We start from the raw sequence: 288,358 nt of genomic DNA, 5'->3' as shown, positions 1-288,358 counted from the left end.
GGGCTAGAAGGGGTTCAGAGATTCAAAAGGCAACACCCTCAAATACAGATTACTGTGGCGAAAAGTAGCAGATCTGAAAGAAACGCTAAACAGTGGCCATGTAGTTCATACATTGGGACATCAACATGTTAGAATACACGTTACGGCAATACCTTAGCTGATGAGGCGGCCAAGTCAGCAGTAGCTACGGCTTCTGTTGCTGCAATAACTCGTTCACGGATGAGGTTGGATGATGAAACACTGGCTGCTGTGAAAGCTTCGGATGAAAGCAAGCCATGCCAAAGGCATATCCTGCCAAATAGTCCTACCGCATACCTAGCCTAAATAGTGCCCTAGCAACAACAACAGAGGTGGGTGGTACCCAACCAAGACCAAAAGCCTGAATTGATTAAAGCAGGCTATGGGAGAGTTGCTTCTGCACATCCTGGAGTGGAGGTTACTATTTCTCTACTACAAACATGGTACTGGTGGCCATGTCTATACAAACAGACCAAATAGTATGTCCTTTGCTGTGACATCTGTCAGCAAATAAAAGGGTCTACCGTCACCCCACATTGCAGACACCCCTCCTAATTTCCAACAAACCACTACAATGTGTGTACCTGGACCACTGTGGTCCCTTGACACCTGATGGTGCATACAAATACATTTTAGTCGCTGTCGACTCATGCTACAGATTTCTATGTGTATGGCCACAATGCTCAGCTGATGCTCAAACTGTTATTAAAGATTTGCAACTCTTTAGCAGCACATATGCAGTTGCGGCTTTCCACTCAGACTAGGGCCCTGCTTTCACCTCAAGGGTATTCAGGGACCATGGCTTCATTAGGGTTCTAACTGTACTGTTCTTCTATGTATCATTCTGAGGGCAATAGTATTGTGAAGAAACCAAGACTTAAAGCAATCTTTAACAGCAAGCGTATTAGGCACAGGTCGTAGCTGGCTTAATCACCTGAATGGAGTCCAGAGAACACTTAATAATCTGCCCAGAAGGTCCCTGGGAAGGCAATCCCCATGTGAAGTCCTGTTTGGAGCACAAATGTATGTTCCAGATCTTAATGGTCCTGGGGCAGAGGCAGCAGATGCACCTTTTGACATAGGTGAACATGTCACTGTCTTGCAGGACTTACAACAGTTCCGTGATGACAATACATCTGCCAGTGCCACCTCCTTGGGTGTAAGGGATGCACCAATAACACCTACCGGATGAATTCCAAAAGTTGGGGATCTAGTGTGTGAAAAGATTGCTGTGAAAAAAGAGTTTGGTCCTTCTTTTCTTGCACTGGTTCCAGTACTGGGAATACAGGGTACCACAACTGTTATTCTACCACCCATGCCTGGTACTAAAGAAAACCACTTTGTCTCCATTGATAATGTCAAGCTACACCATATGGCCGACCCCACACAGCAGACCTAGAGGACTCCTGAGTATTTCCTGACTCCCTCTTACTGCAGACCAGGATGTTCCTCTACTGGTTTTAAGCAGCAACACTGACACTTCCCTGAGTTTGGGGAGGGTGGAAAATGAACTTTCATTAGTACCACTATCTTCTTCTGCAACAAGAAACATCCACAACAATGAGCAATTGTTCTCCAATTCAATTCAAACTGATGGGATTATTTACTATGAACGACCAAGGGAGACTTCTGCTAGCTCTCCTCTTCCAAACATGGCTCCAGTTTTTGCATGAACTGCTTCTGGATATGTTGCCGATTTCAACGACTCTTTCAGAGATTTAGCTGCCTCTTCTGCAACAACACTGTTAAGAGCATGTAAGCAGATAAATTGGCTCAAAATTAACTATTTAATTTGTCCATGGAACTACCTGTGACTCTTACTAACTGTACATGCCTTCCTTCTCTGAATTGGGTTGTCATTGTCTTTTACTTATTAATACATGGTTATTACCTTCTTGAATGCTCTGCAGTTGAACTGGTGGATGATGTCTTAATACCACATTTTTCCTCCCTTAAGGTCCATAGTGATCTGCCCATAGTGAACATTTCAGTCATACCAATTCCTGATGGCATTGTTTGGGATAACGTTTCTTTCAATATATGTGGCCCAATGGAGGTTATTCAAATTCCATATGTATTTAAACTTTCAATGAATGATGTAATAACACCTGGAGTTGTTTCTGATGATGGGAGTGTAAAAACTGTTGATTCTAAGATCTCTGGGCTTCAATAATTTACTGTTTTTGAAACTGAAGTTTATCGACCTAAAGAAAATTATGGAGATATGTTCTGTTACAATTACCATGGATATCATTTTATTCCTAGAGCAATATGAATATTGATTGAAGTCAATTGACTTAAAGAGTATGTTGGGAACTAGAAATTGGCAAATAAGGGGAAAGTAGGCGTTATTTAGAGCATGCCTGATACCTGTACAAATTATATTCTTAAATGAAACTGTACAACAGACAAGTTGTTTAGGCTTGGCAAAAATTAAGGAATTGAATGTGCCCAGTATCTCTGTTCCTGCTAAATGTTACAAATGGCAAAAATACCTTAATGCAATAGAAGATCAGCTCGATAGCGGGTCTAGAATGGATCATTTAACAAATCGCTTTCATGTCCAGTAGGGTGGTTATTGTGGCCAGTGGACACAAATGGTTGTCATGCACGTTTTGTAAACTCCTCTGGGGGTTCTAGAACTAGTAGACCAGCTCCTCGCTATGTGTCATCAGAATACTCGGGTATAGTAACAATATACTGTGTAGGAAAATTATGCCAGCAATGGTGAAATAGTTCCTCACTAGATGCTTTTAAAGAACACCTCAGTCTCCTGTCAAACAACACAGACCTGCAGGATTTCCTGTTAGGCCCCAGTGCTTCCTATATGCAATTTACAATGAAATTTGGAAACTTTCTCAGCAAGAAGCCGCTGCCCGGTTAAGGCAAAGAGATCAGGAGAATTTACATAAAGCATTAGCTATTGTAGATAATGGAATAACACCTTGTCTGACCACATATGTACTATAAATAACATTGTTTCATTTGCAATAGACATATTACAAAGCAACGTCATTTATACAACATGGACAGAGCCAGCTTAGGTCCATTATGCAGTTAGGTTGGACACTGCAAACATTGAAGTCTGGTCACATTCCCTGGCAATAGGTCAGCGCAAGGGACATTTTTTCAGCATTTAATCTGACGCGGCAGTAACAAATAATGGCTGAGAAGGAAGTGACATGTGATGCTAAATATGGAAAAGATAGAGAAGTTGTCTTTTACTGTGGCTGATATACCATCTGCTGAATGGTTAATACATGGAGTTATCAATCTGCCTATTTCAACACTGCAATTCACATCTTGCTTGAAACCCATTCCAGTGGGCAGATGTGAAAGGCTAGCAGATAGTTAAATTAATGCGGTGTGGGAGCTACCCTTTTCACACAAATGTCTCAATGGCATAAAAGAAGTCTTTCTTAGCCGCAGCAAATGTGAGACTTGTGGGAGCCATTCAATGGCTTGTGAGCAGCTGCCCTTCCACTGGGCATGCAATGCTTCTGCAGCAAATTTAGTTTGCTGTATGAAGGGAGTTCCGGTCCCCTTGATTAGATCAGCTTTCCAGGTGCTCTCTAAAGGAAGTTATGTGCTTCCTAACAGTCAGAACGGAATTGCTTTAGTAGTTTCAGTCTCCCAAATTGTCACCTGTTGCGGTAACAAACTTTCCCCCACCCAAGCATCAGACAAAAGTAGCAAATACTTGGCCTCACATTGCTACTTCAAATGTGAATTTTGACAGTTCATCAGACTAAAAGTTCTATCGTTCCAAAAACAGGTGGCACTGACATCTGCACATGAGACCTGTGCGCTCCAAGTAGTGAGGTCATCTGCGGAGACACAGTCCCTTTGAAGTACATGTTTTCTGAGACACTTTGGTGAACTCGTGGGATGGATTTTTAACACATCCAGTACTACAGGGATTGTACATTTCTTTAAGGCTGTTGTTTCTGGTTTCAAGAGCACCGTCTTCTCTATATTTGGCACAATACCTTCTGCCATATACTCGATATTCTTGAGTATTTTGGGGGGATTTCCAATTACTTCGGCTTTAATTGGTGGCATCTTGCTGTTGCTGTTTTTTATTCGCAAGGTCTGTCTCGTGAAGGCATGATGCAGTATTTTGGAGCACCACTCCTGGAAGAATTGGAGTGTAACTGGTCTCTGTCATTTAGACCGGTTTTGGATTCTGTGCAGCCCATGTTTCCGTGCCTCTGGTGCCCTTTCGAATGTGCACTGGAAGTTTGTCTTTCTATGTGGTGCTTACTTTTATTGGACGCTGATCTATTTATGTTCTCGCTGTGTGCTCATTACCAGGCATGCGCATTGAGGGTTCGTTTGGTACGGGTAGCCGCTTATGAGCTGACCTTCTTGGATCATGTGGCTCATGCCTTAACATCTGGCACAACACAAAATGCTGCTGCCTATGCTGGAGCTCATGCTTTGGAACAGGAGTGCTCTTTGTTTTTTCTTGGCACTGACCTGATCACATTAACAGCTGCCAAAGGGGAATATTTATTTGATTCAATTCTCCTAGCTGTAATTGGAGATTTTCAAAATTACTTTTAAAATTCAAACTTATAGACACCCTTGCTAAATTTGACATTTTAAATTGTCTTCTTAATTTGCCTGCTTTGTATGTTTTGAGTTTTCACAATTGACATTTATGAATATATATTTTAGGTAATGTATTTTTGTAATGTAATGTAATGCTGCTTTTAACTTAGGGACTAGGCTGCTTCACCTACTTTGAACTGACAAGGGGAAGGTGTAGTGGAGCCATTTTTGTGATGTTTTTGGGCATGTTTTTTTTGGTAAATAGGCCTGCTACTTGTGCCCTTTAGCCTAGTCACATTTCATTTTATTCTTTTTAGAAATTACCACATTTTTGGTGATGTTTTATTTTCCTCTATCTTTCTGTCCTTTCACCAAGGAATGCATTTACATTTATTAGCACAACATTCTTTCAGTCTGTGCTTTATTCAAAGCTGCAACAAGATAGGGTTGCCGGCACATCTCGCATAGTGACAGTATGGTGGGAATTTTCTTGTGTTTCACTTTTCTTGCACCATTCTGTTTTTAGTATGTTTTATCATCCTAATTATTGGAGTCCGTGTCCTTTTATCTAGAACACAGCTGATTCAATAAAACGTATTGAGCCATTTTCTGCTTTTGTTTGTCTTTGCATGTGTGAGACGAAGGTAACTGAGGGAAAATGACAAGATCTGATCCACCACGATTTCCCTGAGTAGTCACAATGTCATGTGCCCAGCTGCCACAAATCACCCCAGCACTTGGGCATAGGTTAGGCAATGCTAGCTGGCTGGAAACGGATTAGGCCGAAGGTTGTCACATGGTATGGGATCAAACTCAGTTCCCCACAATTCAGGTGATGCTGCCCCCCAAATCCAGCAACCTCATTGGTACAATGAGAGCCAATTTGACACTAGAAGAACAGTATCTGATATGTATGCTGAAACCAATGATGGTGGGTAGACCTCAGTACATAACTGTTAAACTTTTCATCCTTGACGTGGTCTCCCTTAACTTTTTTTGCCTCTGTTCCCCAGGTTGTTGATGTGTGCTGGACTCTGATTTTGCTGTTTTTGTTACTCTGGGCACTTTACCACTGCTAACCAGTGCTAAAGTGCAAGTGCTCCTTTACAAAATGTGTGTGTCATTAGCTAATCCATGATTGGCATATTTGGTTTACTAGTAAGTCCCTAGTAAAGTGCACTAGAGGTGCCAGGGCCTGTAAATCAAATGCTACTAGTGTGGCCTGCAGCACTGGTTGTGCCACCCACACAAGTAGCTCTGTAATCATGTCTCAGACCTGCCATTGCAGTGTCTGTGTGTGCAGTTTTAACTGTAAATTCGACTTGGCAAGTATACCCACTTGCCAGGCCTAAACCTTCCCTTTTCTTACATGTAAGGCACCCTTAAGGTAGGCCCTAGGTAGCCCCATGGTCAGGGTGCAGTGTATGGTTAAGGTAGGACATATAGTAATGTGTTTTATATGTCCTGACAGTGAAATATTGCTAAATTCGTTTTTCACTGTTGAAAGGCCCGCCCATCTCATAGGTTAACATGAGGGCTACCTTTAAATCCGATTAAAGTGTAGATTCCCTTTGGGAGTGGATGGACATGTGGAGTTTGGGGTCTCTGAGCTCACAATTTAAAAATACATATTTTAATAAAGTTGATTTTAAGATTGTGTGTTTGAAAATGCCACTTTTAGAAAGTGAGCATTTTCTTGCTTATACCATTTCGGTGACTCTGCCTGTTTGTGGATTCCCTGTCTGGGTCAGGTTGACAGTTGGGCTGGTTGCATCTCACACTAGACAGTGACACAAAAGGAGCTGGGGTGTAGTCTGCATTTCCTGATGAGCCATATGTGCTAGGAGGGAGGGGAGGAGTGGTCACTTACACCTGAAAGGGCTGTGCCTGTCCTCACACAATTCAGTCTACAACCCCCTGGTGAGCGTCTGGGGCCTGGCCTGGGCAAGGCAGGATTTCACATTCAGAAGAGACTTTACTTTGAAGTAGGCCTACTTCAAAGGAGAAATTGGGTATAAGAAGGGTGACCCATAACCACAAACTTTAGATCACTTCTGGACATCAAGAGGAACCTCTGCCTGGAGAAGAGCTGAAGAGCTGAGGAGAAGTGCTGCCCTGCCTGTGACTGTGCTTTGTGGAGCTATCCTGCAGTTGCTGCTTCTGCCAGAGTAAGAGGGGAAAGACTGGACTTTGTGTGCCTTCCATCTTGTGAGGAAATCTCCAAGGGCTTGATTTAGAGCTTGCCTCCTGTTGTTTGAAGTCTCCGGGACAGCAAAGACTTCTCTCTGCCAGCACTTGGAGTCTCTGGAGAGACTCCTGCTCTGACAAGTGGTGCCCTATCCAGTCCCTGGGCCCTTGAAAGGAAAGCTGGTGGAAATCCAAGGAATTCGACTTCGGACCAACGCCGCTGCTGAATCCGGTGACGCTGCCTGCACCTGACGCCGTGACCTTTGCTGGAACGCGACGATCTTCGCAGGCCTGACGCCACTGCAGCCCCGCTGAAGTTTGCGACTCCGTGTAAGTCGCCGCACCACGTCGTGACCGATGCTGCTCGAAGTGCGTAGATTCAACGTTTCGCACAGACGCCGCGATCCTCGACTTCGCGCATCGACTTGTTTTCACTATTCACCACAGGTACTGTACTTGGGGGCCTTCGCGACTACGTGTCCGGCACCCCTGGTGTCGGCTTGTTGGGAACGACTCCGTCACAACACCTCATCGAAGCATTTTGTGTTTCTAAGCGCTACTTTTGAGTTTAGTCTTTAAAGATTCATAACTTGACTTGTGTATGTCCGATGTTTGTCGTTTTGGTCTTGTTTTGTTGAGATAAATATTTCCTATTTTTCTAAACTGGTGTGGTGTCATTTTGTAGTGTTTTCATTAAGTTACTGTGTGTGTTGGTACACATACTTTACACCTAGCTCTCTGAAGTTAAGCCTACTGCTCTGCCAAGCTACCAAGCGGGTAAGCAGGGGTTAGCTGAGGGTGATTCTCTTTTACCCTGACTAGAGTGAGGGCCCTTGCTTGAACAGGGGGTAACCTGACTGTCAACCTAAGACCCCATTTCTAACAATAACTAACTGATGAGTGCTGGGAGTATCGCTATGCATAGGTGAGGAGAACTCTATGAAACTATTTTGAGAAAATGGGTTGTTGGTGGGGGGGGTGAAACCTAAGCAAGCAACACCAACAAACCTTGTTAGGGTGAATCACAAAATGTCACTAAATTAGCCTGTGGTTAAACCCTCTGGTAGCTTGCACAAAAGCAGTCAGGCTTAACTTGGAGGCAATGTGTAAAAAGTTTACGCAGCACTTAGCAGCAATAAACGGAAAACACAACACAAGAAAAATCCTACACCCATTTAGAAAAACAGAGTCAAATTAATAAATTATTTGACACCAAAAAGACAAAAATCCAATCAGTAGAAATGGAGTTATGAATATGTATAGTTTTAAGTGAAAAATGGCACCTAAAAGATCAGAGTGCCAACCGCAGAAATCTAGTCACTTGAAACCTGGGCAAAATTGAAAGTTATGGCTGAACACAAAGGAGTGTGGGTTGGGTACACAAAGTGGATTGGTCCCGGTCTCCACCTACCTTTAGAATTTTGAAGAAAAATGCCTGAGAGGGTAAAGTTCAGCAGGGCAAGGCAGCTGGCGGTGTCAAAGAAGTCTTCATCGTCGCCATGGAGCCACTGGACAAGGTTGTGGGGAAGATTTTTTTCAATCAGACTGCCTCTTAATTGGAAGTCGATGATCTCCAGCTGGATGAAGCTGCAGGCTGTAGCTGGCGAGGGCTCCACAAGGATAGATATCCCTTCTGCAGGATTTGCTGCTGTGGAGAAGAATATAGTGAAAGCTACCGTGAAGTCAGGCCAACTAGTGATGCACCTTGGGTGGACCGGCAAGCTGGTAGGTCCCGGCCTCTTCTCAGTTCTCAGAGCACTTTTTGGCAGAAAATGTTATAATCCCTACATTTTGGATTTGGGCTACCTAGGTACCTTTAGCAGCACGCCCAAGGGTCCAGGGTTGAAGGGGCACCACTTGGAGGGTCAGGACTCACTTAGGCTGAGCCCAGGTGCGGGTTCAAGATGGTTGGAACCTTTTCTGTCCCTTGAGCTCTGATCAGGAGGCCAGCCAACTAGCGCTTGCAGTCACTCTGAAAGTCCTAGGTTCAAGCAGAAAAGCAGGTCCCAAGCAGCAGAACAGTCCTCTGAAGTACACAACAGCCCACAGAAAGCTGGGCATTCCTCTGAGTACTTCGACTGATCCAGAAGTGAACTCAATAGTGAGAGTGAGGCTGAAACATCTGGATTTTCTGCCACAGAAAGTGTCTGGAATTTCCTGCCTCCTTGCCCTGATCCTGGCATGTCTGCAGGCATAGTGGCTAGTGTGAATTTCTATGTATAAGACCTGAGGCATTGTTTCTGAGGCCCAGATTTATACTTTTTTACACAAAACTGCATTAGCGCAGTTTTGTGTGAAAAGTATAGCGCCGGCTAGTGCCATTCCAAGATGCCTGCCGGGAGCCATATTTATGGAATGGCGCTAGCCGGCGCTAATGTCCTGTTAGCATCCTTGTAAAGGACGCTAACAGGGTGGGGGAGGCGTAGGGGAAACCGGAGCTTGTGTGCCGAATTATGGTGCTACACTGTTTAGAGGCAAAAAAATGCCTCTAAGCAATGTCCCCTGGGCATGGCCACTGGGACCAGCGCCATGCAGGGGGCCCGAAGCCAGGGTCCCCGAGGGTGGGAAAAAAAAAATATACTTACTGGGACTTTTGTGGGTGGGGGTGTCCCTCGGGCCAGGGAAGGACACCTGTGGGCTCTTTCCATGTTCTCTGACCATGGAAATATGGCTACAGGTCCCGTAACGCCTTCCCATACCTAGGCGCTATATAATGGCGCTAAGCAAGCTTAGCACCATTTTTTTAGGCCCCCATCCCTCCATACTGGATTTTAGCACAGGGGATAAATATAGCACTAAGGCCATATCATCCTTTTCTGGACGGGAACGCCTACCTTGCATTTCATTGACGTAAGGTAGGTTTTTATGTCCAGAAAACGACGTTAACTCCTTAACTTTGGCGCTAGACGTGTCTAGTGCCAAAGTATAAATATGAAATTAGGTTTGCGCTGAATTAGCATTAAAAAAATTATGCTAATTCAGCGCAAACCGAGTATAAATATGGGCCTGAAATGCAAGTAGGGCTGTGCTCAGCACCACCCATACCATCCTGCCAACACCCACTCCCTTGTTACCGTGTTCAGAGAGGACACCAGCATTTTCAGAGAGGATGGTATTTTTTTTTTGTAATTTGCACCTTCCAAACAATGATAAGGACCAACAAAACGTATATAATAATAACTCTTCTTCCAGTCGGATAGGTTTCTCAGTTTCTCGACTGCAGTTCTTCCCCTTTCTAACTCTAGACAGGCCCTTGCCAAGTTTTGCAGGCGTCCCTCAGGGAAAAGGGAAAAACAAAATGGGTTTAGACTCATTGTGCTAGGAGCATTTTCTTCCTGTCACCCGTGATTAAACAGAGTGAAAGTAGCCTGCGGTCGTCTACACACACCATGCGTCAGTGCTCTTCCCGTGTCTTCAGGACCTAGGGTTCTTAGGTTGGCCACATGTGGGGAAACCCTTTCCACCCCACAAATTCTTTAACCCTTAGTACCCTGTTCACTTGCTTTTGGCCACAGTCCTTTCCAGGAACTGCAGCGTTAGGACCAGTGTGCATCTCTCCGGCTGGCCCGCCTGTGCTTCTGTGACTTTGCGGATAACATCCTTCTCACCGGGTCTCCTACTGCTGCTTCCTAGAGTCAGCCTCCATGGCTCGCTGGGTCCTAAGCCCATACCCGCTCCTTTTTCCGGTTGCATTTCTCCACTGGCGTTCTCCACCTTTTTGCTCCTCCCCTCATTTCTCCTGATGCTGCCCTCTTCTTCCTCCTTGTCTGTTCCTGACTGGTCCTGTACAGGGTGACATGGGTTTTCAGCTACAACGCTAACCTTTGCTACTTTACAACTTTGCTAATTTGTCGGCCCTTTCGTGCCCCTCACAATTGCCTGCAGCATAGATGTTACATCCCTCTATTGTGTGGTTGTCTCAGAGGAATACACAAAGCCAACTACACCTAATGGTTTGACCCAAGAAACAGATTGCAGGCACCAAATGGTTAGGACAAGAAAATGCCAGGTTTCTAAAAGTGGCATTTTTAGAATTCTGACTTAAAATCTGACTTTGTCATTTAAAATCCTTTTTAGTGGTAATCCCCTAGGCTCCAAACATGACATTTCTACCTGCTCCCAAACAAACTTTATCACTCACTAACTGTAATAAGGTAACTCAATGTTATCCTATGGGAGAGGCAGGTCTCACAGTAGTTAATAACTATTTTAGACGTTCTTCACAACCAGGACATGTAAACCTTAACAGTACATATCCAACTTTTTCAATCAAATGTACCTTGTGCTATAGGCTGTATAGGGCCTACCTTAGGGGTGACACATATGAAATAAAAAATGAGTCTTAGGCCTGGCAAGTGGTTAAATTGGCGGTTTAAACTCAGACAGGCTGCAATGGAAGGCCTGGGACATGTGGAAGGGGCTACGTAAGTGGGTGGCACTATAAGTGCTACAGGCTCACTGCCCACTGGTAGAATTTATTTTATCAGCCCAGGGTGTATGATACACCACTTTACTAGGGGCTTATAAGTAAATAAAATATGTGAATCAGGTGTAAGACAATTTACTATGTTTTATTGAGTGGGGACAATCATTTTAGCACTGGCTAGCAGTGGTAAAGTGCACAGAGCCCTAAGGCCCACAAAAATGAATTCAGAAAAATAGGAGGGGAGTAGGAAAATGTTTGGGGGAAGACCACCCCAAGGTTGACAGGTCCAACAATTATATCCATAAACTAATAATTCTTAAGTTCCTATACTGCCTCTACTATGCTCCTAAGTATATGACCAGAGGACTGGAGGGTGTCAACTTCAAAAGATATATGGTAGAAGGAACAGACAACATATGCTTTGCATGGCAGTGTCCACAATTGCCATCATAATGAGACCAGATCTTTTTATCACTTCAGAATAGGATTAATAGCCCTAGATCCTGTACTCCACACGCAGTGTTACATAGGATATATGGCAGAAATGACAGTGGCATATAGGAAATATCCAACAATGGCATCAGTGCTGGTGGAATGAATTGTAGAAATGCAATGGATGATCAGTGTGACCCCTTTATATACAGACTGAATGACAAATTTGGTTTACTGAAATGAAATGGTAGAAAACAACACTACAAAGACACACCCCACTGTATGACCTGTCACTTCTAGGACCCGCCACTTCTAGGACCCGCTCAACACTACCAAGTGGAGAAAGAACCATCTACACACTCATGAGTTTAGAGGAGGCATTTCTCTTTTGTGTTGCCATGCTGGTCGGCACTTGAAACTCTCAGATCCGGTATGGGAACAGATGATCTTCAAGACTTCCTACGTTTTATGCAGGTATATTTCTCTGGAAAGTCCTTTCAAATAGAGACGATCATGTGATACAGGCATGCTGTGCCCAGGAAATGTAATTTGTTTTTCCACTATGCTTTGTGGAGCAGTGAGGAAAACAAATGCTTTATTGCAAATGTATTCTTTAATTGAACCTGAAGTAAGACATGCACTGTTTACAGTCTGTATTTGAAATTTATCTGAAGTGTCTAAAAACGTATAGGCAGTCCTTAGGTTGGAACAATGTTTTTCTGTCTTTGTTATACAAATCTCCAAAACATGAATCACAGCTCTATATAAAACGGAGCTATGGGGAGGGTTTTCTCAATTATAGAGCATTTTTCCCACTTGAGAGTAGGTTCAGAAAATCTTAATCAAATTACCTTGGTCCATCAATAAGTGCCTTACTGTTTCTGCCGGAAAAACATGGAAGAAAATTAGTTTGCACCTGGCTGTGTCTATCTGGGGTAACATCAGGGCCCAGATTTACCCTTCCTGCACAAACAAAGCCTGTCTTTAACACAGACATCCTCGCACCTTGGCGCAAGAGTGCTTGCATTTGTGCTTGGCACCCACAAGTGCAAGAGGGCAGAGAGAGAGCTGGAATACACCTTATGTTAGTAAATATGGCATATTCCCGCTCTCTAAATTTGACGCAGCGCAGCAAGTTGTCTTGCTGCATTGTGTTGCACGAAATGTTGATAAATTAGGCCCACATTTCTACAAGGATACACTACGCAACCTGCTTAATATAGGTGTTTAGACTTGGATGTCCAGGTTCACAAGTTATGTCTTGTGGTGGGCTGCAACTTCCTACATTTGATCACTATAGGTGCAACAAAAATACACTGGAGGAACTAGACCTATCAAAAATAAGTTGTGACACGGTTCAATGCTACAAACATATGGCAGTGACAAAGCAACCCTGTGATGTGAGTTGATTATGTAATGGGATGACATCAGGTTCCAGGTCATGCAGGATGTAGATTCAGGGGTGGGATGTTGTGAGAGAGAAACGGTCAGCGGGTGGAAGCGGACGCACCATGTAAATGGCGTAACGTCCTTCAGGCAAGTTATCAGAATGAACTTACCTTCAGCAAAGTCTAACGCGTAACGCTTTTGTGACAAGCTTTGCCTGAAGAAGAGGACCCACTGTAGGAAAGTACTCTCTTTATTCATGTGGTTACCCCCCTTTTCTGCCTGTTGTCTGTTTGTTTGACTGTGTCTACTGGGTTCCTGCTAACCAGGACCCCAGTAGTTTTGCTCTCTCGTCTAAATTGTACCTTTTCTTCCCTCAATTGGCATACTGGTCCCCCCATGTAAGCCCCTAGTATATGGTACCTAGGTACCCAGGGCATTGGGGCTCCAGGGGATACCGATAGGGAGCCCATGCAAAGGGTTCTGCAGGCCTGCCATTAAAGCCTGCCTGAAACGGGTGCCTGCACCCGTTTTCACTACGGGTCACTACACCAGGTCAATATAAGTCACCCATATTGTAGGCCCTCTCAGCCCAGAGGGCTGGGTGCAGGTACCTGTGTGTGAGTGTGCCCCTGCACTAGCAGAAGTGACTCCACAAACTCCAGATCTATTTTCCTAGACTTTTTGAGTGCAGGGATGACATTCTACGCATGTACTGGACATAGGCCAGTACCTATGTCCAGCTACACAATGGTGACTCCGAACCTGGGCATGTTTGGTATCAAACAAGTCTGAATCATACCCCAATACTTTTGCAAGTATTGGAAGCATGATTCCATGCACTCTGGGGCTCCTTAGAGGACCCCCAGCATTGCTATCACCAGCCTTACAGGGTTTTCTGCTGCCACCCCCAAGATAGGTTTCTGCCCTCCTGCTGCTTGATCAGATTAAGCCCAGGAAGGCAGAAAAAAGTATTTCCTTTGGCAGAGGGAAGTAACACCTCCTCCATTTGGAAATAGATGTGTCTGGCTTGGGAGGGGTAGCCTCCCTAAGCCACTGGTTTTGCTTTGAAGGGCACATTTGGTGCCCTCCATGCATGAACCAGTCTACACCGATTCAAGGACCCCCAGTCCATGCTCGGGTGTGAAACTGGACAATGGAAAGGGGAGTGACCACTCCCCTGTCCATCAGCACCCCAGGGGTGGTGCCCAGAGATCCTACAGAGGGTTCCAGGGTTCTGCCATATTGTTTCTAAGGTTGGCAGGGAACTTTGGGAGCATATGAGTGGCCCAGCTGGGCAAGTGACGTCAGATTCCCCTCCTGATAGGTGCTTACCTGGTTAGGTGACTAATCCCCCTTTCAGGGCTATTTAGGGTCTCTCTTTTGGGTGGATCCTCAGATTCGGCTTGCAAGATTCCAGCAGGACTCCTCTGCAACCTCTGGCCACTGGAACCACGACTAGACCCTCCAGGAACCGACAAACGCTGCTACAATGAAGAGGACACTTCTGCAACTTTGTTTCCATGTCTCCTGTCAGCTTTGCATCATTTCCCCAGCCATGCATCCTCAGAAGACTGCAACTCCTCAGCCTGCCCAAGAAGAAGAAGGAATCTCTCTTGGAGTGAAGGAGTCAATCCCCTGCAACTGCAGGCACCTACAACAATCGATGACCGGCTGCGTGGATCACCTCTCCTACTGAGCTGTGTGGATCCTGCATCACAGGTGGTGGTCCAAAGTAGTCCTCTTGCTCCTCTCTGCCAGCTGTCCAACTTAGCTCCAGCGCCCCAGCATTCCATCCTGCAGTGCACAGCCTCCTGCGTGGTTCTCCTGCAGCGTAGGATCCTCGTTTGGTGTGCTGTGTGGGCTTCTTCTGCAACTCCTGTGTCCCCATCCTGTGGGACTCCTGTGGGTGCTGCCTCTGCTCCTGTGAACTCTCTACGATTCTGATGGTCGCCTGTGACTCCCCCCTCCTGGGTTGAGTCCTCCTGGGCCTTGCTGGTCCCTGGCAGAACCTCTTTTCCACTAACCCCAAGTTTGCCTTTACCAAGGCTTGTTGGTAGAATTCCTGCACCAACACTCATCTGCAGTCTTCCTTCTGGCGTGGGGCTTCATCTGCATGATCAGGAACTCTTCTCCAGCTACAGGGCTGAAGTGCTGACCTGTTCTTCATCACCGTTGACCAACTCCTGCATCCACAGCTGGGTGGGTAGTAGCTCCTTCTCCTCCTGGACTCCACTGTGACTCTTAGACTTGGTCCCCTCTCTCCACAGGTCTTCTTTCTTCAGGAATCCACAGCTGTGTTTTTTTGCAGTCTTGTCTAGGTGTCTTCTTTTCTTCTTTTTCCTCCTTTTGGGTGGTTTGGGGGAAATTCCAGTGTTTTACTCCTGCATTCCTGGTCACTGGGGGGGTAATGTATTACTTACTTCTGTGGTTTTCTAGTACTCCCTGCTCCCCTCTACACTTTTTGCTTGCCTAGGTGGGTTACCTTATTCGCATTCCATTCATTTAGTATATGGTTTGTGCTTCCCCAGGTCACTGTTGGTTATTGATATTTGCACTGTTTTCTAACCTTTTCTATGCCTGTTTCTGGTTACTAGTGTATATATTTGTTGTATTACCTCCTAAGGATAGGTTACCTTTCTAGTATTTTGTGGTGATTTGTTTAAAAAAATAAAGTACCTTTATTTTTGTACAACTGAGTGTTTTCTTTCATGTGTGTAAGTGCTGTGTGACTATACTGGTATTGCATGAGCTTTGCATGTCTCTTAGATAAGCCTTGGCTGCTCATCCATAGCTACCACTAGAGAGCCTGGCTTTTAGACACTGTCTACACTTCACTAAGAGGAGATTCCTGAACCTGGTATAAGGTGTAAGTACCTTGGGTACCCACCACACACCAGGCCAGCCTCCTACATTGGTGGTGCAGTGGTGGGATAAGCACTTGCAATTGCCTTACCACTCTGTCACTTGGTACGTTCCACAGGAAAGACCACTTATTAGCTAGGGATATACACATACACTTAGTGTCAGGACATAGGCCTTCATTATGACCCTGGCGGTGAGTGATAAAGTGCCAGTAATACCGCCAACAGGCTGGCGGTAATTACCGGCAAATTATGACCATGGCGGTGATAACTCCCATAGACAGCCAATGTACCACACCAACCACCAGGGCGGAAACAACACTCACCATGGTGGTAGCTGTCAACAGCCATGCGAAAGACAAAGTACCACCAACCATATTTTGATCCTTCAATCTGCCACGTTTTCTGGGGCGGTACCAACGCTATCAAAAGCCTGCCGGAAACGCATCACAGAAGAGCAAAGACTCACCATCGGAGACACAGGGAAGAACAGTGCCGCCATGGAACCGGAACTGCAAGAACCTGATGGTCATCTACGGCATGCTCCACCTGGAACACCTACGCCGACAAAGACGACGACAGTGAGTACAGCCACCTAGCACACAAGGGAGGGAGGGAGGGAGGAAAATGAGAATGACACACACATGCACAACACACACCAGACACACACACACACCAGACACACAACCAGCTGCACATGAAAAACAATGGCACATGATACACAGCACAATAATGCAAGGACAACAAGAATGCAGTAATCAGAATATATTGATATAAACAGCTACTAAATAAACCAATTGTACGAGAAACAGATATGTGCAAATGTACACAAAGGGCCAATGCCCAGTCCAATGTACCAACGGCCCACATGGCCATAGGGCACAGTCCAAGGCCCAACTTGAATCCTGACTTCATCCGGATAGAACTCTGCAGGGGCATCAGTTTGTAAGTGGGCAGGCACCTCAGGGGGATAGGGGATAGGGGCCACCTCACCCGAATACGGGAACAAGCCCACTGGTTCTGGAGGGGGGCTCCGTGCCCATTACTCTGTGTTGGGGAGTGCAAGGCCACAGCCTCTGGAGTGGATGACTTTCCCACTGGTTCTGGAGAGGGCTCCATGCCCATTACTCTGTGCTGGGGAGTGCAAGGTCACAGCCTCTCAGGTGGGGAACATGCCCACTGCTTCTGGAGGGGGCTCCTTGTCCATCAGTCTCTAGAAGGTGGTCTACATGTCTTCCGCTGGTGGTGAGGGCTGCACTGTGTCTTCTGGAGGTGAGGGCTGCACAGTGTGAGCAGTTGGAGGTGCCTCCTGGGCAGCCTCTGCTGGTGGTGAGGGCTGAACTCTGGTGGCAGGTGGAGGTGGCTCCTGGGCAGCCTCTGCTGGTGGTGAGGGCTGAACTGTGGTGGCAGGAGGAGGTGGCTCCTGGGCAGCCTCTGCTGGCGGTGAGGGATGCACTTCCTCAGCTGGCGGTGGGGCCCTGTGACCACTGGTGGTGGTGGAGGTGTCACCCTGACAGCCTCCTTCCCCTTCATGGCAGGAGGCGTGGGATCGTAAGCCTTCATGGCAGGAGGTGTGGGATCCTTAACCTTCCTGGCTGGTGGAGTGGGATCCTTCACTGACTTGCCACCACGACTAGGTGGTGCCACCACTGTACGCGTGGACTGTTTGGGTGAGGTGCTGGGCTGGGTCACTGGGACCCTGCTCTTACGGGCAGGACAGGGGGGAGGGAAGAGGTCAAGTTGGGCAAGGAAAAGCTTCTTAGGGATGGTGGGGTGGGAGGAGGAAGGAGGGATGGGAGTGGAGGTTGAGGGTGTGGTGGTAGGAGGTGTATGTCTGCTGGGTTTGGGTGCAGGTGCATGGGCATTGTGCTGATGTGAGGTGGATGACTGTTGGGTGTGTGAGTGCTTGCGTTTGTGTCCTTTAGGAGGGGGACAGACATGGTGGGAGAGGACACAGGTGGCGCGGGCATTGCTATTGTGGGGGTGTCTGCTAGTGAGATGTGTGTGCTGCTTGGTGTGGTGATGCTGGTGGTGGATGTTGATGCAGTGCATGCAGGTGTGAGTGTGGACGTGACTGTGATGGAGGTGGAGGTTGAGGAGGGGGAGACAGTGGAGGCAGTGGATTTGAATGTGTCTGCAACTGTCTGGTGTTTACGTGAGTGCTTGTGGAATGAAGTGTGGTGCCTGTGTTTGACTGTGCCACTCTTGGGTATTGTCTTGTGTGCATGTTTGTCTGCTGGTGGTGAGGGATACACTTCCTCAGCTGGTGGTGGGGGCCTGTGATGGGTTAGGGTTGAGAAGACTGGGACTGGGAAGTGGTAGTTGGAGGGGAGACAGTAGGAACAGGGACAATGGCTGCAATCAGAGAGGAGGTCAGAGCCTGAATCGATCTCTGTTGGGCCACCAATCCACCGTGGATGCCCTCCAGGAATGCATTGCATTGCTGCATCTGGGTTGCCAGCCCCTGGATGGCACTCACAATGGTTGACTGCCCTACAGAGATGGATCTCAGGAGGTCAATAACCTCCTCACTCAGGGCAGCGGGGCTCACTGGGGCGAGCGGGCATGGACAACTCAATAAGGGGCTTCTTGGAGGGCGGTGCTGGTACAGAGGTGGCGGCTGTACCTGCAGCTGCGGTGGTCACAGAGGTGTCTGCCACCACCAGGGAGCTTCCATCGGAGGAGGAATCTGAGTCAGTGTTGTCACCTCTTGTCTCTGTCGTGGTCCTTCCCTCGCCCTCCGTCCCACTGGTTCCCTGGCATTGGTAGACTCTGTCTCCTGGGTCCTGTGGGATGCACCTCCCTCTGTCACCGGTGCCCCTGCTCCTCCACCAGATTATGCTAATGCACACATGACAGACGAAAAAAGGGGGGAGAGAGAAAAAGGAAACACTGGGTCAATTACTGCACCAACCCCACAGTTGGCCAATAGCACCGTCACACACAGGGATCAGGCTTGAGCACTATGCATTGCACTGCCAGTGATTTGGCTAGATGCTACGGCAAGATGAAGGCCACACACCGCCAACTGCACCTCTCCTGGGACCCACAAGACCCTGGCTGACATGGAATGCTATCAAGCTAGGTTACCTGCATTTGCCATACACACATTACCCTAGAGTTGAATTATGCTCCAATGTCTGGCCTGGCCTTAGGGGCACCCACTAACTCACATCCACCACCCAGATCCCATGCCACCTGCCAATTATTTAATAATGCCCACTGTACTCACCCTCTTGTGGCTTCTGTGATTCCCTCAAGTGCCCATCCAGCTCTGGGTATGCCACTGCCAGTATGCGGGCCATCAGGGGGGGTCAGGTTCTGACGCGCACCCCTTCCTCATTGGGAGGCCATCCCCAGCTGGGCCTCCACGGTATTTTATGCCCAGTGTCTCAGGTCCTCCCACCGTTTCTGACAGTGGATGCTCCACTTGCCATAGACCCCCACGGTCCGCACGTCCTTGGCGACGGCACGCCATAATCCCTTCTTTTGATGGGTGCTGACCTGCAGAGCTAATACAGACAGGAGAATACAATTAACCATACAATCCAGCCTGTCACACATATGGCCCACCAATCTTGTTTCCGTCAACATTGGAACACACATTGGCCGGAGCACACCATGTACACCACGACAAAACATTCTCCCCCCAATGACACGATGCTTGCACACACATCTCTATGCATCCTTCCCACATGCATTGTGCCTAAGGTGTACTCACCTGTTGGTCTGGAGGCCCATACAGCAGTCCGTACTGTGGTAGGAGTCCATCCACCAAACGCTCCATCTCCTCCGAAGTGAAGGCAGGGGCCCTTTACCCGGTCACACCGGCCAAGGTAAGTTCCAGACACAGGTCACAGCAGCACATGCAGTGTAGGTGTTCTCCTGTTGAAGGTCAAGAAACAAGTGCGGAATGGCGGTCACGTCCGCGGCGGTGTACACCGTCACCGCCGATCCCTATTGGCCACTGTACTCCATAGAGCCCTGTATTATCCAATGAGGAATTGCACAGCAGTGCAAGATCGCCTTCCCCCACGATGCCCAACGTCGGAGGAGTTACCTCACTTCCACCTGTCCCTACATACAGGACAGGTGGTCGCCATTTCATGGTGGCAGACAATGGTCATATCAACCTTAACTGCGTCACAGCCTAGATTAGCACATACCTCGCCATTCCCACTGTCCCATCACATAAATGCACTATATACACTGAAGTTGTGTTCCCATTGTTCAAATTGTAAAAGCCTACTCACTCTTATGTCCCTTGGATACCTACCGCTGAGGAGGAGACATTTCCCCGTGTACAGACCCCTTGTGGACTTGGCTACACTGGAGGACAGGCACATTATACTCACCTATAGACTGGACAGGGCCACAATCACTGAGCTGTGCGCCCAATTGGAGGCCGACCTGATATCTGCTATCCGTCATCCCACTGGAATCCCCCCTCGTGTGCAAGTGCTATCAGTGCTCAATTTCCTGGCAACTGGTTCTTTCCAAGTGACAGTGGGCTTGGAAGAAGGAATGTCACAGCCAATGTTCTCAATTGTGCTGGCAAGAGTTTTGTTTGCCCTGGTGAAACACATGTGCAGCTACATAGCTTTCCCCCAGGTGGAAGATTTGGCCACAGTGAAGGCCGGATTCTATGCAATGGGACATATACCCAATATTATTGGGGCGATTGACGGAACACATATTGCGTTAGTCCCTCCCGCCACAATGCACAGGTGTTCAGGAATCGGAAGAGTTTTCCACTTACTGAATGTGCAAATGGTGTGCCTGGCGGAACAGTACATCTCCCACGTCAATGCTAAGTATCCTGGGTTGGTGCATGACGCCTTTGTTCTGAGGAATAGCAGCATCCCAAATGTGATGACCCAACTACAGAGGCACAGGGTCCTTGTACAGGAGGGCACACTGCTGATTGACGTGTCTTGGGGACAGAGGTGTGGGTACGCTTGGTGGGTGCTGTGGTGTTTGAAACTGATGGGGATGGCTCTGTGGTTGACTGGGAGTGGGCTTGGGTGACCAACTGTCCAGTGGTCCCTGATGGGCCAGGTTGTTGGTGTTCCAGATCCAGAAGTCCAGAGTTACTGTCATCACTGGGGGCATCTTCTGTTGGGGGACTGATGTCATGGCACCTCCTCTCTGCTGACATTGGCTGGGGATGTAAGTGATGTATTATGCTTCATGTCTGACATACTGTACATCCCTGGCTATCCCTCTATCGTTGGTGTTGACCTGCCACCTTTTGCTTGAGTATGGTGATGTATTGTGTGATTATTAGTTCCCCTATGCTGCGCATGCTTTGGTGATAAGTGTCAATGCAGGACTGGGAGGGGTGTCCATGTATTGGTATGGCATGCAGGATTTGGCATTGGGGTTAGTCTTCTGCGTTGGTGCAGTGTGTGGGATAGAGTGGAGTGATGGGAGTGAGAGTGAGGGTGTGTGATGGCATGTAGGTATGGGGGGATACGTAGTAAATATTGACTTAACAGTGTCCAGTCCCCCAGCTACTCCAGCGAGTCCCTCAGGATGCAGTAATGCCAAGACTTGCTCCTCCCATGCTGTGAGCTGTGGGGGAGGAGTTGGGGGTCCATCGCCAGTCCCCTGAATGGCAAGCTGGTGCCTTGTTGCCAAAGACCATACCTTCCCCCATAGGTCGTTCCACCTTTTCCTGATGTCGTCCCTTGTTCTTGGGTGCTGTCCCACGGCGTTCACCCTGTCCACGATTCTCCGTCATAGCTCCATCTTCCTTGCAATGGATATCTGCTGTACCTGTGCTCCAAACAGCTGTGGCTCTACCCTGACCACTTCCTCCACCATGACCCTTAACTCCTCATCAGTGAAACGGGGGTGCCTTTGTGGGGACATGGGTGTTGTGTGTTGGTGAGAGTGTGTTGAGTAATGTCATTCGGTGTGTGATGTGGGGTGCGTGAGGGATGTATGGGTGTATGTGGTGTGTGTCTCTAGTTGCCTCTGTGCTGTTCGTGTCAATCTCCTGGCAGTAACTGTTGTTCGTAAAGGGTTGTGGGTAATGTGGGTGTGTGTTTTATATTGCTATGGGTGGATTGTTGTGGTGTGTGTAGGAATGTCAGGTGTATACTTTTAGTATTGGCCAATGTAGTGTTGTTTTGTATGTGGGTGTCCATTCTGAGTGGGGAGGTATGTACCGCCAATGGTTTACCACCATTGAATGTCTGCTGTGGTGATTTGTTGGTCATAATGTGGTGGGCGTTGTTTTGTTGGTGTAACGGTATGGGGTTTGGGACCGCCACTTTAGCACTGACCTTTGGGCTGGCGGATTTGTGTATGTGGAAGTATTCTGTGGGATTGGTGTGTGTGTGTCATAGTATGGCGAACGGATATTCGACACCGCGGCAGTATGTTGGCGGCCGTCACCACGGCGGTAAGTGGGATTTACCGCCATAGTCATAATGAGGGCCACAGTCTCTAGGGTTTGGGTAAGAGAGGGGTCTAGGTGTAGCCCTTCTCTGTAAGAGAGACTAGAAGTTAGGGAGGTTAGGCACACCCTATACCACTCTAACAAGTCTTCAGTATCTAGCACATCTCAGAACATGGGACCTCACCTTTCAGGAACTGAGGGAAGTGTGTAAGAGTAGGAAACTGAAGACAGGAAGGAAACCTAATAAGAGTCTGCTCTTAGGAAGTCTCCTCCAGGATGACCAGGATCAAGCTGGTAGCCAGGAGGAGGTAGACTCTAACCCCCCAGTGTTAGAAAGAGAGGATCTGAACACCGAGGGAACTTCCTAGCCCTCCTCAGAGGATCACAGGGTCCCTAGTAAACTCCCTAGTGTAGCTGGGAGCACTCCAGGTAGTGTCAAAGGTGGACATGTTAGTAGACCCCCATTTGTTCCCCGAGGACTAGTTGAGAGTCTTAGTAAGCCTAGGGACAGATCCCCATCCTGTCACTCTCATGTCACCTGTGTCTAAGGGGACAAAGTGCTCCGCTCCAGAGGATGACTCCTTAGATAGGGAGCTTAGGAAACTGAGGCTGGAGGAGGCCAAGCTGAGGCTGCAGCACCAACAGCTAGCCCTAGACAGGGAGGCCTTGGCAGTAGATAGAGAGAGACAGGGTTTGGGGTTAGCACCCCATGGTGGCAGCAGATTTGGTTTCAAGGAACCTAGGGTCAAGGAGGATGCTTTTGATTCTAGAAACTTAGCAAGGTTGCTCCCCCCCATACAAGGTGGGGGATGACATCCAAAAGTGGTTTGCTGCTCTGGAGAGGGCCTGTAAAGTTCAGAAGGTACCCCAGAGACAGTGGGCTGCTATTCTTTGTCTCTCCTTCTCTGACAAGGGGAGAGATAGACTCCTTGCTGTCAGAGAGGAGGATGCTGATAACCACACAGCTTTGAAATCTGCTCTGTAAGAAGGATTTGGTCTCACTACTGAACAGTATAGGATCAAGATCAGGGAGACCAAGAAAGAGTCCTCCCAAGATTGGATCGATTTTGTGGACTGCTCTGTTAAAGCTTTGGAGGGGTGGCTACATGGTAGCAAAGTCAGTGATTTTGAGGGCTTGTATAATCTAATTCTGAGAGAGCATATTCTCAATAATTTGTTACACCAGTACTTGGTAGACTCAGATCTGACCTCTCCCCAAGAATTAGTAAAGAAGGTAGGCAAATGAGACAGAACACATGTGAGCTCAAAAGCTCATACAGGGGTGACAAAGATAAGAAAAAGGAAACAGGAAAGTGTTAGGACAAGGGTGGGGACAAAGATAAAAGTACAAACTCCTCATCAGGCACACAAAACTCCTCTGGGGGTGGGACTAAAACCTCTTCCTCCTCTGCACACAGTAAAAAGCCTTGGTGCTATGTGTGCAGAATTAAAGGCCATAGGCCAGGGTAGAGCGCCTGTCCTGGTAAAGGCCCTGAGTCTTCCACCACTACTACCGCCAATTCCACTCCTAGTGCCTCTAGTAGTAGTAGTAATAGTGGTGGGACTTCTGGCAGTAGTCAGCCCAAAGGTGTAGTTGGGTTCACATTTGAATCCATAATAGAAACTGGGGTAGGTGTAGAACCCCCCCAAAACAGTTTCTGTCTCATAGGGTGGCACTGGCCTTGCCACCCTAGCTGCCTGTCCCCTTAATATGGATAAGTACAAGCAGCACATCTAGGTAAATGGTGTTGAGGCCGAAGCCTATAGGGACACAGGTGCCAGTATCACCATAGTCACTGAAAAGATAGTGTCACCTGCACAACACCTACTTGGTCCCCAATACCAAGTCACTGATATGAATAACTCCACTCAGTCCCTCCCCTTAGCTGTAGTACACTTTAGCTGGGGTGAGGTTACTGGCCCTTAACAGGTGGTAGTCTACCTAACCTACCTGTTGAGTGTTTCTTAGGGAATGACCTGGAGACCTCAGATTGTGCTGAGGTAGAGTTTCTTGCCCATGCAGTCATGCTGAGCATCCCCAAGCATTTGCTCCCCTTACTCTCTGAGCAGACTAAAGAGCAAAGTACCGAAGGAGCCCTGGCGCCTGGAATAATGGCCCAGGATACTCCTAAAAATACAGGCATGCAGGATACCAAATTATCCCCGGCCCACCCTCCCATTAAGAAACCCACTTCTCAAAGGGAGGATACCACCTCCAGGGTGGAGCCTGTACCACAGGCGCCAAAAGCTAACACGGCTGAGCTCCCAGGGGTAAAAGTAACCCTCTGGAAGGAACCTAAGACAGAAAAGCAAACCTGGCCTGTCTTAGAAAACTTAAAGCAGCCTTCCTGCCCTCCCAGGGAAACTTTGGTGCAGCAAACCTGCACCACCCCTAACACCCTAGGACAGCAAACCTGTCCTCATGTAGAGCCCTTGGGACAGCAATCCTGTCTTGCTTTAACCCACGTAGGACAGCAACCCTGTCCTCCTTTAGAAACTTTGGGACAACCTTTTTGTCCTGCTGTAGCTCTGCTCAGGCAACACCCCTGTCTAGCATTACAACCCTTAGGACAGCAACCCTGTCCTAAATAGGGACCCAGGGACAGTCATGCTGCTCCACTCTAAAACTTTTACCACACCTTAAAAATAGGGAATCACAGGGTCCACAGTTTAAATGTACTTCAGGTAGAAGTAACCAAACAGGGTGGTTCACCTCATAGTGGATAGTGGATAATAATTGGAGTAACCACTCTACTGCAGAGCTACTCTCTACTTATCGCCACTTAGATAATAGAGTCTTAACTGGGAAAGGTTAGCCTTCTTGGCCTTCGTTTGGGGGGGTGGTGTAGGAAAGTACCCTCTTTCTTGGCATGGTTACCCCCATTTTCTGCGTATTGTCAGTTTATTTGACTGTGTCTACTGGGTTCCTGCTAACCAGGACCCCAGTAGTTTTGCTCTCTCCTCTAAATTGTACCTTTCTCTTCCCACAATTGGCATACTGGTTCCCCCAGGTAAGTCCCTTGTATGTGGTACTTAGGTACCCAGGGCATTGGGGTTCCAGGAGATCCCTATGGGCTGCAGCAGTTATTCTGCCACCCATAGGGAGCCCATGCAAAGAGTTGTGCAGGCCTGCCATTGCAGCCTGCATGAAACGGGTGCATGCACCCGTATTCACTACAGGTCACTATAAGTCAACCATATGGTAGGCCCTCTCAGACGAGAGGGCAGGGTGCAGGTACCTGTGTGTGAGGGCACCCCGGCACTAGTAGAGGTACCCCCACAAACTCCAGATCCATTTTCCTGGACTTTGTGACTGCGGGCTGCCATTTGTACTGGACAAAGGTCACTACCTATGTCCAGCTACATAATGGTAACTCCGAATCTGGGCATGTTTGGTATCAAACATGTTGGAATCATACCCCAATACTGTTGCAAGTATAGGAAGTATGATTCCATGCACTCTGGGGGCTCCTTAGAGGACCCCCAGCATTGCTACCACCAGTCTTACATGGTTTTCTGGGCAGCCCAGCTGCTGCCACCCCTCGGACAGGTTTCTGCTATCCTGCTGCTTGATCTGATCAAGGCCAGGAAGGCAGAACAAAGGATTTCCTTTGGTAGAGGGAGGTAACACCCTCTCCCTTTGGAAATAGGTGTGTCTGGCTTGGGAGAGGTAGCCTTCCCAAGCCACTGGTTTTGCTTTAAAGGGCACTTTTGGTGCCCTCCGTGCATAAACCAGTCCACACAGGTTCAGGGATCCCCAGTCCCTGCTCTGGTGCGAAACTGGACAATGGAAAGGGGAGTGATCACTCCCCTGTCCATCACCACCCCAGGGGTGGTGACCAGAGCTCTCCCAGAGTGCCCCTGGGTTCTGCCATCTTATTTCCAAGGTTGGGCTATTTAGGGTCTCTCTCTTGGGTGGGTCCTCAGATTTGGCTTGCAAGATTCCAGCAGGACTCCTCTGCAACCCCTGCTTTGACTTCTGGCCACTGGAACCGCAACTGGGCCATCCAGGAACCGACAAACGCTGCTACAACAAAGAGTACAATTAAGTAAATTTGTTTCCACATCTCCTGCCAGCTTTGCAATATTTCTCCTGCTGTGCATCTACAGAAGACTGCAACTCTTCAGCCTGCACAAGAACAAGAAGGAATCTCACTTGGAGTGAAGGAGTCACTCCCCTGCAAACGCAGGCACCTACAACAAGCGACAACAGCTGCATGGATCCCCTCTCTTGCTGAGCTGCGTGGATCCTGCATCACAGGAGATGGACTGCAGTAGTCCTCTTGGTCCTCCCTGCCAGCTGTGCAACTTTGGTGGAGGTAAGCCTTTGCCTTCCCACATGTCAGTACCCCTGTGCACAGCGTCTCTTGCAGCTGCCAGGGCTTGTTTGCATCTCCTCCAAGGATTCTTTAGGCGATGTGCAGCTCCAACCCCCAGCACTCCACAAAGCACAGCCTCCTGCGTGGTTCTTCTATGGCGTGGGATCCTCTTTTGTAGTGCTGCATAGGCTTCTTCTGCGACTCCTGTGTCCTAGTCCTGTGGGTGCTGCCTCTGCTCCTGTGGGCTTACTGTGATGCTGAGGCTCCCCTGTGACTGCCCCTCCTGGGTTGAGTCCTATTGGGCCTTGCTGGTCCCTGGCAGCACCTCTTTTCCACTAACTGCGAGTTTGCCTTTGCCAAGGCTTGTTTGTGGAATTCCTGCACCGCCACCCATCTGCAATCTTCCTTCCAGCATGGGGCTTCATCTGCATCCATCAGGAACTCTTCTCCGGCTCCAGGGCTGCAGTGCTGACCTGTTCTCACAGTTGGCTAACTCCTGCATCCACAGCAGGTTGGGTAGTAGCTCCTACTCCCGCTGGACTCCACTGTGACTCTTGGACTTGGTCCCCTCTCTCTCTACAGGTCTTCTTTCTTCAGGAATACACCACTGGTTTTCTTGCAGTCTTGTCTGGGTGTCTTCTTTTCTTATTTTTCCTCCTTTTGGGTGGTTTGGGGAAAATCAAGTGTTTTACTCCTGCATTCCTGGTCGCTGGGGGGTACTGTTTTACTTCTGTGGTTTTCTAGTAGTCCCAGCTCCTCTCTACACATTTTGCTTACCTAGGTGGGATACCTTATTCACATTCCATTTTTTTAGTATATGGTTTGTGCTCCCCCTAGGGTCACTCTTGGTTATTGCTATTTGCACTGTTTTCTAACCTTTTCTATGCCTGTTTCTGATTACTAGTGTATATATTTATTGTATTATCTCCTAAGGATATGTTACTTTTCTAGTATTTTGTATTGATTTGTTCCAAAAATAAAGTACCTTTATTTTTGTACAACTGAGTGTTTTCTTTCATGTGTGTAAGTGCTGTGTGACTACAGTGGTATCGCATGAGCTTTGCCTGTCTCCTAGATAAGCTTTGGCTGCTAATCCACAGCTACCTCCAGGGAGCCTGGCTTCTAGATGCTGCCCTCACTTCACTAAGAGGGGATACTTGGACCTGGTGTGTACCTTGGGTACCCACCACACACCAGGCCAGCCTCCTACACCCACATAGTGCAGTCTGCTGCATTGTAGTCAGGTATGGGCCAATGTGTGATACAGGAGTCGGCGTTGAGTGCGGCACCACACTGAAGCTGCTGTTTTCGGTTTAGAAGGTCAACAGTGAGTGTTCCGAGTATATTTTGAGGAATTAATGTAACCATTTATATCATTGCCGTTGATTCTCGTTTACTGCCATATACATTGTGTAGGGAAGTGCCCTTGTTGCCATGGTTACCCCCCCAGTAGACAAAAGAAGAACCCCTAGGGGCAACCCATTATAAATTGGTTAACACTCAAAACACACACCCATTCAATAATACACTTGTCTTTGATAGAGGAAATTCAAAAAGAGGAAGTTTAATGAAAAAATCCCATAAAATACATTTCTATAATAATTACATATCACAATAAAAATCTCTTTAGAAATATCTAGTTAGACACAATAAAAATATATACACAATAAAAATACACGACATGGGAGACAAAACACAGACAATCCCCTCGTCTATTGTTATTTGCTGTCCACAAAGTGATTTTATCCTGTCCTACAGATATAATATTGCCAATCTTAATGGGATAGTTTCACAAGAGGGTCCAGCAGTGGAACAAGCGTTGACGCGTTTCGGTGGTTTACTTATGTATATCAGACCACCTTCATCAGAACAATGTGATACTCTCCCCTTCAAGTTTATGGGCCAGATGTATCATCACGGCCCTTTGCAAGTCGGAAATAACGATTTTTAAGAAATCGTTATTTATGACTCGCAAAGTGCCATGTATCACATTTGCGATTCGGTAATAGCGATTTCTTAAAAATCGCAAATGCTATTACCGAATCGCAAATTGCGATACCGGCCTCATTCGAAGCTATGGGCCTGTTGGCCCATATCTGCGAATTTTTTGCATTTCCAAAATTGCGATTTCTGAACCAGAAATCGCAATTTTGGAAATGCAAAAGCCCAGGGTGCTGGGGGCATAGGGCCCCTCTGCTACGCCCCAAAAATGTTTTGGGGGACATGTAAGGTGCACACATGCCAAAAGGGCATGTGTGCTTTACATGTTAGGTTTAAAAATGCTTTTTAAATGCATTTTTAAATTTTGCACCAGGTTACCACCTGGTTTCTTTTCATGGTATTTTGCATGTGCATTCGGGGATAATTACCTCTAACTCCGTATGTCTAAATTTCAGACCGGAGTCGGAAAATAAACCGATGAACATCCGATTTGGGGAATAACGGATGTTGAACAAACCCCAGACGGATAAGGGTAAGCGGGGATCTAAAACATGGGGATTATAAATGCACTTTATAAACCTTTTTATACAAAATACTTGGGGTTAAGTAAATAGAAAAGATTCAGAAATAACAGCACCACCAGTAATGGCACCCTGAAATGTGTCCACTAAGGGTTGTCTTTTCATTGCACGTATAAATGAAGTCATCTAAGGCAACATATTAGATTTATATATGAATAGCTGCATGGACCATTCTTAATGAGAGATAACAACTGATTGGACTGATACGGGTGTTTTTCCTAAGGCATAGCTGAATGACAGCTGAAAAGACTGTGAAAAGGAAACCTCCTTGGAGTAGAAATAATTGATAAACTGGACCAGGAGAGAAATGCTTTTTATGTGTAATCTGGGATATAAGAGCTTTACACTATGTGCTACGAGTGGAATTTACTCTTGAGTTTGATAAAGGAAATATGAGATCACTTAGGTGATGTTTTAAACAATTGGACAAGATGGGAGGAATATAGGGGTATGATATATCTTAATGTAAGATGTTATTTGTATTTGTCTGAATATATGTTTTTAGTTGGAATAATCACATAAACTTGAAGGGGAAAGTATCACATTGTCCTGATGAAAGCGGTCTGATATACATGAGTAAACCACCAAAACGCGTCGACGCTTGTTACACTGCTGGACCCTCTTGCTGAAACTATCCCATTAAGATTGGCAATATTATATCTATGGGACAGGATAAAATCACTTTGTGGACAGCTAATAACAATAGACGAGAGTATTGTCTGTGTTTTGTCTCCCACGTCGTGTATTTTTATTGTGTATATATTTTTATTGTGTCTAACTAAATATTTCTAAAGAGATTTTTATTGTGATATGTAATTATTATAGAAATGTATTTTATGGGATTTTTTCATTAAACTTCCTCTATCAAAGACAAGTGTATTATTGAAGGGTGCCATCCCCACAAACCACTGCCTGTGGCATAGGTAAGTCACCCTTTTAGCAGGCCTTACAGCCCTAAGGCATGGTGCACTATACCACAGGTGAAGGCATAGCTGCATGAGAAATATGCCCCTCCAGTGTCTAAGTCCATTCTTAGACATTGTATATTCAGTGTAGCCATATTGAGTACATGGTCTGGGAGTTTGTCATTTACGAACTCCACAGCTCCATAATGGCTTCATTGAATACTGGGAAGTTTGGTATCAAACTTCTCAGCACAATAAACCCACACTGCTGTCAGTGTGGGATTTATTGAAAAATGCACCCAGAGGGCATCTTAGAGATGACCCTGTAAGTTAGCCAAGCTGCTAGTGCAGGATTGACCAGTCTGAGCCAGCCTGCCACTTTCAGACAAGTTTATGACCACACGGGATGAGAGGCTTTGTGCTCCGTGTAGCCAAAACAAAGCCTGTCCTGGGTGGAGGTGCTTCACTCCTCCTGCTGCAGGAACTGTAACACCTTGCGGTGAGCCTCAAAGGCTCAAGTCTCTTGTTACAATGCCCCAGGTCACTCCAGCTAGTAGAGTTGCCCGCCCCTGGACAAGGCCCCACTTCAGATGGCAAGTTCAGTGGGTAAATTAGGGAAAGCAGGGAGCAGTGACCACCCCTAAGATATCCAGAGCTGCAGAATCCTCTATCTTAGTTTGGAGGACAGGGACCAATAGGGTTAGGTTTGTGTCTCCCTCCCCAAAGGGAGTGGATACAAGAAGGGTGTAGCCACCGTCAGGGACATTAGCCATTGCCTACTGCCCTCGGACGCCTGTAACGGCCCTAAATGCAGGATTTAAGGGCTCCCCTGAACCCGCTTTGTCAGATTACTGGTGACCTCACAAGAAGAGAGAAGAAGGACTTCTAAGGTGAAACACAAGGAGAGAAGGAAGATGAAAACTGACTTGGCCCCAGCCCTACCGGACTGTTTCCTGCTTCAAAGAAAGAAATGCGATGCATCCTGCGGGTTCAGAGACCTCTGCCAAGCCTCCACAGGACTGCCTTCATCACAGAGGACCAATAACTCCCATGGACAGCAGCCCTGTCCAAGAAAGAACTACATCTAAGGACTCCAGAGCCTCCCCGGATCCGCGAGTCCTGACCACTCTGCACCCGACCCAACGTCCTGTGTTCAGGTGGCCCAACTCACTAGAGAGTTCAGAGAAAGTGCCCACCCTGGGTTGACCTCTCCTGTCCCCCATGACAACACCTGCAGTGTGAATCCAGAGGACCCCCTGACCGCAAAAGCTCTGGGCAAAGATTTCAGACGCCAAAAGGTACACTGCACCCGCAGTCCCCAGGCCTTGGAGAACCCGATCTCCAGTGCTGCAACGTTCAGCAGGTGGCCCTTCTAATTGTCCAGCCTGTGGTTTTCCGAACTGACCCCATGGACCCAGCCTGCAGCATCCAAGTGAACCCCGGGGGTCCCCCTCATAGGAAAGCATTGGGAGCCTGACGCTCTGTTGCACCCTGCGCCCACCCGCCCGCTCCTGCGCCGCTGAGGGTGTGAGTTTGGTGCCTACTTGTGGCCATCCTCTAAACACCTGAGGTCTGCCCTCCAAAGACGCGGGTACACCTGCAAGCAGATCTGAAACAGAGTGCCCCCAGTCTCCATGTTAAATTTGCCTCAACTGTGACTTCTGCACCCGGCCGACCTGTGTTGCTGGTGATGGGTGTTTGAGGTTAACTTGAACCCCAACCTGTGTGCTTCCTATATCCTGGAGACTGGAGCTGTAAGTCGTGTACTTACCTGTAAAACGTACTAACTTTCCTTCCCCCAGGGACTGTTTCTAAAAATTGCACTTACGACAGATTATTGCCATTTACTCAAAAAGTTTTACAACTTATAAATTCAAATGAAAGTTGTATTAGTACACATGTGACATACCTATTAAATTATGTACTTACCTGCAACTTGAATCTTGTGGTTCTAAAAATAAATTAAGAAAATATATTTTTGCTACATAAAAACCATTGGTCTGGAGTGAAGTCATTGAGTGTGTGCTTCTTCTATTGTCTCTGTGTGTGCAACAAATGCTTTGCACTACCCTCTGATAAGCCTAACTGCTCGACCACACTACAACAAAAAAGAGCATTAGTATTATCTACTTTAGTCTCTGGTAAGCCTGTGGGGAACCCCTAGACTCTGTGCACACTATGGCCCTAATTCTAACCTTGGCGGACGGCAGAGGCCGTCCGCCAAGGTACCGCCGTCAGAACACCGCACCGCGGTCGAAAGACCGCTGCGGTGATTCTGACATTTGCCCTGGGCTGGCGGGCGGCCGCCAAAAGGCCGCCCGCCAGCCCAGGGCAAATCAACCTTCCCACTAGGATGCCGGCTCAGAATTGAGCCGGCGGAGTGGGAAGGTGCGACGGGTGCAGTTGCACCCGTCGCGTATTTCAGTGTCTGCTAGGCAGACACTGAAATACTTTGTGGGGCCCTCTTACGGGGGCCCCGCGGCACCCCCTACCGCCATCCTGTTCCTGGCAGGTGATCCGCCAGGAACAGGATGGCGGTAGGGGGTGTCAGAATCCCCCATGGCGGCGCAGCAAGCTGCGCCGCCATGGGGGATTCTAAGGGCAGCGGTAAACCGGCGGGAGACCGCCGGTTTACCCTTTCTGGCCGCGGCTGAACCGCCGCGGTCAGAATGCCCTGCGGGGCACCGCCGGCCTGTCGGCGGTGCTCCCGCCGACCCTGGCCCCGGCGGTCTTAGACCGCCGGGGTCAGAATGACCCCCTATATCTCATTTTGACACAGTATATACAGAGCCAGATTCCTACACATTGTTGCTATTGGTACTCATGCGCAGCCTTGGTGTCCCCGAGCCTGCAGTGTGTGGACCTACAAGCTGCCAGCATTGTCTCTACAATTGGTAATCTCTAATATACGCACAAGTTTTGGGAACTAAATCCTTTAAAAACAAACACAATGCGCGCAACATCAGGCGGCCTGTTTGACGTGTTGGGAAACACTTTATTCACAATGAGGCAGCTCACATTGTTGCTTAGACGTGACAGAGGCTGTTGGCATTTGTGGAAATCCTCTGTGATAGGTATACCCCCAGTGCCTAATCTGAGTGCCTTTTTGAAATTCTTCGGTTATTGGCACACCCCAGTGCCAACTCTGAGTGCCTAATAAATAATTATTTTGGTGACAGGCACATCCTTTGTTGAATTTAAACTGGATTTTAATTTTGTACACCACTGTATTAAATTGCATAGGTGAAATTGATGAGAAGAACAAGAAGTAATCTGAGCAGAAGAAAAGGATTTTATTACATTCTTTGGGCCCCTTGGGACTTAAAGTATATTCTCAAATTACCAGAAGGGCGGTCACCGGGATGTAAATGTTTTTGATGCAAACATTGTAGACTTGGATAATATTACACACTGAAAGTTTGTATAGCTACAACCAGGTAAAGGTTTTTCCAGAGGAAACAGGAGAAGAATGAAAATGTGGATGAATATGTGGCCAACCTCAAGAAACTAGCATAAGGCTGCAAAGTTGGTATTTTGCATGATGACCTCATAGGTGTTCAAGTGGTTATGCATGCAAATAATCCAGCAATTTGGGAACGCCTAAGTGATGCCTTTGCAATTGTCCCCAAAGCGGCACTGTGATATAGGTGTGCCTGGGCATTAAAACCAGAATCAAAAGAAAATTAAATAGTAAGCAAGATACAGAATAAGAGTAAACCAATCAAAAATGTAGTGAAAGACGCAAAAAACAGAGAGCAACCAAGGTGTTACAGGTGTCACAGCAAGGAGCATCTGGTGTTTAGCAAATATTGTTCTGCTGTTAAACAGAGGTGAAGAAGTTGCAGAACCTTTGGCCATTTTGCTAAAGTATATAAAAGGGAAAAAAATCAGTAAAGTGTGTGATTGAATCAGCAGGTAGAGATGATGATGGACCTTTTGATGAAGATAATGGAGGTTGTGCCAAAGTAGCCAGTCTGAGTGACAGTTTTGTGTTGAATGTCAAAGACAAAACCCTTAAAACAAAACCTGAGTGTTAGATGACGATTGGGGGTACCTTTAAGAATGTATGCAGATTGTGGATCCCCATATACGATCATCAATGAGGAACTTTGGAGAAACAAATTTGTGGTGAATGTAGGTGAAAGACTTCTGAAATCAGATATCAACCGCAAGGTTCTAGTGGAGAGCATACTGACATGCTTGCATTTAAATGGTTCACTTTTAAATTTAAGAACAGGCAAACTAGAGGATAGTTATATGTGGCTAAAAATGGACCTCCAGTACTGGGTTGGTGCGACCAAGGCAATTTACACATAGTGCTTGATTCCAATAGCAGAAAACAAGTTTTAGAGGCTGAAGAAGGAACAAACATGGGGAATGGGTTGTTAAAAAAGTTAATAAATGGGCAGAAGTCCAAACAGGTCTTCTAATATGGCAGTCAGCAGACCGCCAGCACTGGTGGTCTGTTGACTGCAGCAGCTTTGGCGGTCTGCTTAAAAGACAGCTGAAGCTGTAATGAGGCCCTATATCTAGCTGCAGATTCCTTACCTTTGAATTCTCCCCAGGCAACAGACTGGATCCAGAAGATTTTTTGTGAACAGTACTCCTGCGTGCCAATAGGTGGCTTCAATCAGCAATGCATCCGCACTAGAAATTATGTCACGGTTTCTATATAGGTGCCACCAAGTGCACCATCAGTTTCTTTACACGACTTCCTACGCCAGAAGTGCAGAGCCATGAAGAACACTGACCACTGGTGTGTCAAAACTAGGGCCCTGAAAGTGAAGTCTCTGTTCCTAGAAATGTAGTCGCAGAGCGGGAAGGATGGGTGGGCTGACAAAGAATCGGCAGCTAGATATAGTCTCTATCACATAAGGCGTTACCGAAGGTAAGTAACTTATTTATCTGATAGCGACTTCTGGCTGCAGATTCCTTGCTTTTGAATAGACACCCAAGAGGTGGGTCTGTGAACCAATTTCAAATGATGAAGTCCTGCAGGACCGAACGGGCAAAGTGCCCATTCCTATGGAACTGACTGTCCGTGCAGTAATGGTTGGTAAACGTGTGCAGAGATGCCCATGTTGCTGCCTGGCAGATATCCATGACCTGATCTCAGCGTGCTAAAGCAGTGATTGCAGACTTTAGCTCTGGTGAAATTAGTCTGCAAGCCTTCAGGAGGTTGCTTTTAGCTAGTGTATAGCAGATCAGATGCAGAGCAAGACCCAATGAGAGAGTTCGTTTGTGCACCAACCTTTCTTAACACCCACTTACCCCACAAAGAGTTTGTAATCCACTTGGAACTCTTTAGTTTGATCAAGGTAGAACTCCAACACTGGATCCAGGCAGTGGAGTCTCTCCTCTTCCTTACAATGTGGGGGTGCGTAAAAAGTAGGCAAGGTGATTGATTGAGAAAAGGTGTGACAACTTTTAGGAGAAAAGAGGCCCTAGTGAGAAGCAAGACTTTTTCAGGATAGACAGAGAGGTAGGGCAGTGCCAAAGCCCAGCTCACCTGAGTCCTTGTTCAGTTCTGATGGAGGTTGAAGACAATCCGACCCCACCCTGAAACTGCTTGTTCCAGCACACTAGTTTTTAAAACAGTGCACTAAGAACAGAAGCTCAAGGGAAGGGGGGAAGTGGATAAAATAAAATAAAGAGACAACACCGTTCTTGCGTTTCCACTGTTGAAGTGCTGCACAAATCTGCGGCCCTCTCTGACTTCTGTAGAAACTGGTGCCTAATGAAACATAAACAAAGAACAGATAAGTACAACCTATTCCTAACTGGGTTCCTGACTATCCCTTTATTGATTAGAAATTTTCTTCTAAAAGTACCTCTTGGATCCTGGTCTCTAGTTTCCAGGTTTGGAATGTGTTACTGCTCTGGGATGTGCTTTCTATTACTCTAAAGCTTCTAAAACATTAAACAAATACCGTTATCAGAATTACCAATATCAAACATTCATCTTAATATAACTAAAGCCTAAATTGCCAATAGCAGACTCACTTTTCCCATATTTCCAGAATCTTTTATAAAACAAATACTGTACTTTTACGTCAAAATACAGCATGTAATTTGTGCAAGTCCTTGATTTACTGTTTGCCTTGCTGTTAATGGTTTCCACGGTTCGATTCTTAAAAGTTCCATAAAAAAAATGTTTGCTTCACAAAGTTCCGCAAAGTATTCTTGTAACAAAGAGTTTGAATCACAATGTTCGTGGAAGGTATCTTGTTTCAAATTGTCTATACACGAATCCAGAAATTGTTGTCAAAGTTCTTTCAGGTAATAAAAGTTTTGCACTTACTTGTTGCTGGCAAGAGATACTGATCAGTCTAACCTTGTCTTCTTTCTCTTTTGCAGGTTGCTTGTAGGAGAGAGGCTGAGGCAAGGAGGAACCGGAAACCGGAAGAAGGAAGAGCCAGCAGCTGCGCCCATTGAAGCCAATGAAAGTCTGTAGAGAGCAGGAGTGCCAGCGCCGAGGGATCTGTCCTCAGGTAAGCGGGAGGTAGACGAGCACAAGCACTGGGTGAGGCTCGGGGGCTGCCTTTTATAGACAGGGCTGGGTGTGGTCCTCACATGCTGCACATGTTCTTGAAAGGTGTGCAGAGCTGGGTGTGGTTTGAAGAGCTGGGTGTGCTCCTCACATGCTGCACATGTTCTTGAAAGGTGTGCAGAGTTTCAGTTATTATGCAAATGAGTTAAATTAACACATGGCCTAGAGAGGAGTGTTTTAAAGAAGCCTTGGTAAAAGCAAGGCCCAATGTGTAAACAAAACAGCACATTAAACAACATACACAGAAGCCTAGGGGGGGGGAGGTGAGATAACAAGAAAGGCTTTCAATAGTAAGTTTAAAAGGGAGCTATTACAGAACCCACTAGTGCAGTGAGAGGGGACATGCTCTTTGCTGTGCACAAACCCTAACAGTTGCCCCCCTCAAAGGCCCTCCTACAGGACGGGGTTTTCCTGGATTTTTTAAATAAAACCGTCTAATCAGCTGTGGGGCATGTACATATGATGCTGGTTCCCATGAATTCTCAGATTCATCATATCCTTTCCATTCTACTAAATAAAACAGACGTCCACTAATTCTTTTTGAGTCTTTTATGCTTTTCACTTCATATTCTAGATTTCCCTTAATTGGTATGGGTGGAGGTGGTGGTTCAGGTCGGGTTTTTGGATTGTACGGCTTAAGCAAGGACACATGGAATGTAGTATGTACTGGATATTCTTTTGGTAAATCTAATTTTACTGTTACCGGGTTTACTATGGCAGTTATACTAAAGGGTCCAATGAAACATGGTTGCAGCTTTCGGGATCCCTCTATGTTTAGGTTCTTTGTGGAGAGCCATACCTTGTCAACGATTTTATACATTGGGGCCTCAGATCTGTGTTTGTCTGCTTGTCTTTTCATGCTTTCCTTGTACTTTAATAAATGTTTCCTGGCTTTGTCTTGTGTGTCACCTAACCTTGTTAGTCTATCCGTTACTGTAGGTAACAGAGAATCTTCTAACAAAATGGGTATAGCTCTTGGATGATACCCCTGCAAGAAATAGAATGGTGAGCAAAGTAGAGCTGAATGCTCAGTATTATTATAAACAAACTCCGCTACAGGGAGAGCTTCCAACCATTCACTAGAATAATCAGCCAATAAACAACGTAGCGTTTGAAGTAAGGTTTGGTTCAGTCGTTCAGTCTGTCCATCTGTCTCTGGGTGGAAAGCAGTGGATAATGCCACATCTATTTTCAGTTTTTTACATAATTTTTTCCAAAATTTAGAGTTGAACTGGCTCCCTCGGTCTGACACCACTTTGCTTGGCAAACCATGTAAACGCACAATTTCCCTTATAAAAATATCGGCAAATTCTGCCGCCGTGGGTAATTTCCGTAATGGTACAAAATGTGCCAGTTTAGATAAAAAAATCCACTATAACCAACACTGTTGTGAAAGATTTTACAGGTGGTAAACCTACAATAAAGTCTACGCTCACAGTGTGCCAAGGTTGCTTGGGTGTTGGCATTGGTATTAACAAACCGTCAGGGGCCTTATGAGAAGATTTATGTCTTGCACAAATTGGACAGGTAGTGACAAATTGCTTAATGTCCTTTCTTATAGTGTCCCACCAAAAGTGTTTTTGCAAATTTTCCAGGGTTTTTACCCAACCAGGATGACCTGCCAACGGTGAGGCGTGATGCCAAATTATCACCTGTGTTTGTAATTCAGAGGTGGGCACTAACAGCATGTTGTCGTAATACAATAAACCTCGTTGTATTGTGTTATGGGAATCCTTTAACCAATCCTGAGGTTCTATTTGCATGTGTGCATTATATAGATCTGTGATGAAATCCTTCTGTTGTACTGGTGACAAAAACTTTTGGGGAGGAATAATGGGTTCTCCTATTTTATCTTGTTTCATGTCTGAAGTATGTCCGTATCTAGATAACACATCAGATTGAATTTGTTGTGCACCTGGTCTATAGGTTATTACAAAGTCAAATGTGCTAAAAAAAATTAACCAGCGCATCTGACATGGTGTTAGTGCTTTAAGTGATCCAAAAAACTGTAGGTTCCTATGGTCAGAAAAGATTGTAACTGGGTACTTGGCTCCCATTAAGTGGTGCCTCCATTCTGAAAAGGCTACTTTGATAGCTAGTAGTTCCCTTTCAGCCACAGTGTAATTTTGTTCAGCTGGTAATAACTTTTTGGAATAGAAGGCTATAGGATGTAACTGGCCATCTACTGCATCTCGTTGAGAGAGAACTCCTCCTAAAGCTACTTGTGAAGCATCCGCTTCAACAAAAAAAGGCAAGTCAGGATCAGGATGTTTCAGAATTGGGGCTGAAGTGAACTTTTGTTTTAGGAGTTGAAAGGCGTGTGCCGCCTCATCAGTCCAAAGAAATCGTTGCCCTTTCCGCAACAAGGTAGGTATTGGGGCCGCAATGTCTGCAAAATGTGCAATAAACCTCCTATAAAAATGGCGAAACCCAGAAATTTCTGAATATCTTTTACAGAGGATGGTTCTGGCCAATCAGCAATAGCACTGATTTTCTTTACATCCATAGTTATTCCTTGAGGTGACAGGCAGTATCCTAAAAAGTCCACCTTGCTGACATTAAAAGTACACTTTTCTAACTTAGCAAAAAGATGATTTTCTTTTAACTTTGATAATACTGCACGAACATGTTGGGTATGTTCTTCTGAGTTCTTAGAGTAAATGAGGATGTCGTCTATGTATACTATGACACAAACGTCCAGGAATTCGTGTAGGACCTCATTTATAAAGAACTGAAAGGCTGCAGGGGCATTACATAACCCAAAGGGCATTACTGTGTACTCAAATAAACCAAACTTTGTCTTGAAAGCTGTCTTTCACTCATCCCCCTCTTTTACTCGGACCAGGTGGTAAGCTCCCCGCAGATCTAGTTTAGTGTATACAGTAGAATGTCTTAATTGATCCAACAACACAGGTATTAGAGGAAGAGGATATTTATTCTTTATTGTAGCCTTATTTAGTTCTCTATAATCGATACACGCGCGCAGGGATTTATCCGGCTTCGGGATAAAAAAGAGTGGCGATGACACCGGAGATGTGGAATGACGGATGAACCCAGACTGTAGTAGGTCATCTAGGTAGGTTCTTAAGTATTTGGTTTCTTCGTCAGTCAAAGCATATACTCTGTTATTAGGTAAAGGGGCCCCTGGGATAAGATCTATACGACAGTCATAAGACCTATGTGGGGGCAGCACACTAGCCTTTACTGGATCAAAGACGTCTTTAAAGTCAGAATATTCAGGAGGGAGACTTGGTTCATCTTGTATAACACTAGCACAGTGTAATACTGTGCTCTGTTCTGTACCTGCTTCTTGATAGCAATTGGTTCTACAGAAAGAGGAATCCAAAGTAACATTTCTATTCACCCAATCAATTTTTGGGTTATGAGTTGTTAACCAGGGTACCCCGAGAATCAAACCAAAATTAGGAGTATCTATCAGATCAAAGCTAATCACCTCTGTGTGCCCGTTCTGACAGACCATAACAAGTGGACTTGTTTGTTTTGTGATTAATCCAGAGGTCAATTCTGACCCATCCACTGCACATACTGCTTCTGGACAAGGCTTTAGGCACATAGGAAGTCCTAAGTTTTCAGCTAACTTATTATCCACAAAATTTCCTGTCGCGCCTGAGTCCAGTAGGACAGGGAGAGAATGCCTCACTTGGGTAGTAACAATTAAAACAACCTGAATTATGAAATGTCTAGGTATGTGCGGTACCATGAAGGCTGCAGCATTAGAGGTTTGATTAAGATGTTTTCTCGAACAAGTAACCTCTCCCCTTGTCGAGCTTAATCGTTTCCCGATTCAGTTGAGGAGGTGGAGGAAACAGCACCCTTTCGTGAATTTTTAGGCTTTACTGGACATTCTCTGGCAAAGTGACCTGCCCTTCCACAATATAAACATAATTGAAGTTTTCTCCTTCTTTCTTTTTCCTCTGATGTGAGTGAACCTCTGAGTGTCCCTATTTGCATAGGCTCAGGTTCAGGGAGTTTATTATCTGGGTCTTTCTTCTCGTGTCTAATATAAGTTAACCGTGATTCCAGTTTGTATTTATCTCCCTTTCTTTCTCCTAGTCTATGTTCTAATTTCACAACTAAATCTACAAAGTCCGAATAGTCTTCTGGCAAATCAACGATATGAGCTAGCGCGTCTTTTAACTCGTCTCTCAAACCTTTATAGAAAAGGGAGACACGCTTTTCTTCTGGCCACTGTGTCTCGGTGAGTAAACGATTAAAACTAGTGAGATAGGTTAATAAATCCTTGTTACCTTGTTTAAGATTTAAAAGCTCATTATCACTTGCCTGCATGAAAGTGTGTTTTGCAAAAAGGCTGGTCATGGTACGTTTAAATTGATTCCAATTATGGAGGATGGGATCATCTCTCTCCACGAAAGGAATTGACCAATTGGCTGCTGTGCCACCCAAATCAGACAAGACGAATGCCACTTTCGTAGCATCAGTAGGGAACTGTTGTAGCTTACAAACGAAGTGTAATTGACATTGATTGATAAAAACATGGAATTTGTTACTATCTCCATGGAAACGTTCAGGTGCTGCTAAGGGCACAGCATTAGGAACATTAACAGTGACCTCAACTGGGGGAGGCAAAGTTGTATGTTTTGATGGCGCCCCTGTCTCTGAGGAGGTTTTAAACAAAGGTGTAAAAGCTGTGTTCCACTGAGATACCCTAAATTTATACCTGCTTAAATCCTGTTTTAAAGAGGTATTCTCCATCTTTAATCTCTCTATTTCCTCTTGCATATGTTGCAAGATGCCAGACACTGATTCATTATGAGCCAAGTCCTCATTTAGGGCCTGCGCCATATCCGTGACGTCAATGCCCTCTATTTCTTCCCCGATATTCGTCGTCCACCAGAACTGAAAATATATATATTTTTTTTTATTTAAGGCTTGTGCTTCTGTCAAAGCCCAGCTCACCTGAGTCCTTGTTCAGTTCTGATGGAGGTTGAAGACAATCCGACCCCACCCTGAAACTGCTTGTTCCAGCACACTAGTTTTTAAAACAGTGCACTAAGAACAGAAGCTCAAGGGAAGGGGGGAAGTGGATAAAATAAAATAAAGAGACAACACCGTTCTTGCGTTTCCACTGTTGAAGTGCTGCACAAATCTGCGGCCCTCTCTGACTTCTGTAGAAACTGGTGCCTAATGAAACATAAACAAAGAACAGATAAGTACAACCTATTCCTAACTGGGTTCCTGACTATCCCTTTATTGATTAGAAATTTTCTTCTAAAAGTACCTCTTGGATCCTGGTCTCTAGTTTCCAGGTTTGGAATGTGTTACTGCTCTGGGATGTGCTTTCTATTACTCTAAAGCTTCTAAAACATTAAACAAATACCGTTATCAGAATTACCAATATCAAACATTCATCTTAATATAACTAAAGCCTAAATTGCCAATAGCAGACTCACTTTTCCCATATTTCCAGAATCTTTTATGAAACAAATACTGTACTTTTACGTCAAAATACAGCATGTAATTTGTGCAAGTCCATGATTTACTGTTTGCCTTGCTGTTAATGGTTTCCACGGTTCGATTCTTAAAAGTTCCATAAAAAAAATGTTTGCTTCACAAAGTTCCGCAAAGTATTCTTGTAACAAAGAGTTTGAATCACAATGTTCGTGGAAGGTATCTTGTTTCAAATTGTCTATACACGAATCCAGAAATTGTTGTCAAAGTTCTTTCAGGTAATAAAAGTTTTGCACTTACTTGTTGCTGGCAAGAGATACTGATCAGTCTAACCTTGTCTTCTTTCTCTTTTGCAGGTTGCTTGTAGGAGAGAGGCTGAGGCAAGGAGGGACCGGAAACCGGAAGAAGGAAGAGCCAGCAGCTGCGCCCATTGAGGCCAATGAAAGTCTGTAGAGAGCAGGAGTGCCAGCGCCGAGGGATCTGTCCTCAGGTAAGCGGGAGGTAGACGAGCACAAGCACTGGGTGAGGCTCGGGGGCTGCCTTTTATAGACAGGGCTGGGTGTGGTCCTCACATGCTGCACATGTTCTTGAAAGGTGTGCAGAGCTGGGTGTGGTTTGAAGAGCTGGGTGTGGTCCTCACATGCTGCATCTTGAAAGGTGTGCAGAGTTTCAGTTATTATGCAAATGAGTTAAATTAACACATGGCCTAGAGAGGAGTGTTTTAAAGAAGCCTTGGTAAAAGCAAGGCCCAATGTGTAAACAAAACAGCACATTAAACAACATACACAGAAGCCTAAGGGGGGGGGGAAGGTGAGATAACAAGAAAGGCTTTCAATAGTAAGTTTAAAAGGGAGCTATTACAGAACCCACTAGTGCAGTGAGAGGGGACATGCTCTTTGCTGTGCACAAACCCTAACAGTTGCCCCCCTCAAAGGCCCTCCTACAGGACGGGGTTTTCCTGGATTTTTTAAATAAAACCGTCTAATCAGCTGTGGGGCATGTACATATGATGCTGGTTCCCATGAATTCTCAGATTCATCATATCCTTTCCATTCTACTAAATAAAACAGACGTCCACTAATTCTTTTTGAGTCTTTTATGCTTTTCACTTCATATTCTAGATTTCCCTTAATTGGTATGGGTGGAGGTGGTGGTTCAGGTCGGGTTTTTGGATTGTACGGCTTAAGCAAGGACACATGGAATGTAGTATGTACTGGATATTCTTTTGGTAAATCTAATTTTACTGTTACCGGGTTTACTATGGCAGTTATACTAAAGGGTCCAATGAAACGTGGTTGCAGCTTTCGGGATCCCTCTATGTTTAGGTTCTTTGTGGAGAGCCATACCTTGTCAACGATTTTATACATTGGGGCCTCAGATCTGTGTTTGCCTGCTTGTCTTTTAATGCTTTCCTTGTACTTTAATAAATGTTTCCTGGCTTTGTCTTGTATGTCACCTAACCTTGTTAGTCTATCCGTTACTGTAGGTAACAGAGAATCTTCTAACAAAATGGGTATAGCTCTTGGATGATACCCCTGCAAGAAATAGAATGGTGAGCAAAGTAGAGCTGAATGCTCAATATTATTATAAACAAACTCCGCTACAGGGAGAGCTTCCAACCATTCACTAGAATAATCAGCCAATAAACAACGTAGCGTTTGAAGGAAGGTTTGGTTCAGTCGTTCAGTCTGTCCATCTGTCTCTGGGTGGAAAGCAGTGGATAATGCCACATCTATTTTCAGTTTTCTACATAATTTTTTCCAAAATTTAGAGTTGAACTGGCTCCCTCGGTCTGACACCACTTTGCTTGGCAAACCATGTAAACGCACAATTTCCCTTATAAAAATATCGGCAAATTCTGCCGCCGTGGGTAATTTCCGTAATGGTACAAAATGTGCCATTTTAGATAAAAAATCCACTATAACCAACACTGTTGTGAAAGATTTTACAGGTGGTAAACCTACAATAAAGTCTACGCTCACAGTGTGCCAAGGTTGCTTGGGTGTTGGCATTGGTATTAACAAACCGTCAGGGGCCTTATGAGAAGATTTATGTCTTGCACAAATTGGACAGGTAGTGACAAATTGCTTAATGTCCTTTCTTATAGTGTCCCACCAAAAGTGTTTCTGCACATTTTCCAGGGTTTTTACCCAACCAGGGTGACCTGCCAACGGTGAGGCGTGATGCCAAATTATCACCTGTGTTTGTAATTCAGAGGTGGGCACTAACAGCATGTTGTCGTGATACAATAAACCTCGTTGTATTGTGTTATGGGAATCCTTTAACCAATCCTGAGGTGCTATTTGCATGTGTGCATTATATAGATCTGTGATGAAATCCTTCTGTTGTACTGGTGCCAAAAACCTTTGGGGAGGAATAATGGGTTCTCCTATTTTATCTTGTTTCATGTCTGAAGTATGTCCGTATCTAGATAACACATCAGATTGAATTTGTTGTGCACCTGGTCTATAGGTTATTACAAAGTCAAATGTGCTAAAAAAATTTAACCAGCGCATCTGACGGGGTGTTAGTGCTTTAAGTGATCCAAAAAACTGTAGGTTCCTATGGTCAGAAAAGATTGTAACTGGGTACTTGGCTCCCATTAAATGGTGCCTCCATTCTGAAAAGGCTACTTTGATAGCTAGTAGTTCCCTTTCAGCCACAGTGTAATTTTGTTCAGCTGGTAATAACTTTTTGGAATAGAAGGCTATAGGATGTAACTGGCCATCTACTGCATCTCGTTGAGAGAGAACTCCTCCTAAAGCTACTTGTGAAGCATCCGCTTCAACAAAAAAAGGCAAGTCAGGATCAGGATGTTTCAGAATTGGGGCTGAAGTGAACTTTTGTTTTAGGAGTTGAAAGGCGTGTGCCGCCTCATCAGTCCAAAGAAATCGTTGCCCTTTCCGCAACAAAGTAGTTATTGGGGCCGCAATGTCTGCAAAATGTGCAATAAACCTCCTATAAAAATTGGCGAAACCCAGAAATTTCTGAATATCTTTTACAGAGGATGGTTCTGGCCAATCAGCAATAGCACTGATTTTCTTTACATCCATAGTTATTCCTTTAGGTGACAGGCAGTATCCTAAAAAGTCCACCTTGCTGACATTAAAAGTACACTTTTCTAACTTAGCAAAAAGATGATTTTCTTTTAACTTTGATAATACTGCACGAACATGTTGGGTATGTTCTTCTGAGTTCTTGGAGTAAATGAGGATGTCGTCTATGTATACTATGACACAAACGTCCAGGAATTCGTGTAGGACCTCATTTATAAAGAACTGAAAGGCCGCAGGGGCATTACATAACCCAAAGGGCATTACTGTGTACTCAAATAAACCAAACTTTGTCTTGAAAGCTGTCTTCCACTCATCCCCCTCTTTTACTCGGACCAGGTGGTAAGCTCCCCGCAGATCTAGTTTAGTGTATACAGTAGAATGTCTTAATTGATCCAACAACACAGGTATTAGAGGAGAGGATATTTATTCTTTATTGTAGCCTTATTTAGTCCTCTATAATCGATACACGCGCGCAGGGATTTATCCGGCTTCGGGATAAAAAAGAGTGGAGATGACACTGGAGATGTGGAATGACGGATGAACCCAGACTGTAGTAGGTCATCTAGGTAGGTTCTTAAGTATTTGGTTTCTTCGTCAGTCAAAGCATATACTCTGTTATTAGGTAAAGGGGCCCCTGGGATAAGATCTATACGACAGTCATAAGACCTATGTGGGGGCAGCACACTAGCCTTTACTGGATCAAAGACGTCTTTAAAGTCAGAATATTCAGGAGGGAGACTTGGTTCATCTTGTATAACACTAGCACAGTGTAATGCTGTGCTCTGTTCTGTACCTGCTTCTTGATAGCAATTGGTTCTACAGAAAGAGGAATCCAAAGTAACATTTCTATTCACCCAATCAATTTTTGGGTTATGAGTTGTTAACCAGGGTACCCCGAGAATCAAACCAAAATTAGGAGTATCTATCAGATCAAAGCTAATCACCTCTGTGTGCCCGTTCTGACAGACCATAACAAGTGGACTTGTTTGTTTTGTGATTAATCCAGAGGTCATTTCTGACCCATCCACTGCACATACTGCTTCTGGACAAGGCTTTAGGCACATAGGAAGTCCTAAGTTTTCAGCTAACTTATTATCCACAAAATTTCCTGTCGCGCCTGAGTCCAGTAGGACAGGGAGAGAATGCCTCACTTGGGTAGTAACAATTAAAACGACCTGAATTATGAAATGTCTAGGTATGTGCGGTACCATGAAGGCTGCAGCATTAGAGGTTTGATTAAGATGTTTTCTCGAACAAGTAACCTCTCCCCTTGTTGAGCTTAATCGTTTCCCGATTCAGTTGAGGAGGTGGAGGAAACAGCACCCTTTCATGGATTTTTAGGCTTTACTGGACATTCTCTGGCAAAGTGACCTGCCCTTCCACAATATAAACATAATTGAAGTTTTCTCCTTCTTTCTTTTTCCTCTGATGTGAGTGAACCTCTGAGTGTCCCTATTTGCATAGGCTCAGGTTCAGGGAGTTTATTATCTGGGTCTTTCTTCTCGTGTCTAATAAAAGTTAACCGTGATTCCAGTTTGTATTTATCTCCCTTTCTTTCTCCTAGTCTATGTTCTAATTTCACAACTAAATCTACAAAGTCCGAATAGTCTTCTGGCAAATCAACGATATGAGCCAGCGCGTCTTTTAACTCGTCTCTCAAACCTTTATAGAAAAGGGAGACACGCTTTTCTTCTGGCCACTGTGTCTCGGTGAGTAAACGATTAAAACTAGTGAGATAGGTCAATAAATCCTTGTTACCTTGTTTAAGATTTAAAAGCTCATTATCACTTGCCTGCATGAAAGTGTGTTTTGCAAAAAAGCTGGTCATGGTACGTTTAAATTGATTCCAATTATGGAGGATGGGATCATCTCTCTCCACGAAAGGAATTGACCAATTGGCTGCTGTGCCACCCAAATAAGACAAGACGAATGCCACTTTCGTAGCATCAGTAGGGAACTGTTGTGGCTTACAAACGAAGTGTAATTGACATTGATTGATAAAAACATGGAATTTGTTACTATCTCCATGAAAACGTTCAGGTGCTGCTAAGGGCACAGCATTAGGAACATTAACAGTGACCTCAACTGGGGGAGGCAAAGTTGTATGTTTTGATGGCGCCCCTGTCTCTGAGGAGGTTTTAAACAAAGGCGTAAAAGCTGTGTTCCACTGAGATACCCTAAATTTATACCTGCTTAAATCCTGTTTTAAAGAGGTATTCTCCATCTTTAATCTCTCTATTTCCTCTTGCATATGTTGCAAGATGCCAGACACTGATTCATTATGAGCCAAGTCCTCATTTAGGGCCTGCGCCATATCCGTGACGTCAATGCCCTCTATTTCTTCCCCGATATTCATCGTCCACCAGAACTGAAAATATATATATATATATTTTTATTTAAGGCTTGTGCTTTTGTCAAAGCCCAGCTCACCTGAGTCCTTGTTCAGTTCTGATGGAGGTTGAAGACAATCCGACCCCACCCTGAAACTGCTTGTTCCAGCACACTAGTTTTTAAAACAGTGCACTAAGAACAGAAGCTCAAGGGAAGGGGGGAAGTGGATAAAATAAAATAAAGAGACAACACCGTTCTTGCGTTTCCACTGTTGAAGTGCTGCACAAATCTGCGGCCCTCTCTGACTTCTGTAGAAACTGGTGCCTAATGAAACATAAACAAAGAACAGATAAGTACAACCTATTCCTAACTGGGTTCCTGACTATCCCTTTATTGATTAGAAATGTTCTTCTAAAAGTACCTCTTGGATCCTGGTCTCTAGTTTCCAGGTTTGGAATGTGTTACTGCTCTGGGATGTGCTTTCTATTACTCTAAAGCTTCTAAAACATTAAACAAATACCGTTATCAGAATTACCAATATCAAACATTCATCTTAATATAACTAAAGCCTAAATTGCCAATAGCAGACTCACTTTTCCTATATTTCCAGAATCTTTTATAAAACAAATACTGTACTTTTACGTCAAAATACAGCATGTAATTTGTGCAAGTCCTTGATTTACTGTTTGCCTTGCTGTTAATGGTTTCCACGGTTCGATTCTTAAAAGTTCCATAAAAAAAATGTTTGCTTCACAAAGTTCCGCAAAGTATTCTTGTAACAAAGAGTTTGAATCACAATGTTCGTGGAAGGTATCTTGTTTCAAATTGTCTATACACTAATCCAGAAATTGTTGTCAAAGTTCTTTCAGGTAATAAAAGTTTTGCACTTACTTGTTGCTGGCAAGAGATACTGATCAGTCTAACCTTGTCTTCTTTCTCTTTTGCAGGTTGCTTGTAGGAGAGAGGCTGAGGCAAGGAGGAACCGGAAACCGGAAGAAGGAAGAGCCAGCAGCTGCGCCCATTGAAGCCAATGAAAGTCTGTAGAGAGCAGGAGTGCCAGCGCCGAGGGATCTGTCCTCAGGTAAGCGGGAGGTAGACGAGCACAAGCACTGGGTGAGGCTCGGGGCTGCCTTTTATAGACAGGGCTGGGTGTGGTCCTCACATGCTGCACATGTTCTTGAAAGGTGTGCAGAGCTGGGTGTGGTTTGAAGAGCTGGGTGTGGTCCTCACATGCTGCACATGTTCTTGAAAGGTGTGCAGAGTTTCAGTTATTATGCAAATGAGTTAAATTAACACATGGCCTAGAGAGGAGTGTTTTAAAGAAGCCTTGGTAAAAGCAAGGCCCAATGTGTAAACAAAACAGCACATTAAACAACATACACAGAAGCCTGGGGGGGGGGGTGGAAGGTGAGATAACAAGAAAGGCTTTCAATAGTAAGTTTAAAAGGGAGCTATTACAGAACCCACTAGTGCAGTGAGAGGGGACATGCTCTTTGCTGTGCACAAACCCTAACAGGCAGCTTAGATGATAAGGCTTGCAACTCACTCACTACAGTCAGATGTAATTGTCAGAAGAATTGTCTTCAGTATGAGAAGCCTGAAGGCACAGTTGTATAGAAGGTCGAAAGGAACGTACATCAAAAATGCAGGAACCAAATTAAGATCCCCTGGGGGATAATGAATGGGGAAGTACGGAAGAGAGGAGTAAGACCTTAGAGGAATCCATGTACAATAGGAGACAAACAAAGAGGGTTGATCGGGCAACTGCAAGAAAGCAGAAGTAGCAGATAAGTGGCCCTTCAGAGTGCCCACAGCAGAGCCCTGCTGAGCAAGGGAAAGAATTAACAGCAGAACCTCAGAAAGAGAGGTAGAAAAAGGATCAACAGACTTGTCTGTGCACCACACATTTCTTCCGACAGGTGTATATCGTTTTGGTGGAGAGATGCCTGACTTCCAAGACTACAGACTTTGGGAGGAAGGTCAAAAGCTGTCAACTGTGCTGCTCAGTCTCCATGCAAGAAGGCAAAGAGTGAACAAGTTTGGGTAAAGGACCCTCCCCTACTGCTGCAACAGAAGATTTTCATAAAGGGGCAGTCTGATCGGAGGTTCGATGGACATGCTCAGCAGCTCGGGATATACCAGACTCTTCGAGCCCAGTCCGGAGCCACAAGGATTACTTGGGCCCAGTCATTTGTGATACTACTGAGAACTCTGGGCAGGAGCAATATGGGCGGAAAGGTGAACAGGAGGTCTGAATTCCACTCAAGACAAAAAGTGTCTCAGAGCGACAGCCGCCTTGGAAACTCTAGCTTGTAAAAGTGCTGACATTGCGCTTTCTCAGCAGAGACAAACAGATCTAACCAAGGCTCTCCCCACTGCTGAAAGAGACCTTGCCCCATCTCCGAATGGAAATGCCAATCGTGAACCGCAAAGCATTTTCTGCTGAGTTTGGCTACTTTTGCATTTCGAAAGCCTGCCAGATGTTGAACCACCAGGGATATGCCCTGCTGCTTTAGCCGAGTCCAAAGACATAAAGCCTCTTTATAAAGGGTCCACGGCCCCACCCTGCCTGTTTGTTGCAGTGCCACTTGGTGGTGTTGTCCATAAACACCTGCACTAGCCTTCCCTTGATGGAGGGTAGAAAGGCCTTCAATGCCAGTCAGATCGCTCAGAGCTCCAGCATGTTGATGTTGAGTCCTGCTTCCGCCAGTGACCAGAAGCCTCTGATCTTCCAGATGGCATCCCCATCTCAGAAGTGAAACATCTGTCACTACCGTGGGATCTAGTTGGTGATGGGAGAGGGATCTGCCTCTGACCCAATCACAGTTTTTTAACTACCACTTCAGATCTTTCGCAGTTCCCTCCGAGATATGGACCATGTTGGAGAGGAACGCCTAATGCTGCGCCCACGAGAATTTCGGGTCCCACTGCACAGCCTGCATATGCTATCTGGCATGTGTCACCAGCAGGATGCAGAAGGCCATGAGTCACACCAGCTTCAGTCATTCTCACCGAAATCCAGGATAGAGGCTCAAACATCGGTATCATAGCTTGAATATCCTGGACTCATCAGTCAGGAGAATATGCACAAAACTGCACTGTGTCCAGAACTACTCTGATGAAAGGCAGAGTCTGAGAGGGAGTCAGATGTGACTTCGGCACGTTTATAGTGAACTCCAGCAAAACCAAGAGGTTCGTCGTAGTCTAGAGGTGGGAGACGGCAGTCTGGGGTGCAGCCACCTTCAACAACCAGTGATTGAAATAGGGGAAGACTGACACCTCTGACCCCTGCAGATAAGCTGCAACCACCGCCATCACCTTTGTGAACACCTGAGGGGCACTGGTGAGGCCAAAGTGAAGCACTTTGAATTGAAAGTGGTCTTGGCCTACCGTGAACCACAAGTAATGCCTGAGGGCAGGCAAGACAGGGATGTGTAAATAAATGTTCTGAGAGTCGAACTCTACCATCCAGTGTCCTGGTCCAGGGCAAACAAGACCTGAGCTAAGGTGAGCATTTTGAATTTCTCCTTCTTGAGGAAGAGATTGAGGGCTCATCAATCTGGAATAGGATGAAGACCCTTGCCCTTCCTGGGAACCAGATAGTAGAGGTAATAACAACCACAGTGTACTTCTGGCACCAGAAACCTCTCTATGATTCCAGTGGCCTAGAGAGCTGCAGTTTCCTTGCAGAGAAGAAGCAGATGATCCACTATCATCCAGTTGTGAGATGGTAGCATGGAGGGTGGTGTAGTTTTGAAGGGGAGGGAGTAGCCCTTTTGGATGATCTGCAACACCCACCTATCTGAGGTAATCAACTGCCAGTTGGACAGGATATGGTGAATCCTGCCAACTCGGTGCCGATGTTGGTAGAGAGGCAGACTAGGAGGGTTTAGAGGCTGCTGCCGAGGGGGTGGGGGGAGAAGTGGGATGGCAGACTGACTAGACTGCTGCCCACCTTACCAACAAGGTCAGGGGGTCCTGGGCCCTCGTCCACACAGAGGATGGGCAGCATGAATGGCATGGTGATTGAAAGAGAATTGGCATGGTTGGGAGGTCCTTCCATAGCCACAAAAGGAGCAAAAGACAGACTCAGGGGATGGGGGGTGGGGGGAGGAGTGCCACCGCAATGCCAAAGACCTGGCCATGGCCTAAGAATTCTTGTTGCGAGCGAGTGCCAAAACTGCCTTGTCTCTGAAGAGACAGGCGCCTTCGAAGGGCATGTCCATAAGGGAAACCTGAACATCCCCCGAAAATCAAGACATCCTCAGCCAGGCGTGGAGCTCAAGGACCACTGTCATAGAAACTGCTCTGCCTAGCGAGTCGGTTGTGTCCAATCAGCAACAGATTGTGAACTCTCATGCATCTCTCCCGACTGCAACTCTCTGAGACAGAACAACCAGGGCCTCCTCCGGGACCTGTGGCAGCACTTGCGCAACCGTATCCAGCAGTGTACACTGTGAACACTGGCCCAAAGGCATGCAGTGTTCACTGACTGCAATGCCAGACTGGCGGAAGAAAACATCTTCCAAAATGAGTCTAACCTCCTGGATTCAGTATCCAGGGGAAAGTTTGGAAACGCACAGTGGGAATTCGAGGCTTGGACCACCAAGCTCTCAGGATTGGGGGTGTTGCATGAGGAAGGTTGGGTCCCCAGGTATGGGCCATTGGCAGCAGGCAATCATCTTATTCACAGGAGCCTCTGTATTGGACCAGGTACTCAGAAGGACGTCCGTAAGGGCATCAATGAACGGGAGCAGGGGTTCAGATGTAGAAGCTCGTGTTTGCAGCACCTGTCAAAAGATTAGTCTTGACTGCAAGTGAGGGTAGCTGCTGAAGGTCCAGGACTTCAGCCATCCTTCTCAACACCACTGCATAAGTGGCTCCCTCCTCCATAGTCACAGAAGGGGGAGAAAGCATACCAGCATCTTGAGATGTGTTCAGTCCACTGGCTCCATCCAAATCTTGAAACCAGTCCATTTTTTCATGAGGATGGTATTCTAAAGGGTCCAGCAACCCCTTCTAGTCTTCTCAGGCCTAGCCCAACAAACTAAAGTTCAGGATCTGATCTAGGAGGCAAAGCTTCTGCTGGTGTTTTAGTCGGGCAACGCCCATCTGGATCTGTGTTGGATTTAGGCATGACAGTGGGGATGGTGCCACTGGTGTGTGCTGACAGTGCTGGGAGCATCGGCATCAGGACCATCACTGGGGAAGATTGAGGTGGTACGACTGGCACTGTGCCAGATCCTGAAATGGACCCCTGGAAGCCCATCAGCACCAAAGCCACTGGTGCGAACCCAATCCCTCAAGCCCCACGGGCCCAAAGGCACGCAGGCAAGGTCAGACTATCCAAAATGAGGTGCATGGCCTCATAAAATTCTTTTAACTGGGCAAGGGTTGCTTCAATTCCGGAAATTCAGGGAGGCATGGAGTCAGCCCAGGCTCAGGTTCCGAAGAATGAGGGCTAGAATGATGATCTTCACTTGTCGCGTTGGCTGACGGATGAAAAGTCCAAGACTGCTGTGACTTCTTGCTGTTCTTCTTATGCCTCAACTTACCCGATCGTCCCGAGGACTTGGAGTGGGACGGGAATGACTTCAGACTCCGTAACTGGTCCTGGGACCTTTCTCTCGACTGGGACCTCGACCTGTTGGTCATGTGCAGGGCTGCCATCAGCTTTAAGGATTGCTCCCTCAAAGCCTTTGGATGCATGGCCCAGCACTCGGAGCACAACTTTAGGTTGTTGTCTTACTCCAAACACCACAAACGTAAGAGGTGCAGATCCGTCACCGACATCATCTGATGACAAGATCCACAGGGCTTAAAATCTGTTTCACGTGACAACATCTCAACACACCAGGAAGTAATACCTCAAAAAAGTTCCCCAAAAAAAGAAGGCTTGTCAAAAAACAACTGGGGAGGTAGCTCCTCTCTCGAATCACAGCTGGATGGCCCGAAAGGAAAAGAACTGACATGGGCATGACAGAGGCACCTATATAGGTACTGCAACGTCATGTTTGGTGCGGATGACGCAGACAGTTGATGCAGAGCTGATCGACACCACCTACTGGAGCACAGAGGTACTGCTCACAAAAAATCTTCCAGATCCAGTCTGACACCAGGGGAGAATTCAAAGGTGAGGAATCTGCAGTTAGAAGTTTCTATCAGATAAGTAATACGCATTTTCACATTTGATTCTACTTAGTCTGAATTAACATGATTACAGTTGAAACAAGTTTAAGGATGTTTGAATTTTGTGTTTTAGTTATGCTGGATTTTCTTGTTAGACACCATCTTAGATAAAATAGATGACACCTGTCACTCACTCCTGATTCCTTCCCCGCATACATCTCCCCACAGGCTGCGCAAAGTATGGTCAGTTTGGCGTGCAGTAGTTTATTTCTATTGTTATGATTACATTGCTTTCAATGAAAATTTTCCCGCTTTCTATGACTTGAAACATTATCAAGGTCCCTTTCACTGGCTTCCATTGCGAATACTAGTCCAGACATTCACTGAAAATTTCATTGTTTGAATGTTTCATATTAGAACATCTCCAGATGGTATTAGCATTGAGGGTGCTAAATACAGTTTTTCTAATTCATTCTGCAACAATTGTGTATAAAAACCATTTTATTTTGAAGGTGAGCTAGAAGAAGAACCTGTTCTACGAGGGATGCGGTCTGACTTCCTTTTGATTTTGTTGTTCATTTGAGACTGCGAATAGTATCTAATTTTGCATTCTCTATATACCTTTGCATCTGGGACCCTTTCATGGCATGGTCTCTGTAAGACTTATTTTTAAATGCTGCAATAAAAATCCTTTAACTTTATTTGCTCTAGAACTCAATTATTGACTGAGCCCCATTATTTATTTAAACTGTTTTATTCTGTTAACTGATGTTAAGAGATGCCTTGACACGCAACTTAATCCTTTGGAGAACCGGATAAGGTCCAAATTTCATTGAGTCCAAAATTTGGGGCACTGTTTTATTACCACATTGGTAAATGATTTCAAACAAAAACGGGCAGTGGTGTGACGAGGAGCGCAGAAAAGGAGGTGGTGGGTTGATAAATATGAGCGCAAGAGCAGGGGGGCTGAGAAGCACAAGGGAAATGTTGGGAAAAGGCGGAAACACATTGGAGCTAGGCAGCAGGAGTGGAAAGAGAGAGCTTCCCCTAAATCAGTATACTATAACCACTCAAGTGGAGGTGGAAGTATACTCCCAAGCAGCCAGTAGCATTAGGTGAGCAAAGATGTAAATAACAAAATGTACAGTCAATGACTGAAAGAGGCTGGGCTAAGTAAGCCAATCGTTCAAATGGGCAGACCCAAGGCCCACTATTGTAAGCAATAGGTCTTTTGGCCCAGACCTAAAATGATGCATAAGTAGGCATTCTCATAACAGGCACCAAGATCACTGGGTAGCCTCAAACCCAAATCTATTGCCATTTCGAAACAACCCAAAACCCAATCTTTTTTAGAATGTACCTGAAAATGTAGAACTGTTACTCTTCACTTCATTTCCAAATGTCATGGTATGAACTCGGGTCAATCTTCTTCAACCTTAATTGCAACATAACAAGGAGACCTTTCCTACATGCTAACTCGCGGTTTCTTTGATCACAAGCCTGCAACCATGTGAAACAGAGTTATCTAACAAAAGAAAAGACCGAGAGTCGCCAAGAAACAAAAGGTCAAACAGCAACAATACAAACCCAAGAGACCAGGGACTGCAGTTCGAAGGACTGATGTGTGACCAAAACAAGCACATGCAGCATTCAAATGTGTTACATTCAAAGAAGCTTCTGGTAATAGCCTACAAGTGTAGGATGTACAAGAATATGGGCATTGAAAACAGGAAGTGGCTTTGCATGGTACTGTGAGCCTTCTCCTGCCAGACTTGTCAGCACAGGATCCAATGGTCTAGTTCTAGAATGTGCCCCGCTTCCTCTTCCAGTAAATGTCACTAACCTTTTGCCACTGTGGTGTGTTACTTCCACCAGCTAAAAAGGTATAGCTCTCAGAAGCATCTTTCCCACTGCCTAACACAAAGGACACAGGTGCCTGAAAATGAAAAGGTGTGGACACCCGCTGCGGTTCTAAAATTGCTCACAAGTCAGTGGGCAGTCAGGCAATTGCAGAGAGAGGTCAGCGTGCAAACTTCAACTTTGCTTCAACAATCCATACTTTAAATGTACCTATGCCTTTATCTGTTGCTTCTGAAGTGCTTCGTTGCCCTTATAGCTAGGTCTGTGCTATATAAATACCTCATCAACACGAAAATTAAAGAGAGAGCAACTGAAGAGAGAAGGAGGTGAATACTCTTACCACTTGGTACAGTCTGAAACACTTAGGCCCAGATTGATCAAGGGCTTGCATTGCCCTGGCATTAGGGAAGACAATGCAAGCACTTAAATCAGGTTTACTATGCTGCACAGAGACAGTTTGTGTGGCTCTGCGAGGCATAATAAATCTTGAGTAACAGAAGACAGTACAAGTCGCTGCCTTCCATTAGTGTATGGAGAAGGTGTTCCTTGGGAGGAGCGTGGGTATGCCTATGCATCCATTCATTGTCTTGGGGCATTCCCAGATTTACTAATAGTACCACTGTTGGCTGCATCAAAATGCTATGCTTTCCCAGATAAGTAACGAGGAGAAATAAGTAGATTTCTATTGTCAGTCCCTCTTTTTGCGCGTGCTGCATTCTGCAGAACACATAAAAAGAGGAAAATACCTCTGGAATTCTTTATGTGCAGTAAGGTGTCCCTTCTTGCTCAAAAACAATCCTGGTTGTAACACAGGCACCCTTCACCATGGCACAAGGGTGCCTGCGTTGGCGCTTGTCTTCCACAAGTGCGCCAGTGCAGAGAGCAGGAATGCACCATAAGTTAGTAATTTATGGAACACTGCTGCTCTGTTTTATGCAGCACAGCAAGTTGTCTTGCTGCGTTACTCCAAATGATGAGAAATCTCTCCCTTCATTTTCTTTCCAGAATGTCTTTGTTGCGAAACCAACAAGGGGTTATGGAGCAAGAACTGCAAATATGGATAGAGTTGGAGACCAGTTGGGTCGTGAATGAAAGTCAGTGAAATGTGCACTAATCAGATCTTGGTGATGTCTACCCAAGATGGGGAACGTGTGGGAGACTCAGGTAACTAGGTAAGAGGGCCCCCAAATGAAATGCAGATTTTTGTAATTATTTTTTTTAAACTAATTTTATGAATGACCCTAAAAGTCACCTGTGAAATGATTGTATGACTGCACAGCTGTTGACGTCTCCCTCAAAGATACAGTTATATTCAGACTGTTAGCCCAAGGGCAAAAGGAAGTTATTAGTTTGTCCCCCCCCCCACCCGCGCCCCAGAAAGGGGCAGGGCGCTGTAGAAAGGGACGTGTCTTGAAAGAAAGCTCCAAGAGAAAGTACAGATGCAATGACTTGGGTTCAGTTAATATGAAGGGTCGCAACTTCCTGAATAAAAGTCATAAACTAGGGAATTTTTTGCCTCTTCAAGGCGTAGATTTTCTTTTCTTTCAGGAGACCCACTTGGTTAGGGCTGAACAGTTCCAAATAGGAAATAGAGCTTATAGTCAAATCTTTTATTTCTGAAACAGAACTAAGATGCCAAGAGAAAGAATACTTTGCACACAACCTACACAGGAAATAGCCTATAAAACAAAGGCTGAACTCTGCGTGACATTACTACGCAGCTTAACCACAGATGCAACATTACCATGCATGCCGTTATAATGAATTTTGCTGTAAAGGCATGAATGGTAAAGGCATATTTGTTGTAAATGTTTTACAGCTAAATATTACGGAAAGGTCATTTTTAGGGCTTAGAGTAAGTAAGGGTTTTTGTGTGGTAAGTTTGTTTTAGGGTTTAGACTGAGTTTGTATTTTTGGGTGGCAAGGGAAATTTGAGGGTTTTGGATGGATATGGATTATTGGTTGGTAAGGATCATTTTAGGGTTTAGGGGGTATGGGCATTTTTAGAGTGGGTATGGGTTTTTAGGTGGCAAGGGAAATTTTAGGATTTTGGATGGATATGACAAATTTAGGTTTTTGGGTGGCAAGGGTAATTTTAGGGTTTCGGGTGAGTATGGGGTTTCGGGTGGCAATGGAACTTTTAGGGTTTAGGATGGGTATGGGTTTTTGGGTGGGAGAGTGAGTTTGGGGTGGTATGGGTGTTTGGATGACAGGGGTAATTTTAGTGTTTATAGTGGGTATGGATTTTTGGGTGGTAAGGGAATTTTTAGGGTTTAGGATGGGTATGGTTTTTGGGTGGTAAGGTTTTTTTTAGGGTGGTGTGTATATATTACTATATATATATATATATATATACATATACAAAATGTCACTTACCCAGTGTACATCTGTTCGTGGCATGTTCCGCTGCAGATTCACATGCTATGCACAGGTCCTGCCATCTAGTGTTGGGCTCGGAGTGTTACAAGTTGTTTTTCTTCGAAGAAGTCTTTTCGAGTCACGGGATCGAGAGACTCCTCCTTTTCGACTCCATTGCGCATGGGCATCGACTCCATCTTAGATTGTTTTCCCGCAGAGGGTAAGGTAGGAGTGATAGAGTGTAAAGAAAGAGATGTCCTTGCAATGGAATAGAGATATATATACAAATTGAAGTGTAACTTAAACGGCTACAGGCTCCCGGGGAGGAGGGAGGGTGCATGTGAATCTGCAGCGGAACATGCCACGAACAGATGTACACTGGGTAAGTGACATTTTCCATTCGATGGCATGTGTAGCTGCAGATACACATGCTATGCATAGACTACAAAGCAGTGCTCCTCCCATAAGCGGTGGTCAGCCTGTAGGAGTTGAGGTTGTTTGAAATAGTGTTCTTAGTACAGCCTGTCCTACTGTGGCTTGTTGTGTTGCTAACACATCTACACTGTAATGCTTGGTAAATGTATGGGGTGTTGATCAAGTGGATGCTTTACAGATTTCCGTCATTGGTATATTCCCTAGGAATGCCATAGTTGCTCCTTTCTTCCTGGTGGAGTGTGCCTTTGGTGTTACTAATACCTGTCTTTTTGCTTTTAGGTAACAGGTTTGGATGCACTTTACTATCTGTTGGAAAATGGGTTACTGGTAGGGCAGGTAGGTACCTACACCTAGCAACAAGCCACAAACCTCCACAAAAGTACAGTTAGGTCTCAGTAAATTAATCCCAGCTCTACCCTTGGTAGCTTAGCATCGAGCGTCAAGGCTTAACTTAGGAGACAAAGTGTAAAGCATTCAAATATCACAAAACAGTAATTAAATAAAACACAGGAAACAGTTTAAAAATCCAAAACCAATTTATAAAAATAGCTTCTATTTTTGTCCTTAAAATGACACAAAAACGATTAAAATCGGTTCAGGGGAACCGGAGATATGAATTTTTAAAGTATTATTATTTTCTAGCGCATAGAAACAAAAAGCGCCAATCGGGTCATCTGGTTGCACCAGGACCGGGACAAAGTCAAACTTTCAGGCCGACCGCGATGGAGCCCTGCTCGGATACAGGTCGCGGGAGGCCTCGGTTAAAAAGTTACCTTCTGACTTAGTCTTTATTTTGAAGTTTTTCTTCACCGGGACGAACCTGCCAGTTGGATCCGACCTCCTGGAGCCCTTGTCTGGATACGCGAAGTCGGTTTCCTCGGTGGTGATTTCTACCTTCGGACTTAGTCGTTTTTTCGAGATGAAAATCCTTCGACCGGGGTAAACCTGGATCTTGATCCGACGTCCGTGGAGCCCTTCTCGGATACGATGGCTGGAAGGTCCCGGTCAACTTTTTACGTTCGGACTTAGTCTTTTTTTCGGATGTTTTTCTTGACCGGGACGAACCACGAAGTCAGGCCGGGTCGCGCTTGAGGCAAGCCGGCTAGAATTTCCGCGTCGAGTCGGTCACTTTATGGAGCTTTTTTTTCTAAAATTTCTCCAATCTTTTCCAAACTTCTGGGGCTTCACCCAGATGTTCTTTTAAGGTTCTTTTGGGGTCCACAGCTCACCCCAAGGGTCCAGAAGTTCTGTGATGGTCCTTGGGAAGTGCGGACTTCAACTCCCAGAGTGCACCTGGCGCAAACTCCTTTTTGGCCACTGGGCAGTGGTCAGCTGGTCACTTTTTCAGGAGTTGGTGCAGGGGACTCTGGTTAGCAATTTTTCACCTGTAGCAAACAGGGAGTCCCTCCTTGAACCAGTGGAAGCCAGGCAAAGTCCTTCTTGTGGTGAAGCCCAAGTGTGCAGCTGGTGCAGTCTTTCTGAGTGCAGGGTCCAGGTGCAGGCCAGGGGTCCAGCAGGGCAGTCCTTCTTCTCCTTGTAGTTCTTTCTTCTTGAAATTTGGTGGGGATCTGAGGCGTGGGTGCAGGTCTGCCAGTTTTATCCTTGCTCCTGGGTGAAAAGCAGGGGGGCCCTGGTCCTCCAATCAGGGACAGGGTCGTCCCCCTGTGATGACCACTTCCTGGGAAGTGTGGCAAAAATCCATCCCAGAAGGCAACAGTCTCTAAAAATCCAAAATGGATGAATCTGATTTTTAGAGGAGAGATCTGGCTGAGCCCACCCACTGGTGTGGCTAAAAATCATAAACACACCCCTCTCCTGCCCTCTCCTAATCTAATCAAGGGGGCACCTAGCTGTCTGGGGTTGCAGGATGTGGGGGTGTTGCTGGGTGCTCCAGATGTCCTTCTCTGCCTTTGAAGACCAGTTTGGCAGCCCTCCCCCTTCCTGCTTCCCCATCTGCTGAGGGGAGATTCTCTCCCCCAAGCACATTCCTTTGTGTAAAGCCAGGCCACTTCACACCTCATTAAAGTGGCCTGGCAGAAGCTGCTGCAGGCTGGCCAATCAGAGCACAGCAGCAAAAACAATGCAGAGCTGAAATTGGCAACTTTTTAGGTAAAGTCTAAACTTTTTACCTGCACTAGTTATATTAAATCCAACAACTGGAAGTTGTGGGATTTATTATAACAATCAATTTGATACCAAATTCTTGGTATGTAACATTTAAGGAGACTTTAAACTTTAAAATAAAGTCTGCCCATTCTAGCCTATGAAGGCCATTTACTTCAATGAGGGAAAAACGAATTTGGCTGTTTTTACCTCACCAGGGCTTATAAATCTATTTTTATAAAATCCCTGCTTATAGTTACATGGCACCCTGCCCTAGGGGCACATAGGGCACACCTTAGGGGTGACTTATATGTAAAAATAAGGTAGTTTAAGACTTTGGAAGTACCTTTAATTCCAAAGTCGAATTTGCATATAACTTTAATTTAAAAGCAGCCAGCAAGGCAGGCTTGCTTTTAAAATGACACTGGGCACCTCAGCAATGCACCTAGGTGTGCACCACCTATGCTGTGGTCCCTAAACCTACATGCCCTACCATATACTAGGGACTTATAGGTAGGTTAACTTAGCCAATTATAATTAGCCTAATTTGCATATCCATTTTACACAGAGCACAGGCCCTGGGACTGGTTAGCAGTACCCAGGGCACAGCCAAGAGTCAGTAACCACCAGTACCTATCCAGAAAGAGTGGGGGTGATCAGGCAAAAAAAAGGACTTTCCTACACTGCCCCCCCCCAGATGAAAGGTGATGGGTACTAACCTACACCCTGGTAGTCCTCATCAGCTAAGTGGAAAAACCTGGAAAGGCCATCTGCATTGGCATGAGCAGTCCCAGGTCTGTGCTCCACTGTGAAGTCCATCCCCTGTAGGGAAATGGACCACCTTAACAGTTTAGGGTTCTCCCCCCTCATCTGCATCAACCATCTGAGAGGTCTGTGGTCAGTTTGTACACGGAAGTGAGTGCCAAACAAGTAAGGCCTCAACTTCTTCAGGGACCAAACCACAGCAAAGGCCTCCCTCTCAATGGCACTCCATTTTTTCTCTCTGGGGAGTAGTCGCCTGCTGATGAAGGCAACTGGGTGATCATGGCCCTCTTCATTAACTTGTGCTAACACTGCCCCAATCCCTTCCTCTGAAGCATCTGTTTGCACTACAAACTCCTTGCTATAGTCAGGGGCCAGTAACACTGGTGCTGAACACATAGCCTGTTTTAGGGTGTCAAAAGCTTTCTGACACTCTGGGGTCCAAATGACCTTCTTGGGTTGTTTCTTGGAGGTAAGCTCAGTCAGAGGGGCCACTATGGTCCCAAAATTCTGAACAAACCTCCTGTAATACCCAGTCAGGCCAAGAAAGGCCCTGACCTGAGTCTGGGTTTTTGGAGCCTCCCAATCCAGGATAGTCTGGATCTTGGGCTGGAGAGGTTGTACATGGCCTCCACCAACAAGGTGGCCCAGGTACACAACAGAACTTTGCCCTATCTGGCACTTGCTTGCCTTGATAGTCAGGCCTGCTTGAAGCAGGGCCTGAAGCACTTCCTTCAGGTGGACCAGGTGGTCCCTCCAGGTGGAACTAAATACAGCTATATCATCCAGATAAGCTGCACTAAAAGATTCCAACCCAGATAGGACTCTATTCACCAACCGTTGGAAGGTGGCAGGAGCATTTTTCATCCCAAAGGGCATCACCTTGAACTGAAAGTGGCCCTCTGGTGTGGAAAATGCTGACCTCTCCTTAGCTCTTGGACTTAAGGCAATCTGCCAATATCCTGAGGTCAGATCAAATGTGCTCAGGAATTTGGCAGCCCCCAACCTGTCAATGAGCTCATCAGCTCTAGGTATGGGGTGAGCATCAGTCCTAGTGACTGCATTTAGACCTCTGTAGTCCACACAGAATCTTAATTCTTTCTTCCCACCTTGGGGACTAGCTTTGGGCACCAGTACCACTGGACTGGACCAAGGACTATCAGAGTGCTCAATTACCTTCAGATCCAACATCTTAGCCACTTCAGCTTTGATGTTGGCCTTGACCTGGTCAGACAGCCTGTACAGCTTGTTCTTGACAGGCAAGCTGTCACCAGTGTCAACATCATGGACACACCAATTGGTGAGTCCAGGGGTCAGGGAGAACAGACTAGCAAACTGTCCCAAGACTTGCTTACAGTCTTGTTGTTGCTGATCTGTCAGTTTGGGAGAGAGTACCACTCCCTCCACTGACCCATCGTTTTCCTTTGAGGACAGGAGGTCTGGCAGAGGTTCACCCTCCTCCTCCTTCCCTTCATCAGTGACCATCAGCATGGTCATGTCTGCCCTGTCCTGGTGGGGTTTCATCCTATTAACATGCAGGATCCTGTGAGGATTCCTGGGGGTGCCAAGGTCCACCAAGTAGGTGACCTCACCTTTTTTCTCTAGGATTGGATAGGGCCCAGTCCATTTGGCCTGTAGTGCCCTAGGAGCCATGGGCTCCAAAACCCACACCAGCTGTCCTGGGTGATACTCAGGCATGGTAGCCTTTTGATCATGCCAGAGCTTCATGAGCTCCTGACTGGCCTCCAGGTTCCTGCTTGCCTTCTTCATATACTCAGCCATGCGAGACCGCAGGCCTAGTACATAATCCAGCACATTCTCCTTGGCTTCCTTGAGAGGCTTTTCCCAAGACTCTCTCACCAAGCACAATGGGCCTCTTACAGGGTGCCCAAACAGTAACTCAAAGGGGCTGAATCCAACCCCCTTCTGTGGCACCTCCCTGTAGGCAAACAGCAGGCATGGGAGGAGGACATCCCATCTCCTCCTGAGTTTGTCAGACAAACCCATGATCATGCCCTTCAGGGTCTTATTGAATCTTTCCACCAGACCATTGGTCTGTGGATGGTAGGGTGTGCTGAACTTATAAGTAACACCACACTCCTCCCACATGGCTTTCAGATAGGCTGACATAAAGTTTGTGCCCCTATCTGAGACCACCTCCTTTGGGAATCCCACTCTGGTGAACACACCAAGTAGGGCCCTAGCCACTGTGGGTCCAGTGATTGTCCGGAGGGGTATTGCCTCAGGGTACCTGGTGGCATGGTCCACTACCACCACAATGTACCTGTTACCTGAAGCAGTTGGTGGGTCTAGGGGACCAACAATGTCAATCCCCACCCTCTCAAAGGGAGTCCCAACCACTGGCAGTGGAATTAAGGGAGCCTTTGGCTTGCCCCCTGTCTTGCCACTGGCTTGACAGGTGACACAGGAGCTGCAAAACTCCCTGACTTTTTCTGACATTTCAGGCCAAAAAAAATGGTTGACCAGCCTGTTCCAGGTCTTGGTCTGTCCCAAATGACCAGCTAAGGGGATATCATGGCTTAAGGTAAGGAGGAATTCTCTATACTTTTGGGGGACCACTACTCTCCTAGTAGCCCCTTCTTTGAGGGTCCTAGCCTCAGTGTAGAGAACTCCATCCTCCCAGTAAACCTTGTGGGTACCACTGGTATCCCCTTGTTCTTGCCTGGCAGCAGTCTGTCTCAGGCCCTCAAGAGTGGGACACTCTCTTTGTCCCTGGCACAAATCTTCTCTGGTGGGCCCACCTGCCCCTTGCAGTTCTGCCAAGTCAGGCAGAGTTTGCAGGGAAGGTGTCCCTCCCTCAGAGTTCAGATCCTCCCCCTCAGGGTTGGATTCTTCCTGACCCTCTGTACTTGTTGGGGCTGGTAAGCCAGACCCAGTGCCCTTTCTCTTCTTCTTGGAGGCTTGGCCCATTGTTCCAGGGTCCAAGTGTCCAGCATTTCCCTGTTGTGCTGCCTGTGACCTGGTCACAGCACACACCCATTCAGGGAGATCCAGCATCTTTGCATGGACCCTTCTCTCCACTTCTGACCATTCAGATGCTTCAAGATCATTTCCCAGCAGACACTCTACTGGGAGGGCAGGAGCTACAGCTACTTTTTTAGGGCCAGTCACACCTCCCCATTCCAGACTTACCATAGCCATGGGATGGAGTTTGGTTCTGCTATCTGCATAAGTCACCTGGTGGAAGACACCAGGTAAGACCTGCTCTGGAGAAACCAGCTTTTCTGTGACCATTGTCACACTGGCTCCTGTATCTCTCAGAGCTTCCACTTCAGTCCCATTGACTTTAGGCCTCTGCCTATACCTCTGCATGATGGGAGGTAAGGTGGCCATAGTTGCAATGTCCACCCCACCCACGGATACTAAGGTGACTTCAGTGTACCCTGATTCCACCCCTGGGCCAACTTCCACCCCCAACCCTACACTAGCAATCCCCTGGGATTGCCCACCAGTGGGGGGCTTCTTGGTGCAGATAGCATCTCCTCTTTTATGTCCTGGCTGATAACAGTCAAAACACTTGCCGGCCTTAGCAAGCTCCTGAAACCTTCCTGCTTTAGCAGGATCAAAATTCTTTCCCTGATACCCTTTCCCTTTAGAAGTGAATTGGCTCGGGGCTCCCCCTCCCTGAGAAGTTTTTGGGGACTCTTGTGAGGACTCTTTGGGTTTTTTGTCATCTTTCCCTTGGTTCTTCCCCTGAGAAGAACCATGTCCTCCCTTTTTCTGATCACCCCCTGGGGGTCTCTGGTTAACTCTAGTTCTTAACCAGTCATCTGCTGCCTCCCCCAGCTCTCTGGGGTTGGTCAACCTAGAGTCTACTAGATACTGGCGGAGCCTCTCTTGGACACAATTAGTTAGAAGGTGCTCCCTCATAATCAAATTGTACAGCCCCTCAAAGGTACTTACCCTGTTGCCCTGTATCCAGCCCTCCAGTGCTTTCACTGAAATGTCCACAAAGTCCACCCAGGACTGGGTGCTTGTCTTTTGGGTGTCCCTAAACTTAAGCCTATACTGCTCTGGGGTTAGACCAAACTTTTTAGTCAAGCATCTCTTCATACTGGGGTATGAGTCTGCATCCTCCCCACTCATGGTTAGGAGCCTATCCCTCCCAGAGTTGGGAACTAACTCCCAAAGGAGTGAACCCCAGTACTGAGGCTTGACTTTCCTCATCTGGAGGGCCCTCTCAAAGGCCCCCAGCCACTTATCGATGTCATCCCCCTCTACATAGGCAGGAACCACCCCTTTGGGTAATCTGGGGGCAAAACCCCCACCCAGGGACACCTCAGTTTCTTTCTCGCTGCTTCCATCTTTTTTTTCTTTGCTTGCCCACTTCTTTTTTTCTAGGGCAAGCTTCTCTGCCTCCAAAGCTATGTAGGCTAGCTGGGCTTCCAGCTCTCTTTCCCTAATGGATGGGTTTTCTCCTCCTGAAAGGACCCTCTTCCTACCACTAGCTTTGGGTCTGCCTCTAGTGACTGTGTCCAATGAGGACCGTTCCTCCTCTTCCTCACTTGGGGTCTGATGCCTTACCTCCCCTGAGTGGTTAGAGTTAGCATCATCCTCTTTTGGTTCCTCCTCTGGAGCTTCCTCTGTCTCTACCTCTTGGGCCTCAGCCCATGCTGTCAGGGATTTAATCAGGATTTCCTTCCTGAGATTAGTGGTTGCAGGCAACCCCCTCTCAATACACAACCCCCTAAGCTGGACTACTGTCAGTGTGGGTAGGCTAGCCAGATCAAGCTCCATGGTTCCCTAGTTTTGTGTCAACAAAAGCTTTTTGCAAAAATTGGAAACAAGAATTTAGAAAAATTACAAAAATTCAATAATTGAAATTAATCCAAATTAATTTTAAAAAAAATTAAAATTAAAAATTAAAAACAATTTTTGCACTAGGACAATTTAAAGGATTTTTAATTTGTTTTATCCAAAACTGTAACGTGATATTGAACACAAGTACAGGATCCCGTCGCTGCTTCCAATTATGTTGGAAAATGGGTTACTGGTAGGGCAGGTAGGTACCTACACCTAGCAACAAGCCACAAACCTCCACAAAAGTACAGTTAGGTCTCAGTAAATTAATCCCAGCTCTACCCTTGGTAGCTTAGCATCGAGCGTCAAGGCTTAACTTAGGAGACAAAGTGTAAAGCATTCAAATATCACAAAACAGTAATTAAATAAAACACAGGAAACAGTTTAAAAATCCAAAACCAATTTATAAAAATAGCTTCTATTTTTGTCCTTAAAATGACACAAAAACGATTAAAATCGGTTCAGGGGAACCGGAGATATGAATTTTTAAAGTATTATTATTTTCTAGCGCATAGAAACAAAAAGCGCCAATCGGGTCATCTGGTTGCACCAGGACCGGGACAAAGTCAAACTTTCAGGCCGACCGCGATGGAGCCCTGCTCGGATACAGGTCGCGGGAGGCCTCGGTTAAAAAGTTACCTTCTGACTTAGTCTTTATTTTGAAGTTTTTCTTCACCGGGACGAACCTGCCAGTTGGATCCGACCTCCTGGAGCCCTTGTCCGGATACGCGAAGTCGGTTTCCTCGGTGGTGATTTCTACCTTCGGACTTAGTCGTTTTTTCGAGATGAAAATCCTTCGACCGGGGTAAACCTGGATCTTGATCCGACGTCCGTGGAGCCCTTCTCGGATACGATGGCTGGAAGGTCCCGGTCAACTTTTTACGTTCGGACGTAGTCTTTTTTTCGGATGTTTTTCTTGACCGGGACGAACCACGAAGTCAGGCCGGGTCGCGGTTGAGGCAAGCCGGCTAGAATTTCCGCGTCGAGTCGGTCACTTTATGGAGCTTTTTTTTCTAAAATTTCTCCAATCTTTTCCAAACTTCTGGGGCTTCACCCAGATGTTCTTTTAAGGTTCTTTTGGGGTCCACAGCTCACCCCAAGGGTCCAGAAGTTCTGTGATGGTCCTTGGGAAGTGCGGACTTCAACTCCCAGAGTGCACCTGGCGCAAACTCCTTTTTGGCCACTGGGCAGTGGTCAGCTGGTCACTTTTTCAGGAGTTGGTGCAGGGGACTCTGGTTAGCAATTTTTCACCTGTAGCAAACAGGGAGTCCCTCCTTGAACCAGTGGAAGCCAGGCAAAGTCCTTCTTGTGGTGAAGCCCAAGTGTGCAGCTGGTGCAGTCTTTCTGAGTGCAGGGTCCAGGTGCAGGCCAGGGGTCCAGCAGGGCAGTCCTTCTTCTCCTTGTAGTTCTTTCTTCTTGAAATTTGGTGGGGATCTGAGGCGTGGGTGCAGGTCTGCCAGTTTTATCCTTGCTCCTGGGTGAAAAGCAGGGGGGCCCTGGTCCTCCAATCAGGGACAGGGTCGTCCCCCTGTGATGACCACTTCCTGGGAAGTGTGGCAAAAATCCATCCCAGAAGGCAACAGTCTCTAAAAATCCAAAATGGATGAATCTGATTTTTAGAGGAGAGATCTGGCTGAGCCCACCCACTGGTGTGGCTAAAAATCATAAACACACCCCTCTCCTGCCCTCTCCTAATCTAATCAAGGGGGCACCTAGCTGTCTGGGGTTGCAGGATGTGGGGGTGTTGCTGGGTGCTCCAGATGTCCTTCTCTGCCTTTGAAGACCAGTTTGGCAGCCCTCCCCCTTCCTGCTTCCCCATCTGCTGAGGGGAGATTCTCTCCCCCAAGCACATTCCTTTGTGTAAAGCCAGGCCACTTCACACCTCATTAAAGTGGCCTGGCAGAAGCTGCTGCAGGCTGGCCAATCAGAGCACAGCAGCAAAAACAATGCAGAGCTGAAATTGGCAACTTTTTAGGTAAAGTCTAAACTTTTTACCTGCACTAGTTATATTAAATCCAACAACTGGAAGTTGTGGGATTTATTATAACAATCAATTTGATACCAAATTCTTGGTATGTAACATTTAAGGAGACTTTAAACTTTAAAATAAAGTCTGCCCATTCTAGCCTATGAAGGCCATTTACTTCAATGAGGGAAAAACGAATTTGGCTGTTTTTACCTCACCAGGGCTTATAAATCTATTTTTATAAAATCCCTGCTTATAGTTACATGGCACCCTGCCCTAGGGGCACATAGGGCACACCTTAGGGGTGACTTATATGTAAAAATAAGGTAGTTTAAGACTTTGGAAGTACCTTTAATTCCAAAGTCGAATTTGCATATAACTTTAATTTAAAAGCAGCCAGCAAGGCAGGCTTGCTTTTAAAATGACACTGGGCACCTCAGCAATGCACCTAGGTGTGCACCACCTATGCTGTGGTCCCTAAACCTACATGCCCTACCATATACTAGGGACTTATAGGTAGGTTAACTTAGCCAATTATAATTAGCCTAATTTGCATATCCATTTTACACAGAGCACAGGCCCTGGGACTGGTTAGCAGTACCCAGGGCACAGCCAAGAGTCAGTAACCACCAGTACCTATCCAGAAAGAGTGGGGGTGATCAGGCAAAAAAAAGGACTTTCCTACACTATCTATCTGGCTATTCCTTGTTTTGAGATAGGATTACCAGTATGGGTTTTTTGGAATGCGACAAATAACTGGTTAGTTTTCCTAAATGATTTTGTCCTGTCAATGTAATACATTAAAGCCCTTTTAATGTCTAATGTATGTAGCGCTCTTTCTGCTACTGAGTCTGGCTGTGGGAAGAAGACTGGAAGTACCACAGTTTGATTTATATGAAACGGTGAGACGACTTTAGGTAGGAATTTTGGGTTTGTGCGAAGTACGACTTTGTTTGTGTACTTGTATAAAGGGTTGTTCAGCAGTGAATGCTTGTATTTCACTAACCCTTCGTAATGAAGTGATTGCAACGAGGAATGCTACTTTCTATGTTAGATATTGAATCTGACACAAGTGAATGGGTTCAAACGGTGGACACATGAGCAGTGTGAGTACAATATTGAGTTTCAGTGAAGGCACTGGTGGTGTTTTTGGAGGTATGATGCGTTTTAGTCCCTCCATGAAGGCTTTGATGACATGGACCCTAAATAGTGACTTTTTTGTATATTTTGTAAATAGGCGGAAATAGCTGTGAGATGTATTTTAATGGGCGAAAAAGCTAAATTTGCTTTTTGTAGATGAAGTAAGTAACCTACAATGTCTTGTATGGATGCGGAAAGAGGTGTTATGTGTTTGGATTGGCAGTAAAAGACAAACCTTATCCATTTGTTTACATAGCACTGCCTGGTATTGGGTTTTCTTGCTTGTTTAATTACTTCCATACATTCTGGTGGAAGATGTAGGTATCCAAACTCTAAGACTTCAGGAGCCAGATTGCTAGATTGAGTATTGCTGGATTGGGGTGCCTGATCAGTTGTTTGTTTTGTGTCAACAGATCCGGCCTGTTTGGTAGCTTGATGTGTGGTATTAGTGATAGGTCTAACAATGTCGTGTACCACGGTTGACGTGCCCACGTTGGCGCTATAAGTATGAGTTTGAGTTAGTTTTGACACAGTTTGTTGACCAGAAATAGAATGAGCGGGATAGGGGGAAAAGCGTAAGCAAATATCCCTGACCAGTTGATCCATAAAGCATTGCCCTTGGATAGAGGGTGTGGGAACCTGGATGTGAAGTTTTGGCATTTTGCGTTCTGGCTGGTGGCGAATAGATCTATGTCTGGTGTTCCCCATTGGCGAAAGTACTTGTGAAGTACCTGGGGGTGAATTTCCCACTCATGTGTTTGCTGATGATCCCGACTGAGACTGTCTGCTAATTGATTGTGAATCCCTGGAACGTACAGTGCTACAGGGTGAATGTTGTTGTGAATTGCCCAATGCCAATTTTTTTGAGCTAGAAGACAAAGTTGTGATGACTGGGTTCCTCCCTGTTTGTTCAGGTAGTACATTGTAGTCATATTGTCTGTTTTGATGAGAATGTGTTTGTGAACGAGAAGAGGTTGAAAGGCTTTTAGTGCTAGGAATACAGCTAGCAATTCTAAGTGATTTATGTGAAGTTGTTTGTGTTTGTTGTCCCATTGTCCCTGAATGTTGTGATTGTTGAGGTGTGCTCCCCATCCAATCATTGATGCATCTGTTGTGAGAATGTCGTGAGGCACAGGGTCTTGAAATGGCCGCCCTTTGTTTAAATTTGTGGGATTTCACCACTGAAGCGAGATGTGTGTTTGGTGGTCTATCAGCACTAGATCTTGAAGATGACCATGTGCCTGTGACCATTGTTTTGCAAGGCACTGTTGTAAGGGCTGCATGTTTAGTCTTGCATTGGGGACAATGGCGATGCATGATGCCATCATGCCCAACAGTTTCATGACAAATTTGACTGTGTACTGTTGGTTTGGCTGGATTCGTGGTAATATGTTGTGGAATGATTGTACCGTTTGTGGACTTGGGCTTGCAAGTGCTGTTGGGGTGTTTAATGTGGCTCCTAAACACTGTTGAACCTGCGCTGGTTGTAAGTGAGATTTTTGGTAGTTTATTGAGAACCCTAGTGTGTGTAGGGTCGTTATTACATACCGTGTATGGTATTGGCACTGTGTTTGACTGTTGGCTTTTATTAGCCAGTCGAGATATGGAAAGACATGGATATGTTGTCTTCTTATGTAGGCTGCGACTACGGCAAGGCATTTTGTAAATACCCTGGGAGCTGTTGTTATCCCGAAAGGTAACACTTAGAACTGGTAATGTTTTCCTTGTATTACAAACCTGAGATATTTTCTGTGCGCTGGATGGATGGGTATGTGAAAATACGCATCTTTTAGATCCAGTGTTGCCATAAAATCTTGTTGTAACAGTGGGACTACATCCTGCAGTGTTACCATGTGAAAGTGTTCTGATAGGATGTAAAGATTGAGAGTTCTGAGATCTAGTATTGGTCTCAATGTTCTGCCTTTTTTGGAAATGAAGAAATAGTGAGTAAACCCCTGTTAATTTTTGATGATGTGGTACAAGCTCTATGGCTTGTTTGAGTAATAATGATTGTACCTCTGCTAGCAACATTGAAATGTGCTGGGAGGAGAGGTATATCTGGAGGAATTTGTGCGAACTCTATGCAGTAACCATGTTGGATAATGGATAAGACCCAATTGTCTGTTGTGATGGGTAACCAGTGTGTGTGGAACTATTGCAGTCTTCCTCCCACAGGGGAAGTGTGGTGAGGGAAGATGTAGAGCAAGTCACTGCTTGGTGTGTGTGCTTTGCTTGGTCCTCTGTAGGTTCCTCAAAACCCCCCTCTTTGGTATTGTGGCTGGTAAGAGGGTTTGGATTGTGAGGTAGATGCCTCAGATGTTTGGGCTCTAAAGCCTCCCCTATATTGAGGCTTTCAAAATGAGCCCCTGTATTGGGTTGAGTAAAGCGCCCCCATAGCTTTAGCAGTGTTGGTGTCCTTTTTCATTTTCTCAATGGCTGTATCAACCTGTTTGCCAAGCAGCTGGTGTTCATTAAATGGCATGTTAGAACAGCTTGCTGGATTTCAGGTTCAAACCCGGACGACAGAAGCCATGCGTGTTGTGTAATGGTGACAGCTGTGTTAACAGTTCTTGCGGCTGTGTCTGTGGAGTCTAACGCTGACCTGATTTGATTATTGGTAATGGCTTGCCCCTCCTCGACTATTTTCTGGGGTCTTTTCTGTGGATCCTTGCGGAGATGCTGGATGATGTCTTTCATCTCGTCCCAGTGGGCCCTGTCGTATCTAGCCATTAGCGCTTGGGAATTGGCTATACGCCATTGATTAGCCGCTTGTGATGCTACTCTTTTACCAGCAGCATCACATTTTTTGCTTTCTTTATCTGGTGGCGGTGCGTCACCAGACGACTGGGATTTAGCCCTTTTCCTTGCTGCGCTGACCACTACGGCATCTGGGGGTAGCTGTTGGGTAATTAAAGCTGGGTCAGAAGGAGGCGGCTTATATTTCTTTCTACCCTAGGAGTGATTGCTTTTGCCTTAACTGGTTCCCGAAAGATTTGATGTGCATGCTTTAACATGCCAGGAAGCATGGGTAGGGTCTCGTAGGTGGCGTGAGTTGAGGACAACGTATTAAATAAAAAATCATCCTCAGGAGGTTCTGTGTGCATGGCTACGTTATGGTCTGACGCTGCCTTAGCTAGAACCTGAGTGTATGAGGTGATATCCTCTGGGGGGTGATGGCTTTGACGGATAGCACTCTGGACTATTGTCAGAAATGGGATCATCATAAAGGTCTAATGGGTCGACCTCAACCTGGTGTTCTTCCGCAAATCTATGGCTTCCGTTCTTTTGTGTGGAAAGTCCATGATCCTCTGTATATATGGGTCTTTTCGGCTCCGAAACCGGTTTCCTCTGGATCGAAAGGCCTGGAGTAGACGTTAGCCTCAGCTCCGAGAGGGATTTTCGGGGCTTCGACTCGATGGGTTGGTGCTTGAGTATTTTGGGGCCTGTGCTTCGGCTCGAGTCCAAAGGCTTCTGTGGCGTGGCCTTTCTCGGTGCCGAAGTCGTTGCTTGGTCACCAGCAGCCTTTTTCCGGGTGGAGCAATGGCCTTCCGGCAGTGGCGTCCCCGAGGCCTTGTGTTTGGGCTTGGACTGGGTAGGGGCAGGCATACTCACGTACTGGCCCGCTGTTATTGGTCTGTCATTGTGGGACCCATGCTCAGAGTCGGACCCCTGAACGGAGACTGCCGTGTGGATCATCTTCTTCTCTTCTGCGTCGAGGCGTTCAGTGCTTCTTGACGCCATTTCCAACCTTCGCGCTCTTCGGTCTCGTAGAGTCTTTTTCAAGCGGAAGGATCTGCAGGCCTCGCAAGTATCCTCTCGGTGGTCTGGAGATAGACACAGGTTACAGACTAGATGTTGGTCCGTATACGGGAACTTGGCATGGCACCGAGGGCAGAATCGAAACGGGGTCCGGTCCATGAGGCTTCAACAAGACTTTGGTCGGGCCAACCAGGCCAGAGTTGGGCGCGGGTGCCCCGAAGGGGGAAGTAGAGATCTGTATCTGCCGGTACCGAAGTGTCCCAACACCAGATGGCAGGACCTGTGCATAGCATGTGTATCTGCAGCTACACATGCCCTCAAACAGATTATATATATATACACACACATATATATACACACATACACACACACATACACATATATATTATACTTGCCACAAACTTTTTCCACGCATATACCTTTACCAATCATGCCTTTACAATGACATTTTTGTTGTAAAAACATGTGCGGTAAAGGAATACTCATGGTAAATGTTTTTGTTGTAAAGGAATGTGTGGTGAAGATGCATTTGTTGTAATGACTGTGGAGTAAATGCATGCATGGTAATGGCATTTGTGGTTCCGTCATACAACCAACCTACAGGCAACACTCTTGAAGGTAAGATGAGACCTGGGAAAAGTATATCCTGGCAACACTTGACATACAGAAGAACTTACTGCAGGATCAAATCATAATCACCTTCTTATAGACTTAATATGGGAAGAGGAGGGGCACCTACTAGGTGTCGACCTCAACCTGGTGTGGGATTATGCTATTGACAGTTTCAGCATTAGAGTCTAAAATTGAACTTTACTCATAAAAAGTTGAGAAGTGTGATTGGTCAAATTACATTAGCAGGGGCTTCGAAATATTCAATCTTCAAAGGAGATGTATCTTCCTTCTCTTTCATGCACATTATTCAGACAAGAATAGACCAGATCTTTATAGCACTGTATATATTGGGCAAATTATTGGGGGCAAGAAATCGATCATATCAATATCTGATTGGTAAGAAGTGGGAAGAGAACGGAAGGGGTGGGGAGTTGGTTTCAAAAGGAGTTTTTAAAAGTCTCGTAATTGGAACCCGCAACAAGCCCTTGTCTGGGGCTTCAACATACAGGACAGGAATACTTAGAACAGTAGACCAGCACCTCGAGGTTAACATGAATGGTAGTATCTTCAGGTCCATGCATTTAAACACATTTACAGAAAACCTGCAAAGAAACATAATGCCTGTGGCAAGAATGAGTAGAGTGAAATCTAGTGTAGCACCACCTCAGGAAAGATGTGTAAAGTTACAACAGGCCAAACATGACTTTTTATGAGAATGGAAACAAGACCAATAAATTGCTGACACGTAAAAATGATGCGCAGGATATCAGGGGAGAACCTTTTCTCAAGTAGTCATGAAATAAAATAGTAATTTCCCACTCATTTTACTAAGAGTCATACATCAATATAAAAATAGAAAAGAGCTCTAGCAAGAATTAACTAATCTGCCAAGATTATGCATCATACAGTAGCACAGCCAGGTTGTCATAGGCCCTAGTGCAAGGTAGGAAATGGGCTGGCTGCCGTTTGGATAATAAAATACAAGAATCAGGGTTCTGTGGACCGCTCAGACTCTGGTGCCACGGTACCTGCTGCATCAATGGAAGCTGCGCCTCTGATCATATATTGCCGAATGAGAAGTATGTGAACGTCGCGACGAGCTTGCTAAAACTCAAAACACCGGGCCGGATGGTGATATGGCTGCCTTATACAAGGCAGATGAAGTGACCATGCTCAAATTTGTGAAAAAAAGATATCTTTGGTCTGTTGTAGCAGCACCACAGACACAATGAAGGAAGCGGATATTTCCCTCATTTCATAGACCTATAATCTTAACCTATATGGATTCTTAACTTTTCAGCAAGGTACTGTCTAACAGTCTGGACAAAGTTATGCCACTTTAACAGATGTGGATTAACAAGATTTACAATGAATAGAAAGGCACCGGACAATGTCAGAACAGTGACTGAGACAACATAATTGAAAACAAAAAGAGCCCAAACCCTTGTAGTGACATGCAATGCACTTTGACTAGAATATGCACTGGTTTGCACCTAAAAACAGGAAGTGTTGGTTTGTCACCAGTACCTAGAATAAGGGTAAACGGACAGAGATCTAAGAGGGTTGCTTTGGAGAGTGGCAGAAGTAGGCATGCCCTGCATCACCAGTCTATCCACTTCAGCTACAGTGACGTTGGCAGTTGGAATTTCTTCTATTCGATCCATCGAAGGATACATAATTGGGATAATTTTGGTTAGCTGCTATATATATATATATATATATATATATATGGAAAATGTCACTTACCTAGTGTACATCTGTTCGTGGCATTAGTCGCTGCAGATTCACATGCTGTGCACATCCCGCCATCTGGTGTTGGGCTCGGAGTGTTACAAGTTGTTTTTCTTCGAAGAAGTCTTTTCGAGTCACGAGACCGAGGGACTCCTCCCATTTCGACTCCATTGCGCATGGGCGTCGACTCCATCTTAGATTGTTTTGCCTGCAGAGGGTGAGGTAGGAGTTGTGTATGCTAGTAATAGTGCCCATGCAATGGAGTGAATGCGTATGTCCATAATAAAGTTTTAAGTAATATATTTACAAATGTACAAATGTTTAAGATCTACTTCTAAATGGCTACAGGCTCCCGGGGAGGCGGGTGGGCGCATGTGAATCTGCAGCGACTAATGCCACGAACAGATGTACCTTGGTAAGTGACATTTTCCGTTCGATGGCATGTGTAGCTGCAGATACACATGCTGTGCATAGACTAGTAAGCAGTTATCTCCCCAAAAGCGGTGGTTCAGCCTGTAGGAGTTGAAGTAGTTTGAAATAATGTTCTTAATACAGCTTGACCTACTGTTGCTTGTTGTGCAGTTAGCACATCTACACAGTAGTGCTTGGTAAATGTATGAGGCGTAGACCATGTTGCTACCTTACATATTTCGTTAATTGGAATATTTCCTAGAAAGGCCATGGTAGCACCTTTCTTTCTGGTTGAGTGTGCCTTTGGTGTAATAGGCAGTTCTCTTTTAGCTTTAAGATAGCAGGTTTGAATGCACTTAACTATCCATCTAGCAATGGCTTGTTTTGAAATTGGATTTCCTGTATGAGGTTTTTGAAAGGCGATAAATAGTTGTTTTGTCTTTCAAATTAGTTTTGTTCTGTCGATGTAGTACATTAGTGCTCTTTTGATGTCTAATGTATGTAGTGCTCTTTCAGCTACAGAATCTGGCTGTGGGAAGAACACTGGTAATTCTACCGTTTGATTTAAGTGGAACGGTGAGATTACTTTTGGTAAAAATTTAGGATTGGTCCGTAGAACAACTTTATTTTTGTGTATTTGAATAAATGGTTCTTAAATGGTAAATGCTTGAATTTCACTCCCTCTTCTTAGAGATGTGATGGCAATTAAAAATGCAACTTTCCACGTTAAGTATTGCATTTCACAAGAGTGCATGGGCTCAAAAGGTGGACCCATGAGTCGTGTTAGGACAATGTTGAGGTTCCATGAAGGAACTGGTGGTGTTCTTGGTGGATAATTCTCTTAAGGCCTTCCATAAACGCCTTTATGACTGGTATCCTAAACAATGAAATTGAGTGCGTAATTTGTAGGTAAGCAGAAATTGCCGTAAGATGTATTTTAATGGAAGCGAAAGCTTGGTTAGATTTTTGCAAATGTAGTAAGTATCCTACTATTTCTTTTGCAGATGCGTGTAAAGGTTGGATTTGATTATTATGGCAGTAAACAAATCTTTTCCACTTATTTGCATAACAGTGTCTAGTGGTAGGTTTTCTAGCCTGTTTTATGACCTCCATACATTCCTGTGTGAGGTCTAAGTGCCCGAATTCTAGGATTTCAGGAGCCAAATTGCTAGATTCAGCGATGCTGGATTTGGATGTCTGATCTGTTGTTTGTGTTGTGTTAACAGATCTGGTCTGTTTGGCAGTTTGATATGAGGTACTACTGAAAGGTCTAGTAGTGTTGTATACCAAGGTTGCCTTGCCCATGTTGGTGCTATTACTATGAGTTTGAGTTTGTTTTGACTCAACTTGTTTACTAGATATGGAAGAAGTGGGAGAGGGGGAAAAGCGTACGCAAATATCCCTGACCAGTTCATCCATAGTGCATTGCCTTGAGACTGATGTTGTGGGTACCTGGATGCGAAGTTTTGGCATTTTGTGTTTTCTTTTGTTGCAAATAGATCTATTTGTGGCGTTCCCCACATTCTGAAGTAAGTGTTCAGTATTTGGGGGTGAATTTCCCATTCGTGGATCTGTTGGTGATCCCGAGAGAGATTGTCTGCTAACTGATTCTGAATCCCTGGAATAAATTGTGCTATTAGGCGAATGTGGTTGTGAATCGCCCAATGCCATATTTTTTGTGTTAGGAGACACAACTGTGTCGAGTGTGTTCCTCCCTGTTTGTTTAGGTAATACATTGTTGTCATGTTGTCTGTTTTGACAAGAGTGTATTTGTGGGTTATTATGGGTTGAAATGCTTTTAGAGCTAGAAATACGGCTAACAGTTCTAAGTGGTTTATATGAAACTGTTTTTGGTGAATGTCCCATTGTCCTTGGATGCTGTGCTGATTGAGGTGTGCTCCCCACCCTGTCATGGATGCATCTGTTGTTATTACGCATTGTGGCACTGGGTCTTGAAAAGGCCGCCCTTGGTTTAAATTTATATTGTTCCACCATTGAAGCGAGATGTATGTTTGGCGGTCTATCAACACCAGATCTAGAAGTTGACCCTGTGCCTGTGACCACTGTGATGCTAGGCACTGTTATAAGGGCCGCATGTGCAACCTTGCGTTTGGGACAATGGCTATGCATGAGGACATCATGCCTAGGAGTTTCATTACTAATTTGACCTGTATCTTTTGGTTTGGATACATGGCTTGTATGACATTTTGGAATGTTTGGACTCTTTGTGGACTTGGAGTGGCAATTCCTTTTACTGTGTTGATTGTTGCTCCTAGGTATTGCTGTGTTTGACACGGCAGAAGGTGTGACTTTGAGTAATTGATTGAGAAACCTAGTTTGTGTAGGGTTTGTATGACGTAATTTGTGTGTTGTGAACACTGTTTTTGCGTGTTGGTTTTGATTAACCAATCGTCTAGGTACGGGAACACATGTATTTGCTGCCTTCTGATATGTGCAGCTACTACTGCTAGACATTTTGTAAAAACTCTTGGCGCAGTTGTTATTCCGAATGGCAACACTTTGAATTGGTAATGTATCCCTTGGAATACAAACCTTAGGTACTTCTTGTGTGAAGGATGTATTGGTATATGGAAATATGCATCCTTTAGATCCAGTGTTGTCATGTAGTCTTGTTGTTTGAGCAGTGGGATTATTTCTTGTAATGTAACCATGTGAAAATGGTCTGATTTGATGTATGTATTTACTATTCTGAGATCTAGTATGGGTCTTAGAGTTTTGTCTTTTTTGGGTATCAGAAAGTACAGTGAGTAAACTCCTGTGTTTAGTTCTTGTTTTGGTACTAACTCTATTGCTTCTTTTTGAAGCAATGCTTGAACTTCTAGTCCTAGAAGATTTATATGTTGTTTTAACATATTGTGTGTTTTCGGTGGAATGTTTGGAGGGAATTTGATGAATTCTATGCAATAACCATGCTGGATAATTGCTAAGACCCAAGTGTCTGTTATTTCCTCCCAAAGTTTGTAAAACTTGGTTAGTCTCCCCCCCCCCCCACCCCCCCCCCACAGGTGTTATGTGTTGGGGATTTGTGACCTTGAAGTCACTGTTTGTTTGGAGGAGTTTTGGGACTTTTGAACTTTCCTCTGTTCCTTTGAAATTGTCCCCTCTATATTGTCCCCGAAAACCTCCCCGCTGATACTGGCTCTGGTAAGTGGGCTTTGTTTGTGAGGCTGTGGCTTCTGTGGTTTGCCCTCGAAACCCCCCTCGAAATTGTGTTTTTCGAAATGTGCCTCTGCTCTATGGGGAGTAGAGTGCGCCCATGGCTTTGGCCGGGTCAGTGTCTTTTTTAAGTTTTTCGATCGCAGTGTCCACCTCCGGCCCAAACAACTGCTGTCCGCTGAATGGCATATTCAGCACAGCTTGCTGTATCTCTGGTTTAAATCCTGATGTACGCAGCCATGCATGTCTCCTTATTGTTACAGCTGTGTTGACAGCTCTAGCAGCTGTGTCTGCAGCATCCATTGCTGACCGTATCTGATTATTTGAGATACCCTGTCCTTCTTCTACTACTTGCTGCGCTCTCTTTTGGAACTCCTTGGGTAAATGTTCAATAAGGTGTTGCATCTCATCCCAATGGGCCCTATCATATCTGGCTAGCAAAGCTTGCGAATTTGCAATACGCCACTGGTTTGCTGCCTGTGCCGCCACCCTTTTGCCTGCAGCATCGAATTTTCGACTTTCTTTATCTGGAGGTGGTGCATCTCCTGAAGTATGAGAGTTGGCTCTTTTGCGCGCTGCTCCCACTACAACAGAGTCTGGTGTTAGCTGTTGTGTAATGTACACTGGGTCTGTTGGTGGCGGTTTATATTTTTTATCTACTCTTGGAGTAATGGCTCTCCCTTTAACAGGCTCCTCAAACACTTGTTTGGAGTGTTTTAGCATTCCGGGTAGCATAGGAAGACTGATATTGGCTGTGTGTGGATGACAGTGTATTAAAAAGAAAGTCGTCTTCAATGGGCTCTGAATGAAGGCTGACATTATGAAATGCAGCTGCTCTCGACACCACTTGTGCGTAGCCTGTACTATCCTCTGGTGGCGATGGTTTAGCTGGATAGCATTCTGGACTATTGTCTGACACTGGTGCGTCATAAAGGTCCCATGCGTCAGGGTCATCTGGACTCATTCCTGTATGAGTTGGGGATTGCATCATTGGTGGAGTGGCTACCGGTGATGGTTGCGGAGAGTGATGTGGGGATGGTGGTGGTGTTACTTGTTTAGCCACTTTTGCGTGTGGCTGTTTGTCTTTGTCTTGGAAAGCAAGCTTGCGTTTCATTTTGACTGGAGGAAGAGTGCTGATCTTCCCTGTATCTTTTTGAATAAAGAGCCGTCTTTGTGTGTGATCTGGCTCTATTGCCTGTAATTCCTGTCCAAATCTATGTGTCTTCATTTGTGTGGACAGTCCTTGTTCCTCAGTATAGGAACTTGTTTTCGGTTCAGAGGCCGGATATTTCGGTACGGAAACCTTTTCGGCTGCTTTTTTCGGCTCCGACGAAACCTTTTTTACTTTCGGCGTCGTGCTCTCTCGGTGCCGACCCGTTTCGGTGCCGGTGTCTCAGTGCCGAATCTTCTCTGAGCCACTATCTCGGGCCCGAGATTGCTGTGTGCCGGTATCTCGACCGGAGTCGGATGACTTCGACACCAGCTCGCCCTTTTTCGGTGCCGATGAACGGTCGCCTACTTTTCGGGTTAAGCCATGGCCTGTTGGCGGTGGCGTCCCCTGGGCTTTAGCGCTTTTCTCGTGAGTTTTTGTTTTCGACGTCTTACTCACGGTTTTCGGCGTTTCTTCGGGATCGATATCCTCAGAGTCCGACTCCTGGGTGGAGAATGTTTCTTCCTCCTCCTCGAAACGCCCTTGTCATGTCGGCGCCGACGCCATTTGCAGTCTTCTTGCTCTTCGGTCCCCGAGTGTCTTCCTGGACCGAAACGCTCGACAGGCCTCACAAGTATCCTCCTTGTGTTCTGGTGACAAACACAAGTTACAGACCAGATGTTGATCTGTATATGGATACTTGTTATGGCATTTTGGACAGAAGCGGAATGGGGTCCGTTCCATCAGCCTTGAAGAGACACGTGGCCGGGCCGACCAGGCCCCGACGGGGATGGAAGAAAACCCCGAAGGGCCACCGGAGCTCTTCTTAATTCGGTGTCGATCTGTTGTAACTAACCCGATACCGAACGCAAACAATACCGACGATTTTTCCGAGATTCTAACTAACTTTCCGACCCGAAACACGGAGCGAAAAGGAACACGTCCGAACCCGATGGCAGAAAAAAAACAATCTAAGATGGAGTCGACGCCCATGCGCAATGGAGTCGAAATGGGAGGAGTCCCTCGGTCTCGTGACTCGAAAAGACTTCTTCGAAGAAAAACAACTTGTAACACTCCGAGCCCAACACCAGATGGCGGGATGTGCACAGCATGTGTATCTGCAGCTACACATGCCATCGAACATATATATATATATATAGACAATACTCTGCAGACACAGCAGGATCATTATCACCCCTACATAAAATACAGAGATTCGAGAAAGTATCAGGTTTCAAAATAAATATAGATAGTTCGGATTTTTTCATTCTTTTAGTTGAGAGCAAAATGCTGGCTTGTTTGGAAAAATAACATCACTGAGATGGGCAGAGAAAGCTGTATGTCTAAGATAACAGCACTACCTGCACCAACGTTGGTGAAAAACTACGGGAACTTTAAAGTAAGCGCACTGAATTTACTCGAATGCAATGGGGTAAACTTTGACAAAATGAAAGGCAGTGTGCTTCCGCTTTCCTTTTGTTTAAAAAGCTCCCTTGAGCAAATGAGCTCGCCTAGGATGCACCCGTGTGCATGTGGAGTGGTACTGTGACCGGTGAAGACTTGGGCAGCATTTCAGCAACCGCAGAGGACTTCTCTCTGCTCTCTACTACTACTGCTTTCTGCTGATGAAGAGATAACATGTCTAGAGATAACAGCCCTACCTGCACCAACTTTGGTGGAAAATACAGCAACGTTGAAGTAAGCGTACTGCATTTAGCAGAATGTAATGGGGTTAACTGTGCTGGGATAAGAGGCAGTGTGCTCCCACCTCCCTTTAAATCATATAGTTACTTGAGTTAGACCTAACAAGCAAGATGGCAGGCCTATACAAGGCTAGTTGTGTGAAACAAAGTAACAAGAAAAAATTGGTTGCAGTAAGATAGCGACCTTAATATATCTCTTCACTCAAAGAAAATGTACAAAAGACAAACATCCTTCTATGACTCATGCCTTTTCCCAGGTACTTCTGACTTCCATACTGAAGACTGGATTATAAGACCTGTAAAAACACGACACCATTCATATGAGCAGATTCTAGACTTTCCCCAACTAATCCAAGGCACAGAGGAATCTTTGAGTGCCCAAATCTGCCAAAAGCTCCTAAGTAGCAAACATACAAATACTTAAGAAGAAGTCCTATATGAAATAAGAAAGAAAGTGGGTCCACACAAACCAGGCAATGGCTGGGAGGGCTTTGTGGGGCCCTATGTAGCTTCCCAAGGGGGTGAGACCCAAACTTTTTTTTACATTGACCAGTCACACAAAATGGTAATCGAGAGTTGGAATAGGATTGCAGATAAAATAAGACTCACTAACTTGTCACCCTCGCCCTACAACCCATATCTCAGCTGCACTGGGTAGGGAGGCACGGAAGTCTGAAAGCAGGGAGAAGACGGCTGAATACTGGCAGCTATGTTTCAAGGGAGACACATTAAAACGAAGATTCAGTGCAAATGTGAGTTAAGTACAGTAGCTGGAGATATTACAATACCTCCAGATCCATTGATTGATCAGTTCAGAAGGGATGCAGCCACTAGACCGTTTATAGCTTTTGGGAAGTGCAAGAGGGAGGCCATGGGCATCAAGGGGCTTGAGTCCTGACTGAATGATTTTTTGGATAAGGTCACTATGGAGGAGATGACCAAGACAAATGGGCTAGTAAGATAGGAGGAATGGAAAACGTTTTAGGGTCGATATCCAAACAGGGCTTTGAAATATTCAGTGGAGAATTGGACTACATATTTTTGCTTTACTGATAACCCACAAAATGTTAGACCTGAAATCAGAAAAAGATTTGTTAGAGATTTTGGATGGAAAAGATTACCGGGGTACATATAGGATGGTCATGCTCGACTTGGGGAGCTCCTCACAAGTGCCACCAAGATGGCCGTCGTACCTTGTACCTCCCGGCCGGCTCCAACAATCACTCTGGCTCGGCACATTTCTGAATAAATCCTCTCCTGAGCCCAGATTACATGGTCGGAAAGTTGGCACCACCTTTTTCGACCTTTTGTGAAAGATTTACACGTTGGCATGGGTTTCTTTATCCAGTGCTGGTCGCGTTATGATGCACTTCTATTTTGAACTCCCTCATGCTCCCGAGATAAACTGAGGTAATATGGCAGCAGAACTATGTACACAACCCTCACGCTCCTGAGGAAAATTGAGGTGATATGGCAGCAGAAGTATATAATCAATCAATTGATGGCATTCTGATGTGAATTTCACCTTTCTCAACAACTGTTTCAGACTTCTGAAGGTACCTTTGGTCCTTGTTACACTTTACAAGCTGCTTTTAATTAGTTTGAGGCTGTGCTGTACGTCAGGGGACTTTCACCTTTTGAAGGCTCTTTAATCCCTGAAGAGTTCCCGAGTTACGACGGCTAGGGGTCTCTTTCACTCTGTGCAGTCACAAGGAGGATTCTTTGTCGCAGTAAAGGGCTATTGCAGCTCTCGCCAAGCAGTGTCAATCTTTTTAGAGATACTTATTGAGCGCTTGAATCATTTAGTAGCGGTTAATGGGCTGGAATATTTCACACTAAATGCTATTAGACTGCTGATTTGAGCATTGTTGCTACCCTTCAGAGCACTATTAATTCCTACGTTAACCTAGGTGCTCAACTCCCATTCAGTCTGGTCCACCTGTATAATGTGATTTCAACCCTACACTGCATCCTCCCAAAGAAGTGGTAGTACATTAGCCTTCATATTCTTATTTATTGGAAAAGTGTATTTATTGTCTCCTATATACATCCTTCTTTTAGGGGTAGGGCTTTGAAGCAGAACAACAAACCTTCACCTTTTCCATCTTCCACTAAGCTCATCACTCGCCCTAAAATACACCAATGGGACTCTGTCCAAGAAGCTCTGTCCTTGGGGAGAGCTTATAGCGACCTGGGACTGGGGTGCTCTCCTTCGGTGCCTGGAGTTGCATCAAGAAAGCCTTCTGCTTTAGTCAATAGAACAAAAAAGGATTCTGATTCTCCATCCAAAACACCTCCTTTCACCCTAGAGGACATCATGGAGGAAATAAGCACCTTGAGAGCCTTTGTTGTTTAAACAAATGCATCCCTGATACTAAATGAGGAGAAATGGTCAACTTGCGGTCAATGTATCACTGCTCTCAAACAAAGAAACAGCAATGTGGAGGACTCCATTGCAGAGGTTTCTTGGATCACAAAGGAACTAGAACTGCTCAAAAGGAATACCGAAGACTTGGAAATGGAAATCGGAGAAGGGGGGGAGGGGTGGGGGTGGGGGCGGGTAGAAGAAGAAAAAAAAAAAAAAAAAAAAAACACACCTATGACCTTATGGATGGAATCTTGGAGAATTCAGAAGGGCCCAACGTGATTTCCTTTCTATAAAAAGGTGATTCCTTCAGTTGTTCACTTACCTGACCACAGCAATCTTAATATTCAAAGAGCCCACCATCTTGGCAACAAATCATCTCCTACTTCTTCAAATTAGAGATCTAGAGGCATTATTATTCTTTTCTTGCAACACACCAATTTCATGCACAGCATATCTGCAGCCAAACCTATGGGGCCTCTCCAATGGTCTAGTAATAAAGTATTTTTCTCGCAGGATGTTTCCAATGCAACAGCTGCAAGAAGAAAAGTTAACCCCTCCCCCACACTTTGTCCACAAACATCAGACACAGCAGGACCTATCCATGTTTTTTTTTTCCAGAATCACTTACGAAGAGATGTTTAAAAAAGTTGAGGATCCAGCTAAATTTCAGGGCATTCTTCGACGGCATCGTCTTGAACAAATGGAAATTGAGCTGCAGCCAATACATGATTGTTACATATGCCTTGCTTAATATATTTCTTGAACTTCAAAATGTTATTCATTCAGTAATGTTTCACCCCTGGACTGTATTTACTCCTTATAACCCATATTTGTCTCATTGTCTTTTAGCCCCAGTGTTTTATTTGGCGTATACGCCCTTTCTAGTGAGTACTGTCCCTTCATTGTGCATGCTTTACCTACAAAATACTACACCTCATGGTTTGTTAAGTGTACTGTTAAACCTTTTATCCTCTTGTGTCTACACTTCTATAAAACGTTTCACATCACACAGCCCCTATATTCCTTTGCCCCTTTCTTTACTGGTTTTTGCTGACATTTCTATGACATTTTTGATGTTCGCGATGTTCCCTTTCATGTTCAAAACACAGTCTGGTTCAGTCTTCTTTAGGTGCTCCGCAGTCTTATCCTTAGCGATGTATCACTTTTCACATAAGGTTATTCTTGCAACTAAGGCTTTGTCTTCCTGCATTGCCTTTGAGAAGAAAGAAAAGAGGGTTGAGGAACCCCTGAAAAACATTCTGCTTTCCTCTTCTTTCTTTGCTTTCATTGTAGAAACATCCCTCATACAGTATGCTTATGTCTATTTTCAATTAACATTCCACTATGAATTCTCCTATTCTACCTCTTAGGGTTACGACCTGGAATGCTAAAGGTCTAAAAAAAAAAATAAAAAAAAATATCCCATTAAACACAAACATGTTTTGTCTAATTCATCTAGACTGCATTGCCAGCTTGCATTACTTCAAGAAACTCACCTTACTGAAGTAGCTGTCTACAAACTTAAAAAACAATGGGTGGGCAAACTTTACTTTTCTCCTTTTAAACAACATAAATAAACAGTGTAGCCATTCGATGTCAAAAGCTTAAGTATTTCTCGTTTCCCAGGAATATGAAAAGGAAGATCAGTGGGTTTTGGTGTATCTTAATATTGATGACACCCTTTTCTCGATTCCCGATACTGCGTTTTGAAAGCATATTTCACAACTCAAAACTTTATCTTGGAAATCGCAATTAAATTATTGACCTCTTTCTAGACTGCCATTCACCTACGAGATTTTACTCCCAAAGAGCAGAAAGAATTTAAACAAGTTATCAAACACAATGCACTTTGATTCACACAGATTGGCACACCCCTCTCCAAGAATTGTCTTTATATTCTGCCCCTCATAAATCACAGACTAGGATAGATTGTTTTCCTCAGCAAAAACCTTCTTAACTCAGAGATAGACTATTTTAATTTCTGATCATGCTTGTTGGTACAGATTTAGATTTCCTGAGACTCTCCACCTAGATTTCAGTGGAGATTCAATAATCACCTATCATCTGCTAAAGTTTTTATCACATCTTAGGAGTAATTTGTCCATGAATATTTTAAGAGTATGGATATAGGGGAGAACACATTTCATGTAGTCTGGGATGCATTTAAGGCTGCATCCAGAGGTTTAATAATTAGCTGTGTTTCTAACAAACGAAAAGCTGCTGAAAAGGAATCAGCTTCCATTCTCAGCGAAATAAAGAGATTGGAGGACAAATAATTACTTAACGTCTAAGTAACCTCGATGCCCTAGTGGCAGCCAAAATTCAATTAAATAAATCCACTACGGAAAAGGCATGTGGGTACTCTCCTTGAGATCAACACAAGATATTAATGCAAAATATAACTGGGTCCTAGCTAGCTATTTAAAGAGTAGAAAAGAAACATCCTCCATTGCCTCTATTACTAATCAATCTGGCACCAAACTCTTTCATGATTTGGACATTACTGGATGTTTTGTTGATTATCAAACCTTATACACCCCTTGATCCACACACTCTGAAGAGGCCCCATACTCCTCTTTTTTCCTCATTCCTCTATGTGCAAACCCTCACAAATCAAATTGACCCCTCTCGAGGACCTTCTTCGTGTGGAAGAACTGTTTTCAGCAGTCAAACGCATTCCAATAGGTAAACGGCTGCCACCAGACAGGTTCACGGTTATATTTTATCATAGGTTTTTAGAGTTCGTTTTCTCTAAACTATTTAAATTAAAGTACTCATTTTACCTCATTGAGCAAATCTTCTGGATCCTTCAGAAAAGCTACGATTTGTGTTATCCCTAAAGGGACAAAGATCCCTCCCATTGTATCACTTATAAATACAGACTAAAGTTCACGCAAAAACACTGGCCCTTCGCCTTAAATGACTTCATGATCTAGTGGATGTGGAGCAACCTGCTCGTTTATGGGGGGGGGGGGGGGGGAAAGGGAACATAGAGAACAATTTGGGGGTATTTCTAAACATTATCAGCAAAACAGCTAAACTTAAGTACTCCTTGGCGGCGGTAGCATTGCCTCAAAAGGCATTTGATCAAGTGGATTGGCAATATCTAATGCTCAATCTTCACTGGCATGGGTTTGGCTCTCAATTCCTACAATTAATTTCTTTATGATATTCCTCCCAGTGTTCTTCTGCTCTGGTCAATGGTTTACAATAATCTTCCTACTTTCCCATACACAGAGGTACAAGGCAAGGTTGCCCTCTATCACCCAAACGTTTTATTCTCGCACTTGAGCCTTTTTTTTTTTTTATATAGACTCCCGCATTCTGATGCATTTTCAGGTTTTCAGCTAACTAAGGCTCATATCAAATTTACAGCTTACGCAGATTAATTCTCTATCTCCAAACCAGAAACATCGCTCCCTCACTTTCTTGAAGAGTTAAGCGCATATTCGAAGGTGTGAGATTATAAACTTAACATAGAAAAATCTGAGGTAATGACTAAATATGTTCTGCTTTAAACCTCCTTTTGCTGGGATGGGTCTCTTCTGCAATACTGATAAGATCAAATGTATAGGAACGTTTATCATAATAATCATAGCGTCATCCTTCTTGGAAAGAAATGGAACTAATGCAAGGGTGGTCCCCTCAGTTTTTGGCATGGTGTGGTCACCTTGACACTATCAAAATGATGCTACTTCCAGTCATTAATTTCTATCTCATGATATAGCCTATTAAAATCCCAGGTAAATACATCACAGCTATTGATAAACTCCTACTTAAATTTTTATGAACGGGAAGCCACCTTGTATTTCTTTACAACGCCTAACACTACCAACATTTGCTGGAGGGGTCAAATTCTGACCTTCTTTGCTATCACAAAGCTTTTGGTACTAAACAGTGCCAAAGCTGTTTTCTTGACTGTTCTGACTCGCCACCTAAAGTGCAGCACTGGCTGGAAATAGCTTTTACCTCGCCATTCTCATATCATACATATGTTGCAGCTCCCTAAACATTGGGTTCCAACAGTTCTCTCATTCTTGTTCTCTTTTTAAGCCTTAATTGGTGGCTCATCTCCCCTCACATGAACAATTCCTTTAAAGTCTTATTTGGTGTAATAACAGGCTACTCGCAAATGGTAAACCAATACTTTGTGAATAAACCCTTATTTAACCATTCTCCAGTTTCTCAACTGAATCTTCATAATACAATAATTCCATTTACAACCCTTTCCTCTTCCTTTAACTTTTCCTTGCAATTTTTCAAACAATAACAGCTCTTATAATCACTGCTGGTCCCTTCTTTGGTAACTCTCCCTACCTCTTCCATACAGGAAAGATACCGCTCTGCAGTCTTCCCACAATTTCATAATTCATGTTTCCAAGGCTTCCTTAATATATAGAACTCTGATAATGCCCCCTCTGGACAGACCAAAATGAAACTTTTATGGGAATCTGATTTAGGGTCTGATTAAGAGTCTGGCATTCAGAAGACCGCCAGACTCGCGGTGGTGGTCGGACTGCCGTGGCTGTGGTCGTCTGACCGCCACATTATGAGGTTGGTGGGCAGACCTGCCAACCTTCCGCCATCCCCACCAGGATCCAAGATCCCGACAGGCTGACGGCAGTCTTGGTTGTAATCAACCAGGCAGCGCTGAACTTAGTGCTGCCCTGTTGATTACAACCTTGTTTTCCGCTAGCCTTTTTGTGGCGGTTTCCCCACCATGAAAAGGCTGGCGGAGAACAAGTACAGGGGGCCCCATCTGCCCAGCACCATCGGAATGCGCACTGTCTGCAAACGTCCCCCTGTGTGCTACGAGATAGCACTCGGCTCCCTTAAAGAAGCTGAGTGCTATCTCATAGCACAGTGGGAACACTCCATTAAAGAGTTTCTGCCAATCAGCCAGGTCAAACCAGAGGAAAACTTTTAATAATGGGGGTAAGGGAGAAGAATGCCACCCAATGTGACCCCAGAATAAACTAATCCGTAAATTTGTCAAACTATTGATTGCTATTGGATTCCAGGTAATTATCTCTAATTCAAAATCTACAGACAATAATAGATTACAAATTTACAATTTACATCTGTCAGCTAAACGAGATGAAGTTTGGGAATCATTGACAAGATATCCAACTTTGCATGCTAGTATTGCAACTTAAATACCTAAAGTATTTTCACATATTGATACATTATTTTTTTTCCTATAGCTTTCTCAGTTCTTGTTTTTCATATAGCATATTGTTACTGTTTTTTTTTTTTCTTTTTGGAAGTTTCTTTTAACAAATCTACAGCTTTCTTCTCTTCTCTTTACTCTTCATCTCCTTTACCTTCCTTCACTCTGTTTTTCTCTCTCTTATTTCTAAAGTTAGCATGGATTTCAGTATCTAGTTACTACATTATATCTCATTGCTCTTTGTATACTGGTTTGCAGGAACTTATCTATAGCTTTCATTTCTTCAATAAAAATACTAACCTTAAAAAAGTATGGCCATGCTCTGTTATTTGGAAAGATTATGTAGCTAAATTAAGATCACATTGGAATGCCAGATTGTTGACAACCCTGGGGTGATAGCCTGGATTTGAGAGACAGTAGAACGGGAATATGCCAAAGGCCTATGGGGTTTTAGCGCTTAAAATGCAGATGAAGCCAAAACGTTAATAGCAGCATAGAGGGAAGGAGAGAAAAAAAAAAAAAAAGACTGTCCACAGGCTGATTAGTAAGTTCAAAACAAAGGCAGTTCCTGGCACAAGAAAAATCAACAATCAACTTGTGATTTGCTGAGTCAGGTTGGATCATTCTGACAGTGTGGCAGTTTACCATTCCAGAACACATACATCTACTTTATACACAAAAAACCTCAGGATAGCTTATTTATTTGGTTTATGGGGAGAGGGACCCAAATGCGGCCGAGAGGGAATGTATGAGAGGTATTCCTTCACAGTAAGCATGCCATAAAACCACTTGAGTGAGTTTTTCTTTTCGTGTTAAGGTTTAATCCTTTCTGATTTTCTTCCAGATGTTTTTTTCTCTTCTGGTTTGCAAATAAAAAAGGGATAACAATCATCTAATAAAATATCTTCCTTGCTTGCATAATGCATTCTGCTTTATGAATTGTGAAATGTAAACTAAAATGTGAACTGAAACAGAAGAAGAGAACTGAGACACCTCCACCACAAAAAAAGTAAGATAAACTTGTCGACAGAAGCAAATGAGTCTCAAAATGTACTTTTTTTTTTTTCCTTTTTACTTAAAAAAAACGATTGTTACCAAAATATACCTCTGTAGTGAACAGTGTAACCTTTGGAAAACCAGTAACACGAAACTTCCAAAACAAAACGATGACAAAAAACTAGGTAAAATCATTGTTTTTTGCCTTAATAAATCAGAACATTGGTAACAGTGAAAGACATTCATCAAGGTCCATGAAGATATCAGGTCATAAGCATCGGATACTGCAACTTCATAACAATGTACTGCAAAACCTCACATTTGGCCAGCACTGCACAAATCAGTCCCAATAATCTCTTTAGTAATGTGCATCAGCTAGAAAAAAAAATACATAATCCCTGTATTCCCTCAAAGCTCCTCTTTGCGTATGCTGAGTTTGCTGGCATGCTCCTCCACAAATTTACTCAAAGTCTCAAGATCTCGCTGGCCGCCTTCAAACTTAATAGGATTTTCCTTCTTGTTTCTTGGGGCAAAATAAATAGTGGGAAACCCTTCTGCTTTGTATCGGTCATTGGGAATATCATTAGCAGTAGCATCCATTTTGGCGATGATAAGGCTTTCTTCATTTTTGTATTTTTTAGCAAGGTCTGTGTAGATGGGTTCCAATGACTTGCAGTGGCCACACCATGGGGCATAAAATTCTAGAAGCACATCTTTCTTTGGATCCATGACAATCTGATCAAATGTCTTCCCAACAACGACTTTGACAGGTGCTTTGTTGTTCTTTGGCACTGGCTGAGACTTTACGATAGGGGTCAATTTTCCTGTAAATTAATTAATAAGCCATATTATTGTGAAGACCAAGCTGTTGAGACATTTTGCATTATAGGATTTGAATGAAATAGCTGTAGACAATAATATAGTTTGTAGAGGTTTACTGCAAAACACAAAGCTAAATGGGCGCCTTAGTTTTTACTGACGATATTACATAAACAAGCGTGTTAAGGTACCATCTCACGCCAATCGGATGCCAAACAATTATTATGTTAACACCACACAAACAATACATATCAAGATACATGGCAGATTCTTGGGAGTCAAGGTAAATGGCTTAACAATAAGAAAACCGATATGACAATTTGAGAAGATTATAGGACCAGATTATGACGTTGGCGGAGGAGATTATGCCGTCACAAACGTGATGGACATCTTGTTTGCAGTATTACAAGTTCCATAATATCCTATGAAACTTGTAAAATGGTGGGTGGGATGTCTGTCACATTTGTGACGGCGTAATCCCATCCGCCAAGGTTGTAATCAGGCCCTGTATATTACACTTTTTGCATTCAGCCACAGTGCAATTTGAATGGTTATATTTTGGAAACAATGCTAATATATGTCCCCAGCAACAGTCTTCAAAAATCTAAAGTACTAATTATGACTTGCAGAACAGCATAAAGTTTAATGCCATCAATATATTTAAATGCCTATGCGCAGAGTTTCTCTTTTCTGTAAATATGAACAGAGACTGAAATAAATATTTTCTGTAAATGTTGCCTCGAGTCAGTAAGAGTTCAGAGTAGAATTATTAATGGTTCAGATTACAATTATTAACGATTCAATCTGGACGCCTTTTGACAATAAGGTAATTACCAGATGAGTCTCAGAATTGGGAGGCGGGGTAAGACGGTAGCAAATGAAGGCAGGATTCGGGTTTAAGGTCAAAATACCAAGTGGAAAAATCCCTTTCAGGAAAGCGGAGACGTTTGACAACGTAATTATTAATATCGAAAATTTCGTCCCAAGGGGGAACAAAACAGCTTTAACTGTGGAACAATGAGAGCATCACTACTGAAAGAGAACCCAAAAAGATATCACCTGGCAGCCATTATGCGAGTTCTGACCAATCTCCTGTTCTAGCGATTGGTAAGCAAAATTGGAGCTAAACAAGTAGACAATCAAAAATACCAGAAAATTATATAATGAATGCGTGGATAAATAGGAGTATTCATTAGAAAAACGCTTACTGAAGGCAAGTTATTTTTGAGAGAACACTTGACAACAGGAAGAGGGTATGAAGAACATCGGGGTTGAGGAGTTGATGAACACAAGTGGGTAACGTGGTGCATATCCTCCTGATCACTTACTCCTTAGCCTACTGACAGCAACCCCCCCGCCCCCTTTTTTTAATTTAAACCCATGAGAGAAACCCCTCAAGTGACTTTGGGCCACAGTTGTATTAAAATATATCCCTACCACAGGTTGTTCTCTACTTGTCACACATGTGGTCTATATATACACGCCGTCTTAGAGACATGTATAGCATTGATGTGAGGCAGACATGAAAGGCCTAACAGAGATGTTCTTCTCCAACCTCAAAGTCACAAATTACTAGTGGCAACATCACACTGGAATGTGCTGCAGAAGTAGCTAAGCATGCAGTCTTTGGATTGTGAAGGAGGGGGTGAATATTACCCCTAAATGTACACTATTGCTGGTTTAAGAATAGGTACGTGGGACATTTGCAAGGCACTTGCATTTTGCGCATCTACTATGAGATGGGACCCTGCCTCAACTGGTGGCAATAATGCACTCTGAGCCATCATACTCTTTCCAATTAACGATTTCGAAAGGGCAATAAGGAGTATTAGAATTTCCATAACCCTGCCATGCTACGCAAGCTCCGAAATCAAAGACACGAAGCAGAATCCACCTTAAGCCGCCACGGCTATCGTACACGAGTGGCTCTGCAACAGGACCAGGGAGATCGCTCGGGCAAAGTGCTGGCCTGGCTTCTCCAAGGGGTACACCATGACATACCGGCTATGTCCATAAGGACGCCGGATGGCACAATGGCCAGCTCACCATTGTCTATTAATGCTACTTTTCGCGACTATTACCAACAATTAAATGAAAAAGCAGCAGACCTGAGTGCGGAGGGCACACGTAGTTTTTTTTAAAGGAGGTATCCCTTCCTAGGCTAACGGACCTGCAGCGCACTAATATAGAGGAACCAATACAATTAGAGGAGATCAAAACAGCCATTACGCAAATAGCCCGCAACAAAACACCAGGTATAGATGGCTTTCCCATTGAAGACTATGCCACATATCCTAACACCCTCCTCCCTCAGCTGCTGGAGGTCTATCAGGAAGCATTTGAAAGAGGCTCCTTACCACATTACTTGTGGGAAGCCCTAATTGTGGTGTTGTCTAAGCTGATCCGTGACCCAACGGATGTTCGGTCCTATCGCCCTTTGTCTTTACTTAATTTAGACTGTAAAATCCTGAGAAAGATATTAGCCAACCGTTTATTGCCTGTAATGCAGACATTAGTACACCATGACCAGTCAGGCTTTATACCTGGTCGCATCACATTTCTTAATATTAGATGCCTCTTACATTTGATCCACAATACCACAGTTGGTGACATACATCGGGGGCAATCTCCCTAGATAGAGAATGCCTTTGACACCCTGGGTTGGGATTACCTCTTTGCATGTCTAGACAAAATGGGACTTGGCCCACATCTTGTACGCTGGGTCATGACGTATGGGGAACCATTGCCAGAGTGAAGACAGGTCGGGTTATATCGCGCTGCTTTAATATTCAGCGAGGCACAAGACAAGGCTGCCCGTTGTCACCGCTCCTATTTGCCTTGTCCATGGAACCCTTGGCATGCTATTTGCGCACTCTGACCGAAGCCTGGGGGATTTGGGACTCACGATTCCATGTGGTGTCCCTCTATGTGGACGATGCTCTTGTATATGCAAGCTGTTCGCACCACACTAAGGGCCAGTTGTATCAAAGGGTTTTACCCATTCTATGTCTATGGGAAAATGTGTTAGTACATATGGCCCTAAGTGAACTAGAACAACTGTTAACACGCTTTGGGACAGCCTCGGGTCTTCAGGTCAATTGGCCTAAATCACGCGTGTTCCCGCTGACATTGTGCCCCCCAACCGACAGACTTACTGGAAATACTTTGCGCTTGCAATGGCAATATGATACCTTTAAATATCTAGAAGTCAATTTATAATACACCGAAAATCTTTTGGATGGCAACTTAAGCAGAACATTAACAAATATACGCTCCTCCCTTACCTTTTGGCGTTCGCTACCATTATCGCCGCTGGGCAGAGTGGCAATATCTAAAATGATAATTCTCCCTTGGCTGTTGTATTTCTTTTCGGCACTACCTATAGTGATACCATGTATTTTTATTTTTTTTTAAACACGTTGAATAGCTTGCTTTTGGACCTAATATGGGGAGACAAGAGTCGCAGAGTTGCTCTCTCTAAACTAAAAAGACCTCTGCAGGAGGGCGGCTTGGGTGTTCCACATTTCGAGACAAATTATGCATCGGTGCAACTGCAATGGCCGACCTCATGGCTAACCTCCCCGCTACACCCGGAAACAAGAGACATACAGGCCCATCTGGGAAATGTGGCACTATACACCTGGTTAACTAACACTAATAGAGTCGGTCCTACTACCACTCCACTACTAAAAATAGCACACACGTTAGCACCGCTATCTATATTATAAAGGACCTTACATTCCTTATTCGTCGGTGATACCCATATGGGACATCCCCGGAATCAAACTGAATACACAAGCCCATGACCGGAATTACTGGACAGAAAAGGGGGCCACCCGAGTGGGCCATCTCTTCTCGGAGGGAAAGCTTAGATCCTTCACGGACATGATTACCACATATGGAATCAAATTGGGACAATTTATCGCTTACTGTACCCTGATACAGTGCAAGCGCCATCTCTGGGGCACAGTGACTACTGAATCGTCAAAGTCTCCTGCATTACATGCCATTTTATCTGCCACGTCCACTAAAGGCGTTCTTACCACCCTGTATATAGCATTGCGCGTGCCCACCAATACCCTTTTAAAATCAGCACACGCAAAATGGAATACGGCATTGCCACATCCACTGACTGCAATAGAATGTAACCTAGCGCTACACTCCATAAGAGAGATTTCCTGTAATGCTCGATTTAGGTTTACCCAATTCAATTAGATACATCATGCCTACTTGGACCCACAACGCCTACATTGGATGTATCCTACATATGATCCGGTTTGCCCACGTGGTGCTCCCTCCTCAGCTGGATTTTATCATATGGTTTGGGACTGCCCACCTCTGCAGATTACTTGGCACAAAATTACTGAGGTGATCTCGGAACTGACTGATCACCCCTACCCGTGACACCGACCTCTTGCTTGTTAAGTATTTGTACGAAACGGAAAAAAGATAAATATCTCCATAGGTTTATTGACATAGCATTTGTACTTTTCAAACGCAGGATAGCCATGTCATGGAAATAACCGTCTCCCCCACTCATATCGCAATGGTTAAAAGATTTATTGCTGTGGTCCAAAGCCTATCATCTCCGATGGCTTCGAGATAAGGGAATACTTACCACGAGGCCGGAATACTGGGACCTATTAGTTCTAAAAGTAGAGGCTAAAAACGATCTGCACCCACCCTGAATCAGGCGTTCAGAACCAACACACACAACCTCCATATTTACCCGGATGTCAGCATTGATTGCTTGTGTTGCCAACCCCATCAATTTTTTGGTTAATTGTAACCCATACACTATATCTCACAGAGCTGCACACTATTATGCGCTAGCATGGTTTTTATTTTTATTGATTTTGTTATATCTTGGTTTGGAGTCTATGTTACAGTAAACAGTTTTATATATAGAAAACAAATAAGGAATGAAACACTGCAATACTGTTGGAATATCTGATAACCTATTACTATCTGTAGTAATGTCGCAATAACAAAATGTTATCCTGTATTGTATAATTTAAAAGCAAAATTGTGAAAACTAATAAACATAATAAAACAAAAATAGAATTTCCATAACCCACTTTTTACTGGACAGTTTACTTGGCTCTGAGATCACAGGTAGCACCCTTGGTCACAGCAGTTGGGCGCACCGTGACTTGAAAACTTACACATGACTTCTTTAAAAGAAGTCTCATGTTTTAGATCTGGTGAAGCTTAGAGTCCCTGTAGGAAGTTGGCTCTGTATATACTGTCCCAAAGTGATAGAAAGTGTGCACAGAGTCCAGGGGTTCCCCTTAGAAATTGATAGTGGCAAAATTAGATACTAATGCTCTATTTGGTGGTAGTGTGGTCGAGTAGCAGGCTTATCATAGAGCCGTGTTAAGCGTTTGTTGTACACACATAGGCAGTAAATGAGAACACGCACTCAAAGACTTACTCCATGCCAATAGGTTTTTATATAGAAAATTATTAATTTCTTAATTTATTTTAGAAACACAAGATTCAGAATTCAAGTAAATACATAAATTGTGCGGTACTTGGCTTAGGTAAATATGGAACTTTGAATTAAAACAGTAATGTACCCAGTTTTGGCAAAAATGGCAATAAGCTATTTTAAAAGTGGACACTGCAAAAATCAAGAGTTCCTGGGGCAGGTAACTATTGGTTAGTTTTTCAGGTAACTAAAGCACTTACAAGTTCAGTCTCGGGGGCACAGGCAGCCCACTGTTGGGGGTTCAATGCAACCCCAAACACCCAGCACCAGCAACACAGGGCCGGTCAGGTGCAGAGGTCAACGTAGGACCCAAATAGCATAGGCGCCTATGGAGAACAGGAGTGCTCCGGTTCCAGTCTGCTAGCAGGCAAGTACCTGCGTCCTTGGGGAGCAGACCAGGGGGGTTTGTTGAGCACAGGGGTGGGTCACAAACAGTCACACAAAATACACCCTCCGCAGCACAGGGGTGGCCGGGTGCAGTGTGTGAAGTAGGTGTCAGGTTTTAGGTAGAAATCAAAGAAGACCTGGGGGTCACTCTGCGATGCAGGCAGAGCACAGGGGGCTTCTCGTGCCAGGCAACCGACTGGGCAAGAATGAGGGCTGCATGCTGGTCACTCCTGCACTGGTAGTTGGTTTCTCTTGGGTCTGGGGGCTGCAGGTGCTGTGCTTCTTCCAGGCATCGGGTTCTTTGTTACTGGACAGTCGCAGTCAGGGGGAGCCTCTAGATTCTCTCTGCAGGCGCCGCTGTGGGGGTGCAGGGAGGTCTTCTCAGGGTGTCCACGTCGTGGGAGTCACCTGGGGTTCCTCTCTGCAGTGTTGGTTCTTCGAGACAAGAGCCGGGGGCTTCGGGTGCAGAGTGTTGGGGACTCACACTTCCGAGGGGAGGCTGGAGTCCCTTTAACGATGGTTTCTTTGTTGCGGTTTTGGACAGAGCCGCTGTTCACAGGAGTTTCTTGGTCCTTTGGTTGCTGGGCAGTCATCAGAATCTTCAGAGGTCACTGCTGGATGCGTCACTGTGCACGTTCTTTGAGTCTGCAGACAAGCCGTTAGGGCTGGGGCCAAGTCAGTTGTCATCTCCGTGTGCTGGGCTTTCAGGTCAGCAGTCCTTGTTGCATGTATCTGATTTCACGATTGCCCCTAAATACTACATTTAGGGGTGTTTAGGTCTGGGGGGCAGTAGCGAATGGCTACTGTCCTGGAGGGTGGCTACACCCTCTTTGTGCCTCCACCTTGTGAAGAGGGGGGCACATCCCTAATCCTATGGGGGGGGGGGGGGGGGTCAGCCTAGCACTAGTAGTTGGACTGGTATACAGGGGGCATCTCTTAGAGGCCCTCTGTGTGCATTTCTCAATAAATCCCACACTTGCATCAGTGTGGATTTTTTGTTCTGAGAAGTTAGATACCAAACTTCCCAGTATTCAGTGTAGCCATTATGGAACTGTGGAGTTTGTGTTTGACAAACTCCCAGACCATGTTCTTTATGGGTACCCTTCACTTACAATGTCTAAGAATTGGCTTAGACACTGTAGGGGCATAGTGCTCATGCAGCTATGCCGTCACCTGTGGCATAGTGCACCCTGCGTTAGGGCTGTAAGGCCTGCTAGATGGGTGACTTACCTATGCCACAGGCAGTGGGTTGTGGGCATGGCACTCTGAGGGGAGTGCCATGTTGACAATCTTTTTCTCCCCACCAGCACACACAAGCTGAGAGGCTGTGTGCATTTGCTGACTGATGGGTCCTCAGGGTGGCATAATACATGTTGCAGCTCTTAAAGACCTTCCCTGGCCACAGGGCCTTTGGTATCAGGGGTACCATTTACAAGGGACTTATCTGTGTGCCAGGGCTGTGCCAATTGTGGAGACAAAGGTACAGTTTAGGGAAAGAACACTGGTGCTGGGGCCTGGATAGCAGGGTCCCAGCACACTTCAATCATAAATAGCACCAACAAAGGCAAAAGGTTAGGGGGTAACCATGCAAACAGAGGCGTTTTCCTACAGTCCCCATGTATCTGTTGTTCAAGAGACTGTTAGAGACCCTAGATTTAATTGGTGCCAATTTGACCCTTAACCACAATGCCTGGCGGCAGAAGATTTTCTGCTGTATCGAGTCTTTTTGATTGGAGGCTTCATGAGTTGCAACAGAACAATACCTTTTAGGCTTTTTGACTCATCCCAGGACAAGCCTTCCCCCTGGCTGTCCACCTAACCTTGATTTCTCTCAATTTGCTTAGGTTATTCTTTTTGACAAGACAAAAAAAAAAAAAAAAAAAAAAAAAAAAAAAAGAAGGACAGGCTCGTGTTGCGATACCACCTCAAGCACCATATGGAGCCCTGATGGAGATCAGTCAGATATATTAATGCTAGCATGTTGAACTGGGTTTAAAATCCTAATGTAGGGGGTGAGGTTTTTAAAACAGGAGGTGAAAATACAAGATTAAATAAATACTATCAAAAAATACTTTGAGACATCAGAACATAATATAACATGAGTCTGTAGCATGCAGAAAACGTGACTAATGCGATGCCTCTGAAGCACTGTCTTTATGGAGGTAGTGTGTCATTACCAGTGGTGACACACATCTCTGCAAGTCTGGGGCAGTTTTACACCAGTGTGCATCTATTTATGTAAATTTACATATGTAGACAGAAACTTGGTAACATTTCCAGGGATGTGAAGTTTGCTGGAAGGAGTAGCGTGGAGAACGAAACACTATTTAACAGTTATAAACTTCCACAGAAATGACCTAATAATTAATGAATGTGCAAGTACAAATATTAGCAAGAAGTTATAACTATTACTGATACAATTCAGAAGGAGCTATGCAAGACATAGCCCAACACTCATCTCATCCCACAATCCACAAGTCAACTGGCTGGTTTTAAAGTGCTGTAAAGTAAAGGTTCTACAAAAAAGGTAAACAGTAAAAAAAGAACAAAAAAAAAACAACAAAAAGGTTTCCTGACCAAAGTTAAAGTCGGTTATGTTCACTAGTTGGTTTTCATGTATGCGCGGACAGCAAATTCAACACATTGTATAACCAGAATAGCGTCCATAGATTATTGAAATAGGCTTACCTTTTTTGAATAACAAAATGAACTCTCTTAGAACATCTGAATCGAATTCCTCCGGTTCCATGGCATATTTCTTTCCACTTGCATCTAGGAGACCAACATTAACCTCTTCGCCGCTATCACTCAAACCCAGGTCATTCAGCTCACTGGAATAGTCCTCCTCGTTGGCAATGGCAAAGGTGTATTCTGGAAAGTCCTTAGCTACCTCCAAGACCTTGCTTCGCCAATACTGAGTGGCTAAAAATACAAAACATTGACAAATATAGTCCTGCAACACTCAGTGAACAACTCACAAAATTGCAATTACCATATCCCACTGACATGTATCCCGTACCGTCTGCTGTTTTTAATCGGAGTTTAATCTACAGACACATTGATCTACGCCCAGGGCTACTGGAATTATGCAATTCTGAGGTGGCTTTTTTTTGTTGCATAAATAAGGATTTGTTGCATTTGCCACATTATCCACCGTCTGCAGACTAACAAAAATATGTTTTTTCCCGGTTTGGTACACTGCAGTGTTCCAGAAGTCACCGACTCACACATCTATAATGACTAAGATACACCACTGGATGCAGAATTTGTTTTCTGCTGCAGATCGCATATGATGAGATGCTCTCCTAAAACCTCAAAAAGCAATATGTCCCTGCCTTCTGAAAATGCCTTATTCATGACCAGGGCAAACAACCAAGTTGTCATTAATGAAGTCCACTGGATGCTAACAGTACAAGGACCATACTAGTAGGCGACAGGAAAGTTCTCAAAGTCTTCACTGTTCCTTGTGCAGACATACACTGCAGCTCCTACTTTAGACCTCCACCACCTCTGAGCCAGTATGGAATGAAGTTATTCCAGTGTCGCCCCAGGAATATGATCTAGTGGTAGTGGTATTTTTCTAGTTAAATCATATCACCCCCTCCTCCCTCCGTTTCAGTGAATACGCTGCCTTAGGTAATCTAGTTCTCATACAAATAACCTCCCTTCAACATGCTAGAAGCGAGTAGAGACAAACTTCGGTATCGCTCAAAGATGGATACAAAATCCTGGAAGTCAAAAGAGATTAAACTAGGCAAAGGAAAAACAGTTCAATAAAATACAGACCTCCCTGGCTCAGGTTCCATTACTACTTGCACATTAGACGCCATCAAATTTGATTGGTCTAAGGCACTCTCCATCATTGACAAACTTGCTCGTAAAGTGTGCCAAATACATTTCATCGTAGTGTCTTAACCAGGCTAAAAATATCAGACAGTTTATCATTGAGGAGTGCATGTCTTAAGTTGGTAGTAACACTTCGACTGACATTGCCACTCTTATCTGACATTATTCCAAGCTTTTTCTTCTATGTGAAAAGGGTAAAAATGCTACCTTGATTTGGATACCCTGCACTTCCACCGACATTCCAAGTTCAGAGTAAATCCCAAAGCAATGGTTAGCAGGCAGGAGGAAGAATGTATGTGCTGCGTAGGTCACAGACAATGTAACTTTTCTAATGCCCCTTCCCAGATATGTTTTTATTAACTGAAATAGCAAATGCATGCTTGCTCATATTGCATAGCCCCAAGCTCAAGTAAAATACAATTTATGGACATGCCACCTTAAATATTGTATATTTAAGTGTAATGGTTATTCCATTTAGGCCGTCCACCTTTGGCTATATGCTTAATTGTAATTTTTATTAATCAAAAAGGAATGAACATACCAACACGGTAGTCAAAGCTGAAGTCGACAGTGTAATAAACTGTCACCAAAGGCCGTTTTGTGTATCTTTTAGCATCATTGGAAGTCTTTCGGTGTCCAACCAAGGGTAATGCATGTTTCGTCACATGTTCTTTTATATCAGACTCTGCGGTAGTGTCCTAAAAAACAATGAACAAGTAATTATACACTAGCCTTCCACACCAATGAAAAATATTTAACATAGCGGTTCTCGTGACGTAAATTGTACATGAAATAAGTAAAGCTGAATGGCTAAATCGCACTAGGAAAGGCTAGAGTTACAAAACGCCCTACCTTTCTTCCAAGTTATGGAAAAACAGAACAGGCCACACACATTTTGCGATCAATCATGTAATAATTGGAGCCAAATCCAAAAGTACTATGTTGATTAGGTAAGAACATTCCCCTCCCCCCCTCGAAGGGCATAAGCTCCAGAGAGGCTGACACACGCTGGCATCGGAAAGTGCAGCAATATTTGTAGTCACAGGATTACTTTAGTTTTTAATATCATGTGTGCATACATTCAGTAGACAGAAATGCTAGCTTCAAACTGCGTCAAAAGCCCTTAACAGCAATAAATGTACTTTACCAGCATAACTACACAGTGATCCCAAATATTTCTCCCCTCGAATTATCTTCACATTACTTCATAGGATCCCACATACAGGCATGCATGCATGCCTTTAGATTTCATAATGCCTTTCAGTTTTGTCAATTCGACCAAGTTAGTGCTAAAATAACTTTTTCTATGCACAAGTAACTAAATCAAAACTACAGAGCCACTATTGCTAGATTACATTTGATTAAAGGATTTAGGTAGAGTAGTGAAAGGTTTTCTCCCTTAACTGACCTTCATCATGAGAGACTACTCTCAGAGTACACTATCACATATACTGCTGAGACTGACATGTCACTATCGTAGATTTGAGTTCGTACTTCGAGATGTGTTGAAAAGGAAGTCAGATGGGACTACAGGCCGTAAACAGCAGAAACGTGTGTAAGAGTGTGTATTTTAAAAGGTCAGCTGCTTCCTGAACAGCACAGGGGTTTGCACTTCAAGGGACTAGACTCAAATCGTGCTTTTTAATATTCTGTCGCTGTACTGTTACTTCTTCAAACATTCATGGGTGTCAGCTTCTGCGGTTACAACAAGACTTTGAGAAGGGATTGCCAAAGGTGCAAAATATTTAAATTTTAATTTGCGGCCAGCGGAATACTTTAGAAAACGGTTTTAGAAGCTCCCTATGTCCTATTCTATTCTTTGTAATTTACATAGCACATGGCTACCCAAGGACCCCCAGTGCTGGTCATAACCTTTGCTCTAAGGTGCTATATGCCTGCCTGATACTAGAATAGATATATTTTCATTTGCTTTTTAAAAGCTGGTTTCGGATCTCTACCTGATGTGAACGAGGAGCACATTCCAGAGTTAGGGAGCTAAGGATGTAAAGGAGCTTACGGTCTTGACCCTTGGACAAGAACTAGGTTGTGACCCTCGGATCGTAGAGTTCATTTTAGTGCATAGGGGGGTATCACACGTTAGAAGAGTTGGGGGCATTTTTTGTGCATGGACAATGGACTAAACAGAGGGATTTAAACTGTTTTCTTTTCTGGATTTGCAGCCAATGAAGTGCTGACAATGCAGGTGCAGCTGAGGTACGCTTGGGGATTTTGTAACATGTGCGTGCTGCTGCATTCTGAATTACCTGCAGTCAGTTAGTTCGATATTTGGGGCTACCTAGGTAGAGGGAGTTACCGCAGTCCAGGCATGAATTAATCAGACCCTCACCTACCACTCTAAGGAGATGGACTGGGAGCAAGCTTAGTAGTTTTTAGGGCGCAAAGAAGTCCGAAGCAGCATGCAGCCAACTTCTTGGCCTGGATGTCCATGGATAGCCTGTCATTTGTTCAGAACCCTAAGCTCTTGACTGACGAGGTAGGTGTGCGGAGTGGTTCTAAACAGACTGGCCAATTGAGTTCTCTCCAAAGGGATGAATGGTTTCCTACAACCAGGAACTCTGTTTTATCCACATTCAATTTTAGACAGCTGCCCAACATCCAGTTTGTGACATGCTTGAGGCATGCGTTTAGCTGATGGGACGTGTTCTTGGTATATTCCACCTCAAAACTTTGCAAAAACAGTAGATCTTGAGGATTGATTGTAGTTAAAAGATGGTACTTGTGACCAGTGCTACCTCCCAATTTCCTACTTCGGCAGCAAACATTTTTGTTACAGAATGACGGTACTAGGATGCAAAAAGAACAGCCAAACAATCAAACAACAAGTTTGGAGCTGAAAAACAGCAAATTAGGCCCAGATAACCCATCTGTAGAGAAAACAAGTGTAGGAATTTCCGTACAAGTACACAGCAGTCATTCACGAACATGGATAAGGATAAACAGTCAAAGCCACGGTGGACTATGAATAAATTGGAAAAATATGCTTACACCTGAAGAGCTACAAATAATGGAAGTGTGGCAAAGGAATCTAAGAAAGAACAGCGATGAAACCTCTTTAGGAGATGTGCTCCAGGAAATCAAACTCCACAACCATACTTGAATACTAAAACTGATTAACAGTGAGGTAAATCTGCTATGGGCAGATTTAAAATAAATAACGGAAAAAAAAACAAACAAAAAAAAAAAAAAAATACTTGGGGCTCCGGAGACTGGTTACCACAAAACAATGGTGGATATTAAACAGCAAGAGTTGTGTGAAACAATTTTAAAGAGAAGGGAGCTATGCAATTGGCGAGAGGGCATAGAAGACCGATCTTGGCGTAATAACGTGCACTTTCGTAGAATACCAGAAAATTCAGAAGGGCTGTGTATTGAGCAATTTCTTGAAGAATGGAGAAAACCAGTGTTGAAAGCAAAAGGCTCGTCGTCCTTTATTTCCAGTAAATAGATCATAGGGTGCCAATCCTTCCTACCCTGTCTAGAGCGCCACAATAAGGGGCATAATAGGAACTGATATTTCTGGACTTGACGCAGGCTGCTCAAAAGCAGAGATAGCTTCAATTTGTTAAAGACGAGTGCGCAGAGTTCTAATATGATATTTTTGATATTTCCAGCAAAAATAATAAGTTGAGTGAAAAAGAAAGGTATGGCATTTTTGAACCAGAGGACACATGGGGTTGGTTAGAATGGAGGCAAACGGACCAGGAATGAATCTTCTATTAACACTGAGACAGGAATTACAGAAAATGGAAAATACCTCTAAAGATTAGAAGATGAAATATGATCAGGTTGACAGAATGGCCAACATCCTGAGAGGGGCTGAAAATGGCACAATCATGCTAACATTGTATTCTGCAACCAACTGGAAGGCAAGGAGAACACTCTGATCAGGTTCTAAAGGAATGACTAAAACTGAAACAGTACGATAAACAAAGTGAATATATAGGTGAAGCCTTGAAGTTGAGAAACAAAAGGACCTGTTAGCAAAAGTTAATGAAGTTACTAAAAGAAAAGCTGGTTTCACCATAGAAATTTGGGCCCCACTGATTCCTACTCTCCGTAATCATGATGGACTCCAAAAGATAAAGTGACAGTACAAAGTAAACAAGGCTATTAAGAGTACAATCTTTTCAGTTAATGGTCCATTTAGGTCTTTTGCGTTGGGAGTAGGTGCTCTGGGTGACAAGCGCATCACACATTGGGTCTGTGAGAATTGGGAGCATGAAGTGAGAAAATGCCCATACAGAACACAGAAACAGTTACTGTTACTATACTACTTCCTTATCTAGTTCTAAAAGAAGGGGAGATAAGCACAGTGTTAGATGAACTCAAATTCCTGATGTGGAATGTTCAGGGGATAGGAAATAAAGTTTAAAAAAAAAAAAAAAAAAGAGGGGTGGTGGTTAAGATGCAAGTCCAACATGATCCTCTTAACAAAGAACATCTGGTAGAGAATAAATGTGCATTTACAGGTAGGGGGAAATATAACATGGTAGTGCACATTTTATTTTAGACTGGGTCTCGTGGAGTGGCAATTTTAGTAACTAGACCCATACTACTAGTGCCTGAAAATATATGGATGGGTATACAGGAGTGCTATGGGGCCATGGCGTACAGATGGGGGACGGCTGTAATTTCGTGATAGATGATATAAGTGATGGGAAGGTCTGTACCATGAAGTTTCAAAAGCAGTCAATCTGACTATGTGCGTTTCTACATGTAATGGGAATGGACCAATTATGGGATATCAACACATGAGCAAGAAGTGTCACAATTCTATTATTATGGTATCAATAGGTCTGGTTATTTTTGTCCATATTCTGCACACTCTAAATAGGAGGGGGACTTGCAGTCTTGCACAGAAAACCATGGCCCAGCATTCCTAGCAACTCTTGCACAGCAAAGCCTTTCAAGCTACTCTACCACTTCCCTCACTCAGACACCAAAACAGCATCCTCTCCCCTGATCTACTGACAACCTCGACAAAGGAAGCACCTCCAAGATGAAATCTCAGACTTCATTACCTCTACCTCCATCCAAGACATCTCCCGCATATTCTTCAGAGAATCGAACCTCCACAGCAAATTCAAAAGTGTGAAAAAAGGCTTCCTTCATGCATTTTGTGTTGAACAGGTGGGTGGGGAGGAAATACAACTACCCATTAACATTCATCATCCCTAGTTATCCAGTGGCTCCAGAAGCCACCTTGAGCACCTTCAACATTGCATGTACTAAGCCTTAGCATAAAAAAAAATAATTAAAAAAAAATTGTACAAAAAACAAAATCCAAAAAGAACTAAACCTGCCAAAATTATTACACCCTGCCACAGCTGACAATACTCTCATGGGCATTTATAATACCACTATAAGAGCTAGCATTAAACATTATGCTCCATTGAAAATATGATCCACCGAGCCAAAGTTCTCACCACCCTGGTACACTCAAGATAAACATTTGTGGCACACAAAAACCGAAGAAAATTGAGAATCTCAAAACTCCAGACGGCTTCACTCTTCTGAAAACAATACTCTAACGTGCGGATCCCTCATCACACCTAACGTCTTTTACTACAGAACCACCTACAGGAGGCAAATAACAGAAGCACAGAGTTTAAGGCTTTCAAATTTTGCACCAATCATCTCTCAGGACCACCCACATTCCTTGGTTCAGATAAATGCAGTGCCATCTGCTTCTCCACTGGTAAGCTCAACAAAATCAGTTATATGCCCCCTTCCCATCACTTCCAGCCATCTCCCATCTCCTTCCCACCAAATAGCCTCGTTCAATCCAGTCTCACATGGATCTCAAAAATATCCTGACATTTCTCAAAGTAACCTCCAGTGAAGATGACATCCTTCCCTTGTCCAACATCAAACTGCTCCAAGAAGGGGTCCTCATGTCCATTCCTCACATAGTCAATACCCCCTAGCCAAGGAACATTGTAAGGTGCTCCTACGATAGGTCATATTGTTCTGGTTTAAAAAACATGCACCTGGGCACAGCAAACCTCACCAACTTCTGTCCTATTAATAGCTTTCCAATAATAGAGTAAAACCTTCAAGAAAGTTATCTCCACCCAGCTACAGAAGCCAATCAGCACCAATAGCCTCTTTAGTAATAGTAGGATCACACACTCATTTCTGTTGAAGTAGGCTAGGGCTCAGTCCTCTTTTATCATCTTTAATCTCTGCGGGAATCTCTCAGAACCACTCCTAATGACAGCACCATCAGGATCCATCCATAAACAGATGATATCCAACTCTAGCTAAAAATATCCCAAACAAATGACCGACTCAAATCCTGCCTCAACTCACCCAAGTCTTGGATGTCAAATAACTTCCTTAAGTTAAACCTCAAAGAATGAATCCTCCTGTTTGCCAACAGCACCAAACAGTCGGAGATTCAAGCCTGGCTGTCTACACCTCCCACGATTAACCCTCTACCATCCCCAGCTGGGAGACCATGCAAAATCTCCAAGACTGATCATGCAATAGAGTAATGCAGCTTGGTTCCAATTCTCTTAAAGAAAGTGAGCGGTTTCTCCTGCAATAGGACCTCAGAACCAGCACACAAGTTAGCCCTGAGAATCTAGGGCAAAAAGGGTGTACTTTGCCCAGTTTGGAGAGCCATACAAAGACGCTCCTCAGGGCAAGGGGCAAACTACCTCAACTACTGTGGTGGAAGCCCAGAAGCACTGCTCTCAGTCCCCGGAACTGGGCCCGATAGGATCTAATTGGCACATCAAAAATAAGACACATACAGGTTACAAACACTGTTTTTTGTTCCCAAATATGTGAAAGGTGTGAAAAGTATGAAATGTCGGAGGTAATTTTTGAAAGTATTTACAGGTATTTTGTAAGTCATGCCATGGGAATGTGAGCATGCGCTGTATCACTGGAGAATTGAGCCCTAAAAGAAGAGATGCAAATAAAAAGACAGCTTTGTTGACAAGCAAAATGCTTATAAACGCAATGCATACTCTTTCCAAAGGGAAGGCCAAATGGTTAAAGGAGGTCAAACATGTCGGATAATGACTCAAAAAGGCCCGTAATATGTCCCGGAATGTGGAAATTAAAGCTACTTTTAGAATCAAACAAAAGCACTACATTAGATTCATCACTTCAAGAGGCAAATTACATTATATGGGTATATAAAAGAAGGCGTTTTTATTTATATTATATGGCTCTGTCCAAGGGAAAAATAAAAAACCTCCTAGAATGCGGAATGTGACTTTTACACAAGCTAGTGGATATCCTAAGATAGAGGTCACATATGCCAACACTTTGGAGAAAATGGAACAGCTGCCGACTTCCAGATAAATATATTTGTAAACCTAAGAAAAAGTTGTAATGTTTGGTGGCAATAATTTGATTCCTTTGGATGTCTGCACGGAAGTGAAGGAAATGACCGCTGCTCTTACTCCATTAGTGGTAGAAACATATGAACATGGCTAATATGCCAAGCAAATGTAATTGTACCTGGGGTTGGGGAAGTGTTCTGTATATTTAAAAAAAAAAAAAAAATAGCAACTTCATAAAATAATTAAAGAGATGGCATTCTGAGAGGTCCAGTATTACAGATTTGACTGGAATGTGCTTACCTAGACGTAGAAAACAGTTGGGGCAGGGGCTGGAGAGCCGCCTTGTGAGAAGGGAAACCAAATTCAGACATTCAAGCTTTTGGCCCTGAAAAACTTTACATGTGGATGGGGGGGAAACGTGACAGTGTCTGGAGAGTGGTTTTGTTCCTTCCGTCGACAGAAAATGTAAGTGTATTTTAAGGCTTACAGTTCTTGCAGTACACTAGATTTATAATTCATGTGTCCAATGTGGCTGACATTAAGGAAAAAAAATATGCTTGTAGTTTTGTGCAATCTAGGTATATTTGCATAGATGGTGCGTTTGAGGACAGGGAGGTTTAACTTGTTTTATAGCTTGTAAAGTTATAAACACTGGTCTGGTGTGCTTTGGAGGGGCTAAGGTATAAAGCGCAGAGTTAAGTAAATCTAAGTTCTAAATCTAAGAGGAGATCTGCAACTTTGGTATATAGTGGGAAAGGAAGACTGTGATACAGTATGGTGGAATTAATTTTCTGGAAAGGACAGCAGCTGGAGGAAGCTTACTCAGGAGAACACCACAATTGGTAAAAAAGAAACATCAGTTAAGGCCAAGAGGAAGTGGTTCATCCAGGATGAATGACATTTTCTTTTTATTTCTTTGGCTCTTCACAGGTTGCATATAATTGAGTTTATATATGTATACAATATCAGATGGATGTATCTATACTTTTAAATAAAATATGTACCATACTTCTTTGCATCCTTACATATGAATGCATTTTGAGGACTTTGGCTTGACTGGGTGCCATTATCAGATTTAGGATTCCCATTTGTGGAATCATTTGTGTAGGTGGGTTATTTGTTGGAAAGTTAACTACATCAAGTTAAGATTCACAAAACGACACTCAAACTAAGTTTGTAACGAACCAATAGAGCATGTTGTCCTTCATATTTATTTTTGAATCTACTCCATATTCACATGATGTGTGTGCCTCCCTGAAAACAACATCCAAGCAACTGAGCAAGCCGCTTTCAGATTGTGTGGCATAAACAATGTACAATGATCAATAATACAAAATGTTGCTTAAAGTAATGACTCAGCTTTTCTTACAATGTTCACACATAATAGGAGACAACTCACTTTGACATCGAGTGTGTGCATTTTTGGCTCATACTTGGATTGAAATTTCTCTGGCTGCATCACCACTAGCTTGCCTGCCGCCACTTTCAGGAAATTCATGATCTCACTGCTGAACGTATGGTGGAACTTGTAATCTTCCCGCAGGTTGTTTGCTGAGAAAAAAAAATATGTAAACCCGTAGTCAGTCTTTTGGAGGTGTATGGAAGCACACATGTGCCTTTAATTTAGAACATTCCCTCCGGCTCCTGTACAGCTCCCTCAGCACACTTGCGCAGAGGTTCTTATCAAGTTTGATAGAATATCAAATGATTGAGCACACAACTGAAAGTTGGGCAAACCCAGTCTCTATTGTGCTTTTTTACCTCTCTTTACTTAAGGAACTGCAACACATAAAGTAAATCAGTAGAGCCAGAGTACAAGTCAGAAATCTACTTCCTACTATTCCCTCCACGATCATGTTTTGCCTGGAAGGTACAAATCAACCTCTATTGCAGCTGGAAGGACAGATGTATAGATGGTGTACAAACATCTAAAAGGAAAACAGTCCCATTGATCTGTAAACCACTGCTCCCTCTCAAACAACTAATCACAAGTGATTCATGGTGTACTTACACAAGACAACCCCAATGTTTTGCCCTCCACCCCTTTTCAAAGCCTGATAACTGGAACTACATCAGGGTCGAGGTGTAAAGATACAATCAAACCCTTGGAAATTATTTTTGAATTAACCCCTTGGCCGACAAGGACATAATGGTTACACCCATGGCTGCGGTGCTGAGGATGTAACCATTATGTCCTATTAATGGCCCCCGGGGGAAGTGCTAGGGCTCCCCCCCACCCCGAGGGCCGTGCTCCCAACTCCCCATGGCAGGGCTGGAAGGGAAATCGCTTCCCCTTCTACCCCCGCCCAGTGACGTCTGATGAAGTCAGCGCGTTGTCGGGCGCTGACCTTAGAGGTCGCCCGGCAGCTAAAGCATTTCTCTTCTGATCATGCGATGGGGCCCTGAGAAGCTTCAAAGGTAAGGAAAGGAATTTTCTTCCCTTTGAAGTCTCTCAGAGCATTTCAGCAGCCGGATCCTGAAGCGATCTGGCTGCTGAAATGCCCACTAGACACCAGGGATCATTTTCAAAAAGGAAATTGGCATAAGGAGCGCGACCCCTTGGGCAAGGGTTGCTCCCCAGGGGGGCAATTATTTTCAAGGCCTTTTCTGCCCCCCAGGGCCATTTGATTATTTTGGGTTTTGGTTTTACATTTGGCCCATGACAGCTTGGCCAACTCTTAAAATTGTCCCACTTGGAATGGTGAGGGCTGCACTGTTTGGACTGTCGGACACTGCCTTGTATACAAATCCACAAGACCTAGACACATCTGAAAACTAAACATCTGGGTGAGTCCAGGGTGGTGTGCTTCACATGCACCCGCACCATTTTCTTACCCACAATGCCCTGCAAACCTCCAACTTTGCTGGAAATCACACATTTTGGGGATGGAAACTTCTGGAATCTGCAGGAAGCCACAAGTTTCCTGCCACCCAGCATTGTCTCATCTATACTGAAAAAATTGTGCCCCACTTTTCAGCCTAAAAATGTTTTTTCCAAACTGCCCTTTTGTGCCCACTTTGGCTCCCCCTCAATTTCGACATGTTTTGGCTCGTCACAGACACTTGGCCCATCTACAGAAATGAGGTATCATTTTTACCAGGAGACTGAGAGGAACGTTGGGTGGTAGGAAATTTGTGCCAGTGCGGCGATCCCACACAGAAATGTGGGAAAATGTGTTTTTTTTAGCTAAATTTGAGGTTTGCTGAGTCACACCTCCCTGGATTCCCTCAGGTGTCTAGTTTTCAGAAATGTTTGGGTTTGGTAAGTCTTCCTATAGGACTGCTGAGCCCAGGACCAAAAACGCAGCCCGCCCTTCCCAAAAACAGGTAGTTTAGTATTTGATAATGTTGATGTGTCCATGTTGCGCTTGGGGCATTTCCTGTCACGGGCGCTAGCCAGATTGGGGTTTGCAAAGGATTCTGGGTAACAGAACCTGGTGAGAGCCCCACAAGACACCCCATCCTGGATACCTCCAAGTGTCTAGTTTAAAAAAAAATGCACAGGTTTGGTAGGTTTCCCTATGTGCCGGCTGAGCAAGAGGCCAAAAAACAGCTAGGCACTTTGCAAAAAACATGTCAGATTTCAATGTAAAAATGTGATGTGTCCATGTTATGTTTCCTTTAGCAAGCATTAGGCCTACCCACGCAAGTGAGGTACCATTTTTAAGACTTGGGGGAAACACAGAATAGCAAACCAAGTGTTATTGCCCCTTGTCTTTCTCTACATTGTTTCCTTCCAAATGTAAGACAGTGTGTAAAAAAAGACATCTATTTGAGAAATGCCCTGTAATTCACATGCTAGTCTGGGCACCCCAGAATTCAGAGAGGTGCAAATAACTACTGCTTCTCAACACCTTATCTTGTGCCCATTTTGGAAATACAAAAGGTTTTCTTGATACCTATTTTTCACTCTTTATATTTTAGCAAATGAATTGCTGTATACCCTGTATAGAATGAAAACCCAATGCAAGGTGCAGTTCATATATTGGCTCTGGGTCCCTAGGGTTCTTGATGAACCTACAAGCCCTATATATCCCTGCCACCAGAAGAGTCCAGCAGACGTAATATACTGCTTTAAAAAAATCTGACATTGCAGGAAAAAGTTAGAGTAAAAAAGGTGAAAAAAAATGGCTGTTTTTTTCACCTAACTTTCAATATTCTGTTATTTTGGCTGTTATTTTCTGTAGGAAAACCTTGTAGGATCCACACAAATGACCCCTTGGTGAATTCAGAATTTTGTCTACTTTTCAGAAAGGTTTAGCTCTCTGGGATCCAGCACTGATTTCACACCCATTTCTGTCACTAACTGGAAGGAGGCTGAATGCACAAAAAAAAAATAGTAAAAAATGGGATATCTCCCAGTAAAATGCCTAAATTGTGTTGAAAAATTGGGTTTTCTGATTCAAGTCTGCCTGATCCTGAAAGCTGGTGATTTTATCACCGCAAACCCTTTGTTGATGCCATTTTCAGGAAAAAAAAAAAAAAAACACAAAAAAAAAAACACACCACTTTTCGCAGTGTTTTGGCTAATTTCTTGGTCTCCTTCAGGGGAACACACAAAGTCTGGGTACCTCTAGAATTCTTAGGATGTTGGGGGAAAAAAAACAAAAAACAAAAAAAAAAAAACGCCCGCAAATTTGGCATCGGTAACTTATGTGGACAAAACGTTTGGAGGACCTAAGCGCAAACTGCTCTAAATAGCCATAAAAAGGCCTGGCACCCGATGGGAAAAGGCCTGGCAGCAAAGGGGTTAAGAAAGGCCTTCAAGAAACAACCCCAGAGACAAGATCCCATAGAAAACGTTCTTTCTCCTACTCAAATGAAAATTGACAAAACAATTGCTTTTATCAACTTGCTGCTACAATTGTTGCATTCACCCACTGCCAAAAGCATGGTACTTAGATTTGCTTTTAATGCCACTGAGAAATTATATTTTTAGTTTGATTTTTGTCTTTGTAATAGTGCAAGGCAAATTGCCTGGGCTTTTTTTTTTAAATTTTTTTTTTTTTTAAATTGCATGTTGAACTTCCTAGGAGGCTTTGGAACGTTTGTCTGTTGCTGTGGGCCTATATGTAAAGCTGAGTGGAATTGTTTTTTATATTTCCCTGTGTCTGGTCTTCACTTAGTGTCAGGAACTCTGGCCTCAACCAAAGAAACACCAGATTTACTCAGGGGGCTTTTCTTTTTCTTTTTTTCCCTACAAATGCAAATTCAGTAAGTCCCCAAGTCCAATAAGTTTACATCTTCTATGCCTTTACATTTACATTTATTTCCTGTTACCACAGTGAGGAATATGTTACTTACCCTGTAAGCATTTGTTTGTGGCATTTAGTGATGTAGATTCACATGCTTTACATACTCCTGCCTTCTAGTGTGGGGTCCAGATGTGCGCAAGTAGTTTTTTTTCAAAGGGGTCTTTCGAGTTAAGGTCGAGTAACTCCTCTCTGTGAGGGTGCATGGGCATCAACTCCATTGTTAAATTGTTTTCCCACAAAAGGGTGAAAATGGAGTGTGTAAGTTTGAGCAATGATATATTCATGTAAATATAATGTAAGAAACTGCAACAGCCACAGGTGTCTGGGGAGGAAGGTTGGCGTATGTGAATCTACAGCACTACATGCCATGAACAGATGCTTACAGGGTAAGCAACATTCCGTTCTAGGTATGTGCGGCTATAGATACACATGCTTTGCCCAGACTGTAAAGAAGTCCACTTCAGAAGCGGTGACTAACCTGTGGGTGTTGCAGCTGTTTGAAAAAGTGTATGAAGCACTGCCTGACCTACACTGGCTTGATGACGTGCTAAAACACCCACACAATGTTTCATGAAGGTGTGTGGTGTGGACCACATAGCTGCCTTACATATGTCAGCTATTGGAATATTTACTAGGAAAGCTGTGGGTGTTCCTCTCTTCTTAGTAGAGTGCGCTCTAGGGCATGTAGGTAAAGTTATTTTTGCTTTAGCATAACATGTTTCAATGCACTTAACTACCCATATGGCTATGCCGGATTTAGATATATGGCTCCCTTTACATAGAGGTGAAAAAACAACAAAGAGCTGCTTAGTTTTTCTGAAGATTTAAATTCCATCAATGTAGAACATAAGGGTGCTTTTAACATCTAATGTATGGAGAGCCCTCTCTGCAAATGAATCTGGTTGTGGGGGGAAAAAAAAAAAAAAAAAAAAATGGAAACAACTGATTGAGAGGAAAATGGGAGACAACGTTAGGGAGAAATATAGGGTTTGTGTGTAGGACCACCATGTCTCTGTGCAACTGGATGAAAGGTTCTTCCAAGATTAAAGCCTGGAGCTCACCAACACGTCAGAGTGAGGCAATAGCGACTACAAATGACACTTTCAAGAAAGGAACTCAAGGGGCTTGTATCCAGTATTTCACATGGAGGGCCCATAAGGCATGCAACAAACAGATACCATGAAGGTGCAGGTAGACCCTGTGGTGGATTAACTTTTGAGCCCTTCCATGAAGGCTTTAATGGCGGGTATTGTGACTAAAGAGACATGTTGCGAATGCTAAATCTGTATTAATTTTGTATATGAAGCAAGTAGCAGAGGGTCAATCTGTTTTGAATGACAATAACAGTCAAATATTTTGCTGCATAGAAAGCTCCAGCGATTGGTCTACAGGCTTCTTTAAGAACAGTCATACAGTCAAGTGGCAAGTTAAGGTAACCAAATTTCCTGACTTCAGGCGCCAAATGGCCAAGTTGAGAGCTTTTGGGTCCGGGTGCCTAATTTTTTTAGGCTTTAGAGTGAGAAGGTCCAGCCTATTGGGGAGCTTCTCATGTGGAACTACATAGAGATATAGTAGTGTTGTGAACCAGGCTTGGCCATCCCAGGTGGAAGCTATTAGTATAATTGTGAGAGGTTTGCCTGAGTTTCTGAACCAGAAATTGAAGGAGCCAGAGAGTAGGAAAAGTGCAGACAAATCTCTGACCAACTCATTTATAGTGCATTTTCCTTGGATAGTGGGCGTGGAAACCTGGAGGCGAAGTTTGGGCACTTTGCATTTTCTGCAGTTGCGAAAAGGTTTATTTGAGGAAATCCACATCTGTGGAAGTATAGGAAGAGGACTTGCTGCATCTTACTGAGGCAGCTGGCAAAGTTGTTTTCCTTGCCTGGGAGATATTCTACAAACAGGTGAATGGTCTGTAACAGATGGGATAATTGTGGAGGTTCCCCCCACCACCCATGATGTCCATACAGACTAGGACAACCTCGTGAATGAGGTGAGGTAGGAATGCTTTCAAGGCTAGGTGAACAGCTTGAAGCTCTAGGTAGGTGATATGGTGATCCCAGTGTTTGCAGTTCCATATACTCTTCATTGTGAGATTCTTCAAATGTGCACCCCATCCCGTGAATGATGCATCCGTTATGACAGTGAGTTAAGGGACAGGGTTGAGAAAAGGCTACCCAAACTAGATCCTCTAACTGACCCTGTGACTGAGACCACTGTCGAGCCAGCCACTCCTGTAATGGGTGCTTGTGTAATCGGGCAAGGAGTACAACGGCAATGCACAAGGCCATCATCCCTAAAAAGTGCATGACTGTTCTCACTGAGAGTTATTTCCCTCAAATTGAGGTAACAGGGTCTGAAAATTCTGGACTATTTCAGAGTTGGGATAGTCTAATCCTATTTGTGTGCTTAGGATGGCCCCTAGATACGGGTGAACCTGCAGAAGATGTAGGTGAAACTTGGGAACACTGATGGTGAATCCCAAACAGTATAGCAAATCTATTGTAATCTTAGTGTGTTGCTCACACTTTTGGTGCGTGCTGGCTTTGATAAGCCAGTCGTCCAGATATGGAAACGTGGACTGCGTAGATGGGCTGTTACCACCAGGAGACACTTGGTGAATACTTGAGGTGCAGTAGTCCCCTTGAAAGGAAGGATCTGAACTGATAATGTTTGCTGGTCACCATAAACCAGAGGTATCTGATGAGCTGGATGTATGGGAATATGAAAGTAGGAGTCCTTTAGGTCGAGTGTAGCCATAAAATTGCCCTGTTGAAGTGGAATCCCATCTTTCAAGGTGACCACGTGTAAGTGCTCTGATAGGATGTACGTGTTTAATGGCCTGAGATCTAGGACTGGTCATAGAGAATCACCTTTTTGGGGATTAGGAAGCATAAAGAGTATACTCCTCAGCCTTGGTGTTGAAGAGGAAAGGGTTCTAAAGCTCCTTTGGTAAGAAGAGCTTGAACTACCTGCTGGAGTAGTGTTATGTTCCAGTGATAGCCTGTGAGTGCGAGGTGGAATGTTGGGAGGTGTGGTAGTGAGCTCAAGACAAAAGCCATGTTCGATAACTGCCAACACCCACTGGTCTGATGTGTTTTTTTTACCATGTGGGTAGAAAATTCTGTAGTTACCCCCCCCCCCCCCCCCCCGACAGGAGTTATGTGATCGAGGGGGCAGGTGAGGGAAGTCCTTTTAGTGGAGGGTGTTGTTCCATGTTACTATTGTTGCCTCTGAGAGCCACAATAGTAGCCTTTTGGGTATGTGCTTTGGGCTTGCTGTCTGATAAAAAGTGGAGGCACCTGAGAAGGTGGGTTTTGAGCTCCCATGATAACCGGGTTGCCAAACGGTGCCATTAGGAGCGGGTGTCTGAAGGGACCCCATTGTTTGAGGTTAGTGTCTAAGCCAAGTATGATGTCTAAGTAATATGCTGGTGTTAATCGCCCTAGCTGCAGTGTAAGCAGCACTTAGTGTTCACCGTATACAGGTGTTACGAGATTAATTTCCCCTCTGCAACCAGTTCTTGACCTTGCTGTATGTGCTCATCTGGGAGATACTGGAGGAGATCCTCCATCTCATCCTAGTGGGCGCAGCCGTAGCATGCCAGAAGGCCCTGAGAGTTGACACTGCCAATGTTTGGCATCTTGAGCCTTAACTCTTTCCCCTGCATCATCAATTCTCTTACTCTCCTTTGTCGTAGTTTGGACTCTTGCTCTGAGCAAGACTGCTGGTTTAAGGATGACAGTACTTTTGTTTGTAGGCGACTGAGTCTTTCCTACAACAAGTCACAACTGTTGTCCCAACCTTACCGGCTCACTAGCAGCACCTCACCAGAAACACTATAGTAAAAGGTGATTTATGGCAGTCGTTTACGCATGGACTCAAAATAGGCTATCTCAGGGAATGTTGTGGTTAAACGGAGATTACCCTTTTCTCACAGATATATTATGTCTCATACAAACACAGGCAATGACACAGATGCAGTAAAGTTATAATAGCTTTTTATTTAACATAACTGCAATTTGCGATAATTTGCATGGACTGCAATGATTAGGATAATGAATATAGCTAGTAACAGTATTGTTAAGAAGAGAGTCATTGCTATGAAGACCACCACCATTTTGCAATACATGGAAAAGATATATAAGATGGAAATGCCCTATTACCCTAATGTGAATAGGCCTAACCTCCTACCTAAAGGAGAGCTGGGTCTGCTAAACCTAATCTGCCAAAGCTGTGTCCATGATAGGAGCCCCCGAACCCTTGTTACCTTGGAATGAGGTCTCTATCTCAGACTCCGTAGGGACACGAAGACTGGGTCAGCGTCAAGACGACTGCAGCATCGGTATCAGCGATGGTGGCGATGCCCTCTGGTCGGAATCCCTCCGATTATCTGTCTAAAGTGTGATGTATTCATACAGATCTACAAAGTCCCCTGGCGTAAGTGTATTCCTAAACAATAGATAACAGGCATGCTTGGGACGGCAATTAATATCAACAATCCCTCGAAAGTATAGAGAGGGAAAATCCCTAAGTGTGAACACCTAATGTTGGTCTTTGGTGCTTGATCTTGACGCCTTGGCGCGGTGACCATGATAATGTAACTCATAACAAGTGGCCTAACTATAAACAAGGCAGCCATCTTAGAAGAAATAAATAATTAAATGGGCTAAGACAGAGCAAGCTAAGTAGGTTAAAAGTCACTAGGTGATGGGGGCACGAGTCTACAAGCCAGAGGCTAAGCTAACTCCTGCTATCCCATTAAAACAATCTAGGATTCACTACACCTTGTCAGGCGGCAGGGTGTCTCCACTTGCCTGCAAGCTGGCACGTTTGCGGGCAACAGTGGTGACAAGGAAATCTGGTGGCCAGTGGCCCTCAAGCATGGGTGTTATGCCAATAGCCCTAATAGGATCTTTGAATGTATCTGCTGTATATCGTAACATGCCTTTTAACATATGGAGACACTGTGTAGCCCTTATGGGTGCTGAAAAGTGTGTCAAGGAGGAAGTCTTCCTCTAGAGGCTCTTTATGGAGTTCCACATTGTGGCATGCAGCAGTTTTAGCTAAAAACCTTTTGGTAAGAGGTGGTATCATCAGAAGAAGGGGTAGAGATTTGGATCTGTATCTGTATCTGCAGGGGGAATCAGCATCATACGTTTCCCAGGGGTCATACTGTGGTGACGTGACATAAGAGTCCCAGTTCCCACCACACCCAGCAGTGTCTGACGGAGGAGACCCCTGTGGTGATATTTCTAATGGATTGTGTCCCTCTTGTGGTAGAGAAGGTGAAGCTGGTTGTGGTGGAGGTTGTGGGGCAGGTGGAAGGGGCAAAGGGCTGGTATCCATGTCCAATTTTGCCTCTGCTTGGAAGAACTGGCATGTTCAAAGTCTCTTGAAAAGTCAGCCTCCTAGGTGGTGGTGGTGGTGTAGGCATAGAAGTGGAGGCCTTTGCAAGGATGCGCCCAGTGTGTGGCTGGATACAAATCTGTTTTTCCTTACGTCCAGCTGTTCCTAAAGTCTGTGCAAAATTGGCTCAGAAGTTTCGGAACCAGACCTGGGGATAGGCTTTGAAGATCACCGCTCCGGGATTCAGCCCCAGACTATTTCAGCTTTGGAATGGTATCAACTCCATTTCTGTACACCATCAGGTTTGGACTTGTGTGCCTTCACTTAGTTGTTGACTCAGTCATGGTTCGCTTTTAGTTCGCATAGCCCATACTTTCATCCAAATTATTTTTCAATCTGCATTTCTAATGTCGGTTATATCACTTTAGTTCCTTTCGACCGCAGCCCTCCTAGGGCTCCTCGGAATGCAGTCATAGGCCCTCTGTCCACCACTCCCTTCCGGCTATAGTCGGCACAGTTCCCCTGTTCCCGGTGCTGAAACCTCCATCGGAGCCTTAAGCATTGAGAACTTAGGCATCAGAACACCCTCTGGTGCTCGCTAGGTGCCAACTGCCGACATCCCCCACCTCCATGCCAAGCAGAGGTTTGATGCCGAAGCTGAAATAAAGTCTGGAGCTGAAACCTGAAGCATTGATCTTCTAAGCCGATCCCCAGGTATAGGTCCCGTCTATACAAGAGATACTGGCCTAGGCAATGTGATTTTTGCAATGTTGTAGACCAGTGTGGATGCTGTTCAGCATGGCTAAAAGTTAGTGGCGTTGCATGTCAGAGAGGAGTGGGGGGGTGGAACAAGGGGGGTAGAGTGTCAGAGAATAGGGAATTGGAGTTCAGTGGCAGTGTTGTAGAGTGGTGTGGGGTGGAATAGGGTGGAGCAGACTGAGGTAGTGGGGTGGACGGATGTAGAGTAAGATGGATTGGATTTGGGTAGAGTGGGCTGGATGGTATGGGATTGACTGGGGTGGATTGTTATTGGAGTGAGGTGGATTGATTGGATTGGGGTGGGTGTTTTGGAGTGATAAAACTGAAAGAACTGGGGTGGATTGGACTGATGTGGGTGGGGGGATTAGACTGGAGTAGGATGGATTGGAGTGGGGTGGATTAATTGATTTGAGGTGGAATGGAGGAAGGGCTGGATTGCATTGAGGTTGTGCAGAATGGGGTGGGGAGGATGGATATGAGTGGGTGGACTGAACTGAGGTGGACTGGAGTGTGGTGGTGTGGATTATAATTGGGTGGACTGGAGTGGGGTGGATTGTGTTGAGGTGGATTGGACTGGCTTGGGGTGAATTGAGTGCGGTGGGGGATTGGACTGGATTGGGGTGGATCGGATTTAGGTGGGTGGACTGCATTGAGCGGGTGGATTCAATAGGGGTGGGGATTAGATTGGGGAGGACTGGGGTGGGTAGATTAAGGTGGTTTGGACTGGCGTAGTGTGGTTTAATGTAGAATGGATTGGTGTGGATTAAAGTGGATTGGAGTGGGATGGACTGGGGTGGTGTGGGTAGACTGGAGGGGGTTGGACTGGAGTTGGGTGGATCAGACAGGTGTGGATTAGGGTGGGATGGATTGGTTCAGGATGAGGTGGATTGTATTGGAGAGGGGTGAATTGGAGTGAGGCAGATTGTTTTGGATTGTAGTGGGTTGTTTGGGAATGGAGTCGGGTAGGCTTGATTAGTTTAAAGTGGGGCAGATTGGAGTGGGGCACACTGAAATGGACTGGGCAGGTTGTTTGAGTGGAGTGCAGCAGACTGCAGTGGGGCAGATTGTTTTGGATTGGAATGAGGTAGATGGGAGTGGGACAGATTGTTTTGGATTGGAGTGGGACAGACTGTTTTGGTGTGGTGCAGATTGTTTTGGATTGGAGTAGGGTGAACTGGAGTGGGGCAGATTAGATTGGGGTGGGTTGAGAGGATTGGAGAAGGGTGGGTTGGAGAGGGGTGAGTGGTATGAATTGAAGTGGGTTGGATTTGTGTGGGGCGGACTGGAATGGGTTGGATGGGGTGTACTGCACAATTATGTGTTAAAGCATCATTTCAGGAATTACACATAATGCCCATTCGGAGATACCTAGACATATCATTGCATCAGAGCTGTGCCTCTAATGCAGTGTCGCTTTGATTATATAAATTATGCACTAACCTGGAAGGGACAGAGGGGCACTCTGGCCGTGATCGTTCTGTGACAAATGCTGTGTTCAACATGCAGCTCTACTGGCGCTAACCTACCAGCTTCCTGAAGGGATTGCCATCCACACAACAGGTTGACTCCTGATGCTATTCCACAGGTATGGGGACTATGGCTAACCTTTTGAATTTGTTAAAGGCAGAGTGTACCTGCTATGCTCTCAGTATATACTTAGGGTTATGTAGGAACATCTAGAAATCATTTACCATGGTTTGTTTGTTCGTTCATTCATTCTTTTTAGCATGTTCGTAATGCTGGTTACTTTGCTTCGTTTCATCTGCCTAATTATCGCAGGTCATTCTTTCTATGCAAGACTACGATTGTTGCAATAAATGTATTGAAAACTTAACTTTTATTATTAACATCTGACAATTAGCTGTATTACTCACCAGCATCCTGATACTGTTGGTATGCTTTATCATTCTCTCCATCAAATACACCAATAATTATGACATCATCGCCATCCTTAAGAAACTCTTGCACTTGCTTGGTGGCTTGTATCTGTTTAGAAGGCGGGCCTGACTGCTCAATCATGTAATCAACAATACCTAGAAGAAAGAAGCAACATAAAGGTGTTCACCAAAATGAAAATGGCATATTCTATTAGGGTAACCAAATGCTGCAACTGCTAATTATGCACAACACAATATGCTCACAGATGCAGGATACAAATGGTTTACTGGTTTTCAGTCTCTGTGGCTGTCAATGACAGTCTGAAAACAGACACGGCAAGTTATAGGGAGTGTGTTTATGAAAAACACTGCAGAAGTCAACCCACATTCGAAACTGCTTATCCCAGTTTACTAAGGACAACCTTTGTGACCTAAAAAGTGAGCCCAAGCTGGGGGCATAGCCTGGTTCCAGAGGAAGATAGCTTTGTGATTTCATGATCCTTTCTGTGAACACTTATAAAGGCTTTCACCTTTTGGCAGGGAAATACTACGTAAGGATACACGTGTGCAAACCACAGAGGAATTGTGATCAACAGGTCAGTGGTGCAGTGTCAGACAGATAAGGCACACTCATCTGAGAAGGCACACTGCTCATAAAGCTTGCATACAAAACTATTTGGTTTGATGCCATCGGGCAAGATCTGAACTGAGGGAGGAAAAGTAAGTAATAAGAGAACAGCATTCAAGTTATTTTCTACAAAATGTTAATGACTGTTAATATTTATTTATCCGTGTAGATTGGCTAATTTAGAGAGAATTACAGGGTTTAATGTGATGATTGTGTGATAAACATTTGCTTCATTAATCTTCTGATCAAACTGAATTGTGAGCAGATGATTTTTGTCATTTTGTCGAATACCTTTTAATCTATATTTCTAACACAGGTATTCAGAATTGTTGTTTGGTTCTTTGGCTTTATTCACATTTTTGTACTGCGTTAATAATTAAACATTACCAAAAGTTGTGCCAGTCTGCTCTGAGCCACAGCTACAAGGGGATTGAGCCAAGTTAATTTATTAACTTTGAGGATTCACCTTAACAAGAGCTGTGCTTATTCCTTGAGCTGGCCAGTCACCTGCCAGAAATAATCAATTTCTTACACAACTATCTCTACAATTAGTCTGATCCAATCCACGAAGACCAATACTGGTCTCCTACATGATATTGTGGCGCTATGAAACAATAATAGTAAAATGTCCCTAAGGACTGATGAGGCTGGAGCTAGGTTAAGCAACATAGCATATCAAGATTGACAGCTTTAAAAATGAGGTTATACAAAAAGATATAAAGGCTTCAAAAATAAATTATAGATCTCAAACAGTAATAGAAGAAAGAATATTAGAAATTTTGGATTACCTGAAAATGCAGAAAAGGGTGCCAATAAATGTGTTGAATTATTAGAGTCTAGGTTACCAAGAGTGTCCGGTCTGGACTTCTCCAAACTCTTTGAAATTAAATGAGCTCACAGGATGCCTACTGACACAGATAAAGCTAACTCCCAACCAAGAGCCATTATATCGAAATCAATACTTTACACTCAGAAATAACTTTCTTCTTGGCTCTAACAAATACTTTAAAGTGAGAAGGTCAAAGGATTTTCTTTACAGAAAATGTCGTTAGGAAAACCATTCATAAAATAAAATGAAGACCCTACAATCTACGCTAAAGTTGATGGACATAAGATATGGATAGCTTGTTGGTCCTGCTAAAACGAGGATAATTTACAAAGGGAACCCCCACACATTCAGGATGTCTAAAGTTGTTCCTCGAAATCCAGGTCAAAATCATGGTCACACAATGCTCAAGAAGTAATCTAAATGTTAATAACTAATAATGGTGGATGCATTAACGGTTAAGTTTAGAAGCATCTATGATTACATTACATGGTTCAAAGAATACGGATATTCTAATTGTGTAAGGTTCATACGGTAGCAGATTTCTGAATGGGGAGTGGAATTTAATTTTTCATCTGAAAACAAAGATTTCACAAATTAATAGTTTGAGGGCCATTAATCTGGTTTCATCTATACATGTTACTTGTGATGCAAAGAACGGCTGAGGGAGTCTGATCTATTTTGATAAAACATGTTTTATTGATTTTATCACAATTACCATAATACAGAAATGAGCACCTTCCACCAATTAGCATATTAACAATATTATGTTACAGCATTCAATTGAGTCCACTGTCCAGTCCATAGTAGGCCCAGTGTATGTGAGTATGAGTGTAGAGGGGTGGAGCTCAGACTGCCAGTGATGAGCGATGTGTCTTTTGGCAGCCAGTGTTGTCACCACGATAAAGATGCGTTCCATCCTCTGCCTGTCCCCCTCCCCTAAACATCCTCTAACAACCCAAGCAGTACAATCCTTGGGGCAAGGTGGGGTTGCCGGACCACCACTGCCGAAAGCTCTCTCCCCACCTCCTCCCAAAAGGGGGCCAGTCTAGGGCAGGACCACACCATTTGTAAGAAGTCTACCACGGGAAACAAAACTAGAGCACAGCTGGGATGGAAAGCCACGCATATCCGGTGAAGGCGCTGGGGCGTCAGGTATGTAGTGTGAAGGTAGCGGAGCTGGCTCATAAAGAGGAGCTTAGATATCACCAGTTTCCTGGGGGACATACAGGCCTCCCGTCATTCCTCATCTTCAAGGTGATTCACCTAATCCTAGGGAGGTGGTCTGGGGCGTGGATGACCAGGGACCGGCAGATCTGCTGTGAGCCCCACCCAGCCTCCCCATCAGTTTATTCTATCCCAGCAGGTAAAGTCCTCCAGATCAGCTCAGTGATGACCATGTCCCCTGTCACAAGGGGCTAAGCTCAGTAAGTTGGCGGTCCCCAGCCTATATATTGCTGAATGCCGCCTTCCAACACAGTAATGTCACCCGGGAGTAGTCAGTGGGATAGAGCTCCCATAAAGAAGGCCAGCAATCCGAACAGGCCCTGCAAAGTCAATTCTGCCTCAGAGGTCGGGTTGTCCCACTCTCCACTGAACCAATCATTAAGAGCCACCAACAATGCAGCCAAGTAATAGAGGTCCACTATAACCATCCTGCCATTGTAGGGAGATCGTTGGCAGTTAAAGGCCACACAAGCGCGGCTACCTGCTCAGATAAACAAGTTTACCTCTGAAATAAGGGTCTGGAACCAACGTTGAGGAATGGGGGGAAATTTGAGAAGATGTATAGAAACTAGGGCTGGACCATCACTTTTAACAGAGCAAATCTCCTGAGGGGGTTAAGTGACAGCAATCCCTTTTAAGTCCCAGCCATCTGGTCGACCAAGGGGGTTAAATTAAGGAGTCATGCTAAATCTGGTAGGAAGGAGACAAGCACCTAGAGATTTAAAGGAGAGGAGGCGCACCGGTATCTTGGAGCTCCAGGAACACACTGTCTCCAGCAATGGGCACTAGTAAGGTATTAGACTCATTCATTCGAAGACCAGATGTCTCACCGTACAGTTGTAAGATCTCAATTCAACAGGTCCGTGGATCACCAGAATATCGTCAGTGTAGAGTGCAATGCGCTCCTGGTCTTAGTTCAGAAACTTTCAAGACAGCAGCCAAAGTGAGTGTCGTGCCAATTTTCCAAATTATGTGAAGATTAATCAAATGGCGCCAAAGTTATTGGCAAAACAAAGAATGTTTGTGCAATGGAACCTAGGTCCCAACTATGGCCGCCAGTAGGTACTTAATATAGAAAATGTTACTTACCCAGTAAGCATCAGTTTGTGGAATGTGAGGCTATAGATTCACATGCTCTGCATACTTCTACCATCTACTGTTGGGTCCGGAAGGTTGCAAGTTGTTTTTCGTCGACAAACCTTTCGAATCACGAGGTTTAGTGAGTCCTCTTCTTGTTGGTAAAGCACATGGGCATCTACTCCATTGTCAGATTGTTTTCCTGCTGGCAGGTGAGATTGGAGTGTAGTGTAAGTGTAAAGACAGATGTTCATTACATGTGTGGCTGTAGATACACATTCTGCATAGACTGGATAGAAGTGTCACCCAAAAGCAGTGGCAACCTGTGGGTATTGCGGTGGTCTGGAAAAGTGTACATAGCACTGCCTACCCTACATTAGCTTGTTGGCCTGCTAGTACATCCGACACAATGTACTGTGGAGGTGTGTGGTGTGAACTATGTAGCTGCCTTACATATGGCAGACATGGTAATATTTCTTAAAAAGGGCAGCTATAGGGTTGCCTTTGTGTGGCGGTGAAAAAGCAACAAAAAGTTGTTTGTTTTTCCTAATGATTTTAGTTGTATCAATGTAGAACATAAGCGCTCTCTTAACATCCAGAGTGTGAACAGCTCTTTCAGCAACGGAGTATGGTTGTGAGAAAAAGACGGTCAATTCAACAAATTGGTTAAGGTGGAACTGAGATACTACCATTAATAGGAATTTAGGGTTGGTGCAGAGAACCACTTTATTCTTATGTTTTTGGAAAAAAGGTTCTTGTTGCAGCTTGGAGTTCACCAACACGCTTAAGTAAAGTGATAGCAACCAAGAATGCCACCACCAATTATATGAACTGAAAAGGGCATGTTGAGGTTCAAAAAGGTGAACCCATGATTCTTTTAAATAAAAAATTAAGATTCCAAGAAGGCACTGGGGGAGTCCTTGGTGGAATCACTCTTAAGTCCTTCCATGTAGGCTTTGATCACTGGAATTTGAAAAGTGACAGATGCTGTCTGTTATGAAGATAAACAGCTACGTGCAGTTTAATAGAACTGTATGCCAAATTCACCTTCTGCAATTCCAGAAGGTAGGATGGAAGGACCTGTATTGAACTTGAAATGGTCTAATAGTTGAGAGGCAACAGCAGACAAATTGTTCCCACTTTTCTGCACAGCATGCGCTAGTAGTAGGGTTTCGTGCCTCTCTAAGAATATCCATACATTTGTTTTTAGGCAGATTGAGGTATACAAATTCTATGACTTCAGGAGCAATATTGCAAGATTTAATTCCTTGGGATGTGGGTGCCGGATTGGACCATGGTTCCGAGTGAGAACATCCGGGTTGAGGAGAAGCTTCTCGTGAGAAAACTACTGATAGTTCTAGGAGGGTGGTGGATCACGGTTGCTGGGCATGTGTGGGAGCTACTGGTATTGATGTGAGGGATGCTTGCCGGAGCTTCCGAACCACAAACGGGAGAAGAGGTTGAGGTGGAGGTGGAAAAGCGTAGGCAAATATCCCTGACCAGTCCATTTATAGAGCACTGCCTTTGGATTGAGTGTGAAGAAACCTGGAGGCGAAGTTTGGGCAATTTGTGTTTTCGTTTGTTGGGAATAGGTCTATGTCTGGAAACCCGCACTTCTGAAAGTAAGGGCTGAGGACTTGTAGGTTGAGTTCCCACTCGTGGACTTATTGCTGTATCCTGCTGAGGAGGTCAGCAATATTGTTGTGAGACCCCAGAAGATGTTCAGCTAGTAAATGAATGTTGTGACAAATTGCCAGCCAAATCGTATGTGATAGGCAAGAGACTGCTGCAGAGAATGTGCCCCCACACTGTTTCTGCACATACTACATGGTCTGTGTAGATCTGGACAACTTTATTGATCAGGTGTGATTTGAACTGTTTTAGTGCTAGCCGAATGGTGAGAATTTCTAGATAGATGGTGTAGTCTGCGGGGTTGGAAACCCTCTGACCTTGGACTGAGATACTGAAGGTGAGCCCCACACACTGTTTGATATATGTCTTGTCAGTATGGTCTGAGGAATAGAGTTGAAGAAAGGCCGCTCCATTAACAGGTAGTCTTTGTTCCACGTTATAAAGAGTGATGGGTATGGCTGTCTACCAACACTAGATCCCCCAGGTGACCCTGTGACTGAGACCTTTGGCGTGCTAGATACTTCTGCAATGAACATATGGGCAGATGGACATTTGGCACTATGCTGATGCAGAAGATCATTACGTCTAGTGGTCTCATGACACACCTGACTAACTTGTTGATTGAGATGAAAACATATGTGTCTGAAAGTTCTGTATTCGTGCTGTATTGGGTTAAGCTAATCCAAGCTGCGTGTTTAGAACAGATCAGAGATAGAGCTGTATTTGAAGAGGCTGAACATGAGATTTTTGGAAACTGATAGTGAAGCCTAGATGATGGAGCAAATCTATGGTAGCCTGATTGTGATGAAGACTAAGTGTGAGAGTGCTGGCTTGAATGAGCCAATCATCTAGATATGGGAAGACGTATGTTTTGTCTGCGTACGTGTGCTGCTACCACTGCTATACATTTTATAAACTCCTGTTGTGCAGTATTCACCCCAAATTAGAGCTATTACAAATATGAGGTATTTGCGATGTGCTGGGTATATCGGGATGTGAAAATAGGGGTCTTCAACTCTGGCACTGAAAGGAAATTGCCTTGCTGAAGGAGCAGGATCAAATCCTGAAATGTGACCATGTGAAAATGACAGCATGTAATGATTTAGCTACTGTGGATCTAAAATTGGCATGATTGACCAGTCTTTCTTGGGGTTCAGAAAGTACAAGGGGTATACTGCTTTTCCTTGATATTTTGGGGAAACTGGTTCTATTCCCCCTTTAGTAGAGCCTGAACTTCCTGTTTGAGCAGACAAATGTTCTGGGAAGTTTGTGAGCGCGACTGGGGATGTTTGAAAGTGTGGAAATGAGCCCCAGAAAATAACCATGTTGGAAAATATCCAACACCCACTGATCTGATATATTTTGCCAGACAGGTAGGAATTTTTGTAAATGTCCCGATAGGTGTTGAGTAGTCGGGGGAACGAGAAGAGAGTCACTGGCAGTGGAGAAGCCACGTGGTGAAGTTTTGTGCCCTTACCTTTTGTGTTATTTCCCCTATATGTGCCTCTGTAGAAACCTCTAGGTTGTGGGGGGTGGGGGGGGAGGGAAAGGAGGGGAAGACTGCTGGCCTTGACCTCTAAGACAGGACAATAAGGCATTTGTGGATTTGGTTTTGAAGCCCGGTGCGTATGATGGAGGGAGAAAGGACCCTCTTGTGGTAGGGGTTTGTAAGCCACCCAAGGACAATGGCTTTATCTGCGTCTTTCTTCATTTTGAGTGCCTGATCCACATGTGGGCCATGGAGGAGCTCTTTGTCAAAAGTAGCATTCAGTATGGTCTACTGCACCTCTAGTTTTAAACTGGATATATGAAACCATGCATGCCGGCGTAAAAGCACACTAATGCCGATCACTCTGGCAGCTGTGTCAGGGGAATCTAAAGCGCACCTGACTGAATTACTGGAGACGAGTTGTATCTCTATTTCCTGGCCTCTTATGGTCCTCTGGGAGGTACTGGAGTTACTCCATCTCGCTCCAGTAGGCACGGTCATATCTGGTTAACAGTCCAAGTGTTTGCTATACGCCAGTGGTTGGTGGCTTGGGCTACAACACGTTTACCAGAGGTATCTATGAGCTTGCTCTCCTTGCCTGGAGGCAGAGCACCAGTAGAGACTTGAGTTGGCCCTCCTAAGAGCTTTAGAGACCACCAAATCACCAAGCGGGATTTGACCTATGATAAAAATGGGATCAGAGTAAGAGGCTTTATAATTTTATGGGCTCCTTATCCAAGTGCACCTGGTAGTAAGTGTCTGCCCTACCAATAAATTCTTGAAGAGGTGGTATCACCTGGAGGAGACGGTCTAGCTGGGTAGAAGTCTGGCTCAGTATATGGCTCAAAATCATAAGTTGGCCAAGGGTCTGTATCTTGGAGCAAAACAAAGGTGCCATCTCTGGTTCACTGATTACCAGTGAAGGAGTGAGGGGACCCAGAGGAGTGATATGCGGGTCACCCTGTGAATGAGGAGGCGAGGGTGGTGGAGAAGAGGTAGGCAGAGGAGGGTGCACAGGTAAAGGGTCCTCAGTCACTTCTTTTTTGGCAGGAGGCACAGGTTTATTGATGGTCCCAACAAAACAAAGCGGTTTCTTTGATGGGTTATCAAAATAGTCTTTACCAAAATACAGCCAGTCTGAGGTGGGATGTGGAGCATTTTCTGTTTGACATCAAGTTGCTCCTTCATTTTAAGAGGATAGGCTCTACTGAGGGACCAGGTTCCGAAGATGGTGACTTCGATTTCTCTGGCACCGAAGAACTCTTGTTTCACAGCCGAAACAGTCAGGGCTGATTGCTTGCAGGGATTTTTTTTGGACACCAAAGTGGTCGGTGCCAACTAGGAGCCTGAGGTTGTCGGTGCCAAAGCTGATTGGCTTGGAGCTGATATGGTTGGCTTAGACTTGGCACCAAAACACAAGCCTGATTTTAATGGGGGGGGTGGGTGGAAATAGAGATGGGGCGGGGTGGCACTTCCAAATCGGTCTTTCGGTGCCAACCATGGCCTGATGACAGGGATTACTGTACTCGCAGTGCGTTGTGCTGGAGGTAGATCTTGCATCTTGAAGGCAGTGTCTACATCGGACTCTGAGTCCTTGATCGAAAAGGCATCCTTAGCCGCAGAGACCTCTTGCAGTTCTTCCTCTTCCAACTCGACATCCTGGTGTTGGAAGATGTCGGGCGTTTCCTCGACCTCCTGTCTTTGCATTTCTCTGCAGTGTGCTCTTTGGTCCTGTAAAGTTTTTTTTAAATTGAAAGGACTGGCAGGCCTCGCATTCCTCCTTTGTGTTGGGGAGCCAAACAGACTGCAGAACTGTTGTTGGTTGGACCGAGGGAACTTTGTGTGGCACTAAGGGCAAAAATGGGAGGGAGTCTGCTCCACTAGCAGATCATACTAGAATGATGAATTGACAAAATGGCAGCCTGGAGGGCCTCAGTTGGAGCGAGTCGATTTAACGGGTGATGTCTGTAAGAAGATGGCTCTGTATATAGTACACCAAAACAAGGTATAGTGTGCAGAGAGTCCAGTGGATCACCAGAGGTTTTACAGAGGGTAAAGTAGAGAACACTAATGCTCTTTTGTTGTAGTGTGGTTGAGCAGTTAGGCTTATCAGAGGGTAGTCCTAAGCATGTTATTTTAAAAGCACACAGTCAAGAAATGAGGCACACACTCCTGTCCAATATTTATATATCAAAAATATATTTTGTTACTTTATTTCTAGAACCAAAAGAATCTTTGTTGCAGATAAGTACAGTTTCAAGACTATCACTTTCAAGTACCACAGGTACTTTGATTTGGATTCACAGATAACACATTTTTCAGGTAAGTAACACTTTTCAAATTCAAAAGTAGTCACTTAGTGCAATTGTCTTAGAAAGCAATGCAGTCCTAGGGGAGGAAAAGTATCAGTTTGCAGGTTAAGTACTTGACTTATGATCCCAGTTTTCAAGGCTCAGGATGTTCACAGGACAAAGTTAAAGAAGACACCAAGGGTGCATCACCAGCAGCACTAGGCTGGCCGAGTGCAGTGGTCAAAGTTGGTGTCGGGCGACCAATAGAAACCTAGAGGCTGTGGGCACTCAAAGAAACAGCTTGCAGGCAAATACCCGTGACTTCAGGGCGTAGACCAGGGTTTGGCGGGGGGGGGGGGGGGGGGGGGGGGGGGTTCGGGGTGTCAAAGATCAGCAGTAAACACACCTTCAGGGGTGCAGAGGCAGCCGGATGCAGGGTGCAAACATGGCATTGGGCCCCCAATGCTTTAAAATGGAGGAAAGTCACAAAGGCTGCAGGCTTGGTCCAGGGAGACAGCTGAAGAAAACCAATGGCTGGAAAGGTAGGTAGGAACCTCGCTAGACATCAATGGACCTTCGGATGGGTTCAGCAAGGCCAGGGGGCTGCAGGTGCAGGGGTACCTTTAGGCATCAGGAATCTTCACTGGAAAAGGTCACTGCCGGCAAGAGGTGGGGGGGTGGGGAGGGTTCTCTGGATTTAGGCTGCAGGTTGTGTTGGTCTGGTGGGGGTCAACCCAGCGTGGACTCAAGGTTGGACTCGCCTGGGGACCTTCTTGATCGATGGGCTACCTGGACTCGGGCTGGGGGCAGGACTCGCTGATCCGGGGTGGTTCTGGAGTCCTTGTTAGAAGCTTCTTTCTGGACAGGGATGCTGCCCTCAGGAGTTTTTGGTCCTTGGGTAGGCAGGCAGTCCTCTGGGGGTTTGTAGAGGTTGCAGGTCCCGCAGGGTGTGTCACCTTTTAGTAGCAGGAGTCTGAAGCTGCAGACAGTCCAGTAGGGCTGGGGCAAAGTCAGTTGCCATCTGGAGTCTTCTCTGCTCATGCTGCTCTTCTTTCTCTCAGGTCACCAGGAATCTGAAGAGCAAAGTTCAGCAGTGCCACTAAATACTAGATTTAGGGGAGTTACAGGGGTCAGTAGCTAATGACTACTGACCCAGAGGGTAGCTATACACTTCCTGTGGCCACTCCCTTTTTTGGGGGATGTGGGGGCAGCACATACCTAATCCTATTGGCTAACTCCCTTCAAAAAAAGATGGAGGATTCTGTAAGGAGGGGGTGGTCACCTCACCTCAGGGTACCCTAAAGGTGGTCCTAGCTGGTGTTGACACTCCTCGTGTTGTTGTTCCTGCAGCGGGGAAGCACCTCTGCCCACTGCAGGCTTTGTCCCAGGGAGCACAAAAGGGTCTCAACCCATGAAGTAAGAATCATGTGTTAGTGCAGGCTGGCACAGACCGGTCAGCCTCACACTAGAGGGTTGGGTGAAATACAGGGGGCATCTCTATGATGCCCTCTGGGTGCATTTTGCAATAAATCCAACACTGGCATCAGTATTGGTTTACTGATCTGAAAGGTTCGATACCAAACTTTCCCCGTCTTCAGTGAAGCCATCATGGAGCTGTGAGGTTCGTAATGATAAACTACCAGCCAAAGTACTCAATATGGCTATGCTGCACTTACAGGGTCTAAGAATAGACTGAGACACTGTAAGGACACATTGCTCATGCAACTATGCCTTCGCCTGTGGTGTAGTGCACCTGCCTTAGGGCGACTTACCTATGCCGCAGGCAGTGGTGTCATGTCAACTTTACCTATTTCTCCCTGGGGTCACTCAGAGCGGGGGGGGGAAGAAAGAGAAGAAAGAGAAGAAAAAGAGGAGAGGAAAGAGAAGAAAAAGAAGAAAGAAAGAAGAAAAAAGAAGAAGAAAAAGAAGAAAAAAGAAGAAAAAAGAAGAAGAAAGAAGAAGAAAGAAAGAGGAAAGAAAGAAAGAGGAAAGAAAGAAAGAAGAAAGAAGAAAGAAGAAAGAAAGGAGAAGAAGAAGAAATAATAATGTTTAAACCATCACAAAAAAGGGACAATGTTTCCCAGGAACACAATGGATGGAAGAATGAAATTCAAAAAACATACGGACAACAAGGGGTGGATCCCGAATGGAAATAGTCTGAAAATAACGGTCAGTGGAAGAAAACAATTTAACAATGGAGTTGATGCCCTTGGGTATTACCAACAAGAGGAGTCACTTCACCTCCTGACTTGAAAGACTTATTTTTCTTACTCAAAAACTTGCAACCTGATGGAGCACAAGACAGTGGAAGTATGCCGTGCATCTATCTACTGCCATCAAATTACATATACATAATATATATATATATATATATATATATATATATATATATATATATATTATACATACACACACACACACATATATATATATATATATATATATATATATATATATATATATATATATACACACACACACATATATACACACATACATATACATATATATATATAGAGAGAATGTCACTTACCCAGTGTACATCTGTTCGTGGCATGTTCCACTGCAGATTCACATGCTATGCACAGGTCCTGCCATCTAGTGTTGGGCTCCAAGTGTTACAAGTTGTTTTTCTTCGAAGAAGCCTTCGAGTCACGGGACCGAGTGACTCCTCCTTTTCGGCTCCATTGCGCATGGGCATCGACTACATCTTAGATTGTAGTCCCACAAAGGGTAAGGTAGGAGTGATAGAGTGTAAAGAAAGATGTCCATGAAATGGAATAGAGATGTATATACATATGTACAAATTTTAAATGTAACCTAAACAGCTACAGGCTCCCAGGGAGGATGCATGTGAATCTGCAGTGGAACATGCCACGAACAGATGTACACTGGGCAAGTGACATTTTTCGTTTGATGGCATGTGTAGCTGCAGATAAACATACTATGCATAGACTACAAAGCAGTAATCCTCCCCTAAGCTGTGGTCAGCCTGTAGGAGTTGAAGATGTCTGAAATAATGTTCTTAGTACAGCCAGTTCTACTGTGGCTTGTTGTGTTGCTAACACATCTACACAGTAATGCTTGGTAAATGTCTGAGGTGTCGACCAAGTGGCTGCCTTACAAATTTCTGTCATTGGTAGGTTTCCTAGAAATGCCATTGTTGCTTCTTTTTCCCTAGTGGAATGCGCCTTTGGCGTAATTAGCAGTTGTCTTAGCCTTTAGGTAAAAAGTTTGTATACATTTCACTATCCACCTGGCTATGCCTTGTTTTGATATAGGATTACCAGTATGGGGTTTTTGGAATGCGACGAACAACTGTTTAGTTTTGCGAAATGATTTTGTTCTGTCGATGTAATACAATAGAGCTCTTTTAATATCCAATGTATGTAGTGCTCTTTCTGCCACAGAGTCTGGCTGGGGGGAGACGACTGGGAGTTCCACTGTTTGGTTTAAATGAAAACGGTGAGATGACTTTAGGTAGAAATTTAGGGTTTGTGCGGAGTACAACCTTATGTTTATGTACTTGTATAAAGCGTTGTTTAATAGTGAATGCTCATATCTCACTAACTCTTCGTAATGAAGTGATTGCCACTAGAAATGCTACTTTCCAAGTTAGGAATTGAATTGGACAAGAGTGCATGGGTTCAAATGGTGGACCCATGAGTCGTGTAAGTACAATGTTAGGATTCCAAGAGGGTACTGGTGGCGTTCTTGGAGGTATGATTCGTTTTAGACCCTCCATGAAAGTTTTAATGACTGGTACCCTAAATAGGGATTTGGTCTGTTTATTTTGCAAATAAGCAGAAATTGCTGTGGGATGTATTTTGATGGATGAAAAAGCTAGATTTGCTTTTTGTAGGTGGAGTAAATAACTTATGATGTCTTGTATGGACGCATCTAAAGGTGTTATGTGTTTTGCTTGACAGTAGAAAACAAATCTTTTCCGTTTGTTAGCATAACACTGCCTGGTAGTAGGTTTTCTTGCCTGTTTAATGACTTCCACAGTCTGGTGGAAGATTTAGATACCCAAACTCTAAGATTTCAGGAGCCAGATTGAGCATCGCTGGATTGGGGTGTCTGATCTGCTGTTTGTACTGTGTCAGCAGGTTTGGGAGTTTGACGTGTGGTACTATTGACAGGTCTAGCAGTGTGGTGTACCATGGCTGGCGTGCCCACATTGGTGCTAATTATGAGTAGGAGTTTGTTTTGACACAGTTTGTTGACCAAAAATGAAATGAGCAGGAGAGGTGGAAAAGCGTAAGCAAATATCCCTGACCAGCTGATCCATAGAGCATCGCCCTTGGACTTAGGATGTGGGTACCTGGATGCAAGGTTTTGGCATTTTGCGTTGTGGTTGGTGGCGAACAGATCTACGTTTGGTGTCCCCCACTAACGAAAGTATTTGTGAAGTACCTGGGGGTGAATTTCCCACTCGTGAGGTTGCTGGTGATCTCGACTGGGGTAGTTTGCTAACTGACTGCAAATCCCTGGAATGTATTGAACTACCAGGTGAATGTTTCTGTGAATTGCCCAATGCCAAATGTTTTGTGCTAGAAGGCAAAGTTGTGATGAGTGGGTTCCTCCTTGTTTAAGTGGTATTGTTGTCATATTGTCTGTTCTGACAAGAATGTGTTTGTGAGCAAGAAGATGTTGAAAGGCTCTTAGTGCTAGGGAGACTGCTAGCAGCTCTAAGTGATTTATGTGAAGCTGTTTCTGTTTGTTGTCTCATTGTCCCTGAATATTGTGATTGTTGAGGTGTGCTCCCCATCCAATCATTGATGCATCTGATGTGAGAATGTCGTGAGGCACAGGGTCTTGAAATGGCCGCCCTTTGTTTAAATTTGTAGGATTCCACCACTGAAGCGAAATGTGTGTTTGTCGGTCTATCAACACTAGATCTTGGAGATGACCATGTGCCTGCGACCATTGTTTTGCGAGGCACTATTGTAAGGGCCGCATGTGTAACCCTGCATTTGGGACAATGGCGATGCATGATGCCATCATACCTAGCAGTTTCAAGACAAAACGGACAGTGTAGTGCTGATTTGGCTGAATTTTTGGCAATATGATGTGGAACGATTGCACTCTTTGTGGGCTTGGACTTACAAGCGCTTTTTGAGGGTTCAGTGTAGCCCCTAAGTACTGCTGAATTTGCGATGGTTGCCGGTGTGATTTTTGGAAATTTGAGACCCCTAGTGTGTGTACGGTATCTATTAAATAACATGTGTGATGTTGACACTGTTTGAGTGTTGGCTTTTATTAGCCAATCGTCGAGATATGGGAATACATGCATATGTTGTCTCCTTATGTATGCTGCGACTACGGCAAGGCATCTTATAAAGACTGGGGGCTGTTATCCCAAAGGGTAATACCTTGAATTGGTAATGTTTTCCTTGTATAACAAACCTGAGGTATTTTCTGTGAGCTGGATGGATGGGTATGTGAAAATACGCATCTTTTTTGATCCAGTGTTGACATAAATTCTCCCTGTTGTAACAATGGGACTACATCTTGTAGTGTTACCATGTGAAAGTGTTCTGATCGGGTGTAGAGGTTGAGAGTCCGGAGATCTAATATTGGCCTTAATGTTTGGTCTTTCTTGGGAATAAGGAAGAACAGGGAGTAAAACCCCTGTTCCTTTTTGATGATGCGGCACTAGTTCTATGGCTTGTTTGAGTAATAGTGCCTGTACTTCCATTTGTAACATTGCAAGATGTTGCGATGAAAGTTTGTAAGCTTTTGGGGCAATGTCTGCAGGAAATTGTGTGAACTCTATGCAGTAACCATGTTGGATAATGGATAGTACCCATGAGTCTGTTGTGATGTCTAACCATTGGTCGTGGAACATTTTCAGTCTTCCTCCCACAGGGGAAATGTGTTGAGGGAAGATGATGATAAAGTCACTGTTTGTTATTAGTGGCTTGTTTTGAGGACTGGAATTTTCCTCTAGATTTGGGGAATTGTCCTCTGTAGGATCCCAGAAAGCCCCCTCTTTGGTATTGTGTCTTGTACGAGGGCTTAGATTGTGAGGTGGATGGCTCGGAGGGCTGTGGCCTGAAGCCTCCCCTATATTGATGCTTCCAAAATGAGCCTCTGTATGGAGATGAGTAAATCGCTGCCATCGCCTTGGCAGTGTCGACGTCTTTTTTCATCTTATCTATGGCTGTGTCCACCTGTGTGCCGAATAATTGTTGCTGATTAAAATGCATATTGAGGACGGCCTGTTGGATTTCAGGTTTAAAACCTGATGACCTGAGCCATGCATGCTGCCTAATGGTGACAGCCGTATTTATAGTCCTTGCGGCTGTAGCAGCTGAGTCTAGCGCTGATCTTATTTGATTATTCGTAATTGCCTGTCCCTCCTCTACTACCTGCTGGGCTCTCTTTTGTTGTTCATTGGGGAGATGCTGAATAATGTCCTTCATCTCATCCCAATGAGCCCTATCGCATCTAGCTAGAAGGGCCTGCGAATTAGCTACGCAGCACTGATTGGCTGCTTGTGACGCCACCCTCTTCCCAGCAGCATCACATTTTTTGCTTTCCTTATTTGGAGGGGGTGCATCTCCAGAGGACTGAGTTATCCCTTTTCCTCACTGCGCTGACCACTACTGAATTGGGGGGCAGCTGTTGTGTGATATAAACTGGGTCTGAGGATGGTGGTTTGTATCTCTCTACCCTTGGGGTTATAGCCCTTCCTTTAACCGGTTCTTGGAATATCTGCTGGGCATGTTTGAGCATACCGGGGAGCATGGGTAGGCTTTGGTATGTGGCATGAGTTGAGGACAATGTATTGAACAAGAAGTCATCCTCTAGAGGTTCTGGGTAAATGCTTACGCTGTGGAAAGCTGCTGCCCTCACTAGAACCTGTGTATATGAGGTGCTATCCTCAGGTGGGGATGGCTTAGATGGGTAGCACTCTGGGCTATTGTCTGAGACTGGGTCGTCAGAAATCCCATGGATCTGTGTCCTGATGTGACTGCATAGTGTGTGTTGGAAACTGCAGTTGGTGTAGCAGGTGGGGAGACAGTCCGCTGAGGAGAATGAGGAGGAGACTGGTGAGGAGAAAACTAGGGAGGTGGAGATTTCTCTCTTGGCACTTTAACCATTGGCTGATCAGTGTCCAAACGTCCATGGAAGCCCAGTTTTCTTTTTATATTGAGAGAGAGAAGGTGCTGTGAGGATCTTGCCAGTGTTCTTGTGGATCTGTATCCTGGCCTGTTCGTCATCAAAATCCTCCATTTGTTGTAGTTTTTCCTCAAATCTATGGCTTTCTTTTAACTGTTTCGAAAGTCGATGCTCCTCTGTATAGGAATGTTTTTTAGGCTCCGAAGCCGGGTTTTTCGGCACCGAAGGGCCTGGAGTTACTGTTGGCCTCGGTTCCGAAAGTGACTTCCGGGGTCTCAACTCGATGGGTCGGTGTGGTATGCTTTCGGAGCCTGTGCCTCGGCTCGAGTCCAAAGGCTTCGTAACGGGCGTGACCTTTTTTCGGTGCCCAAGACGTTGTTACTTGGTCACTGGTTGATTTCTTACGGGTGGAGCCATGGTCTTCCGGCAGTGGCGTCCCCGATGCCTTATGTTTGGGCTTGGTCTAAGTTGGGGAAAGCGTACTCACATGCTGGCCCGCTGTTAGTGGTCGGTCGACGTCTGACTCCTGTTCGGAATCGGATCCCTGAACTGAGATGGCGGTGTGAATCATCTCCTCCTCTTCTGCGTCGAGGCGTTCAGTGCTTCTGGACGCCATCTGTAACCTTCTCGCTCTTCGGTCTCGTAAAGTCTTTTACGAACGGAAGGATTTACAGGCTTCACAAGTATCCTCTTGATGATCAGGGGATAAAGAGATTACAAACCAGATGTTGATCTGTGTAGGGATAATTGGTGTGTCACCCAGGGCAGAATCTAAAAGGGGGCCAGTCCATGAGGCTTCGACAATACTTGTGGTCGGGCTGACCAGGCCCAAGTTGGGCGCGGGTGCCCCGAAGATGTGTATTCGCCGGTACTGAGGTGTCGAGGCTGGATGGAACGCGATCTAAAACAATACCGAGGATTTTCGATGGATTATAAGTTTTTCTGACTCGAACAACCGGAGTGAAGAGGAACACGTTCGAACCCGATGGCGGAAAGAAAACAATCCAAGATGGAGTCGATGCCCATGCGCAATGGAGCTGAAAAGGGAGTCACTCGGTCCCGTGACTCGAAAAGACTTCTTCGAAGAAAAACAACTTGTAACACTCCCAGCCCATCAAGCAGTGGCAGGAAGAAAGAAAAAAAAAAGGGGAGGTCACCCTTCATTTTTCCATAGGGATCTTAACCAGCAATAACGCCCGAACCACTAGACGGAAGGACAATTTGGCAGAAAGGTGCTTGGTCCAGAAACTAAACTTTTTGTAATTTGGTGTAAAACCTTTCAATGTTTTTTGAGAAATTAAAGAAAATCCTAATTTATGTATATATAGGGATGCCAAGGATCCACAAACCCTACCGATCTGACTGGCTGTCAACGCTTAAAGTGTTGGCACCCATGTTTTGGACTTAGCTTCAGCAGAGTCCCTGGAAAAAAAACAAAAGGGATTAGGCCTCCCACAATTGTTTAACTGGTGCCCCCAGCTAGGCCAAGTTCTCCCGGGGGGTGGGGAGGAGGGGCTATGTTAAACTAGAGTGCGGGGGAGGAAGTACTGCCGCAGGGAGCTGCTACTTAAAGCGGATGGAGCTTTGTGGGAGCAATGCTGGCTCCAATAGGATGTGGGGAGCCTGCTAGAACCAAGCAGGCCTTTGCGCCCCTCCCCGCTGCGGTCCTGTCACTCTCTCTTTCATCCCAAAATGGGATGGAAGAGAGATAGTCACTGCAATGGTCTCTCCATGCAATGGCTACAGTAAGTAGTCCCCTGTGGGGGCGTGAGTTTTATTACCTTCTAACTATAATAAGTTAATTTCTACACTTTGATACGTTTAAAAAGCAAGTCTAACTATAAATACAAGTCTAACTATAATGTCCCTGTACCTAGATGTACACCGGGTAAGGGACATTTTCATTTTGATGGCATGTGTAGCTGCAGATACACATGCTATGCATAGACTACAAAGCAGTTCGTCCTCCCAAAATAGCGGTGGCTAGCCTGTAGGAGTTGAAGTTGCTTGAAATAATGTTCTCAGGACAGCTTGTCCTACTGTGGCTTGTTGTTGTGAGAAAACATCCACACGGTAGTGTTTAGTAAATGTATGAGGTGTTGACCATGTAGCTGCTTTACATTTATCAGCCATTGGTACGTTTCCTAAAAAAATAAAAATAAAAAACATTGTTGCACCTTTCTTTCTTGTAGAATGTGCTTTAGGAGTGAGTACAAGTTATCTTATTTCTTTGATGTAGCATATTTGTGTACACCTAACAATCCATCTTGCTAAACCTTGTTTTGATATAGGATTGCCTGTATGTGGTTGTTGGAAAGCTACAAAAAGTGGTTTAGTTTTCCTAAATTGTTTAGTTCTGTCTATGAGGTACATTGGAGCTCTTTTGAGATCTAATGTATGTATAGCTCTTTCTGCCACAGAAACTGGCTGTGGGAAGAAGACTGGCAGTTCCACTGTTTGATGTGAAATGGTGAGACTACTTTTGGATTTGTTCTTAGTACAACTTTGTGTACTTGGAAAAAAAGGTTCAAAAGTAAAAGCTTGTATTTCACTTACTCTTCTTAAAGAAGTAATTGCCACAAGGAATGCAACTTTCCATGTTAGAAATTGAATTTGGCAAGAGTGCATGGGTTCAAAAGGTGGTCTCATAAGTCTGGTAAGCACTATATTTAAATTCCAAGATGGAACTGGTGGTGGTCTTAGCGGAATGATGCGTTTTAAGCCTTCCATGAAAGCTGTAATAACAGGAACTCTAAATAAAGAGCTATGTTGAATAGTTTGTAAATATGCAGATACTGCAGTAAGGTATTTTTATTGAGGAAAAAGCTAAATTTGTTTTTTGCAGATGAAGTAAATAAAATACAATGTCTTGTATTGATGATGTAAGAGGATCTATGGTTTTAGATTGACAATAATAGACAAATCTTTTCAATTTGTTTGCGTAGCACTGTCAAGCAGTGGGTTTTCGTGCTGGTTTAATAACTTCCATACATTCTGATGGGAGTTTTAAATATCCAAATTCTATGATTTCAGGAGCCAAATCGCTAGATTGAGAGCATTGGGGGTCTGGATGTCTGATTTGACTTTTGTTTTGTGTTAACAAATCTGGTCTGCATGGAAGTTTGAAGTGAGGTACCACAGACAGATCTAGTAGTGTTTTGTACCATGGCTGACGTGCCCATGTTGGCGCTATGAGTATCATGTTGAATGAAGTTTGACGCAACGTGTTGACCAGAAATGAAAGGAGTGGGAGAGGGGGAAACAGCGTAAACAAATATCCCTGACCAACTGATCCATAGAGCATTGCCCTTGGATAGGGGATGTGGGTGTCTGGATGCAACGTTGTGGCATTTTGTATTTTCGCTTGTTGCAAATAGATCTAGGTTTGGTGTTCCCCACTTTTGAAGTACTTGAGGGCGAATCTCCCGTTCATGGGTTTGTTGGTGATTACTGCTGAGGACATCTGCCAACTGATTGTCCATCCCTTGAATGTACTGTGCTAATAGATTAATTTGATTGTGAATTGCCCATTTCCAAATGGTTTGGGCTAGAAGGGACAGTTGAGATGAATGTGTCCCTGCTTGTTTATATAATACATGGTTGCCTTGTTGTCTGTGTTTATAAGAACATTCTTCTGTTTGAGACGAGGTTGAAATGCTTTGAGGGCAAGGAACACCGCTAATAGCTCGAATTGGTTTATGTGTAGCTGTTTGACATCCGTTTGCCCTTGAATATTGTGATTGTTTAGGTGAGCTCCCCAACCAATCATTGATGCATCTGTTGTAATTATCGTCTGAGGAACAGGGTCTTTAAATGACCGCCCCTTGATTAAGTTGCTGCAATTCCACCACTGAAGGGACATGTGTCTGGCGGTCTACCAACACTAGATCTTGAAGTTGACCGTGTTCCTGTGACCATTGTTGTGCAAGGCACTGTTGTAAGGGCCTCATGTTTAATCTTGCATGTGGGACTATGCAATGCAAGATGCCATCATTCCAAGCATTTTCATGACAATTCTTACAGTGTATTGTTGATTTAGTTGTATAAGTGGAATCAGATTTTGAAAAGCTTGTATCCTTTGTGTATTTGGATACGCTGGAGCTAGCTGAGTATTTAGCATAGCACCTAAATACGGTTGTACTTGTGCTGCCTGAAGGTGTGACTTTTGGTACTTTATAGAAAAACCTAGGGTGTGCAGAGTTTCTATTAAGTAACGTGTATGATTTTGGCATGGAGTACGATTGCTTGATTTTATTAGCCAATCGTCTAGATATGGAAAGACATGGATAGGTTGTCTTCTTAGGTAAACTGCTACTACTGCTAAGCACTTTGAACACCCTTGGAGCGGTTATGCCGAAAGGTAACACTTTGAATTGGTAGTGTTTTCCTTGTATAACTAACCGGAGGTATTTTCTGTGAGCTGGATGGATGGGTGTGCGGAAATACGTATCTTTGGGGTCTAGGGCTGTCATAAAATCTTGTTTTTGTAGCAGTGGGATAACATCTTGCAGAGTTACCATGTGAAAATGTTCTGATAGGATGTACACATTTAGGGGCCTAAGGTCTAATATTGGCCTGAAGGTGCAATCTTTTTTTGGGGAATTAGTAAGTATAGTGAGTAAACTCCTGTTCCTAGTTAAGACTGTGGAACTAATTCTATGAGATTGAACCTCTTGTAACAGAACTGTGTTCTGGTGTGAATTTGTGATACCTTGGTGGAATAGTTGGAGTGTTTATCAATTCTAGGCAATAGCCATTGCGGATAATTGACAACACCCAGTTGTCTGTGGTGATATTTTGCCAATGTGCATGGAACTGTTGTAGTCATCCCCCCCTCCTCCCTTTCTTCCCCCCTGCCCCCCTCTCTCTCCCCCCCCCCCTTGGAGATGTGTGGAGAGGAAGGGAGTGAGGAAAGTCAGTTGTGGTTGTGTTGCTGATTGTTTAGAGGTTTGGAATGTACCTCTATTTCTAGAGTATTGTCCTCTATATGTCCCTTTAAACCACCTCGCTGGTACTGGGTTTGATAAGTTGGTTTTGCTTGCGAAGTTGAGGCCTCGGAGGATTGTGGTCTAAAACCTCCTTGAAACGAAGGGTTACGTAATTACCCCCTAAATGGTGTAGTATAGAGAGCACCCATTGCCTTGGCTGTATTGGAGTCTTTACAATTTTTCTATTGTAGTGTCCACCTCGGGCCCAAAAAGATGTTTGTCAAAAGGCATGTTTAACACAGCCTGTTGGATTTCTGGTTTAAAACCAGAGGAGCGCAGCCATACATGTTTTCGAATGGTAATTACTGTATTCACACTCATTGCATCTGTGTCAACCACATCAAGGGCAGACCTTATCTGGTTGTTACTGATAGCTTGCCCTTCCTCTACTACCGGTTATGCCCCCTTCTGGTGCTCTTTTGGGAGATGCTGTATGATATCCTGCATTTCATCCCAATAGGCTATCATAACGGGTTAGTAGTGCCTGGGAATTAGCTATCCTCCATTGATTTGCTGCTTGGGACGCAATTCTCTCCTGCAGCGTCAAATTTCCTGCTCTCCATATCAGGCGGGGGTGCATCTCTTGAGGACTGTCTATTTGCCCTGTTTCGTGCAGGACTAACCACTATGGAATCGGGAGGCACTGGATGTGTGATGTAATCAGTGTCAGAGGGTGCAGGCTTATACTTATCTATTCTAGGTGTGATTATACTTGCTTTCAAAGGCTCATTAAAAATTTGGTCTGCGCGTTTTCCCATGCCTGGTAGCATTGGTACCTAGAATGTGTTGAGGATACTGTGTTAAACAAAAAATCTTCCTCTAATGGTTCTGTGTGCATTGTTACCCCATGGAATGCTGCAGCCCTGGTTATGACCTGATTGTACACTGTAGTATCTTCAGGTGGAGATGGTTTAGAGGGGTAGTTGTCTGGGTCGTTATCTAGGATGGGATCAGGATCATAAAGGTCACATGGATCAACATGTCTTTTTGAGAATCAAAAGGATGTGTGGGAGAATGCATTGGAGGAGGGCTGGTGTGAGAGTAGGTAGGTGCAGAGAATGAGGAGAAGACTGAGGGGGTGCTGGCTTCTTTTTGCTTTGGCACTTTAGCTGGGGGCTGTGCAGTGTCCAGTTCTTCTTGGAATGCCAGCTTTCTTAGTCTTTAGAGGAGGTGCTGTAATTCTCCCCGTCTCTTTATGGATGTGTATCCTAGATTGCCTCTCATCCATAATTCGCAGAATCGGTTCAATGTCTGACTCTTCCTCTTGTAGTTGTTTGGAAAGCCTTTGCTCCTCTGTATAACCTGTCTTTCAGTTCCTAAGTTTGATGTTTTTCCAGTATCGAAAATGTTGTTGAAGGTCTTGGCTCCGAAACGGTCTTTCTAATTTTAGACCCTGAAAATTGTTGTTTTTGCTGGAGTCCTAAATGGAGCCCTTGATATTTTTTGTCGACTACGGAGTAGTCGGAGGTGTGGCCTTTTTCAGTGCCGAACCCGAAGGTCTGTCACCGACAGTCTTTTTCCAGGCCGAACCATGGCCTTCCAGCAGTGGTGTACCCAAGGCCTTCTGATGTTTTTTTGTGTGGGGGGGGTGCAGGGGCAGACGTACTCACATGCTGGCCGGCTGTGATGGGTCTGTAGTCTTCAGACTCCTGCTCAGACTGTCTCGGTTAGAGACTGATGTTTGATTCGGTTCCTCTTCAGTGACGTTGAGATTTTCACTGCTCTTCGATGCCATTTCCAGCCTTCTTGCTCTTCAGTCTCTAAGAGTCTTTTTCTAACGGAACGATCGACAGGCCTCGCAGTTTTCCTCCTGATGGTCTGGAGAAAGGAAGAGGTTGCAAAACAAATGCTGGTCTGTGTATGGGTATTTAGCGTGGCACCGAGGACAGAATCGGAATGAGTCCGATAGATCAGGCTCACCACGCGGTCCGCCCGAATAGACCCGAGTTGGGCACACACCCCCGAAGTGCAAACAAAGTGGTTTTCCGACGGTACTACTGGTTCGATGCTAGATGCAGAACGCAATAGATACAATACCGACAAAAGGGAAGGTTTTCTAAAGTTTTCCAAATCAAAATCTCGGAGCGAGAGGAAACACATCCGAACCCGATGGCGGAAAGAAAATAATCTAACAGTGGAGTCGATGACCATGCGCAATGGAACCAAGAGGAGGAGTCACTCGATTCTGTGACTCTAAAACACTTCTTCGAAGAAAAACAACTTATAACACTCAGAGCCCAACACTAGATGTCAGAATCGATATGCATAGCATGTGTATCTGCAGCTACACATGCCACAGAACATATATATACACGTATGTTGCATTCTCCCCTTCTCCAACGTGTAAACAGAGCAGAGATGCACTCCCAAATGGCTGTGTTGCTTTTAGTGAGGTTAATTTGCTGACAAAAACACCCAACACATTTTGGTCGCCAGGACCTTGATCATGGGAGGTTGATCAAATGTCTTACATCACCTTTTTATACAAGCTGTGTGTTCTCTTTCTATGCAATCATCATTGAAAAAAGCGGTTAGCCCACTGTGTGCGGTTATTGTCCTTTACTTATCATAGTTCACCTCCACAAAACCAGTCATTTATGTAAATTCATACAGCTGTGTGTCATCAGTTAACATGATTGCATTTTATCAAACTTTGCTTGTGAATTAATTGTAATGTAGTTTGTGTTTAGTGAGGCAGGAGAGATGCAACCATGAATGAGTAATAACCTCAAACCTGCACCTTGTTACACAACCATTAAAGCGATTTCCAGGTAACAAGTACATTTGTTTCAACCTTCTGAGGCTCCCAGGAAGGAAACAGGACCTCATGCATTAGTTCTTTCTCCAGATGCATTGTAGTTAACATAGTTTGATTTACCTTAACAAAACTACAACGCAAAATGGGACCCAGTCATCTCATTTTACTGGTGTAGGATTTGTTTATTAGTTTGGTCCTCTGATGGATTGATTATGATGTACCATACATAATTACGTTAAAGTATGAATTAGGATAATCCTCTACACAAAGTTTTCCTCGTGTGGCAGAACCCTCTAACAAACCGGGACCAATTTAACCAACTTAATTTATAGATGCATTGTGGTTAATACCTTCAACCGTTGGTGATTGGCCGCAGGGCCAGGTGCCAGGCCCTGCAGCCAAACCCTCATACCTGCTCCGTGCACAGCCTTCAGCTATGCGCGGCAGGAAGTTGGTTGTAACCCCCTATAACCACCCTCCATCAAGGTTTACAGATAAACTTTGCAGAAATGGAACTTTAACTTGGGCACCTGTTTTTTTATATCTGTAAATGCTTCCCATTAAGGTTTAATTTCTATGAAATGAGCATTGTGCCAGAAGATCGTGCCTGATTGTTTATCCATCCAAGAGGCCACTATTTTGTGCAGAACTTTCTACTGGCTAATTAGTGTGTGCTTCCTCGTTGGGTAAATGTAGAATTCATCTCCTACACTACAGCTGACTAAATGTCTACAGTGATTGTGTTTGTAACTTTGCCAATGTGATTGATCCTTGAGCGTCAACCATTAGATCACTTTACAAGGTAGAACTGCAGAGAAAACAGTTGAATGATTTGGCCTTTACAGAAAGAAGGGACCACGGGCGTGGGGGAGCCTCGAGGCCCCTGCGGTCCCAGACTGGCCCCTGCCACCTGCTCGCACATGCAAGGAGTGGCTGAAAATACAGCTCCCTGCATGTGGTAGAAATCCTTAAATCTTTCCCTGTCCACATAACCGAAGGCAGGGAAAGAGATGAAAACGCTGCTTTCAGCAAGCAGGAGCTGTGAGCTTCCCCTTAGCAAAAATAAACAGCTACCTCCCAAGGATGGGCACCTCGGGATGGAGCAGGAGCCAGCCCTGGGAGGGGTGATGGTCCCCAAGGTTATGCATGGCTCCAGGATGGGGGTGCACAGTATATACGTTATAAGACGGCCACTGGCATTGATCTGCACCATGTTGCAGTAGGACTAGATGAGCGACTATTGATATTTGAGGAGATTTTGATCGGGGGGAGGGGAGTGTCCAGTAAAAGGTGTTAGCCGAAAGACATTGACATTCCAGTTTTGGTTGGGAGCAGCACTGTATTTGCACTTTATTTGGAATAAACAAATGAACATCAATGAATGGAAGGATCGTCTTCTTTACGTGGTGGCAGCTGCGATATATTAATGTGCCGTATGAGAAGGGAAATCTCATTGTTTTGGAAGATTATATATATATATATATATATATATATATATATATATATATATATATATGTTTCAATACTATATTTTTATAATGTGCAAGATATGCACAAAATGTGAAAGAACTGGCTAATTTTAGGCAATACTAAACAAACAGGTTACTTACATTCTGTCACGCCTTATGTGGTAGAGACTATCTAGACGCAGATCCCTTAATTTTGAATTCTTTGAACCCACCCCCAAACTCAGCCCAACCCCACCCAGATAGCAGACTGGATCCAGAAATTTCTCATGTGTATTACACGTGCGCGCCGGTAGGAACTGATGTGCGCCGTGCCTTTATAGGCGCCACGCCAGTACTCATGTCATGTAAATATCTTTAAGTGACTTTCCATGCTAGGAGTGCAGCCCCAAGAAAAAAAATTGATCAATGGTGTGGAAAGCTAGGGTCTTAAAAAGGGAACTTCCATGACTCTAGAATCTGCTTGCTATCTACCAGATAAGGTGTTATCAAAGTTAAGTAACTTATTCATCGAATAGAGACTTCTAACCGCAACACCTAGCCAGAGGTGGGTCTGTGAGGCAGGTTTTAGACCACAAAGTCCTGCAGGATCGAACGGGCAAATTCCCATTCCTACAGACCTGCCTGTCCAGGTGGTAGTATTTGGTAAACATGTGCAGAGAAGCCCATGTTGCCGCCTGGCAGATGTCAAGGACTGGAACGCGGTGGTCGCAGCTTTGGCGGAGTGAGCACGCAAACCCAAGGGTTGCTTTTTGGACACTGAGTAGCAGATCTTAATGTAGAGCAGGAACCAGCGAGAGATGGTCCGCTTCTGTACAGCCTTTCCCTTCTTTGTTCTGACATGTCCCACAAAGAATTGGTGGTCTACCAGGAACTCTCCTGTGGACAAGGTATAAAAGCAATGCTCTTTTTGGGTCCAGACAGTGAAGTTACTCCCCTTCCTTGGAGGGATGTGGAGGAGAGTAAAAAGTAGGCAAAGTGATGGACTGGTCTACATGAAGAGCGGTCACGACTTGGCAGGAAAGAGGCCCTAGGTCATAGAACCAGTTTGTCTGAACAGATGCTCAGATATGGAAGCTTCGATGTCTTGATGGTACGAAGTCTGAGGGGACAATAATGAAGCGGTTCAATGAGAGCACGTCTAAGAAATGTTACCACAAAATTAAGGCCCCACTGTAGCATGATGAAGGGAAAAGTTGGAAACGTGTTGTAACCCTTTCAAGACTCTTAAATTTGAAGAGATGGCTGATCAGCCAGCTGCAAAAAGGCTGAATTGGCAGAAAGATCGCCCATGAGAGTGTCCAGAGCAGAGCCCTACTGGGCAAGAGAAAGAATGAAGTGAGGGACCTGAGAAAGGGGAGCAAAGAGGTGATCGATTTGTTTCTCTGCACACCATGCCATAAACTTGCTTCAATGGGAGTCGTAAACAGTCTAGGTAGAGGGACACCTGGATGCTAAGATAACACTGCAGACTTCGGGTGAAATGTTGAAAACTGTCAATGTTCGCCACTCAATCTCCACGCATGAAGGCAGAGCACAGACAGGTTCTGGTGGAGAACTCTCCCCTGCTGCTGCAACAGAAGATTTTTCCAAAGGGGAAGCTTGATCAGAGGACAGAAGGTCATGTTCAACAACTCGGGATAAACTCTGAGCCCAATCCAAAGCCCCAAGGATGACTTGGGCCTGGCAGTTCCCTATCTTGGGAACTCTAGGCAGAAGTGGTATTGGCAGAAACACATACAGGAGGCCTGAAATCCACTTGAGACGAAAAGCATCTCAACACAAGAGCTGCCTTGTAAATTCCAAAGTGCAGCTTTCTCACATTGTGCATTCTCGGCTGTGGCTTACAGGTCTAACCAAGGCTCTACCCACTGATGAGACCTTGCATCACCACCAGATGGAGACTCCATCTGTGGTCAGCTACTCATCTACAGCTGAGTTGGTCTGCCCTGACATTCAGGCAGCACGCCTGGTGTTGAACTAGCAGGGACATACCGTAATGTCCCAGCCTTGTCCTGGGATGCAGGGTCTCTTGACAAAAGGTCCACGATTCCCACCCCATTTGTGGTACTGCAACAAACAGTGGTTTTGCCTATGCACACATGTTGAAGCCTTCCTTAAGAGAGTACAAAGGCTTTTAATGCCAGTGGGATCGCCCCGGAGATCCAGTAGGTTGATGTGGAGTCCAGATTCTGCTGTAGACCAGAGGCCTCCGATCTCCACCTCTCCAAAGTGACTGCCTCATCCTAGGAGTGACACATCAATCACCACGGTCAGATCAGGTTGGAAAAGTGAGAGGGGTCTACCACTGATCCAAATGCAGTTCATTAACCACCACTGCGTAACGTTTGCTGTTCGCTCTGGGATCTGGACCATGTTGGAGGGATTCCCAGAATGCCAATCCCTCTGGAACATCAGATACCACTGCAGAGTCTGCATATGCCAGCAGGCATGTGTCACACGCAGGATGCAGGAGGCCATGAGGCCTCAGAGCCAATTTTACCAAAACCCAGGATAGAGGCTTAATTCATAATATTTCTTAAACGCCTTACAAGATGGAAAGAATGGGTCTTTGCGATTATTAGATATGTGGCATTAAAATGATGAGGCAAGAACAGTATTATATAATATGGTTAAAAGGTATCAAATTTGACCCTTCTGGTCCAAGATAATGGATGAAATTGGTTGACTTTTTGGGGAAGGTCTGGAGTATAACTGATGGTAATAATGCATGGCAGTACAAGTGAACAAACCTGCTCTTAGGACACCTACGTTAGAGCTTTATTGGATTTCTTGCTGTCAACTGCTTTAAGGATGAGGGAAAAACAAAAAACAAAAAAAACTGTAAAAACTATCCTTTCAAATGTGGTGTGCATGTCTGACCCATGTCTGAATATAAGATCTCTTTAAAAATGGTCTCCGGTAAAAACATTGTGCGGATTCCCCTATGTAATAAAGTAGAAGCATGCATACAACCCCCTGTTCTCCCATGATTCCATTTCAAAAGTAAACATCTCTCACCAATATTGTTGCGTGTTCTTTACTCTATAAAGTGGTTTGAATACACTCAGAATGCACTAATCGAATTTTCTTGTTTCACTTCACATTGATATTTCATTGTGAAGATTAGACTAATCAGTTTCTTCTTTACAGGCCTACTTTCCATCCTGTTCTTTTTACTTTATGTCTTGTTCTACTTATATAAAAAGTGTTTTAAGACATTTACAATGGGTGAGACCATTTTTGTTTAGAATACAGAATGTGCCCTATTATATTCGCTCACATGGCTGAATATTGTTGTTTCAGGAGTACCATTAAATAGGTCAACAATGAGCCTGCCTAGTGTTATAAATATGGTACATTTAAAATCCAGATAAAATATTTTGTACACCAAAAGTGAGCCAAACACGGTTTTTCTGCTTATGGTCTGAATAGCTATCTTCCTGTATAGGGTTGGAATGTGCCACCTGCCCTGGCCTGCACCATTTGCTAGCTGAGTCCATCTGCACTTCATGCTCATTACTCCAAAAGTTATTTTTCAATATAATGCCAAAGTTGAACATGCCAAGTTATTAAAGACTGCCTTTTTTTTTTTTTACAATTCAAATTAATGTTTTTCATATTTCTTGGGTTTATATTAGATAGAATATTCAAAGGGGTGGGGCAGGAGTAAGGTATAGGAATAAATGTTAAGCTTATCTCCCCCAAAAACATTTGCATAGGTAAGTGGAAGGAGCAGGGAGAAACTACAATTCAAGACAGACCTCAAGTGAGGAGTCCTGTTACGGTTGTAGGTATAGTGTACTTTAGTTGCCAAAGTTTAAGTGCATGGTACAATTATAAATGTCACAAGGGTTTGAAGTACAAAGAGAAAAGGAGGCACAAATGAATGTCCATTCTGGATGCAAGAAAATTCTTTCACTCAAAGCAGTAAGTGATGTCCTGTGTCGCGGACGTTTATTAACAGATTGCCAGATTACATGAAACTATTATGAAAGGTTAGAATCCAAGCTTTAAAAAAAAATAATAATAATAAACCACACAGGTTTTCACACTGGCGTCAGCACAGGAATGCTAATCAAGTACAATATTCCCCTTTAGATTAATAATGTGCTTTCTGATAAAAAAAAAGTAGATGCCTTGATATCATTGCTGGGGATTATGATGGATGGAGACCTAGGGCCTGATTAAGACCTTGGCGGATGAGATACTCCGTCCCAAACGTGACTGATATCCCATCCGCTGCATTACAAGTTCCATTATATCCTATGGAACTTGTAAAATGCAGGCGGGATAACTGGCATGTTTGGGACAGAGTATCTCATCTGCCAAGATCGTAATCAGGCCCTTTGTTCCCTCTGAACATGCAGCTGTCTTGGAAGAGTTCGGTCTGCCCTTTATTAAAGCCTTACTTCCTGCCAGAGCTGCGTTTGAAAGGTTGCTACATGAGAAACCACTGCAGTTAATGCTTTGTGCATAAATGTAGGCTTGTTCATCAGTTCATAGGTTGGTGCAACAAAAGAAAAACCTAAAACATATTGCCCCCTTCCATCCTGGCAAATCTTCCCTGCATACCAAGGAGATACAAGAAAAATAACTTTACCATATTTCTCTCTCGGGCCGTTGTACTCAAAAGGTTTGCCCTTGCGGAAGATCTTTAAAGTTGGGTAGCCAGATACATCAAACCTGGTTGCGAGCTCGCTCTCAGCTGTGGCGTCCACCTTTGCCAGAGGAATGGGTGGGGTGCGTTTACTGAGCTCCTGAGCAGCTTTCTCATATTCAGGTGCCAGTTTTTTGCAGTGTCCACACCTACAACCAGACAAAATGTATATTTTATTACTTGAAGCAGAAAGGAAGGTTTTGCTTCCTTTAGGATATGTACTTTCATAGAATCACCAAGTGACTTTTGCAGTGAACAATAACCTTGTTTTTATTTTTTATGACCATGGCATTTGACCGTTTTAGGTAAATAACCCTACCAATGAAACCACCTTCCAAGGCATTCAGTATGTATATTTACTTACTGCGATTCTAATTTGCAGTAGATCTGTCTCATGTCTGTACTTAACTCGCAATTCTCCACCCAAAGACAACAAAGCAATGTCCAGATTACTGTTACCCAGTCATTACAGACTCAGATTGATTCTCCCACACTCTTATCAGCAAATGTAATGATTAACCTTGGGCTGTAGCTTACATCTGTTAAGGCCACTATGCAATTCCCCGAGACACCTGGTACTTATTTGGGGTTGGGCTAGTGGGAGGTGTGGGGAGGGGGGGGGGGGGAGGAGTATGTGCATTGGCGGAAGTGGGGAGTGGTTACGGGCACTAGAATACGACAGAGTTAAAAAATACAGTCAATTCTAGGGGATAGTTACCATCCTCACTTCTGATAGCCCATACGTGTTTTTATTCTTTCCTTTAATGATCGTGGTCTAATTTATGTGGGTAGCATGATAAGTGCATATTAGATCACAGTCATTAAAGGAAACATACAAGAACATGCACGAGCTATCAGAAAGGACAGGGACTATCCCCTAGCATTGTATTACAATTTACAACAGGCAGAGAAGAAACTTTGAAAATTAGGTTTTATGCAATTATGTGCACTAACCCCACCCACAGAGGACAAGAGAATGATGGCCTTAAGGAAACTGGAGACATTTTGGATTAGGTTAAGTGGATAAAATGTTGATTCCAGATAGAGAAATAAATGCATTTCTGACAGATTGAGCACCAATACGTTCACTTTTAGAACACGATTATTTACAAGTTCTCATTTCCAGTCCAGGATTGTCAACCAACAAAACAAAAAACAAAAAAAAAAAAGTTAACTTTAAAATGTTCTCCATTTTTGATATTTTTGTTGGATGTTATTTCACTCAATTTATATTTTTGTAGGCCCACTGACATTTTCCATACATCCGGACATTCAGTATTTATACAGCCATTAATACTTCTTCCTGTATAGTTTGCTATACTATCCCTCTCTACTATCCTACATTTTACACGTTTGTGAGTCCTGTAGGATATTTACTATTGTATGCGGCACTATCCGGTTTCATTACTTTCAAGAGTCTGAATTATTAACTACTCATGTTCCTATTACACCTTCAACATTGGTTTGACTATATATAAATACCCTCTAATACGGTTATGTCCACATCCGTTTTGGCTCACGATTTTATGGACTAGCCAGTCGTTTTTTTTTTTAAGGAGATTTACTCACATTGGTTCAAACAAAGGACACATGCCATTTGTAGATGGAGGTGTTTCTTAGGAAGCATACAATGTAGACATTTTTCAGACAATGCGTTTAACGTTTCACACAGACATAGCACCATACTTTTTCGCTGAACAGGAGCAGGATGTAACAATTTTGAAGATCAGTGAATAATACGAGTGAAAGCTCGGTATTCCACCAGCTTTTGAACTGGATTTGACTTTTTCACTAACTTTTAGCTTTGGCTTGTATTACAACTTATGGCTGGCAGTGGCTAGACGCTTGGATGCAGTGATATAGAATAGTACATGAATACTTTACTAAAAGATCCTAGCAATTCACATGGATCTATTTTTGGCTTTGCACAGATATATACATATAGATTAAGGTAACAAGATGAGACTTCTTCAGTATGAAAATTGGTTTACAGTTGGTTTAGACTGGCATGGATGAGGGTGATGTGTTGGTAATAGTATTCGTTTTTTGTAATTCTTAATTGATACTAATAGTCTATATTTGAAACTGCAGACTTAACTCACAAGTACTTTTTGTGGTTTCCGTTTTTTGCTGGGACTTGCTCATAGGTGTCTTTCATGTTTGAGGGCACACTTTCCCAGAGGTACTTATTTATTTGTTAATTTAAAATATGGATGCTACATAAGATAGGAGTTTTGAAAGCATTATCTAGGGTTTCTCGATTGGATGTTCGGGTAAATATCTGCATGCTGCTGTTTTGGACTCCAAGGCCCTCTAAGCCTCTCCTACAACCCCCTAGCACAGACCCCTCAGACCGTAACAGATCCTGCACAGCTGGACCTCCCTCGCCACGGACGAGACCCACACCACCATGAGCAGCATCCATTCTGGAGTCCTTACGGACCACTGTCCTCGCCATATTTTTCAACAAAGCCAACACCACTATCACACCAGACCTCCACCAGAACCTCAACTGCACCATAGATACAGCCACCTTCCCAGAGGACTGAAAGCATGCCTAGCTCTGCCCACTCTTGAAGAAACACACGGTCGACCCTCTGGCCATCAAGAATTACCGCCCCCATCTCTGTTGCCTTTCCCTGCCAAGGTCATCGAAAAGGCCAACACTCAGCTCCATAAGCACATCGAGAACAACATCCTGGACATCTCCAACTCAGGTTGCAGAAGCAACCACAGCACGGAGAACGCCCTCCTCGTTGCCATAGAGAACATCCACTCACTCCTTGACTGCAGCCATACAGCAGCCCTCATCCTACTGGACCCATCGGCCAGCTTCGACAGTTTCACACCTCACCCTCTGCTCCGTACTCCACACAGCCAGCATGCGCATAAAGGACCTACAATGGATACGTTCCTTCCTGTCTGGCAGAACCTAGAGAGTCAGACTCCTGCCTTACCTGTCAGAACCTACGGAGATCAGCTGCAGAGTTCCACAGGGCTCCTCCCTGAGACCCACACTCTTCAACATCTACATAGCCCGCTCGCATACATCATCAGGAACCACGGGCTGAACACAGTCTTCTACGCCGACGACACCCAGCTGATCATCGGACTGAAAACCCCACAACTGCCAAGAAGAATTTCCACAACGGGATGGAAGCATTCTCCACCAGGATGAATGATAGCTGCCTCAAGCTAAACTCTGACAAGACCAAGCTCCTCATCCTAGGACCCTCCACATCAGCCTGGAACAACTCCAGGTGGCCATCCACCCTCGGGCACCGCCTACCGCTACAGACCACACACAGAACCTTAGCTTCATCCTGGACTCATTGTTCACCATGACCCACCAAGTTTACCAAGTCTCATCTTCCTGTTTTCACACTAGACTGCTCCGGAAGATCTACAAATGGATCCCAAAGGACTGCTGCAGAACTGTAACCCACACCCTGGTTACGAGCAGACTCGACTATGGCAACACCCTCTATGCCAGCACCACCCAGAAGAACCTGAAGAAACTACAGCACATCCAAAACTAGACTTATCCTGGAGATTACCGCCACAAACACATCTCAAATCACCTAAGAGACCTCCACTGGCTTCATATTGAGAAAAGGAATAACTTCAAACTCCTCATACACGTATACAAGGCCCTCCATGACTTATGACACTCCCTCAACAACTGCATCACCTTCTACTCCACCACCAGACCTCTCCGCTCAACAAGCACTAGTCACTGTACCCCACATATGGAAGACTACGGCTGGTGGAAGATCCTTTGCATTATGCGAAGCAAAGAGCTAGAACGCCATGCCCCTGCACCTCAGTCAGTCACCATTAGGGCATCAGTTCAGGAAGGATCTGAAAACCTGGCTCTTCAACAGAAGTTGAAAAGACAAACACGCTAAGCTACTTGAGACCTTCAAGGGTAACTGTGCTTTAAAAACTTTGATTTGATATACCCTCAGTTTCTTATTATTGCATGCTTTTTTTCCACTTGAAGGATGGAGATTGTTCTGACTATTTTGTACATAAATCTTTTCCACACTTGTTACTGTTCTGGGAAACTGAGGTGCAAATAGTGTTCACTCAGATAGCATGCATCGGCAATATGGCATTGGATATGAAGTGGTGGAGCTATTGTCCAAACAAGAATTGACAACATCTAGGGGCGGTGAAAATAAAGAAACCATATATACTCATGGACTATTTTGTTCAACACTATGAATTAAAAGTCTGAGTTCTCCAGTGTCTGTCAGAATATTTTATCTTTGTCTTGTGCAAACAAATTAGACAACAACATGTAGCAAGGTATTTGGGAGCGGTTTGGAACTCCCTTGAATACATATTGCAATTTCTACTTGTGATGAACGCCTCTGTAAATTTATACTTACTTAGCTAGATGAGATGTGCGAACATATGTAACAACTACTGAACGCCTGTGTTTAATTTAAAAAATAAAAAAAAAATAAATAAAAAAACACCATACACCTCCGGATGTAGATGCCACTTATTATCTGGCAGATCACGTCTGCTTTGTTTGTCCGCTCTAGCATTCATGGATTCGGTCAGGTGGTTGCCAACTAGGCAGATGTTCTGGCGCTCAAACCATCTCCAGAGTTGCAGAGGTTCTCGTAACAAGACCCAGGATCCCACTCAGTCCTGCCTGTGTTAGTGGCGTATGGCACTAGTGTTGTCTGTGCGAATCTGCGCCAGCCTGCTTCTGAAGGACAGCATGAAAGCAGTCAGAACCAGATGAATAGAACTTCCCCTCCCAGGCAACGGTGGTGGTGGTGGTGGTGGTGGTGGTAGCGGCGTGTTGTGTGTTTTTTTTTTTTTACATGGGGATGTGGAGGTGGGCAGGGGAGTTGATGACCATCCACAGGAGAGACTGATCAGTCAGCCACCACTGAAAGTAGTGGGCACTCTCCTCCAAGATGTGTATAGTATCAGAAATGCAGCATTGATGCTGGGCCCAGTGAGACTTTAGGTTTCACTCTAGAACTATAATGTGCTTACTGTTGTAGTTGACAAAGAAGATGCACAAGGGTAAGAGACCAAGAAGCCTCAGAGCCATCCTGAACAGGATCCACGATCAAGCCTGAAAAACTGGGATCAAAGCCGGAATGTCTTAGACTCATTGCTGTGGATGAAAAGCCTTGAATGTTTTGAGGATCACTGCAATGACTAGAAACCTCTGTGAATCAGGAGCTCATTTACAGTAATGTCCCAACAATGTTAGATGTTATGCTGTCATTCAAAGGTGGTCCACAAAGTATTGTGGCAAGCCCATCAGCAGCTATTCATAGAGAGAAGTGAATACAGAACTCCTGCCCTACGAAGACAGGCAGTGACCATCGCCATCTTTATGTGCCCTACAAGTCTAAAGACATCATCCAGTCACCCAGATCAAGTGCAGAAAGGATCTTTCAAGTGAGTCCCTCCGCAAGAAGGCATTTAGGCTTCAGAGGTCTGATGTTGGCCTGAAGCCGGAGCTTTTTTGAGATAGGAAATAGCACAAGTAACAATGCCTGCTTTTCTCTAAATTGGTATCCATGGCTCTGTTGGAGAGCAACCGGCATAAGTCCTGCAGCAGCATGGACAGATGTGCTTCCAAAATTCATTCTAGTGCTGGAGGAATATTGGTAGGGAGGAGATAAAAAGGTAATGAGACAGCATTTTGAACAACCTGCAAACACCAATTTGTCAGGCATGATGGATTACCAAACTTGAGAACTTGTTGAATCCTGCCCCCTACTGGCTGGTGCATGAGCTGCTGAGGACTAACTAAAGAGGTTTGCTAGCCAATGTAGCAAGGGAAGAGTAAATAGGAGGACCGGTGTCATTGCTGACCAGTGCGTCGTCTGCTCATTTCACATGTACCCAAAAAAGTCTTGCCTGCTTGCTGCATCCCTGCCTGTGCCTGGGAAAGGTGCTGTAGCCTATATAGCAGCACCCTTGCAGACCCTACCCCCCACCACATTCAGAACTTGAGGGAGAATTGCTTTGCAGGGGTCAACAGCACTAAAGAAAGTGCTGCAGCTTTGTGGTCTGAAAGTGCTCCAGAGCAGAGTCTGGCTTGTCGCCAAAGTGGCAAGACACATCAAAGGGAATACCCATTAGCAATACTGAACATAACCAGAGAATCGGATTGAGCACATCCAAGCATGTCAGTGAAGCACAGCACAGGTACTGACTGCCCTTCCAATATAATCCAACATATCCAAGCCTGTGCAGACTACATAATGTACTCGTCCTGCCAAACATGGATCGACTAAGCCTAAGAGGCCATAAAGTTCCTCTGGAACTGCAGGTAAACTTTTGATGGCCCGTCAGACTTAGGAGTTGGCCAAGAACATAACTTTGCCATAGTACCCATCAAGTTATCAGTGAAGGTGCAATTAAAAAGAAGCTACATTTCTGTTAAAATATTTGTCTTAATCTCATTGAAGGGCAGCTGTAATTCTATTACTTTGGCTTCCCTCTCAACCACTACTGAGAAAGAGGAGTTTTCTTCTGTTGGTGGCCCATGTGGAGAGCTGAGGTCTGTGTCAGGTCAGGTATCAAGCCCTTTAGTGGCAAGAAGCAAGACATGCCCATAACCATCACCACTATCCTAAGTGCACTGGGTTCTGGCACAGGATCAGTGGCAGAACCAAAAATAAAATGAAGCTTATTCTGATTGTTTTGACCCTGTAGAGACACTGTTACAGTTAGCCTGCATGACAACTGGTTATGCTTCTGAAATATTATAGCGAGGCATTGAGCTCAGGCTGAAGCCCTTTAAAGTTTGGACAAGGACATCAGATCAAACAGCATAGATGGGGTTGGTACCAGCATTGGAGCCCAGAGTGGATGTTGGGGCCAGAGTTAAGCCACAGTAACTTGTTCCACAGGGGGAGGGGGGGGGGGGTTGGGGGGGAAATGGTGCAGAGGCCCCTGCAGTTACCTGGGGCTCGAAAGTGCACCAGAGGGTGTCAAAAGCACACCAAACGATTAACAGCATGGCCTATTTGTATGCTGTAATCTGCTATGAGGTCAAAGAAGGCCTAAGATGGCGTCAAGCCCAACTAAGGAATTGGTTGCTTGGGCCTGTAACCCAATGGAGTGAGACTTAAAATCTTGACACCCTTGCGCCTTCTCTTTGGAATCCGAGTGGCAGGAGTGATCCAATCCAGCTTCAGTTTCTTAACCTTGTACCAGGACTTCGAGTTACCTGAAGGAAGTGAAGCAGTCACAGGAAAGGCCACATGTCTTGAAGCAGGACCCATGTGAAAACTGCGACTTCATGACAACTTGCGTCTGGAGCCCAGGCACCAAAGGCCTGTGAATGTCACTGGTTTCCTGCCTTTGCATAATAGCTTGAATTCTGTATTATTCTGCAGGGACACCATTTCATACCACTCTTCAAAAGTTTTTAGGAATCGTCAAAGGAACACAATTAGACCTCTGCTTCAGATCCATGTAAGAAGGGGCGAATTTAATCGCACATCAGTGGCGCTTAGTTGCAGCGCCTCTAATTCCTGAGGCTGTACAGAATTAGGTGAGGCTGCCCTGCGCTTGCGATCGACACAACTGAGCACTGCTTCAAAAAGCACCTCAGCACCTTCTGGCACCTGGGGGATATTCTAATGTGAGGAATCTGCAGTATGGAGTATCCATCCGAAGACTGGCAACTTTGCAGTGCTGCTTGTCGACCAATGTATCTGGTACACTTAACAGGCATGACATGCTTATTTTAACTCTGCAATAACAGATCTCAGGAGATGGTGTTGTGAAGGCAAGTATAAAAGGTTCATCTTTTTGCAATATACTTTTATAGTCACTCCAAATGCAGCATACATACCAAAAGGTAACACCACGGAGCTCTACAGTTTCGAATACGAGTATTCATAAGGTAAGGAGCAACAATAAAGCAGATGCCTATCAGTTAAGAAGTGCAAACAGGCAAGTAATCCCTTTGGTTTGTTACTCAAAAATAAAATGTAGTTTTATTTTTTTAATTCCTCTCAATGGTTATTTTCTTGTTTTTCACTCCAGCCCTTAGTTCATATAATAATATAATTAATATGGGAGACAGAGGAACAGTCATTTTTGCCCCCCCCCCCCCCCCCCCCCCCCCCCCCCCCAATGTTCTACAAAGGCCTGTCAGATGTTGGATAATAGCCTGATAATGCTACTTCAGTGCAGTTATCAGTAGTCTCAGGTCTACATCAGATGAGTGGGGCAACTAAGCTCCGTTTTCCATTTCGGACCTCAGCAAGCCTATATAAAATTCCACTGATTCCCAACATCTGAAGGCTATTTGGGTCACTTTCTCCCTTCTTGCCCACGACAAATTGAACCATGGTCGCATGGGAGTTTCCTGAATCTTGTTCCATGATCAAGCACAAATTTTCCACCTCAGGGAGCTGTTTTCCCAGCTTTGGCACTAGGTTTCATAGCTCCCTTATTTCTCCATGACTTTCTGCTCTTCATTCCCTTGTAAATCAGCAACACAGTATTAACTATTGTCTGTCCTGCATTTATTCACCCATAAACCGAACTGTTCCTCCAACCATGCTTACAGGTATTTACAGCGATATTCTCAATTACTCCTAATAGTCCTATCAATCTGGCTGAAACTTCTGAGATTCAATAATAATGCTTTTAATTGGAGTCTGTCTAGATGCTGTGTGGGATTCCACAGTCCTAAAGATCTTTCAATGGAATCCTACGAGGACTGGGGCACTCTGAAAGAAATAGGTTGCAGGTAAGTACCCGTGACTTTAGGGCACAGACCTGGGGGTCTAGAAGAGTGTCGGGGGCCACATGTCAGCACCAAACACACTCTTAGCTGCACGGAGTGGCCGGGGGCAGGGTGCAAACACAGCATAGGGAGCCCAATGCTTTTCAGTGGGGAAACCCGGGGGTCACAAAGATGCTGCAGGCTGGGTCCAGTGGGTCGGTTGCGGAAACCCAAAGGCTGGACCAGTGGGAGAGGTGCCTGCTGGACCATTGGTCGGATTCCCCAAAGCCATGGTGTTGCTGGTACACTTTTGGGTGCCAGGAATCTTCATCAGATCCAGTCGCAGTCAAGGGGGGGGGGGGGGGGGGGGGGGGGGTCACGGGTCACTGGATTCAGGCTGCAGGATTCTTGTTGGGCGGGTGGGGGGTAGGGGGGGGGGTGTCAACCCAGGGTGGGCTCTAGGTCAGAATCACCTGGCAACCTTCTCTGGACCAGTGGGCCACCAGGACACGGGCTGTGGGCGTCTGGTGCAGAGTGGGCAGGGATCCTAGGTGGTTCTGGAATCCTTTTTGTGGCCACTGCCCTTGGGAGTTTTTGGTCCTCTGCTGGGCAGGCAGTCCTCTGGGGGTTTGTAGAGGTTGCTGGTCCTGCAGGACGAGTCACCTTTTTGTTCAGGAGTCTTGAAGCTGCAGACAGGCCGGTAGGACTGGGGCCACGTCAGTTGTGGGAAGTCGTCACTGCTGGGGTCAGAACTTCAGTCCTTCTTGAGGTCACCAGGAATCTGAACAGCAAGGTTTAGGGGTGCCCCTAAATACTAGATTTAGGGGCATTACAGAGGTCGGAGGGCAGTAGCCTATGGCTTCTGTCCCGGAGGGTGGCTACACCCTTATGGTGCCCACTCCTTTTGGGAAGGGGGCACATTCCTATCCCTATTGGACACTCCTCCCAAGCAAGATGAAGGATTCTGCAAGGAGAGGGCCACTTCAGCTCTGGACACCCTAGAGGTGGTCCCAGCTGAAGTGATCACTCTTCCTTGTTTTGCCTAATTTTAGCTGGAGTGCCCTGGGTCACTAACAAGAGGCCTGAGCCTTTGGGACTCTGCATCAAATGTTGCAGTTCCTGAAGGGGGGCGGTGTAAAGCACCCCTATCAAGAGTAGGCATTGTTTCTGACCACAGAGAGCACAAAGGCTTTCACCCCATGGGGTCAAACTTGTTTGTTAGTGGCAGACTGGTCAGACCTACACTAGCAGGTCTAAGATGCCCTCTGTGTGCTTTTTTTTACAATAACTCCATCACTGGCATCAGTGTTGGTTTATTGTGTTGAGATATTTGATTCCCAGTCTTCAGAGAAGCCATCATGGAGCTGTGGAGTGAATAATGGTAAACTCCCAGCCCATGTACTTAAAATGGCCACACTGCACTTACAATGTCTAAGAATGGACCGACACTGAAGAGGAATATTGCTCATGCAGCTATGCCCTCACCTTTGGTAGAGTGCACTCTGCCTTGGGGCTGTAAGGCCTGCTAGAGGGGTGACTTACATATGCCAGTGTTTGGTAGGCATGGCACCTAGAAGGGGGATGGCATGTCGACCTTGCTTTTTTTCTCCCCACCAGTATACACAAGCTGCAATGGCAGTGTGCATGTGTTTGAGGGGTCCCTTACGGTGGCATAATACATACTGTGGCCCTTAGGGACACTCCCTGGCCACAGAGCCCTTGGTACCACTGCTACCTTTTACAAGGGACTTAGCTGTGTGCTAGAGGTGTGCCAAATGTGGAAACAATGGTACAGTTTAGGGAAAGAACACTGGTGCTGGGGCCTGGTTACCAGGATCTTCGCACACACAGTCAAGAAGTCCGCATCAATATCAGGAACAAGGTTGGGGGTAACCATGCCAAAAGGGGTACTTTCCTACAACCACTTCCTGTGGGAAGTGGGGATAACCCTGTCCCAGAGTTCCTACTTCTGCCAACACCAACATGGTAGATTTATAAATGTGGTGTTCACATCACGCAGCTCATCTAAGGAGCGGGACTGGCCCGAGGGGTGGACACACCTCTCTATTAAATATCCTGCCTGCCCTGGTGGCATCTCCTTTAAGTGAAGACAGCTCTGCATGCTACTGGCGAGGGCTACTTTGAAGCCCCTGCCTTAGAATGCAGATTCGCCAGTCATACTGTTGGGTAGGTTGTGTAAACACCTTGACCAGAGCAGGCTTCGTTTCTGACCACCTGAGACCAAAGGCTCTCATCCTAGGGGGCCAGAAACTTGTCTGGTGGTGGCAGGCTGGCTAGGACTAGTCCGACCCCCACACTAGTAGTTGGTAGGTTTATAGGGGGCACCTCTAATATGAAGGTGCACATCTTAATAAATGCATCACTGGCATCAGTGAGGGTTTATTAATACGAGATGTTTGATACCAAACATCCCTACTTTCAGAGAAACCATCATATCGCTGGGGAACTCGTATTGACCAGTGTCCAGCACGTGTACTTAAAATGGCTTCACTGTCCACTCACACGGCCTGAAAATTGACAAAGACAGAGCAGGGGCATATCTGTTCTTGCAGATATGCCCTCAAATGTAATAGAACGCACCCTGCATTAGGGCCGTAAAGCCTGAAGTAGTGATGACATATATTGCACACAGTTTTAGGGGACAGGGAACAAACGCTGTGTGCCATGTTGTGTTTTCACTTTTAGCTGCACCAAGACACACAGCCTGCAATGGCATTATGCATGTGCTAGCTGAGGGGTCCCGGAGTGTGGCACAATTCATGCTGCAGCCCTTGGGTACCCTCTTTGGTACCCATGTCGTAAGTACTAGGTGTACCATTTACTAGGGACTTAAAGGGGCAAAAGGTATTGCCAATTGGGGGAACAACTGCAGTTTTAATCAAAGATCTGCCACTGTGGACCTGGTTAGCAAGAATGTTGATAGGGATAAAAATGATGCCAATGTACGTCATGATGTGTGCAGATAACAAACTCAGATTACTATTGCCGATTTCACTCGATGTGACATCCTCATCAACCCAGAGTCAGAAATACGTGGTCAGGCAAGCCCTGTGATCTGACTGACAGATCACAGGCGAGGTGACACGTAGCCCGTAGATAAACGCTCAAACAGGAAAAACCGAGAACGGTACCTCATAGGCAGCCACACCACAATAGTCGTAGGAGATTGGCCCCCAACGAAAAACATTTGGTCAGAGTGGTGAGCGTACCCAAAACACCAAAAAAGTTAAATGGCGCATGCAGTTAGGAACACTCAGCCAATCAATACCAAAACCCCTTCTCCCCCAGAGATCATGCGCTCCTCATGCAGGACATCTGGAAGTTACCTACTGGCCTGCATTTTCTCCAAGCAAGGTCGAGACCCACCTGAGCACTTTAATCAGATGGTCATTTTTACGACTGACTAGATCAGGATTCCTTTCTGCAAAAAATTTGTAGAACTGTTTTATAACCCTTCAAGAATTGTATGTAAGGGCGCTCAGAATTCTGCAACATTGAGAGTCAGTCATCAGACCCTGACTCTGCACTGCTCTCTCCGAGCAGCTGCGTTTAATTAAACCTACTGTTCCGGTTTTGCCAAACGCCTCGTCTTTCATTTCTGCAAGGTAAATCCGCATTCGAGCAATAGGAACCTAGTGCACTTTCAGTCAAAATTGCATCTATTTCCACGCAAATATACCATTCTAGGTTTAAAATACAATACAGCAACAAGAAAATAAGACAAGACTAATAAGATTACAAACTTACATGGACTAATACAATCTAAAAAGTAAAAACTGTTTTTACCATGGGGCGTAGAACTCCACTAAAATAATGTCAGCATCGTTTACGACTTCATCAAAGTTGTCCTTTGTCAATACCATTGTAACTTCCGGTGGCGGGGTCCAGTCTGGATGAGACACCTCTTTAACTTTTGCAACAATCGCTGAAAGACATTTAAAATGGCCACCAAAATTGGATTTAGCAGAAATCACAGATATCCATAAGGACTCATAATGGTTATGTTCTCACTTTAACACAATGGTGAGAATTATGTGCTAGATGAACACCTTCATAGGTGAAACAAGAGGGATTGGTTAATTGTCTAAAGAGACCAACAAGTTTTGCAGGATAAGAAAGGAACATTCTTCCTTCTTCTCCTTAAGGCCAACTTACGTTAGAGAAGTTAGGCCAAAAAGGGTCAATTTAGTTACAAAGGCTGCAGTCATGTGTTAATGCGTTTCAAGGCTCACAGATTAAATGTACAATGAATGAAAACACTTTTGAACTTGTGTTTCACAGTACCTTAACTACCTTGCCAATGCACCAAATAGCAACACACTTTTGACAGTAATAGCTAAACATGAAATCAATAATAGAACACCTGGTACATAATTATGGCAAAACATTGGGGAGTAGTACAGTGAGTAGAACCAAGATTCTGAAACTTTTCATCTATTGTGGAACTATCCTTTGGAGTGCTGCTGTTTAACCATGGGCATGAATAGGGTCTATATTGTAACCTTTTGTAAGCATATATACTGTCCATGTAATGACCAAAAATCACTGCTTTAGAGGATGGAGGAAGAATATTTAATGTCAGTGACAGGCCAGCATCAACATGAAGTTACAGGCACACAGTGCAGCAAACCTAACTGTGGGGACGAATGGATTTTGGCCAAGAGAAGAAAACTTTGGGAGAAATTGCATTTATTATGTTATGCTAGTGGTGTGGTTCAAATCCAATCAAAATGCATGCCATGTGTGCTTGGTCTTTAATCAAACTGCACATCCTGCTCAAAAAACGTCTTAAAGTCTGAAGATGAAAGCAGAAGAGGAATAAGTAATCTAGTGCTTAAAGAAGTGATCATTAAAACACTAAAGTATGGTTGTATAGTAGAGATACAGGACATAAAGGCTGCTCTCTAGAGCCAACCCTCTCTTCCCCCACTTCTATGGTGGGCATGGACTTTAGTTGCAAAGGTCTTGTTTAACAGGCTCTACTGGCACCCCTTATCTTTACACTGTTCGAACGCCTGTGTGACGTGTCCTTTTGCTTATTACATTGGCTTGGGTGCTACTGTACTAAGTAGTACTGTGAGTATATGCCATGATGTGGCTCAGCTCATAGTACTACTCAAACCGATATCTAAAACATATCCGGCACACCTGGATGTGTGCGGGAATCTGCAATACCAACATAAGACAAATTTACAAATAAATTGAATTAATTTACACAGTTAGCTTGAAAATCATGCAAGTATCCGTGCAATACATTAATCCAATTCTAAAGGATTTTGACCAAATGTGTGTTTCAGCCAACAAAATAGGCTGTTGCTGGTGAGCTAGAGTGCTGCTCTTCCAAAGTTTCCCACCTGACAAGAGATCCTACAAGACAGTCCTTTCATTTTGTATTTTTAAGGCAGAAGATCCCCGTAAGCTTCAGAGCTTGTTTCATTGCTGCCAACAGTTTGTCATTAGGTCATAGTGATGACCTCAAAAGGGAGTGTAAATTGGGCATGAGATTTCTGGATACTTAGTTGGAAGAAACAGATGTTTATTTTGAGCAACAAATTTGCTCAATGTCGCAGGCTTCTAAATTAAAAAAGAATAACAAAGTGAACTAATAAGCAGGACATGGAAGACTATTTAGGGAGAACATCTAAATTGACCATTCATGCTCACCTGGATAATTTGGCACATTAGCCTTCCTGAATCCCACAAACGTTTTACAGTTTTATCTCGTCACCAAGTCAACTATTTGTGATATGACGACATGCTCTTCAAAACAGCACTGGGGTTATAATACCAACTAGTTTTGAGTCATCTGACCCAGTAAGTACATAGGTTTATTCCTCGATTAAAGGAGATTTAATACTTTAGGGATTCAAAAGGGGTTCTCCTAGAAATCTAAGCTTTTATGGAGGATTTCAACTTCACAGGATTTACCCATCAAGACTTGTTAGACCTCATCTTCATTCAGGAATACGAACTAATAGGGTTTTAATTTTCTTACTAAGAATATTCTTACATTTGGGTGTTAGGGTGGGAAATTACCTGAAAAAGATGTGCAATACCACAAACACAGCCTAGTGGTCTTTACTTCACTTAGCACAGTCACAAACCCACCTGTAATGCTCCCTTTCAAAACTAGAAAACTAAATGTATGCTAGTAAAATTACTAGAATAATTCTGTAAATCAAGATAAATAATGCATTTCTGTACACAGTTCCTACTTGGAAGCGCGCCAAAAGTGTTTCTCAAGAGACTCTTTTTATAATGCATGACATACTGTGTCAACTGTCTTGATCTACATAGTTTATATACTGTAGCTTGCGGGAGCCAAAAGTGTCCCACAACCATCCTGATCACCAGCCATGCTCCAGGTACGTCTGCTAGAACAGGTCAGGTGCAAGCACAGTGTCAGTTACACAAAGGAGCCTGCCCTCCTGCCATCCCATCAAATTCTGGAATGAATTGTTTATGAGAAACCAAATAACGAAGTCTCCTTAACCCTTCTCTTTAACAATCCCAGAGCAAGGACAGATCTTTAGTTCACTGTCAAGGCACTATGAGTTAACACAACAACCTCCTAAAATGCCCATTCTTGCCAGAAAGCACCTCCATTAGGACAAAGGGACTTTTGCATGAACAACAGGGTGGCAAATGAAATGCACAAAATATATTGTTGATCAGAAATATGGTCAGTATTTTATTTTACTCCATCTAGTTTTTAAAAAGGAGCAACTATACTGAAATCTGAAGTACCCTTCTGAAAATGTATTTGCCTGGCTCTTCTAATCATGTGGGAAGCCGAGATCTAATTCCATTAGAAACATGAACAACATGAATGATCTTTTTGTGAGAAAACAATAAGAAACATACAAAAATATTCAACATAACCAGTTTTCCACCCATCACATTCAATCAACATCTCTTCTTCCTCTTGATTTACCACTTAGACAGCACCACCTAAAGTTCTTGTAATACCACTCCCTTCTACTTTTTTTGCATCATTGTAACAGGATTTGATAAGCTAAATTTGAGACAGGGGTTAACTGCAAAAACTCCTACAGTGTGCATTTAAGATACCCTTTGGTCATACACTCTTCCTTAATCATTTCCACTGCAGCACCTACATCACCTACCTAACCTCTGGCTTCTACTTAAAATCTATCAAAACAACATCTTGGACATCTCAGCAGCTAGGCATTTATCTGAAAGATAGTTCTGATAAACAGGACCGCAAACACAGCAATAAGGAATGATCCTGCCTGTGGGCAAAACAGAAATGACCCCAAAATCATAATGTGTTTGTGTTCTCCTGCACCCTAATGGGAAAGCCTGGGTCATACACTTAATCAAGAGATTAAGTCTTATTCATAGTTCAACTAGCAATACAATTCTAGATATTTACTAATAAGATTAGATGTACTGTTCGAAAAGCAATACGAGGTCCTTCAGGCTGCTCTTTCCTCTCCTGCCATCCTGTAAGTGTCTGAGTGACCAGCTGACGGCTCTCACCACACACTGCTTTCTCATCGATCATCTCCTTCTCTCCTCCTTCGAATGCTGGTCAGTACTGCACTTGCTCAAAGTTTCCCGCAATGGAAAAAGATGGAAGAGGGTGGGTGTAGGAAGTTGGCTCTGTATGTACTATCGCAAAGTGAGATATAGTGTGCATAGAGTCCAAGGGTTCCCCTTAGAGGTAAGATAGTGGCAAAATTAGATCATTCTAATGCTCTATTTTCTGGTAGTGTGGTCGAGCAGTAGGCTTATCAGAAGGTAGTGTTAAGAATTTGTTGTACACACACACAGGCAATAAATGAGGAACACACACACACATTCAAAGACTTACTCCAGGCCAATGGGTTTTTATATAGAAAAATATATTTTCTTAATTTATTTTAGAACCACAAGATTTGAAGTAAATACATAAAATGCAAGGTTCTCCACATTGGTAAGTAAGGAACTTTGAATTAGAGCAGTAACATTCCCATTTTAACTAAAACTGTGTATAAGCTATTTTAAAAGTGAACACTGCAAAAATCAACAGTTCCTGGGGGAGGTAAGTATTGGTTAGTTTTTACAGGTAAGTAAGGCACTTAGGCGCCTATGGAGAACAGGGGTGCTCCGTTTCCAGTCTGCCAACAAGTACCTGCGACTTCGGAGGGCGGAGCGGGAGGTTTGTAGAGCACGGGGGGGGGGGGGGGGGACAGAAAACATACCCTCAGCGGCACAGGGGCGGCCAGGTGCAGTGTGCTTAGCAGACGTCGGGTTTTCAATAGGAATCAATGGAGGGACCAGGGGGGTCACTAGCAGTGCAGGCAGAGCACAGGGGGCTTCTCGGGCCAGCCACCGACTGGGCTAGGCAGTGGGTCGCCTGATGGTCACTCCTGCACTGGAGTTCGGTTCCTTCAGGTCCTGGGGGCTGCGGGTGCAGTGCTTGGTCCAGGCGTCTGGTTCTTTGTTCCAGGCGCGGTCAGGGGGAGCCATTGGATCCTCTCTGCATGCGTCGCTGTGGGGGTGCAGAGGGGAGTCATCTCAGGTTACTCACTGGGTCGCAGTCGCCTGGGAGTCCTCTCTGCAGTGTTGGTTCTCTGGAGCTCGAGCCAGGGGCGTTGGTGCAGAGTGTGAAGTCTTACGCTTCCGGCAGGAAGAGGGAGTACTTTGAGAGTTGTTAGAAAGTTGCAAAGTTGTTGCTGTTTTTGAACAGTGCAGCTGTTCTCTGGAGTTTCTTGGTCATTCGGGTTCAGTGCAGTCCTGAGGCTTTAGAGGTCGCTGGTCCCTGTCTGGTGCGTCGCTGTGCAGGTTCTTTGAGTCTGGAGACAGTCTGGTAGGACTGGGGGCCAAGTCAGTTGTCATCTCCGTCGTCGCTGCAGGGCTTTCAGGTCAGCAGTCCTTTGTGGAGGTTGCAGGAATCGGATTTCCTGGGTTGCCCCTAAATACTAGATTTAGGGGTGTGTTTAGGTCAGGAGGACAGTAGCCAATAACTACTGTCCTGGAGGGTGGCTACACCCTCTTTGTGCCTCCTCCCTGACGGGAGGGGGGTCACATCCCTAATCCTATTGGGGGAATCCTCCAATCTCAAGATGGAAGATTTCTAAAGGCAGGGGTCACCTCAGCCTTAGGGGCTGTCCTGACTGGTGGGCGACTCCTCTTTGTTTCTCATTATCTCCTCCAGCCTTGCCACCAGAAGTGGGGGCAGTGGCCGGAGGGGCGGACATCTCCACTAGCTGGGATGCCCTGGGTGCTGTAACAAAAGGCATGAGCCTTTGAGGCTCACCGCCAGGTGTTAGTTCCTGCAGGGGGAGGTGAGAAGCACCTCCACCCAGTACAGGCTTTGTTCCTGGCCACATCTGGTCACCATCTGGTTGTGGCAGGCTGGCAGAAACTGGTCAGCCTAGCACTAGGCGTTGGACTGGTATTCAGGGGGCATCTCTAAGATGTCATCTGGGTGCATTTTACAATACATTCCACACTGGCATCAGTGTGCATTTATTGTGCTGAGAAGTTTGATACCAAACTTCTCAGATTTCAGTGTAGCCATTATGGAACTGTGGCGTTCGTGTTTGACAAACTCCCTGAACAAGGTTTTTCTTAGACATTGTAGGGGCATAGTGCTCATGCACATATGCCCTCGCCTGTGGTATAGTGCAGCCTGCCTTAAGGCTGTAAGGCCTGCTAGAGGGGTGACATACATATGCCACAGGCAGTGTGAGGTGGGCATGGCACTGTGAGGGGAGTGCCATGTCGACTTAGTCATTTTCTCCCCACCAGCACACACAACCTGTGAAGCAGTGTGCAAGTGATGAGTCCCCATGGTGGCATAAGACATGCAGCAGCCCGTAGAGACCATCCCTCGCATCAGGGCCCTTGGTACCAGGGGTACCATTCACAAGGGACTTATCTGTGTGCCAGGGCTGTGCCAATTGTGGGAACAAAGGTACATTTTAGGCGAAGAACACTGGTGTGGAGGCCTGGCTTGCAAGGTCCCAGCACACTTTCAATCATAACTGGCATCAACAAAAGGCAAAAAGTCAGGGGGTAACCATGCCAAGGAGGCATTTCCTTACAGTGGGTGCAGGGAAGGGAGTGAAGAGAGCAAAAGGATATTTATATTGGTGCATAGTGACACAGGAGAGGACCGGTACAAAGATAATGACGGGGGTACTTTGAAGCAAAGCAAGACATTGGGAGGAAGGGAAGCTGACCATGGGGAAACACAAATCTGAGGGACACCAACATCCTGGCACGTTGATTTGAAATTTTAGATGCAAAGAAATTCTGGTTAAAACAAAAATAGGGATTACAATAATTGGCACGAATGTTAGGGATAAATAAAGCAGAAAATTTCAAATATAAATCAAACTTAACTAATCATTTCTTCTACTGCACTGTATGCTTGCTATTATTATTTTGCATACTTTAGCCTATGAGGTTGACAACACCTGGTGGCAGGACCTATCAGAACATGCAGTTAGTGAGTTTTCTTATATTGGGTCGGGTTACTGTGTAGCAACATGTGCGGGTGCGTGGGTTGGCTTACCTTCTTCTGTTCTTGCTCCTTCATAATCGACAGGCTGCCCTTTTTTCAGAATTTTGATTGTTGGATAGCCACTGACATCAAAACGACCAGCAACAGCTGTTGCCACTGTCGCATCTATTTTTGCCACAGGAATGGGTGGGTCATTCGCCTTTAAAGTCTGAGCTATTTTTTCATATTCAGGAGCGAATTGCTTGCAGTGACCACACCTGAAATAAGAAAAATATATAATTTTTTTTTTTTTTTTTTTACAAAGAAAGGTCTAATAAGAAAGTAGGCGAACAATGGAAAACCAATCCTTACTGAAGAAAACTTCATAAACTAAAAACCACGTCCACAATAGAATATTAGTTTGGACCACAAAAGGTGGAAAAGGATTGAAATCACAGGCCGGTGACAGCCTGAATGGCACAGGGCATAGTAACCTGGTAACCATTTTTCTTTGGAAGTCTCCTCTTTTGCCGGTTTGAGTCAATAGCTACCAGAAAGTTGGCACCAAGATACTATGTACCCAGTTCTGAGTTTTATATGCTGTTGTTAATAAGGTTCATTATTTCAACTGGTTCAAAAAGAGAAAACTCACTACTAATCCTAGACTGCTCTCTTTGCGCAACAAAAGCCCCATGGCTGATAACATGAAACCCTACCAACAAAGAGCAAACCTAGTTACCATTTACTGACTAAGGGGGCACCAGTGACCACAATTATATATTGCACCCCATGCCTATGAAGTGGTTTATTAAACAGTACAACCACATACAGTGTACATAAAGGGTGGATTTATGGGAGTCTTATATCACCACTCACTAGCATTCAGAAGTCAAGCTCATGTGAAAGACTTTAATGGTTCTACGGCAGTGTTTCCCAATCCGTGGGTCGTGAACCACTGGTGGGTCAGGGGCTGATTTTTGGCGAGTTGCCAAAGTCCAAGCCCTAACTACAGATGCCTTTTAATTCTGTGTTTAATTTGTACATTTGCAGGGGATTCAAAGGCAGAGGTAAACGTCGGTCTGCTTTATTCTTTTAACACAAGGATTGGTGCTGACTGCAAAGCGAGAGGAGTTTTTAAAGTGAATTCTGTGACAATGAAGGATGTTATTTTTAACAATACATGCACCCAGAAGTAAAATTGAAGCACTGTTTTGTAATTCCAACGTGTGCTGGAAACAGATTTTAACAGGATTAAATCAAGGTACTTACTTAGTGATGCACAAATGATAAATATTCACAGAACTCACTTCCACACATGGTCAATTGTGTGCTATATAGTTTTATCAGTAAAACTAAGTCTGTGTAACTCAAGTGGCCAAATGACAACGTGCTACCACAAGATGCTTTACTTACATTTAAGAAAAAAAAAAAAAAAAAAGAGAGAGAAGAAGAAATTGCCCTGCCTCATGTCCATTAAAGGTAGGCGGCTCGCAAAAGTTTGCTGTTCCAAAAAGTGGGCTGCAGTTATAAAAATTTGTAAACACAGCTCCTGCCTAGGGTGGATCCACCATGTCAAAACTGTTTAGCCTTTGCAACTAGTGAGCCTTGATTTGTCAAACACTTCTGTGTAAATGTGCTTTGCCTATAACCCCCCCCCCCTTTTTTTTTTTTTTTAATAAACTTCTACATGTACTCTCATGTATGTTACTTCATTTATTTCTATAGCATAATGATGAAAACGTACTGATACTCACTTCAGCAGTCTATTTCAAATGCAATGTTAAACGTCACAGTTGTACAGTGCTCTGCCACGCCCTGGCTTTTATCAGCACATCATCAAAAATAAAATATGCAAGTACAAAACCAGACTAAAACCCTAGTATGCCCAATGCTTGTTCCTAGTCTGAAAGCTGAATCTTTGAGCCATGGAAATGGATGCTGTCTAGGTAGGGCATGTCGCTTTATGGAAAATGTACATTTCAGTAAAATAATCTGATCTGTGGGTTACGGAGCATAAATAGATATTACAGATAAGCAGTGATAAATATAAAATGTGGATCACTGTGGCACTTACACAAAAAAATAAAAAATAATAATAAACCTTTCTCCACCTCTTTGTCCCAGGATATATGCAATGAAAAGGAGCCCAACACTCACCAGGACAGGTACCCCTCCGCAAGCTTTGCTTTCTCTTAATTTCTGGAACCTCACTCCGACTTCTTACATTAAGTACAGCTCACCCCCCCCCCCCCCCCCGATCTGTGTGTACCATGGGTACAGCGGTAGTGGAGTAGTGACTCATGATGCACACACTTGCCCCCTTTTCATTGGAGGATATGGGAGTGCAGGAGACATGTGGGTTTGCAATTCATTCCTTCCCCCTCCTAAGTGCTTCAATTCAGTCAACAGCACATGGACACCGATGCATATGCTTGTGCTTCAGCTCCTTCCTTTTTTGTTCTTCCAAGTAGCCTACTGCAGGTGGAGACAGCGGCCATTCCATGTCAGGTCCTGGATTGGGGGTGGTATTCCGACTGGTGGTCGCACCCCTGGGTATGCTACAGCCGTTTCTATCCCAGGTCTGTGATGATGGTGCTTGGGATGCATGCTTGCTGGATCTGCTGCCCAGAGGCTACCTGCAAGGCGCAGGTAGTCCCAGCTCTGGGAGCTTACTGCTATTACTGTATTCCTCTCAGTGAAGCAGGTCCAGTGACCACCAAAATTAAAGGGTTCTTGTGGTGTTCGTAAAATACAGCCACTGAATCTGCTGTACTGTGGCTACTGTGTTCGGAGATGATGGACAAGCACTCTGAAAAGAAACTCCATACTTCTTTCCCATCCAGGGATAAGAGAATGGAGGAACTGCAAAAGGAGAGAGAGTACACTTCTGGAAGTGTCCCCCATTTCTCTCTGGACCAGTTGAAAAGGTTTCTGGGATTCTTTACAGGTTATGGAGAAGCCCATGTATGTGAATCATGGAAGGACTTCCTATCCAGCACCTTCAAATTGCTGCAGGCTCAGTGACCTCTCCCCTCTTGGTGGCCTTCATTCATGAATAAGAGTACAAATCCCTCTGGAGATTGACTGGAACCCAAGGAGAAACTCTGAAGAGGTAGCCCACCATCTCCTTGTGGTCCGTCTTATGTACAAACATTCAATAACCGCCTGACAAGATGTTCGCTGGGTGTTCTGTTGTGTAGGAATTCCTAATGAGTGAACAGAAAGATCCAATTCAGTTGTCAATTCCAAGGTTCATGATTCGCCTCTATCCCTTGGTCAGGGTGCACTTTGTACCACATACTTTCAAATGTGACTAACTGGTGGGCAGTGCTAATAAACGTATTTGGTATCTAAGACCTCTGTGGACAAGAAGGCTGAGGCAGCGTTGAAAATATCAAACATTTCTCTTGCCTCACGCCGAAAGCGAGGATGTACACCGTTTATACCTCACTAAATCCACAAAATTTTCCAGTCAAAGAATTCCAGATAAGGGCATGAAGCCCTATAACAAGCCAAGGCATCACAAGTACAAACCATCTTCTAACAGGCTCTGCTTTCACGTGAGATGTACCTGGGGTTAAGGTGGGGTGGGTTGGTGTGTAGCTTCATCAATTTTACACATGGCAACAATCATTTGTTTTGGTTTCACAGCACCATGGGTTCGCTGGTTGGTTGTCTGGGTCTGTTTTGGATAAGGGGGGGGGGGTCTGGACATACATGCATAAGGCACTGCCATTTACATACGGACTGTCCCATCAGGTTCCAGCCTTGTCTATTTCAAGGCCAGCATTAAATGTTCGCTCTGGAGGCAAGCATCCAGATCCTGGTCATAAAAAGAGACTATTGCTGCAGTTTCTGACTAAAAATCTTCTGGGATAATGCACCAGTTTTCCTGGTCTTAAAGTCAACAAGGATGTTGGACTCTTTAAAAACTAGTCACTAATTTAAAGAAGATCACATGGGTGTAGAATTACTATAGCCAGATGGCCATGCCATATTGTTTGGGGGTCAAAGACTACATGCTTATTTTCTCTACTGGACATGTAGACCCAAATCCCTTCAGCACAAACCTTTTGACTGCCAATTTACATCATGCACTATTGCTACGGCAAAGATGATAGTATGCTGTTAAGGGAAGACATGCTTCCACACGTAAAGCATGTGAAAAATTATATATATATATATATACATATATATATATATATATATATATATACACACACATATACATATACACACACACATATATACACACACGCACATTAATAAATAAAAAAATGACACTCTAAGAAGTTCTAAGCAGTTTTCTAAACTGTGGTACAATTTTAAAAGGACAACTTTAAATGCACTTTCTCAATTCATGAAATATGTTTGATGTGTGCCAGCATTCAAAAAAATAAAAAACAACAAAAAACAAACAATGGAGAATTAGTGTAAAGCTATTAAGTGAAATATGTGAAAATATAATAATTACCAGCTCCATTCTTACAGAAAGTCATAAGAGTGCACTTAAAGTTTTGGAACTCTGCAATGGTGCAGATCTACGACAAATAATTCACAGGTCTACAGAAGCAGGGCTGGAAACAATCAGGTCTAGAAAACTCTCAGAGCAGCAAGTGCAAATTCTCTTTTAATTGTTTCGGTTTCCCACTCTGGAAAAACGTTTTACTCATATCATGGAGGGTAGGAAATGGAGCTTCTCCAAGAGTGAAATAAGCTTCCATTTGGAGAGGAAATGGGAAAAAGTTAAGTGAATTTGCACTTACTCTCCAGGTTTTTGCATGAAGAAAGGTCTGCAAGTAGTACGGTTTCTAGTCCTTGGCAGGAGTGCATTTTCATGCTTTTCCAAGGTGATGCATGTATTGGTGAACTCCCTTAAATGTGTATGTACGTTTGTATGTACGTTTGTGGATTTGCACAAACGCACAGGGAATTCCACTTTTCAACTGCTTTTAGCCCTCGTGATCTTTGTAAAACTTTGAGTGCAAAACCAGCTTTTGACTTTGGTTGCCATGCTTACATGTGTAAATAGCTGGAGGACTGAGGCCCTTAACATATTGGCTCTGACAAAGCCTTGCACCGTTCATTTAGCTGAAAGGGTAAAGGAGTTACTGATTTAGTGCTCCTTGGTATATACTCAAACATATGCAAACAAAGAAAGTGAGGCACAGTGTAATGAGTGATTTGCCCAAAAACTACACAATCTGCTCAAGTACAGAAGGTCAGACAGAGTGCTAATACTGAGCCCCACTTGGCAATCTAGGCACTGGACACCAAATGCTATCTAGGTATTAACACATTTTGTGAAATCATTTAAGTGTTTAAAAGTAAAACATTATACAGCGGAGGCCAGTCATATACAAGCCTCTGAATATTTGGCAGAAATAGAACAATGTTATGGTCAGCAAGATTAAAAATGTGTTACAATTAGTGCCTTTCTATAATTAAAACCTTGATATATTATGAACCCTGGCATAACCAGAGAGGATGGTCTCAGAGATCCAATATAAGAACGCTGGCATATTTGTCATCTCACTGCATCATCAAATGAGACAAGCTGATTGTTATAAAAGGACCAGTAGATTTATGAGAAAATGCATGCCTTGGACATAAAGCTATTTTTTTTTATAATTCCATACCCCTGGGATCAACTGCTATGCAATCCCCCCCACCCCCCCACACACAAACTAGACACTCTGCAAAGGATTCGGCTGCAGGTTCAAGGAGGGGAGTTTTATATATTAAATCAGCCCACAGGATTCATAACTCCTTATGCTGATCTGATATTTTTCTGGGGTTGTGTGTGGGACAACCACTGATAGTTCACGGTGTGGCCCTTCAGACAGGATGGCAATTGTGTGCAGCCACCTAGTCTGTGCTGGCATCCAGGATACTGGGAATCTGCACTTACGGGTATTATATGTATGTTTTTGATGCTCTATAAACTATATTTTGCCTTTCGGCATGAAATCTGATAGTCTTGAATTCACAAAAATCCTGGCCATTCAGATCGACTATTACACAAGGATGGTCTGAGCAGCTCAATGATCCTCTAGTACATACTCTATCGGAATTGGACGCTCCTAGATACCAACTGCACTGTTCAGCTGCTTGTTTAGTCGTCTGAAACCAGCACAGCACAGTGTTTGTAGTGCCATGGCTTGCCTGCATCGGAGTTCTTTTGGCTGGCATAATCCAGCATGGGACTAGCACTGAGGACCTTTTAAGCTTTCCTTCCAGCAATGAAGGATATTACTTCAGTGCTGGTTATCTATAGACAGTCAGGTTCTACCTTTCTGATCAAGCAGCGGTGACAAGTGATGCCAGTAACCTTGGATGGGGCAACGTTGGATTCAACTTCAAATCGGGATTTTTCCCATATAAGGGATTTTTTTTCCATGGACGGTTGGGGAAAGGTGAACAACTCCAGAGCAGAGAGGCCAACTGGGTCCCCAGCCCACCCGTCAGAGATAGTGCTGTATTTTCTAGTTTTCCAAGACAGCTGAAAGTTGCTTTAGCGCTCTGACTTTTGACCTGCTTCTTGGGGACCACTCCAATGCCCTGATTCTCAAAGCAATGGGTAGAGAAGCTCTGTCCTTGGCTTCCGGAGTCATTCATCCATTCTCTAATCTCCTTTATCCCACTTATGAGCAAGTATTTCAAAGAGGCTCTGGTCATAGAGGCACTGTCATTTTGATCTAACCATTGGTTTTCCTTGCTGGTTTGGAAACGTGTAACTACGACTTCCTGTCTGTTTCCAGCCCCTTTGTAGCAGATTTGCTCATGTTAAAATGTTCATGCAAGTAAATACGTTTTTGACTACAAAACTAACTTTTGCTTGAGTACATAGCTTTGAAAAGGGGTCAGTTAAAAAGTATGGAGAAGATATTGAAAAAACCTCCCGCATAAATGAGTTCTATTTATTAAATTACTACAGTGAAAGAAAATTCCATTGAAAAAATTTATTTTCATTATTTAATATGGGTAGTCATTAATATTTACTTCAGATGGCTACACCACAATTTTATTTCAGGACCGGAGGTGAGGATTATGCTAGCTTTTCTTCACCTTTTTGAATAGCAGCAGTTTACAACAATAAACTATCATACCCCCAGGAAACCTTGGGAATCCGTGTAGAAAAAACATCCAATGGAAAGGGCTGAATAACCTAGCCAGAACGCTGTCCATCATCTGTTTCTCCTCCTCCTTCGCTGCTCGCAGCAGAGCTGAATTCACTCCTTTCCTCGTTATTTGTTTACCGCTGTTTACACTGTTTTTTTAAAACAGGAAATCTATGCACTTGTGTGTAAACTGTATTTATTAGATAAATCGTTACTGTTTTAGCCACAGGAGCGATCCCGCTCCTTCGTGGCCTTTTTTTTGTATCTGGGGTGGCTCCCGCAGCGTTACTGGCCTACTGTCACTAGGTGGCGCATACTGACGCTCACGCTGAGAAGACGCGCAGCTCCGAATTCTATGTCAGGACCGGAGGCTTCGGATTATGCTTCTCTTAACTTTACTGACAAACACAGCAGCCAATAAACAAATTTTTTTTCCAAAAACTACATTTCCCATGAGCCTTAGCCCACCAATCATAGCACGATAATGTCCGTAAATAGCTCAGACACCACAGTCCTTCCTCTTTCTTTGCTGCTCCAGCAGCCAGTTAAGTCACGCACGCTGCGCTCTGTATTTGTTTAAGCTATTTAGGGAATTATCGGCGCGTCTAAGTTTGATTGCTAATGTTTTCGAAATGCGTTTTAATAAGTGTTATTGTATTGTTTTAAGGAGCTCTTGCTCCCTGTACCATTGCAGTTGATTTGTGGAGTGGGAGCAGGCCTTAAGCAACGAGCGTTCGCTCGTGTTGGAGGACGCAGTCCTCTTTTGATGCCCATGCGCGCACCATTTCCCGATCGGAAGAGTTTTCCGACCGGCTTGGTGCGACGCGAGCTACGCGCTGGGCACCTCGTGCAATTTTGTGGCCTCAGAGCGCCCGTAGGGGCTGTAATAATACTGTCTGAGCCTGGCTCAGGAGGCTTTTTGTTATAAGACTTAAAACTTTTTGAATATTAGGACAGGTGGCTCCCTCCACTATATATAGATAGAAATACAGTCTCTAACTGTTACACCTGTCCAGGGCGCCTCCCCCTGTTAACTCCTCCTAGCAGATCAAAATTTTATAATCTAAGGATGGCGTACTACGCCGAGGAAGAAGAGCAGTATGAGCAACTGCAAGAGAATCCTTCCGAACATCATATGGAGGAAAGACTGGTGGAAGCACTTGGTTTCCATGTGCAAGATTCCGTGAATTGGGCGTTAATTCAGGCTCTCAAGCCATTTACCCAACCTCTAGAAGGGAATTTCTAGGCGAAGGTAGTCAACCTCGTAGGCAGACCGGGGAGTCTGGTGAGGTGCTGGATCTTAACGTACAGCGCTCAGGTGGCACTTCCTCTGCGGAAATATTGTCTCAAATGGCAACTTCAGTGTTGCGCGAACATGCATATGGAGGTCTATTGCCTCCTCAAAGCTCATCTTCCTTCCCGGTGCAAGCATCATCACAATCTAGCTATCACGACCCGTCATCCTCAAAATCGGACTCAGATGAGTCGCAGGTGGATCCCCAACCGCGCAAAAAACGGCGCAAGACGAAGCATGGCGCTTCTAAAGAGGACGTTAATCAAGGCAAGAACCTTTTATTCTCCCCGGAAGATATCATCCATCCTTGCTCTACCGAGTGGGTTCCTCATCAAGAGGTTGCAAACTATGTGCAGGACAGGCTGCGCAAAAGCTTCGAGAAAGATGTGCGCAACACACTTAGATCTGAGTGTCCCCGCCCCTCCCTACTGGGCAAGGTAGCAGACACGCCAGAGCTGGATCCCAACATGGCATCCTTTCTCCGCAAATTCGCTAAGGATCCAAAGAAGGGCCTAGACCGGGCCTGGAAAGGCTGCCAGGACAAATTATTAGATTTATCCGGCCCGCTTACAAAAATTTTGGATTTAGCGGTAGAATCCAAAGAATCCGAAACCCCTCTGGATACGGAAGCTATTCTTCAATGGGCCCAGAGGGCCATTTGCCTTTTAGGCAACGCAAATTGTGCCATGTCAGCAGAGCGCAGGCGGTCCTTCCCGATTCGCTTGGACCCAAAGCTGGCCGAATTGGCCATTAACGAAGCCGGTCCGGCAGCTAATGGAATGCTCTTCGGAGAGAAATTCATCTCCAATTTAAGCAAATATGTGGCTACATTCACAGCTCTTGATAAGGCCCAGTCTAACATAAAAAAGGTATTCAACAATACTCTTTTTCTTCGGGCCGGACGCTTCAGGGGTCGAGCGCCGGGCCGAAGATTCCAGAACCCCAGATATGCTTCCCAGGGTAATAGAGGAAGTTATTCAAACCAAGGCAACTTCTATCCCAATCGATACAGAGGTCGAGGTAGAAATTCAAGAGGGTACCGGGGAGCTAACTCCATTCAAGACAGCACTAACTCAGGTGAGAATCATTCTTCCCTCAGAAGTAATATTGGGGGGCAGAATTGGTCTGTGTCTTCCGATTTGGGAATCCATTACGCAAGATCCTTGGGTTCTGCAGACGGTTCAGGGTTTCCATCTAGAGTTTTACGCACCCCCAAAACAATCGAACCCTCCCACGCCCCTCCTTTTTTCCCTCTCAGATCGCAAATTCATAAAAGAAGAGATTCTTTCTCTCATTCAGAAAGGGGCAGTGGTGGAATCCTCCCCTCATCCTCGAGGTTTCGTCAGCACTATCTTTTTGGTGCAAAAGAAAGGCGGCGGAGCCAGACTAGTCCTGAATTTAAAATATTTCAATTCCTGGATGGTGTATCGCCATTTCAAGATGGAGGGTATTCACCTGCTCAGGGATCTTTTGAGGGACAGGGACTGGATGGTTCGATTAGACCTCAAAGACGCCTACCTCTCAGTTCCAATATTCGCCCCACACAGACGTTTCCTCCAATTCCAATGGGGTTCCCAATGGTTCGAATTCAAAGTACTTCCGTTCGGCCTATCATCAGCACCCTGGTGTTTCACCAAACTCCTCCGACCTGTAGTGCAATACTTGAGAGAGAGAGGAGTACGTCTAATTATTTATCTAGACGATATTCTCATCATGGCCCAGGAGAAAGATCTAGTGCTGATTCATCTAAATTGGACAATAAAATTGCTCCAGGACCTCGGGTTTGTCCTGAATTCAGAGAAATCCAGCCTGATCCCTTCACAGAATATGGAGTTTCTGGGTTTTCAGATAGATTCCTTAACGTCATTACTGATTCTTCCAGTCAGCAAACGGAACCTGATCAAGAAGGAGTTGAGGAGAGCGCTTGCCTCTCCGACTATATCCTTGAGGACTTTAGCCCGCCTGGTCGGTCTTTTAGCATCATCCATTCAGGCGATCTTCCCGGGGCCTTTACACTACAGGGCACTTCAGAGGTTGAAGATTCGTCACCTTCAGAAGGGTCTTCAGTATTCAGAGTTGGTTCCCCTCTCAGAGAAAGCCAAGATGGAAATATCGTGGTGGCTGGATCACATGGATGCATGGAATGGCAGAGCGATTTTTCCCTCCTCCCCAGACGTAGTGATAGAGTCGGATGCCAGTCGTTGGGGCTGGGGAGCCCGGTGCGGCCGGGTGGAGACAGGAGGCCGTTGGTCCCCGGGGGAGTTATCCTATCACATCAACTGTCTGGAACTCCTGGCAGGATCTTTCGCCATAAAATCCTTGGCCCCTCGCCAGGCTCATTGCTGCATCCTTCTGCGGATGGACAATGTCTCCGCAGTAAGGTACATCAATCGCCTAGGGGGAACCAGATCTAGTCTCCTAGCGGACATAGCGAAGGAATTCTGGCATTTCTGCCTCAATCAGAGGATTTCGGTGATAGCGGAATACATTCCGGGCAGCATCAATACAGCTGCGGATTGGAATTCTCGCTTCCTCCGGGATGGCAGCGATTGGATGCTCAATCGGAGCATTTTTCAAGCACTGCAATCTCGTTGGGGGACATGTCAGATGGATCTTTTTGCTTCGCGTCTGAACTGTCAAGTTCCCTGTTTCTTCAGTTGGAGGCCGGACCCTCAAGCGAAGGGGACGGACGCATTCATGCAAGTATGGCCAAGAGTCCTTCTCTATGCCTTTCCTCCCTTTGTGATGATCCCGCGCGTCCTGGCACAAGTGCGTCGCCAACGTTCGGAGATCATTCTTGTGACTCCCTGGTGGAGTGCTCAACCATGGTTCCCTTCCACAATGAATCAGTCATGCGACCTTCCGGTGAGAATTCCGTGGTCGGAAGATCTTCTATCAGACCCATCGAGCAGCTTTCATCCACTGGTGATACAAGGTCTGTTAACCCTGATGGCCTGGAGACTTTCAGGCGACGATGGCAAGTGCCGGGAGTTTCGGAATCAGCATTGTTTTTCCTATCCCAATCTTGGGCCCCCTCCACGCACAAAAGATACGAACAAGCCTGGAGGAAATGGTTACGTTGGTGCGATTCAAGGAGTGTGGATCCCCTGGGGTCAGAGATTCACGTCATAGCCAATTTTTTGTCGGATTTGGCTTCCCAGGGTCTGGCTTATAGGACAATTAACAATTGTCGTTCAGCCCTTTCAGCCGGTCATCCACACATCCAAGGGAAACCGGTAGGTGAACACCCTTTGATTTGTAAGTTACTTAGAGGTATCCCTATGGTAAAACCACCACAACTAAAATATTCCGCGTTGTGGGATGTTAACGTTATTTTACGTTTCCTCGGGATCTGGCCAGACAATGAGGAGCTATCCCGTAAACAACTGTCTGCAAAATTGACTATGCTTTTATGCTTATTATCTTGCAGAAGGGTGTCGGATGTTAAAGCTCTGGATCTAACAGGTAGAGTATTCACTCCTACTGGGGTATCCTTTTCTATTTCCAGACGTACAAAAACCTCATCCAAATGCATTTCTTACCCTTCGTTTCCACACAACAAAAAGTTATGTGTTGTTCAATGTTTGAAGTGTTACGAAGAAGTCACACGAGATTTCAGACAGGATGTTTCAGGGCAACTGTTGATTTCATTACAAAAACCGTTTAAGCCTGTATCTACAGCAACGTTAGCCCGATGGGTCAAGTGGCTTTTAGCCGAAGCAGGCATTGACATAAATATGTTCGGTGCTCATTCAGTTAGAGGGGCCATGGCCTCCAAAGCCTATGCGACAGGAGCCAGATTGGAAGACATCATGGCTGCAGCTGACTGGTCCAATGATTCTACATTTAAGGTTTTCTATCATAAGCCTATTGTGGATGTGGTATCGGAGGTGGTAAACAGACTTTGAACTAGCATAATCCGAAGCCTCCGGTCCTGACATAGAATTAAAAAATTTCTAGCTATCGCGTCAAGAATTTTAGATTCTATTAAGGACACGGAGGCGAGGATTATCCCACCCAGTTTTTTAGCTATATTATCAAGATGGTTAAGGTTTGATGGTCATTTAAGTCAATAATATGAGTATGATCAATTGTCATAATTTTAAATAATGAGAATGATGCCCACCCATGATACTTTGATATTAGTGGTTGTGTTTTTTCGTTATTTCAGGAAATCCTAATACGACTTCATGAAGGATATCAAGGAAGCAGGTGTTTTGAGTTCATCTTCCAGTTCGGGAGATCTTCATTAAAGAGTTGGAAGGAGTTCTAGATCAAGTTGGCAAGTTCGCATGTTTGAACTGTTTCGCAAAGAAAGAGGAAGGACTGTGGTGTCTGAGCTATTGACGGACATTATCGTGCTATGATTGGTGGGCTAAGGCTCATGGGAAATGTAGTTTTTGGAAAAAATGTTTGTTTATTGGCTGCTGTGTTTGTCAGTAAAGTTAAGAGAAGCATAATCCTCGCCTCCGTGTCCTTAATAGAATCTAAAATTCTTGACGCTATAGGTAGAAAATTTTTAATCCCTCACATCGGGAGCAAAGCTGTACGTTGGTTAACTAAACCAAGGGTGAAGTGCCCCGGGCTCAGACCCTCTATCAGTGCGGCCTCGCCCACACACATTTAGCTAGGCTGACTGCCAGCACCCCCCACCTCACCACAAGTGCTTTGCCCATATATCATAGAGTAGTATCCTCCTATTGATTTTCATTACCCTTACCAGTGCTATTTGCCCAACTTCTGACCCACTAGCTGAATCTTATTATTGCCCTAATGGAGATTAATGATGAGGAGGCATTCAACTGCGCTGCAGATGTGTTTATTTATAGAGCAGTAGTGCGCCAGGTTAACATCTTCTACCCAGATTGCCACAGCCACCACCCCTCACAAAACCGCTTTGCTGGACGCAGAGGTTGCGGCATTGCTGGCCAAAGGCACCACTTGTTCTGTGATGCCACATCGTCGTTGTTTCATCAGCAATTAGTTCCTAGTAGACAAAGCCAACAGGGAACAACAACCAGTCAATCTATGCAAATTCAATGAATGGCTGGTTTACCAAATTTCAAAATGGAAAGGATTCGCCTTCTTCGCGATGTTTTGCACCTCCCTGACTGGCTAGTGCATCTTGATTTAAAGGACGCCTACGTGACTATTCCCATTTTCCCACCTTGCAGGCATTTCCTCCAATTCATCTGGCAACAACAAACTTTAGAATTCACCACCCTGCCATTCAGACTGTCCATAGCACCATGGTGCTTCACAAAAGGTTCTCAAACCAGTTGTGGAAAACTTAAGGGCACAGGGGATACGCCTAATTATATACCTTGACGACATGCTTCTATTGGCTCAGTGTCCCCGAAAGCTATCCCTCCAATTACAGGAGGGCTGTCGCCTTTCTCCAACAGCTCGGTTTTGTCATAAACTAGTCCAAATCCCTGCTGGTTCCCTTTTATAAAGCAGTCTCGCGATTTTCATAGATTCTGTCTCTGTCACTCTAAGCCTTCTGTCACACAAAGTGACAAAAATACATCACAAATTGCGATGCACCCTGGCTAAACAACGTGTTTCGCTTCGGCAGGTAGCTCGCTTGGTGAGGCTTCTCTTCCTCCATCCAGGCCATCTTCCCCGGGTCTCTCCACTATTGAGCATTACAACGTCTAAAGGCTGCACATCTTCGCAGAGGTCTGATGTACTAACAGACAGTGTCCCTGTCAGAAGAAGCACGGGAAGAGATCCACTGGTGGTCTTCACACATGGAAGCCTGGAATGGGAGACCAATTAGGTGACTCCCTCCACATTTATTCTGCCGACTGCAGCAATACATATTTTGCTCTTTCACTTGGGTCTGAAACCCTCACCCCGCTTTATCTTTCACCTCTGCTGGAGAGATTTAGACCTGCGAGAGAGTGGCCCAATATCCAGAGGACGATCAGTATGGAGAGTATGCTGAAGGGCCTTATGACCAGCAAACGGAAGAGCAACTAGCGGAAGCCTTAGACTCCCATGCACAGGAGTCTGTTAATAAGGCATTGGTGAGAGCTCTACGTCCTTTTGTTCATCCCATTTTCAACTTTCGTAGAAGGAAATTTGGCACAGTCTCAGGGTCCCCCTCCCCAGTAAAGATTAATATTTCAGTGCCTTGCCAGTCTCACAGAAACCAGTTTGAGGTAGCTATTGAGCCTGCCCTTCCTGATCGTGATCTTCCGCAAACCAGGGAGCTTACACCTCAGGTCATGACCCTCAACATACAACAGATGGTTCAAGTCGCTTAGAAGAGCACTTCTTGAATCCGCAAGCTAGTGGCAAACGTAAAAAACGAAAGTCTGAAAGATACAAGATTGGCTTCCTCTTTCCCTCAGAGTAAGAACTTGCACTTCAACCCCAATGCGTTTATTTACCCTAGATCGTCCGAGTGGGTCCCTTGCCAAGAGGCAGCTGAATATGTTTAGGTGAGACTGAGAAAAAGGAGGTATAAATACAATCTGAATGTCCTACACCTTCTCTCCCTGGGGAAAGTAGCAGACACCCCGGAACATCATAATAATAATAATAATAATAATAATAATAATAATAATAATAATAATAATAATAATAAGATGCCAGCCAGGATAAGCTGTTAGATCTATCAGGATGGCTTACTACATACTGGATTTAGCAGTGCAGGCAAAATAATCCCATGCTGCAGTGGACCCTGATGTGGTAATGCCAACTGCACCATTTCGACAGAACACCATACGTCCCTCCTCATTTGAATAGACCCTAAACCGGCTGAACTAGTTCTTTATGATGCTGGACAATCTGCTGATGTCTCCTGTTTGGAGACAAATTTGTCAAAGCCTTAGCCAAACATGTAGCCACCTTTTCTCCATTGGATAAGGCCAAAACGGCAATTACAAAATCTGTAACAGTGACCTTTTGCCAGGGCCAGATGCTTCAGAGGTTGTGCGTCAGTCTGTGGTTCTTACCAGACCTCCCCTAAAATCATACTACTCCAACAGAGGAGCTTCCAATCACTCCGGTTTCGCCTGCTTTTACCCTTCTTGCAATAGAGGGAACGGAGGCCACTTTAACAGAGGCAGTTCCAGAGAAGGACAACTCGACCAAGACACCTCTCATTCAGATAAAAATGATTCCTTTGGGAGGGTTGTTTGCACACAACTGGCATCAGATCACGCAGGATGTGTGGCTATTGGAAAGGGTAAGTGGTTATCACTTGGAGTTTAACGCGACTCCTATCCAGGAATCTCACCTCTTCCCGCTTCTCTCCCCGTCCCCCCACCAACAGTCTCTTTACAGATCAAGAGATAACATCCCTTACTCAAAAGAGGGCAATAGTTCAAACTTGTCCTCACCCCAAAGGCTTTATGAGCATGATATTTCTTGTCCAAAATAAAGGTGGGGCTCTCGCCCGGTTCTCAATCTCTGCCATTTCAACTCTTTGATTGTTTACAGACATTTCACGATGGAAGGCATCCACCTGCTATGAGACTTGTCACAGGAAGGGGATTGGATGGTGCATCTAGAGCTACAAGACACATATTTGACAATCCCAATTTTCCCTCCTCATCGCAGATTTCTTCAATTTATCTGGTGCAACCAATGCTTCGAATTTTCAGCTAAGCATTTTTGGTCTATCTTCAGCCCCTTGGTGCTTCACCGAGGTTCTGCATTCAGTAATCGAATGGCTCAGAGATAAATGGAGTTTGTCTAGACGACATCCTTCTCATGGCCCAACAATGACAATCCGCTATCTCCATCTTTCCTGGACAATTCAGCTCCTTCAGGAATTAGGTTTTGTCAAACAGTGGGAAATCCCACCCGATCCCTACCCAAAACATAGATTTGTTAGGCTTCAAGACAGACTCGGGGTCAACTCAACTCAAACTCCCATTGATGAAGAGACTAGCCATCAAGAAAGAAGTGAAGAAAGCATTGTATGCTCCTACGATTTCTTTGAGGGTACTTGTCAGTCTGGTAGGCCTCCTAGCTTCTTCCATCCAGGCCATTTTTCCGGGCACTCTCCATTAATGGGCTCTACAACGTCTAAATATTCTTCATATTCACAAGGGTTTACACAACTCGGAACAGATTTTTGTCTCAAGAGGCCAGAGTGGAGATCTCTTGGTGGTTGACTCACATGGACGCCTGGAACAGAAGAGCGATTTTTGCCTCTGTTCCAGAAGTGATCATAGAGTCTGATGCCAGCAGATGGGGCTTTGGTGCGAGATGTAGACAGGTGAAAACGTGGGGGGGCAGATGGTCTTTGGAGGAACTTGAATACCATATCAATTGCCTGGGACTCCTTTCAGGCTCCCTTGCTATAAAAAAACCCTTTCTCCTCTCAGACGAAATGTGATATCCTTCTAAATATGGGCAACATTTCTGCAGGGGGGTGGGGGGAGGTTGTGGACTCAATCAAAACTTCTAGCAGAGATAGACAAAGGTTTTTAGCACTACTGCTAAAGTCATCAGATCTCAGTAACCGCAGAATATCTTCCAGGCAAGGTTAATGTAGTTGCAGATTGGAACTCTCGATTTCTTCAGGAGCCGAATAACTGAGGACTTCATCCATGGGTTTTTCGGTTTCCGACTCAACAATGGGGCCCTTGTCTGACTGATCATTTGGGGTCTGATGTATGATTTTCCCTCTTTCACGATGATTAACAGAACCCACTCCCAAGTCTGACAACAGTCAGAGGAAATAGTCCTAGTAACTCTGTATTGGAGGGCACAATTGTGGCTCTCAGTAGCGACAGCCCTGTGTTGTAGCCATCCGATTCGGATCCTGTTGTTTCCAGACCTGCTTCTGGACCCGATGGGTTCTCCTCATCCTCCAACTCTGGAGGGACAGTTGTCCCTCATGGCATGGAGACTATCAGGAGAATTGAACAAACCTCTGCAATTTCAGATTACACTAGGTTCTTCCGGTCACAAACCTTGGCCCTAGTACTGATCAGCGATACACCTCAGCCTGCACACAATGGGTTGGTTGGTGTGATCAATAGGGTGTGGACCACAGTGAAAATGAAAACTAATTTTCTTATCCCACTTAACGTCCCATGGTCTGGTTTATAGAATAATTAACAATTTTTGATCTGCCATCTCTGCTAAATATCCCCAGATAGAGAGCAAATCAGTAGGTGAGTACCCCATGATATGTAAATTACTACGAGGCGCGCGTATGGTAAGACCCCCAGTTCCCAAATATTAAATTCTTTGGGATGTTATTTTGGTTCTCATATTTTTGTAAACTTAGCCTTCTAATGAGGATCTCTCCAGAAAACAAGTGTCTGCTAAAATGACACTCTTACTGTGTTTGATTTTTTTGTCAAAGAGTGATGTCAAAGCTTTGGTAGAGTATCTATTCCCACAGAAGACTCCTTCCGTATTTCCAAGCGTACTAAATCTAATTTGAAATACATAAGTTATCCGGGTTTTCTAAATGATTCTAAACTGTGTGTTGTCAAATGTATCAAAGTTTGGGGATATAACTCAAGAATTAAAGAGAACAAACTGGGCAACTGTTGATCTCTCGTCAGAAGACGTTTGGTCCAGTTTCTTCTGCGACTTTATTGCACTGGGTCAGGTGGCTTTTAGGAGAGGCTGGTATTGAGCTACTATTTTTGTAGCTCATTCAGTGAGAGGAGCTGTGGCTTCTAAGGCTTTATCCACAGGGTCCAGATTGGAGGACATCATGGAATTTGCATAAAGAATTTTCAATTCTATTAAGGACACGGAAGTGAGGATTATCCCACCCAGGGAGGTTAATAAATGTTTGTACATAATGATATTTACATATATGTGAATTTTGCCATGATAATCTATTTCCCACCCACTGTGACACTGATTATAGAATTATACAGTTGTGCTATTGCGAGGATTCTTTTCAGGTTAAAAACCAGTTTAGAAGTTGGTGATCTGTTCCCTGAAGTTACTGGAGACAAGACAGGATGTCCGTTTCAAGAGGTCTGTATCTGTTGTGCCGGTTACACAGTCCTCATCCGATGAGGGACAGCGGTGGAGCATGCGAGGACTACAGTTGCAAGTGGTTTTGGACATTGTTGTCCTATTGGTCAAATTACTTCCCGATTATGTCCCTACGCTATGTGGAAAGAAAGAGAAAGGACTGTGTTTTGTGGACTTTATAGGAGCTGATTGGACCCGATTGGGGGAGGAGGGCGGGAGGTCATAGAGAGGGTGGTTGGAACTAATGGGTAATGTAGCGTTTATTTTTCACATTGTTATTGGCTGCTGTGTTTGCAGTAAAAACGAAAGAGAAGCATAATCCTTCCCTCCATGTATTTAATAGACCTGAAAATACCTGACGAGAATGCTAGAAAATGTTTTATCCTACCAGCTCCTCAGCCTCTGAAACACACTTCAAAAGTATCTCATATGCAGATCGTTTTCTTTAGAATTAGAGGTGACTATGTGACACAAAGACTATTCAATATTTAAAGGAATATGGTTAAGACTGAAAGAAGCACTTGCATATTCAAAACACCGGTCTCACTGTGTTTTAGGGGCATTATTTGCTTTATCTGATAAACAGCACATTTGACAGATGTAGTAAGTTGGCTCTGTATGTACTATCTCAAAGGGAGAGATAGTGTGCACAGAGACAAGGTTCCCCTTAGAGGTGGATAGTGGCAAAATTAGATTATACTAATGCTCTGTTTTGTGGTAGTGTGGTCAAGCAGTAGGCTTATCAGAGGGTAGTGTTAAGCACTTGTTGTACATACACAGGCAATAAATGAGAACACGCACTCAAAGACTTAACTCCGGGCCAGTAGGTTTTTATATAGAAAAATGTTCTTTTCTTAATTTATTTTAGAACCACAAGATTCAGAATTCAAGTAAGTACATAAATTGTAAGATACTTGGCATAGGTAAATATGGAACTTTGAATTCAAACAGTAATGTACACAGTTTTGGCAAAAATGCCAAATAGCTATTTTAAAAGTGGACACTGCAAAAATCAACTGTTTCTGGGGGAGGTAAGTATTGGTTAGTTTTTCAGGTAAGTTAAGCACTTACAAGTTCAGTCTCCGGTGCATAGGCAGCCCACCGTTGGGGGTTCAAGTTAAGCCCAAACACCCAGCACCAGCAACACAGGGCCGGTCAGCTGCAGAAGTCACGGTAGGGCTCAAATAGCATAGGCACCTATGTAGAACAGGGGTGCCCCAGTTCCAGTCTGCTAGAAGGTAGGTACCAGCGTCCTCAGGGAGCAGACCCGAGGAGTTTTGTAGAGCACTGGCGGGGTAACAAACAGGCACACAAAATACACCCTGAGCGGCACAGGGACAGCTGGGTGCAGTATGTGAAGTAGGTGTCGGGATTCAGATAGGAATCAATAGAGAGAACCAGGGGTCACTCTGGCGATGCAGGCAGGGCTCAGGGGGGCTACTTGGGCCAGCCACTGACTGGGCAAGAAAGAGGGACACCTGCTGGTCACTCCTGCACCGGCAGTTGGTTTCTCTCGGGCCTGGAGGCTGCAAGTGCAGTGCTTCTACCAGGCATCGGGTTCCTCTGTTACTGGGCAGTCGCTGTGGGGGTGCAGGGAGGTCGACTCAGGGTGTCCACGTCGTAGGAGTCGCTTGGGGGTCCTCTCTGAAGTGTTGGTTCTTCTGGACATGAGCCCGGGGCGTCGGGTGCAGAGTGTTGGGGACTCACGCATCCGGAGTGAGGCTGGAGTCCCTTTAAAGATGGTTGTTTCTTGGACAGAGCCGCTGGCCACAGGAGTTTCTTGGTCCTTTGGGTGCAGGTCAGTCCTCTGAGGTCGCTGGTCCCGCTGGATGCGTTGCTGTGCAGGTTCTTGGAGTCTGGAGACAGGCCGGTAGAGCTCGGGCCAAGTCAGTTGTTGTCTCTGTCGTCTCTGCAGTGCTTTCAGGTCAGCAGCCCTTCTTGCTTCAGGTCGTAAGGAATCTGGTTTCCTGGGTTCAGGGTCGTCCCTAAATACTCAATTTAGGGGTGTGTATGGCTACTGTCCTTGAGTGGCGCTACACCCTCTTTGTGCCTTCTCTCTGTGGGAAGGGGGGCACATCCCTAATCCTATTGGGGGAATCCTCCAAAACAAGATGGAGGATTTCCTAAGGCAGGGTTCACCTCAGGACACCTTAGGGGCTATCCTAGATGGAAGGTGTGACTCCTCATTGTTTTTCTCATTATCTCTTCCAGACTTGCAGCCAAAAGTGGGTGCTGTGTCCAGGGGGCAGGCATCTCCACCAGCTGGAGTGCCCTGGGGCATTAGGACACAGTCTGAGCCTCTGAGGCTCACTGCTAAGTGTTATGGTTCCTGAAGGGGGAGGTGTGAAGCATCTCCACCAAGTGCAGGCTTGGTTTCTGGCCCCAGAGAGCACAAAGGCTCTCACCCTAGGGGGGGGGGGGTCAGAAACTAATCTCAGTGGCAGGCTGGCAGAGACCAGTCAGTCCTGCACTGAAGGATTTGGATAAAACACAGGGGGCATCTCTAAGATGCCCTGTGTGTGCATTTTTTTTATAAATCCAACACTGGCATCAGAGTGGGTTTATTATTCTAAGAAGTTTGATGCCAAACTTCCCAGTGTTCAGTGTAGCCATTATGGAACTGTGGAGTTAGTGTTTGACAAAATCCCAGACCATATGCTTAATAGAGCCAGACTGTAGTTACAATGTCTAAGAATAGACTTAGACACTGTAGGGGCATATTGTTCATGCAGCTATGCCCTCACCTCTGGTATAGTGACCTTGCCTTAGGGCTTTAAGGCCTGCTAGACGGGTGACTTACCTAGGTCACAGGTAGTATTGTGTGTGCATTGCATCCTGGGGGGGGGGGGGGGGGGGGGAAGGGCATGTTGACTGCCTTTTTCTCCCCACCAACACACACAATCTACAATGACAGTGTGCATGTGTTAGGTGGGGGGTCCCTTAGGGTGGCACAACACATGCTGCAGCCCTTAGGGACCTTCCCTGGTCACAGGGCCCTTGGTAGCTTTTACAAGGGACTTATCTGAGTGCCACGGATGTGCCAATTGTGGAAACAATGGTACATTTTTTGTGAAATAACACTGGTGCTGGGGCCTGGTTAGCAGGGTCCCAGCACACTTAGTCAAGTCAGCATCAATATCAGGCAAAACGTAGGGGGTAACTAACAGGGAGCCATTTTCCTACAACAGAAGTGAAAGCAAGATGGTATCACTCATTAATATGATGTTAAATGAGCCTACACCACCACTTGCAAGCACTTTCAAATCATTTTTGTCACTTCCAAACCTTTTGATAATGTTGTGCACATAAGCTAACATCCTGTGAATACAAACCCAAAAATGATGTCATCCAACAGGCTAGTATATTCGGCCCCATCCTTCAGGTATAGTGTATAATATATTGTCCCCTTCAGTCTCAGTTAACCATCAAAGAGATATTAAAAAAAAAAAAAAAAAAAAAAAGCCAATTTAGGTACTGCAGCGTGCTGGAGCAGCAGGTGCCCTGCCTCCCTAAGTCTTTCAAATACTACACAGCAACATGCCTATTCACATTTGCAATTTTACTCCCCACAAGTCACCAAATGACAACATGGATTTCCAGTTGGATAAATAAAATCAACTGAACAGCCAAAGAACAGAATCCAACAAAAAGAAAATTACCAAACTGTAGAAAAACAATACCCTTCAGACTCTTACATGTCGGGGGAAACATTAATTTAACAAGCATCTTTTCTACAAAATAAACAAATGATTAAGCTCTAGAACAATGTGCAGTCTCGGCGCAGTTAACAATTAGATCCTGGTTGGTCACATATCTTTGGCAGGATTAGCATGTTACCTCTCTGTTGGAGTCCTGTAAGTAAAATTTAAGTGGAGCAATTTTTGCTAAAGAAATTAAATAAATTCAAAGTATGAACTTGACAGTCGTGAATATTTTGAACCTACCATGGTGCATAAAACTCCAACAGCACAGTGTCTTTATCAGTAGTAAATGTATCAAAGTTTGCATCTGTGAGAACAGAGACACCATTTTCTTCTTTCACTATGGAGTCATCGTCATCCTCGTCCTCCTCATCATGGTCGTCATCATCATCATCGTCGTCTGAAATGCCTTCTTTTGGGTTGGACTCTAAGTAAAACAAAAAAATTGCCAATTACATATTACTTACAGAATAGTTGGGGGTACCACATCGCAAATAATTTTTAAGATTAAAGCTTCCATCAAAGGGTCAGGGGCTATGTTGTCCTCAAGAATAGCTGAGGCAATGTGTACCGAAAGATAGGATCTCAAACAGCATTTGAAATAGTCAAATAACGAAACTGACTTGAGAAGAGAGTTTGAAATCAGTAATTTTGGAGCACCATGAAGGTGTATCAAAATACTGAAGTGCAAAATATGGTTGATCTCAAATTAGTCATAGGACATAAACCAATTGCTATAAAGGCACTTTAGCATTTAAGATAGAACCATAAGCAAAATATGAAAAATGGTTTAAGTCCAGAATGTGCAGCAAATTAGTAAGTGGACAGCATACCTAGGTAAGACCCAAAAAAAATCTTATTGGAATTTGGCTCACCCCCAAAATGATATCTTCATACAGACAAATTCTCAAAAGAAAGCAATGGCAATTACAGTCAGCATGGGGTGAGCCAATTATAGCAGCATTATAAAGCGTCAGAATCATAGCATCCTAGCACTAGCCCACTAAATGAACAATTAGGAGTCCCTTCTGATATGTCATCAGAACAAATCTAGTGACAAACAATGGAAAGACTCATAGATGAAAAGCCTACAGTGAAATTAACTCAAGGCTTCTTACGGAGTTCTGCGAGAACACCCTGTCAAGATAGAACAGTGCACATTTTGCTATGTGCAATGTAAATGAGAATTATAAACACACAATTCATGTTATGGCACAGCCATACGAGATGGAGTTGAGGCCTAGTTTGGCTTAGGCCAGAAAAACAGTTATGAACATCACAGCATTATTATTTCAATTGCAAAAAAGGTTCATGTTAATAAGTAATTACTATTCTAGTTCGAAATTAGCTACATCAAGTTACATGCCTGCCGCTCAGTTTCACCAACATGGTCTGACATTTAATGCATAGTACGATGTAAAGCTTGTTTGGCTATTTATAACAAGTGTCCTTCAAAAATAAGCAGGCACAGCAGATCAACGTCCCTTCAAAGAAACAAACAAGTACATCATGACAGCAGCAATTAAATCTTCCGATGGACACACATAAAATGCACAGGACAGCCAGAAGCTCTGGTCGCTTACCTCACAGTCAGTGGGAGTGTAAGTGTACAAGACGGCAGTGCAAGCAAAAGTCTTCCCCCATAAATGGAGGCCGTGGGGGCACCTCTGCTAGTGCTGGGGTGCCCTCACACACAGGTACTCTGCACCCTGCCCTCAGGGTTGGAGGGCCTGCTATAGGGGTGACTTATAAGTGACCTGGTGCGGTGTAACTGGCAGTGAAAGGGTGCATGCACCTTTTCACGCAGGCTGCAATGGCAGTTCTGTAGAAGCCATTGCATGGGCTCCCTATGGGTGGCAAAAAAAACGCTGCAGCCCCTAGGGATCTCCTGGAACCCCAATGCCCTGGGTACCTAAGTACCATATAGTAGGGACTTATAAGGGGGCACCAGTATGCCAATCTTGGGTGAAATACTGGGTTACCAGTATGCAACAACCATAATTTAAGGGAGAGAGCATAACTACTGGGGTCATGATTAGCAGGATCCCAGTAGACACACTCAAACACACTGGCAAACAGGCCAAATGTGGGGGTAACCAAGCTAGAAAGAGGCTACTTTCCTACAAGGTTAGCATCCACAATAGTGATTTACACGCTGTTATACACACACTTTTACATGAATGACTCAAATAGTGAATCAAGAAGTCATTAGCTCATAGTACCTATGCTTATGCCAACTTATGTACAATATCACAAATTCAAGTCAAGGTACTTTGGCCGACGATATTTCGATCCCCTAGGCAGGTATCAGGATCATCCTAAGCCTTCGTTAAGCTTGAGTTAAAAGGGTTACATAGTGTTTGTAACCAAAACGGCGAAGATAAATCTGACTCACGTCTCATATGAGTGACAAGGCAATCAATGGAGATCTGAATCTCTAATCAAGCGCCAATGCCATAAAGTAGTAGTAGAGTGGAGTAGTGTCACAGTGTAATAGAGTGGAGTGGCAGAGTGTCGTAGAGTGGAAAGGCATAAATAAGAGTAAACTGGAGTAGAGTGAAGTAAAGTAACATGAACTAGCATAGAGAAAGTTGGGTAGAGGGTTGTTGAGCATAGTACATTGTTGAATAGTGGAGTGGCATAGAGGGCTGTGCAGTGGCGTTGAGTAGAGTATCGTAGATTGAAGTGGCATAGAGTGGCATAGAGTGGAGTAAAGTGGAATGGAGTGGCGTACAGGGAGTTGTGCAGGGAGTTACAGAGTGGAGAAAGTGTTAGAGTTTAATGGAATAGAGTGTCAGAGTCTAGTATCATGGAGTGTAATGTCAGAGTGAAGTGTCAGAGTGGAGTTGGCTGGTCTAGAGTGAAATGGCATAGAGTACAGTGGTGCAAAGTAGATTGGCGTAGAGTGTGGTGGTATAGAGTACGTTGGTTTTGAGTAAAGTGGTGTAGAGTGCATTGACGAAGACAGCACTGGTTTAGCGTACAGTGCAGTAGCGTAGAGTGGTGAAGAGTAGAGGGGAGCAGAGTGGAGTGGCACTGCATAGATTGCAGTTGTTCAGAGTGCTGTGTCAGAGTGATGCGGTGCATGGTAGAGTGGAGTGGTGCAAGGTAGAGTAGACTGGTGTAGAGTGCAATGGTGGGGTGCAGTGATGCAGAGTAGAGTGGCATAGTGTAGTGGCATATAGTACATTTGTGTAGAGTGCAGTAGAGTGGCATACAGTTGAGTGGTGCAGAGTAGAGTGTAGTGGTGCAGAGTAGAGAGGAGTATAGTTCAGTGGCAGAGTGCAGTGTTGCAGAGTAGAGTGTCATAAAGGGCAGTGGTGTAGAGTAGAGTGACATAGAATGCATTGGTGTAGAGTGATACAGAGTAGAGAAGAGTGGCTTAGAGTACAGTGGTGCTGAGTAGAATAGAGTGGCATAGAGTGCAGTGGCATGGAGTAGATTGCTGCAAAGTACAGTATAGTGGTGAAGAGTAGATTGTTGCAGAGTGGAGCATAGTGATGTAGAGTGCAGTAGCATAGAGCGGTGCAGAGCAGATTGGAGTGGCGCAGGGTACATTGGAGTGGTGCAGGATAGATTAGACTGGCATAGCCTAGAGTGGAGTTGCGTAGATTGCAGTCGCATAGAGGAGATGATTTCAAAGTAGAGTGAAGGGCCTACAGTGGAGTGGTGTAGAGTAGAGTAGATTAGAGTGCAGTGGTACAGAAAAGAATGCAGTGGGACAGAGTACAGTGGCATTGAATGCAGTGGTGCAGAGTAGAGTGGCGTGGAGTTCAGTGGCAGAGTGCAATGTTGCAGATTAGAGGGTCGCAGAGTACAGTGGTGTATTGTAGAGTGGCATAGAGTGCAGTCGCCTAGAGTGCTGTGGCGCAGAGTACAGTGGCATTGAAAGCAGTGGAATAGAGTGCTGCGGTGCAGAGTAGATTGGCATAGAGTGCAGTGGCATAGAGTGCATTGGATTTGAGTAAAGTGGTGAAGAGTGTAGGGGTGTATTGTGCAATGGTTAGAGTAGAATAGCATGGATTGCAGTGGTATAGTGTAGGTTGCTGCCGAGTAGAGTGGAGTAGAGTGGTACAGCATAGATTGCAGTGGCGTAGAGTAGCACAGAGTGGAGAAAAGTGGTGTAGGGTGCAGTGGCATAGGGTAGATTGTTTCAGAGTACAGTGAAGAAAAGATAGAGAAAAGATAATATACTTCAATATGCTGAAGTATGTAACAATAACATAAATAATAACGCTAGACATAACGGCCCGAAATGAAATATATGGCTTCTCCCTGTTAGCCACTCTTTAATCAAGCCCTTCATTACCTAGATAACAAAACATTAAACATAAATGTTAGAAAAATATACCCTTCTAATAGCTAAATTGTTGTGTGAAAAGGTAAAATCTGGGCCCAATCTCGACTTCACTGTTTCACCAACTGGTGTGATCTTAGGCAAATACAAACATTGTGTTTCACAGAGTCTCCTTTCTAGCCTGCAGGTGTCAGGCTGAGTGGGACTCTTATCTCTTTAGATCTTGCTCAATGTCTTGCAGCTTCTCTTGAAGGCATCCTGCAGTGCTCCTCTTCAAGGCAGCAGGTGATGCAGACAGTAATAATCCAAAACTATTTTCTCCTCCTCGTGCCCTTTGTTCTTATGGAGCACCCTTAATGCCCACAGGTGTAACAGGACAAACAAAAGAGCAGAGGGCGCAGGGGGCCTCCTGACTCACCTTCATTCTGTTACCATCAGATTGGAGGATGGTCGGTACAGGGATGTTATAAGTAGCGCTTTTGTGCGCTAATGGCCCTCTGAATAATCGATGTGAGAGGGGAAATTATTGTGTCCCCTTGTCCCCCCCACCTTCGTCCCCCGTGTCCCCCACCCTCCAAAATCTGGGGGGGGGGGGGGGGGAAATACATCCCCCGCGTCCCCCACACTTCATACGCACATGCATGTACCCCGTAGAAATGAGCAGTGCGTGCGGCAGTGACCTCGCAGACCAGGACAGTAATAGCACTGGTAACAAAAGTGCAGCCATCCCATAGACACACATTATGAGGACAGTAAAATACCAGTTTAATCTGTTGCTCGTGCACAAAACAGGCACTACCAGTATGCAAGCTTATCTCAAACAAAAAAACAAAAAATGTTCATCCCACGGTTTTGGTTATCGGCATCTCAATAGTCCCTTCTGTAACGGTTAAAGGATTTCTCTGCTAGCATTTCCTTTATTCAAATGCAGACTGTACCCAGTCTCTTCACCTGCGCTTCTAATCTTTCTTCGGTCATCCCCTGCACTTCTGCGGTGCTGACCGACACACTGTCTTCGCCGAGATGACAGGTCCTCTAACTATTTACTGAACACCCTCCACGACACAATCACAGAAATAGTTATATGGATAGTCAGAAATTAGATCTTGAAGCGGAATATGTAATACAGTTATATTATCCAATTAATTTCCACTGGAATGATGAGTAAATACAACCACTGTTTATTTTTGATAAGAACATCTGTATTGCACACTTTCACATGCATACTACAGTCCAGCTGGTGTTAAAAGTGTAGCACAAATACCAAACATTCTCTCCCCTGAAAAATATTTAAGAATGTGTGCATTCATGTAAATGAGTGTGGTGTCGCTGTCCCACAGATTCAAGTTTAGAAAACAAAGTTGTTAAAGGCAGAGCCTTTTGGCATCCCGTGACAAAACGAAACATCTATTTGAGGCCCTAACTACCCTTTTATTTCGCTCTTGTAGGTTTCTGTCTTCTCTCTGTGCAACGGTTGTTTAGTCTTTCGTTTCTTCCTTATTCCACTTTGTTAATTTGTTCCCTCTCTTGCTCTCGTGAAACGACTGCAGAGGAAAAATAAATGCCGCCCCGCAAAAGTAAGTGCGGGCGGGCCCCATCGACTTCAATTAAGGATTGAAAGCCACTTTCCAATAGACGCTTCCGAAGCAGAATAGAATACAAAAGAAACCACTAATTGTAACTTAATGGCTGAAACATCTCTAGAGATCTTTTATATCTCATCTGGGCAGGCGTTTCAGCTGTAAAAGAATACTGCACCAGTTGATTACCTGCAATTACCTACCTGTGGAGCGTTCAGTCCACTTGAGACACCTGCATGTTAGACAACACCTGTAATGTGTGATACTGTAAATGCACCTGAAACAACAACAACAGTATTCCCTTTGTAAGGGCACTATGGCGGCATCTGAAGCACCAAACAGTTTTTTAAAACATCCAGCTTCAGCCGCCGGGCTGTTTTATAACCCAGCTTACCACCAACGTTCGTGTAGTAGGCCATACAATTCCGCATCAGACAAATTAGGTAATTCACATAAAAACGTCTAGATGTGCTACTTCTTGTACTATTGCATGGTTTCTTTTTCCCGCAGGGAGCCGTAAGGTTTCCTAAATGTGATGCCTCTCCTCCTGGAAAGCAGTTTTTCTACATTCCGCCAGTTTTCTACCCCAGTGCCAAATGGATTGCTTGCTCGGATAAATGCCTTGGGTAATAATGTGTATTGAATCAGATGCTCTGATCATCAAGTAGAAATAGACAAACTGCGATTTCCAATCTTTCCTGGTTATGCTGCCTGCTCGCCCTTTTAGGTCTAACCTTTATCTGCTCTCAGTAAACAGTACGTTCAGTATATGATATGCCATCATTCATATTTACTCTCTCACCCACTACTCACTGACTATCATGGCACTAGGAACGGCTTCATGAAAACAGAAAAAATACAACACTGCCGGATTCATTTAGTACCAGGTAAACATATACTAAAAGACGCAAGGTATAGGCTTATGAGCATACCTTGTATACTGCCTTTAGGCCCGTCACCAAAAGAAAAAGTCCATCTACTGCATGGCGGGTTTCCAAAAGCATTAGGAAAGCCAGAGCAGATGCTTCCTCTGCCTAAGAGCTGCTGGCTTTTGTAAGCCCCACTCTGTTTAGTGTGGGTCTTCTGGTGCATATTTTCCCTGCCCAGGTCCACCAAGTGAGTGACGTATGCCAGTCCCCGGTGCGCGCGCACACACACCCACCCACACACACACACACACCCCATCCCATCCCCCCCACACAACAAAAACAGTGATGATCTCCATGCACTGGGAGAAAAGACTCCATTAACTTCAGGATAGTTGCTATTTTTATCCACAGAAATAAAAACCCAATTTGGTGGTTTGGTCCTGTGAAATGAAGGAGAAAAAAAAGCAGCACACAACGATGAGTAGGCAGCTGTAAAACGGAATTATAGGCAACATGACATTTTCTGAAAGTGGTTCCGATCTGAGTCAGGGCGCACTTTCAGCAAACCCATCCCACCAGTGCAGAATGAGTGTTAATCTGGTGGCGGGCAGGGGCAGTGGTATGGTTCTTGTTGGTAACAGTTATGATAATGCCTTTAATTTTAAAACTGACATTTCCTTATCTTATTATTTGTATTTTTCCTCCCTGAAAAAAAAAAAAACTTTTTCCACCACTATGGTAACTGCTCACACTCCGCTAAACGTTTATTAACACTCAATAGGCCCCATCACTGGTGACATTAGTTTTTCTTTCACCATTTCAAATTGTACAATTGACCTCAAGCTTTGGTTTCAAGATGGCAGAAATAAAAATAACCTGATGCAATTTTTTTTTATCAACCAACTTCATCACTCTCAAATTCGAATATGATTGACAAAAAATACAATTTCAAAATTGTGGTTTCAACTGTACAAGGTAAACTGAAAATGTTACTTATTTAACTTTTATTTTTTGGCCTGTTGCAAAAGATTCTGCACGGACTGTAACGAGGCCCCAAAAGGATTAAGAGTTACACTAGCCTTAATCACCTCCCCCAACCTTCATGAAAATTTGTCCCTGCAGATTTTGCTGTAAGATATTTTCCCTACAGGAAGTAAGTAGCACGAACCTTACAACTTCCCACTGCCCACCCCATTTAACGGAACTTAAAGAAACTTCAGGATCAAGTGGCTGAATTAAACATTTGGGAAGATTTATACACAGCCCAAGTTTTGTAATTAGCACCTGCGCTATTAAATTCAAGCCCGTACACGATGGAGTTTAACCTGTTGTTTTCTGGTCAATTTTATGGTGTAAATTGTGCCATAAATAAACACTAGTTCCTTTTTCCAAAATGCTCCCCAAGGCAAAGTCTGAGACCACCATTTGGGAAGCATGCTTTCTTGTGGCAGCAGCTTCACGATGTTATGGAGCTTGTGCAAAGAAAAGTATATCTAAAAATCAAGCACTGCCTATAAAAAATAAGAACCTATTACAGTAAATAAGCATATTGAGACTGACTAAACTGCAGCAAATCTACAGAAGTTGCTTACATTTACACACACAGCAATTCACTTTGTTGAGAAAAATATATATGTGAAAACGCTGATCTACATTTGAAGAGAGTCTATTAAAAAGCACTTCAATTTCCTCTGGAGTGGCTACACGCATAAGAGGTTCTCCACTAACAAAAACTTGCATGACCAAATAAGGTTTGGGGGTGTGGCTCTGCATTATGCATCAAGAGCAACACCACCCAAGCGAATGGTGCTTATTGTAGTCTTGTGTTCACTCCAGTGGTAATCCATAAAAAACAAACACCTCAGCAAGGACTACAAACCACTGGCAAAGTACTAGTAACCTGGTCAGCGGCAGCCCACAGGTATGTCCAACAGGCATCAAACAGATACTAGTAAGAGATGCTAGAAGGCATTGACAATTATCACTGATGTGAACTTAATACAGAGGGGGCTACTTACCAAACAAAACAGTTTAAACATCCATTTTACATTGGGGCAGGAACAAGTTATTATTTTTTAGGTTAGACGGAAGCAGAGAAGAACAAAAAAAACACAAGCCTGGATCCCCAACGGGGTGAACCTTTCTGAGAAATGTGGTACATTTCAATCACATTTATCCAGGGGCATTGTGTAAAAACCGGACAGGATGTGAGGGTATGTTTAAAATGGTTGTCGCATTATTCACGTAAGGACTGATAAGGATAACTTAGTTGCAAATCGTGTTTTTAAGGCACGTGAATTAGTCTGCCAAATAAAGCAATGGATGGGGGGGGGGGGGGGGGCAAGGGGTATGTGCTGCCATGTCTAGTACTACAGGCTCAATGACTGCTCGGCTCAGTCACTTGAGCTCTTAAAGTAGTAATGCAATAACAATTAAGAAAACAGCTTAAACGTGACCATAAAGGTAGGCCAATTCGTCACATGACACCGCCCATATTGATCTTTTAGGCTGTACCCTTAAGCGCGGATATAGTTCCAAATCTGGCTCATGAGCATCCAAAACATTTGCAGGTTATTTCGTGCAAATTAATGCGGGGAACGCAAAGGGAATATATAATCTGTGGTGCGCAAACGACAACAGGCTACTCTCAAAGAGCGAAGAGTGCCATTTGTATCAGACGTCAAAGTCTTCACAACCATTTCTCACCTTCTTCTGCTTCTTGCTCACAGCGGGCAAGAGTTGCCAGGTGTGCCAGCCCCAGGAGCAGCAGCAATAACCATGCCTTCCTCGGAAACATCGCAAGTGGTCTTGTACAAGAGTGTCAGCGACAGAAATCGTACGGGAGGTGTACCACCTCTGCTATTCAGTTCCAGGACGCACTAACCTAAGTGCACATACCGCCCTTTACACCTATAAACCCAGGCCGTAGAAAGGTAGCTGCACAAGATCAGCCTCTATTAATGTCCCAGAATGTAGGTAGTCCGGCGTCAGCAACCAATCACACGCCTGGAACGTCTGCAGGGCAGTCTCGCACTTCACAATGTATTCAAATTTAGACAGTACATGGGAAGTACTTCGCCAGCCCGTAGATGGTTCAGCCCACTAACACAGTGTGGGGGCCGGCGGGCGAGAAAACGTCTTGGAGGCCATCTTGGACTAACACAGGATTTGTTTAGTAAGGTATATAAACATAAATCCCCGGTTGTCAAAGGCCGATAAAAATATAACATCATAGCTATTGCAAACAATATAAAGTCGTTTATACTTATATGCATTGTTTTCAAACAATGTATTTTTTTTGTTTATGGCCAATGCCCTCCGCAAACCGTTTCAGAGCAGAGTGAACTTACACGCCGGACAGATAGAGTACTCTGAACAACACCATACTTTAAATTCGAGGAAAACGTCAGCACAACGAGCGTCCACGGTAGGTACTTTCAACAACCTAGTCTTATAAGCAAGTCTCTTGCCAAGTCCCTTTTCTATCTCCAGGAGGGCTCGCCCAATATAGATATTATTACTCTAAGAAACACCTCCCCTCTCCGCTCATCCCCCGCCCCAGACCGGAGGTTCTGCGCAAGTTCGATGAGGTACGTGGTTTCATTATTCGCGCTGCCTGTCTCGCACCTATTGGCCCCCAGTTCTAGACTGGCCAATCATGTGGTGACACTTATGTGTGTCCTCTCGGTTCGTCTACCAACCAGAATAAGCCCCGGTCCTACAACCCTACTCAGACACGGCATGATCCGATTGGAGGAGGACGAGGAAGGCGTGCCGTTGGACAGGAAAACAAAAGAGAGTGGTCCACGAGATAGGATTTTGAGGTCCTGTAACGGAGTTACACGTGTGCCTGGTGTTACCTTGCCTTACCTCCGGGCAACTTTTAAATTGACCAGCAGGCAACCTCTGCCACTTAGCTGTAGATTATAATCGATCCTCTCCTTAAACGGGAAGAGGACTACGAGGACTTTAGGATGTGGCGTATTTTCGCCCGGTTTGAAACAAAAAATATGTAACGTTTTTCATATTTAAAAAGAGATATTTAGTACAATAATAACTATCAAAGTGATTGCGCTTAATTGCTTTATACAAGTATCCCGCATAAGATAATAGTAAATGGCTGGCTGTGATACCAAGAGAAGTAATTTGAAATTGAACATATTATGTAGGATGCGCAATAGTGCCCTCGGCTCAATTAAAACCAGGCACTCTGTTGTTATGCGGTTGTCCAAGCGTTTTCGTGAGAAATGTTGCGTAGTAATGATTTTCATAATGAATCCAATGCATTAGTAGACTAATATGTATGGAGTGAAACGAGCTTAAAATAATGTACAGAAATGTGTTTATTAACATATTTTATTTAGGTCATATTTTACTCTACCCTCAATTTTAAATTAACACGGATGCTGCCTGTTCTGATGTTATATTGCCGTTTCTCTCCTGCTCTTTTCTCCACCCATCTTGTTCCCATGTGCTTTTTCTTTCCCGACAGGCTCTGCAAGCGAAACCAAAATTATATCACAATACATTACTTTTCCTAAATGCACATGTGTTGTGAATTAACTTTCTAGTGTTCCTAATGTTGCAAATACCCAAGATCCATTCTGCTCTTGTTCAGTTGCAGAGTGAGGATTCTATGTCAGGACCGGAGCAGCTCCGATCATGCTTCTCAATCTTTACTACTCCAAAACCAGCAGCCAATAAAAAAACAGTAAACGCAGAAAGCATACTATAACATGAAGCTTGGAATCACGCCTCTCGTATAACCCACCAATAGTAGTCCATCACTGTCTATAAACTAGAGAGGCATCATCTGACTTCCATCTTTCTTTGCTGCTCCGCAATCAAGATAAGTGCCTCTCTAATTGTTTATGTCATTACTCAAGTATTATTGGTATTTCAATAATTATGCTGCAGAGTTGTGTTTTGTGCAGCAACGCGCTGCTTCTGTTACAAGACCCCCTTGTGTCCTCACTTTTTATCCCGTACAGGTGCGTATTGTGTCTCTTTGTCTTAGTTAGTTTTTCCTTTTCCTTCCTTTTTCCCCCCTTGCCTCATATGTCCGACACTCTCTCTCCCGGCTATAATTAGTGCGCTGTCGGGCCTCCTTGGGCCTGTCACAGTTAATACTAAGAGGCGCAACGTAGCCCAATTGGGCTATGTGCGTTCACTGAGCGTGGGAGGGGCATAAGTGACACTCTTGCACTCTGATTTTATTACAAGAACGGAGGCTTCTATTATGCTTCCTTTTCTTGCTTTATTCTGAATAGAAGCCAAGATAGCATACACAACAAGAACTACATATCCCATGAATCAAGAAAAAATAGATGTCATACATGAAGTCATAACAAAGAACCAATAGAAAGCGCCCAACCCCAATAATTATATTAACTGCGAACAGCAAGCCCTCTTTTCTTGCTGCTCGCAGTCAAGATAAGTTCTATTTCCCTCATTACATAATATTTGTGTCGTTTTTGTATATTACCTATACTATATGTATTTTAGGTGTTTTATTATATATTCTTTATGTTTTAAATTGTCTTACTGTGTCTGCCGGTTTCAAAAGCGAGCGCTTTGTTCGCGCTTCGCTGGGTGAGCCAAACGCTCTTCAGAACGTTCGGCTCTCCCTCCTCGCTCTTCTGAGGTACGCGTCTCATTCGAGCGCTTACCTCAGGAGAGTTCTGTTCGCGGCGGCGACGTGTCTCCACAGGAGTTTTCCCCTTTGAAGGTTTCCTTCGTTGGCTCCACGGCTCATCGCACCGCGCGTCTGGAGCATCTGTCAGCAAACAGTTTCCTGCTTCGGGGAAGACGAAGAGCGAGCCACGCCTCCTCAAACCTTTTTTGGTTGTTGGGGGAGTGTCATCTATTTCTAACACTCCTCTTCCACACGCCCACAGCCCACAATATTTTTAAACCCTTTTTTAATGGTTTATTTTTAGTCCTCTGACTACCTTTTTAATTTGTGAGCTTTTCTGCCTAGCGCTTTATTAATATTTTCAGACAATGTCTAAAAAAGCTTCTGAAGACTCTAGTGAGGTTGACATTGATCATTTTCATGCTCATTTGAATTCTTTTATTCAAGATACTGTTCAGCAGGCTGTGTCAACATCTATGTTGCATATTTCAAAAAAACTGGAATTATCTTTTAAAAAGTTGACCTCCCAGAATACCAATGTTTCTGAACCAATCAAAAGGACGAAGTGCACTATTTCTAAGGTACAAGCAATGTCGAGCGCTGACGAGTCTCCCCAAGTTGCTGGTCCTTCCCCCGTAAGGAGATTAATACGGTGGAAAAGGGTCCCTCTCCTCTTAATTTCACACAGTTGAGGGACACTGATGATGATATGGAGTATGATGATGGGGAAAATGACGATACTCAGGGTCTTGATGATCCCTGGCAAGGGCCTGTAGAGAAAAGGCAAAAAATGTATCTTTCTGATTCAGACCCATCTTCATTTATTAATGATTTTACTGTTCTTGATGCTCTGGGGGAACCAATGTTTGATCCCCTTTGATACACCATCCAAACTCCACTGAATGGTTCCCATCTGAACATGTGGCGGAATATGTTTCGCTTCATTTAAGACACTCTTTGGACAAATCCACGAGAAATAAATTGCGCTCTGAATGTCCCCGTCCCTCCCTTCCTCACAGCATCACTTCCACGCCCGTTATTGATCCTAATATGGTTTTATTTTTCTCCAAGTATGGTAAGGATCCTAAGAAAGGGGTCGACAGAGCATGGTCCGTTTGCCAAGACAGACTTTTAGACTTGGTTGGTACTCTGACCAGAATTCTTGATTTGGCTGAAGAGGCCAGGTTGGAAGGCTCACAAATTGATCCTGATACCCTTTCTAACTGGGCCCAGCGGGCAATTAGCATTTTGGGCAATGCGAACACAGCTATTTCCCAGGAGAGACGAAAGAGTCTTTTGCTCAAAATGGATCCTAAATTGGGCAGCCCGGCCGCCAGGGAAGAAGGACAGCAAGCTAACGGTCTTCTTTTTGGGGACTCGTTTATTAAGGAACTCAGTAGATACGTTTCTACCTTTGCAACCTTGGATAAGGCTCAGGTCTCAATGAAGAAGATTTTCAGCTCTAGGGTTTTTGGCAGGGCCGGTAAAGCAAGGAGCCGCTTTACCAGCCGCTTCACTTCCTGTGGTGGCAGTTCCTTCCGAGGCTCCTCCTTCTACTCCCCTGAATTCAGACCCCAGTTCTATCCTCAAAGAGGGAGAGGGTTCAGGAGCAGAGGTTACCGCCAGAGAGGAGGACAAGTCTCAGGTAAGAGATTTAAATTTTGGTCCTCTTCCTGTGGGAGGTCGATTAGCTCATTTTCTTTCAAATTGGTATCAAATTACCGCAGACGCTTGGGTTCTTCAGACCATTCAGGGGTACTGCATAGATCTGTATCAGGTTCCCAGCTAATCTTGTCCGCCTCCCCTCCAAGGTTTTCCCAGGAACAATCTCGTTTGATAAAATTAGAGATTTTATCTTTGATTTAAAAAAATGTAATAGAAGAAACATGCTTTCACCCCTCGGGTTTTCTCAGTACCATTTTTCTGGTCCAAAAGAAAAACAAAAAGTTTCGGCCAGTGATAGATCTAAAATTGTTCAACAACTATGTTGTTTACAACCATTTCAAAATGGAGACGATTCTCCATCTCAGGGACATCTTGATGGAAGGCGATTGGTTCGTTCGGCTGGATCTCCAGGACTCTTATTTTGCGATTCCTGTCCATCCTTTTTACAGGAAATTCCTACAGTTTCAATGGGAAGGTTCGATTTTCCAGTTCAAGGCTCTCCCTTTCGGCCTCGCTTCCGCTCCATGGTGTTTCACAAAGGTGATGAAGCCAGTGGTAGCTTATTTAAGAGCTCAGGGAATAAGATTGGTCATCTATCTAGACAATTTTCTCATTATGGCTCAGAACAAGGACACCCTGTTAGAGCATTTACACATTTCCCTTCATCTTTTGCAGTCCCTAGGTTTTCTGGTAAACATTGAAAAGTCTTCTCTGGTTCCCTCGACTCAGGTGGAATTTTTGGGGTCCCTTATAGATTCCAAAACTACATCTCTGTCTCTACCCCAACAGAAGGTGAGTCGGATAAAACACGAGCTTCGGCAAGTCCTCAATCTTTCCCATCTTTCTCTTCGATCTGTTGTAGGCCTCTTGGCCTCATCCATTCAGGCCATATTTCCAGGTCCGTTACATTACAGAGCTCTTCAGAGGCTAAAGATTCGTCATCTCCGCAGAGGTCTTCGGTATTCAGATGTCATTCAGTTGGATCAGGACTCTCGTGCAGAGATACAGTGGTGGCTCGATCATTTGGAAGCTTGGAACGGAAGAGCAATTTTCTCTTCGGCCCCAGATCTAGTATTAGAATCCGATGCAAGTCGGACAGGTTGGGGCGCAAGATGTGGCAACATCTCGACTGGGGGCGTATGGTCAGAGAGGGAGTCTGCTCTGCACATCAATTGTTTAGAGATGCTCGCAGGCTCCTTTGCACTAAAGACTTTTGCAAAGGACAAGGTAAGTTGTTCTATTCTTTTAAAGATGGACAATATTTCCGCAGTAAAGTATGTCAATCATCTTGGAGGAACAAAATCCAAGCCTCTTGCGGATCTAGCCAAAAGCTTTTGGGAGTTTTGTCTTTTTCGAAAATTGTCGGTCACGGTACAGTATCTACTGGGCAAAATGAACACAATAGCGTATTGGTGTTCACGCCACCTAAAAGATTCCAGCGATTGGCGGCTTCATCCTTTAGTGTTCAACAAACTTTCTTCGAAATTCGGTGCCATGTCGATAGATCTGTTCGCTTCTCGATTGAATTCTCACCTCCCAAAGTTTTACAGCTGGAGACCGGATCCTCAAGCTCTTGCTAAGGACGCTTTTCTCCAGGACTGGTCTGACCATCTCAATTATGCCTTTTCTCCTTTCATGATGATAGCCAGAGTCCTGGCCCAGGTTCGTCGTCAACGAGCCTCCCTGGTATTAGTGACTCCCTTTTGGCAAACCCAGTCTTGGTTCCCTTCGTTTCTGGAACTGTCAATCGATTTTCCGGTTCTGATTCCTCTTCTTTCAGAGCTCCTTCTCAATCCAGAGGGTCATCCTCATGATATGGTTCTCGACCATACCTCAACTCTGGTAGCATGGAAGATTTCGGGTCAGCCTGGAGAACCCCCGGAATTTCGGAGGAAGCTGCCCAGTACATCCGCCACTCTTGGGCTCCAGGAACGACTAAGGCTTACAAGTCTGCCTGGTTGGTCTGGTGTGGCTGGTGCTTGGACAGGAATTCAGATCCCTTTTCAGCCGATGTGACTTTAGTCATTAATTTTTTAGCGTCTCTAGCCTCCCAGGGGAAAGCATACAGAACAGTGAATACTTTTAGATCTGCTATTTCTGCAGAACATATTCAGATTGATGGGAAACCTGTTGGGGAACATCCTTTGGTGTGCCGTCTTTGAAGGGAGTATGATTTTCCAATCCCCCTGCATCTAGATAAACTCATTTATGGGATGTGAATTTGGTTTTGAAATTATTCAACTCTTGGCTCGATAATGAATTGCTCTCTCTGAAATGTCTTTCAGCAAAGTTAACTATGTTGTTATGCTTAGTTTCTTTGAAACGTGTTTCTGATGTTAGAGCTTTAGATGTATCCTCCGTCCAGTTTTCTCCTTCTGATGTGTCTTTCAGAGTTCATAGAAGAACTAAGACTAACATTTCTGTGATTCATTACCCGTATTTTCCTTTGCATCCTAAACTCTGTGTTGGTAACTGTTTAAAAGTTTACATTGCTAAAACTGCAGATTTAAGAACGTCCTCCTCTCCCCAGTTACTTATTTCATTCTCTAAACCTCATAAACCCGTCTCTTCCCCTACCCTTGCTCGATGGGTTAAATGGGTTATGACCTTTGCGGGTATTAACACCAGTTCCTTTGGAGCACATTCCGCCAGAGGTGCTATGGCTTCTAAGGCCCTTTGGGCTGGAGCTCGCTTGGAGGACATTCTTAGATCAGCAGATTGGTCTAATGTTTCCACTTTTAGGGCTTTTTATTGCAAATCAATTTCTTCTGTGGCTGATTCTGTTATTAACATGCTTTAAACAAGCATAATAGGAGCCTCCATTCTTGTAATAAAATTCAGATTTTCCTAGCTTTAGTGAAGGAAAGTCTAGATTTTATTAAAGACACGGAGGCGAGTATTATCCCACCGCTTTTTATTAACCCACCCATTTCTATTTCAGTGCCGGCTCCCCCTACACCACTCGCTTCATCTTGAAGATACTTGTTCGGTGTCTAAGACCCTTCCTCAGGAAGCCTTTACTTCTGGCACTTTCCACGATCATCGGTTAATGCTTTCTGGATGTTATGAAGACCACCTGAAGCCGATTCCTCCGTCAACCCTGGACTTTGCAAAGGACTTCTTTACATTATTGATGGCTTTTTCCATTATTTTGGTTATTATCCCTTTGTTTCGTCCACCTTGATCTGCTCTTGCAAGAAAAGAGGGCTTGTTGTTCGCAGTTAAGATAATTATTGGGGTTGGGCGCTTTCTATTGGTTATTTGTTATGACTTCATGTATGACATCTGATTTTTCTTGATTCATGGGATATGTAGTTCTTGTTGTGTATGTTATCTTGGGTGCTATTCAGAATAAAGCAAGAAAAGGAAGCATAATACTCGCCTTCGTGTCTTTATTAAAATCTAGACTTTCCTTCACTAAAGCTAGGAAAATCTGAATTTCTGCTCTCCATGCTGCAGTAACAGGAGTTTTTCTCCTGCACATCGCTCTGGACCTTTTTTGAGGCATTTCAGGGGATTTGTATACATCTACCAGGCACATTTAGTCCATCTAGATTAAATTACAATTTTTGGAACTTCTATTCTGCCTGGGCCCAGCTGCACTCCACCGACATCCCAGACCTAAGGAAGGCTGGGGCTGCAATAATTGGATTGGGTCGCTCTCTGTGTTTAACTCTTGCACTCCTGATTTAATTTTGATTCAGTTTGGAGGACCCTGCTTCCCATTGGGACCGTAGATTGTGTTTTAACACTACCATGTCGGACTATGAGTCATATGAACAGGGCCTTGTGCTCTATGCCCGCCCACGAACATGAGGATTATTATTTTGACCCCTACGTGGAGCAGGTAATTGACTCCTCTGTTCAAAAGTCCCTGGATAGGGCCATTTCTTCAGCCTTTGTCCAAACGCCTCAACGAGCTTTCTGGGTCTGTAATTTCCCCTCCCTCCCTGGGGATTTAGCTTCCACTCCTTCCTTCCCACCTCCTGACCAACCATGGCCCCATTCCAACACCCTGGCCAAGCTGTCACAGGCCCCTCTTCCTGAACGTATGTACACATCGGATGCTGCCCCTAAAAAGTCTACCCCTCTGATCCCCGGCCCTTCTTCGGAATCTGATTCCGATTCTTCAGATGCTTCACAGATAGCTCGTAAGGCCCGTAAACGTTCCAAAAAATGCAAACTTTCCTCTCCGTCCCACCCCAGCCCCTTTCACTTTTGAACCCTCCGACATTGTCCACCTGCATTCCTCTGATTGGGCTCCGGCCCCTGCAGTGGCTGAATACATGCAATTGCACATTAGGAAAGGTTTTGAGAAAGAAGTGAGATTCAGATTAAAATCCAAATGCCCCCGACCCGACCTCCTACATAAGACTGCTGTCACCCCCTGAAATTGATGCCACCATGGTGACTTTTCTCAAAAGTACAACAAAGACTCTAAGAAGGGAATAGATAGGGCTCTGCGGGCATGTCAAGATAAACTCCTGGATCTTTCTGGCCCATTAGCCAGGATTCTTGAATTAGCCCTGCAGGCCAAGGAAACTGGGGCTTCCATCCACCCATATGTCCTGGCCGATGTACTCAGTGGGCCGTCTGTTTTTTGGGCAATGCAAACTGGGCCCTGGCCTCAGAAAGACGCAAACCGGTCCTTTATCGCATTGACCCTCAACTTGTTGGCTTGGCGTCTGCTGAACCGGGTCCCCTAGCTGGGGGACAGTTATTTGGTGATCGATTCGTAAAAGACATTGCTAAATACACGAGTACCTTCATTTCATTAGACAAGTCACAATCCTCCCTCAGATGTATGTTCAACCCCCTTTTTGGGAGGGATGGTCATTTTCGAGGATGCCCAATCATACGGGGCTTTCAACAAAGTCCTTCAAGAGGAACCTATCCAAGGTGCACAGGATACACTCAAGATCCAACGCAAGCAGGTTTCTACCCGTTCAGAACTAGAGGTGCACATGGCCACAACTCCCGGCACTTTAGCAGAGGTTATAGAGCCATTGAAAATTCTCTTGCAGGTAATGAATCCTCTTTTTCCTTCTCTTTCTTTGAGGGGGCAGACTCAAACATTTTATTCACAATTGAGCCAACATTTCCTTCGCTATCTGGGTGTTAAGCACTGTTCAAGGTAATGCGTAACTTCTAACCCCCTCTCCAACCAAATCTCCCTCCCCGCTCCTTTTTTCCCTACAAGACAGCTCCTTTATCGATTCGGAAATTCAAGAACTGCTAACAAAGCGAGCTATCACTCTCTCCTCCCGTCACCCAAACGGATCCTGCAGCAATGTTTTTCTAGTGCAGAAGAAATGAGGTGGTCAAAGGTTGGTCTTCCGCCTCCAACAATTCAGCCCTTTTGTGGTTTACCACCATTTCAAGATGGAGGGTATCCATCTGTTGAGAGACCTACTTCAAGAGAGAGATTGGATGGTTCGTCTCATTCTCAAGGTCACGTATTTGAGAGTTCCCATAACTCCTTTCCTTTAGGAAGTTTCTTCAGTTCAGCTGGAGAGACAAATGGTACGAATATCTCACTCTCCTGTTTGGCCTAATGCCAGCCCCATGGGTTTTCACTAAACGTTTGAAACCAGTAGTAGAACACCTGCGCAGAAGGGGGATTTGCATGATCATTTACCTCTACGAAATGATTCTTGGCACAGGACCACGATCTCCTGCGAAAGCATCTGTCGTGGACAGTATCCTTGTTGCAAAATCTGGGTTTTGTAATCAATCTCAAAAAGTCTTCCATGATTCCTTCCCAACAAATGGAATTTTGGGGGTTTTAGGTGGATTCAGTCAAAGCCCAGCTGCTTCTTTCTCCGCAGAAAATGAAGTCGATCAAGAGAGAGTTGAGGGTGACACTGTAGAATCAGACGGTCTCTTTGAGATCCCTGGCTCGGATTGTGGGGTTACTAGCTTCCTCGATTCAGGCTGTTTTCCTGGGGCCGTTGCATTACAGGGCTTTACAGAGATTAACGATTGATTACCTACAATAGGGTCTTTCTTACGATCACCTGATTCCCTGTAGGAGGCTGGCCTGGTTTGTAGTGGGTACCATAGGTACTTACACCTTATACCACGTCCAGTTATCCCTTATTAGTGGTGGGATAAGTTCTTGCAATTGCCTTATCACTCTGTCACTAGTGCTTTCCACAAAAAAGTGTACTCTGCACATAGAGCTGTACATAAGTATACCTAGCAGTCTCACTTGCATTCTAAAAACGTTTTAAACTTCAAAAAGTTAGATAAAGTAGGACTTTTTCTTTTTCCCAACTTTACCCTAACTTTTCTATCACTATGTCTTCCTCTGAGGCCACCTCTAGGTTTGTCCAAACTACCTATGAGAACCTTAACTTTAAAGGTTTGAGGGGACTTTGCTTAGAGAGAAGTCTAGGGATTGGGAAGAACCCTAACAAAGATTTCCTTTTGAACCTCCTGCTCCAGGAGGACCACGAACAGTCTGGTCACCAGATAGAAGAGGAAGTGGAGGGAGATTCTAACCAGGTAAATTCAGAAGATGGCCCTGAAGATCCAGGGTAAGGTTCTTCCACAGATCTTTCCACCAACAAACCTAGCGTAGCTGGTAGTGTAGGCCCCCCTTCACACCTAGAGGCCAGGTAGCTAGAGGTACACAAGTTATGGAAAGAGCAGCCTCTGCTCACTCCCATGTCACTTCAGTCTTAGAAGTGTCAAACACATTAAACTTTTAGGACAATTCCCTAGATAGAAAACTCAGAAAGCTGGGGTTTGGATGAGGCCAGACTGAGGCTGCAACAACAACAGTTGGCCTTAGTTAGTGAATCCCTAGCTGTGGAAAGAGAAAGACAGGGGTGGGTTGGGGTTAGTTCCCCATGGTGGCAGCAGCAACAGCAGTTTCAGAAGCTATGGTGTTAGGGAGAACACATTTGATTCTAGAAAAGTGCACAAGATTGTTCCCCCTTATAAGGAGGGGGTGACATCTACAAGTGGTTTGCTGGACTTGACAGGGCCTGTAAAGGTCAGAGGCCCCCTCAGGTACTGTGGGCTGCTATTCTGTGGTTGTCCTTCTCTGCAAGAGGAGAGATAGGCTCCTTCTTACTGTCAGAGAAAATGACTCAGATAATTACAATGTTTTGAAGACAACACTTGTGGATGGATTTAGCTTAACTACTGAACAATTTAGGATAAAGTTCAGAGAAACCAGAAAAGAGTCTTCACAAGATTGGATAGACTTTGTGGACTGTTCAGTGAAGGCCCTAGAATGTTGGTTGCATGGCAGCAAGGTGTCTTATTATGAGGGTCTGTATATTCTAATCCTGAGAGAGCATATTCTTAACAATTGTGTGTCTGATTTGTTGCACCAGTATCTTGTGGAGTCAGATCTAAACTCTCCCCAAGAATTGAGAAAGAAGGCAGACAAATGGGTCAGAACAAGGGTGAGCAGAAAAGCTCATACAGGGGGTGACAAGGACATCAAGAACAATGATGGTAAGTCACATGACAAGGGTGGGGACAAAGATAAAAAGTCAGTCTTCATCAGGCCCACAAAATCCTTGGGGGTGGTGGGCCCAAATCCTCTTCTAACCATCAGAAATCACCTTGGTGTTATTTGTGTAAAATCAAAGACCATTGGGCAAGTGACCCCACTTGTCCCAGGAAAAACACCAAACCTCCCACCACCACAACCCCCACTGCTTCCTCTTGTGCCCCTAGTAAGAGCATTGGTGGTGGGAAAAACTCTGCAAATAGCCAATCAAAGGGTGTAGCTGAGCTCAGTTTAGGTAATGTAGTAGGGGTTGGTCTAGTTAGGGAGACCACTGAGGCTGCTTTAGTCTGTGATGGTGGCATTGACCTTGCCACCTCGGTTGCTTGTCCCCTTAATATGGATAAGTACAAGTAACTACCCCAATAAATGGTTCAGGTTGAGGCCTACAATGACACAGGTGTCAGTGTCACTATGGTGATGGAAAAACTGGAAGCCCCTGAGCAACAGCTACTTGATCATCAGTACCAAGTTACTAACGCCCATAACAACACTGTTAGCCACTCCATGGCTGTTGTGAATCTCGACTGGGGGGGGGGGTGCTATTGGTCCTAAAAAAGTTGTGGTCTTCACTGATCTACCTGTAGAATGTATATTGGGCAATGATTTGGAGACTTCAGGTTGGGCTGAAATGGAGTTGAAGGCTCATGCAGCAATGCTGGCCATTCCAGGTCACATCTTTGCTCTTACCATGGCTCAGGCCAAGAAGCGAAGACGACAGGGAAACTTGGATCCTGGAACAATTGACCAAGTGCTCCCAAAAACTAGGGGTAGAACGGGCAAACCCTTGTCCACTATCCCTCCCTCGCCAGAAAATTCCCCTTTTGATGAGAAGGAGTCAACTCCTTATGCAGAACCTACACCAGAGGAGCTTCAGGCTGAAACAGCTGAACTCTTGGGTGCAGGGGGGGAATGCCAGGGAGGAACTAAGTTGTGGTCTTCACTGATCTACCTGTAGAATGTCTATTGGGCAATGATTTGGAGACTTCAGGTTGGGCTGAAATGGAGTTGAAGGCTCATGCAGCAATGCTGGGCATTCCAGGGCACATTTTTGCTCTTACCATGGCTCAGGCCAAGAAGCGAAGACGACAGGGAAACTTGGATCCTGGAACAATGGACCAAGTGCTCCCAAAAACTAGGGGTAGAAAGGGCAAACCCTTGTCCACTATCCCTCCCTCGCCAGAAAATTCCCCTTTTGATGAGAAGGAGTCAACTCCTTATGCAGAACCTACACCAGAGGAGCTTCAGGCTGACACAGCTGAACTCTTGGGTGCCGGGGGGGAATGCCAGGGAGGAACTAAGTGTGGCACAGCAGACCTGTCCCACACTAGAGTGTCTAAGACGACACCCATCTGATCATATCCCTCACCGAAGATGCCCACACCGCCAAAACTAACCTCCACCGAGGAATGAAGGCCATAGCCGACTGGATGAAGGACAGCAGACTGAAGCTGAACTCAGACAAGACGGAGGTCCTCATTCTCGGACCCACCCCATCAGCCTGGGACGACTCTTGGTGGCCCACGTCACTAGGCACAGCCCCGGAACCCACGGACCACGCATGCAACCTGGGGGTCATCCTCGACTCCACTCTCTCCATGACCAGGCAAGTCAACGCCGTCCCAGCGTCCTGCTTCAACACCTTTCGTATGCTCCGAAGGATCTTCAAATGGATCCCCCTCGACACGAGAAAAAACTTTACCCAGGCCCTCATCACCAACAGACTCGACTACGGGAACGCCCTCTACTCAGGAACTACAAACAAGCTCCTGAGACGACTCCAACAAACCCCAGAACGCCTCAGCCCGACTCATCCTCGATGTCCCCCGCCGCAGCCACATCACACTCCACCTGAGAGGCCTGCACTGGCTCCCCGTCAACAAAAGGATCACCTTCAAGCTCCTGATCCACGCACACAAAGCACTGCACAACACCGGACCCACCTACCTCAACAACCGACTCAGCTTCCACACCCCCACCCGAAGCCTCCGCTCAGCCAACCTTGCCCTCGCCACAGTCCCCCGCATCCGAAAAACCACAGCCGGCTGCAGATCCTTCTCCTACCTTGCTGCCAAGACCTGGAACACTCTCCCCACCATCCTACGACAGACCCAGGACCTGCTGGCCTTCAGAAGACTCCTCAAGACCTGGCTCTTCGACCAGTAGCACCCCCCCCTCCCCAGCGCCTTGAGACCCTCGCGGGTATGTAGCGCGCTTTACAAATGCAGTGATTGATTGATTAAGACAACAAACTGTCAAACAGCAAGCTGGGATATCAGTGACTATAGAGTTTATTGGGAGAACAATATCCTTTATACTGAAGCAAGGGACCCAAAACCTGATGCTACCAGGAAACTGGTCATTCCCTTGCAACATAGGGAATTCCTCCTAACTCTTGCACATGATATTCCCTTGGCTGGACATCTAGGGCAAAGTAAGACTTGGGACAGACTTGTTCCTCACTTTCACTGGCCTCACATGTCAGAGGACACAAAAGAGTTCTGTCGCTCTTGTGTCACTTGCCAAGCCAGTGGCAAGACTGGTGGCACCCCAAAGGCCCCCCTAATCCCACTGCCTTTGGTTGGGGTGCCCTTTGAAAGGGTAGGGGTTGACACCGTTGGCCAGCTTGACTCTCCAACTGCTTCTAAAAACAGATTCATCTTAGTAGTAGTGGACCACGCCACAAGATATCCAGAAGCCATCCCCTTAAGGACCACTACAGCTCCTGCAGTGGCAAAGGCCCTACTGGGAATATTTTCTAGGATGGGCTTCCCTAAAAAGGTAGTATCAGACAGGGGTAATAACTTCATGTGTGCATACTTAAAGGCAATGTGGAAGGAATGTGGAGTAACCTATAAATTAATGACACTTATCACCCACAAACAAATGGACTGGTTGAGAGATTTAACAAAACTCTCCAAGGCATGATCACGGGACTCTGAAAAAGTTGGGATGTCTTCCTGTCATGCCTCTTTTTTGCCTACAGGAAGGTACCCCAAAAGGGAGCGGGCTACAGCCTGTTTGAACTCCTTTTTGGTCACCCTGTTAGGGGTCCACTTGCTCTTGTCAAAGAGGGGTGGTAGCAGCCTTTGAAGCCCCCTAAATAAGACATTGTGGATTATGGGCTGGGCCTAAGATCATGAATGGCTGAGTACGTGAAAAAGGCCACTAAAAAGATCCAGGCCAGCCAAGAGCTTCAAAAGCAATGGCATGACCAGAAGGCTGTCCTGACTGAGTACCACCCAGGGCAGAAGGTGTGGGTATTGGAGCCTGTGGCACCAAGAGCACGCCAAGACAAATGGAGTGGTCCACATCTCATAGTGGAAAAGAAGGGTGAGGTCACCTACCTGGTGGACCTAGGCACAAGAAGTCCCCAAAGGGTACTTCATGTGAACCAAATGAAACACTACTATGATAGGGCAGACTTGATGAGGGGCAGGAAGAAGAGAGTGACCCTCTCCCCGACTTCCTCTCCAACACTGCAGCTGATGGCTCAGTGGAGGGGGTTGTCCTTGCAGACTGCCTTACAGCAGAGCAAAAGGAGGACTGCAAGAACCTCCTGTGCCAATTCTCTGAACTCTTTTCACTCACACCTGCTCAGACTACTTGGTGTGAGCATACTATTGATACTGGCAATGGTTTGCCTGTCAAAAGTAAGATTGATAGGCAGCCTGACCATGTCAGAGACTGCATAAAAATCTGAGGTTCAGAAGATGTTGGACCTAGGTGTCACTGAGCACTCAGACAGCCCCTGGGCAAGTCCAGTGGAGCTTGTCCCCAAACCTCATAGTCAAAATATAAAAAGGGAAAGAGGTTTTGTGTTGACTACAGAGGGCTCAATACAGTTACAAAAACAGATGCTCACCCTATACCTAGGGCAGATGAGCTGATAGATACACTGGCCTCTGCCAAGTATCTGAGCACCTTTGACTTGAGTGCAGGATATTGACAGATCAAGCTATCAGAGGATGCTAAACCAGAAACTGCATTTTCAACCATTGGAGGGCATTATCAATTTACAGTTATGCTCTTTGGTCTGAAAAATGCACCTGACACTTTCCAAAGGGTGGCGAATACAGTCCTCCAAGGTCTGGAAGCATTCAGTGCAGCATACCTAGATTATATTGTTGTATTTAGCTCCACCTGGGATGACCACCTGTCCACCTGTGGGATGTTTTGGAGGCCCTGCAAAAGGCAGGCCTCACTATCAAGGCTTCAAAATGCCAAATAGGGCAGGGAAAAGTGGTTTATCTGGGGCACCTAGTTGGTGGAGAACAGATTAAACCAATACAGGGGAAGATTCAGACTATTTTAGACTGGGCTCCCCCTACTACTTAGACCCAGGTCAGAGCCTTTCCTGGTCTCACTGGATATTTCATGAGGTTCATTAAGAACTATGGCTCCATTGTTGCCCATCTTAATGACCTCACTCTAAGGAAATGCCCAAGAAGGTATTATGGACAACCATCTGTCAAAAAGCTTTTGAGGAGCTTAAGCAGGCTATGTGTACTGCACCTGTCCTAAAGAGCCCAAGTTACTCTAAAAAGTTAATTGTCCAAACAGATGCTTCTGAACTGGGGGTTGGGGCAGTGCTATCACAAGGCCAGGATCAACCTGTTGCTTTTATCAGTAGGAGGTTGACCCCAAGAGAAAAGCATTGGTCAGCCATAGAGAGGGAGGCCTTTGCTCTGGTCTGGGCCCCGAAGAAGCTGAGACCATACTTGTTTGGGACTCACTTCATAGTTCAGACAGACCACAAACCTCTCTTATGGTTAAAACAGATTAAAGGAGAAACGCCTAAATTGTTGAGGTGTTTCATTTCCCTACAGGGGATGGACTTTACAGTTGAACATAGACCTTGTCAGTGTGTTTTGACTGTGGCACTGGGATCCTGCTAGTCAGGACCACAGTGCTTATGGTATGTGGTCCACATGTCAGTATGTTTTACTTTTTTGTCAGTAATATTGACCGTGTCACTGGAGTCCTGATAATCAGAACTCCAGTGCTTATGCTCTCTCTGTTCCCAAATTTGTCACTTTAGTCTGGTGACTACAAATTCCATTCAATACTGGCATATTGGACCCCCCCTTATAAATTCCTAGTATATGGTACCTAGTTACCCAGTGCATTGGGGTTCCAGGAGATCCTTATGGGCTGCAGCATTTCTTTTGCCACCCATAAGAAGCTCATACAAACAGTTCTTCAGGACTGCCATTGCAGCCTGAGTGAAATAGTGTAAGCACTATTTCACAGCTATTTTCACTGCACCAGGTCACTTATAAGTCACCTGTATATCTAACCCTCAGACCCTGAAGGCTAGGTGCATAGTATCTGTGTGTGAGGGCACCCCCTGCACTAGCAGGGGTGCCCAAAGTCACTCAGGACCAATTTCCCAGACCTCGTGAGTGCAGGGACACCATTATAAGCGTGCACTACATACATGTCATATGTAGCTTCACAATGGTATCCCCGAATATGGCCATGTAAGGTGTCTAGGATTGCAAAATTGTACCCCCAGTCTGATTCTGGTATTGGGTGGCCAATTCCATGCACCATAGACCCCCAGTACTGCCAAACCAGTTCTCTGAGGCTTCTACTGCAGCCCCAGCTGCTGCCACCTCACAGACAGGCTTCTGTCCTCCTGGGACTTGAGCAGCTCAATCCCAGTAAGACAGAACAATGCATTTCCTTTAGGAAATAGGTGTTACAGGCATGGGAGGTGGTGCCCTCCTTGCATAAGCCAATTTACACCGGTTCAGGGACCCTTAGTGCCTGCTCTGGTGTGAAACTGGACAAAGAAAAGGGGAGTGACCACTCCCCTGTCCATCACCACCCTGGGTTGGTGCCCAGAGCTCCTCCAGAGTGTCCCTGGGTTCTGCCATTTTGTTTTCAGGATGGGCAGGGAACTCTGGGAGCATCAGAGTGGTCAGTACCAGCAGGTGACATCAGAGACCCCTCCTGATAGGTGCTTACCTGGTTAGGTGACCAATCCCCCTATTAGGGTCTCTCCTCTGGGTGTTTCCTCAGATTCGGTTTTGCAAGACTCCAGCAGGAATCCTCTGCAACCTCTGCTTCACCTTCTATCGTCGGATCAACCACAGAACTTCTCCAGGAACTCTACAACTGCAACAGAGTATTTAAGAAGGCTACTGCAACTCTGTAACTTCAGCTCCTTCCAGCAACTGCAACAGTTTCCAGGTGGTGCACGCTCTGAGGACTGCCTGTCTTCATCCCACACCAGAAGGACCGAAAGAATCACCTGTGGAGTGATGGAGTCACTTTCCTGTTTCAGCAGGCACCTCTCTGCAGCAACGACTGGCACTCTGGGTCCCCTCTCCTTATGATGAGTGTGGATCCTGGAACAAAGGTGGAGGACCGAAGTGACCCAGACTGTCCAAAGGTCCAACTGTCCACATTTGGTTGAGGTAAGAGCTTGCTTCCCCGAGCCAGACAGTACCCCTGTGCACTGCGTCTTTTGCAGCTCATAGGGCTTCTGTGCGCTTCTCCAAGGAATCGAGCAGCGTAGCCAAGGTCCGCAGCACTCTATCCTGCGACGCTCAGCTCCCTGAGTTGTTCTCAGGGATCCCTTTGTGTAGTGCTGCAACGACTGCGATTTGCAACTCCTTTGTCCCCATGTCCTGGGACTCCTGTGGGTGCTGCCTGGTCTTCTGGGGGCTCTCTGATGTGCTGAGATCTCCCTCTGTCTCCTAAGTCCAAGTTGAGACTCCCAGGTCCCTCCTGGCTCCAGGTAGCGCCTTTCCCCTCCAAACGGTCTTTTGCGTGAGCCGAGGCTTGTTGGCGGAATCAAACAATGAAAACTAGCCTGCATCCTTCTATTTTACGTGGGACATCTCTTGCACCAAGCAGGAAACCACAACTGTCTTCTTTGGTGCATATCTGACTTTTTCTTCTAACAGGAGAATCCACTTTTGCACCTTCATCTGGGTTAGCAGGGGATCCTGTTTTTTCTGGACTCTTCAACTGTTCTTGGACTTAGTCTCCTCTCTCCGCATGCCTTCAGGTCCAGAAATCCCTTATTTGGTGTCTTGCTTGGTTTTTGCATAATTCTTTATCACGACTTCTAGTGTGTTCTGAGGAAACTTGCTGTACTTTACGCCTGTTTTCCTGGGCTCTGGGGTGGGGCACTTTACTTACCTTTGGCGTTTTCTTACACTCCCAGCGCCCCTCTACACACTACTCTTGCCTAGGTGGGAAACCGACATTCACATTCCACTATTTTAGTATATGGTTTGTGTTCCCCCTAGGCCCATTGTAACCTATGGTGATTTTTACTAATTGCACTATTCTATGACTGTTTACTTATCTGGTTTTGGTTACTAGGGTATATTTTGTTTATAATACTTAATTCCTAAGGGAGAATAGCCTCTTAGATATTTTTGGCCTTGTGCCACTAAAATAAAGTACCTTTACCTTTGGTAACACTGAGTATAGTCTTTCTTGTGTGTACGTACTGCATGGCTACAGTGGCAAGAGCTTTGCATGTGTCCTAGTTCATCCTTGGCTGCTCTGCCTACAGCTACCTCTAGATAGCCTGGCTTCTAGACACTGCCTACATTTCACTAACAAGGGATAACTGGACCTGGTATAAGTATGTTAGGTACCCACTACAAACCAGGCTAGCCTCCTACATTCCCTTATCTATTGAAGCTCAGGAGGAGCTCCATTGATGGGTCTCCTATATGGAGGCCTGGAATGGCAAAGCCATCTTCGAAGCCTCTCCGGAGGAGGTGATAGAATCCAATGCCAGCCGATGGGGCTGCGGAGTGAGATACGGACAATTTTCGACAGGATGTCGGTGTTCGTCCAAGGAGTTACGGCTCCACATCAGTTGCCTGGAACTTTTAGCAGGTTCCTTTGCCATCAGATCCCTCTCCCCTTTCAAGAGCAACTGTTGCATCCTTCTGAGGTTGGGCAATGTGTCAGCGGTTCGTTACATCAACCGTTTGGGGACGGGGACCAGGTCGCCCCTGTTAACGACCATTGCCAATGAGTTCTGGCACTTTTGCCTGTCGCAAAAGATTATGTTGGTGGCAGAATTCCTTCCGGGGAAGGACAATCGTGGCAGATTGGAACTTTCGGTTCCTGATGGACTCCAGCGATTGGAAACTCCATCCATATGTCTTTCAGAGGATTATGTTTCTCATGGGTCAGATCTGTTTGCATTTCGTCTCAACTTTCAACTTCCAGGTTTTAACAGTCGGAGACCGGATCCACTGGCCTAGCAATGGATGCCTTTCTGCAAGACTGGTCGAGTCAGATGAATTATGCCTTTCCTCCATTCGCCATGATTCCCAGAGTTACAGCGCATGCGAGGCGTCAATCTGCATCCTTGATTCTTATCACTCCATGTGGAAGAATCAACCATGGTTCCCCTCCCTTCTGGAGTTGTCCATAGCTCTTCCCATCCTGCTCCCAGTGTTCCCTCATCTACTCCTGGAACCAGCGGGCTCCCCCTTCCTCTTCTACTAGCGGGCAGTCTAAACCTCATGGCTTAGAAGATAACGAGAGACATGGTCAAGTGCAGGGCATTTCGGCTGCAGCTGCCGCCTTTATACAGCAAGCATGGGCTACATCGACTCGCAAAAGATATTCTTTGGCATGGAGGTTAGTGCCTTCGAGGGGAGGAGGCTCCCGTGGGATCCGATCTCAAAGACATTCTAAACTTTCTATCGGAGTGTGCTGAATTTGGTTTATGTTAAAAGTCAGTAAACATTTTCAGATCTGCTATTTCTGCAGGACATGAGTGGACAGATGCTAATCCTGTGGGTCAACATCCTTTTGTGTGTAAACTGCTTAAAGGCAGTAGAGTGGCCAACCAACCTAAACCGCGCTATTCACAGTTGTGGGATGTGTATGTTGTACTTTCTTTCTTGAATGCCTGGCCTGACAATTATTTGTTATCTGTGAAACAATTATCAGCAAAATTGACCATATTACTATGTTTAATCCCCTGCCGCAGAGTTTCGGACGTGAGGGCTTTAAATTTAGCAGGTAGGTTGTATTTTCCTACAGGAGTTTATTTTCTCATTTCTAGAAGAACTAAATGTATGTCTTCTTCAGTTGATTATCCTGCTTTTCCTCATAATGAGAAGCTTTGTGTTGTCAAATGTTTGAAGGTAGATGAAGAACGTACAGCTAGTCACAGGAGTGACCCTCTGGGTCCTCTTCTAATTGTGATTCAGAAACCTTTTCGACCCGTGTCTGCTGCTACTTTGGTCTGTTGGGTCCGATGGATCATGTCAGAAGCAGGCATTGATGTTTCTGTTCATGGTGCACATTCCACCAGGGGGCTATGGCTTCTAAAGCTTTTACCTTGGGTTCTAGGTTAGATGATATTCTTTGTGTGGCCGATTAGTAAATGATTCAATGTTTAAACTGTTTGATTATAAACCTATTGTGCATGTTTCCTCTTTGGGTGTTGATCAGCTTTGAACCAGCATAATCAGAGCTTCCGGTCCTGACATAGAATACAAACGTTTCTAGCTTTGCGTCAAGAATTTTAGATTCTATTAAGGACACAGAGGCGAGGATTATCCTACCCGTTGGGACAAGTGTTCTTGCAGAGCATAATATGCTTGTATTGCATTGATAGTTATGGTTCATATTCCCCTCCCTTGAGCTACCATTTTGGTGGAATTGGAACTCATATTGTCTTTCTTTTCAGGAGCTGATCCTAAACAGACATAGGGGGTCATTCTGACCCTGGCGGCCGGTGACCGCCAGGGTCACCGACCACGGGAGCACCGCCAACAGGCTGGCGGTGCTCCCTCGAGCATTCTGACCGCGGCGGTTCAGCCGCGGTCAGAAGCGGAAAGTCGGCGGTCTCCCGCCGACTTTCCGCTGCTCGGGGGAATCCTCCATGGCGGCGGAGCATGGGGATTCAGACACCCCCTACCGCCATCCTGTTCATGGCGGGAAACCCGCCATGAACAGGATGGCGGTAGGCGGTGCCGCGGGGCCCCTGGGGGCCCCTGCAGTGCCCATGCAAATGGCATGGGCACTGCAGGGGCCCCCGTAAGAGGGCCCCGAAAAGTATTTCAGTGTCTGCTATGCAGACACTGAAATACGCGACGGGTGCCACTGCACCCGTCGCACCTTCCCGCTGCGCCGGCTCAATTCTGAGCCGGCGTCCTCGTGGGAAGGTTGATTTGCCCTGGGCTGGCGGGCGGCCTTTTGGCGGCCGCCCGCCAGCCCAGGGCAAATCTCAGAATCACTGCAGCGGTCTTTCGACCGCGGTGCGGTGCGGTGCGGTGCGGTGTTCTGACGGGGTTACTTTGGCGGGCGGCCTCCGCCGCCCGCCAAAGTAAGAATGACCCCCATAATGCTTTGTGGACTTCCTGGGCTATGGGATCGCAGGAGTCAGTGCAGTTCGGATTGACTTGAAGACATCCTTGGTTTTCTGGATCTGATTCCTTTCAGGCATCAAGTGTGTGCATCTTCTGTGTTTCGTTGTTCGCTAGTTTATGATTAGTCATGACGGATTAAGTTATCCGGAAATATCTTGTCTGCCACTGTTCATATGAGAGTGCTATTGGACTTTAGCAAAGAAAGAGGAAGTCAGATGGTGCTTCTCTAGTTTATAGACTGTGATGGACTACTGTTGGTGGTTTATACGAGGGGCATGGTTCAAAGCCTCATGTTATAGTATGTTTAATGTTTTTTTTATTGGCTGCTGTTTTTGGAATAGTGAAGACTGAGAAGCATAATCCTCGCCCCGTGTCCTTAATAGAATCTAAAATTCTTGATGCAAAGCTAGCACATTTTTCATTCTTCAACTGGTTTATAGGCTATGCATTGTTTAGAAATGCTGCTTCTTAGTTACACTGCCTACGACAACCTGCTACTGAAGTTGCTGGAAGCTTTCTTAGAAGTGGAATACTGTTATAGGGCTTAGGCTGATGATTCTTTCTCTGACTTGTTCCACATTGGTTACTTTTAGACATGCCTTGATGAAACTGTTGTTTATTCTCCTTTTGTATGGAAGAATTGTATATTAGAACCCAGTGGTTTTGGGGATGAGCCAGAGTTTTAGGATTTTCTTATGACTGTGCTGATCATTTGAGGCTAATTCTGATTTCCAATACTGTATTTTAAAGCAAGATCAACCCAGAAGCAGAACCACTAGAGGTACATTTTGGGGTGTTCTGGATTTTGGCGTGTCCATAATTTGGATTTACGCTTCCACAAATTGGTAACAAAAAATGGTCATGTTTTAAAAAGTACCTCTTCTTTCATAGGGGTCATGAAAGAAAGAGAATAGGGAAACCCTTGTCAGCATGTTAACCAGTCTTTGCTAATCATACCTAAAAGCATGCTGACTGCTAGGGCCAGGAGCAGTATTGTCCCTTTACAGACTTTGGGTCTCCCTGATTGGACCTGCCTCTACTACATATGAAATCACGTTCAATGATCGGAACTGTGGCATTCTCAGTAAGAATGACAGAAAAATTTCAAAGGTTTTTATAAGGATTAATAGGCAAAATACAGAGAATGTACCGTCAATAAGTTTAGCACCAAAGCATGTATGTCTTAAGTATAAAGAACTCATTATTGTTCTATAAAAATCCATCATAGATTTGCATCATAAGAGTGGGAATACAGGGTTCTGGGGTATAGAGCTAAGTGAGTCCTTCAATAGGACTTTAAACAATGTTTTTCATACATTACTCCAGAAGTATATGGTTCTCGGGTTATGCACCAATGAGGAACAAATGAGAAGAAACATTTTACTACAGAATACATTAGAAGATTTTCTCATAGTTAACTAATAATAAACTTTATTTTGGTTATAAAACCTTTAAAAGTACAGGTAACAACAATAAAATTTAAGGATCGAGTACATTGTACATAAAACAGTTCATTTAATTATAGTGTTCTTTTCAATAGATAATTAAAACATATTGCTTTATAAAATACAAATTAGAGACCATAATGACAAAAGGAGTGTCAAGATCGTATAGTGCTTTGACTAGATTAGAAGTTATGCCGACCAGGTGTCTTGCCAACAGCCCAAACACGGTTACAAACCACTCATAAAAAAGAACTAGCTCAATAAACAAGTAAAATATGCCCGACAGCATACTACACAAGTTCAAGCTGGATGTCAGTACAGATAAAAAAAAAAAGGGGGGCTGTCAGAGTTGGCACACGATATTTGATCTTATGCTCCAACTTTGGTGTAAAAACATAGCCACTGCACAAACAAACAACTCAGTAGTTTCTGCATGCAGCACTCTGAGAGCCTGTTAGAAATTTGCCATCTAGTTGGCAGAGGTATAAACCCTGTCCAAGTAGAGACCATAATCCTAGTCAGGGCAAGGCAAGTACACAACCTAAATTAACCCTTTGCTCACCCTCTGATCGCTTGGCAGAGAGCAGGTAGGCTTAAGTTAGAAGACTGTGTAAAGTATTTGTGCACACACACACAACAACCCAATGGAAAACACCCCAAAGAGACCCCACACAAGGTTGGAAAAATAGACTTTATTCCTCTGTTTAAAATAGGACCAAAATGACAAAAAATCAAATCAGTGAAAGACGACATATTCAAGTGTAGAATTATTATGATCACCACATTGCTGTCAAATCACTAATGCCTTTGTGTTGCAATCTGGTTGTCGCCACATCGGTTTATAAAATCACCACTGCGTGGTCCCAATTGGGGTTATCAGTGAAAACCTATCGTTCAGATCGGGTTGGGTTGGCCATACGGCCGCAGGTGAAGAAGAGCAGACCGGTAGTTGTTAACCCGTATGCCCTCACAACCCGCAGTTACCTTGCCTACTAGAGCAGCCAGTGTCGAATTCTCGGACTTTGCTATACGGTGTTGGCTCAAATGCCGCTAGTGAACGAGGGGGGAACCACAGTCAGAAGTTATGGGCCATGCTGAGGCTCTCCTTAGGAACGACTGCTGTATCTTGATGCTCCTGGTAGCGTCACACACTCTGTTCGGCGAAGGAGCCTCACTGAGGTTCTTCCTATGGGCGGCAGCTGTTTCCTTGTGGTTTGGACCGTGGTGCACGGTTATCCAGCGAAGGGGCCGCACTGAAGAGAGATCATCACTGGGCACAGCGACAGACCTTGAGCTGGTCTGGGAGTGCCTCCGATTGTCACACAACCAGGAAATGCGATGGTCTGTGTCTCACTAAACCCGGTACTCGGGGAGCATACAGCAAGAATCGCTGGCTGAGACAGGTTAGGGAAGTGCAGGAATTAATAGCCGTGGTTTGCAGAGTGTAGTCTTTCAAGTCCCCAAGATGTCTTTGGCAGGAATGTCAGACTAGCAAGCTCTTGTGGATATTCTGGGTTCCAGAAAGATGTCCTTTGAGTCCTTGGGATGCAGGCAGAGATCAGCAGATAGAAGGGCAGCATAGCAGAGTGGAATAGCAGTTCCTGAGCACCATCAAATCTGGCAAAGTGGCGATCCGGGCACACAGCTGTCTTCACTCCAGTAGCGTCCCCTTGAGTCCAGAAGTGTACAGTCCAATGTGGGTCAGAGACCCAGTACTTATATTAGAAAGTGCCTTTGATGTGGGGGATGACTTCAAAAGATTTCTGTGAAATGCTCAGATCCCCCTTCAGCTCAGCCTCAGTTCCAGACTGTCAGTGGGGGGTAATCAGCCCCTTTGTGTGAACTCTGGTCAATACCCTTCGAAGTGTAAGTGTGAGCCCCTCCCAACCTCCTCCCCAGGAAGACCCATCAGTATTCAGATGAATGCAAATACAATTGAGTATCCTGTGTTGTGGGTGTCTGGAGGGAATGCTCAAGTGTAGCTGTCACCCAGTCCAGGGCAGACGTGTATTGGAGATAGGCTCTGGACACACAGGATACGGAGTGCAAAGAAATGCCCACTTTCTGAACGTGCCATTCCTAAAATAGTAATGATAAATCCAACTTTACCAGTGAAAAGGATTTATTATTACCATTCCAATGGTTTTAAACATGATGCAGCTACTTCTCTCACGTCAGGAATTACAGCTTAAAGATATCATAGGGAATTCCCATGCGGGCCTAGCTGAGGGGAAGGCCTTACAATAATAAAATACGACTTTGGGAGTTTTTCATTAAAAGGACCCAAAAAACTTGAGAGTACATGTCCTACCTTTTGCTTATGTGGCACCCTGCCCTATAGGCTACCTAGGGTCTACCTTAGGGATGACTTATATGCAAGAAGAGGGGAGTTTAGGGCTTGGCAGGAGGTTTTAGATGCCAAGTCAGGGTGGCAGTGGTACTGCCCACACAGGCTCTGCAGCGGCAGGCCTGAGACATGTTTACAGAGCTACTTGAGTGGGTAAAACAATCAGTGTTGCACCCGCTAGTAGCGTTTATACTTTATACTCTATACGGTATACTTTACAAGGGACTTGCATGTAAATTAAACATGCCAATTGTGGATACACCAATGTGACCTTGTTTAGGGGAGAAGCACATGCACTTTAGCACTGGTTAGCAGTGGTAAAGTGCTCAGAGTCCTAAGGTAAACAAAAAGACACAGTAACAAAACAGGAGATAAAGGCAAAAAGTCTAAGTTAAGACCACCCTAAGGATGCCAGGTCTAACAGAGCCCTATCACATTTTCTAGTTCCCAGTTGCTTGCAAACTGGGACTAACCAAAGTTCATAGGAGAATCATAACCCAGGCAGAAAAAGATCAAATGTAAAAGTGTTTTGTCAGCTTAAAGGCATACTGGGCATGCAGTGCTTAGGTCAAAGGAATTTTTCCTCTGTTTCCTAAAACTCTTAAGAGGGAGAGTGCCATAGAGAAACGTAATGTAGAGCTGTCTAGCTAGAGGGACAGTATGTAATCTAGGAATTTTTCAAACTCACTGAAGTTTTTAATATCCATGAAGTTTAAAGTAATAGTGCCTAGGCATGGTCTCCTTAACTTCAGAGGCCCATGTGTGCTCCCAGTAGATTTTCTTCAGGTGGGATCTGGATAAGGAGTTTTGTTGTGTTGTAAATGCCGATGCCTCAAGTCCTAAAGATGTAAGAGAAGCCATTAAGTTTGCCACCCACTAGATTTTTCCACCCTTATCCAAGTCTACAACTTCCTTAAAAGCACAAAAATAATAATTCAGTTTTGGGGTGTTCCTCAATGTCTATCAAAATAGAATAGGCGTAGGTTGACCTTGACCTTGCTCACTATTGAATTATTGCCAGTGTCCCATACCAAAGACAGGATAGGTGTAATCTGGGGTAATATCACTAAAGAGCATAACCCCACAGCTCAGCTCCATATAAGGCACTTGCTACTGCCTTTATCTGGTAGATGTTAATGGCAGGATAAGTCTGTCTAGTTTTTGATACGTTGAATAACCTTGACACACTGATGCATTGTGATATAGATTTAAGGTGCTTCTAATCTGGGGTGACCAAAACATGTTAGAAGTCAGCATAATGTCCACGTAGTCAAAATCATAGACCCTCTCTAGGCTAAAGCCACCAAGTTTAATGGAACCTCTAAAAGTTTTGTGAGGATTTATACACATAAACTTTGTTTTTCCCAGATGTATTTCCACAACCCAATCTAAAAAAGCTGCAAAATTATCCATCAGGATCTGGAGGCCTGACTGTGTCTTAGACACCAACATGGTGTCATCTGCAAGAAGTAGTAACAGTATTTGGCGGCCTGCAGTGATTGGATTGTCAATCCTGCACTGTTCCATTTTAGCCGCCTCATTATTTAGGTACAAAGAGAAAGAATGGGGACTGACATGCACCCCTGCCACACCCCCTTCTTAACTCTGATGTGCTCTGTAAGATCACCTTGCTGGCTCCATCGCACCTGTACATATATGTCAGAGTGTAGACAAATTAAAATATCAAGTAAAGAAAAATAGAATCCCCATCTGCTTTAGTTTCTCCCATAACTTGCAATGGAGAACTAAGTCAAAAGCAGAGATCCACAATAATCACATAAATATGCGCGACCTGGATGACCACTGTTTTCAGTACTATGGTCAGAAATGTGAACACCTGATCTTTGGTGCTTCCATTTTTTCTAAAACCAGCTTGCTGCTCCGAGAGGACAGCTGCATCTTCAGTCCAACACTCAACGGCACTCAGAATCTGCCTACAACATATTTTTAGAGCTACATCAATTAGACTGATCGGTCTATAGTTCAGTTGTGAATCCTTAGGGCCCTTTTTATAGATAGGCACACTTTTTGCTGCTTTCCAAGATGGGGGAATATGTGCCCCTCCTACTATTGCATTTGCTGGTTTACAAAAATAAGAAATCAACTTTAAAGAGATCCCCTTGGATTCCACCTGGTCCTGCCGCTTTGCCTGGCAACATACTGGTGATGGCACTCCTAGTAGCTTCCAGCTCTGTAGCCAGGTCACACTTAGGGGGCAGCCTACCTCAAAGTGGTCAGCGATATCAATGAAATCCTCTTGCTTTGTGTCGTATAATTTTGAGAAATGCCTCCACAATGCCCGGGGTGTCATAAAATTGTCTAAAACTGAACTAATGCTCTGGCCCCTATTGGTGAGTAGCTCCTAAAATTTCTTACCATCCTTAAGCTTTGCAGCTTCAGACATTTGATCCCAAAGATTATTGTCCCAGGCTCAGCGAGCCTGCACCTGAAAATTTTTATAATGTGCCCTCTTGGTCCTTATAGGACCACCTCTACCATTTTTCCTTGCATGGAACAAATCAATTTTTGCTACTCCACAGTCTTTATTAAACCAGCAGTTGCTGTGTTTAGGGCCACACAGGCCTTCCTGTCATCTTAGCGAAAACATTCACCCAATTTAGATCTGAGATCTCTATGGGTATGTGTGGATTGCAAGATTTCTAGCCTCACTAGTCTCTAATATACCTGTGTCCTCTGGTACTATTACATTGGATTCAGTCGTTCTCACAGTTTATTCAAGCATTATATTTGATACATTGTACAAATAATATCGTGGGATGTCCTTAGTCAAGTACATTGTGGGAAGAAGTCTCTTAGAACATTCACAGTGTATTAGTATAAAGTTTGCTCCTCTTTATTTAGAACAAATCAGTAGCACTGTTTGTCACATGGTGTATTACAACGTCACTTCAAGATGGAGAACAGTGTAACCAAGGGCTATGTTAGCATACGCTCATTTTTTAACACCTTTAAAGCAAATGAAAAGGAAAACATGTCTTGCACTCTAATATCCAATACAAGAGAAAAGTGTTTTTCTGGAACTTTGCTAATATGCTTCTGTGCTGGAGACTCCTGAGAAGTGACTTCCAGTGCATTCATGAACGATTTGGAGTGTAAGTATGATTGGGGCAAACTAATTTATCTGTACAATTGAAGTGTGAGTGTGAAGAATGGATTTCAGTTGCATATGTGAGGTTTTTGATATGCAGAGTTTATTGTGAGTTCAATTGTAGGATTGATTACTATTTTGTTTTTATATTAATTATACTTGAAATCTCATTTGGATTTTATATTTGTTGGTTTGGCTGTCCAATTTTGTCAAAATACAAGATCTTGAAATATTGTGTTCATCCTTCTCTGCATAAGGTAGTGTATAGTGTGACTCATTGCACACACATGAACAGGGATCCTGAACTAACAGATTTTTCTGTTTGAGGTTGCACGCTTAATTTGAGTTGGTGTACTGTGTTCGTAAGTGCACAGTAGCAAAGCACACTAGGTAGTGTAGACTGCTGCTGAACAGGCTTACCTAGTGCGAATTGTGGTTTTAATGGGGATTTCAGTTTTTCTGTTCTCAACTCTAAATTTAGGGCCTGATTCTGACCCCAGCGGTAAGGAACCGCCGGGGCCAGGGTCGGCGGGAGCACCGCCAACAGGCTGGCGGTGCCCCGCAGGGCATTCTGACCGCGGCAGTTTTGCCGCGGTCAGAAGTGGAAAACCAGCGGTCTCCCGCCGGTTTTCCGCTGCCCATTAGAATCCTATATGGCGGCGCAGCTCGCTGCGCCGCCATGGGGATTCTGACAGCCCATACCGCCATCCTGTTCCTGGCGGTTCTCCCGCCAGGAACAGGATGGCGGTATGGGTTGTCGTGGGGCCCCTGGGGGCCCCTGAAGTGCCCATGCCAATGGCATGGGCACTGCAGGGGCCCCCGTAAGAGGGCCCCACAAAGAATTTCACTGTCTGCATTGCAGACAGTGAAATTCGCGACGGGTGCAACTGCACCCGTCGCACCTTCCCACTCCGCCGGCTCAATTCTGAGCCGGCGTCCTCGTGGGAAGGGTGTTTTGCACTGGGCTGGCGGGCGGCCTTTTGGCGGTCGCCCGCCAGCCCAGTGCAAAACCCAAAATACCCTCAGCGGTCTTTCGACCGCGGAGCGGTATTTTGGAGGGGGGAACTCTGGCGGGCGGCCTCCGCCGCCCGCCAGGGTTAGAATCACCCCCTTAGTCTTCTTATTTCTGAAGTTCCTTGGTTCGCAATTAAATTGTTTTACTTGATGTACTGACCTTTCTTTCCTATCTAGGGTAAACGGGCAAGGGCTTACTTAGTTTATTGTTTAAAAGAAGAAGTCATGCTGTGAATGATCAGCCAGCCAAAAAGCCACACTGGTACTTGTGAGGCGTCACCACAAAGCTGAGCTCTGATTGGTTGGTTGCTGACAGAGCCGTGCTGTGATGGATTGACCTTTGACAGAGCCGCACTGAGATTGGTTATTGTTCTGTAATTCATTTATTGTGATTTTGAGTTTGTTTTTGAATGAAAAATCATGGGGAATATATTGAAAAAGCCTAAAGTGACTGTAGTACCTGCAGATAGTCAGAAGTTACTTGCGGAAGAGGCGCCTGCATATCAGATGATGACAGATATAGTGTACTATGTGTATCTGGATTTGTAAATGACATATATATAGTCATCTGACAAAAATTTACATTTTCCATTAGAGTGTACTTTAAACACTAGAAAGCTGTATTTCTTGAGGCAGACCATGTACAACATGAAGCCGATGCCCAGACCCACACAATTTGAGACAGTAAATAAATCTTATGAGATGGCAACAGAAAAATAGAGAAAGATAATTACAAGGCAGGTGAGTAGTTCATTTAGACAGTGGCTTGAGAGCAAGTGGGATCGGCAAGAGAAATTCTGGAGGGAGGATACGATTTTGTAAAGACTTTTCCTGATATGCTGTTAAAGAAACTAATGAGAAAGTTAAAATGAAAAGGGGAAAACATACTGATGATTCCGATGAGGAAGATCAATTTTTTAATGCCCTTTTGAATGCTAGACATCTTCCGTTTACAGCCAGAGCAGCAGTGACAAGTGGTACTAGTTCATTATGTTATGCTGGAGGGATATTACTGTTGTGCAAGCTCCTACAAGAGTAGAACTGAGTGCACCAACTGAGATGGAATTGACAGCCTTGTCTGGTATAAGCAGACATGCACAACCTGAGGTTCAGGCTCAAACTGCTACACATGTAAGGACAGTCATAGTTGAAGAGGCTCCTAGAGAAATTAGCTTTAGCATTTTAAAAAATTAATTTAGAGAAATGTTACATGGAAGCATGGAGTTGCGCAGGCTGTTGAAGAGATGAGATATTTGATTGAAGAAGCAGCTAGATGTACAAATGAGGCACACAACAAATTAGAGGAGCTAGCTGATGAATGTGAAGTTGACATCAGAAAACTGAATGTGAAACACATTTATGGATTAGACTCATGATGAAATTAAGGACATGGCTTGATTACTTTGAGTGCTCATATGAAATATGTAATTGAGAAAAGAAGAGAATGGAATGATTGAAATAAATATTGAGAAAGATGAAAGAAACACATTTATGGATTAGACTCATGATGAAATTAAGGACATGGCTTGATTACTTTGAGTGCTCATATGAAATATTTAATTGAGAAAAGAAGAGAATGGAATGATTGAAAGAAATATTGAGAAAGATGAAAGAGAGAGACAGCTAGTATGAAGAAAATAAAAGGATCTGAAGATAAATTGGGATGATTAATAATGCTGAGCCACTTAAACAAAATGTGAGGCCAGATGCACTATTTCCCAGATCAAGACAGTATAGACAAGCAGAAGGAGAAACCAGTGAATGAAAAAACAGCTGAGCAGGTACTCCTCTGGGAGGTACTGGGTAGTTCTTGTAATTCCCCCATTGATGGGAATTAAAAAGATGAACAGCAAACGGCACATTGTTCAAAACTTGAGTAAGAATAAGATAGTGGTTCCATGTTGTCCAGTGGTTCATTATCTATCAGTAATAGTGTTCCACATTTCTTCAGATGCAGAATGGTATACAGTCATTGACTTATTCCAAATGTTCCTCTTGATTCACCTTTTTGAGGAGAGCCAGTTCTTATTTGCGTTAAAATTTTTCATAACGTGTTTGTGTGGTGTAGAATCCCACAAGGGTATACGGAAAGTCATCAAATATTTAGTCAAATCTTGAAGCAAGAGCTAGAACGTTTGAGGCTGCCTTGTAATTCAGTGTTAGTGCAGTGTATAGATAACCTATCTCTCATATCAAAGACAAAAGAGGACTGTAAGCTTGACAATTATCCCGTTGAATCATCTACCAGAGAATGGACATAAAGGCTCCCCAACTAAAATGTAGTTCTCCAAGAAGAAAGGGATTTATCCTCAAGATCATATTTAAAAAGGCGTAAGGAAAGTCTCAAAAGAATGTTCCTTCAATTCTGAAAATGAGCCTGCAAACCACCCACAGGTAGGTCTAGATGTTTCTGGAAATTGTTGGCTACAGTTGTCCGTGGATTCCAAACTTATACTTGATCGCAAAACTTTCAGTAAGGTTGACATGTGGTGACATTCAAGATCCGGTACCATTTCACAAGGAATGTTCTGAAGCATTTGAAGAGTTGAGAGAGTCTGTGTCATGCACCCACACTTAGGATGCATGATTACAACTTAACATTTTATTTATATTGGTGCAAGAAAGATGGATGTGCACTTTGAATTCTGACACAAAGGCATGGTGGTCTAATGCACCTTGTGGCGTACTTGTCAGCTGCATTTTGTCTAGTAGCTGTAAGTCTTCAAAGTTGTTTGTAATTAGTTGTAGGTGAAGGAATTGTGGTAGGTTACACAATAACTGTCTACATCCTGCACACAGTAGAGTTTTTGTTGACCGGAATGAGAACTCAACATCTTACCAATAGAACACTGACTCTTTATGAGCAAGCAATACTTGAAGCTGATAAATTCTTGATTAAGAGGTGTAGTACTCTGAAACCAGTGACACCGCTTCCTATTTCATACAGAAATTGAAAAAATTGTGAACTTGATGATGCTGAAAATGAACCTGAAGATGATTGTCTCAAGGTGACTGAGTTATGCACAAAACCCAGACCAGATATAAACGAGACTCCCCTGGAAATAGCTGATGTGAAATTTTTTGTTGATGGCTCTTGCTTAAGAGACAAGTATGGAGCACAGAGCTGCCTATGCAATATGTTCCATTTCAGAGACTGAAACATCTTCTCTGTCGAATGTAACTTCAGCACAAATGGCAGAGTTGGTTGCATTTGCAAGAATTTGCTTGTCGGAGAATTTGAATGTGACAGTCTGCTCAGACAGGCAGTATGGTTTTGGAGTTGTGCATGATTTTGGCCAACTCTGGTCCCAAAGAGGTTTTATAACATATTTAGAGCTCTGATTAAAAATGGTGCTTACACAAAGTTGTGGTTGAAAATCAGTTAGTGTTACAAAGACCCCAGAGGAAGAAAAAAGTTAAATGGGAACAAAGCAGATAAGGCTGTTCAAAATTCAAGGTCAAGTTCAGTTCTGAGAGCCTGATTATGAGTTGGGATGTTGAAGCGCCGCAACTCCAATACAGTGGTGGTGAGGTGGCTTTCAAGCCAGTGGTCACACCATTGACGTAATATGATGATTCCACCAGGCTGACTGGTGGAATCCATCGTATAGCAGACACCAGGGTCATAATCTGGGAGTCGAACTGTCCCGTAGGCTCTCATTATCTTAATGAGACTACTGAATTTTGAGCAGCAGGATCATCCACGATGTGGGGGACTGAGTCTGACCCACGGTGGATGACACTTGCCGCTCCAAATCCAGGCTTTGCTCTAGCTAACTAGCAGTGCCTCATCTCTCCCGGATGGTTGAGATGATTGGGCAGCCAAGCGCATGACATTTCTGTACTTCTCAGGGAAGTCGTGGTCACTTAGGTCACAACCGGTTCTCTCATACACAGTACAGTCTCATATATAAATGACAATAAAGGCAGTGTAAGTTTTAAAGATTGATTTAATAAAACGACTGCATTTTGGATAGCAAAGTATGAGCTGCAATAACCAAAACTACACACCACAGTAATATTAAAATAGTAACGATGAGAGTGAAGCACAAGAATAAGGCTATCATAGTGCCGCTAGATTATTCTCTCTCTAAGTTATATTTTGAGCACAGCGTGTTGAGCTCTAAGCCTGCCTTTCAGGTTCCCCCGGGAGGACATCAACCCTCATACCTGAGCAAAGGCCTGTAATCTGCATCAGCATCTGCAACGGGGCATTCAGCATACAGTTGTGGTTCCTGGCTGGAATCTCCCTCTTGACGTGCACTAGGACTAGAAAGTGTTTTTATAACTAACACGCAGATGTTCTAAGAAAATGTCCATATGTAAGGATGTGTATTTTCTACGAATGCTGGAGACTAAACTTCTACCACCTTTACCGGCAATATACCAGACTGTAGCCTTGACTGAAGCACAAGGCGATCAAGAATGCATTATTTGAGAACACAGTGCTGAACTAAGCTAAACAGTGTGATAGAAGAAATTAAAACAAGACCATAAAAACGGGTTATTATAAAATAACAGTGCGAAGCTGAATACAATATATCTAGGGCAAAGTGCACAGCGGCCTAGTATGTTAAACTAACGTGCATGGAGCTATACTTAAAATGGCTACACAACAGAACCACCAGGAGTGCGGCGGTCTGCCCGCCACCGTAAGTTTGGAGGTCTCCAAACCGTCAAACTCGTAGTTAGGCCCTAAGTTCCTTGAAAAGTAAAGATACTCTGACAAAGACTTTTGATGAACTCAGTAAAGCTGAAGAACAGATTTCAAGGAAAAGAACTTGCAAAAGAAAGCACCATGACCTATTTAAAAAACCAGAGGAAAAAAACAGAGACTGAAACTAGTAGAAGTGAATCGCTAGTGGCCAAAAGGTCATTGAGAAGGAGAGTGCCAAATAGAAACCATGCCTTGCCTGAACAGGTATATCTAGCTACAGTACCCAAAGAAGCAGATGTAAAGGATAACAATTTAGCAGAGATTAAATGTCAATACAAGTTTGAGACTAAGGGCCTGATTTAGAATTTAGCGGACGGCTTAATCCATCACAACAGTGATGGATATCCTAACTGCCCAAATCTAAATCCCATAGAATATAATAGGATTTAGATTTCAGTGGAATAGATATCTGTAGGAAGCTGGCTCTGTATATACTATCTCAAAGTGAGAGATAGTGTGCACAGAGTCCAGGGGTTCCCCAAGAGGCTTGACAGAGGCAATAATAGATAATACTAATGCTCTATTTGTGTTAGTGTGGTTGAGCAGTTAGCCTTATCAGAGGGTAGTGTTGAGCATTTGTTGTACACACACAGGCAATAAATGAGAACACACACTGGATGACAACTCTAGGCCAATAGGTTTTCATATAGAAAAATATTCTTTCCTTAATTTATTTTTGAACCGCAAGAGTCAAATTGCAGGTAAGAACATTCAATGTAAGGTACTTTGCATATGCATTGATAGAACTTTGAATCAAAACAGTAATGCACACAGTTTGGCATAAAATGGCAATAAGCTATTTTAAAAGTAGACACTGCAAAATTCAACAGTTCCTGGAGGAGGTAAGTAAAGGTTAGCTTTTAAGGTAAGTAAAGCACTTACAAGTTCAGTCCACAGGGCATAGGCAGTCCACTGTTGGGGGTTCAAGTCAACCCCAAACACCCATCACCAGCAACACAGGGCCTGTCAGGTGCAGAGATCAAAGTGGAGCCCAAATAACATGGGCGCCCATGGAGACAGGGGGTGCTCTGGTTCCAGTCTGCTAGAAGGTAAGTACCTGTGTCCTTGGGGAGCAGACTACAGGCAGTTTGTAGATCACTGGGGGGGCCTAAGTAGGCACACAAAGTACACCCTCAGCCGCACAGGGGAGGCCGGGTGCAGTGGGCAAATAAGGCGTCGGTTTTGTGGTGGAAATCAATGGAAGGACCCAGGGGTCACTCAGACGTTGCAGGCAGGGCATGGGGGGCTTCTCGGGCCAGCCACTGACTGGGCAAGAGTGAGGGCCACCTGCTGGTCACTGCTGCACCAGTGATTGGTTCTTCACGGGCCTGGGGGCTGCGAGTGCAGTGCTTCTTCCAGGCATCAGGTTTCTTTTCACTGGGCAGTCGCGGTCAGGAGGGTCCTCGGGATTCCCTCTGCAAGTGCCGTTGTGGGGGTGCAGACAGGCTGGCCCAGGGTAGACACATCATCAGAGTCACCTGGGGGCCCTCTCTGCGTCATTGGTTTCTCTGGACATGGGCCAGGGTCGTCAAGTGCAGAGTGGTGGTGACTCACGCTTCTGGAGTGAGGTGGGAGTCCTTTTAAAGATGGTTTCTTCTTGCTTGTTTAGACAGGGCTGCTGTCCTTGGGAGTTTCTTGGTCCTTTGTAGTTGTAGGGCAGTCCTCTGAGTTGGCAGAGGTCACTGGGCCTGCAGGATGCGTCGTTGGTGCAGGTTCTTTGAATCAGGAGACAGGCCAGTAGGGCTGGGGCCAAAGCAGCTGTCGTCTTCCTTCCTCTCTGTGGGGTTTTCAGGTCAGCAGTCCTTCTTCTTTGTAGGTCATCAGGAATCTGATTTCCTGGGTTCAGGGTCGCTACTAAATACTCAATTTAGGGATGTATTTAGGGCTGTAGGGCAGTAGCCAATGGCTACTGTCCATGAGGGTGGCTACACCCTCCTTGTGCCTCCTCCCTTTGGGGAGGGGGGCACATCCCTATTCCTATTGGGCTAAATCCTCCAAAGCAAGATGGAGGATTTTCTAAGGAGATGTCACATCAGCTCTGGTTACCTTAGAGGTGGACCACCAAAAGTGGGGGCCATGTCTGGGAATTGGGCATCTCTACTAGCTGGAGTGACCTGGGCCATTGTAACACCAGGCTGGAGCCTCTGAGCCTCACCGCCAGGTGTTACAGTTCCCGCAGGGGGGAGGTGTAAAGCACCTCCACCCAGGACAGGCCTTGTTCCTGGTCACAGAGTGTTCAAAGGCACTCACCCCATGTGGTCAGAAACTAGTCTGGAAGTGGCAGGCTGGCAGAGACCGGTCAGCCTAGCACTAGCAGCTGGGCTGGCATGCAGGGGGCATCTTTAAGATGCCCTCTGTGTGCATTTCTCAAATCCAACACTGGCATCAGTGTGGATTTATTGTGCTGAGAAGTTCGATACCAAACTTCCCAGTATTCATTGTAGCCATTATGGAACTGTGGAGTTCGTGTTTGACAAAGTCCCAGACCATATACTCTTTATGGCTACCCTGCACTTACAGTATATAAGAATTGGCTTAGACACTGTAGGGGCACAGTGCTCATGCAGGTGTGGCCTCACCTGTGGTATAGTGCACCCTGCCTTAGGGCTGTAAGGCCTGCTAGAGGGGTGACTTACCTATGCCATCTGCAGTGGGTTGTGAGCATGGCACTCTGAGGGGAGTGCCATGTCGGCTTAGTCTTTTCCCCCCACCAGCAGACACAAGCTGTGAGGCAGTGTGCATGCGCTGAGTGAGGGGTCCCCAGGGTGGCATAATACATGCTGCAGCCCTTGGAGACCTTCCCTGGCCACAGGGCCTTGGTACAAGGGGTACCTTTTACAAGAGATTTATCTGTATGCCAGGGTTGTGCCAATTGTGGAGAAAAGGGTACAGTTTTAGGGAAAGAACACTGGTGCTGGGGCCTGGTTTGCAAGATCCCAGCACACTTTCAATCAAAGCTGTCATCAACAAAAGGCAAAAGGATATGGGGTAGCCATGCCAACACTGGCCTTTTCCTACACAACCCCCTCCCGCAAACGAAAGAAGATGAGACTAACCTTTCCCAAGAGAGTCTTCATTTTCTAAGTGGAAAACCATGGAAAGGCCATCTGCATTGGCATGGGCAGTCCCAGGTCTGTGTTCCACTACAAAGTCCATTCCCTGTAGGGATATGGACCACCTCAACAGTCTAGGGTTATCTCCTTTCATCTGCATGAGCCATCTGAGAGATCTGTGGTCAGTCTGAACTATAAAGTGAGTACCAAACAGGTATGGTCTCAACTTTTTCGGTGACCAAACAACAGCAAAGGCCTCCCTCTTAATGGCACTCCAACACTGGTTCCTGGGGAGTAACCTCCTGCTAGTAAAAGCAACAGGGTGGTCAAGGCCATCATCATTGGTTTGGGCTAGGGCTGCTCCTATTCCATGTTCAGAGGCACAATGAATTGCTTGGAATAATCTGGAGATTTCAAAACTGGTGCTGAGCACATAGCTTCTTTTAGGGTGTCAAAGGCCTTTTGACAGTCTAAGGTAAAGTTAACCTTCTTGGGCATCTTTTTAAAGGTGAGTTCTGCTAGGGGCATCACTATGGATCCATATCCCTTCACAAACCTCCTGTAGTATCCAGTCAAGCCAAGGAATGCCCTGACTTGAGTCTGGGTTTTTAGATCTCCCCAGTCCAGAATTGTCTGGATCTTGGTTTGTAATGGCTGCACTTTGCCTCCACCTACCAGGTGTCCCAAGTAAACCACTGTACCCTGCCCTATCTGACATTTGGATGCCATGATAGTGAGACCTGCTGCTTGCAGGGCCTGCAAAACCTTCTTCAGGTGTACCAGGTGACCCTGCCAGTTGGAGCTAAAGACAGCAATGTCATCTAGATATGCTGCACTTAAGGAATCCAAGCCAGCAAGGACTTGATTCACCAACCGTTGGAAGGTGGCTTGGGCATTCTGTAAGCTAAAGGGCATAACAGTAAACTGATAATGCCCATCAGGTGTTGAGAATGCTGTTTTCTATTTTGCTCCAGGTGGCATTATAATTTGTCAGTACCCTGCTGTTAAGTCAAAGGTACTTCAGAATTTGGCTGCACCTAATTTATCAATCAGTTAATCTGCTTTTGGTATGGGGTGAGTATCTGTCTTGGTGGCAGAGATGAGCCCTCTGTAGTCCACACAAAACCTAATCCCTCTCTTTCCATCCTTAGTGTGAGGTTTGGGGACCAAGACCACTGGGCTAGCCCTGGGACTGTCAGAGTGGTCTATCACTCCCAACTCCAGCATCTTGTGGACTTCTACTTTGATGCTCTCTTTGACTTGGTCAGACTGTCTGAATATTTTGTTTTTGACAGGTAAACTGTCTCCTGTGTCCACATCATGGGTACACAGATGTGTCTGCCAGGGATCAAACAAAAGAGCTCAGCAAACTGCTGTAGAACTTGCCTGCAGTCAGCTTGCTGTTGGGCAGAGGGGGTGTCTGAATAGACAACTCCATCTACTGATCCATCCTTGGGGTCAGTTGAGAGGAGGTCAGGGAGAGGTTCACTCTCTGCTTCCTGAACCTCATCAGTAACCATCAACATGGTTATGTCTGCCCTGTCATTGTATATGCTTAATGCGGTTAACATGGATCACCCTCTTGGGTGTCCTGCTAGTGCCCAGGTCCACTAGCTAAGTGACCTAACTCTTCTTTTCTAGCACTGGCTAAGGGCCACTCCATCTGTCCTGGAGTCCCCTGGGAGTCACAGGCTCCAGAACCCATACTTTCTGCCGGGTTGGAATTCCACCATTGCAGCCTTTTGGTCATACCACAACTTCTGGAGTTGTTGGCTGGCCTCAAGGTTTTTGCTTGCCTTTTCCATGTACTCTGCCATCCTTGAGCAGAGGCCAATCACATAGTCCACCACATCTTGTTTAGGCTCATGGAGAGGTCTCTCCCAACCTTCTTTTACAAATGCCAGTGGTCCCCTTACAGGATGGCCAAACAGAAGCTCAAAGGGGGAAACCCCTACTCCCTTCTGTGGTACCTCTCTGTAGGCGAAAAGCAGACATGGCAGGAGGACATCCCATCTCCATTTCAGTTTTTCAGGGAGGCCTATTATCATGCCCTTCAATGTTTTGTTAAATCTTTCCACAAGACCATTGGTTTGTGGATGATAAGATGTGGTGAACTTATAACTCACCCCAAACTCATTCCACATATGTTTAAGGTAAGCTGACATCAATGTGGTACCTCTGCCACAAACCACCTCCTTATCAAAACCCACTCTGGTAAAGATACCAATTAGGGCCTTGGCTTCTGAAGGGGCAGCCATGTCATGGGTTAAAGTGAGGATGAACTCTCTAAACTCTTGAGGCACTACCACTCTCCTAGTGGCACCATGTTTGGGTTCTATTGCCTCAGTGTAAAGGAGTCCATCCTCCCAATAGACCCTGTGGGATCCACTGCCACTTCCTTTTTCCTGCTCAGCTGCTTGCTGTCTCGGGGCTTCAAGAGTGGAACAAGTCTTTTGTCTCTGGCACAGCTGTTTCCTCGAGGGTCCCCCTGGGCCCAAAAGCTCTACCTGGTAAGGCTCTAGCTCCATGGACTCAGTTCCCTCAGGGGATAGGACATCTTCCTGGGAAGAGAGATCCTGTTTCTTATGCTGTACAGAGGCTGGTCCCCTAGTCCTCTTACATTTTCTCTTGGAAGGTTGGGCCATTATTCCAGGCTCCAACACTTCTTTTTCACCCTGTGCTCTGCTCTGTGCTCTTGTCTTAACACAAACCAGTTCAGGGATACCCAGCATGGCTGCATGGGTCTTGAGCTCATGCCGAGGACGCCCAATCATTCCCTAGCAAACACTCTACTGGAATTGCAGAAGAGACCACTCACTACCTGTTTCAGACCAGTAACCCCTCCCCATTCTAAAGTCACAATTGCCATGGGATTGACTTTAGTTTCATTGTCAGCATTGTTGACTGGATATGCCTGTCCTGCCAGATACTGTCCTGGGGAAACCAGTTTGTCTGTCACCATGGTGACACTGGCACCTGTATCCCTCAGGGCTTCTACCTTGTTCCCATTTATCAAGAGCTGCTGCCTGTATTTTTGCATGATAGGCAGCCAGGCTGCTAGTGTGGCTAGATCCACCCACCCTCAGAGACTAAAGTAGCTTCAGTGTGAACCCTGATTTGCTCTGCGCACACTGTTGATCCCACCTGGAAACTGGCTATCCCAGTGCTAACTGGAGTAGTAGTTATGGGAGTTTTCTTGGGACAAGCCTTGTCTCCAGTTTGGTGTCCATCCTGTCTACAGTTGTGACACCAGGCCTTCTTGGGATCAAAGTTTTTACCCTTGTACCCATTTGTGGACTGTGAAGAGGCTTGGGGCCCACCCTCCTGAGCAGGCTTGTGGGGCCTTTGAGAAGACAATTTGTTTTTGTCCTTGGATGTCTCACCACCCATCCCCTGGGGAGGCTTTGTGACCCCTTTTTTGGTCACCCCCTGTGGAATTCTTGGTTACCCTTGTCTTGACCCAATGGTCTACCCTCTTTCCCAATTCTTTGGGAGAAACTGGACCTAGTTCTACCAGATGTTGATGCAACTTATCATTGAAGCAATTACTTAACAGATGTCCTTTCATAAATTATACAGCCCATCATAGTCACTTACTCCACTGCCAGTTATCCAACCATCTAGTGTTTTGACTGAGAAGTCAACAAAATCAACCCAGGACTGGCTCGAGGTTTTGTGAGCACCCCCTGAACCTAATTCTATACTCCTCAGTTAAGAATCTAAAGCCCTCAATCAGGGTAGCCTTCATGAGGTCATAGGATTCTGCATCCATACCAGAGAGTGTGAGGAGTCAATCCCTACACTTATCAGTGAACATTTCCCACGGGAGAGCTCCCCAGTGCGATCTGGTTACTTTCCTGGTTGCACAACCTCTCTCAAAAGCTGTGAACCATTTGGTGATATCATCACCTTCTTCATATTTAGTAACATTCCGTTTGGGGATTTGTAGGGTGACAGAATTCTCTCTGACCCTATTTAACTTGCTGGCACCATTTATGGGTGTTAAACCCATTTCGTTTCTTTCCCTCTCCATAGCTAGGAGCTGTTTCTCTGAAGCTAATCTTTTGGCCATCCTTGCTAAAAAGATGAACTCTTCATTGAGGCTGTCCTCAATGTTTACACAGGGTCTGCACTCCCCTGTGTAAGAACCAGACTCTCTGACTCTGATTTGTGAAGACAGGGCTGTTGGAGCCCTGGTCTCCCTAGTTAGGGGAGGAGGGGGGAGTTCTGCCTCCAGATCGCCAACTTCTTCTTCCCCATATGAGGGGAGGTCTTCCCCTTCAGTTGGGTGGTCCCTGGTGTTTTTCAGCCAAGAACTCCTGCAGCTTGACCTTCGTAGGATTGTAACCAGTTCTAATTTGTCTTAGTTTACAGATAGTCCTTAGCTCTGCCATCCCTAGATGGAGTTAAGGGGTGAGGTTGAGTTCCATCACCATCTCATCTGTGCTAGTCATTATGGCCCTCATTATGACCCTGGCGGTAAATCCAGCTTCCTGCCACGCTGACGGCCGCCAACTTACTGCCGCAGTGGCAGATATCCGTTCACCATATTATGACACACACACACCAATCCGACAGAATACAGCCACATACACAAATCCGCCAGACCAAAAGTCAGTGATAAACTAGCGGTATCAAAACCCACACCATTATGGCAACAGAACAACGCCCACTACATTGTGACCCACGAATCACCACGGCGGACATTCAACGCGGTAAACCATTGGCGGTACATACCGCCGTGCTCACAATGGACACCCACAGACAAAACATGACCACATTGGACAATTCAAACAACACACACCTGACACCCATACACACACCACACACACACACACCCATCCCACTATAAAACACACACCCACATTACCCACAACCCTTTATGATTACAAATCATTGGCACAGACTGACACCAAGACCACTGACACAACTACATACACACATCACATACACCCATACATCCCTCACGCACCCCATTTCACACTGCCCAGCACATTACCCAACACACCCTCACAAACACACATCACATAACGCCCATGGCACCATAAAGGCACCCCCATTTCACTGAGGAGGAGTTAAGGGTCATGGTGGAGGAAATCGTCAGAGTAGAGCAACAGCTGTTTGGAGCACAGGTGCAGCAAATATCAATAGCCAGGAAGATGGAGCTATGGCGGAGAATCGTGGACCGGGTCAACGCCATGGGACAGCACCCCAGAACAAGGGATGACAGGAAGAGGTGGAATGACCTACAGGGGAAGGCAAGTTCCATAGTAGCAAGACACCAGCTCACTATCCAGAGGACTGACGGTGACCACCACCTCCTCCCCCACAACTCACAGCATGGGAGGTGCAAGTCTTGGCAATACTGCATCCTGAGGGCCTGGCCGGAGTCCGAGGAGGACTGGACTCTGGTAAGTCAACTCTCTACTATTCACCCCCCTACCTGCATGCCATCACATACCCTCACCCTCACTCCAATCACTCCACTACATCCCACACACTCAACCATCACATCTCCTTAATCCCAAAGCCAAGTCCTGCATGCTGTACCAAGCATTGGACACCTCTCACAGCCCTGCATGGACACTCATCACTAAAGCTTGCACAGCATAAAGAACTAACAATCCCACCATACACCAACATGCACAAGTAAAAGCTGGCAGGGCAACACCAACCATAGAGGGGAAGCCAGGGATGTACAATATGTCATACACATTAACCATAACACATCATTTACATCACCACGGGTACCCCAGCCAATGTCACCGGAGAGGAGGTGCCAGCACTATCCAGTCCCCAAACTGAAGAGGCCCACAGTGATGACAGTAACTCTGGTCTTCAGGATCTGGATGATATACCTGGACCATCAGGGACCACAGGACAGCCGGTTACCCAAGCCTAGTCACAGACCACCACAGAGCCTCCCCCATCAGGAAATAACACCACAGCACCCACCCAGCATCCCCAAACCTCTGTCCCCAGGACAGGTCAATCATCAGTGTGCCCACCTGTACAGGGAACCCCAGGTCACACCTCGCACACCAGACAATCAGGGACCTGGGGTCAGTAGCAGTGGGCACACGGTTCAGGGGACAGAGGCACAGGCTAACAGGGACACTTGGAGGACTGCTGTGTGCCAGGGGGAGGACAGGACCAGGGAACCGACTCTCCTGGTGGCCCTCTCTGAGATCCTGGAAGCCTATCAACATTCCCAGGACACGATGGGCCAGATCCTAGACAATGTGCAGGAGAACAGGCAGCTGCAGGAGGGACAGAATGAGGGGATCAGGGAGGATTTGCAGGCCATCAACAACACCCTGATCTCCATAGCAGGGGTGCTGGCAGACATGGTCAACATTAGGAGGGAGGCAATGTCACATCAGCGGGCCCCTGCCACTAGCCAGTCATCTGAACAGCCTTCCACTTCTGCTTCTGCTGCCACCACAGGACTCACAGGCCATCAGCACCCCTGCCCTGCAGAAGGTGAACCACCCCGCAAATGTTCCCTGCGATCCAGTCATAAGCTAGAGACACTTGCCAAGACCCCTGTGAGGAAATTAGACTCTCCTGATCCCCCTTGTCTCCCACTCAGTCACCCTGTCCACCTTGAACTGCTGTTGCTCCCCTTCCTATGTCTCCTTGGACAATGCACCTGTGCTACAAACAGACTGGAACAATACCCTGGACTTTCCTCCATCATCACCCCATCCCGTTGCACTTCCCCCTCTATATATTAGCACTACAATAAACACTCTTTGATATAAATCGATTTCGAGTATGTCATGTATTTCAAATATGTATTGATTGAAACAGGTACAACCATTGCAAATGAACTGTACAGAGAACGAGCATAGAATCAATGACCTGCAGCTGGCTGTTGTGATCACACCAGGAGTATTTGTCAAATCACCAACATCTGCAAAATGAATAGCCAGAGGTAACAGTAAGTGGGCATAGAAGTGGGAAATACCAGCATGCCAATGCCACACAGAATACAACCAAAGTCATTGAAATGTAAAGTTGCACTGTCTCACCTGTGCGTCATTGGAAGTACTGATGGATTACAGATGTTCTGTTGTCCACATCCTCATCCTCTGCCTACTCATCCTCACTGTCCACAGGGTCCACTGCTGCCACAGGGGCATCTCCAGTCTCTTCCTCCTGCAGACAAGGGACATGGCGTGTGAGGGCCAGGTTGTGCAACATGCAGCATGCCACCACTATCTGGCAGACCTTCTTGGGTGAGTAGCACAGGGATCCACTTGTTAGATGGAGGCACCGGAACCTGGCCTTCAGGAGGCCAAAGGTCCTTTCAATTATCTTTCTGGTTCGCCCATGTGCCTCATTATAACGTTCTTCTGCCCTTGCCCTGACATTTCTCACAGGTGTCAGCAGCCGTGATAGGTTTGGGTAACCAGAGTCACCTGCAAATATTGAGGCACAACATTTAGCCACACACTATCCCATATGGCCAGCACCATAGGCATACAACAACATATACTGGATGGGAACACCCTGTGCCTCTGTAGTTGGACCATCACATTTGGAATGCTGCTATTCCTTAGGACAAAGGCATCATGCACCTACCCAGGATACTTAGCATTGACGTGGGAGATATACTGGTCCGCCAAGCACACCATCTGCACATTCATAGAGTGAAAACTCATATGATTCCTTAACATCCGTTTGTTCTGGCGGTGGGGGGAACAAATACAATGTGTGTTCCGTCAGTCACCCCCATTATATTGGGGATATGTCCCATTGCATAAAACCCAGCCTTCACAGTGGCCAAATCCTCAACCTGGGGGTATGCAATGTAGCTGCACATTTGTTTTATCAGGGCAGACAACATTCTTGTCAACACTATTGAGAACATTGGCTGTGACACTCCTGCTGCCAAGCCCACTGTCACTTGAAAAGAACCAGTTGCCAGGAAATGGAGAACTGATAGCACTTGCACAAGAGGGGGGGGGATCTGAGTGGGATGACGGATAGCAAATATCAGGTCATGCTCCAATTGGCAACACAGCTCTGTGATTGTGGCCCTGTCCAGTCCAGTGTAGCCAAGTCCACCAGGGGTCTGTACACGGGGGTATGTCTCCATCTCCTTTTCATCCGCAGCGGTAGGTATCTAAGGGACAGAAGAGTGAGGAGGCTGTCACAAACTGAACAATGGAGCCACAACAGTAGTCCACAATCTGCAAACATTATGGGACAGTGTGATTTGTCAAGTTTGTGCGTATTTATCCTGTGATGCAGCATTATTCCATAGGCCTGCCCCCCCCACTGAAATGGCGTCCACCTGTCCTGTGTGGAGGGACAGGTGGAAGTGAGATAATGGCGCTGACGTGCGCCGTGGCGGGAGGAGGTCGGGAACCGCCGTGCAATTCCTCATTGGTTGATATTGGGCCCTCTGGGGTACAGTGGCCAATGGTGATCTACGGCGGCGGTGACGGTATGCACCACCGCGGATGTGCCTGCCATTTTCTATCTGATTCCTCACTTGCTACCTGACCTTCCATAGGAGAGGACGTACACTGCATGTGCTGCTGTGACCTGTGTCTGGGACCTACCATGGCCCGTGTGACCGGGGAAAGGGCCCCAGCCTTCACTTCAGAGGAATTGGAGAGACTGGTGGATAGGGTCCTACCCCAGTACGGACTGCTGTATGGGCCTCCAGCCCAACAGGTGAGTATACTGTGGGCACGATGCATGTGGCATGAATGTATGTAGGTGTGTGTGGAGGCATTGTGTAAGGAGGGAGGGAAGTCCTCTTGGCTGGGTACACGTTGAGTGCTGGGCTATGCTGGGCTGGGCTGTTGACCTCCTGAGATCCATCTCTTTGGGGCAATCAACCATTGTGAATGGCATCCAGGGGCTGGCAGCCCAGATGCAACAATCTAATGCATTCCTGGAGGGCATTCACAGTGGATTGGCAGCCCAAAAGAGATTGATCCAGGCTCTGGCCTCCTCTCTGATGGCAGCCATTGTCCCTGTTTCAACCCCCCCCTCCAACTTCCACTTCCCAATCCCATTTTCCTCAACCCCAACCCATCCCAAGCACACATCCAGACGAGCATGTACACAGGACAACACCCAAGAGTGTCACATGCACCACACTTCATCCCACAGGCACTCAAACAAACACCATTCAGTTGCAGACACTACAACATCTTCTATTTCCGCTGTCTCCCCCTCCTCCTCCTCCACCTCTCACCCAGTTACGTCCACACTCACACCTGCATGCATGTGACAGGGCACACAGAATGGGTGTGGACCTCCTGTACCCCTGGGGCACTACTAAGGACATTGGAGAGGCATTATGTCTGAGACTTCCTTACGGCAGCAAAAGACTGGAAGAAGACGCAGGAAAAGCCGAAAGAGACAGAGAAGAGAGAGAACAGGCAAGGAGAAGGATGCACGTCGGACAGGCGCAAAGAGAAACATGTTGCGTGATAATTGGAGACGAAAAGCAGGACAAGGAGGCAAAGGAGGAAATCAAAGTGGACGGACATCAGACAATGCGGAGAGAAAATCCACAGCGAGAAGACCGAGAGGGAGAGCGGCATACGCGGAAGCAAGCCACGTTCCAGGAGGAGCGTGGCTCAGCCAGGTATGTGAACAGGGCAGGGGAAGGGAATGTAATGAGTAGTGGAGAGGGAATAGATGATCGCGAAACAGAGAAAAACTACATTGGCACTAATTAGACCCCTGAAAATTCAAGAGCACCAATAGAGATAAAGAATACAAGTGCACAAGGTGACAGGAAGCTGGTGATGTAACTTTTGAATGGAAAAAGTAACTAAAAAAATTATAAAGAGAAAACAGATTAACAGACCGAGCAGCATGTTCAGCAAAAGACACAGGAAAGGGAAAAGGAAAGTCGTAAGAAGAAAAAGAAACAGTATTGTAGAGAATAGCATTTAGTTTTCCCCTGTACTTACCTACTAAAGGCTTCTTACTCTTCCCTCTCTCCCTCTCCTGGTATCGACGACATCTTGGAGCCCTGGAACACCTCTACCTGAAAGAAGAAAAAGAAGATATATGAGAGACTTGATAGGAGAAAAAAGAAAGAAACATCCAAAAGACGTACACCAAGATAATAGAATAATCTAAATGAAAGAAGAAAATAAAAACCCTTAAAAGTGCTCTGCCTACCGACTTACTTAAAAACTTTACTTACCTGCCACGATGCACTACATCATCATCCACTACCTGCATCATCATCACACAAAGTAGAACACACACCTCACTGGCAGACACCTCCACAACATCCATGCACACGTCCTCTGTGTCCTCTCCCACCGTGTCTGTCCCCCCCTCCTAAAGTACACAAACGCAAGAACTCAGACATACAACAGCCATCCACCTCACAATAGCATACAGCCCATGCACCTGCACCCCAATCCAGCAGACAAACAACTCCAACAACCACTCCCTCATCCTCCACTCCCATTACTTCTCCCTCTTCCCGCCCCAATGTCCCTAAAAAGCTTTTTCTTTCACAGATTGACCTCTTCCCTACCCCTTCCCCCGTCCTGCACGTATGGCCAGGGTTTCAAGGACCCAGCCAAGCACCTCAGTCAAACAGTCTACGGGCCCAGTTTCAGCAGCCCCTACTCGTGGTGGAAAGGATTACAGACCACAGATACTGAAGTGGAAGGAGCGTGCACCAGCCAGCAAGAGGGGAAGGAGCCTGCACCAGCCAGCAAGAAGGGGAAGGAGCCAGAGCCTGCACCAGCCAGCAAAAAGGGGAAGGAGCCTGCACCAGCAGCTGTCACAGAGCCCCCACCACCAGCTGTGGTTGTGCAGCCATCAGTGAGTGCAGGGGCTGAGCAGAAGCCTCCCATAACCACCACCACAGTGCAGCCATCGGAGGGTGCAGGGGCTGAGCAGGTACCTCCCACAACCACCACCACAGTGCAGCCGTCACCGCCGGCAGACTCCTTACGATCCAGCCTCCATGAGCTGCGGTGCGGCCTGCCACCACCAGAACCAGTGGACAAGTCACCCACTCCAGAGACCGTGGCTTTGCACCCCCCAGGACCAAGCACAGGGCAGGTTGCCCCCTCCAGAACAAGTGGGCAAGGCACCCACTCCAGAGACTGTGGCCCATCACTCCCCAGGACCAAGCACAGGGCATGTTGCCCCCTCCAGAACCAGTGGGCAGGTCACCCACTCCAGAGACTGTGGCCTTGTACTCCCCAGGACCAAGCCCAGGGCATGTTTTCACCGCAGAAAGCAGTGGTCTTGTTTCTGCATCTGGCTGAGATGCCCCCCCACCGAGGTGCCTGCCTATTTGCTAACTGATGCCCCTGCAGTGTTCTCTCCGTATTGGTGCAGGGATCAGTTGGGGCCTTTGCCTTTGCCCTGTGGCCATGTTGCCCCTGTGGACTGGGCAGTGTCCCTTTTTTGTACATTTGTAAATATCTGTTGCATTGCCACATCGACGTATTATTTTTGATGTTGATCTTATTACAATCATGTTCGTCAATTCCTGTTGTTCTTCCATTATTCAGCCAATTTTCGGGGATACATTGTTTTCTTGTGTAGCTGGTTGTGTGTATGGTGTGTGTGGGGTGTGTGTTGTGCGTGTGTGTGTCACTCTCATATTCCTCCCTCCCTCCCTTGTGTGCTAGGCGGCTGTACTCACCGTCGTCGTCTTCTCCGACGTTGGTGTTCGTGGTGGAGTCTCCAATGGTGAGTCCTTTGACCTCTGAGCTCTGTTTCCGCCAGGCTTTTGATGGCGTTGGTACTACCCCGGAAAAGGTGGTGGTTTTGCCTTGTCATAATGTGGTGGGCGGAACTTTGTCCTCCGCCTGGCTGTAGGCGGCTACCGCCGTGGTGACTGTTGGTTCTGCCCTAGCGGTGGGTGTGGTACAATGTCTGTCTTTCAGAGATGTCTCCCCCATCATGGTCATAATTTGGCGGTACTTACCACCAGCCTGTTGGCGGTATTACCGCCACTTTTTCACCATCCGCCAGGGTCGTAATGAGGGCCAATGTCTCCAAAAGTTGGGATTACTTTTTAAGAAACTAAAAACTACTTCTAGTACTTCCTAACTTTTACAAAACTTTTAAACTTAAAAAGAGATGCTAACAGGAACTTACACAAGACCCTAGCAGGACTTTTTAAAAATTTGGAAAAATAGTCAAAATTCAAAAATCTATTTTCTAATGACAATTTTGGAATTTAGTCATGTGATCAGGTATTGGCTGAGTAGTCCAGCAAATGCAAAGTCTTAGACCCCACCGCTGATCCACCAGTGTAGGAAGCTGGCTCTGTATATACTATCTCAAAGTGAGAGCTGGTGTGCATAGAGTTCAGGGGTTCCCCAAGAGGCTTGACTTAGGCAATAATAGATAATACTAATATTCTATTTGTTGTTGTGTGGTCAAGCAGTTAGGCTTACCAGAGGGTAGTGTTAAGCATTTGTGCACACACACAGGCAATAAATGAGAACACACACTCAATGACTTAACTCTAGGCCAATAGGTTTTTAGATAGAAAAATAATATTTTCTTAATTTATTTTAAAACCACAAAAGTCAAATTGCAGGTAAGTACATTAAATGTAAGGTACTTTACATATGTATAGATAGAACATTGAATCAAAACAGTAATGTACACAGTTTGACATAAAATGGCAATGAGCTATTTTAAAAGTGGACACTGCTAAATTGAACAGTTCCTGGGGGAGGTAAGTACAGGTTAGTTTTTGAGGTAAGTAAAGCACTTACAAGTTCAGTCTCTGGGGCACAGGCAGCCCACCGTTGGGGGTTCAAGTCAACAAAAGAAGAACCACTTTGAACCAGTAAAGAGACTGATTAGATAGAAATAGAGAAACGAAAGACTGTGTTGAGCAAAGAGAATTTACTGAACAAAGACTGAAATTAACTTTGAAAAAAGTTTTGAAAAAGAAATCTGGAAGCAAAGATTAGTTTTGATTATGTTTTAACAAAATGAGAAAAAAGTTACTGTTTTAAATACATTTTTTGTTGATTTTGAATTTTTACCACAATAGATTTTTTGTCTCAGTTAGAAGATGGGGTACAGTAGATACTGTAAAATTGTAGAGTTAATGATGTTATTAATATTATTATTATCAGTATGTAGAAATAATGAGGATTGTTTTGTTTGTAGCTATCTTTCTATTTCAGCTTATGAGGGGTCGACCTACAAATATCTTCTAATCTCCTGTCCACTGTCATGTGATGTTTATGTTGACACATTTAACAATGATGATTTTCTCTCCTGTTGCTTAAGTATTTTAATGTTTGTTTGGAGAATCTTCCTATAATAAAGGGCAATTTGGAATAAGTTTGGAATGTTTTTGTACAAACTTAGCATGAAACTAAAATTACTAATGGGGAGTATGTGTGTGGTTGGAATAAAGGGGAAAGTGAGTTTATTGGAGAACCCAATGAGAGGGGTTAAAGTTTTCAGGAATTTGAAGAAGGAAAGATTGTAGATGAGGAAGTAAAGGGTGAAGAGGAATTTAGATGGTCAAATGTTCATCCTAGATTAAGGATGGATCACAAGAAAAGGGGTGAATTGTATGTAGTTGGAAGGAGATTATTAAGGGATGGTAGGGCTAAACATGTAGGAGCGACTGATGAGGTGATTGGCATTTGTTTACTAGGAGGTAAAGCAATTCTAAGAGCAGTTTATTATGTATGTGGTAAAACTGCTTTGGTCAGTTTGCCAATAAATTGGGTTGAATCATGTTATTTGGCTTTAGGGTTTCCTAGACGTTATCACATTAGTGAAGTAGAAAACCAGCATAGAGATACAAGGAGTTTTGGTAGTGTAATAGTACATATATTAGGTGCTATGATTTATTTTATAGGGGTGGCAATGAATGATGTGAAAGCTAGGCATGTGTCTACTTCAGCCGATAGACTTGCTATAAATACTGCTGGAGCTTTGAAATGGGTAAGTGTAGAAATGGTTGTTGTTAGAGCTATGGTTATGCAGAACAGATTTGTATTAGATATTCTCCTGGTGAAGGAAGGTGGAGTCGGCAAGGTAAATAAGGCAAATAGCTGTTGTACATATGTACCTGATAATAGTAGAATTATATATTCTTATATTCCTAATATTACTAATATTTGAATTTCAAAGAACCTGGGTTATTGGAAAGTGCAGGTTCCCAGTTTAGTGAATTAGGAAAGGGGTTTAGTAAAGTTGGTGAACGGTTGCATAATTTGGGATGGAGATTTTTTTTTTAGGCATATACTACCTTCTGTACAAATTATAATGGCTTGTGCAATTGTCTTATTTCTTTTGCTGAAAGGTCCTGAGAGACGTAACAATAAAAGAAACAGCAGTGATAATAGATCTATGAAGGGTAACAGATCTAAGAAGGAAGTATGTGAATTAGAATGTCTTAAAGAGCATGTCTATAACCAGATAAAGATAGCAGAAGAGAATTCTAGAAACCAATTGAAAGTGATGACATTGTCTACTAAATGATTTCCTGAATAATAAAGCTTTATTAATGTGTTTTTGGTGATTATTATAGTAATCAAAGGGAGAAGGGCAGACCTGTCACTTTTTTTTTAAGATCTGCATTTTCTTGAGAAATAAATGTTTCTGAACAATGATGATAATAGATCCATTGCTGTAGTACAAAACTAACACGAGTGCAGTTGAAATTAGCTTAAATAATGTACAGAAGTATGTTTATTAACATATTTTAACTAAGCCACATTTAGTTCAAAACTCCATTTTAAGGTAGCATGTTTGCTGTTCCGATGCTACATTGTCATTTCAGTGCTTCTGTAACCCCTCCCATCTCGCCCCTGTGCTTTTTCTCTCCCCACGCACTCTGCAGATATCATAGTACAATACATAATATCATTATATTACAGTAGTTTTCCTAACTATGCGTGTATTGTGAACAAACTCTCCAGTGTTCTTGATGTTACAAACAAACAAGGTCCTTTCAGCTGCAGTTCCATTGCTGAGCTAGCATTCTTCTACTGCCATATAGCCTATACTTTATTTTGAAAAGTTGCATATTAGTTGCACTTTTTATAACAATATGCTACTTAAGATGCTGGAGGATTTCTAGAGAAAGAAATATAGTATTATAGGCCATAGAGGGATGATTCAGTCCCTGATTTTTCCAATATTGGTTACTTCTAGTCATGCCATGACAAAACTGACAAAACTGCAGTTTTCTCTCATTTTGTATGCAAGAATTGTGTACAAGACATTTTCTGGGGGGTGAGCCACAGTTTTTGGATTTTTCTCTATGGATGATGCACAATTTCGTATGATTTTGTAGTTCATTTTGGACTTAGAATAATTCTGATTATGTATTCTGCATTTGAGCCTTCAAGGTATTTAACTTTTGCTCTGTACAGCTTGATTTTGAGGTTATGTAAGGAAACCCTTGAATTTTTATTTTCCTTGATCTAGAACTCAGTTATTGAATGGTCCTGGTTGCTTAATTACTACTCTATTAAATTAATGTTGAGTCTGGTGTTGGGAATGGTGCCTTTTAACACTCGATCAACCCTGAAACAGAAACACCAGAGATAAATTGTAGGTGTTTTGAATTTTGGGGTGTCCTGAATTGGGGCTCGGGTTTCAGCTTCAACACTGCTTAACTCCTTTGTTAACTATTTTATTTCCTGTCTCAGGCTTACCAGCAATTATAGACAACATGACATCAGGGCAAAAGCAAACAAAGTAGAAGAGTCCATCTTAGCCATTTGGGACACCCTGACGGCCAATTATTGCTGAAGTCCAACAAACCTGTCAAACATACTTTAATCCCCAAAATAGTAGCATAATTACATCTTATACAAGTTCCTTAAAACACCACTGGCTGTTGCTTTGTCCCATTGTGTCATGGCAGGTCTGCAGATAGTTCCTCATTAAGAAATACAAAGCTTACTCCAGATGCTGATGTTGGACATTGGCAATGCGGATTACCTTTGTGATAGTCCACATAAATCGTTTCACCTCCCCATTGACTTGGGGCCATCCGGGAGTTACTCGCACATGTATGATGCTCAAGGATTTCCGATACTTGACCACTTTGTGCCCTTGGAACCAGGAATCATTGTCAGTGCGCAATTCTTGCACTTGGTCGTGGGTTGCTAGATTTTTTTCTAATTTGGGGATCTCATCTTTTGCTATGTTGCCAGTCACCACCTCCATCGCTGGATATTTGGAGAAGTCATCAGTTACTATGGGCATGTTAAGCCTGGCCAGAATACTCACAAAATATGCCCTAATCCATACTCACAGGTGTTAACAAATTCCTGAGTCATTGCAGGAGTGGTTGGATCTGCAGCCCTTGCAGCCTGGCACAGATGGCAACCCTGGTGAAAACCCACTGCCCCTTCATCTAACAGTGGGAACCACACTTTGTTTCAGAGGCAAATGTTAGCTGCACTACTCCATGATTGCCCTGATGGTCCCCATATACGAGTTGAGTAGCACTGGGACCAATTGTTGTGGGATAACTAGGTGGGATCCCCTAAGCTGGCACCCCACACCTTTTAGGCATTGTGTAGGGACACCCATGTTTGTTGAGCCTCAGGGATCAGACACTATCGGTTCCGTTTGAACTGGCTCCAGTTTCAAGTCTGGACAGGTTCTAGAGCTAGTTGTAGGCACTCATCTTGAGCAGTGGCTGTCATGATGTCATCAAGATATACTGGGAGAAGGCAAGAACTTTTGATTGCTATCCAAACATATTCCTCCCTTTCAAATGCACTGCACTCATCATCCGGGGAGGCGGGCCGCATATAAAAATATGCTAATTCTATAACAAAAATCATATATATATATATTACCTACCTGCAGTCACCATTAGGTAGTTATAGTTAGGACCTAGTTTCCATGGGAAAAGCCTTTTTTGCTTTGCCAATAACTTTGGCACCATTTGACGGATCCTCACCAAAATTTCAAAACTAGTTTGTCACTCACTTCAGCTGCTGTCTTGAAAGGTTCTTGGTGAATCATCAAGCAGGGGTCGAGAAAAAGGGGGGGGGGGCAAAACGCATTTCCCCTCTGCAATTTTCCTCAGGGATTTCAGACACGACTACCTCCCGAACAGCTGGATGGAATTACTCCAAATTTGCCAGAAAGGTAGCTCTTGGTCCAGAAAGAGCCCTTTTGTGATTTTATGTAAACCCATTCAGTAGTTTTGAAGTTATTGAAGGAAAAAGAAATACAGATATCCAGGGATGCAAATCCTCCTCAGATCCAGCAGTCCCACACTGATAAATGATTAGCTGCCAGCACTTCAAATAGGAAGTGTTGGCAGCCATTTTGGGACTCGGACTCAGCTAAGTCCCACCAAAAATGTGAAAAATAAAGAAAAGGGGGCACAGTAGGAATTCTGGGACCCTGCCAGGGCAAAAAAAAAGCATTAACAAAATTAAAAAAAATTGGGCTGAGAAAATGCAGAGGATCCATGCAAAAAAAACAAAAAAAACACACAGTCTCTTGTGCTTGTTCAATGTTTAAACCCTGGTAGGGCCAGATACCCTGTATAAAATGTGATATATTATGAGGAGGGGGAACATGTAGCCCCCCACCCCCCATGGCTGTTCTTGGCCCTGGGGGCCACAACCACCTTGGGACAGGCTGATTGTATTTTTAATTGTAGGGGCGGCAGCCCACCTCCTTAGGCTCATAAGATCCCCAGGGACCACCACATCCCTGGTGACTTTTTATTAAATTGGAGCCCCCCTCCATTGTCATGTAGAGCACCAGCGCCAGCACCTCCCCGGGATCGGGAATACAATTTAAATAGGGAGGGAGCTGCATGGCCCCCTTTCCGGGCTATTTTCGTCCCCTGGGATCACCACCTTTCTGGAGTTGGCCCTAAAAAAGAAAGGAGGGGGACGTGTGGCTCCTCTTCTGGAGCCATTAATGGCCCTGGGGACTGCCATCACCCAGGGTTGGTTCCCTATGTTCCGAGGTGCCCACCCTCTGGACATAGTAGTCTACTGCCACTTGGAGGGAGCTATGACACCTCCCACAAAGCGAGGGCAAACTTTAAGTCCACTCCCAGTTGGCGGGGGAAGGAAAACAGATGAAACGGTTGATTCCTCATGAAGGGAGCAGGTTTTGGTGCTGCTCCCTGGGTGCAGGAGCAATAAGACCATGGGGGAATTGAGGCTCCCCACTGCATTCCAGATCCAATCTGGCACCGATGCAGACATGGGTCCCTTGCTCGCTGCACCACTGGATTCAAGCTAGCCTGGCTGATGAAGGGTGATACCCTGAAACCAGTCCCAGGATGCTTATTTCCTGTCTAGGGAGGGCCTGGCATAGCAATTCGGGCTGGGCGCTTCCCATGGGGAACAGGGTCAAGACTGATTTGCCTATGGCTGGGTCCAAACTGGGGTGACGTGGAGAGCAAAATAACGATGTATTAAACCCAGATCTGTGACTGAGGGTGAGTGTGTGAAAAGTTTCAACACTCCGTCCATCATTTTATTTTGTTTTGTGATATTGCTTTGTGTGCCCTAATTGGCAGGGGTATGCCCAGACGTGGGTCCCTTGCTCTCTGCGCCACTGGATTCAAGCTAGCCTGGCTGATGAAGGGTGATACCCTGAAGCCGGTCCAGGATGCTTCTTTCATGTCCAGGGAGGACCTGGCCTAGCAGTTCGGGCTGGACTGTTCTCATGGGGAACAGGGTTAAGACTGATTTGCATATGGCTGGGGCCAAACTGAGGTGACATGGCGAGCAAAATAACGATGGATTAAACCCAGATCTGTGACTGGGGGTGAGTGTTTGAAAAGTTTCAACACTCCGTCCATCATTTTATTTAGTTTTGTGATGTTGCTTTGTGCGCCCTAAATTGCAGGGGTATGCCCATGTAGGAATGTAACCTCTTTCTAGCATTGTTACCTCCACTTTTGGCCTTTTTGTGAGTATATGTCAGGGTGTTTTTACTGTCTCACTGGGATCCTGCTAGCCAGAACCCCAGTGCTCATAGTGAAAACCCTAGTTGTCAGTGTGTTATATATGTCTCACTGGGACTCTGCTAGCCAGGACCCCAGTGCTCATAGTTTGTGGCCTGTATGTGTATCCCTGTGTAGTGCCTAACTGTGTCACTGAGGCTCTGCTAACCAGAACCTCAGTGCTTATACTCTCTCTGCCTTTAAAATTGTCACTATAGGCTAGTGACCATTTTCACCAATTCTAATTGGCACACTGAAACACCCTTATAATTTCCTTGTAAATGGTACCTAGGTACCCAGGGTATTGGGGTTCCAGGAGATCCGTATGGGCTGCAGCATTTCTTTTGCCACCAATAGGGAGCCCAAGCAAATCTTACACAGGACTTCCACTGCAGCCTCAGTGAAATAACGCACACGTTATTTCATAGCCATTTTGCACTGCACTTAAGTAACTTATAAATCACCTATATGTCTAACCTTCACTTAGTGAAGGTTAGGTACAAAGTTACTAAGTGTGAGGGCACCCTGGCACTAGCTAAGGTGCCCCCACATAGTTCAGGGCAATTTCCCCAGACATTGTGAGTGCGGGGACACCATTACACGTGTGCACTACATATAGGTCAATACTTATATGTAACTTCACAATGATAACTCCAAATATGGCCGTGTAACATGTCTAAGATCATGTAATTGTCCCCCCATGCCAAATCTGATATTGGGGCGCCAATCCCATGCATCCCCGAGGCTCCACTATGGATCCCAGGTACTGCCAAACCAGCTCTCTGGGGTTTTCTCTGCAGCTACCGCTGCTGCCAACTCACAGACAGGGTTCTGCCCTCCTGGGGTCTGGGCAGCCCAGTCCCAGGAAGGCAGAGCAAAGAATTTCTTTGGAAATAGGTGTTAAAGGGTGGGGAGGAGTAGCCTCCCCCAGCCTCTGGAAATGCTTTGAAGGGCACAGATGGTGCCCTCCTTGCATAAGCCAGTCTACTCTGGTTCAGGGAACCCCCAGTCCCTGCTCTGGCACGAAACTGGACAAAGGAAAGGGGAGTGACCACTCCCCTGTCCATCACCACCCCAATGTGGTGCCCAGAGCTCCTCCAGTGTGTCCCAGACCTCTGCCATCTTGAATCCAGGGGTGTGAGGGCACAGTGGAGGCCTCTGAGTGGCTAGTGCCATCAGGTGATGTCAGAGACCCCTCCTGATAGGTGCTTACCTGATTAGGTGGCCAATCCTCCTCTGAGGGCTATTTAGGGTCTCTCCAGTGGGCTTTTCCTCAGATAACGACGTGCAAGAATTCACCAGAGTTCCTCTGCATCTCCCTCTTCGACGTCTGCCAAGGATCGACCGCTGACTGCTCCAGGACGCCTACAAAACTGCAACTAAGTAGCAAGAAGACTACCAGCGACATTGTAGCGCCTAATCCTGCCGGCTTTCTTGACTGTTTCCTGTTGGTGCATGCTCTGGGGGCTGTCTGCCTTCAACCTGCACTGGAAGCCAAGAAGAAATCTCCAGTGGGTCTACGGAATCGCCCTCCGCTCCAGCAGGCACCAAACTTCAGCATCACCAGTACACTGGGACCCCTCTCATCCTGACGAGCGTGGCCCCTGGAACACAGGTGGTGGACCCAAGTGACCCAGACTGTCCAGTGGTCCAACTTTCCAAATTTGGAGGAGGTATGTCCTTGCCTCCCCTCTCCAGACAGTAATCCTGTCTACTGCGTGAACTGCAGCTGCTAGGGCTTCTGTGCACTTTTGCAAGGAATCCTTCATGCACAGCATAGCCCAGGTCCCCAGCACTCCATCCTGCATTGCTCAACTCACTGAGTTGACCACCGGCTTCATGGGTCCCTCTTTTGTAGTATTAAGATGACTGCCGTGCTCAGTTTTCTTGAACCCATGTTCAAGTACTTCTGCGGGTGCTGCCTTCTTATGCCTGGGATCTCGGTGTTGCTGAGGACCCCCTCTGTCTCCTCTTCGAAGTGGCGACCTCCTGGTCCTTCCTGGGCCCGGGCAGCACCCTTTTTCTTCAACCGTGGCCTTTGCAGCTAGCAAGGCTTGTTTGCGGTCTTTCTCCAAGGAAACAGCTCTGCATCCTCCAGCACTCCATGGGACAACTTCTGCACAAAGGGGAAGTTTCTGGCACCTTTTGTTGTTGCAGAATCTTCAGCTTCTGCCATCCAGGGGCAGCCATTTTGCACGTTTATCTGCGGTTTAGTGGGCTTCTGCCCCCCCTGGACTCTTTCGCGACTCTTGGACTTGGTCTCCTCCCTTTACAGGTCCTCAGGTCCAGGAATCCGTCTTCAGTGCTTTGCAGTCTGTTGTGGTCTTTGCAGAATCTCCTATCACGACTTTAGTGTGTTTCTGGGGATGTAGTATCACTTTACTCCTACTTTTCAGGGTCTTGGGGTGGGGTATCTTGGACACCCTTAGTGTTTTCTTACACTCCCAGTGACCCTCTACACACTACATTAGGCCAGTGGTCCCTAACTGGTTTGCATTCTACTTTCTTAGTATATGGTTTGTGTTGCCCCAGGCCTATTGCATCCTATTGTATTCTACAGTTTTTGCACTACTTTTCTAACTGTTTACTTACCTGATTTTGGTTTCTGTGTATATTTTGTGTATTTTACTTACCTCATAAGGGAGAATATCCTCTGAAATATTTTTGGCACATTGTCACTAAAATAAGGTACCTTTATTTTTAGTAAGTGATTCTTATGCTATAGTACCTATATGATATAAGTGGTATTGTAGGAGCTTTGCATGTCTCCTAGTTCAGCCTAAGCTGCTCTGCTATAGCTACCTCTATCAGCCAATGCTGCTAGAACACTACTAATCTACTAATAAGGGATAATTGGACCTGGCACAAGGTGTAAGGACCATCAGGTACCCACTATAAGCCAGGCCAGCCTCCTACATTAATGGTGTAGCGGTTAGACAAGTACTTGTAACTGCTTTACCACTTTGTCATTGGTACTTTTCATAAGAAAAAGATAATTCCAAATACCTAAAAATATACACAGTTAACCTAAACAGTTTAACTCTCTTTCTAAAAAGTTTTTAAAACGTTTTCAAAAGTTTTGAAAAACGTTGAAAAGTTTTTCTCTTTTCTTTAAAAAGTTTCTACTCTATTTTCTCTCTGTCTTAAACTCTTTCTCACAACTATGTCTGTAGTAGAGGCCATTGCTACAGTTGTCCAGGCAACCTATGGTAGTTTAAACTTTAAAAGTTTGAGAGGTCTCTGCATAGAAAGAGGTTTAAGCATTGGTAAGAACCCTACCAAAGATCTTCTCCTTAGACTTCTCCTAGAAAGTGACCAGAACCAGTCTGCCCCATCCCAGGATCAGGAGGTAGAGAAGGGGAGTACCCAGGAAAAATCAGGGGAGGGCCCTGAGGACTCTGGGGAGGGTTTCTCCAAAGACCTGTCAGCTAACAGGCCAGCTAGTGAAACTGGTAGTGGGAGAAAGTCACACACTAGTAGGGCACCTTTCACTCCAGAAGGCCAGGTAACTAGAGTGCAGCCAGTTAGAGACAGGTCCACTTCTCCCAATTCCCACATTTCCTCTTTGTCTCAGAATTCCCAAGCCTCCCACCCTGAGGATAATACCCTAGACAGGGAACTCAGAAAGCTAAGGTTGGAAGAGGCCAGACTGAAGCTGAGACATCAGCAGTTGGCCTTAGACAGGGAATCTCTAGATGTATAGAGGGAAAGACAGAGGTTGGGGTTAGTTCCCCATGGTGGCAGCAGCAGTGTTCTGGATAGTAATCCTGTAAGAGAACAAGGTTCAAGAACCCTGCACAAGATTGCCCCCCCTTACAAGGAGGGGGATGACATCAACAAGTGGTTTGGTGTACTTGAGAGGGCTTGTATGGTACAGTTGGTCCCTCAAAGGCAGTGGGCTGCTACCTTGTGGTTATCATTCACTGGTAAGGGCAGGGATAGGCTCCTTACTGTCAGAGAAAGTGATGCCAACAAACTACAAAGTTTTGAAAGATGCACTCCTAAATGGATTTGGCTTAACCACTGAACAATACTGGATAAAGTTCAGAGATACCAGAAAAGAGTCCTTTCAAGACTGGACAGACTTTGTAGACTGTTCAATGAAGGCCTTGGAGGGATGGTTACATGGCAGTAAGGTGACTGACTATGAGCGCCTATATAATCTTATTCTGAGAGAGCATATTTTGAATAATTGTGTGTCTGACTTGTTGCACCAGTACTTGGTAGACTCAGATCTGACCTCTCCCCAAGAATTGGGAAATAAGGCAGACAAATGGGTCAGAACAAGAGTGAGCAGAAAAGCCCATACAGGGGGTGACAAGGATGGCAAAAAGAAAGATGGGGAAAAATCTCAGGATAAGCATGGGGATAAAGGTAAAACCAAAGATTTTTCTTCACATCCTAAACACTCGTCAGGGGGTGGGGATAAACCATCTTCTAACTATTCTTCACAATCCACACACACACTAAAAAGCCTTGGTGCTATGTGTGTTAAAATAAAGGCCACTGGCCAGGGGATACGTCCTGCCCAGGTAAAGCCCCTGAGCCAACCAACACTAATACATCAAACTCTAGTGTCCCTAGCAGTAGTGGTAATAGTGGTGGGACTGCTGGCAATAGTCAAAATAAGGGTGTAGTTGGGTTCACTCTTGGGTCCATCATAGAAACTGTGATAGTCAGTCCCAAGACAGTTTCTGTCACACCTGGTGGTATTGGCCTTGCCACACTTGCTGCTTGTCCCCTTACAATGGATAAGTACAGGCAGTCAGTTTTAATAAATGGTGTTGAGGCCCAGGCCTATAAGGACACAGGTGCCAGTATCACTTTGGTGACTGAGAACCTAGTGTCTCCTGCACAACAACTTATTGGACAACAGTACAAGATTATTGATGTCCATAACTCCACTCAGTTCCTCCCCTTAGCTATAGTTCAGTTTAGTTGGTGTGGAGTAACTGGCCTTAAGCAGGTGGTAGTATCACCTAGCTTACCTGTAGACTGTTTCTTAAGTAACGACCTAGAGACCTCAGGTTGGGCTGAGGTAGAGTTTAATACCCAAGCATCCATGCTGGGTATCCCTGAGGAATTGCTTCCTCTCATTTCAGTTGAAATGAAAAAGCACAGGAGAGAAAAAGGCCTGAAGTCTCAGGATCCTTCTCCAACAACAGGTAAAAAGGGCATCAAAGTATCCCCTACTCACCCTGCCATTAAGGATACCATTACAGTGGTGGGAGACACCTCTCCTGGGTTGGAACCTGTACCAAGGGAACCATCAGCTAGTATAGCTGTACTCCCTGAGGTGAAAGTGCCTCTCTGTGGAATAACTAATCCTGATGTGAAAAATTGCACCATTTTATGTTAACATGGAGCATCCCTCCAACCCTCCCAGAGAAACTTTAGTGCAACAGCCCTGCACTGCCTCACAACACTTAGGGCAGCAGCCCTGCCCTAGTGTGGAGCTTATAGGACAGCAGCCCTGTCCTGCTCCAACTCAAGAGAAACAGCAACCCTGTTCTCTCTTACAGCCATATGGACAAATATTTTGCCCAGCTATGGCTTTATTGAGACAGCATCCCTGTCTGGCATTCTCTTCACTATATATAGGTCCAGTGGACCAATCCCACTGCTCTAAACTAAAACATACTGATAAGAACGCTGAGAATATAACTTCACATTGTTGGCTAGATAGAAAAAACTCCAAACAGGGTGGTTTACATCCCCACAGGGATATAACCATACAGTGGATGATAAAGGGAGTAACCAATCTATTGCAGAGCTACTCTCCACTTATCACCTCTTAGACAATAAAGACTCAACTGGCCAAAGGTTGCCTTATTGTCCTTCGTTTGGCAGGGGGGGGTTGCGTAGGAAGGTAGCCTCTTTCTAGCATTGCCACCCCCACTTTTGGCCTGTTTGTGAGTATATGTCAGGGTATTTTTACTGTCACACTGGGATCCTGAGTGACCCCAGTGCTCATAGTGAAAACCCTAGTTGTCAGTGTGTTTTATAAGTCTCACTGGGACCCTCCTAGCCAGGACCCCAGTGCTCATAGTTTGTGGCCTGTATGTGTATCCCTGTGTAGTGCCTAACTGTGTCACTGAGGCTCTGCCAACCAGAACCTCAGTGCTTATACTCTCTCTGTCTTTAAAATTGTCACTATAGGCTAGTGACCTTTTTCACCAATTCTAATTGGCACACTGGAACACCCTTATAATTCTCTATTATATGGTACCTAGGTACCAAACTTCAGCGTCACCGGTACACTGGGTCCCCTCTCATCCTGATGAGCGTGGCCCCTGGAACACAGGTGGTGGACCCAAGTGACCCAAACTGTCCAGTGGTCTACTGTCCAAATCTGGAGGAGGTAAGTCCTTGCCTCCCCTCTCCAGACAGTAATCCTGTCTACTGCGTGAACTGCAGCTACTAGGGCTTCTGTGCACTTTTGCAAGGAATCCTTCATGCACGGCATAGCCCAGGTCCCCAGCACTCCGTCCTGCATTGCTCAACTCGCTGAGTTGGCCACTGGGTTTGTGGGACCCTCTTTTGTAGTGTTGAGATGACCGCCATGCTCAGTTGTCTTGAACCCATGTGCAAGTACTTCTGCGGGTGCTACCTTCTTGTGCATGGGCTCTCGGTGTTTCTGAGGGCCCCCTCTGTCTCCTCTTCCAAGTGGCGACCTCCTGGTCCTTCCTGGGCCTGGGTAGCAACCTTTTTCTTCAACCGTGACCTTTGCAGCTAGCAAGCCTTGTTTAAAGTCTTTCTCCAAAGAAACAGCTCTGCATCCTCCAGCACTCAGTGGGACATCTTTTGCATAAAGAAGAAGTTCCTGGCACCTTTCGTTGTTGCAGAATCTTCAGCTTCTTCCATCAGGAGGCAGCCATTTTGCACCTTCATCTGGGGTTTAGTGAGCTCCTGCCCCCCCTGGACACTTTCGCGACTCTTGGACTTGGTCCCCTTCCTTTACAGGTCTTCAGGTCCAGGAATCTGTCTTCGGTGCTTTGCAGTCTGTTGTGGTCTTGGCAGAATCTCCTATCACGACTTTAGTGTGTTTCTGGGGAAGTAGTATCACTTTACTCCTACTTTTCAAGGTCTTGGGGTGGGATATTGTGGGCACCCTTAGTGTTTTCTTACACTCCCAGCGACCCTCTACACACTACATTAGGCCAGTGGTCCCTAACTGGTTCGCATTCCACTTTCTTAATATATGGTTTGTGTTGCCCCTAGGCCTATTGCATCCTATTGTATTCTACAGTTTTTGCACTACTTTTCTAACTGTTTACTTACCTGATTTTGGTTTCTGTGTATATTTTGTGTATTTTACTTACCTCCTAAGGGAGTATAACCTCTGAGATATTTTTGGCACATTGTCACTAAAATAAAGTACCTTTATTTTTAGTAACTCTGAGTATTGCAATTCTTATGCTGTAGTACCTATATGATATAAGTGGTATAGTAGGAGCTTTGCATGTCTCCTAGTTCAGCCTAAGCTGCTCTGCTATAGCTACTTCTATCAGCCTAAGCTGCTAGAACACTACTAATCTACTAATAAGGGATAACTGGACCTGGCACAAGGTGTAAGTACCATCAGGTACCCACTATAAGCCAGGCCAGCCTCCTACAGCCCAGACGTGGGTCCCTTGCTCGCTGCGCCACTGGATTCAAGCTAGCCTGGATGATGAAGGGTGGTACCCTGAAACCGGTCCCAGGATGCTTGTTTCCTGTCCAGGGAGGAACTGGCCTAGCTGTTCGGGCTGGACTGTTCCCATGGGAAACAGGGTCAAGACTGATTTGCATACGGCTGGGTCCAAACTGGGGTGATGTGGCGAGCAAAATAATGATGGAATAAACCCAGATCTGTGACTGGGGGTGAGAGTTTGAAAAGTTTCAACACTCCGCCCATCATTTTATTTTGTTTTGTGATGTTGCTGTGTGTGCCCTAAGTGTCAGGGGCATGCCCAGACGTGGGTCCCTTGCTCGCTGCGCTACTGGATTAAAGGTAGCCTGGCTGATGAAGGGTGATACCCTGAAACCGGTCCCAGGATGCTTGTTTCCTGCCCAGGGAGGACCTGGCCTAGCAGTTCGGGCTGGACTTTTCCCATGGCTGGGTCCAAACTGGGGTGACGTGGCGAACAAAATAACGATGGATTAAACCCAGATCTGTGACTGGGGGTAAGTGTTTGAAAAGTTTCAGCACTCCGTCCATCATTTTATTGTGTTTTGTGATGTTCCATCTCCTATTCATCTGCAGTGGTTGAAATCTATAGGGCAAAACAGTGAGCAGCTGGTCAATATTTCATATTTGAAACACTACACCTCATTGCATGTTGTGATTATAACAGTATTTTGTTGGATATGTCCAAATGGTGCTTATGTGTACTGTGACACAGTTAGGTGCCATGGGCTGCCCCCCCCTGAAATGGCGTCCGCCTGTTCTGTATGGAGGGACATGTGGAAATGAGGTAATTCTGCTGACGTTGTGCGCTGTTGTGGGAGGCAGCAGAGAACCACTGTGCAACTCCTCATTGGTTATCGTTGGGTCCTATGGGTTACAGTAACCAATGATGATGTACTCCGACGGCGACGGTACGCAGCACAGCAGACGTGACCGCCATTTTCTATCTGTTCACTCACTTGCTACCTGACCTTCAGCAGGAGAGGACCTACACAGCATGTGCTGCTGTGACCTGTGTCTGGAATCAACCATGGCTCGTGTCACTTGGGAAAGGGCCCCTGCCTTCACCACAGCTGATTTGGAGGGACTGGTGGATGGGGTCCTACCCCAATACTGAATGCTGTATGGGGCTCCAGACCAACAGGTGAGCACACTGTGAGCACGATACATGAGGCATGAATGCATAGAGTGCTGTATGTGAAGGCCTAGTGTAGGGGGATATTGGTGGAAGGGCCCTGGGCAGCGTGCTGCATGTATGTGTGGCCATGTCTGTGTGTAAGGGTATGTGAAGGGCAATGGTGGGCCATGAGTGTAACAGGCAGGACGGTAGGACTAATATCTTTCCCGGTGCACATTTCCCTGCAGGTCAGCGCCCATCAGAAAAAGGGTATATGGTGTGCCATCGCCAAGGACGTGCAGACCCTGGGGGTCTACGGCAGGCAGAGCACCCACTGTTGGAAACGGTGGGAGAACCTGAGACACTGGGCATGGAAGATGGGAGAGGCCCAGCTGGGGATGGCCTCCCAAGGAGGAAGGGGTATCCGTCGAACCCTCGCCCCCCTGATGGCCCGCATACTGGATGTGGCCTATCCGGAGCTGGATGGGTGCTTGGGGGCATCACAGCAGCAACAAGAGGGTGAGTACAGTGCCCCAATATACTACTTGCGCCTGGTGGGGTGGTATCTGGGTGGGGGATGTGGGCCTCTGGGTGCCCCTAGGCCAGGCCAGACATTGCAGGGTAGGTCCCATGTTGGGCAGGGTCTGATGTAAACTTCCTTCATCCAAGCTAGTAGGCATCCACTACTGGACAAGGGTCTGTGGGTCTCAGGTATGCTGCAATTGGCGTTAGGTGTCCATGGGCTGGTGACTAGCATTGTGACTGCCGGTGCATTGCCTAGTGCTTAGGACTGTTCCCTGTGTGTGTGTGTGTGTGTGTTGTGTATGCCAACAGTGGTGTTGTTGGCACCATTGACCAAGTGTACCCTTTGTCTCTTCCCCCCTTTTTGTTTTGTCACCCTGTCCTTGTGTGCATTAGCATCATCTGGTGGAGGAGCAGAGGCACCGGTGCTGCATCCCACAGGGCCCAGGAGGCCGAATCCACCGATGGTGAAGGCACCAGTGGGAAGGAGGGCGAGGGGAGCACCACGGTGGAGACTGTAGTGGACAGTTCGGACAGTGATACCTCCTCTGGTGGAAGCTCCCTGGTGGTGGCGGACACCCCTGTGCACACCCCAACTACAAGTACTCCCACCCCCGTACCAGCACTGCCCTCCCAGCAGCCCCTCAGCGAGTTTCCCGTGCCCGCTCACTCAGGAGTGTGGGCATCTCCTTCGCCCCATGCACCTCAGGCCCTGCCCCAGCTAGCTCTGCTGCCCTGAGTGAGGAGGCTATTGACCTCCTGCTATCCTTCTCTGTTGGGCAGTCATCCATTGTGAATGCCTTTGAGGGGTTGGCAGCCCAAATACAACAGACAAATGCATTCCACACAAACACTATCCAGAATCAGACATAGCAACATCCACTGCCTCCACTGTGTCCCCCTGCTCGTCGTCGTCCACCTGCCTCCCAGTTGCATCTACACTCACACCTGCATGCACTACATCCTCATCCACTCCCGCCATCACCATCACGCCTATCACTACACGCCCCACACTGGCAGTCATCACCCATACATCCATGCACACGTACCCTGTGTTCTCCCCCACTGTGTCTGTGCCCCCTCCTCCCAAAGTACACAAGCGCAAGTACTCAGACACCCAACAGCCATCCACCTCACAACAGTATCCAGCCCATGCACCCAAACACAGCAGACTGACACCTCCAACAACCACTTCCTCTTCCTCCACTCCCAAACCTTCGCCCTCTTCCCACCCCAATGTCCCCAAGAAGCTTTTCCTCTCCATCGTTGACCTCTTCCCTACCTCTCCCCCTCCAAGTCCTTCACGTCTGGCCAGGGTGGTCAGAACCCAGACGAGCACTTCAGCCACCCAGTCCATGGCCACAGTAGTGTTGACAGCTACTCCAGGTGGGAGAGGATACCGGGCACCAGGCAGCCACTCTTAAAGGGTGTCTGCACCAGGTGCTGCAAGGAAGGCTAAGGAGGCACCACCAGCTGCATCAAGGAAGGGCAGGAGGCACCCCCAGTTGTGTTAAGGAAGGGTAAGGAGCAATCCCCGGCTGCTTACAGGAAGGGCAAAGGGCTTGCACCAGCAGCCAGGAAGGACAGGAGGCCTGGTGCTGGGACTTATTTGGAGCCCCCACCACCAACCATGGTGGTTCAGCCGTCCGAGGCTGCTGGGGAAGGGCTGGAGCCTCCCCCCACCACTGACAGCCCTGCCACCAGCACCGCCACCAGCACCACTGCCAGCAGCAGCAGCCCCAGTGTGCAGCCGTCTGAGGCTGCAGGGGAAGGGCTGGAGCCTCCCCCCACCAATGGCAGCACTGCCACCAGCACCACTGCCAGCAGCAGGAGCCCCAGTGGGCAGCCGTCCGAGGCTGCATGGAAAGGGCTGGAGCCTCCCCCCACCACTGCCAGCACCGCCACCAGGACCACTGAGCAGCCGTCACCGCCGGCGGACAGTGTGTAGTCCCGCATCCATGGGCTGTTGTGCGGCCTGGCCCCTGCACATCCTGTGGGTTTGACACCCAAGTAAGAGACTGTGACCTGGCACTCCCCAAGACCTGCATCACAGGGCACAATGACCCCTCCAGAACCAGTGGAAGAAGCCATCCACTCACCCCGTCCTCCACAGGAATAAGCACACTGGGCACAATGCCCCCTCCAGAACCAGTGGAGAAGCCATCAACTCACCCCATCCTCCACAGGAAGAGGCACACTGGGCACAATGCCCGCTCCAGAACCAGCGGAAGAAGCCATCCACTCACCCCATCCTCCACAAGAAGAAGCACACTGGGCACAATGTCCCCTCCGGAACCAGTGGAGAAGCCATCCACTCACTCCATCCTCCACAGGATGAAGCTCACTGGGCACAATGCCCCCTCCAGAAGCAGTGGAAGAAGCCATCCACTTGAAAGACTGTGGCCTTGCACTCCCCAGGGCCAAGCAGTGAGCAAACCACCCACTTGAGAGACTGTGGCCTTGCACTCCCCAGGACCAAGCAGTGGGCAAACCACCCACTTGAGAGACTGTGGCCTTGCTCTCCCCAGGACAGTGCACAGGGCATGTTGCCCCCTCCAGGACCAGTGGTGTTGTACCATCTTCTGGCTGAGGTGCCCCCCCCATTCCCTGTCCCCCTGAGGTGCCTGTTTATTTTCGACCTGATGCCTCTGCAGTGTTCTCTCCTTGTTGTTGCAGGAGTGAGGCGGATCCTTGGCCTATGTGTTGTTGCCCTGTGGCCCACGGACATTGAGGACTGGGCAGTGTCCCTACATTTGTAAATATGTATAGACGTTTTGATTTTGATGCACTTAATCATAGTATTTTATCGTATTACACTCACTTTCTTCAAATAATTTTGTCCTTGCATTATTCCTGAGAGGTATGGGGTAGACATGTTATGTTGCTGCTTCTGGGTGTGTGTATGGTGTTGGGGGTGGGTGTGGGTGTGTTGTGTGTGTCACTCTCTTTTTTCTCCCCCCTCCCTTGTGTGCTAGGCGGAAGTACTCACTGTGGTCGTCTTCACCGGTGTTGGTGTTCATAATGTAGCAGAAGGTAGACGAGCATGGGAAAAATTTGCAACTCGGGCTCTATGGCATCGTGGTTGTTCCCTGAGTCTCCAGAGGTGAGTCCATTGACTTCTGAGTTCTGTTTCCATCAGGCTATTGATGTTGTTAGTACCGCCCCGGAAAAGCTGGCGGATAGGCCGGTCATAATAGAGCGGGCGGTACATTGTCTTCTGCCTGGCTGTTGGCAGTTTCCACCGTGGTGCTTGTTGATTCCGCCCAGGCGGTCGGTGTGTTAAAGTGGCTGTCTGTCTGAGCGGTTTCCGCAGTGGTCATGATTCAATTGTTGTTACTGTGGCCTGTTGGCAGTATTACCACCGGTTTATCACCGACGGCCAGGGTTGTAATGAGGGCCAATGTGTCTTCAGGGCAAGTAGCAAGTCCTGTAGGGATTTAAACTGTGAATCAAACTGTTCTAATTCCTTCTCCTGTACCTCTTGGAACTCCAAAATGCTAAAGTGGAGATAGCAAATTTAGCTTCTTCATGAATCAATGTCATTTACAGTTCATGTACAGATTCACGGTCTTTCACATTGATGCAGCCAAAGTAGCATTTGTGATTTACTGTTTGGCAGGGAATGCAGCTACATGGTCCTTACATTTGGTAGATATCAATTTTGGAACCTTCAAGGAAAGAATGTGAATGCCTCCCTGCTCCTTGATGTTGTTTGACCATGTGGCTTGCAGCCATTTTGTGCTCCAGCCACTGTGTCATTGCCATAGGCTTACATATAATCATTTTTAATTATTGATCATTTGTTTATTTTATGTTTCTATTTTAATTTTCAATTTTAATTTGTATTCAATTATTTTTTAATTTGTTTATTTCATTTTTATTTACATTTACATTTTAATTTTAGTTTATTTAAATTTTAATGTTAATTTAAGTTTTCTATTTTAGTGTTTTTATAAATGTTAATTTTTATTTTTTGATTTCTTGTTTATTTTTATTTTAGTTTTTAAAATGTTTTATTTTAATTTTATTTAATTTTGCATTTTGCCTTGATCCATCCACATCCATTCCTCCGTCCATCAACTAAAGACGCACAGTAGCACGACAGCATGCGATTTCTTTAGGACTACAATTATTCCATTTCCTCCTGGGCACCCTGGTTGTGGAGCATTGCAGGCAAATCAGTAGCATAATTCATTTTTTAATGATTGTTCCATTTCCCTTGGACCACCTTGCCATCATAGGTTTTTTTAAAGGATTATTCCATTTACCCATGCACCTCTCTCTGACTAGCCCAGGTGTCCCCTTTAAAACAGATGGGGATACAGCAAAGAGCTACATCTGCACGTTGTGCTACCTGATTTGAAATAGAATTTTATGGTGTGGTGGTGGGGTTTGACTTTAAAATGTTTGATTATATTAGTATTTATTACAAAAGTAACCAACTGCACTAAGATTGCATTTGTCTGTACTATTTCAACCTGCAACAATGCCATGTTTCACTAACTACATATTTGTCGTGCTTGGTTGCTTTTAGATGCACAACAGAAGAGAATTAACATCACCCGCAGTACTGCTAAAGAGAAGGCCTTACACTTCCTTCCTTCCTCCAAAGTCTTCTGCTTGTGCATCTTGCTGCCACTGCTAACTTAGAGCTTAACATGGCCCCAAAGAAAGTTGCTCGCAGAAAGTGGCCAGAAGAAGAAGCAGCTTTCCACTAGTGGCGTGCCATCCGCAACCTTTTTTGAGAGACATGTGCCTGCCAAACTGGCCTCTGGGCGGGTGACGTTGAATTGGATTTGTGCCTTTCACAAAGTAGTACCCAGTCGATTCAGGAAACAGAGTAAAAGTGGACAGCAGCCTTAACCAGCCATAGTAGATCTTCCCAAAGTTGGAGCAGAACAGGTGGTTGAGCTTCCTGCTGAGCAAAAGCCTCCTCTTTTAGAATCAATGGTTCCCAGACATCCAAGAAGAAAAAGGAAGGGTACTACTCCACCATCTTCTCCAAGCACCATTTCTGATGACGATGATAGGAACATGAAGTGAATCCCAGCAGAGTCCGGTAGACGCCAGGAGAGGCAAGGGAAAAGAAAAGTTCCAAAAAGCCTTTGAATCATAGAAGGGGGTGATGATGATGATGATGATGATGATGAGTCACTCATTGTGGAAGCTGGCACAGAGGAGTCTGACATTACTATCCAAACTTCTCTGAGGAATGTTGCACAGCGAGCACTGCCATCTCCCATATTTGTAAGGCCCCAGCAGAGACCTGAACCAACCCGTACCTCAGTAGAAGTATGCACTGCAGAGAGGCAATCGACACAGCCACCCACCTCCAGTTCTTCGGGCATTGGCAGTGGCCCAATAAAAAAGTACTTCTCCCCAGTTTGGGACTTTTTTATGATTAGCAAACAGAAGGAAAACACTGCAGTATTCTCCATTTGCCACGCGAGTGTTCGCCGAGGTAAGCCTTGTTCACACTATGGTAATGGAGGCCAGGCAACCTACTAAAAACATCACACAATCCAGTGAGAGGAGCACCTTAAAAAAAAAGCTGAACCTGGTTGCAGTGGTGAAGGTGAGGCGAGGCAGGAAACATTAGTTACAACTGGTTAAATCATGGTGTAAGATTAGGAAGAAGTGGCTGACATCCTCACGCACAGCAGCCCTGTCCCCAGCAGTGGACCAGAATAACCTGCCTCAGTGACCTCACAATGTCACAGGAAGACTCAAAGACAGATGGATACACCACGGCATATGGGTACTGCACAACAACGCTCATTGAGTTTGCCACCAACTACATCTCAAAAGTCACCTGCGTCTGTGGCACCACAAAAAAGGAAAATCCAGGCTACAATTATGGGCATGTTTAGGCAGGAGTGGCCCTAGGACCTCAACCACCCAATGGCACGTTTGTACAATGAGAAGCGCTGAACCTCCTTCCTTTTTCTTTTGTGGAAGGAGTAGAATTCTTGGAGTTTGTGGCAGCCATCTACCCAAAATGAAAGATTCCAAGACTGACCTATTTTGCTAACATTGCTTTTCCAGTACTGCATCTCGATGTGCTTCAATTGGTTGGACAAGCTTTGCAGCAAAGTATTGTCCACAATATCCACCAGTTGACAGACATGTGGACCAGTTGTCAGGTGACTGATAACACGTGCCTCACTGCACACTGGATCTCTTTTGTTGGGGGGTAAAGCAAAAGCTATCTACAGGTCTAGGCCCTGAAGACATTTTTAATGGCTGTCGACAGCATGCAACAGTAGCCATGTTTGCCATGGAGAAATCACACACAGCTGCAAACATCTTGGATGAATTTAATAGCAAGGTGTCTGAATGGCTGCAGCCCAGAGGTCTTTGAAATGGATTTGTTCTCACAGACAATGGCAGTAACATAGTCAAGGCCATGGCAGATGGTGGCTATTTCAGGGTCCTGTGTTTGGTGCACTTCATCAACCTGGTTGTGCAAGGCCTTCTTAAAAAAGAAGACGCAGTCAGCGACATACTGACCACCTACAGATGCATCTGCACTCATTTCAGCCATTCTTTTAAGGCCTGGAAACAGTTGCAGATAATTCAACGTGGTAACAGAGTACCAGTTAAATTCCTGATACAGGAGGTGCCAACATGTTAAAACTCATCCTATTATATGTTGCAACATCTGTTTGAGGGGTACAAACATATCCTTGGCTATGGGCCTCATTACAAGTTTGGTGGTCTGGCAATGCCACGGTGGCAGTCCGACTGTCATCGGCATGAAAGTTGAGCTGCCATATTATGAATCATGCGGGGCTATGGAGCAAAGACCGCTGTGGTTCCACTGGCAGCGCCAGGCAGCACATACCGCCGCAGTCACGAGGCAGCACAAACAGGCCAGCGTAGACAGTGTTTCCGCCGGACACATTATGAGGTTGCACACTGCTAATGTGACCATGGCTGTCCAGCCGCCACATCTCAGAAGGCAGAAACAGACTTTATAAAGGGAGACACTTACCTCCAGGCAGCCTCACATGTCTGGAGCCTCCATGGAACCCATTAAGCACGTCCTGACGCTGATGGTGATCAACAATGGAGAACAAAATCAATGCCGCCATGGACCTACCTTAAGTACACGCACCTACCTATGTCATTAAACTCAACAATTAGATTGTTGCGCTGTCGTCCACATCATATAGGGGGTCAAGCTACAGGCACCAAGTACATGTCTCATTGCGTCCCGAGATGGCATTTTACACAAATCAGAACACATTCACAGTCACAATATGCCCCCTTTGGACAGCTCACTCACTCACACTGCACTGCAACATTACACAAAAACACACGTCCACACATCTCAGACACAGGGACAGTGAAGGCTACACAACATTCACTAACACATCACAAACTACACATAAACATCACATATGCAAATACACCTCAAACACTCAAATTACACACAGGCCAGGGACTGTTGTCACATACAATACACATATGCATCCATGTGGCGTGGAACACAAACACCACCACTATTAAACAACCCTGCAATAGACACATACAAAACTGCGCAATGGAAGGACAATGGCATGCACAATACACAGTCAGACAAATAGGAAAAGGGCACTATGCCCACGATAACTGCACAATTGGGATAGGAGCACCAGGAATACTCGGGGAAGGAGGCTGCACTGAGACACATATCACTTTGCACACATCCCTAAAGCAATATGTGGAGAGGGAATGGCCCTAGCTTTGTCTCAGGGACAAACAGAACTAGATCCAAATTTCATGCCCAACTGCACAATGTGGAAGTGCAAGTCGACAAAGCACATACAACTCCAACTGCATGGAACATACAGATAAATGGACACATGCACAGGCAAATGGTAACAAAGCTAGCACAACTGAGCACACTCCATGTCTGCACTAACAAAACTCAAGTTGACACACATCAGATCAATACATAAGTCATATCTGGAGGATAACACCATAGATGCTCACCATGGACAACACAATATGAAATACTCACCATAACAAATGCCACACAATGTCATGACACCACCATTGCATTTACACACACACACATATCCATACAGTCAACATATACCCTTCTTTTTGGGGACACCAGCAATGACCACAAAGTCAAATACTGCAAACAACATCAAATGGGGCAGCAAGAAGGCTCAAACATGCACAACTGTAGCCACACAACACAAGTTGCACAGGAACAACATTAAGGGCCAGATGTAGCAAGCAGTTTTGCCCATTCTGTGTCTATGGGAAAATGTGTTCGTACATATGGCTCTAAGCTAGAAAAGGAATTGCAGGACAAATATGTACCCAAAAAACAAACTGTTTGGGTTTATTAATTATGAAATATGAAAGTCCAAAGGCCATTGGCTAGTCTATATAGTCTTACCCCAAAGTAGCACAGTGTTTTGCCAATCTTGACTCCCAACTGGCATGGAACCTCCACAGGAAGGGGCATCAAGGGAGCAGACAGGCACCTCAGGGATTATACGGAGGGGTCTGATTTAGGAAGGGGGGTTTAAGCTTGGGCTTGGGAGGGTGGTCTTTTTCTTGGGAGGGGTGGGCTTCTTGGAGGAGAGGTCTGGGTGCTTGCAGGGGGGCTTGGGAGGAGGAAGGGAGGGACTGGGAGTTGGGTGGGGACCTCTTGGATTTTGGATGGGGTGGAGGAAACAGGGCAAAGGTCCAGGTCAAACAAAAAAAGGCTCTTAGGACCATAGGGATGTCAGCAGAAGGGGGTCGGGATTTGGAGATCGAGGGAGTAGTGTATGCTGCGTAGGTGTGGCTCTCATGGGTGCGTGCTTATGGGAGGCATACTTGTGTGTGGTGGGTGTCTTTTGGATGGGTGAGTGTGGACGTTTGTGTGTCTTGGGATTAGGGGGATGGAGGTGCTGGCGATGCAGTTATAGGTGGGTGGGTGGCTGTAGTTGTGTATGCAGGTATGGTGGGTGTGTCAGTGACCATTGGTGTGGTGCATGTGGGTATGCTGGATGTGGTGTGTGGGTTGGTGGGGGTGGTAGGGGTGTCGCAGGAAGTTGTGACTGTTGCTGTGTCTGTGGGTGGATGTTGTTTGTGTGCATGCTGGTGTGTTTTGTGGTGCTTGTGTTTGTGTGCACTCCTCTTGGATGTTGATGTGGATTGGTCTGTGCTCCTTGGGTAGGTAAGGGAAGAGGGGGATTTGGAGTAGGAAGAGTGGGTTGGAGGGGGGACGGAAGGTGGGGTGACTGGCTGACATCAGTGAGGAGGCCAGAGCCTGAAAAGATCTCTGTAGGCCAGCCATTGCACCATGAATGCCTTCCAGGAATGCGTTGGTTTGTTGTAGTTGGGTCGCCAATCCCTGGATGACATTCACAATGGCTGACAGATTCACAGAAATACTTCTCAGGAGGTCAATAGACTCATCACTGAGGGCAGAAGGGGTAACAAGGGCTGGGGTGGAGGAGCCTGCGGCAAAGGAAGGAGACGCCCACCCTCTTGGGTGAGGAGGCATGGCCAACTAGGTGGGGAGCTACAGGGAGGGTGGTTTTAGAACAGGACGTGTCCACTAGAGGAAGAGTCTGATGAGGATGTTCTGGTCTCCCCTCGCCCTCCAGACCAATGGGCCCCTCTGCGTCAGTTATGTTTTGACCCGAGGTTGCCTGGCCAGATTCTTACCCACTCGGCTGTGCCCTGTCTCCTTCACTTGCTCATGCAGATGCTGCAAATACAAAGAGAAATAGGGTTATCAAATGTCCAGCAACAAACTACAACTAAGAGGACCATACATGTGCCATTCCATATGCATGTATACCGCATGAACTGCCAACAGTTGCCCACTGGGAAATTAGGATCTCGCAAAACTACAATTGCATGGCTGAAGTTGTGCAATCACAATAACCAGTCAACATCTAGGATACCTCATCACCCATGAAGCTTTGCACCATGGAGCTGACCTTAGTTACCTGTTGTTACACAATAGTAGGCCAATGCCAACTGCATTCCCACAGATCCCGACCAAGAGTATGCACACATCTATGTGTCACATATATAATGACACAAAAATAAGAAAGGATGCTCCAAAATTCTGCAGTGTTGATGACAAAAGTACAATAGCCTGGAGAAGGCGACAGGAAATGCTCATGTCACACTGGAAGCAGTTCCACAATGCACACTTCACCAAGTGACATCTGTACCAATAGAGTAAAGGAGGTATCATTGATTTTGCACAGATAGGTCCACACACATGGTATGGAAATTAAGACTGTAGACATCCTGACCAAGATGTCAGGGAGAGATGTCCCCAAAATAAACAACACTATGAATCAGCAAACCCCAGGGTGATTGTTACTAATGTCTAACCCCTTTACAATGACATACTCTGAGTGCATCAGTGGAAGCCATTCGTCTTTTGCATGTACGTGAGACACAGAAGTTGCAAGAACTTGTAGAAGGCCCTCAACATGTTGCCCGATGGGAAGCTACATCAGTGTCCCCATTATGCTCATGCAAACCCAGATGTCTGTCTGTTGGCGAATGCCTCTACTCAAACACGTGATTGAAACATCACTGCAAGTCACTCTATGATGTACGTCAACAGTCAGGGCACAAACCTTAACCATTACACATGTGCAGTATACGTATCCACCTGATTCAACATCAAGGGCAGATATATTCACATTGCAGTTCTTAACTCTAGGCCTACCTGTCATGTCCCTCATTGCTACTGCAGGTGTACATGTCAAATGACATGCTATGGCATATGAGGGAATGTGTCAGCCTTTGGACAATGGTGACACACTCCTTTAAGTGGCACAATATGAAAAATATGCCTATTGTGAATGTACTATTTCACAAATCCAAATCGATTTATAGAGTACAACTCATCACTCCAGGGGGTACCCAGGCGCTATGAGTTGTGGCTGCTAGCAGTTGAGTTAATGAAGAGCCAGGTCTTGAGCTTCCTCCTGAATTTGATGAGGGTGGGCGTGGTTCGTAGGTTAGTAGGTAGCTTGTTCCAGGTCTTAGCTGCTTTGTAGGAGAATGCACTTCCCCCCGCTTTGGGTATGTCGTATTCTGGGCATTTTAGGTGAGGGTGAGGTTGGTTGATTGGAGCTCTCTGGTGGGCTTGTCATGAACATATATATGTGAGGGAATACAGACATCATCCCATCAAAATAGATAGACCGTGCATGTTACTGCAGCTTATATATATATTTTATATATATATTCTAAAGAGGAAGGGACACATGCTGACATGTCGGTACAAGCAATGGTGGCAAGTGTCATGGCACATGCATCATGTCAATGGACAGTTCCCAATTACCAAGGGAAAGTAGTGATCCATAGCTGCATCCATAGTACAGTGTAAGCCCTGTTACATGTATATTGAACATCTTCACACTACAGACTGCAGTGAGGCACCTGAAGCCATCAGACACTGACGAAAACAAGCTTCTGGGTGGCAGATGCCAACATACACATTTACACAGATACATGGCTGGGAACAGTGATCCTTCGCTTACTTATCTTTGGCCTGGAACATTGAGGAGTAGTGGTCTGTTGCACAGACAATACACACACCACAACAAAACAAAAAACAGTACACGATTGATAACTGTACACAACCGTATGTGGTCCTTTCAGAGCTAGTGGTTTGAGGATTCCACCCAGTGCTGTCCTATGTCCCTGGTACAATAGGCAAGGCACAATAATATGCACCACATGACATGTCACCACAAACAATATCTCATCTACTGTGTGACATGTGGCTCATCCCTATTTGTCAGGGGTAGCTGTCAGAACCTCACTCAATCACTCAGCAATGGGACAAGCAGGAATATGCTGTGTACTCACCCCCTTGTGGCTGCTGTACGACCCTCAAATGCTCATCAAGCTCCTTATAGGCCATTGCCAGAATATGGGCCATTAGAGGGGTCATTGTCTGACAGGCACCCCTCCCATGTTGGAATGACAGCCTCAGCTGGGCCTCCACAATCTTCCAAGCCCAGCGTCACAGGTCCTCCCATCTCTTGCGACAGTGGGCACTCCGCCAGCTGTGGACCCTCAGGGTCCATACCTTCTTGGCAATGGCTCTCTATATCTCTTTCTCTTGATGGATGTTGACATGCATGAATGCAAAAGACAAATCAAGAGATCATGTTTACATGTTCCCTCCCAAATGGTAGTCACATACATGTCAGTTACATCAACCTTGGTCTGCCCCATTGTGTCAAAACTGCCCAAGTGTGGCATATACAAGCCAATGAGTACAGGGCCATGACTACAGACATACATTTCCCAATCTGCAGGACAACCCACCACCCTGCTCAGGCCCTACCATGACTAGGCAGGGTTACAGACATCTTGTGGGACATGCTCTAGCAACTTGACTGAGATGTGAACCACTATGAGACACATCACACCTCAGTGGCTTCTGAAAGGTAGACTCCTTAATCATGAATGAACCAACACATTCACACTCTGTGAGAATTACTTTCTGCATACAGTCCCTACATGTGAATGCAAGAGTAAAAATTCATACCTCACACATGGGTAACAATGAAGGGACTGGCATGGTGGTTACAAAAAGTGTCTAGCCTGTCCATGTGTGGACATTTGCAAGAACAAAGGCAGACTCATGCTACTTCATGAGATGGGTTTCTGTGGTATTTATCTATACCACAGAACATGCTTTTGGACATAAGTGTTCATCCTGCATAGATGGCATCCAACAGACAAAGGCATGCATTGCCCACTTTCTGCTATGTGACCAAGCTAATGAATCACATATCATGGAATCCAACGCACTCTTTGCACTATGGAATTGCCAGTTATGCAGTGAGCCTGCACAGGACAAATATGATATGTGTGAAGGTGATAGGAGGACTATGGTAGTAAGGGACCTGTCAGGAGTCAGTGAGACACATTGGCAATGATGCTAAGTGCACATCTGTCACAGAGCAGTACCCCACCCGTGCCCATTTCCAATCTTATCAAACGAATGAGGCATTCTGGGCAGCAAATTACAACAAAGCCACATATTGGCCACATGACAGGATCTTCAGGTGTACAGGGAGTGGGTACAGTGCAACAGTTGCAGAGCCATGACTCCCCCAGCCTATACTAGGACCCATACTGGAAGAGACATGTGACAGGCCTTGGTCTCTGCAGACTGAACAGACATAACCTACAAGTCACCACATTTCCATCACTTCCATGCATTACAGTACATCATGTAGCCAACAGTAAATTGGTATGTAGTGTGTGTGACAACCCGAAGGGCAGAGAGAGGGATATCATGCCTACCAAACAACAGTCTAGCAAGGGCAGATGTGTGAAGTAATATTTGTGGCATCATACACATAGCTCACATTACTCACAACAGACACATACAACATGCATACTCAGCTCATGCTGCCATGCACATACATGTTGTCTCACATATACTGCATTTATGAGGAAAAATATGTCAGTGAATGGCTGTAATGCCACCTCACCTAGTTCTCTGCATCCAGCACATGGTGGATCAGGGAATACAAAAAACAAACACGCCACAATGTGAATGAACTCAACATATGGCACTAGCCAACAATACGTGCATATTGACTCTCCCACTGATGCTACATAGACGGCAACAACAGATACATTAGTATTCCATATGGAACACATGGGCACAATCTAGCCTGTGAGGAAGGACAGGATGGTGAAATACAGAGGAAACTGTACACATGAGCCACTTACCCGCACTTCTGCTGCTCCATAGACCTATCCATGCAGGAGTAGGACCTCAGTCACCAGCTTCTCCAACTCCTCTGATGAGAAGGCAGAGGCCCTGTCACCTGATGGAAATGGCACGATTGCTCCTAGAGGCGGTACACAGCAGCTCAAAAGCGGAGGTCTTGCTGGCAGCAGTGTCAGGAGTTAAATGAGGATTTTTTCAGATTATGGTGGTCTTGTCCGCCACGTACGTGGTCATCACCTGGTTGTCACCACCGGCGGACACAGCCATTGGCCCAGGACCGCCACTGGCAACAACGTTAGCCTATGGCTGTTTCTGCCACAGTTGCAACCGCCTAACACCATGACGACTTATGCCGGCGGTCGAGGACGGTTCCTAATGTCCAGTGGAGTAGGTCAGGCAGCCTCCATTTTAGAGGCCAGAAATGTGTGATTGGGTGTTGTAAACTGTGTCCCATCTCAGAAAATATTGTTGTTTGGCGCACAAAATCCTCCTCATATTGTTTTGTCATGTTGTTCCTACTACTCTAACACAATTGTGGTATGTTGACTGGCACACATGACAATTTACAGTGGGGCACAGTCAACCCCCGTCCAAGGTAATCTTTTGCACTCAGGACATCCAGTCACATTTTGAGTGGCATTTGTGATACACAAAATTTTGCTTTCGGTCCAGACACATAGGCCCTCATTATGACATTGGCGGCAAATCCCACTTACTGCCACGGTGACGGCCACCAACTTACCGCGGCGGCAGCGGAAATCCATTCACCATATTATGACACACACACCACAATCTGACAGAATACAGCCACACACACAAATCTACCAGCCCAAAGGTCAGTAATAAAGTTACGGTATCAAGACCCACACCGTTAGACCAACAGAACAACGCCCACCATGTTATGACCCACGAATCACCACGGTGGACATTCAACGGTGGTAAACCATTGGTGGTATATACCACCGCGCTCACAATGGACACCCACATACAAAACAACACCACATTGGACAATTCAAACAACACACACCTGACACCCATACACACACCACATCCACACCACCATAAAATACCCACCCACAGTACCCACAACCCTTTACGACTACAAACTATTGCCACCAGAGAGACACCAAGACCACTGAGAGAACTAGAGCCACGCACTACTCACACCTATACACCACTCACACAATCCACATCACACACCCCAACACATTACCCAACACACCCTCACAAACACACCTCACACAACACCCATGCCACCATAAAGACACCCCGTTTCACTGAGGAGGAGCTAAGGGTCATGGTGGAGGAAATCGTCAGGGTAGAGCCACAGCTATTTGGAGCACAGGTGCAGCAGATATCGATAGCTTGGAAGATGGAGCTATGGCGGAGAATCTTGGAAAGGGTCAACGCCATGGGACAGCACCCAAAAACTAGGGATGACATCAGGAAGAGGTGGAATGACCTACTTGGGAAGGTAGTTTCCACAGCAGACAGACACCAGCTCGTTGTACAGTGGACCCCACCTCCTCCCCCACAACTCACAGCATGGGAGGAGCAAGTCTTGGCAATACTGCACCCTGAGGGCCTGGCCAGAGTTGGAGGAGGACTGGACTCTGGTAAGTCAACCCTGCACTATCACCCCCATACCTGCATGCCATCCCATACCCTCACCCTCACTCCCATCACTCCTCTACATCCCACACACCCCACCATCACATCTCACTCATCCCAATGCCAAGCCCTACATGCCGTACCAATGAATGGACACCCATCACAGCCCGGTATGGACAATCATCACTAAAGCATGCATAGCAGAGAGAACTAACAATCCCACCATATACTAACATACACAATTGAAAGCTGGAGGGCAAATCCAAACACAGAGGGGAAGCCACGGATGTACAGTATGTCAGACACATTAACCATAACACATCATTTACATTCCCACAGGTACCACAGCCAATGTCACCGGAGAGGAGGTGCCAGCACTATCCAGTCCCCCAACTGAAGAGGCCCACAGTGATGACAGCAACTCTGGTCTTCAGGATCTGGATGACCTACCTTGCCCATCAGGGACCACTGGACTCCTGGTTATCCAGGCCCAGTCACACACCACCACAGAGCCTCCCTGTAAAGAAATGGCTCCCTGTTGCAGTTACCCCCCACTTTTTGCCTGATACTGATGCTGACTTGACTGAGAAGTGTGCTGGGACCCTGCTAACCAGGCCCCAGCACCAGTGTTCCTTCACCTAAAATGTACCATTGTATCCACAATTGGCACACCCTGGCATTCAGATAAGTCCCTTGTAACTGGTACTTCTAGTACCAAGGGCCCTGATGCCAAGGAAGGTCTCTAAGGGCTGCAGCATGTCTTATGCCACCCTGGAGACCTCTCACTCAGCACAGACACACTACTTGCCAGCTTGTGTGTGCTAGTGAGAACAAAACGAGTAAGTCGACATGGCACTCCCCTCAGGGTGCCATGCCAGCCTCTCACTGCCTATGCAGTATAGGTAAGACACCCCTCTAGCAGGCCTTACAGCCCTAAGGCAGGGTGCACTATACCATAGGTGAGGGTACCAGTGCATGAGCATGGTACCCCTACAGTGTCTAAACAAAACCTTAGACATTGTAAGTGCAGGGTAGCCATAAGAGTATATGGTCTGGGAGTCTGTCAAACACGAACTCCACAGCACCATAATGGCTACACTGAAAACTGGGAAGTTTGGTATCAAACTTCTCAGCACAATAAATGCACACTGATGCCAGTGTACATTTTATTGTAAAATACACCCCAGAGGGCACCTTAGAGGTGCCCCCTGAAACTTAACCGACTATCTGTGTAGGCTGACTAGTTTTAGCAGCCTGCCACAAACCGAGACATGTTGCTGGCCCCATGGGGAGAGTGCCTTTTGTCACTCTGAGGCCAGTAACAAAGCCTGCACTGGGTGGAGATGCTAACACCTCCCCCAGGCAGGAATTGTCACACCTGGCGGTGAGCCTCAAAGGCTCACCTCCTTTGTGCCAACCCAGCAGGACACTCCAGCTAGTGGAGTTGCCCGCCCCCTCCGGCCAGGCCCCACTTTTGGCGGCAAGGCCGGAGAAGATAATGAGAAAAACAAGGAGGAGTCACTGACCAGTCAGGACAGCCCCTAAGGTGTCCTGAGCTGAAGTGACTCTAACTTTTAGAAATCCTCCATCTTGCAGATGGAGGATTCCCCCAATAGGGTTAGGATTGTGACACCCTCCCCTTGGGAGGAGGCACAAAGAGGGTGTACCCACCCTCAGGGCTAGTAGCCATTGGCTACTAACCCCCCAGACCTAAACACGCCCTTAAATTTAGTATTTAAGGGCTACCCTGAACCCTAGAAAATTAGATTCCTGCAACTACAAGAAGAAGGACTGCCTAGCTGAAAACCCCTGCAGCGGAAGACCAGAAGACGACAACTGCCTTGGCTCCAGAAACTCACCGGCCTGTCTCCTGCCTTCCAAAGATCCTGCTCCAGCGACGCCTTCCAAAGGGACCAGCGACCTCGACATCCTCTGAGGACTGCCCCTGCTTCGAAAAGACAAGAAACTCCCGAGGACAGCGGACCTGCTCCAAGAAAAGCTGCAACTTTGTTTCCAGCAGCTTTAAAGAACCCTGCAAGCTCCCCGCAAGAAGCGTGAGACTTGCAACACTGCACCCGGCGACCCCGACTCGGCTGGTGGCGATCCAACACCTCAGGAGGGACCCCAGGACTACTCTGATACTGTGAGTACCAAAACCTGTCCCCCCTGAGCCCCCACAGCGCCGCCTGCAGAGGGAATCCCGAGGCTTCCCCTGACCGCGACTCTTTGAACCTAAAGTCCCGACGCCTGGGAGAGACCCTGCACCCGCAGCCCCCAGGACCTGAAGGACCGGACTTTCACTGGAGAAGTGACCCCCAGGAGTCCCTCTCCCTTGCCCAAGTGGAGGTTTCCCCGAGGAATCCCCCCCTTGCCTGCCTGCAGCGCTGAAGAGATCCCGAGATCTCTCATAGACTAACATTGCGAACCCGACGCCTGTTCCTACACTGCACCCGGCCGCCCCCGCGCTGCTGAGGGTGAAATTTCTGTGTGGACTTGTGTCCCCCCCCGGTGCCCTACAAAACCCCCCTGGTCTGCCCTCCGAAGACGCGGGTACTTACCTGCAAGCAGACCGGAACCGGGGCACCCCCTTCTCTCCATTCTAGCCTATGCGTTTTGGGCACCACTTTGAATTCTGCACCTGACCGGCCCTGCGCTGCTGGTGTGGTGACTTTGGGGTTGCTCTGAACCCCCAACGGTGGGCTACCTTGGACCAAGAACTAAGCCCTGTAAGTGTCTTACTTACCTGGTTAACCTAACAAATACTTACCTCCCCTAGGAACTGTGAAAATTGCACTAAGTGTCCACTTTTAAAACAGCTATTTGTGAATAACTTGAAAAGTATACATGCAATTTTGATGATTTGAAGTTCCTAAAGTACTTACCTGCAATACCTTTCGAATGAGATATTACATGTAGAATTTGAACCTGTGGTTCTTAAAATAAACTAAGAAAATATATTTTTCTATACAAAAACCTATTGGCTGGATTTGTCTCTGAGTGTGTGTACCTCATTTATTGTCTATGTGTATGTACAACAAATGCTTAACACTACTCCTTGGATAAGCCTACTGCTCGACCACACTACCACAAAATAGAGCATTAGTATTATCTATTTTTACCACTATTTTACCTCTAAGGGGAACCCTTGGACTCTGTGCATGCTATTCCTTACTTTGAAATAGCACATACAGAGCCAACTTCCTACACTCCCCCATCAGGAAACACCACCACAGCACCCACCTGGCGTACCCACACCTCTGTCCCCAGGACACGTCAATCAGCAGTGTGTCCACCTCTACAGGGACCCCAGGCCACACCTCACACCCAAGGCAATCAGGGACCTGGGGTTAGTGGCAGTGGGCACACGGTTCGGGGGACAGAGGCACAGGCCAACAGGGAAACTGGAGGAGTGCTGTGCGCCAGGGGGAGGACAGGCCCAGGGAATCAACTCTCCAGGAGGCACTCTCTGAGATCCTGGGAGCCTACCAACATTCCCAGGACATGATGGGCCAGATCTTGGACAACGTGAAGGAGAACAGGTGGCTGCAGGAGGGACAGTACCAGGGGATCATGGAGGACTTGCAGGCCATCAACAACACCCTGATCTCCTCAGCAGGGGTGCTGCAGACATGGCCAACATTCTGAGGGAGGCAGTCTCACACCAGCGGGCCCCTGCCACTAGCCAGACATCTGAACAGCCTTCCACCTCCGCTGCCGCTAGTGGCCAGGAGGCCCCACCACAGGACTCACACGCCACTAGCACCCCTCCCCTGAAGAGGGTGAACCATCCCACAAACGTTCCCTGCGATCCAGACAGAAGCCAGGGACACTTGCCAAGACCCCCACCAGGAAATGAGACTCTCTTGACTGTCCCCCTTATGTCCGACTCAGTCACCCTGTCCACCTTGAACTGCCATTGCTCCCCCTCCTATGTCCCCATAGACACTGCGCCTGTGCTGCAAACACACTGGAACAATACCCTGGACTTTCCTCCATCATCACCCTATCCTATTGCACTTTCCCCCTATATGTTAGCACGTCAATAAACACCCTTGGATCAAAATCTATTTCATGTATTTCAAATATGTATTGATTGAAACAGGTACAACCATTGCAAATGAACTGTACATAGAATTAGCATAGATTAATGACCTGTAGCTGGCTGTAGTGATCACACCAGGAGTATATGTCAGGTCGCCAACATCTGAAGAATGAATTTCCAGAAGGAACAGTAAGCGGGCATTGAAGTGGGAAACATCAGCATGCCATTGCCACATAGATCACAACCAAAGTCATTGAAATGTAAAGTTACACTATCCTACCTGTATGTCATTGAAAGGATTGCTGGATCACAGATGTTCTGTTGTCCTCATCCTCATCCTCTGCCTCCTCATCCTCACTGTCCACAGGGTCCACTGCTGGCACACGGGCATCTACAGTCTCCTCCTGCTGCAGAAAAGGGACATGGTGTCTGAGGGCAAGGTTATGCAACATGCAGAATGCCACTACTATCTGGCAGACCTTCTTGGGTGAGTGCCACAGGGATCCACCTGTTAGATG

General features: G+C 45.2%; 1 protein-coding gene across 2 annotated transcripts; it reads right to left on the bottom strand.

The window, feature by feature from the left end:
• Nucleotides 1-90,092: 90,092 nt before the first annotated feature.
• PDIA4 (protein disulfide isomerase family A member 4) lies at nucleotides 90,093-202,396 on the bottom strand. 2 transcript variants are annotated; one of them, XM_069216236.1, is made up of 10 exons: nucleotides 202,049-202,396; nucleotides 192,840-193,023; nucleotides 170,587-170,792; nucleotides 163,845-163,983; nucleotides 151,253-151,458; nucleotides 121,137-121,295; nucleotides 109,299-109,450; nucleotides 101,122-101,278; nucleotides 99,423-99,656; nucleotides 90,093-90,861 (listed from the first exon to the last, which is right to left on the bottom strand). In XM_069216236.1, the coding sequence occupies exons 1-10, from the start codon at nucleotides 202,137-202,139 to the stop codon at nucleotides 90,446-90,448; spliced, it is 1,944 nt and encodes a 647-aa protein (XP_069072337.1). In that variant the 5' UTR covers nucleotides 202,140-202,396; the 3' UTR covers nucleotides 90,093-90,445. The 2 variants fall into 2 exon arrangements, with proteins under 2 accessions (XP_069072337.1, XP_069072345.1); XM_069216244.1 differs by having other exon boundaries at nucleotides 90,305-90,861; nucleotides 151,336-151,472; nucleotides 202,049-202,278.
• Nucleotides 202,397-288,358: the final 85,962 nt, after the last annotated feature.

This window comes from Pleurodeles waltl, chromosome 2_1 (assembly GCF_031143425.1).
Source record: "Pleurodeles waltl isolate 20211129_DDA chromosome 2_1, aPleWal1.hap1.20221129, whole genome shotgun sequence".
Taxonomy (NCBI): domain Eukaryota; kingdom Metazoa; phylum Chordata; class Amphibia; order Caudata; family Salamandridae; genus Pleurodeles; species Pleurodeles waltl.
Note: the sequence above shows the minus strand (reverse complement) of the source record. Positions and strands in the feature narration are given on the sequence as shown.

Bases quoted from the DNA above. Each gene is read 5' to 3' on its own strand.
- PDIA4 (XM_069216236.1), bottom strand. From the start codon at position 202,139: ATGTTTCCGAGGAAGGCATGGTTATTGCTGCTGCTCCTGGGGCTGGCA. The intron at 163,984-170,586 runs GTAAGCCAACCC...AATGTCTTTCAG, and splicing joins AGGAGCAAGAACAGAAGAAG to CGATTGTTGCAAAAGTTAAA. The intron at 151,459-163,844 runs GTAAAAACAGTT...GTCTGGTTGTAG, and splicing joins GTGGAGTTCTACGCCCCATG to GTGTGGACACTGCAAAAAAC.